This window comes from Tursiops truncatus, chromosome 1, assembly GCF_011762595.2.
Source record: "Tursiops truncatus isolate mTurTru1 chromosome 1, mTurTru1.mat.Y, whole genome shotgun sequence".
Lineage (NCBI taxonomy): Eukaryota > Metazoa > Chordata > Mammalia > Artiodactyla > Delphinidae > Tursiops > Tursiops truncatus.
The window spans coordinates 137790840-138079197 of record NC_047034.1 but is presented as its reverse complement, the minus strand read 5'-3'; the positions used below and the strand labels follow the sequence as shown (position 1 = coordinate 138079197).

Sequence of the window (288358 nt, the reverse complement as noted above, 5' to 3'; positions counted from 1 at the left end):
AAGCCCTGGGAGTGGGTTAAAATGCGGATCCTGACTCAGGGATCTGGGTGGGGCTCAGATGCTGCATTTCTAACAAGCTCCCAGGGATACAAAGCTGCTGGTTGTGGACAAACTTTGAGGAGCAAGGATTTAGTGGATATACGCTGAGCACTGGGCCCTTTAAAAAATAACCTCTTTACATGCTGATTTTGACATCTCCTTTATATATCCATTTTGCACATTTTCCCTACTTTTGTCCTTTCCCCCTCCCATTTCAGTCATTATAGAGCTGAGAGCTTGCCATGGGGGTTTCTACAGAGAAATTTCCATTGCCTACATTTCCCTTCTAGAAGGTTGACTCAGGTCATAGTGCAGAGAGTAAGTGTAGGGGTGAAGAATGGAGGTGGGGAGGCCAGTGAGTGGGCCTTAAAGGTTGTCCAGGGCCGAGATGGTGGTGGCTTGGACTAGGATAGTGATGGGAAGGGAGAGAAGCAGAGGGATGCCACAGTATTGAGGTGTGGTGACTTGGGAGGATTCCCAGGGTGGAGGTGGGTGCCCCTGATGGGCATGTGGGGCTGGGAGGAGGGGGACTGGGGCAGGGAGGGGAGAAGTGGCTCTGGCAGGAGCGCAGGACATGGGACACCCTGGGGTCAGGCTTTGGAGATGACCAGGCAGCAGGCACCTAGCATAGAGCCTGGCACAGTGCTTCAGTGAATGTGCATGGAATGAGCAAGACTGAAGCTCTGGGTCCCCAGAGATGGCATAGCAGGGACCACTGGATGGGCAATTGACCCTATTGTGCCTGAGAGACCCTGAGCCATTAAAGACTATTTGTGAACCCTCTGGGGCTGGCAGACTGGGCTCCTGGCCCTGGGGATGTGGCCGTGTGGTGGTCACTGGAGCCCTTCCTTTTCCTGTGGCCCATGTGACCTGGAAACCACGAAGCACGGATTACATGCGTGATGGTGGAGCTCACCACAAGGGGGCGCGCATAGGCTTTCTTTAGTTTTAATTTCAAACTCCCATGACAAATTTGGGATTTCTTGCGTTGCTGAACAGAGAGAAGCCCGACTTAGTCTTCACAAGTTACAAGGCTGACCCCAAGTGCTGTGGTGTTTCCTATTTTACCGTGTTGCAACTACCCCCAGCCTGGGGAATACAGGGTAGGGTTCCAAGACCAACATAAAGGTCCTCATTCAACAACTCAGTTTGGATGGCAACCTCCAATGGCACAATAATGCAACACTCCCACTGGCTGTGTGACCTTGGGCACGTCATTTAACTTCTCGGAACCCAGCTCTCCTAGAATGAAGAATGGAGACGATGATCATTCTTTTCACACACAGCTGTTGCGGGAAGTGATCAGAAATGGAAGCAGTACTATATTATTTTTTTTAGCCGAATCCCTCAAACCCCGCCCTGTGCTACTACCTCAGTTGGATTCTTCCAGCCAACATTTACAAAGTCCCCACTTGGCCCTGGCCCTGTGCCGGCTGCTGGGGAAGCAGAGATGAATGTGAGGCAGTGGCTGCCCTCAGGTGCCCCCAGCCTGGGGGAGTCTCCCATGAGGATGGGCCCTCCCTGGGCCCAGGATTGTGAATAATGCCCCTGTGGTCTCACAGACTAAGTGAGGCCCACCCGGAGCTGGACTGAGTGTCCTAACTGCCTGCCCAAGGTGACAGGAATTCAGAACAGCGACCTCAGCTCTCCCAGGTGGAACTAGATTCCTCTGATACCTGCCCCACGCCTGTTAACACATTGGCATTAGGTTGGCAGGTCCTGATGAGTGAGGCTCCAGTTCGCACTCCAGTGAAGGGATTTACAAGGAAGCAGAGTCAGATTGCTTCCAGAAATGACATGGTTTCCTGCAGGTCTGGGCCTTTGCCAAACCGTAATAGGAGCCATTGTCCACTCAGTGACTCGGGGCCTCCTGGACGGTGGAGCACGGGATGTGCTTCTCACTGAATGAAGTTCCCAGGAAGGGCTCCCCTCTGTGCAGACAGTTTGGTCTGCTTTCTTTTCTGAGGAAAGAGACACCAAGTAAGTCTGACTTTTCTTTGATGTCTGCTCAGCCAGGGAATGACTGGAAGTCGGATTTGGCTCTCACCAGCTCTTTGTAGGTGCCTGGTATCAGTGGCTCTTTCTGTCCCTTTGCAGTGGGCTCTGCTCACTTAGAAGTATAGCATGATGGTTAGGAGCACAGACCCTGCAGCCAGATGGTGTGGGTTCAAATCCCAGCTCTGCTACTTACTAGCTTGGTCATGTGACTTAACTTTAGTGTGGCTCAGTTTCCCCATCTGTGAAATGGGCTGCTGTGAGAATTAAATGAGCCCTTTCTGTAAAGCGCTTGGTCACATAATAAGCTGTATGTAACTGTGAGCTATTATGTATCTTCTCTACCTGTCTTGCTTCACCCTCTGTGGATGGGGATGCAATAGAGAGCAAGGGACACAAACATTTATTTTTTTATTTTTAATTTTTTTTGATGGTACAATTCACAGAGTTTATTCAGATTTCATCAGTTACATATGCATTCATGAATGTGTGTCTGTATGTGTGTAGCTCTATGTAATTTTGTTTTATTGGAGTGTAGTTGCTTTATAATGTTGTGTTAGTTTCTACTGTACAGCAAAGTGAATCAGCTATACGTATACACTATCCCCTCTTTTTTGGATTTCCTTCCCATTTAGGTCACCGCAGAGCATTGAGTAGAGTTCCCTGTGCTATACAGTAGGTTCGCATTAGTTATCTATTTTATACATAGTATCAATAGTGTATATATGTCAATCCCCATCTCCCAGTTCATGCCACCGCCCGCCCCCCTTCCCCCTTGGTATCCATATGTTTGTTCTCTATGTCTGTGTCTCCATTTCTGCTTTGCAAATAAGATCATCTATACCATGTTTTTAGGTTCCACATATATGCATTCGTATACAATATTTGTTTTTCTCTTTCTGACTTACTTCACTCTCTATGACAGTCTTTAGTCTAGGTCCACCCATGTAAGGGACACAAACATTTATAAAGCAGCATTATAGCTGAAGCACTCTATGAATGTAATTTGTGATGCTCTGAGTAGCCATGAGAGGTAGGAACTCTCATCCTCATTTGATCAAGGAGGAAACAGAGGTTCATGTGGGGAAGTGCCTAATACTAGGTCACCTGTGCCGCCAAGAAGTACCCACACCTTCAGCCCCTAAGCTGGGGCATCTTCTCTGTCCTTATGTTCTTGCCCAGCCCCCTTAGCCTTCAGCTGCCTCTCAGTGCCCCCCTCACTCTAATCTGTCTGACCCGGGAGTCAGGAAAGACACTGGGGGCCATCAGGGTAAATAACACTGACTGCCTAACAAACAGTCCTCAAATCTCAACACTTCCCACACTGGAGATTTCTTTATTCACATCACAGTTTAATGAAGGGCAGGTGTGGTGAGGGGGTCTGCTCCACACAGCCACTCAAGGACACAGGGACCTTTCATTTAGTGACCTTGCCACCCTCCAGGGGCTCAGAGTCCCCCCGGATCCTCTGCATTTTGTCAGTCAACAGAGGAAGAGCGATTGTGTAAAGGGGCTTTATAGGTAGAGACCACGTCTGCTTCATCTGAATCTCACCTCATCCAGGACACATGAAATACATGTTTGCTGAACTGAGGGGCTCATCATGGGGGAGCTTAGATGACACCTAACTCTGCCCAGGAAACGTGGGGAAGTGTTCACCAAAAAGGACACATCTGAGTTGGGTGTTGAAGGATGAACAGGAGATCTCTGGATAAGGTGGAGGGGAAGAGTATTCTGGCAGAGTGGAACAGCATGTGCAAAGACACATGGATAGGAAAGGTAAAGGGCCAACCTGGCAGGGTCACAGAGTGGGAGGTGGGGGGAGGGGAGGTGAGGCTAGAGAGGTAACCAGGGCTGGAGTTTGAAGGTTCTTATTCCTCATTGTTTCCTATCCTTCAAGTACCAGCCCCAGGCCTCCTCCCCAGGACTCTAGGACATAGGGGGCCTCCCTCTGTCCTGGGAAGCACTGATGTCCAGGCCATTTTAGCCTGGAATGACTCAGCCTGACCCTGACAGCAGCCCAGTGAAGGAGGAATTATGATCCCATTTCTTATATTGTCTAATTGTTTATTGCTAGTTTACTTTAAAGTTTTTGAATTTTGTTTATTGAACTTGTGTATAGTGAAATTGCTCAATTCACTTGTAGATTCTTTTGGATTTGCAACACAATCATGTCATGTGCATATATGAGTTTTATTTCTTCCTCTATAATCCTTATACATTTTATTTCTTTTCCTTACCTTGTTGCACTGGCTAGGATCTCCAATAAAATGGAACTGAATCAATGATGGCAAGCAGCCTTGTCTCTTTCCTGAGCTCATGGGGAAAACTTTCAAATTTTCACCATTAAGAATTATATTAGCTTGGGCTGCCATAACATAATACTATAGACTGGGTGGTTTTAAACAACAGAACTTTATTTCTCACAGTTCTGGAGGCTGGGAAATCCAAGATTAAGGTGCTGGCAAAATAGGTTTTATTCTGAGACCTCTTCTCTTGGCGTGTAGGCGCTGCTGTCTTGCTCTGTTTTCACATGACCAGAGAGAGAGAGAGGTCTCTTCATATAAGGCCACCAGTTCTATTGGATTAGGGTCCCACCTTTATGATCTCATTTAACCTTAATTACCTTCTAAGGGCTCTATCTACATATACAGCCATATTGGGGGTTAGCGTTTTAACATATGAACTTCTGGGGAACACAATTCTATCCATAGCAAGTATAATGTTTACTGTAGATTATTTTAGTAAATACCATTTATCAAATTGTTTCCTTCCATTCTAGTTTGCCAAGTACTTTTTTAAAAACATGAATTGGCATTGAATTTTATCAAATGGTTTTTCTATACCTACCAAGATAATTTTATAGACTTTCTAGTTTATTCTGTTAATAGGATGATTTTATTATTAGTTCTCAACTGAGGGCAATTTTGCTCCCTAGGGGACGTTTGACAATGTCTAGAGACATTTTTGATTGACTCAACTGGTGTGTGTGTGTGTGTGTGTGTGTGTGTGTGTTACTGGCATGTAGTGAGTAGAAGCTACAACGCACAGGACTGCCCTTTACAACAAAGGATTATCCAACCAAAAAGGTGAATAGTGCCAAGATTAAGAATTAATCAGTGATTAATTTTTGAACGTTAAATCAGCCTTGCAATTTGGAAATAAATCCAACTTGGTTGTGATATAATATTAAAAAACCCTCAGGTGCTGCCTTTTGCTGGAGATGGGAGAGGACATTTCCAGGAGCCTGAAGGAAAAGGCTGGTGGTGTGAGCAGGAGATTCCTGTGACCCCAAATCCTCAGAGCCCAATCAAGGGGCAGTGGAGAAGATCCCAGGCCACCGGAGGGCAGGTACTCCTGGAGAATAGGGATCTCAGTGCACGACTGAGAATTAGAGGAAATGTTTAACAGCATCACTGTGATTGGCCCCTGGGATCTTGGCAGCAATGTCTGAGCGACAGGAAGTGAGGTGCTGCTGGGCCGGCAGACAAGGGACAGAAGAAGTGGAGAACAGAGTGAGTCCCAGGGACCAAGGGGGCAGTGTTGGGGAGATGACATTCAACTGAGGTGGCTCAGGGAGACACAAGGGCCCCGAGCGATTGCCTGGAGCACCAGCTGTGCTCAGTGCTCACCTTTAGGGTCTGCAAAGTGTGGGAGGTATAGGGGGCGAGGCTGGCTTTAAGAACCAGGACCAAGTGGACCGTTGCAGAGTTTAAAATGTTTATCCTCTTGTGCTTGGTGTAGGCGTCCATCCATTCCTCCTTCAGTCATGCAGTTCACATGTACCAGATCTCAACTCTGCATGAAGCCAGGTACGGGTTGTAGGGTTGGAAAGTCCCTGTCTCTGAGGAACGTGGTCTGGTCATGGAAAAATAGAGAGATTAGCTGGTACTTTACTGGGAGCCCCAAAGAGGGCACTCATCCAATCTGGAAAGGCTTCCTCTGGAAAGTGATGCATTGGCTGGAATGGAAAGAGTGAGAAGGGCAAGGGGTGTGCCAGTGGAGGGAACAGCATTTGCAAAGGCTTAGGGGCAGGAGAGCATTCTGTTCCCTATGATTATGGCTGAAGCACAGAGTTCAGGGGGAAGGGGTGGAGGGTCTGTACAGGCATTGGTTTAGAGTGCCACCTGGTGGAGTGGAAAAGGTCAGGCTTTGAGTCAGACTGCTCTGACTCCTCTGTGTGGTCTTAGGCGAGTTACTTCACCTCTCTGAGCTATTTTTCTCTTCCATAACACAGAGATAACAGTTCTTTGTTCTTGGGAAATGTTTCATTAGGGATAATGAATAACTAAGAATTATTAATCAGAAAAATGAATACAAAATAACTAGCACATTGCCTGGCACATAATAAGCATTGAAGAACAATTTATTTAATCAACTCCAAGAGGCATTTTCCCTCCAGATGTTCACATCTCTGATATGGGGAGTCATTGTAATGGTCTAATTGACAGCATCTCTTTCTTGGTGATACACAAACAAATGGTGTCATATGATTGATGACATCTTACTGTCAATAAAATGTGGTAATTGTTTGGGCTGTCCAGAATGGAGGTTGGCAAACTTTTTCTGTAAAGGTCAAGAGAGGAAAGGTTTTAGGCTTTGCGGGCCATATGGTCTCTATCACAGCTACTCAACTCTGCCATCATCGTGCTATGGACAATATGTTAATGAATGAGGATGGTTGTGTCCAATAACGCATTATTTATGGACACTGGCTTTTGAATTTCATATAATTTTCATCTGTCGCAAAATATTACCCCCTTTTGATTTGTTTCCCAACATTTACAAATGTAAAAACTATTCTTAGTTCCCAGGCTGTACAAACACAAGAGGTGGGCTGGATTGGCCCCATGGCACCCAGACCATTAATAGGTGGTCAAGAATTGCTTTTTATCAATGTCTGTGCTTTATGCTTCTGTTACTGTCTGGAAAGTTTCCAGATTTTTTCAAGCTTTACTAGAAATTATTTGTAATGATGCTTGGGGCTATCTAGAGGCAATCTGGAAACTCAGCTTGGGTAGACTGGATTCAGGAATGTTTTCCTGGAGGAGATGACTCATGAGCTGGGTTTTGCAGGATGAGTTGAAAGTGTGATGTGGGGATGGAGGCTACCAACTAAAATGTGAAGTACCCTGTACATGTGAGGAGCCAGGCACAGCTAACAATAGGTTCTGGGGCAAGCAGGCAATGCAGAGAGGTGAGACTAGATCACGCCAGGCCTTGGACACCAGGCAAAGGGCTTTATTCCAATGCAGAAGTTCTTAATTCGAGGCTCATAAATTGTGCTTCAGAAGGTCTACGATTCTCTTGAAATTGCGTGCAAAACTTTGCAAGGATGTTTATTTTTCTAGGGATGTCTGTGCCTTTGATCAAATTCTCAAAGGTGCGTGTGAGCCCAACTTAAAAATAAAATGAACACTAAAATGAATAATGAGCCATTTGCAGTAGACAGCATCAGTCAGGAGCCTACCTGCCTGGCTGTTTTCCCACCTCTAGGTATACACGGGGATGGGCCTTTGGTGGGCATTTCTTTGCTACATGGCCCCACTGCCTAGCCACAGTTGACTGATCCAGGGGTGGGCACCTCACTCAACTGATAGTCCCTGGGATTTTTTATTCTTTTATTATTTATTTATTTTTTTGCTGCATTGGGTCTTTGCTGTTGTGCGCCGGCTTTTTCTAGCTGCGGCGAGCAGGGGCTACTCTTCATTGTAGTGCGTGGGCTTATCTCAGTGGCTTCTCTTGCTGCGGAGCACGTGCTCTAGGTGCGCAGGCTTCAGTAGTTGTGGCTCACGGGCTCTAGAGCTCAGGCTCAGTAGTTGTGGCCCACGGGCTTAGTTGCTTCATGGCATGTGGGATCTTCCCGGACCAGGGATCGATCCCGTGTTCCCTGCATTGGCAGGTGGATTCTTAACAAATGTACCCCCAGGGAAGTCCCCTGGGATATTTTAAACCTAGACCCAAAGGTGGTAGCTGGTGTTGGTGGTAATAGAGGATAAGCCTCGGGAGTGACAGGTGACCATGTTGCCCGTCCCGTGGAGGAAAGTAGTGTCATGAGAGAATGAAACCAACATACCAGGAAAAGCAGAAATACAAAACCTCAAGTGAGAATTTCACTGGTATGTGAGTCAAGGCACCTTGACCTCCATTCCTGCCCTTTTCACGGTTACTTGAGATGGTCCACTGCCCTAACATTAAATTGATTCTTTTTTTTTTTAAATCTATTTATTCATTTATTTGGCTGTGCCGGGTCTTAGTTGCGGTATGTAGGATCTTTAGTTGCAGCATGCGGATTGTTTTTAGTTGGGGCATGCAGGCTCTTAGTTGCAGCATGCAGGATCTAGTTCCCTAACCAGGAATTGAACCCGGGCCCCCTGCATTTGTAGTGCAGAGTCCTAACCGCTGGACCACCAGGAAAGTCCCTAAGTTGATACTTGCCTAACCTTAATCACGCTGAGTTTCTGACAAACTAAAGAATCTCAAGCAGAGGGAAATGGCATGATCAGAATAGAGTTCAGAGTGGAAACTCTAGCTGCCACGAGGGGCATGAACTGGACAGAGGAGGCAGGGCCAGCAGGGAGGCTGATGCAGGGTCTCGGGGAGAGATGAGGAGGCCTGGGGTAGAGCTGGCAGTCTCAGTGTGGGGAGGAGAGGGAATGAGGATGGGCACTGGGACCTCAAGAGGATGCTCAGGTTATGGCCACGTGGTGTTGGAAATCCAGGGCAGGGGATCTGGGGCTTAGAGGGGAGGTTCTAGGCTGCATATGGAGATATATCTGCTTAGAAGTATTGGGTGGCCCAAAAGGTGCCTTCAGTTCTTTAAGTAAAAATAAAAGACACATTTTTCATTTTCACCAAGAACTTTATTGAAAAACGTATTCACCCTTTTGTTCCACTACCTTCTGCCATTTTCCAGGCAACTTCATAATTCCATGTTCCCAAAACTTTTTATCTTTTTGAGCAAAGAACTGTTCCACGTGGCTTTTACAGTCTTCCAGGAAATTGAAATTTTTTCCCTTAAGAGAATTTTGTAAAGACCGAAATAAATAGAAATCCGAAGGTGCATTGTCTGGTGAATATGGTGGATGAATCAAAACTTCCCAGACAAGCTGTAACAGTTTTTGCCTGGTCATCAAAGAAACATGCGGTTTTGTGTTATCCTGATGGGAGATTATGCGTTTTCTGTTGACTAATTCTGGATGCTTTTCATCGAGTGCTGCTTTCAGTTAGTCTAACTGGGAGCAGTACTTGCTGGAATTAATCGTTTGGTTGTACAGAAGGAGCTCATAATAGAGGACTCCCTTCCAATCCCACCATATACACAACATCACCTTCTTTGGCTGAAGACCGGCCTTTGGTGTGGTTGGTGGTAGTTCATTTCACTTGCCCCGCGATCTCTTCCGTTCCACATTATTGTACAGTATCCACTTTTCATCACCCGTCACAATTTGTTTTAAAAACGGAACATTTTCATTACGTTTTAGTAGAGAATCGCATGCGAAAATATGGTCAAGAAGGGTTTTTTCGCTTAACTTACGTGGAACCCAAACATCAAAGCAATTAACATAACCCAGCTGGTGCAAATGATTTTCAACGCTTGATTTGGATATTTTGAGCATGTCGGCTATCTCCCGCGTGGTATATCGTTGATTTTTCTCAATTAATGTCTCGATTTGATTGCTATCAACTTCAACTGGTCTACCCGACTGTGGAGCATCGTCCAGCAAGAAATCTCCAGCACGAAACTTCGCAAACCACTTTTGACAACGCTCGATCGGTCACAGCCCCTTCTCCATACATTGCACAAATCTTTTTTTGCATTTCAGTTGCATGTTTACGTTTCTTGAAATAATAAAGCATAACATGCTAAAAATGTTGCTTTTTTTCTTCCATCTTCAATATTAAAATGGCTACACAAAAATTCACCAATTTTGATAAGTCTTTTTTTTTTATTGTACACTGATATGACAGCTGTCACATACAATCTAACAAAATCGTTCTGAATGAAGTTAAAGACAACTAAGTGCTACTAGAGCCGTCTTACGGAAAAAAAAACGAACGCACCCTTTGGCTCACCCAGTAGTAACTGAAGCCATGGCAGTGAACCAGGTTGTCTAGGACAACGCAGAAAGGGCCGAAGCATGCTGTGCTCCATCCAGTGTGGTCAGAGGACATCTGGTCACCAAAGGGGGTGAGGGGCACAGACCCCTGCCCAGGGCTTGTGGGGGGCGGCACCCGGCCATATAGTCCTTCTCCAGGGGTGGCGGTGCCCTCCTGTGCAGGTAGTGGAGAAGAGGAAGCCAGGGCACACTTGGCGAAGCACAGGACTAGGTAGGTAGTGATCGGTGCTTGCTGGGAAGAGAAGGGAGCACCCAGTCCAGGGTGGCAAGATGAACTGATGACTAAGTGAAGCCAGAGCTCCTGCCTCCATTGTCAGTGCTTTTTCCGCCTCCCCTAGTCCAAAACATATCTGGTCCAGTCTCTTCGATTACTGATGTGGAAACTGAGGTCAAAGAGAGGAATGACTTGGCCAGGGTCACTCTGCAGGCTAATAACAGATCTGGAGTAAAATCAGAGCATTCAGGCCCGTCAGCAGCCTTAGCTACTGTCAAGGGCAACCTCTCATTGAACTGTTGATAAACCAGACCCAGAAAGGGTAGTGAGTGATTGCTTTGCTGCAGCTGGTGTCCTTGTTTGGATGAATTCACTGATCACGGGAGACAGAGCATCTTAGGAGGGAAGTGGTGATTTGGTTGGAATGGGCTGGGGGGAGGTTCTTATGGGACATCAGGCATTGGTTGCATGGGGCTGGGTTCGCACAGGAGGTAGGAGCTGAGGCAGGAAATGGGGCATTTCAGAAATCCTGGGCTAGGGCTTCCCTGGTGGCTCAGTGGTTAAGAATCCACCCGCCAATGCAGGGAACACGGGTTCGAGCTCTGGTCTGGGAAGATCTCACATGCTGTGGAGCAGCTAAGCCCGTGCACTACAACTACTGAACCTGCACTCTAGAGCCCGTGAGCCACAACTACTGATCCCGCATGATGCAACTACTGAGCCTGCGCTCTAGAGTCTGCAAGCCACAACTACTGAGGCCGCATGACACAACTACTGAGCCCACAAGCCACAACTACTGAAGTCTGCGTGCCTATAGCCCATGCTCTGCAGCAAGTGAAGACACTGAAATGAGAAGCCCATGTGCCACAATTACTGAGCCTGCGCTCTAGAGCCCATGAGCCACAACTACTGAGCCCATGTGACCCAACTACTGAGCCCACATGCCACAACTACTGAGCCCACGCTTAGCGCTTGTGCTCTGCAATAAGAGAAGCCACCACAATGAAAAGCCTGTGCACTGCAACGAAGAGTAGCCCCTGCTCGCTGCAACTAGAGAAAGCCCGCATGCAGAAACGAAGACCCAACGCAGCCAAAAAATAAATAAATAAAATTTATAAAAATAAATAAATAAAACAGTATGATCTTTATTAAAAGAGAAAAAAAGAAGAGAAAGAAATCCTGGGCTAGAGGGAGATGATTCCAGAAGAGCCTCTATACACCTTCAAAGAAAGTGCTGACTCTATGAACAGAGTCTAGGATTTCTATTAGACTTGGCATGGAATTAGTGAGTCCAATTCAGAGGAGGAAGGAGGAGAAGAAGAAAGAGAATTAAGCCTCGGAATAGAGTCCCAGAGCCAGAAAGGACTCCCAACTTTTTATAGGTAGGGCAACGGAGGCTGAGAGGGGACAGAGACTTGGCCAAGGCCACAAGTCACAGTCAGGACCCAAACCAGCCCCTCCTATCTGTGAGGGCAGCTCTCTTCCCTCACGCCGCACCTCAGCCCATTGAGAATCATTCTCCCCACGGACAGGAGGACTTGCTCTATCTTTCTCGGGATCTCTGGGAACAGCTGGCTCTTTCCCAGAATCTGCGTCCTTTTATGTGTCTGTTCCCAGAGGTCATTCTGGAGTCAAGGCTGCTGCCAGCCCTGCATCCACAGAACTTTGTTTCAGTTTCCAGACAAGATTTCCTCCCCTGACTGGCGAGCATCTTCCCCATGCTCCAGGGCTGCTGGCCCAGTCTCAGCCCGCCCAGAACAGAGGCCCCAGAAGAGCCCAGGGCCGTCTCACTTGGGCAGAACATGCCTTCCAAGGAAGCTGAGGCCTTGAGGTTCTAATCCTTTCCTTACCCACAGACAGCAGTTTCCTTTTTTGGAACATGAACTCAGAGGACGCAGCTCCTTGCCTCTCCATGAATAGACTATCTCCCAGGCACAGAATTCCAAGAACCCAGGGGGCCACTAGAGACAATGGCCTTTCAAGGTTGACTGCAGGGGGAGAGCATGTCCCTTGTAGGGTGGCTTCAGCGGGCTCTCAGAGTCTGAAAACTTCATCCTGGCACCAAGTCTGGAATCTTGAAAATTTCCACAACCCCACTCACCCGGCTTTAAATCATCTACACTTATTCATTCTGCCCTTCATTTAACAAGTGTGTACTGAGCACCTACTATGTGTCTAGCCTCTTTGAGGCACTGGAACTTTTTGGACATATCAGATAAAACCGACAAAGATCCTTATCCACCCTATCCAAGAAATCCATATTTTAAGAGGGGAATGGTTAAAAGAGACCTCTGTACTATCTTATATATTTATCCAGAGGCAGGAGATAGAGAGCTTTGGTGTTGGATGGACCTGAGTTTAAACCTGCTCTCTTCTCTGATCTTGGGTGGCTGTTTTAACTTCTCTGAGCCTCAGTTTCCTCAATGCCAAAGTGGAGACCAAAATTCCTACTTTATCCTCAGTTGGCTAAATATTGAGTTACCATATGATCCAGCAAGTTGGCTCCTAGGTTGTACACCCGAGGGAAATGAACTTGTACACGAATGTTCACAGCAGCAGTATTCATAATATCCAAAAAGGAGAAACAACTCAAATGCCCATCAGCTGATGAATAGGTAAACAAAATGTTCTGTATCCATACAATGGAATATTATTTGGCAATAAACAGGAATGAAGTACTGCTACGTGCTACAACATGGATCAACCTTGAAAACAGTATGCAAGTGAAAGAAGCCAGACACAAAAGACCACATGTTATATGTTTCCATTCATATGAAATATCCAGAATGGGCAAATGGATCAGTCATTGCCTAAGGCTGGGGGAAATGGAGGAATTAGGAGTATAATGGTTAAGGGGTGCAGGGTTTCTTTCTTTTTATTTTTAAAGAGAGAGAGAGAGAATTTTTTAAAATTAATTAATTTTAGTTTTGGCTGCATTGGGTCTTGTTGCTGTGCTTGGGTTTTCTCTAGTTGTGGTGAGCGGGGGCTACTCTTTGTTGAGGTGTGCAGTCTTCTCATTGCTGTGGCTTCTCTTGTTGCGGAGCACGGGCTCTAGGTGCGCAGGCTTCGGTAGTTGTGGTGTGCAGGTTCAGTAGTTGTGGCGCACCAGCTCAGTTGCTCTGCGGGATGTGGGATCTTCCCGGACCAGGGCTCGAACCCGTGTCCCCTGCATTGGCAGGCGGATTCTTAACCACTGTGCCACCAGGGAAGTCCTGGTACAGGGTTTCTTTTGGGGGAATGAAAATGTTCTAAAATTGATTATGGTGATGGATACACAACTCTGTGAATATACTAAAAGCCACTGAATTGTACACTTTAAATGGGTGAGTGTTATGGTACATGAATTGTATCTCAATAGAGCTATTAAAAATTTCCTACCATGTAGGGCTCTTGGAGGACTAAATGACCTAAGTATACAATGTACCTAACACAGCATCTTGTATTTGGTAGATAGTTAATGGATGCTAACTTTGAGGCTGTTGATAATCCTTAATAGGCTTGTTTATACAAAAGCTTAAAAATATGCCCTTTGTCAGCACAAGAATGCTGTAACCTTTGGTAATCAGTGTTGTGCCTTGAGCAGGTGGCCCTTCCCTACCCCCAGTCCCAGTCCCTTCTTTGCCTGTTGAAATCCTACCTGTATCCCAGCTCAGCTTAAACGCCACCTCTGCAACACCTCTGTGTCGGTCCACCTAGAAATCCTGGGGCTCAAAGGCAAGCTTTCGCCACAGTCTGGCCTGTTTCCTAATTCTTTGTGAACACTGCCTCTCCATGCGTCCTGCCCTCTGTGTCCAGCACCTGGCACGGAGGACCTGATCCTGTAACGAGAGGGTTTATAGCTCACATGCTCTGTCTCCCTGGCATAGAACCTGTAATGGGCAGAATTCTCCCATGGCCCTCATAACATTTGCCCTCTGGTTACATGGCAAGAAGAATTTCATAGATGTAATTAAGGTTACTAATCAGCTGACCTTAAGATAGAGAGTTGGGTGGGCCTAACCTAATCACAGGAACCCTTTAAAAGCAGAGTTTTCTTCCACTGGTAGCAGAAAAGGCAGAGAAATTCAAAGCGGCCTCTGAGAGCTGAGAGCTGAGAGCTGTCCCCACCAGGGGGAAAATGGGCCTTAGTCTTACAATCACAAGGACCAGGATTCTGCATGGAAGCAGGAATCTTGCTCAGAGCTGCCGGATAAGAGACCAGCCCAGCCCACACCTTGACTTGAGTTTGGCCTTGTGAAGCCCTCAGCTGAGAATTCAGTTGAACCTACCTTGACTTCTGACCTACAGATAATAAACAGGTGTTATCTTAAATTGCTATGTTTGTGGGAATTTGTTATGCAGCAATAGAGAACAAATATAGCATCTGTCTGTGGAGGGACATTTTATCCCCATTTTCTAAGTGAGGAGGCCCAGAGGGGTACCATCATTTGCCCAGGACTGCACAGCGCACTAGTGATAGGGCTGAGCCAGCGGCTACAGTAGGGGCTGGCAAACACTGTCTGTAAAGGTCCAGACAATTAATATTTTAGGCTTTAGGGGTCATATGGTTTCTGCACTTAGGGAAATGTTTTTCTCCCTTTAAGGGTTGGAGACTGGTTTTTATCTGTGAAGGGGGACATTCTGATTTCTTTTAACTTATTGATCGTTTCTGCAATGTCCAGCTATTTCTTTTTATTGGAAAAGAGGTAGGGAAGGCAGTGACTTTACTTTTGTTAGCGTGCCCAGGGCTCTGATGGATGAATCTGTAAAGTCCTGTGGGAGCTTGGGAGAGGGACCAGATAATTCTTCTTTGGGACACTGAGGAGACATCACCCAGAGAAGGTGACCTGTGACCTGTCTTAAGGGAAGTGTATGAGCTCACCAGGTGAAGCTGGTAAAAGGGAGGGCCTTTGTAGCAAAGGTGTGGTATTGTGCTTGGGACACAGTGGACAGTAGTTCAGGAGTGGCATGGGAGGAGTGCAGGAAATGAAGCTGGTGTTGTTATTCTGAGGGCAGCGGGAAGCACTGAAAAGTTTAGGCAGGTGAGGGACTTACTGGGATGCTGCTTTGGAAGCTCAAGCTGGTGCCTGATGATGGGCAGAGAGCCTGAAGTCAGAGAGGCCAGCAAGGGGTGGGTAGCAGCAGCCCAGGCTGTAACTGAGGAAGGGCCAGTGTGGCAAAAAAGGAGAAGTACATGTGGGTGTGGAAGATTCAGGCAGATGTGGATTTCAGCGCTTACTCTGCCACTCCCCACTCCCAGCCCCCCACTTATCAGCTGTGTGACCCTGAGAAGGTATCAATATTTCTCTCTCAGCCTTGATGAATTGACTGAAGTGACAGTTCAATGGGAAAAGCACTGACTGTTGACGTCCAGTAAGTGGGTGCAAGTGGTAGTCCCCTCCCCCACACCTGGAGGCAAAGGCTGGTGACCCATTTTCTGCTCTGAGTTGCCCGGTGGTGCCGGGAAAGCCTGAGGCTGATTGTTCAGAAAGGACCTGCAAGTATTCCCAAGCCTGCATGGTCCCCACAGTGCCTGGGCATCATGGCAGACTTCGGGGGCTGGGGCCAGAGCCCCCAAAAGTGGGGAAGAGGAAGATGGAGCCAGAAGAACTGGACCAGATCCTCAGGTTCGAATCAACACCCGGTCCCAGTCTCCTCTGGTCCTGGCTCTGCTGGGTATGGCTGGGCCCTGCACCAAGTCACATCTGGTCCCTGCCCTCAGGGTGGTCCCCATCAACTAGGGGAGATTCACAAACTGAACCATCCTGTAATACGAGAGCGTACCCAAGCCAGCTCCTCATAGGTAAGGTCTTACTAAACTATGAGGCCCTCATAGCTACCCTGGGAAGGAGGTACCATTGTCTCCATTTTATAGATAAGGAAACAGCAGCTTAAAGAGAAGGACGTGGCCAGAATCTTCCGGCCTGGAAGTGGCTGAGTCAGGACAGAAGTTACAACCAGGCCACCACCTCCAGGACGTGAGTGTCCAGCCTGGGCCAGGGGACTCGGGTTCCAGCAGGGTCAGGTGTGTGCCCAGGCCCTGATCTCAACCTTATCAGCCTGTGACCTGTGGCCCTGGGGAAGGAGAGTCTGGATCGGTGAGAGGCCCACACCGGCATGGATGCCTGTCCCTGGAGAAATGGGTGGAGCTGACAGCTTCACAGCCTCCAGTTGCTCACTCATATCCCCCCTGAGCAGGCCCGCAAGGGCACCGAGAAGGCTGCTTGGCCCCACCTCCAGATTAAGCAGAGCAAAGCTGAACGAGGTCCTGGTTTGAGGTCTACCTGATCGCTACCTCAGCTCAGCCACTTGTGAGTTCTTTAGACTTGCACAGGCCTTTGCCCCTCTCTGAGCCTCAGTTTTCTGTCTGTAAAATGGGAACGCTTACATAGACCACACACACAGTGAAGATGAAATGAGATAACATGTAAAAGGACCTCACCGGTCAGAGGAGTCGGTGCTTAGAGAATGCTAAAACTCTCAGGTGGCATATTTCCTCAGAGACAAGGAGTTTAAAAATTGGGGGCCTGGGCCCTGGCGCTGACCTGCTCTGTGACTCTGAGACAGTGGTTCCGCCTCGCTGAGCTTCAGATCTCCACTGGACAGGCTGCTCTGACCTCCCCGTGTCCCTGGGTTGGTCGGGGAGTTGGTCGCCACCGGCTCAGTGGGGAATCCTTGGCCGTGGCTGAGGGGAATCCGCCCAGTCCCCTGGCTTGTTGGAGGAGCAGGACGAAACATAAACAAAACCCAGACCCCAGCTGGTCCGGAACCACCTCCCTTGGACCCACATGAAATTGTCGAGGTTTTACCTGCCTGTGACTTCGCCCAGACTTTGCACATGCTGGATGCTGCCGCCCCATTCCTACCTTCTACAACAGGTGTCCTCCCAGAGAAGACGTCACACAAGCACACACGCTGACCCTTCTCCAGGCTCCTAAAGCACCTGTCCATAAAATCTGCCTCCTGCCTGCACTTGTGAAAGGGCTGAGCTCTATTAACCTGCTCAGCTTAACTCATTCAATCCCGGAAGACCTGTGAGCTGGGGTCCTTCAGCCCTCCTTGGACACAGGAGGGAGTAGGTTCAGAGAGGTTAAGGTCACACAGGAGGTGGGAGGCCCTGCTCTCAAGCCCCCCTCTCCTGGCCTCTCCCTGCCTGGGTCAGCGACTTCACTCGTTTAGAGGCTGGGGAAGCACTTAAATGCCTTCTGTTATTTCGGAGAATGCCTTCCTCCTGAGGATGTGAGAGCCTGGAGGGCCCGGGAGGGCTTGCTGTCCGATTGACTGCTGTGAGAAGAAAAAGCCAGTTGTCAAGGAGTATGCGGTAAACAGTCAAGTAACTTTCCCTCCTTGGGCCTCAGTTTCCCTTCCTGTAGAATGGGAGTGAGGAGGCCTGGGCTTCACAGCCCTCTCAGACTGAGCGCCGATGGCTCTCAGAAGAGTTAGTGTCCGGTTCCCAAGCCCGCCCCCGTGGAGTAGTGGGGGCGGGATGGCCCCAAGGACTGCGGGTTCCCGACAGTTCCAGGGAGGTTCCGGTTAAGGGCTCCCCCCGCGCTGGGAAACCCCGACCTCCGCCAGCCCAGGTCGCGCTGTCGCTTTAAGGTCGGGCGCGGCACCTGGAGCCGCCTGGAGCCGCCTGGAGCCGCGCCACCCTGGAGTCTCCGCAGGCCCTGCGGCCGCGAGGACGCAGATCCGAGGAGAGGTGGGGCCGGCCGCGCCCTGAGCCCGAGCCCAGGGTCCCGGCCGCAGTCGGCCAAGCCCGAAGCGTGGGCGGGAGCTAGGGGGTGATCATCACCGGAGTCGACAGCGAAGTCGGACTCCACGCGCCCCTCGGTTGGCCGAGACCCTGTGCGGTGAAGCGGGCTTTGCACCGCTCCCACCGGGTCGGGGCGGCGATCGGACGGGACGCACGGCGGCGGACGCGACGCCCTGGACCAGACCCGGAGCCGGACCGTAGCGCTTCTGCGGGCTCGGAGAGCTGGGCTGGGGGACGGTCGCCGGGCCGCCTCTAACGCCGGGAGCCCCCTGCAGACCAGAGAGACCGCCCTTCCCAGGTTCGCTCTGCCCACGGGCGCGACAACCATCATGCATTCACGTGACTCCGCTCGGCTCGCCAGGCTCCCCGCTCCGGGACCACGCCTGACCCTGCAGCGCGATGGCTGCGCGCAAGGTGGGTATAAGCTTCCTTCTCTCCCCGCCCTTGGGAGCATCTCGGCTCCTCCTAATCCAGCCCCCCCCCCCCCCCGCCCCGGACCCCTTCCCTTCACCTTGACCTCAGTGACTTGGTGAGCAGAGTCTGGACACCCAAGCCTCCTCCTGTGTTCTAACTTGTTGGGTGGCCTTGGACCATGGCGCTCAGAGCCTCAGTTTACTCGGGGTTACACGAAGATGGTTTGGAACACTTCTTGTTCAGATGGTTTAGTTCTTTACAGAAAACTGGCACCTAAAGTTCCCCTGTTGGTAGCAGGGATAGTACGATATTATTTGTGCCCATTTTACAAAGGAGGGAACTGAGGCATGGAGAATCTAGGTAACTTACCCCGTGTCAGAGCCAGGGTCCATCCTCTCTGTCAAGCTGTGTCACTGTTTGCCATCTTGCCACCTCATCTTCACAACTTGCTCCCCAGGAAGTTGTGGAATTTGAGCTCAGAGATGTTGGGCCGCCTGATCAAGGTCACAGAGCTAACAGAGTGGCTATAGTCAGAGGCAGTGATAACTCTGGCTGGTGGGAGGTGGGGTGGCAGCAGCAGAAAGGCTTCTGGGAGGAGGTGTATTTGGCATGGGTCTTGAAGGGGGGTGTGAAATGAGGGCCCTGAATGGGGACAGAGGGCTCCCCAGGAGCAGCAGGTGTAGGGGACCCCAGGAGTTTGGGTGCATGGGTGGGGGGGATATGAGGGAGCTGGAAGGAGGGGCCAGCCTGGCAGCCTAACTGAGTGCCAGATTGGGAGCGGGACTCCTCTGGGATTAGAGACATTTCCTCCCTGCCCGGGGCTGGGGTTATGCCCTCCAGGGCAGGGAGCCCTTTCTTCCTCCCCAACCAGGGTCCAGGGTACACTACTGTGAAAGGTGAGTAAACTGCCTGAAGACCACGTCTCTGAAATGGGCCAGGGGAATCTAGGGCAGGACACCCTTCCCATAAGCCATCAGAGCCCCGATCTGTAAAAATAATGAAGACCACCTCACAACAGAACAGGCTGTCCTTCATCCAGCGGACGTTGACACCTTCCATCTCTCGGGGGTGGTGGGTCATTGTGTGCTCTGCCTGCCCATGGTGGCTCCACGTGGAGGGAGGGAGACTCACACAGAAGGAGATGACAGCATCCAGTGAGAACATGCTAAGGGGAACTCCAGGGGCTTGTCTGAGGTCTGGGAGCATTTGAATCAGGAAGGAGGGCAGAGCATTTTAGAAGGTGGGATCTGCCTGTGCTGAAGATTTACAAACGCATCTATTCACGGCACGGTCTCAACTTTATATACTGAAAAATACAGATGGATCTAGCTATGCACACACAGGGATGTGATTCAGACTAGACCTGGTTCAAATTTGGCACTGACCTTGGACAAGCTGTCGCCCTCGAAGCTCCAGTGTCCTCAGGACATAATGCTGTTGTAGGATTAAGACGGCGGGTACCTGTAAAGTGCTGGATGTGGTTCCCAGCGCCTGTAAAGGCCCATCTGCTGCCGCCATCATCAGCTATGCAGGCCAAGGGAGGACTGGAAAGGAAGCATTCACTTGCAGATCATGCTCATCTCTGTGGGGCAGCATTAATGATGATTTGTATTTTGCATTTTTATTCTCTTCTGTGGTTTTCTCCTTTTCTCCACAATGAGGAACTATTGCTTTTATAGAAATTTAAAAGCATCGTAAGTTACCTTACTCAGGAGTGAGTTCTGCAAGGGTTGAGACACACAGCTGTATACGGCTTTGGGCAAAGTCCCTCACCTTTCTGGGTTCAGTCTCCTCATTTGCAAAACAGGAATTCCTTTCCCTGCCCTGACCATCCACCTCGGTTGTGGTGAGTCGGATGAGATTCCAGGTATGAAGCGGAACTGTCAAGTGCCGTAATATACAGGCAAAGGGTTACCGTTATAGATTTGCTGTGTTTTTTTTTCCCCCCAAGCTGATTTCTCCAGCTTTTCCTTCTGACAGCCTCTCCTCGCTGTCTGACTTTGGAAAGAGTGTAGTCAGGTTCTTTTTCTCTTCCCCAGAAAATGCCTTGAGCTGGAGACAGGAGGCCTTGCCCCATAGACAAATTCACAGGAAGAGAATTGAAGGTAATTTACAAGTGGCATTTTTCTAAATGCTTCTGGTGGCCTGGAGGCTCAGAAAGATTGGGGTCCACTCCTCGAGCATTACATGTATACATTCTCTCTTTCTCTCTCACATGCATACACACACACATACACACACACGTTTTTAAACACATCTGGGAACATGCCCTTTTGAAATCTAAAGGCTCACCTACTAGATCTTGAACTGCCACACTCCTCAGCTCCCCAGGAGTGTGCCTTTGAATGGCTGCACAGCAGGGCATCGTTTGATGCACCACATTAGGCTGGGCAAGTCCGCATTTGTAAGGCTGACGATTGAAGTCTTCCTAAGGTCTGTGAGTTCCCCAGCCCCCTCCTTCACCGGCTCAACTTTTGGAAGAGGAGAGGGGCCCTCTGTAAGTTCCGCTAGCTGCCTGTTAGAGAGCCTGCCCTTTGTACAGGTGAGGAGACAGGCCCGGAGCAGTTGAGAGGCTCACCCCAGGACACGGCTGGTGAGCTGTAATGTAGGGACTAAAACCAGGCTCCAAGGCTGGGTGCTATAGCAGCTGGAATCTTGTGTTCCCTCCCCTCTCCCAGCCCCTCCCAACTGCGAGAGGGGCTTTTCACACAACAAGGTTTATTCAGCAACACTGTTTCTCATTTAGGAGAATTTTTTCAACAAATGTTTATAGAGCAGCTACTATGTGCTAGGCACTGGGGGTTATAGCAGTGAACAGGGCCTATACAGACCCTGCCCCCAGGAAGCTTCCTGTCTGGTAAGGACAATAAACAAAGGAGAAACCAAACAGGCAGGATAAAAGCTTGGTCCAAGAAGGCCCAGGGGACTCCAAGTTTAGAGTGTCCCCAGCGAAGGCTTCTCAGGTGAGGGCCCAGCTGAGCTGGGAGGGGAGACGCAAGTTACCAGGCAGAGGGAACAGTGTGTACAGCAGCCTAGAGGTTAGCTTTGGGGACAGCCCCTTCCTGTCTACATAATCTGGAGCCAGGGTTCCTCCCAGTTATTTTTTTTTCCCCTGGGCATTTTGTCTTTGCCTCATTGAGATAACACTGTGCACATAATTTGGCAAACTAAGTTGAAAAAGGTCAGATATCATAAACATTTACCCCGTTGTTAAACATTTGTGCTGAGCTTTTTGAAAAATGAGTCATGAATATTCCGTCTAGGGTTTATGCCGTGGTTTACTCACCTTTCCCTATAGTTGGACATTTAGGCTCTTTCCAAATTACAACCATTAAAAATAAGGCCATGGTGAACATCTTTTTGCACAAAGGTTTGCTTTGTGTCATGAATTTCAACTTCAGGCTTCTCAATGCCCCTTTCCCACTAGCTCCTTTACCCACCCCCAGTTTCAATGTCTTCCTCTGTCAAATGGAGATAAGAGCATTGACCTTTCGAGACTGTGACCAAGGTGAAGTGAGGCAAGGCGTAACCAGCAAGCTTCTCTCCTGGCAGGCCTGGCGGACCCCACAGCGTTCACTCTTCTTCCTCCCAGCCTGCAGTGGGGAGTCTCATACACACCAGGCTGAGGAGGCCTCTGAGTCCGGGGGGAGTCCTGGAGTGAACCCAGCCACACTTAACTGAGCTCCTACCAGGTCCCAGGTGTGGTGCTAGGAACTCGAGACACATTATTTGTGGCCTTCAGAACAGCCCTGCAAAGTTGGGAGCATCATCTCCATTTCACAGATGAGGAAACTAAGGCACAGAGAAGTCAAATGACCCCTCTGAGTTTGCACAGTGACCTCAGGCAGAGGAGGACTAAAATCCAGTCTCTGGTACCCAACAGGCCTCTCACGGGGCCCGTTTCCTCTTCTCTCTCCTTCTCGGTGTCCAGACGTGTGACAGGGGCCGTGTGGCCTCCACCCTGTGCTACTGCATGACGGTCACCGGCATGGTGGTTCTGGTGGCCGGGACACTCTGCTTCGCCTGGTGGAGTGAAGAAGATGCAGGTGCCCAGCCCAGCCAGCCGGCTCCGCCCACAGCACGCCCTGAGCCTGAGGCCCCCGGTCCCCTGTTCAGGTCGGTCAGCTTCTTCTGCTGCGGTGCAGGTGGCCTGCTGCTGCTCCTCAGCCTGCTGTGGTCTGTCAAGGCCAACACCAAGGGGCCGCCTCGATGGGACTCATATCACCTCTCCAGAGACCTGTACTACCTCACTGTGGAGCCCTTGGAGAAGGAGAGCCGCAGGTCAGCAGGGCTGGGTGGAGGCCACAGGTGGGGCACTGTCACATCATCATGCATGCTCAGCACACTTTCATGGGGTTTCTCCTCTGGACCAGGCCTTGCCTATGCCCTGGGGTCTTGGAGGCTGATCAGCACTCCTGGAAGTGTTTAAAGTCCCTCGACAGAGGCAGACTCTGACAAATCAGAGTAGTTAAAGCTGTGAAAGAGGACAGACATGGTTCTGTGGGGACATGGAGAAATCCAGGAAGGCTTCTTGGAGGAGGTGGCAGCAGAGCTCAGCATACAATAGTAGCAAATGCCTGTATAGTACTTAAATGAGATGATGTATATGAAGAACTCAGCCCAGAGCCTGGCACACAGTAGGTGCACAACAAATGTCAACTTTTCCTCAAGTAGATAAGGTGGAGAGAAGAGTTTTAGGCAAGCAGAAGAGCGTGTGCAAAGGCCCAGGGGTGAGGTGGGGAATGGAGACAAAACCTTGCATTTGGACAATATTTCTCTTTTTTTTCATTATCATTCCCTCTAAGGAGACTTCTTAGGCATGTTTTTCTTCATCCTCCCCCATGAAATGTTAATACCACAGATATACTACATATTTGGTCTGTATGTATATTTGTGCTTTATATGTAAACACAGTATCAGCAAGAGTCCAAGAACCAATTTTTGCCCTATTGAGAATGCATGTATCTTACATGCTCTTATGTACTTACTCATTCACCAAGTATCAGCTGGGCAGGCACCTCAGGGGCCTGCATACATCTTCCTCAGTCTAACCTACCTGCAAGGTAAGAATTACTGTTGTCTTTTACAGAAAAAGAGGGTGAGGGTTATACAGCTAGAAAGTAGCAGAGCCTGCTGGCTGTGAAGTGTGCATTCCCCCACACCACTCTGTAAGCACTGGATTTGCATGTACTAAGGGTTAAGCCATATATTTGGCAACTGGCCTCGGACGTGGGCACCCTTCTTCCCTTGGTTAGAGGGAAAAATGCATTCTGTGTTAAAGAAAGTAACAGATTAGTCCCTGCTACTGGCCTGTGACTCCTTGAGGTCACAGACAATGAAGTATTCAACAGAAGCCCCTTAATCCAATGGTCAGGCCTTAATTTGACTATTAGAGGGAAGGGCAAGGCCTTGGGGACTCTTCTCAGTTGAGAAACCTGGGTCTCAGAGAGACCAGTGACCTACCTGGTCACACAGTCGGTTAATGGTCAGTTGGAACCAGACCAGGCCTCGGGGTGCTCTGGACTGGAGCCTGTCCCTCCCCGCCCAGCCTGGCCTGAGCACAGAAGGTAGGTGTTGTCTGTAGACACAGCCGTGTTGGCCCAACAGGGTCCGGGACATAGCTGCATCTGTCAGGTGGGGCCACTTGGCCTTCATTCCCAGCCGGGCCAGGGAGGAGCCTACCCAGGAGGCTGTGGGGTGCTCATGGCCCATCAGGTTCAGAGACCAGGTCTTAGATTCAGAGCTGGGGTGGCTGGATGTTGGAGAGGCTGCTTCTGCTAATGGCTCTTTCTTGTCGCTGGGGCTGAGCCACCCTGGCCCTCCTGCTGAGAGCCCAGCATCTGGGCCCCATGGGGAGGCCACTCAGCTGTCCCTGCCCCCAGGGGCCTTGCTCTCTGCAGGTAACTCTAGGTTAGAGAGAAAGGCCTTCTAGGCTGATGACTTGGGCAGGTCCATTTCTCTCTTGGGGCCTCAGTTTCCTCATTTATTCATCTGCTTATTCTTTCCTGCGTTTCACCAATATTTACTGAGTACCTAACTACGCAGAGCGCTGACAATGCAGCAGTGGAGGAAACAGACAAAACACCTCCTCTCAGGGGCTCCCATCTTAAGTGTGAGCCCTAAATGAGGTGCCTGGATGGGAGGCCTCCTGGGACCACCCCCCCCAACCCCCGCCGACGCCTCAGTAAGTACAGCAGAAAAAGCGTGGGTCTAGTCAGACACGAGGCTTTCAGTGTCTGCTCTTTCTTTTCTAAGCTCTGTATTCTTGAGCCTGTTAATTAGACTCTGAGCCATGTCCAGTTCTTTCTCTGTCAATCCTGGAATTTTCCCTAGGATTGCTGTTAGGCTCAGATGAGATGATAGATGGGAGGTGTATTCACTGCAAAGTTTGCTGTTCTTCCCGCACTTTCATTTTATGATGTGCTCTGGTGCCTCCTGATTTGAGCCTCACTGCTCATGAGGCAGTGTAAGGATTAGATCCATTTTGCAGATGAGAAAGCTGAGGTGTGGAGAGATTAGGGGTCAGGGTTGGGGGAGGTGTGATGGGTGGAGTTGGCTTGGGTTTTGCAAGCAGGCAGAGCTGGGGCTTTGCCGCTTCATTGGAGTGCAGCCTCCACTCACCTGTGCAATGGCTGAGGGCTGCTACCCCCAGGCTTGTCATGAAAGTGAAATAAGATTAGAGAGCTTGAGTGTTGGGCAGTGTTTCATCCCTGGTCCCTGTCCCCTTTCCCTACTGTGTTTGCTTGACTCAGCTGAGTCATGGAAGAGCTGGTGCCAGGCTCAGATCTCACGTCCCCCCCAGGCTCCAGAGAGTGGGGTGAGCCCCAGCCTCGGTGGAGCGTCCTGTGCATGGGGACCACAGTGGCCAGCCCGCCCCACACGGCTGCAGGGGGCCACATCCAGAATACACCACAAATGGGCCTGCCCCTGAAGTGTGCGATATGGTCACCCTGAACTTCATGTTCCCCAAGTTTCCAGCCTGCTGGACCATGACTCTGGCAACCTGGGGCCGGGTGGGCCCAGCTGGCTAGGTGAGGTGGCATGAGGGATACTGCACCTCTGCCCTCGAAGCAAACTTCCTGCTGTGGTCTGATCTCACCTGCCACCTGTGCCCTGCTCTGCCAGCTGTTGCCTGCTGGAGCGGCCCCAGGCATACCCAAAACCTGACTCATGTCTCTGGGGCTTGGAGAAGTAGGGAGCAGCAGGGCCGTGGCTGGGAGGTGAGCAGGGCAGGAGATGTGGGGTTCTGGAAGCCTAATCACCCATATTTTCCTGAGCGTTGTCAATGCATTTTCCATTTTTCCCTCTCCCTGAATCTACAAAATGGAAATTGTTATCCTCATTTTATAGATGAGGAGAAAGGCTCAGAGAGGCTGTGAACATAGCCTAGGTCACACAGCAATTGAACCTAGTTTGCCTACCTCCAGGAGCAATATCCTTTGCCTGCCCTCACCTCAAAGGATGCTGGGAGTCAGAGGCGGGTGAGACCCCTTATCTGATTTCTCAGCTGCAGGGCTCCTGGGCTCCGGAGGAGGAGGGTCTGTGAGAGAAGTTTGCAAAAGCACTGGAAGGGGAGCCCAGCTTGGGCTCTTGGCTGGTGCCCTCCATCAGACTGGCACACAACCTGCTCCATGACCTTGGTCACGTGGTCCCAGTGGGCTGCTCTTAGGGCTGTGGTGGCCGTGGGCTGAGAAGATACATTGCCCATAGAAGGGCCATGTCCACGGGGGTGATGGGTGCCCACCTGAGGGGCAGCAGATTCCTGGCACAGCTGCCCCATCACCACTGGAGCGAAGACCCCTGCACCACCTGTCTGTCCTCTGGCCAGCCTCCTGCCATCGGTCTTCCCCTGTCTAGACAGGCTGGTATAGATCGAACTAACTTGCTGCTGGCTCCAAACTGATGGCCTTGGGCAAGTGACAGCCTCTCTGAGCCTGTGTGGCTCCTGCTAGCAGCAGATCTGTGATAACTTTTGTTACCTACACCCCTGCCTCATGGAGACCTTTGAGATTTTGTTACCAGCTCCCATTTATGGAGCATGTGCTAAGTGTCCCTGTATTACCTCATGTAATCTTCATACGGTCGTGTGAGGTAGATGCCCTTATCGTCCCCATTTACAGATGGCGAAACTGGGGCCTAGGTTAATAGAGTTACTGACCCATGATCTCCCACCGAGAATGTGGCTGAGCAGGGAGGTGAACCAGCCAGTGCTGACTCATAGCCAGCCCTCGAGCCACTTGGGGTGGGAGGGGACCTCCAAGGTCACCTAGTCAACCTCCGTATCTGGCAGTATCTTCCCGAAGCAAAAGCAGTCCAGACAGAGGATCAGTGACCCTCCCACCCCCAAGGTCCCAGGAGGGGAAGGAGCCCTGACTTCCCAGAGGTGACCCCCCCCGGGCCCTGGGAGGACCGAGGGCCAGCCTCATTCCCATCAGCATTGGTGTGGCTGGGATGCAAGTGACCTGTTCTTGGAATCTAGTGGGCAGAGCCTGGTCAGAGGAGCCTCAGAGGATCTGGTCTGTACCTCAAGTCCCTCCAGGGTGGTTCATTTGGGGGAGGTGGGGGAAAGTCACAGGAAAGCCAAGCTCTTTAGAGATAGATAGGGTTGACTGGGTAGATAGTGAGCTCTCTGTCTCTGGAGGTATGCAAGTAGAGGTAATCACTTGGTGGACTTACCATATCAGGGCCCCAAGCATCCAGATGGGCAGGGGAATTGAGGTCTTGCATCCCGCCCTGAGCATCCACAACTCCAGATTTTGTAAGGGAGATGATTACAGTAAGCTGGAAGTCCTTCTCCCCATCGATCATCACTCAGTCTTTCAACAAACATCCCCAAGCATCAATCCCTGGACACCCAAAGTCAGTCCCTGCCCTAGGGGACAACCAGCTGGGGTCAAGAGTGACAGAAGGGAGAGCACTGTGGGGACCCAGAGGAGGGAGTGGGAGATTTGCTAGGGGAGGTCAGGAGAGCTCCCCGGAGGAGACTTAAAGGCCAAGTGGGGATTGACCAGCAGGGAAGGGGTGAGGGAGGTGGGAAGGGCTTTCCCTGTTGAGAGAACTGAGGAGACAGAGGGTGTGGTGAGCCCATGTGGGGAACTAACTGTATGGAGAACTAACTATAGCACAGGGAGGGTGCAGTTGGGGGAGCTGAGGTTGGCAGGGGCCGGCTGATGTCAAGCTTCAGCTGTGTCTATGGGGCCCTGGGGAGCCTACAGCCTTCCTCGCTCTCTTCCTGGCATGCAGTAGGGTTTTGCCCCACCCCCTGCTCACAGCCTCTCTTCTGTCCCTGTAGGACCCCAGAGGTGGTTGCCATTCCCACTTACGAGGAGGTCTTGCACTGCCGACTGGCTGAGGGGCCCCTGACACCACCTGCATACCCCGTGGAGGAAGACCCGGAGCACAGTGCCTCGGGGGACGCCCTGCTTGGGGCCCAGCCCCCCTTGCCTCCGCCCAGCTATGAGAGCCTCATCCTCGCTGACGGTGGCTTCTCTGGAGAGACAACACTTGGGGCTGCATGCTCCTGCCCAGGCCCGGTTCAGACTGCAGGGGAGGAAGTTAAAGGCTTCTAGCGGGCCTGGAAGCCAGAAACAAATGATGGGCTTCTTCTAGCGTCTAGTACAGTGCCTGGTACACAACAGGCACTCAATGTTGCTGAATGCTGTTTTATTTTTCTATTGCCGTGTAACAAATGGCTTGAAATAAATCCATTTCATTCTCTCTCATGATTCTGTGGGTCACCGGGGCCCAGCTGGGTGGTTCTGCCCCACGTGACACTGGTGGGGCTGTAGTCTTCGGGGCCCAGCTGGGCCGGCACGTCCAAGATAGCACACTCACGTGGCTGACAGTTAGTACTGGCTGTCAGCTGGGAAATGTTCTTGTGCCGATGAGAAAATTGGGGCCCAGAGGCAGAGCCAGGACTGGCCCAAGGGAACACACTGAGTTTATAACCAAAAGAACATGGACTCTGAATTCAGACCACCTGTGCCTGGGTTCCACCAGGTACCAGCTGGTGAGTGACCTTGGACAAGTGACTTTACCTCTCTCTGCCTCAGTTTCCTCATCTGTAAAATGGGAATTGGGAATGACAAAGGCACCAGCCCCTACCTTAGAGAGCTGAGTTTTGAGGATTAAATGAGATAACAGCTGACATTATGAGATCACACTGACCCTGCAGGCTCAGTGCTAACGCATCAGACAATAAATGCTGGTGTCTCTTAAGTATGCAGTGATTGTTAGATTTTGTTAGTAAAGGTAACCCCCTCCACCAGGTGCCTCTGCTTCTATACCTCCTGTGACAGGGAGCTCGATACCTCTTCTTATATTCCAGATAGGCAGAAGGGTCTGCTTTCACAGTGTCATATCCCATTCACAGATGAGAAAACCAGCCCAGAGAGGCTAAGTAACCTTCCCAGGGGCACTCAGCCAGCAGGAGTTCAAAGTCCTGGGGCTCAGTCAGCTGTGTAGGGACACTATTCCCTGAGGGCCTACCATTCACTGGGCCAGGCTCTGCTGTTGTTTCACATCCTCAAGGCCTCTCTGCTGCAGGTGGTGGCCCCACTCAACAGGTGTGGAAACTGAGCCTCAGAGAGGTAAAAATCACCGAGAATAAAGGTTTTCATGTAAATCAAGGTATTTTCATTCAGGCCTGGTTGGGCTCCAGGCCTCGGCTCCCCCCACTTAGACCTGGACCAGCTCGGTAGCTGCCTTTCCCAACACCCTGCTTCTGCCAGGGTCCCCTGAAGTCTCTTCAAAGCTCAGCAGATGGAATGAGCCTGATCAAACCCAGATCCGTAACATCCCTCCTGGACTCAAAACCCTGAGTGGTTCCCAGCTCACTCCGAGTAATGAAAGCCCTAATGAGGATGGTATGGGCGGGTCTGGGTCCCTCCCCTTGCTCTCTGCTGCTGTCGGTCCCACTGTGGGCCTTTGCTCCTGTGTTTTCTCTCCAGAAGCTCTTCCCCAGGCTCACTCCTTATGCCCCTTGCATCTTTGTCCCTCTCTTCAACACACCGTCCTGGACCACTCTGTTAAAACTGTTGTCTCACCCAGCCCCCTGCACTCCCAGCCTCCTTCCTGCTTTACTTTTTAAATAACACCTGTCATCATTTAATATTTTACCTTTAAAAAATTTGTTTGTTTGTTTGTCTGTTGTATGTTTCTCCCCACCAGTAAGCTCTCTGAGAGCAGGGATTTTTTGTTTCTTTCCTTTACATTTATATCCCTAAAGCCTAGAAACGGAGCCTGGCCCGTGGAAGATGCTCAGTAGATATTTGTGGACTGAGAGAATGAATCAATAAATGTCAGTTATCACGATCGTTTCCGGGCCCTCTCTCAGCCATCTGAGCCACATCTTGCGGATCTTCCTGTGGGTCTTGTGTCCTCTCCCTCCCCCTTCACCAAATCCTGGATCCCCATCCTGTACCCCTTCCCTTCCTCCCCGTCTCCCCTGTGTGTGCCTTATACTTACTGCTATGATGAAGATGCAGGTTTGAATGCTGCCTTAGCCCTGACCTTTCTGTGTGACCCTGAAATGTGTGTGTGTGTGTGTGTGTGTGTGTGCGCGCGCGCGCGCGTGTGCACGCACATGCGCACACACACACACACACACACACACACACACCAGCTTCCTGTGTGAACCATGGGGATTTGGTTGGGGGAGGTGCGGGGGATTTATCAGGCCCTCTGCAATTCCGAAGGGGTTAATGGGGTTCCAGGCTGGGAAGCAGAGCCCAGCTTCCCTCCTACCCCCAAACTGAGGAATTTCCCCCAGGCAGGTGAGTTAATGAGTTGCAGGTGTGATTTGGAGGTACCACCACCTTTGCCAAGTGGGAGCTGGAAGGGGCAGCGGGTGGGGAAGGCTGGAAGACCGGAAAAACCTTTTCTGGTTTCCTCTCTAAGTCAGCTCATCTGCATCCCACCTGAAAGCCACCAAGGAGGGGCAGTGATTTGCTCAAGGTCACCAGCTCCTTGGAGGCCAAGCCAGGGCCACGGAGCCAGTCTCCCTAACCCTAACCCTAACCCTAACCCTGCCAAGCCAAGGGTCCTTATGAGACGCAGTGGCCTTGCTGTGAACTGGGAAGGCCTCAGGCTGGGCGGCCCCCTGAGGCTGGGTCTGTCACTCCAGCCCCCAGTAGGCACTGGTTTGCTGCCTGGCCTCTTTCCTCCTGGGCCTGGCTGACTGGTTTCTTCATCCATCATTCAGAGCTCACATCTGGTGCCCGCCACCAGGCCTGGGACATCAGGGACCCTCTGAGCTCAGGCCTCTCCCACGCTTTCCCTGGGCCCCTCCTTTGCCCTGTTTCCCTCTGTGTTGTCTGGTGACCCCGCACCCTGGAGCTCGCCACCTCAAATCAGTTGGAAAATTCCCAGTCAGAAATTCCCTTGCCCTCCATCCCCTCAACACCTAATTACTCTTTAAAAAGGGTTCATTTTAATCTTTCCCTCCCTAGGTTTCTGCAGTCTGGCAACTGCCCCTCACTTCCTCCACCTCCTCTTGTTTCTTCCAACCTGATCTCAGAACCAGAGAATCAGTGTAAAATTAAAATCCGACCTGTGTCACCCCCCTGCACAACTCCCTGGGAGGCTGCCTGTTGGCCTCTGAAAGATGTTGGCAACCTTAGCCTGACCCCAGGAGCTTTCCTACCTATGCTTCCTCTCCGGCCTCCCTCTCCTCTGGAGCCAGTAGCCATCCCTCCATTCCCAAACATGAATTGAGGGCCAACCAGTTCTAGTCCCCGGAGATAACACAATGAACAAAACAAAGCCCCCAGCCTGTGGGAGCTCGAGTTCTAGGGGAGGAAGACAGACAAGAGACAAGAGAAATAAATGATGTGTACAGTATGATAGACGGTGACGAGTACTACGGAGAAAAGTAAATGGGAAAGGAGGACAGGCAACACCTGGGGGCAGGGGTTCTGCAGTTTCAGATGTCACACCAGAGATGGCCTCGTTGTGAAGCTGACATTTGGACAAAGAATTGAAGAAGATAAGGGAGGGAGCCATGCAGATATCTGGAGGAAGAGCTTTCCAGGCGGAAGGAAGAGCAGAGGCAAAGGCCCTGGGGTGGCTGTGTATTCCCAGAAGAGCATAGAGCCAGGGTGGCTGGGGTGGCGGGGGTGAGGGGAGATGTGGCAGGAGATTATCTCAGAGGGTGATTGGGTGGGCAGCATGGGCAAGTTATCTAGGGCTTTGTAGGCCATTTTAAGTCTTAGCTTTTACTCTGATAGGCCGGGAACCATTCCAGGGTTCTGAGCAGAGGAGTGACATGGTCTGACCTGACATGGGTGGGAAAGAGATTTCAGCCAGCAAGGGTAGAAGCAGAGACCTCTTAGAAGGACAGACACGATGGGCCTCAGACTGAGGCAGGAGATGGGTGGGCTCCAGGCTAGACATTTTCAACTAGCCTCCTGTGCACACTTCCTGGGGTGAGAAGAAGATGGGCTCCAGGCCGGACATTCATTCCCAGCCCCCTGTTTACATTTCCTGAAGCAAGAGACAAAGGGGCTCCAGAACTACATATTTATGACCGGACTCCTGTCTGTCTCTCTCTCTCTCTCTCTCTCTCTCTCTCTCTCTCTCTCTCTATATATATATATATATATATATATATATTTTTGCGGTATGTGGGCCTCTCACTGTTCGGGCCTCTCACTGTTGTGGCCTCTCCCGTTGCGGAGCACAGGCTCCGGACATGCAGGCTCAGCGGCCATGGCTCACCGGCCCAGCCGCTCCACGGCATGTGGGATCCTCCCGGACCGGGGCACGAACCCGTGTCCCCTGCATCGGCAGGCGGACTCTCAACCACTGCGCCACCAGGGAAGCCCTCCCATCTATATTTTGAGATCTGCACCTTGATATAAAAACCAGCAACAGAAATAGGGTAAATAACCCGATTTTGGACATTTTTATGGCAGGGACAGAGAGGGGCTAAACCCTGTTAAAAGGTCAAGAGGTCATACATTTCCCATCCTTGGGGCAATGGAAACATTGCACATGCACAGAAATGCTCCTTGGGGGTCAAAAAGGAGGGGGCACCACCCCATAATATGTGATGCTAAGGCTGTCCCATAGGCCTCTGGGCTGGAATACATTTTGGAAAAAAGTTGCGTATGCATGTTGGGGAGGACCCTAGAGCAGAGCAGGTGTGGAAAAAGAAATAAGATGATCGGCCAAATGTAAACAAAGACCCGGAAGAACTGCCCTGTATGAATGACAACCGCTTCTTTACTACGCTCCTCATTAGAGAGGATGCCCACACCCTTTCTCTCCAGGTGTGCATCTCTGCCTTGCTTCTGTCTTAACTGAACAAACTGTTTGTGCTCTCGCACTTGTTGTTGTGCTATGTCTCTGATGATAAACTTTGACCGGTTTTTACAGTTTTGCCTCCGTGAGAAATGCATTTTTCACTGGGGGCGAGAGCCAGGGGGTGTGGTGGCTAGGATTCCTGGTTTTCATCCAGGCTACCCAGGTTCAATTCCTGGGCAGGGAATTAAGATCTCGCTTCACGCCACCACTCACTTCCGCCTCTCTGAGCTCAAGACCAGGGTGAAGAGCAGTAGTGGGGGGTGAGAAGTGATTGGATTGTTCTGTCTCGGAGGTAGGGCCAATAGGCCGTGGGTGTGAGAGAGGAGGTGAGGATGTCGGCTAGGGTATCCCGGTGGTGGAAGGATGGATTTGACACGGAGGAACAGGAAGGGGAGGAGTATGCCGTATAGGGATGAACGTGTGCGTAGCATTTAGCGTTTTACCTCCAGCTACGTGTCAGTGCTTACTTGCCTCTGGGCATTTGCACACACTGGTCTCTTTGCCTGAACTGCTTTTCCTGCCCTGACAGAACTCCAGCTGGCTTCTCAAGAATCCCTCCTGTGAATCTGTCCCTTCATTCCTCCCCCTCCACCCCAGTCTCTCCCTCTGTCTGCTTTGTGCACCTGCTGGACCTCAGGCATATCTCAGAACCTCTACCATAGTGTGCCCCAGAAGACAGGACCAAGCGCCATCACACTGAAAACCCGTGTTCATCAGACACCTCATACCTCAGCGTCCTGCACGTAGCAGGCGCTCAAGAAAAGAGGGACGTGGGGCCTGGCTTGAACCCTGGCTCTGCTATTTATAGGTTCTGTGATCTTGGGCCATTACTGATGCAGAGCCTCAGTTTCTGCATCGGTCAAATGGGTGTGATGTTTCCCCTCCCTGAAGCAGCTCTTAGGATCTTACGAGGACCCCGAATTCTGCAGACCGGAAGAAAACCGTGGTTATCGCGTCCTCTGCTGGAAGATGGCAGACTCCGCAAGCGCTCCTCCCCCTCCCCCCGCTTTGCAGGGAAGGAAGCAGAAGTCAGAGGCAGGTGCGACGTGAGCGGGACCCGCGGACAACCCAATACTTCCAATGCCCGGTACTCACGTGTCCCCGCTTAACCCTCACCGCGGCTCTGTGGAAGAGGTTAGACTAGACCCATTTTACCGAGCACCTACTTGTCCCAGAGCTGCTTACTCGTTGCCACTTCCCCCCTACCCCCCTCTTTTAAGGAGAGAAAAGGTGGAAAGGAGGCCGGGTCGTGGTGAGGAAAGAAAAGATGGGGAGACTCGGAGAGTGCTCGGGTGACCCGGAGGACTCTCAGGAAGCCCTAAGGACCAGATCCGATCCATCCATAATGGAGCTGGGACTGTGTGGATCCCGGTCACCGCTCAGCCCCCGATTCAGTTTGGGGAGATCTTTGGGGAAATCTCCCCGGGCTCGGTTTCCTCGCCTGTGAAATAGGCACGATCTTCCCTGCGCCCCTCGCGGGGCTGCGGGTTTCAGGCATGACCTACGGTGGTGTGAAAGCACGTCGCCAAGCGCGTGCTACGATGGCCACCAGGGGGCGCGAGAGGCTCCTGCTGGACCGCGACCCCGCAGATCCAATCCCGCCGTGGGCCGGGGCTTCAGGAGCAGACAGGCAGGCTGAGGCCCCTCTGGGCCCCGGTCTCCTTTTCTGGGAGGGGCACGTAGCCTCCCTTCTCTGAGCCTGTATAAGATGATTATAATAGTATTTCCCTGGACGGTCCTTCCCTGTAAATAATCCCAGATTACAAAGCATTTTTCCCTCCATCATGTCACTTCCCTCCACAACCCCTGGGAGGTGGCCTAATACCACCTTCAATCACTGATGACAAGACTCAAGCCCAGAGCGGAGCCACCAGGCCAAGGTCACCCCGGGAAACAAACATGGTTGTCACCTGGTGCCTCTCAGCCCTGCTCTGACCGCTTAGCAGCCTCTCACTGGGAGGGTCCCCCAAGCTCTGCCCCACTCCGCAAACTGTAAGCGCTGGGTCTGAGGGCTGGTGAAGGAGAAACAGCTTCACAATGAAACCCCAAGGCACTGTGGGCAGAGATGTCAGAGGGTATCACGTGAGCACAGGTGTGATGTCGGGAACCAGCCCAGCTTGTGTTGGGGAGGAGGGAGAGGGTGACATCACAAACAGGAAAATCCCCAAACCTGTGAAGTCAGGATGCCAAATGAAAGCCTTTTCTCCTGCAGCGGCAATTCAATACCATACAAACTACATGTTAGCATTTTCTTTTAGAGATACTGTTGACCCTCATTTCCCTATAATCCTGTAGGGGAATCTGATTTTTACCCTCATCCTGTCCCTAGGACTGCAATTCCACCATTAGAGTCTCATTCTTAGGATGAAGGTATCTTCCTAGGTTAGGAGGCAAGGAAATTGCTGTCGGCCATTCACACCCTAGAGGGGCATTGCCTCACCACGGCCAGCTCAGAGCCAGCAGGCCTGGCTGGAGCACAGAGTACGGGAAGGGGACAGAGGCACTCAGGGAGACCAAGCCTGGGGATAGACCCAATCCTGTGAGTTGCTATTATTATCCCCATTGTAGAGAGGAGGAAAACTGAGGCACAGGAGGTAACTTGACCAAGACCACACTGCACCATGATAGAGGAACCAGAACCCAAGCCCAGGCAGTCTGTCCAGCCACCAGAGCCTGCACGTTTAACCCTTGTGCTACAGTTAGGCAGTATCACCCAGTGGCAATTCTGTGGACCCACGGCCTCCGGGTTCAAATCCCAGCTGCTCTGCCTTTTCTAGCTGCGTGGCCTTGGGCAAGTTACTTGTTCGTGTCTTCATTTGTAAAGTAGGGATAGTAATACCTGCCTCGCGGGGTTCCTTAAATGAGTTAACATGTGTCACCTGTTTAGAACAGAGCCATGCGCGCAGCCACGGTCAAATAAATAGGGGCCAGATGGGCACATGACCTTGAATAGTCTAGAATCTTCAGGATTCTAAAATGCCAGCCTGTGGGACCCTGTGGGATCCTCCAGTGGCATTCTGATGTCTTGGGGCTGCAGCATGGTATCTGCTTCCCGTGGCTGGACGGTGCGGGGCCACCTGTCAGCCCAGCTTGGCCCTGAACAGGCAAATGAGGTGATGTCAAAGCCTTGGCTCAGGCCCAGCCCCTGGAACCTCCCCTTCCTTCCCTCGTGTCTCCCTCACTCGGATTCCCACACACTCCGGAGGGCCCAGAGGGAAGGTGAGAGGGAGTGAAGGTGGGAGCACGTGGCCACCCAAGCGTAGCTCCTCCAGCCTGGAGAACTGGTGCTCCCAGGGGCTGAGCTGGACCCGAAGGGAGCCTCCTTCCCCCTTACCTGAAGCCCTGATCTGCAGTGATCCCAGAGCGTCACTCCTCCGGTGTGAGCGTGTGCAGACGGCTGGCTGATTCACTGGCGCCCCTCTGCGGGTGGTGCACAGACCAGGCCTGGCCAGGCAGCAATGGCTGATGAGAAGACCTTCCGCATCGGCTTCATCATGCTGGGGCTCTTCCTGCTGGCCCTCGGCACATTCCTCATGAGCCACGACCGGCCCCAGGTCTACGGCACCTTCTACGCCATGGGCGGTGTCATGGTGATCGGGGGTGTCATCTGGAGCATGTGCCAGTGCTACCCCAAGGTAGGTGGTAGTGGGGAGAGGTGGCCTGGGGGCCAGGGCCCAGGAGGGCCTGGGGCTGTGTCCAGGCATCAATCCCCCATCCTTCAATCATCTTGTTATCCTTTCCCCTTTCCCCCTTCTTTTCTTATCTCCGTTCTCCTGAGCGTCCGTCCATCCATCCATCCATCTATCCCTTATCATAGAGATAGATCAGGAGCCCCCTGGATCTGGAGCCCTGAACTAGGCACCATGGGGGAGACGCAGGAAAACCCACCACACAGTCCAGGTGCTTGAAACCAGAGTTTATGAGGGCTGGCTGCCTGCCGGCACGCCTGCATCCCTGGTGCAGTTCAGTCCTCATCCTGAACTTTTTGGTACCTTTGACGTTCTATTTTACACTAGAGAAGCCCGAGGCTCAGAAAGTGAGGTCCCACAGCTCCTAAGTGTCAGGCTTGGGATCAGAGCTCAGACGTGTGTCACCTAAAGCAAAGCCCTCCACCTCGGGAGGGCGATCCCTGCGTCCCAGGGCTGCTGAGTGTTCTGGGTGGGTCAGCTGTAACCTTCATGGCCTGGGTTAGGCAGCTCTATCTTTTGAAGTTTTAACGAACTCCTAGCCTAATAAGTGACTGAGTGATGGGAAGAGCACTGGTTTGGGAATCTTGAGTTCTAGTTCTAGCTCTGCTCCAAACTCTCTGTGTGACCTTTATCTTTCTGAACCGCAGTTTCTTTCATCTGCAAAATGAGGCCCCGAGCTCCTATTCTCCCAGCCTCACAGAGTTATTATGGAGAACAGAAAAGAGATGGGCAGTTTTGGAAACTGTAGAGTGTTATATTTAGGTGACGCGCTGCCACGCTTACTGTTAGTGATCCTCTCAACAACCCTGTGAAAGGGGCATGTCAGGAGTTGTAACCCTTCAGCCCCAAGAGAGGTTGAGTGACTTCTCCAAGGTCACAGCAGCTGGTCAGATAGACCCAGGGAGACAAGGAAAGAAGCATGGATTCTAACTAGGGCTCTGCCTCTAACTACCTGGGAGACTTTGCTCAAGCCCCTTCCCTCTCTGAGCCTCAGTTTCCACATTTGTAGAATATGTGAGTCAGGAACAGGGGGTGGGAAAGCGTGTGCATCTTAAGGGCCTTGCTGGTCCCGCCATCCAGGGTTCCAGGCCCCAGGCAGCCCCACACACTCAGACACCTCCTCGCCTCTTGCCCGGATGGCCGTGCTGGGGTGTGGGAGGAGGGGGGAGGATCCTGGGGGCCTGGGCTCGGCTCTCCCAGTCCTGTCTCCTCTGTGGGAAGCCCCGGGCTGTTAGCGCGTTCCTTCAGCACCGAGGCGGTCCCGGCTGGTTTGTGGTCGTTTACTGAGCAGTTTACAGTCAACTCGCCTCTCTCTGTTCGGTGTCCTGAGCAGAGGTCACCGGGAGAAGAGGGCCCTGGGGGACAGCAAGGTGATGGCCGGGGTGGGGTGGGGGGAGTGTCCTTCCTGCCTCACTCCGTTCACAGAGCTGGCTGTGGGCGGTAGGCAGGGTGACCGGGTGGCAGTGGGGATGAGGGAGTGGCGGGAGGGGGGAAGGAGGGAATATTGCTGGGTATTAATGAGTAACTGTTGATAGATTCACGTGTTCGTGTGCCGTGGAGGCCGCATGGCGGGTCAGAAAAGGCACAGGTTTCAGTGCCCACCAGGCCCTGACTCAAATGCCCCTCCCTGTGCCCCACTTCTGGGGCCTTAGCAGAGGCTCGCCCGGGCCTGTGGAGGAGCCAGTGGGGGCTTGTAGGTGGGGGACCTGGCATCACGCCTGGCCTGGAGCCAATGCGAAGGCAGCGTTCTCAGGACAGGTGTTTGTGGCTTTGGGAGGGTCTCTGGATGTGTGTGCCGGTGTGTGAGCACAGACGTGGGTGTGTGTTTCAGGGACGCAGGCTGTTAGGGCTGGAACAATAAAGGAGGGGAGGGAAGTGTGTCGTAAACCAGGGAGGTGTGCTAGACGAGGGTCCCGGTCTCCCACATTGTCTCATTGGAACCTGGGCGATCAGAGCCCTCAGCAAATGCTGGCGCCCATCCTCCCTGCCGGATCCTCCCCTGCCTCAGTGCCTGACGAACGGGAATTTTCTGGATTGAAAAAAATATAAACATAAGGGAATGGAATTAGCCGATTATGATACGGGGGAAGGGGTAGCCAGTACCCATGTGAATTAAGCCGTCCCTGTCTTTGGGGCCCTGGGAGTCTCATGGAGGAGACAGTTTTCTGCCTGATGGGGAGGGAGTGGGCTTGACAGGGAAGATGAGCTGGGGTCTGTAGGTTAAGTAGAAGTTCACCAGGCAGAAAAGATGGGGAAAGAAATTCCAGGCAGAAGGAACCGCACGAGCAAAGACATGAGGTGAAAGGACAAGGCAAGTGAGTCAGCCTGGCTGCCGGAGGGCGTGGGGAGCGAAGTAAGGTGGAGAGGGAGTGGAGCTCAGGTCCACGGGACCTGGATGCCATGCTGAGGAGTTTGGACCTGTCCCTTTAGTGGATGGGATGAGGGACGGCTGTGAGCAGCTTTGCAGCTCGAGGAAGCTATCAGGCTGACATCTGGGAGGAGGAATGTTCAAGCGCAACCAGGCCAGTGGGGGAGGCTCCTTCTCGGTCCAAGGGAGGATGATCATTTCCTAGACTAAGGCAGAACTTGAACCCAAGGCTGTAGGAGCTAAGAAGACATTTCCAGTTCACCAAACATATAGTACCTGTCGTGGCTGGGCGTGGCCCTGGTCCTCCCATCCAGCTTATTTTATTGAATTTCTGAAGTAGACTTGGTCAGTTTTGGTGGTCAGCTGGGCCTCAGGCTTGAGAGGGAAGGAGGAATCGGGGCAAATCTAGCAGGTGGGACTGTCAGGGATGCTGTGCCCATTAGCTGAGATGGGGCAGGGGAACTGGGAGAAGGGGAAGGATCGTTTGGGAAAGCAGGGCCTCTCCCTGTCTGGCTTCTGATTCTGCCTACAAGTCGCCCACTCCCCACTCCTGCCTGCTCTGCTGGAGCCCAGGACAGGCCCCTGATTGGTGGTTGATGGATTGGTCCTCTCCACGGGCCTCCCTCCATCCCTCTGTTCCCTCCCTTTGGAGACTGCTCAGAACTCTGCCTGAGCACAAATCTGGCTCTGTATTCTGCTGAGAACTCCTCCAGGGCTCCTGTTGCTTCTGGATTAAAGGCTGAATTTCTTAGCCTGATGCTCTGGGGTCTTTATGATCTGATCTCCCCTCCCCAGCTTCAACTCTGCCTGTCACCCTTTCTTAAAAGAACTTGTGTGTAAGACTGTCAGGACTTTCCTCCTCCTCCAGGCTTTCCACAGTGGCAATGATAATGATGCTGTAGAGTGATAATGATGATGGTGATGGTGATGAAGGCGCTGGTGCTGATGTTGCTGGTGATGACGTAATTATGATGTTGATGGAGATGATGGTGGTGGTGGTGATTATGATGATGGGGAGAAGGAGGAAGACTGGAGGAAGGGGCAGCTTCTAGGAAATACAGACTCAGCTGGCAAGTGCAGGACATACTAAGTGGGTGTGGAAGATACCCAGGCCCCTCGCTCATTTCCAGACATCTGGGGGAAGCTTACCCCTCACAGGAGTTCTAAGAACACATCCATCTATCATTCCCTTCTCCCCAGCAGGATTGGGTGCTTTCCTGGTGCAGACAGTGTCTTTCTCTCACCGTACTCCACGGGAAAGGGAGAAAAGGGGCTGCCGTTTATGAACCTGGCATAACACAATGGGGTCTCATCAAATATTTGTTGAACAAATTTTCAGCTGGGGAGAACAAGACTTAGAGAAGTCAGGTAACTTCATCTTCAGTAGCATCAAACTATGATTTACTGAGCAGCTACTGTGTGCCAGGCTCTGTGCTGGGGGACTCCTTATATGTTATCTCATGGAATCCAGGAGACAGGCATTACTAGTCCTACATTTTTTAATTGTAAAATATAACATAACATAAAATTTACCATCTTAACCATTTTTAAGTGAACAGTTCAGCAGTGTAGGCACAACCTCAGCCATCCACTTCTCTGTCCTCCCCACCGCAGCCTCTGTCTGTGCCAAGAAACACATGACTGCTTCCCACTCACTCACCAGATGCGGACGAAGGGCCTACTCCGGGTCGGGCAAGTGCTGGGCACTGGACGAGGACCCCTGGAAATGACAAGATATGACCTCCCCCAGGGCAGGGGTGTTCGTCTCATTCACTCATGGCTGCCCCCTAGTGCCTAGAAGAGTGCCTGGCACACAGCTGATGCTCCCTGAGTGCTGGGTGAATGAAGAGCCAGTGAGAGCAGGAGCCCAGACATCCGGCCGGCCACAGGCGCTGGGCCCTGAGCAGGCACCCTCCTGTCAAACGGGGTGGCCTCCCTTGTCAGGCCTGTCTCCTAGGGTATGTGGAGATGTTAGGCCCGTGCTCTGGGGTAGCAGTGACCACGGATGTGTGTGGGCAGCTGCAGAGAAGCCTTCTCCCCTTTGCCTTGCAGATCACCTTCGTACCTGCTGACTCTGACTTCCAAGGCATCCTGTCACCGAAGGCGCTGGGCCTGCTGGAAAATGGGCTCACTGCTGAGATGAAGAGGTGGGTGCCGGGCCCTCTGGGGCAGGGGTGGGGCAGTGGAGGGAGGGGAGGGGCAGTGGGCCCCTCAGGCCAGTCTTCTCCCCTGCCCCAGGCTCTGCTTTGCCTTCCCACTTACTGAGAACATACTATCAGAAATCATGGATTGTTTTGACCTCTCAATTCTATGAAGTGAGCTTTATTATGACCATTTCACAGATGAGGAAACTGAGGCTCAGGGATTTTTGTCCTGTCTTACAGTGAAGTAGTGGCAGACCAGAAATCAAAAATAGGTGTGACCCTAAATCCCACACAGCGGTGACTACTACTCCTCTAGCAAACAAGAGGCATCATGATGGCCAAGGCACAGCCCTGGGGCCCTGCTACTTTTTGGCTGGGTGACTTTGGGAAAGCAACCTGCCTCTCTTTGCCCCATCTGTGAAATAGGGATACTAATAGTACCTTCCTCCTAGGCTTCAGGGAGGGCTAAGTGAGATAATACAGCCGTCCCTCAGTATCTGTAGGGGATGAGTTCCAGACACCCTCTCCCACCACGTACACCAAAATCCGCAGATGCTCAAGTCCCTTATATAAAATGGCTTAGTATTTGCTTGCAATCTGTGTACATCCTCCCCTGTGCTTTAAATCATCTCTAGGTTACTAATAATATTTAATACAAAGTAAATGTTGTGTCAATGTTTGTAAATACAGTGTAAGTGCTATGTAAGTAGTTGCCAGTGTGTGGCAAATGCAAGTTTTGCTATTTGGAACTTACTGGAACTTAAAAAATATATATTTTAGATCCACGGTTGGTCGAATGTGCGGATGCGGAACCTGTGATATGGATGGTGGACTTTAATAAGCCAGGTGCTAAGAACAGAGCCTGGGGCATAGCGGGCCCTCTAGAAGCCTTTGCCATCATCACTAGGAAGTGCTTCCAAAGCACCAGAGAGCAAGTCAGGCGTTTTGTGCCCATTTCTTCTTTCAGGCCTCACAGAAACCCTGTGAAGTAGAGGGGTGGCAGGCCCATTATACAGATGTGGAAACTGAGGCTCAAGAAGTGCAATCCCAAGCCCCAAACCTCACGGGGAGTCAACACCAGACCAGATCTGGGTGGGTGGGTGTGGGGGCCAGCCTCAGGACTGTCACAAAGGGAGAGCTGCTAGAACAGAGCTGGGGCTCAGGCCACCCTGAGCCTGCGCTCCTCCCTGCTGCTCCCAGCCCTGGACTGTAGAGAGCAGTGGAGAAAGGGGTGCTTGGAGCCCCAGTACCACCCCCTAGGTCTGCACCACCTGGGCAAGCCAGCTAAGGTGTCTGTGCCTCAGCTTCCTCCAGTATCTCCCAGAGTTACAGGGAGGGTTAGATGAGCTAACTGATAGAGCCCGGCCTGCAAGGAACACTCAGTAGCTGGTTCTTACCGTTGCTCTGTCCTCATCTGAAAAGCGGGAACGACCATTCTGCTTCAAGGTGTCATTCAGAATAAATGGGATGATAAATGTAAAGGCTTCAGGCCACCGTCTGGAACCCAGCAAACGCTCAGTCAACGCGAGCTGGTCTTCATTTGACAGCCGCAGCCTTGGAGTTAGCTTTGGAGACGCGGGTGAAAGGCATACTGGACTGAGGGTCTGAGCTCTGCCGCTCAACTTAACTTGTTGGGCCTCAGCCTCCTCATCAATGAACTGGGTACAGTAACCACCCGCAGACGCTTCTCTGAGATCGGGGGAGAGCTGGTGCGCGGAGCAGGTGGGCCAGGGGACGGCACTGACGTCTGTTGATCGAATCTTTGCCCACCTGCCTGTTCTCTCTCCCGCTGTCTGCTGTGCCCCCGCCCAGCCCCCGGACCCCCTACGTCAGGCTGTGGGAGGAAGCCGCCTACGACCAGAGCCTGCCGGACTTCAGCCACATGCAGATGAAGGTCATGGGCTACAGTGAAGACCCCCACCCCGTCCTGGCTCCTAAGCCGGGACGGCCACAGCCAGGAGCCAGCGATGGAGGAGAAGGTGGCCCTCGCGACCCTCAGGCTTTGTTGGAAGCCGCCGTGGTCATCCACAGGGGCTCGGACCAGGACGAGGGAGAAAGAGACCCAAGTCAGGGCAGGCCCGGGTGAGTGCACGGAGCGCAGGGGTGCTGGGGTGAAGGAGGAGGGGTGTGGCCACTAAGAGGTGGCTGGGGACGTTGGGGAGTAGAGAGGCTGGGGACACCCTGAGAAGCAGCAGGGGTAGCAGACACATGGGTCTTGGCTTAGATGGGCCTAAGTTCAAATCCCAGCTCCTCTGCTGTGTAACCTACGGATGTCCCTCACCTTCCTGAGCCTCAGTTTCCCCACATGGGAATAATCGGTCCTACCTCAGAGTTGTCCGAATACTCGTCATGAGGGGCCAGGGCAGGGAGCCAGAGGACCTGAGTTCAAATCCAGGCTCTGCCACTGATGTGCTCTGTGACCTCAGTCAGGTCACTCCCCGCCCCACCCTGTCCCCAGCTGTTCATGAACTGGGTTCCTCATTCATCCACGTAGTCACTCATCCACCAGCATTACTGGGTACCTACTCCCTGCCAGCCCTTGACAGCCCCTACCCTGCAGGAGCTCCTCGTCCAATGGGGGAGGCACACAAGGGAACAGAAGGTGACACCCAGTGTGATAGGGATTGTGGGCCCAGAGGAGACCTCCAAGTGATTGGAGAGGCAGAGGAGTGACCTGGTTTGGATAACATAATAAAGGCCCATTTCTTGAGCACCTACTATGTTCCAGGCCTTGTGCAAAGTGCTTTGCGTTCATTATCTGTTGTAAACCTCAGGGATAAACATAGGAGTGAATGCTGTTATTTCCCCATTTTACAGAGGAGGGAACTGAGGCCCAGACAGGTGAACTCACCTACCCTGGGCCTTGCAGCTAGTGGGTAGGATTTGGACCCAGGCAGTCTGACTCAGAGCTACCCTCGCCCTTTCCGCCTTTGCCCCTGCAGCCCCCTGACCTGTCCCCAGGGCCCTGCACCCTTGGCTTCCTTCCAAGATGACCTGGACGTGGGCTCCAGTGAGGGCAGCAGCCCCAACCTGGCACCATCTGAGGGGGCGGAGCCCCGGCCTGCAACCCCGGAGCCCCAGGCTTGCAGGTGCCGGCTGGACCGCTTCCATGACTTTGCCCTCATTGATGCCCCAGCGTTGGAGGATGTGCCTCCAGAGAAGCAGCTACAGGTGGCAGCCCTGCCCAGCTCCTGCCAGAGACCCCCGAGGACAAAGTGGGAGGAAGAGGAGGCTTCGGACGCAGGTACAGAGGAGCCGGAACAGGAGGAGGAAGACTTGTACTACGGGCTTCCCGACAGCCCTGGGGACCCCCTTCCGGACAAGGAACTGGACTTTGAGCCCGACGCCCAGGGCTGACATGGAAATGCTCCCTGGGTTTTAGCCTGGCTCTGGGGCTAACCCCGATGTGATCACACAGGACTTCAATTTCACTACCTGCAAAATGGGGTTAGATGGAGGTTCACAGGAGACAGTGGACCCGAGAGCATTTTGAGAACTGCACAGAAATGCACAGGGAGGAGATGATTACATTACTGGGCCATTGCTGTTCGGATTATTAATACCTTTTGTAAAGATTTGAAGGTCAAATATGATTAGTTGAGAAGATCTGTAGCAGCCAGGGCCCTCAAGAGCCCTTTCTGCCTCCCCCCAGAGCTGGCCTCTGAACAGGAACCCTCCTGGGTGCTACCCCCGTGTCCCCGATCCTCTGTGAAGGCCTCTCAGGGCTCTTATTCCTGTTGTGTCTTTTAGTCCAGCCGGGGGATGGCGTGATTTGTTTTCACTCAGAGCTAACGTCCCCGGCCCACATCCCTCCTGTGTCTCGTGTAGCTCTGGGATCCAACACCCTCCATGAGTGACCTCTGCTGACCTCCCAGCTTTCGCCCTGGTCAGCCCCACCCCACGCTCACCCTGCTGCCCCATGCCCTTGCCAAGCTGTCTCCTCTGCCCGGATGCCCTTTGTCTCCTGTCTGCCGGGCAAATTCAGGCTCATCCTTCAAACCACTGCACAGACATCCCTCTTCTGAAGGCTTTTCTGATGTCACCGCTTCTGGGCCGAGTTAGTCCTGGCTCCCGTGTGCCACCCCTGGGCCATCTCTGGGCCTTGCGCATTTATCATGGAGCATGGCTGCCTGCTCAAGGTCAGCACCTTTGCTTTACTCACCTCGGTCTCTCCTGTGCCCAGCTGGTGGTCACTGAGCATGTACAGAAGTGACCAGAATCCATGAGCCTTTTGCAGGGAATGCTGCCTCCCCCACTTCCCTGGGTCTCAGACTCCCGACTTAACTAATTTGGTTCAGGTGGCATTTACTGAGCATCTACTGTGTGCCAGACGCTAAGCTGGGATCTTTAGGAGGAGAGAGACACAAACTGATGACAGTTCTCACCCTCGAAGGGCTCCCAGTCCACTGAGCCTGGTGTCTTGTAAGTTAGCACAGAGTGCAGAGCAGAAACTGAGGTGGGAACAGAGGAGTTAAAAATTGTCACACCAGAGGCAGCAGAGTGACACTCACACAACCGTTGGGGCCATCGAGCGCAGGGACAAACAGCTCCAGCTGCCTGAGCAGCCCCTGGAGGTATCACCGTATGGTTGCATCACCGAGTGACGCTTTTCTTAGGCTGATCTCTGCAAAGCCCCTCTGGGCCCCATCAAAGGGATGGTGGCACTACCTCATCCTACGTCCCCACGTTCAGAGCTTGCAGCCTGGGCCTCCTGGGAGGGCTGGCCTTCACCTGGGCTGGGCCTCTGGGTCAGGGTTGGGGTCGCGGCCAAGGGAAGGGCACAGCCCTGGGACCCCCTCCCTCTCCTTTCTGGGTCATTGCTACCTCCTGGAGGAAAGGCTCTGCTGTAACAGATGTTCCCTCACTGCCGTTCCTGCGCTCAGCTCACTCCCGCAGGGAACGGGTGACCGCATCAGAAAGAACACCAGTGTGAAAGGCTAAAATAAAAAAGTTTTCAGTGTTTAGGGCGGTCACCTTCATTCACCTGCAAATTCTTTTATGTGAACCCCTCCCACGCCCCCAGTCCCCCTCTGGGCAGGATAAATGAGGCATCCAGAGAGTTGAGGGAACTCTCTGGAAAACCAAACACAGTGGCGTGGCCGCTGGGACAGCTGTGTGCGTGGAAACTTGGGTGTGGCCCACGCCTAGGCACCACACTGCAGCGCACCCCCAGACCAGGGGGTCTCTGGCTGCCAGGCCCGTCCACAGAGAGAACCCTGTCCCCGGGAGGGCGCAGGGACAGAGATGGCCGGGCCAGGCTTCGACCCCCGTCCGGCTACCCCACTTTCTTGCTGCCTGATTGGGAGACCACTCGCCTGGCCTGCCCGGGACAGTCCTGGTTTAGGCCCACTGTCCCCGCCTAGTTAGTAGTAGTGCGTCCTGTCAGCCTCGAAAGTATCCCCTTGGGACGATACACTGCATGTTCACCCTACTCTGTGACCTTGGGCTTGGACCTCACTTTCCTCACCTGTGGGAGGGAGGGGATGGATCCCGGGCTTTGCCTTTCGCAGGGTTAGGTGGTGGTGGCGACGGCGCGGGGCGGTGGGGGATCTGATGAGATCCGTCTGCTGGTGCCCTCCAGGTGAGGAACACCAGTAGCTTGCCTGTGGTTAATCGTGGGGTTTGTGGCTCATTGCAGAGAGGGGAGAAACCCCATGCGATCTATGAGGTGTCTCTGTAAGAGGGTGTGAGAAGGGACTTATATAGGATTTGGGCTTGTGTGACGTGACTTGGGGGCGGGTCTGAGGAAGTGGGCTGCAGATTGGATGCTGTTGGGAAGCAGGGCTAATCCGTGGTGGGGCATCTTAATCAATCCTATGTAGGAGACCAAGCTAAGGATGCAATTGGCAAAGCAGCCGCAGTCATGCTCCAGCCAGGAGAGGGTTGTGTGATCACTGACATAATTTGGACAATGTCCTCCTTGCTCTGCTCAGCCGGTAGCTACCGGCGGTCTGGATGCGTCTTGACCCATCGTGGTCACAGAGCGCCTTGTCCGACGCTGATATTCTGTGAAATTGTTCGACTTCATCAGAAGATCACGGGGCCCAGCTGTGAGGGCCGGGCCGGCTCCTGGCTGTCAGGCTGCTTTTCTGTCTCAGCCTCCCTGCTCCTCTGGGGCCTGCTGGTGACTGTGGGTTGGTGCAGTTGGGGAGCAGAATGTGCTGTGGATTTCATTTGAAAAGAAGAGTCTGCGGCTTCTCCTCTGTTCAGCTCCAACCATCCCAACTCTCTGGTTTGCCACCTCCATTGTGCTCTGTTCCCTTGACCTTGCCAATTTTCAGTCCTCTAAGAACCTGGGCCCCTGGGATGGCCCCTCTCTTCATGCACGTCCCCGGGGGCAGGGGCGGTGCCGCAAGGGCCTGGTGGAATGGCCTTGGCAAACCCTGGGATTCCAGCTCTCAGCCCCAGGCTCCGGATTGGTGTACCATGGCAGAAATTCCTGTTCTTTCCACCCTCCTGTCAGGTCAGAGGGACTTTGGGAAGTTTCCACTCTCTGGGGAGGGATGGCCCCTGCCCTTTACTAGGAAAGAGTGATCCTGGGGGCAGTGAGCTTGGGCTCTGTGATTGCTTGCTGTGACCTTGGGCATGTGGTGACCCTCCCTGGACTTCTGTCCCTGTTCTCTATACTATTAGAGGGAGGTAGACAAGATTCCACTTCTACTCCTGGTCCTTAAGCAGGGTGCTGGTCACCCTCGCACCGATTACCCCATTTAGTCCTCTCAACAGCCCTAGGGGACAGATCCGCCGACTCCACATTGCAAATGTTTGCTCTAAATCCCAGACTTTGGAGTCAGAGAGACTTGGGTTTGCACTCAGCCTCTGCCAGTTCCTCACTGTGTGACCTTGGACAAGTTACTGCCCCTCTCTGAGCCTCAACATCCACATTTATGCAGTGGGAAGGTTAATACCTGCCTCTCAAGACATCATGAAGAACTAATGGGCTGATGTTTCCAACACATCATAGGTGCTTGAACAGCATCTGTGTCCTTCCTTCCCTCTCCGGGTCTCAGTTCCTCACCTGCACAGTGGGGATTAACTCTGTCCCCCTTATAAATGGGACAGCGGGTGAGTGGATTCACCAGGGAGAAGATGTGTGTGGAAGCTCTTTGCAAAGGGTACAGAACATCTATGGTGTGCCAGGCGCTCAGGGGCAGAGGAGCTGACAGCAAGCGACAGGGAGCTAAGGGACAGGGAAAAGGAAAAGGACTACTTGTGTCTGGGCAGACGAAGAAGCAAACAAAGGCTGAGCATCTGCTAAGTATCGGGTGCTCCCTGAATGGAACCCTCCCACCAGCCCTGAGAGGTGGGCATCCCAGGGCCCGGGCTGGGATTCCAGCATTGGTCCTGGAGCCTGTGCTCTTCCTCCAATGCCACCTGGTCCACACATGTAGCAAGACCCACAATCACCTATTATGCTGTGCTCACCTGCACATTTCTCATTTCACCCTCAAAATCTGCAAGGCTGGCGTGCGCCCTCACGTTACAGGTGAGTAAATGGAGGCTCTCAGAGGCTGAATAATTTGCCCATCCTCCCAGAGATAGGGCTAAATGGGGGAGAAGAGATGAAGCCATAGGGCCTTCCACTTCCGGCAGGATTCGTCCAATAGTCCCAGGTGATTTCGACCCTAGTGAGGACAGGAGAAAGACACACTTCAATAATTCAGGCAGCAAGGTTGCACTGAGCATCTACCTGTGTCTTTCCCTTTGCTGGTGCTCAGGGCAGACACACGCCTGCTCCCATACCTTCCATGACTCCCTATTTGCCACAGGATAAGCCCAGACTCCTCAGCCTGGAGTTTGAGGCTCTTTTCAGCCAATTTGTCCACCACTTCCTCCGGTGCCATAGCCGCTGGACCCTTGACCCGTGACCCCATCTTCTTAATGCCCTTCCTCCACTTCTCTATCATCCCTCAAGGCTCAAATTCCACCTGTTCCCTGGAGCCTGAACTGGCCTTGCTCCCCGCACTGGGGCAGAACCCATCCACATCCCACCCTCTCCTCTGTGTCCTTCCCAAAGGGTGTGCACTGCTCTGGTCCCAGCGCTGCTTACGTGACTGTGTGTGTGCTGGTCTCCTCACCTGGACTGGGATGTCCTTCAAGGACAGGGGCCTCTGCCTACCCATTTTTCTATCCCCAGGACTTAGCAAAAGCAAGTGGCAATAGTGCTGGTGGAAGAGGATGGAACTGACCCAAATTGAACTGAACCACACGGCCACCCTGAAGGCTCATGGCCCCGTTGCAGAGACCACATAGCACAGGGCTGAGGAGCTCAGGCTTTGGCATAACCAGTCCTGAGTTTGGGCTTCCCCTGGCAAACTGTGTGACTTTGGCCAAGAGACTTACCCTCTCTGGTCCTCAATTTCTTTATCGATAAAGTGAGATTAATAATACCTACCTAATCGCATATGAAGATTAGATGAGATCACGCGTATCGAGTGCTCAGAGTGTGCCTGGTGAGCCCCCAGTAAACGGTAGTTATTATCATTACCATTTGCAGGGAGGAAGGGAACGCGCACAACGCGTAGACATCAGGAGCCAGCGTGGACTTGAGGTTGGCATCCAAGCACTGTATTATTAGCACTTCCCAAATGCAGGTCAATGGACCCAGCTGGGCTGGTGGCGTCAGACTCTCCTGGGCAGTTTTAAAAGTGCAGTGTCCTAAAATACCCACAAAGAGGTCTGGGATGGTCTGAAGTGTGAAGAAGCCAAGCCACGTCATTCTAAGGTGCAGAAGGGCTCACTCTTTTGTTTTTAAACAAGTTACAAGGACTAGAAGGGTTGGAAGATGGCCCAGAGAAGGTGGGGTGGCAAGCCAGGAATTAGATGGGTAAGACGAAAGGGCAAGGGTATCTCAGGCAGAAGGCATGGTGCAGGCAAAGTTCCATAGGAAAGAAGGAAGAAGATGTGATCCCAAGAACCTGGAGGAGGCTAGTCTGGCTGGAGAGATGGTGGACGGAGTCAGAGAATGAGGCTGGAGCTTGGTCACAGGACTTCTTGAATTCCTACTGCAGAGCTCACATTCTATCTGATGGGCAAGTGGGATCCACTGATGGTTCTTGAGCAGAAGAGTGACATGAAGAAAGGAATGGTGAGGACATATTCTGGTTAGTATGTGCAAAAGAGAATGGAAGGGCACATATTGGTGGCAAGAAAGCTAGCTCGCGGCCTGTGGTAGGGTTCCAGTTCCCAACCTGACATGGGAAAGGTTTTTTCCACTGTGGAGGGGAAGCTGGGTGGGTGCTAGGTCAGGACTGAAGCTTGGTGGAGCCAATGTCCCAGATTCCTCATTGCTGACCACAAGACCAGCCCAGCAGAGCAGGGGGCTATGTGGCAGAGGCTGGATCTTCTATCCAAGTCACCAGAGCCCTGATCAATGCAGTGTTCAGTTCAGAGAGAGCCCAGGGGAAGGGCAGGTGAGGGTCCAAGGGACCCAGTAAGTGCCCAGGTCAGATAACCGGCCCCATAGGTGATTCTGCAGGTGGTGAAGCTCCCAAGCCAGCTGCATATCCTCACGTTAACCCTGATGAGAGCAGACCTGGGTGGAGGGTAGGCGGCAGCAGCAGGCTTTGGATGCCCGGTCCACCAGCCTGGGGACAGCGAGGGGTCGATTTCATTCATTCATCCATTCATTTATTCATTCATTCATTTATTCTGGCCACAAGCACTCTCTAATCACCTGCTTGGCGTCACCCCCTGTGCCAGGCACTGGTCTGATGCGTCTGACCCATGCCTATCTAGCTGGAGGCCCCCCTCCCCTGGGGTAGCTGCAGAATGAACAGTGACAGGTCAGAGTGGTCAGTGCTGGGCAGAGGAAGGCACAGTAGAGGTCTGACCCCACCTGGAGAGTCAGCAAGAGCTTCTCAGACTCGCACCGAGCTATGTCCTGAGGGTTCACTGGGGGAGAAAGGGAGAGGAGAGCAGCCTAGACAAAGGCAGGGAGCCCAGAGTCACCCCCCCATGTTTGAGGAGTGACCCAGGGGTAGGTGTGAGCAGAGCTTAGGATAGATGGGGAGGACGGCTAGAGAGGACATGGGTGGGTAGGTGGGGACTTGACCAGGAAGGGCTGTGGATGCCACCCTGGAGAGAGCCCCAGTGGGCTGGATGACAAGTACACAGCTACAGTCTCCCAAGGAGGAGGACCTTGGAACACACAGCTGCCCAAAGAGTGGCGGCAACATCTGACAGACGGAGGTCACAATCCTTCACATAGAGAGTGCTAAAAATCAGACAGGAAAAGAAAAGGAGTTCACTCACAGGAAAGATCTGTGACCCCATAAAAGAAACAAACGAAAATATGGTCGATCAAAGGAATAATCAAAGGAATGGAAATTAAAACAGCAAGAAACCATGTTTCAACCCGTAACACTGGCAACGTTTTACAAAGATGACGATAACAGACGCTGTTGGCAGAATGTGGAGGAACAGGGTGATTTCTTACATCGCTGGTGGGAATAGAAATGATGCGAGCTTCTGGGGGGAGGAGTGTGGCAACGTAGGCTAAGTGCCTCAGCACGTGGGCTGCCCCAAGATTCTGCACGTCTACACGTAGGAACCTATCCCAAGGAAATAATCAGACAGATGCACTAAGATGCAGTTTGGGAAGGGTGTTTACTGTGGCGGTATTGATGACAGCTCAAGTGTGGAAAGAATCTAAACATCCAGCAACAGGAGATTTGTTGAAATAACGATGCAACAGCTCTGCGAGGGAATGGTGTACGGCTGTTAAAATGGGGACCCTCCTGATTGAATCACACCCCCTTCCCCGACCTCTCCTTGGTAGCATATGTGATCACTGCCGTTTCACATTTACTTGTGAATTTCTTGGGTGACTTTCTGCCTTCCCCATCCGCTGTTAAGCCCCGTGAAGGCCAGGACTCTGTTTATTATGTTCAATATTATGTCCTCGGTGCTGACTTCAGTTCCCGTGGGCCCTCAGCAGATAGTTATTAAACGAATAAATGAGTCTGTACTTCTTTACTGTGGTAAAATACACATATCATAAAACTTACCATCTTAACCATTTTCAAGTGTACAGTTCAGTTCTGTTTAGTACATTCATGTTACCGTGCAACCATCCCCGCCACCCATCTCCAGGTTTATCTTCCCAAACTGAAACTCTGTACCCATTCAACAGTAGCCCCCATTGTCCCCTCCCTGCTCCCCAGCAACCACCATTCTACTTTCTTTCTTTCAATATCCCCCTGTTCCCTATGCCCCTGTATTTTTTGATGTGGAAAGACGTTCATGATATATAATTGATAAAAAGACACCTTACAAAGCAGAATGCAGCAAACACTGTTAACTCCCTCCTTCCTTGATTTTGTTTGGAGGGATCACATGTCTACACCCAGGCGATCAATTACGATCGACCCAAAGCCAGTGAGGACAATCCTATTCTCTACTGACAGTTCTGGCCAATGAGACCTGAAAAGAAATTTGTTGGAGTCACTTCTGAAAAAGCTTTTACTTTCTTGATTAAAAAGGCAGCCGTGATTAGCTTTGCTGGCCTTGAATACAGATGCAGTGGTTGGGGCTGCAGCTGCTGTCTTGCAACCACCAGAGAAATGCTAAAAGAATCATAGGGATTTTGGACCTGTAAACTGGTGAACCAAAGCCAGCAACCGCTGGTCTTCTAGCTATGTAAGAACGTTTAACTCCTACTTATTTAAGTTACTGTGCTTGCAGCTGAACTCACTCCCAACAGATACAGAATATGATCCTTTATCTATGTGCACGTATGAATAGAAAGAAATTGAAGTGATTATCTCTGGCTGATGAGATTCTTCTTTTTGAAATGTATATAATGAACGTGTAAATAATGATCGGAAAATAACAATTTTACATTTAGGAAAATGTAACAATGATGTTAGTTCTATTTTAAAAAATAAACAAAATATTGGGCCTCCAGGAAGTAATTCACTCCTATCTGACCACTGAATTCAAGGGAGGCTCAATGGGCACCTGTGGAACAGATTCAAGCCTCCAGGGGGAGGCTGGACTTCACCTACACGGGTCCCATCCAAAACAGTGTATGATTCTAGCCTCATGATGGGGGGCAGGGCCGATGCCACGGTGCCAGGGAAACATGAAAATCTGAGGCTCTGTGAGGAGAGGTGAACCTCGAAAGGTCCCCAGCGTGGCTGTGAGGGGCTGGATCACACCCTCTCTGGCTCTCCTGTCCTCCCCCTGCTGCAGCCCTGAAGGCCCCACCTCTCCCTCTGGGCTTTGAGGCCAGACCCCGTGTTCCTGGCAGAGGCATGTCCCTCAGCTCCCAAAGGACAGTCCACCCTCACCCTCAGATTAGGGTCCAGACCTTCTCCGGCTGACGAGCCTGCCAAGCAGGTTCTCAGCCAGCTCCAGGCTGATGACCGGATGACCAGGAGGAAGAGCCGCGCTGGGACCTGGGCATGAGGCCCCCGGAGGACGGAGCAGCCGTGGGGCCTGCAGGTGGGGCTGATGTCGGGCAGCACCTGTATTGGCTATAAACACCTTTACCCCAAACGACCTTGCCATCTCTTCCCACAACAAACCTGGGATTATCTCTGTGAAAGTGACCCTGGGGAAAAGCAGAAGAAAGAAGGAAAAAATGCCAGCAGAGAATGAAAGGGAAACTGCACTAAGGGAGCACTGTTGATCCTCTTCTTGGCAAACGTGCCCAGGGTCGCAGCTGTGCCGCCTGCGGACACGGCAGTCGGGACCACAGCCAGCATTGCTCTGTGCGCTCGGCAGTGCCGTCCTCGGTCACGCACGTGTGCCGGCTCATTTGATCTTCACCCAGGAGGTAGTGCGTGCAGAGATGCATCAGAGGAAACTGCCCTGGAGAAGCGGGGGCAGAGATAGCGCCAGGGACACTTAAGGGCAGCAGGGTTTTCTCCTGGGATGGGAGGAGACTGGACCATGAGGATGGTCTACACCAGAGTTCCCTTGGGGGAGGCATCTGGGTACTAGCTCTCCACCTTCTCTTTAGAATGGGATAGACCAGTCTGGAGCAGCTCGACATCCCGGTGACTCCAGTCTTCTTCCCTCTCTTCCTTTCCTGCCTCCTCTTTCCTTCTGCCTCCTTCACCCTCTGAGTTAGGAAGCTCAAGCCGCCTACCTGAGCCTCGGTTTTCCCCAGTGAAATAACGGGGTGCCAGTCAATGCTGCCCGACCTCTTCCCAGTGAGCACTTTTTTTTTGGGGCTGCGCTGTGCAGCTAGCGGGATCTCAGTTCCCCATCCAGGGATTGAATCCGGCCCACAGCAGCGAGAGCACACAATCCTAACCATGAGACCACCAGGGGACTCCTCCCAGGGAACACTTTGATCTTCCCTGTCTAGGGAAGGGGAGCCAGACTCCACCTCTTTTTCCCTGTAGGATCTTCCCTGGCCTCAGTTTCCTCACCCCATAAGGGGCTAGCAGCCCTGCCTGCGTGCCTCACGTGCTGATGCGAGGCCTGGGAGGGGACAGAGGTGGCTACTGCCGCGCTGGGTTGCAGGGCTTCTGGGGTCCTCCCCCCAGGCTCAGATGGCTGCCTTCCCTGCACCACTAACACCCTGACCAGCAGGTGATGGAGGTATTTTGGCCTGGGGGTGAGGGCTAGTGACTGGGGAGCTGCCAACGGCACATTCTTCCTGGTCCCCTCTGCTCCCACCTGCCCTGGGGCCCTGGGGCTGCTGCGGATTCTTTCCTTTCATCCCAGACCTCAGGGCACTTGATGCCAATTGGGTGCATGTCCTTGGGGTCTTTTGGATCCAAATTGCCAGTCCATGATACAGCTGGGTGTTTGTGTGGAGGGGGCGCTGCCACCCAACCATTTACAGCCCCCGTCTGCCCTCTCCCTCCACGCGTGTCTAATGTGATGAAGCGCTCTCCTCTGTTTGTGCTATAAAGCATTTTCAGATGTGTCATCTCATTTGGCCTCACGTCTCCCTGCTGAGGTTGGAATTACTGTTACCATTTTACTGATGAATCAACTGGGGCTTGGAGAGGAGCAGTGACTCACCCAGGGTCACACCATGGGTTTAGTGGTGGAACTGGGATTAGAACGGTGCCTTGGATCCCAGCCCTGGGCCCTGCCCATCTGCTACCCAGGCCTGCCTGTTCTGGGAGTACTGCCTGGAGGAGGTGACTCTGAGCGGGTCTTGAAGGATGTGCATGAGTTATTAGGTGAAGAACGTTGGGAAGGGCATTCCAGAAGGGAACAGTGTGCACAGAGGCATGGATCTGCCTGGCGGCTGCAGAGTGGTACTGGGCAATCTGGACCACTCTAAGCAGTGCTACATCTTCAGGGAGTAAATCTGTGGCTCCCATGCTTTGGGCTACCTCAGACTCTCCTGGGGAGCTCATGAAATGCAGATTCCTGGGCATGTTCCTAGAGATTCTGGGTCAGTCCGAGGAATCGGCCCTTCTCACAGACTGGTTCCCTGCCCCCACCCCACAGCCCCGATGCCGGTGGTCCTCGGGTTAGTGGAGAAGCCCAGCAGAGCCGTGGGCAGGGCGTAGGGGAGGCGGTAGGTGTGCAGGAAGCCACAGGAATAGCGTAGGGGCTGACCCTCCTGGACCTCCCTGTTAAAAAGTGCAGCTCTCCCCGCAGCCTTTCCCTTTTCCCTTTTCTCCAGGCCTCTTGTCACCACCTCACATACTGCACACTTGACTTAGCGGTTTCTTATGTTTTACTCTCCAAGAGTGAGGGCGACATGAGGGCAGGAGTTTTGTCTACCTTGTTCAGTGATGTAACCCAGCTTCTAAAACAGTAGCTGGCACATGTAAAGTGATAGAGGGGCCTTTGCTCTGTTTATTCATTCATTCATCTTCAGGGTGGAAGAGCTCTGAGCATCTCAGAGGCTGGCAAGCCTTGGTGTGGACAAGATGGAGACAATGTCGGAGCACAGTTTCTGGAGGAGGCCAGGGGAAAGGATGGGTCCCTCAAGGGAGAGACCTGCTGGACATCTTCTCCCTTTAAACCTGCAGGGACAGAGCTGGTGCGTGGTGGGGAGGTAGTGCAGGAGGTGGGTGCCACTGGCCTTCATTTCCTCCATGAAGTGCAGGCAGGAAGAGGGGGAGGGGGCAGTGGAGGTTCATGGATGACGAGAGACTGGGGTAGTTCCTGAGGGGGGCCTTTTGGAGCAAGTGAAAGCATAACTGAGGCTGGCACTCTAGTCACCACTCTCTTTTGTTGAGAACCTCCCAGGACCCCTCAGTCCACCAGAAGGGGCCGTACCTTTCCCTGGTCTCAAGGGAAACATCATTAAAAACTAGCCTCCTGTCCCAACGTCCCCAGCTAAGCCATGCACTGCTTGCTAGACATGTCCCCATTACAACTGGACCACAGACCCAGAGTTGTCTCCTCCAGGAAGCCTGCCTGGATCCAGTGTCCATCGACTGGGTCCCACAGAACCCAGCCTCTCTCTTCCTTGTGTGACTTGTCTCCTCCTGCCTCTCATCAGAGGCCTGAGCTCTTACCTGCCTTGCTGCGGGCTCGCCGAGGGCAGGGCAGGGTCTGCTTCATCTCAGCGGCTGGAGCAGGCTGCCAGCGAAGTCTGGGCTCTGCCTGGTCTGGGTGGTTAGGCCATGGGCTCTCACGCTGGGCGCTGGGCGCCCTCTGCTGGCCCAGCTGGACACAGCCACTGCTCGCAAGGGATTGGAAACTTCTGGGAGACACATCTCTTTCCCTGGGCCCAGCGCCTCCCTAGTTCCTTCCTTCCTCCTTTCCTGAAACCCTTCACTGTGCTCTTGAAATCCTGGTCCATCACCACCGCCTTGTCCTCAAACGACTCTCAAACATTCCTTCCTCTTCTTGCTTTGCCGAAAATCCCCGTCCCCCGAGACACTGCTTCCTCGGTTTCCTCTCCTTTACCTGGAGCCTGAGGTGGGGTGAGGCCCTCCTTGCTCCTCAGCGCCTCTTCCAGATCGCTGTCCTTCTGTCTTGCATACATACACACCATCAAAGTGTTACTGACCAGGGTTCTTGGCCTCCTTAATCGATAGAAATTGATCAGAGGCCAGACAAGAAATTCAGGCCAGGCTTATTGGAGACCCTGCTACAGCAGAGGGGAGTGAGAACAAGTAACAGGTTCCCTTGCTCGCTCGCTCACTGTGGGGGGCGGCAAGCTGGTTCCTTCTATGGGGGGAGGGGAGGGATGCGTCCAGGGGTCTGGCCGGAGGGGTAGCTTAGGTGGTTTACCGACCCCCTTGGTGGTGTTGTGTGCAGGGGGCATGCGCAGTACCCTGCTTTTGTTCCCCCCCCCCACCCCCTGCTTTTCTCCCGGCTCTTCAGAAGTGGCAGTTGGGCTTTTTGGTCTTTTTGTATCTTGCTGCCCATAATTTGCCCCAGCTGCACATACACGCGGTTATTTTTAGTCCCTTATAGTGTCTTTGTATTTTGCTGCTTGAGGAGATGTTTGTCTAGGTGCAAGCACTGCAGCAAAGGGTCCTGGGTCCCAGGTCCCAGCCTGTCTCAGAAGCTCCTGTCATCAGATTACATGCTTTACGTACTGGAGACTGAGCATACGGTCCGTTCTCCTGCGGGGCCGATTCCAACATGCACTGGGCTCTCACTTCCTCTACCTCCAAAGACCTCACCTCCACTTCCTCTCAGCCACTCACTCCCACCGCTATGCTCCTGACCCTGTCGCTACCTGTAGTTCTATCTCCTCTAGCATCTCAGTTCCAAACACCCTACCTTCTGATCACCACATTCCCTTTTCCCAGCTCACCCCCAACTCCCGCATCCTTCACGGACACCTGCTGTTGACGGCCCCCTTCTCACCTCCGGCTGTCACTCACCTCCTCCTGTGTCTCAGCTCTGCACACCTGAGGCTTCCGGGTCCAGCCTTCTATCTGCTCGCACCCTCGACTCCCTTGCCCCACTCTTTATTGTAATCACAGACCAAAACCCAATCCTGCTTAGACCCCGCTGTCCACCAGCTCCGCTCCCGCACCCAGGTGGCTGAGCACAGAGCAAGAGGAAAGCATTCAACATACACGCTTTCTGGTTTCACTTCATTATCAACCACAAACCTCCCGTGGGCCCTTAAGACTGTCCTACAAACCCACATGTTTTCTGAGCCATCACTCTTCCCAACTCATTTATTTTAGCTTTAATTAAAAATATAACACCTCTACTTTGCAGGTAATATTCTAAGCATGTTATGAATACCAATTCGTTTAATTTTCAAAAAATTCTGTGAGGCAGGTTCTATGGTCACTTGGATTTTACATGAGGACATGGAAGCGTGGTGGGGGTCCGTGGATTGGGGGACCTACACTGGGAGCCTCCGCCCTCGAGCCCCAGAGACACTGCCTCGATTACATCCCCCCTTCCCCTTTGTCCTCACACCTCCAAACCTTCTCCCATCCTTCCTTCCAGCTGATGCCGTGTCTCCTATTTCCATGAGAAAACACATACAGTAAAGGGAGGCCCCCAGCAGCTCCCATTCCACAGCAACCTGGCTGTACCTCTGCCCCCTTCTCCACCCCCCCCACCTGTTAGGATACAGTGGTTTTGCCCTGTCTCCACTGCACCAGAAAACATCCCTTCTCACCCACCTAAGGAATTCCCACCCCTCACCTTCTGGTTGCCAGCTTCCCTTCTCTGCCCATTGGCCTGCTCTCACGGTTCCCATCTAGGGGAGAAAAGCTTTCTTGGCCTCCTACTCTCTCTGTCCACAACACACTTTCCTGCTCCCTTTATAAGAAAGTTCCTTAAAGGGCTGTCCGTACTCTCTGGCTATCTCAGTTCCTCTTCCTGCATTCTCCCTAGAACCCTCTTCATTCAGACCATTCTGGTGCCAAACCTGATGGGATCTTCGGATCCCATCACCTGATCTGTTAAATCAATTTTCCGGCCTCACCTTACTTGACCTGTGGGCTGCATTTGACCCGCTTGGTCACTTCCTCTTCTTGGACACACTCCCTTAGTGATCTCTGCGAGTCGGTGGCTTTGAATATTATCAATATGTTGACAGCTTCCAGCCGAGCGTCTCCCTGAGCTCAGGTCACATGTCACACTACTGATGTAGTGTCTTGGTTGTCTGGTGAATGGTCCAGACAGGGGCAACCAGAACCCCGCAGCTGCCCTGCTAAGCCTCTCCCCCTGGACTTCCCAGCTGCCTAATGACAGCCCCATCCTTCCAGCAGCCTCGGCCAGAACTGGGAACCTTCACTCTTCTTTTTCTCAGACTCACATCTAAATGGTCGGCAAATGCAACAGGCTTTATTTTCAAAATACACCCAGAATCCAACCACTCTCACTGCCCCACTGATGCCCCTGGTCCAAGCCACTAGCAGCGGCTCACAGTCTCCTGGCTGCTTTCTCTGTTCCTGGCCTCGCCCCCTGCCATCTTTTTTCTAACCAGCAGTCAGAACAATCCTTTAAACCATCAGGGCATTTCACTCTCCTGATCAAAGCCTGCTTTAGCTTCCCACCTTACAAGACAAAAGCCAGAGTCCCCAGAATGGGCTATACTCTCCTACTGGATCTGCACCCCAGCCCGGCAGTTACTGCGCTGCCTCCTGGTCCCTCCTGGCTTGTCCCTTCCGTGGCTGGCCTTGTGCACCCGCTGTTCCCTCTGTCTGGGGTGCTCTTCCCCCACCTTGTGTCCATATGGCGCATTTCCTCAGCTCCTTTCTCCCAGTGTCCCCTTCTCACTGAGGTCTTCTCTGACCACTCTATCATCTGTCTATCTATCACAGTTCCGAACATGGAACACAGACATTGAGAGTCCCCTTGAATTCAGCTCGGGTCTATAACCTCGATTTTGTTTTGTCTATGCAGAGGTAAACATTATACATGCATATGTAACCATTTTATGGAAATGAGATCATAACCTACTTTTTAAAAGGGATTGATTTCGGACATCTTTCCATATCAATATATAAACGTCTATGTCATTGTTTTTCACAGCTGCAAAGTATTCCACTGTGTGAATAGTCTAAAATTGGTCCCTCCATATTGATGGAGATTTGGGTTGCTGAACCAATAGAAGAACTCAGTGAGATCGAACGAAAGTATGATACCGTGGCATATCAAAGTGACAGTCTTATTCCGGAAGACAGTAATGCTGGAAGGAGAGAGCAAAGTGAATCGACCTGCGGCCGTGGGAGCTCCCATGGGACCAGATGAGAATGTCCCACCCTGCCACACGATGTCTGGGCTTTTATATCCTAGAGACTCCTTAGTGAGTCAGGGGCTGTTTTAAGAACCAGATGCAACCATCAGACAGCAGAAGTTCTTATTAATGAATATGCTCCCGTCCTTGACCCCTCGTCCAACCCGAGCCATGGCCCACTCAAGTCTTGTCCTTTGATGGTGGGTGAACATACTGGGGGCCTTGCTGGTTTATGTTAGGGCCTCCATACACTTTAATTGCTCTCAGTTTTTCACAGTAACAACTGTTGTACCAATAGTACCTCTTCGTTCACTTGTCTATTTCCTCGGGATGACTTCCTAGAAATAACTTTGCTAGGTCCAAATGCACGCATGTTTTGACATTTCGGTATCCGCTAGAGTTATTAAAGGAGCAAAACGGAGAGGCGGAAAGAGCTGCTGAGTCATAAGGGAATTTAGTTGCTGCTCAGGTGTCATTTCTAACCATTGGAGAAGAGGTGAGTTATTGAATAAATGGTATTGGAGCAATGGGTTAGCCACTTGCCACAAAATAACCTCACTCATTATGCAAAAATAAATTCCAGCTGAAGCCAAGATTTAAACGTTTTCAAAAAGGAGAATTTTTATATGATCTTCATAAGGGGGAGGCCTTTCTAAGCACAGCACAGAAGTTAGAAATCATTCAGTAGAAGACTGATAAATTTGACTCCAGAGAAAATAAAATTTCCTATGGAGTCAAATGCCATAAAGTCAAATGTCAATCAACAAATGTGGGTGGAAGGGGTGTGGGTCACCTCTGGGCGGAAGCTGCATGTGAGTCACCACTTCCGCTTCCCTCCTGCTTTGGTGGATTCAGCAAAGTTCTAGATGAAGGTGGCTTCTTCAGTCTGAAGCAGGGATCGAGAGCAAAGCCTGCAGTGGACATGCAGTGTGAGAGAGAAACAAGCCTTTGTCATTTGAAGCACTGAGATTTGGGGGTTGTGCGTAACTGAAGCAGAACCTAGCCTATGCTCATTGATTCCCCAAGCGATGCTGGTGGGACTATATCAGCATCAAACATTCACGTGCCTTTTACGTAGAAATTCCACTTCTGGAAATATATGAAACAGAGAGGCTCACGCATGTGCAAAGAGGCATGGATGAGGCGAGGCACTGCTCCTTTGTCTGTAACAGCAAAAGGCAGAAAACAATCGGCACACCCATCAGTCAGAGATTGGAACATACATAGAACGGAACCGTCTGCCACCAGAGAAATGACCAAGCAGACGGAGATGCACCGACATAGTCGTAACCCGCAGATTAGGGCTGGAGTAAGACGATAGAGACCCCAGGATCGAAAAAGATGAAGAGGCCCCTCTCCACCTTGCCCATGTAAACAAAAAGTTAAAAATGAGTCACAAATATTTGTTAAATGTTTAAAAGTATTTTTATAAAAACATATCTGAAAAGTGACACAATAAATGGGTATACTAACTCGTTCCCAAGGGCTACAGTAACAAATTACAAGGAAAAACCTTCGGTGTTTTGAAACAACAGAAATGTATTCTCTCACAGTTCTGGAGGCCAGAAATCTGAAATCAAGCCCGTGCTCCCTCTGCAGCCTCTCGAGAAGAATCCATTCCTGCCCCTCGCAGCCTCTGGTGGGTCCTGGCTTTCCTCGGTTTATGCATCATTCCCATCTGTACCTACATCTTCCCATGGTCCTCTTCCCTCTGTCCCTCTGTGTCTTAAATCTCCCTCCCTTTTCTCTTCTAACACCAGTCATTGGATGTAGGGCCCATCCTAAACCCAGGTGATCTCACCAGGAGATCCTTAGCTTAATCACATCTGCAGAGACCTTCCTTCCAAATAAGGTCACAGTCACAAGTACCAGGGGTGAGGAGTGGACAGATCTTTTGGGGGGGGGGGACACTGTTCGACCCACTACAATGGGTAACAGGGGTTGCCCCTGGGAAGGTGGAGGGGGACAGTTAGGAACGGGAGGGAGATAAACTTTTCACTGTATATACTTTTGAACTACTCACATTAAAAAAAAAACCATTTTCCTGTAAAAGTCTTTTTAAACGAACATACACACAAAAAGGATGGGTCCCTCCCCAAAAAGAGTGTGCCCGTTTGAAATGTTGACACTGCTAAATTGGCCTAATGTACACTCATGGCAATAGGGGCTGCAGACTCCAAGTTTTCTGAGGTTGGGGAAGTACAGGGCGTAAATCTATCGTTCAGACTGTGAGTGGGAGTCAAGGGGAGAGGGCCATTTTGAGGGAAGGGGTTTGGGGGGTGGAGAAGCCTTGAGAAATCTGATGTGGTGAAGAGGAAGAATAACAGGAGATGAGGGATTTGGCAGTAAGAGGGGGAGACGAGATGGTGGACGCAGATCCCTGAGGAAGCCTGACTGGGGCAGGGGAGGGTCCTCTGTGGACAGGAAGATGGTCCCTTCTGCCCTAAAAGAGAAAGGAAGGAAGGAGGAGGGAAGGGTGGGTGTTGGCCCAGGAAGAACTCGGAGGGAAAGACCTGGAAGAGGCTCTGTCTTACCCGGACCCCTGCATCTTTGCATCTCTGGTGGTGGTGGTGGTGATGGTGGGTAGGCTGGTTGTCAGCTGGTCTGAGCAAGGGGGGGTGCATCTGAGAAGAGGGAGGAGTTGACACCACTGCTTTGGGCAACTCTTGGGGGAGGGTAATTAACAAGGGACAAAAGCCCTGCCAAGTGACAGGAAGCCAGGGTGGGGCTGCCGCCTCGAAGAGTGCAGTGGAGGATGCGGGATGAGAAGGGACTGCCCTCGGGGTCCATCTGTTGCAAAGTCCAAGGTGCCTGCGGGGCTTCCTTGGTCCCCCATCTCCATCCAAACACACCCACTGCACACTCGACAGTGCCCCCGCCTTTCCCAGCCTGTTGACATCGTGTCCCTCTGTGCACGTGCTTGATCATCTGCTGATAGGTGAGACCCCAGGGTCCCCAAGGGGAGCATCAGGGAAACCTTGCTCCCACCTCCCAAAAGAGGAGGCCTTTGATGAGGAAGCCGCCAAAAGCAGGTTTCAGATACAATTCTCTTTACAGGCGACAGGAAAGGGCGCATCTGCTGCCTGCTGAGAGCCTCGAGCTACCTCTTTCAGCAAAAAATTAATGAGCTCCTACTCTGTGCCAGGGACGGTGGGATATTCCAGGGGAGAACAAAGTGGAGGAGACCCTGACCTTGCGGAGGTCGCTGTCAGCCCACTGGCTGCACAGTCTTTGTTCAATTGGCCTTGGCCTCCGGTGTGAGGTGTCTGCAAACAAGGTGGAAAGGGCATTGACTTTGGAGTCCAGTGACCCAGGCTCAGAGCAAGTCATTTTCACTAGAACCCGCTAATCATCTGCAAAGTGGGAGCAGGAAGCCTCCAGTTTCTACACCCTGTGGCCCTTCTGGGAGGATGCCTGGCTTTGTGTGACACATCAACCCCGAGGCCTGGGGCTGCTGGCCTCCACATCCTCCCGCAGGCAGCAGCTGCTCACCAGATCCTCATCCAGTCATGCTCTTGGCCATGGTGTGTAAATAGAATCTGCAAACTGAATTGTTTGGAACACTGAGCTTGTGCTACAGTGGAATTCTTTTTTTTTTTTCCTAGTTTTTTTTTTTTTGATGTGGACCATTTTTAAAGTCTTTATTGAATTTGTTACAATATTGCTTCTGTTTTATGTTTTAGTTTTTTGGCCGCAGGGCATGTGGGATCTTAACTCCCCGAACAGGGATCGAACCCACACCCACTGCACTGGAAGGCGAAATCTTAACCACTGGGCCGCCAGAGAGGTCCCTACAATGAAATTCTTGAATGTACACGTATGATATCTCTGCAGATTAAAACCAGAAATATTTGTAGAATAAATCCCTTGAAATGTTTGATTAGTGCTGGCTGGAAGTCAAAAGCAACAGGACTTCAAGGAGTGGCTAGTTGGTGAGGTTGGGTGTGCCGGGTGCATACGGGGCAGAGGCCCGAGAGGGGTCGGGGCTGAGTTTAGAAGGATGGCACGCTCAGACCTGCGGAAAGACTTGGGGGCTGGGAGCAGCGAGGGGTCCGCTGTCACTGGCGGCGGCGGCGAGGAGGAGGACCCGATGGAGTGGTTTAACATCGTTCGGGGGGTAGGCGAGGGGGCTGGCTGGCCAGTGCCAAGGCAGAGCCCAGAAACGCTCGACGAGGTGGGCTCAGCCGAACTTGGTGCCCGGCACAGCTCGCAGGTCTCGGGTTGAGGGGCGGGGAGAAGGCGTCTCGGAAGCGCGGGAACTGCTTTCCAGCCCAATTAAGATTTGGGATTTTGTCCTCTCTCTGAGCGTAATCTGACGCCGTTTGGGGGTGGGGGTGGGGAGGGGGAGGGGGAGCGAGGCCGAAACCCGATCCTTCAGTCCGGGGGCTCCGTTAATATTTAATCAGGTAGGATCATCCGATAGGGCTCAGGTGGCGTGATCTCCCTGACCCTGGGCGTCGCGCACCCACACCCCGGAAGTTTTCCGCCGCGGCGTCGAGGCGCGCGCGGCTGCAGGCGGGCTCAGGCTCAGGTCGGGTCCGAGCCAGGAGGGGCGAGCCAGGCAGTGAGACGGCCCGGGGCCGGCAAGCGTCTCCTCGGCGCAGCCCCGAACCGGGAGGCCTGGAGCCCGGCCCAGCGCGCGTCCCCGCCGGGGCCCGAGTCCCGAGCTCGCATCGGGCTCCCCGCCGCGAGGCACAGGCGCTGCGGGTCTGGCCCGCGCGCCGCCCCCGGGTCTCCCCCCCCGACGCAAACCTCTCCTCTCCCCGCGATGGGTACGGGCAGCTCCCGGCGGCCGTGGTGGCCGCCGCTGCTGCTGCTCCTGCTGCTGCTCCTGGGACCCGCGGGCGCCCGCGCGCAGGAGGACGAAGACGGCGACTACGAGGAGCTGGTGCTCGCCTTCCGGTCGGAGGAGGACAGCTCGGCTGACACGGCCCAGAACGTGGCCACCGCCACCTTCCACCGCTGCGCAAAGGTGCGGACGCCGGGGTGGGAGGCGGGGGCGAACCCGCGCGGGGACCCGGGCGGTGGGCATATACTCTCTGACCTCAGTGACACCCCACACCCCGGAAGGGAGGGGCTGGAGTGAAAGTCACTGGTTGGGGGGGCTTTGCTCACCCGAGGACGGGCTTGGCGCGGATCTTGGGGACTGCGGGCGCGGTGGTGGGGAGAACGGGCACGGCGGCTCTTTGGGGTGCGCTCTGCGGGGGAAAGGTGCACGGGGCTCGGAGACTGGTAGGCACCAGGTAGGACGAGCAGAGCACCTCCAGGATCGCCTGCTCAGATCCTGGACGTGCCTCACCACTGAGGCTCGGGTGGGTCAAGGCGCTAATGCCCGAAACGTGCTTAGAACGGCCCCGGGCAGAGAGGAGATATTAGTATGCGTCCTGACGCGGATCGGGAGATCTGGGTAGTGCAGAGTGTGTGTGGGGAGTGTGGGAGGGGGTGGGCTTGGGGGTCTTGGGACGAGACGGCGCTACTGTGACGGGTGGAGCGGGAGAGAAGGCGAATGAATGATAGTGGCGGGAGGCAATTTCTTCATGACACAAAACTCACATTCTAGGATTGCATCTTTTTCAGCTGAAGAAAAGAATAAAACTGAAGGGGAGGGAACGGAGTTATTCTCCAGGCCCGTTGGGGTCCTTGGGCTTGTCTGGGAAGGGCTTGTTTGGTGCTCTCGGGAAAGAAGGAGCCTGGTAGCCGCAGCCCACTCAAACGCCGCCCAGAGTGGGTGGGGCGAGTTTCCTGAAGATGAAGGCCAGCGCCTGGCCGCTGGGCTATCGGAGCTCCTACCCAGGGTTGGGACTGCTGTTTCCCTCCAATTATAACCTTCCCAGGGCTCAACTGAGGTCCTGCTACCGGGCTTGGAGTCAGCTCTGGGGTTGAATCCTGGCTCCATCACTCACTAGCTGAGTGGTGCTTGGCAAGTCACTTAACCTCCGAGCCTCCATTTTCCTTATCTTTAAAAGGGAGGTGACAGTCCTTCCCGAGGGTTTGTTGTGAAGAGTCAGTGCTGGGCAGATGGAGGAATGAAGGGAAAGGGGCTCTGTTGCCCACATGAGTGACCTCCCCACCATGTGAGCCAATGAAGAGAGCACTGTAGGAGGTAGCTATTTACCTTGCTGCAGTGCGACCTCCCAGTTATGCCCTTTTTGCTCCAAACTGCAGCTCCCGGGGCAGAGGGGAAGTTCTAGGCTAATGGACATCTGGCCTGTGCTTCTGCCCCAGCTCCTCTGCCTGAGTGTGCTGGGTGCAGAGGGGTGTCAGGCCCTCAGTGTTGCCTGTGTCCTGTGTTAGTGGCAGGAGGGGAGGGACCTCTCTTCTTCAGTCTGGCTCTCACAGAAGAGTGAAGTTTACTCAGCTCATAGCACCTTCTTCCTTGTTCCCTGAGCCTTTCACCGTCTAGAAGGATGTTGATGGGTTGTGACAAGGTTGAGAAAGGGCGTTTCAAGTCACTGCCCCCAAATAACTATTCTAGAAGTAGTAAATACCCTATCCTGAGAGGTGAGTAAGCAGAGGCCGGACAACCAATTAAAACAGGTGCTTGAGGGTACTTCTTCCCCAGCGGAAGTTTGGAGCAAGAACCTCCAGAAGTTCATTTATTCATTCCTTCAATGGATATTTTGTAGAGATTGAATTTGTAATGAAAATATTTTTGGCAGGCAGAGAAAGATTTTAGACCAATCCTTTTATTTTATTCATGAGAAACTGAGACCCAGAGAGAGGGGTTTCACCCCCCTGATGCATTAGAACTAGGCTTCTAGGGCAAGTCTCCTTCCAGTGCACAAAGTGTCCTCCCAATTCATTAGGTTTTCATTTCACTGAGGGCATTTTAGATGGGCCTTTGAAGCATAAATAGGAGTTTAAATAAAAGTGGCAGGGGAATTTTATTCTAGGTGAAGGGGATAGCATGAACAAAAGCTCAGACCTCGGAAAGCTAGAGGTAGAGAATAGGGAGCACATGTCCACAGTTCCTTATCTCCCTTCTGAAATGTAAAATGTTCTGAAACCCAAAAGGTTTCTTGTAATTTATTTTGTGGTAACCTGACCTGAACTGACATGAGGTTATTTATAAGTTATCCCACTGATGTAAATATTTATATTCCTATATTTTGCTGCATAGATTACAATGTGCTGCTCCAGACGCCTCTGAGCACCCTGATTGCCTATTACTACCTTTCTAAAGTCCAAATAAGTTCTGAATCTTGAAACCCATTTGACCCTAAGACTTTGGATGAAGGGTTGTAGACTGTATTCTACTCTGGTGCATGTACAGAGATGTGGGAGATTAGGCTACGGAGGTAGGTTGCAGCGGGGACCAAGGGGCAGCATGGAGTTTGGACTTTGTCAGGCTATGGGGAGCCACTGAAGATTCTTGAGCACAGTTGTGTCTGTTTGAGAGCAGTGGGAGCAGATAAGAGCTAAGAGCAAACAGATCTGCTCCTGTAGACCATGGCCTTGAGTCTTTTATCCCATGTGAGAAGTGTTGCCTTTGCTCACTCTATCCTCCCTTCTGTTTGCTAGATGCTTTACACAACTATGTCTCTTAGCCTTCCCAGCAGGCCTGTGTCATAGGTATTATGTTCCCCACACCACAGAGGAGATATCTGAGGTTCAGAGAGGTTGAGTGACTTGCCCATGGCCACATAGCCAGTAAATATTGAGGTTGGGATTCAGGCCATGGTTTTGGACTGCTTCCAGAGGGGGTCAGGGAGGTACTAGAACCGGGAGGAATTGATTGTTTCAGATTGAGACATGGGGAAGGGAGGTGTAATTAAGAAGGTCTTCGGCAGGAGGTGGCCTTCAGGCAGGACCTCCAAGGGTGGCCAGGCCTTGGTCGGCCCCACAGAGACTAGGTGCAGGTGCAGGCGAGAACCTGGTGTTGACTGTGGCCCATGGTTCCCGTTTTTGCCTGACTGTCAAGTATGAAAGTGTGGTATATGTTACGTTACTGCTAAGAGTTGGCTTCTATGTGGTTTGGGGGTCCTAATTGGGTGACTTCTCTTTATACTTCCTATACTCTATGGGGTTTCTTTTGCTGATGAAGCACTCACAGCACCCTTCTTCTTTTTTTAATGTCATCATGTCACTCCTCCTCACTGGGGGCCAGGACGCCTGGAGGCTGCCAGGCACCTACATGGTGGTGCTGAAGGAAGAGACCCACCGCTCGCAGACGGAGCGCACCGCCCGCCGCCTGCAGGCCCAGGCCGCCCACCGCGGCTACCTCACCAAGATCCTGCACGTCTTCCACGACCTTGTCCCCGGCTTCCTGGTGAAGATGAGCGGTGACCTGCTGGAGCTGGTGAGCTCCGTCTCTGGGCGGGCCACTTCCCGAAAGGGCTGGGCTGTCTCATGCATACAGGGCACTGTCCTGGGTGTGCCCATGGCTGACCATCGGGAGGCAGCAGTGTTCACAGAGCGCTTACTGAGTACCAAGCATAGTGGCTCCTGGCCTTCGGTACAGGATGCCCTTCAAGCCTGGCCATACCTCAATGGCACTTCATCTTCATCTGAGAGATGAGGAGACCAAGGTTCAGAAGGGACCACACAGAAAGCCAGAGGCAGAGCTGGGATCAGACCCAGTGGTCTGTCTTCTAGCTGTCTTTGTGTTGGTGAACTTGCTGCCTATGAGAACCCTATAGGAACAAGGCCTTATGACATTAGTGGGGCCAGAGTCATTTTATTAAAACATGACTCAAGGATCCAAAATTCCTTTGAAACTGGTGGTATTCAGAAGGTTCCTCCTGTAGGACAGGGAGGCTGTTCCCCCTCCAGCCTGACCCTGATGCCACATCTTTGGTGCAGGGGCAGAACAGGCATGGGTAGTTGAGGACTTCTGGCCTCCCTTCTCCTCATCCTGGCCCTAGTGCTTTAAATGCATATCTTAAAAACCTTTCTTGGTGAGGTTCCCTGCGAAAGGGGGCTCCGCTTGAAGCGAGTTGATGGATGTAAGATTTGTAGCTTTAATAAAAAGGCAGAAGAGAATTTGGCAAATGCACCTTTAAAAACAAAACAAAACAAAAAACAACCCTTTCCTTGTTTTAGCCTCTGCTCCCTTCCTCCCAACACGCCCCCCTCCCCTGTCCTCCTAACTTGATGAGAACACATGGTTCCCATTTTCATACTGATTCTCCGCGTGGCTGGGGTGCTTCATAGCCTCCTGCAGACACTGAGACCCAGAACGGGACAGGGTCTTGCCTGAGGTCACACAACACATAACCGGCAAAACGAGAATCTAGGCCCAGGCCTCCTTGCTCCAATGTACTACTACTGCATAGTTTCATTCCATTCAGCATACAGTGGCTGAACAACTACAGTGTGTTAAGTCCTGTGGGGACAATGACATGGATTAGACAGGGTCCAATCCCTTAGTCTAATAGCGGAAACATCAAGTTAATGCCTTCGATCAGTCTGCTCATCCCATATTTAATGAGCACCTACTATGTGCTACAGACATGAGGATGGACCACCAGCCCTTTCCCTTGAGCTCACAGTTCAGAAAGAGAGACTGAGAAGTGCTGGCCAGTCAGTTAAATGGGGGATGATATGCCCAGCACAGTGCGGGGGAAGGAATCAGATGCCCACAGAGCCAGATGGCACGCATGAGCCCCGAAGGCCAGGCAGCTTCTCGGAGGGGAGACACTGCTGATCTGCAGGCCACAGACATGTGCACTCAAGAGCTGGGCTTTGGCATCGCGCCAGCCTGGGGTCACGTACCCTTACTAGTTTGTCTAACCTTGGGCAATTTTCTTCACCCCCTGAGTCTCAGTCCCCAACCTGTAAGCTGGCATGAAAATAGGAACGGTTCTTGAAGGACTAAATGAGATCGTCAAGTATTTAAGCAGATGCTAAGCACAGAAACTCACGGAGGTGTGGACAGGTTAAGGAAGCCCACAGGGACACTGAGGCATCCAGGGATGAGTTTTCCTGACAAGTTGATGGGTGAGGAGAGGGAATAGTGTCTTCTCTGCCAGGTGGGAGCTGGAGCTGTGGAGCAGGGGCTGCCCCGGGGGAGCCGTGGTCACCAAAGGATGCAGCCACCGTGGGAACCTTGCAGCAAAACAGAGAGGGAGTGAAGACACCCTCTCATCCCCCAAAACTCCTTCTGGGCCTCCCTCTGGCTGATCCCAACCAGAAGTCACTGCAAGGAGGCCTGGGTGCTGCAGTCTGCAGGGTCAGCCTCCCCACGCCTTGCACGGTGGAGAAGGGTGGGAACCAGTCTTGGGGAAACAGAATGGCCAGTGAGGGCATCATGATCTGGGCATGGAGTCCAGCCTTCCCCGGGGCCTGGGCACTGCCTGGCTCCCCAGGTGGCATGTCAAATTCAGAATCCTTCCTAAAAGGCATCCTCTGTGCTGGCGGGTGCTGGGCTCCCCAACCTGAGCGAGGAAACCCCACACCAGGAGGGGACAGGTATGGGACTGGCATGTGACCCGGGACAGGCTTGATCAGGTAGGTGAAAGGCTGTGGCTACGGCTGCTGTCAGCCAAATGGCTTTTGAAGCCGAGCCCCACCTCTCTGCCTTCTGCAGGCCCTGACGTTGCCCCACGTCCAGTACATCGAGGAGGACTCCCTCGTCTTTGCCCAGAGTATCCCGTGGAACTTAGAGCGGATTCTCCCTGCGCGGCGCCAGGCGGATGAACACCACGCTCCTAGTAAGGGCCCCAAGCTCCCTGCGCCTCTTCATCCCAGCGGAGGCCACGTGCCGCTCTCTCCTCCCTGTCTACGGTCCTCACCTCCCAGGGGCGTTAGAGCTCAGTACACTCTGCTGACCCCTTTTCTGTCCCATTCCACCCAATCCAGCCCCATGCCCTGCCTTCCTTCTGCCCCAGGTACGATGCAGAAGTCTGTTTCTTTAAATGAGCCCCTCTCTCACCTTCTAAGTTCACATTTGCCTCTTCTTGCAATTTGGCCCATCAGGCTGCACTCAGGTGGGGAGAGGGTAAACCTGACCTTGACACCCCCTAAGGCCCACAGGTCTGGGTGATCCCAGTGCCTTGAGGACAGGATTGGACCCCATACGGGACAGATAAGCCCTGTTTGCCATGCCCCCAGCTGGTCTCTGGTGTCCTGCCTTGCCCTGTGCCTCCCTTCAGCATCGCTAGGCTTCCTGGGGTCCCCTGCATGGGCTACTCTGTGTGTCCCCTCCAGGCCTCTCCCCCGACTCTTCCCTCTGCCTGGGGTGGCCTGGCCAGGAGGAGGAGAGGCCAAGGAAAGTGGCCTGGGTTTGGGCAGGGCCTTGTGGGGGGTGGAGGTGACATCTATTGAGCTGGGCAAGAAGGGAAAGACACCGGGTTTGGGGAGATCAGGGGTTTTGGCTGGCCCGTGTTCAGCCTGAGAAGCCCGCACGCAGCATGAGGTCTGGAGCTTAGCGGAAAGACGATGCAGGGATGCTCCAGGACTCAGCCAGACCTGGGGCTGCGTCCAGCCTCCGCCCGTTACTGGCTCACGTGGGGTTGGAGCCTCCCCTTCCTCGGCTGTGAAATGGGCACAGTAACCCCATCCTGTCCTCACAGGGTGTTGTGAGGCTGTTGATGTACAAATGCTTTGGGAACTGAAAGGCTAGGCGGGTTCTGAGTTGCTGTCATCGTGACAGACGGTAGACCTGGGGCCTCCCAGGGCTCGCGGCCAGGATGGGAGATGAGTAGGAAGTGTGGAGCATCAACCCCAGGGTTGGCAGCGGCAGAGGTGCGGGGCCTGGTCGGGCAGGGTGTGCTGACCGGTCTGGGCAGCCTGTGGCCAGGGAGGGGGTGCCCTTTGCAGGAAGAGCCTGCCTTTCCCCACCCCAGGCTGCTCCTTTCTAGGCAGAGACCCTAGAGACCCCACCTTCCACATCTGCGACTCAGGGACCTCCCGGAGCCGGCTAGTACGGGGAATGGGGAGGGGATGCTGTGCAGGGGGTTCCGGGGGACACCAAGCCAAGCAGGAGAGAGAGAAGGCCACAGCCCCTAAATTAGTTCCCTAGGGCTGCCCTAACGAAGTACCACACACCTGGTGGCTTAAAGCGATAGAAATGTACTCTCCAGTTGGAAGTAAAAGTGTCCGTGGGCCAAGCTCCTCCCAAAGGCTCTAGGGGAGCACCCTCCCTTGCCCCTTCCAGCTTCTGGTGGCTGCAGCGTTCCTCAGCTATGGCTGCATCACTCCTGTCCATGCCTCCTTCAGAGGATCTGCTCTGTGTATCTCTCCTCTTCTGTTTTTTTATGAGGACACATCAATGGATTTAAGGCCCATCGGGATAATCCAAGATGATTTCGTTTGGAGGTCATTAACAATCACATCTGCAAAGCCCCTTTTGCCAAATAAGGTCATGATCATAGGTCCTAGGGGTTAGAATGTGGACATACGTTTTCTGGGGTGACCGTTGGACCCACTGCCCTCCCCCAGGCCAGAAGCAGACGTGCGATCCTTTCCTTCCCCACTGGGATGCCCATGGATTGCCTTACCCTCCTCCTGCGCCCAGTGGCTGTGAGAGGTGGGGGGGATGGAAGGCAGGAACATGGAGTCCATCAGGAGTCACAGAAGGACTTGGCTGGACGAGGCCCCCCGGGGGCTGTTGGGTCGGAGTGGGGCGGAGTGGGCACCATGCAGATGAGTGGAGAGTGGCGCACCCGGCCAGGAGCAGACCCTTCCTTCACAGAGAGGCCACCTGGCAAAGGGCTGACGAGCACAGGCTCTGGAGCCAGCTGCCATGCGCAAACCCAGACTTCAGCATTTTCAAGCTGTGTGAGCTTGAATGAGCCTCAGGTTCCTCTGCAAAAACGGGAGGTGATGACAGTCCTATGTGGGGGGCTGTGTTGGGGTTAATGCTCTTTATGCTGTAGCGAGCCTCCAGCCGTGTCTGGTATAGAGTGAGAGTGCTGTCATTTCAGCCCTCCCCCTCCTCTCCTTCCACGCCAGTGAGCTCTCGAGTAGCCACTCTGCTCCAGACACTGTGCTAGGTGCTGGGGACACAAAGACCAACAAGATGGACCTGGTCTCTGCCCGCGCCCCCACCCCCCACCCCCCCGCACTCCGCCCAGAGCTTCTAGTGCATGAAGGCTAATCCTTTGCTTACACAGATAGCTACATGACACCGGTAGTCTGGATGGGGTAGGAGCTACGAAGGAGTCTGGACAGCTGTGAATATGGAGTCAGGAAAGGCTTCCTGGAGGAAGTGGCACTCAGCCAAGCCCTGCCGTGGGTATCATTAGCCCCACCAAGGGGAGCACGTCCAAGCAGAGAAGCAAACAAGGACAGAGGCCCTGAGGCAGGAAGGGGTGTGGCCTGCGGGGAAGAGGCAAGAGGGTCAGGGTCAGGGGCCTCCTGGGCAGAGATGAGAAGGAGAACTTGGCTGCCTTCCGAGCTTCTGAGGCGTGGCAGGGGCTGTCCTGCGGGAGAGAGAAAGCTCCCTGCTCTGGAGGGATGCAGGCAGGACTGGGCGCCCACCTGCCAGAGGCCGCAGAGCTCCCTGCACTGATTCAGAGGCTGTAAGGGGCCACTCGCAGGTCCCTTCGCGCTAAGTGATAACTCCTCTTGAGGCCGCTTTTCCCCTCTGGAGAATCTGAACTGACCCAACTAGAAATGATGAAGTGTAGGTGGTAGGCTTTTGGTGAACTTCCAATACTGCTGTTTTCTCTGAGGCTGTAACTTGTGTCAGTTGGAACCAGCCACCGTTGAGCCGTCCTGGCACCTGGTGGAGTGGAGAAAGCATGGGCTTGGAGCCAGGAGGCCCAGGTCCACGCATCCTCCTTGAGCCTCGGTTTCCTCTCTGTGAAATGAGCTGACCTGCTCAGATGGCCATACAGGCCTGTTATTCTCCTTTTACTTGTCAAATCCTGTTCTGTCTTTAAGTTCTGTGGCCTCAGGTTTGGGGAGCTGTGAAAAATTTTAAGTAGGGGCTTGGCATAGTTTTTCCCATTGTATTTGTTAGTTTCGAGTGTTCATATTGTTATTTCATATTAATATTAATATTATGGAGCCAGACGACTTGGTTCTCTTGCTGGTTCCACCATCACCAGCTATGTGACCTTGGACAGTTACTTACCCTCTCTGTGCCTCACATTCCTTGTTTGTGATAGAAAGATATAAAAGTATGTAGCTGGAGAGGATTTTCTGAGTTGACGTATGTAAGGTGCTTAGAGCAGCGCCTGAGACATGGTAAACAATTTGTATGTGTTAATTGTTACGTTAACCTCACGGTTATTCTTTCCTTTCGAACAAACCTCACCTTGGAAAGCTGGAGGTGGCCTGGTGGAGGTATATCTCTTAGACACCAGTATCCAAAGTGGCCACCGGGAAATTGAGGGCAAGGTGGTAGTCACTGACTTCGAGAACGTGCCCGAAGAGGATGGGACACGCTTCCACAGACAGGTGAGCATGGCCCTCATCCCCGACCTGGAGTTGATGGTACCCCCGGAGTGCCACAGCCGCACCCCCGCTGGCCTCCGCAGCTGTCACTGCCCCTGCCGTCAGTTGTGGGTGGGGACGTCTGTCCGGTCACTCCCTGATATTATTACAGGGTGGATGAGCTTTCTCACTCAGGTCTTGTATTGGTCGAGCAGGCGAACAAGTGTGACAGCCACGGCACCCACTTGGCAGGGGTGGTCAGTGGCCGGGATGCTGGCGTGGCCAAGGGCTCCAGCCTGCGCAGCCTGCGTGTTCTCAACTGCCAAGGGAAGGGCACGGTGAGCAGCACACTCACAGGTGAGTGACGGCTCCGGGCGTGCTGTCTCTGCATCCAGACCCGGCACGGGACGGGGCTTCAGCCCAGAGAGAACTGACTCCTGAACGACGAGACCAAAGCAGCCTCTGCCCCAGAGGCAGAGTCCCAGAGTGTCAGAGTGGGCAGGGCCCCCAGGGGGCATGAGTGCCGATGGAGAAACTGAGGCCCAGAGAGGGGCAGGGCTCAGCCCAGGCAGGTCCTGCAGCTTGGACCCCTAGTCAGTGGTCTTTCTACAGTTTCACACTGCTCCCCTTTCCAGATCTTTTAAAATAGTTGCGTCTCTTGCCATGTTACTTTAGATTTGGATGTACCCTCGAGGTGATCTAAGCAAACTTTCCCCATCTTCTGCTTAACACGGGGGGACTCACTCCTCGTGAATGATTGGAGCCCTGGTTGGGTAGACCTGGTAGAGGAACTGGCAGAAGACTTTTTCCAGACTCTTGCATCCATCCAGTCACCTCTGGCAAGGTCCAGCTTAGAGCTAGGACCCTGGGAGGCCTGTGGACAGAGAAGAGGCTGGGAATTCTCACTTACTGAGTCCCTCCTGTGGCCAGACCTTGAGCAAAGGACTTTGTACTCCATACCCTGAGGGTGGTATTGTGAGCCTGTTAAACAGTTGAGAAAATCAGCCCAGAGAGGGGAAGTGACTTGCCCAGGGTCACACAGCCAGAGCCAGTGGCCTCGCTGGGGAAGGTGCTGGCTCTGAGTTTGACCCCACTGCAAGCGCCCAGACCCCTGTGTCAGACGCTGGCCTCTGAACTGGCAGAGGTAGTCATAGGCCTTTTTGAAGGGCTGGGAAGGGCTGGTGGTGCCTGCCTTGTGCTTGGTGAGTGAGCTCTGCCCTAATTCTTTGCAGTTTAGTGCACAGGTTTTTGTTTGTTTAATTAATTAATTTTTGGCTGCATTGGGTCTTCATTGATGCGCGCGGCCTTTCTCTAGTTGCGGCGAGCGGGGACTACTCTTCGTTGCGGTGCGCGGACTTCTCATTGTGGTGGCTTCTCTTGTTGCAGAGCATGGGCTCTAGGCGCGTGGGCTTCAGTAGTTGTGGTACTCTGGCTCAGTAGTTGTGGCTCGCAGGCTCAGTAGTTGTGGCTCGCAGGCTCTAGAGCACAGGCTCAGTAGGTGTGGCACGTGGGCTTAGTACTCCGTGGCATATGGGATCTTCCCGGACCAGGGCTTGAACCTGTGTTCCCTGCATTGGCAGGAGGATTCTTAACCACTGTGCCACCAGGGAAGCCCTAGAGCACAGGTTTTGATGTTTGGTTTTAAAGGCAAGAATCAATAATCCCCTGCCCTATCAGGTGACCCTTCCTTCCTGTCCCACCCCTTTATCCACTGACCTCAGCTCAGCAGGCCAATTCCCAAAGGTCAGTGTGCAGAGGAGGGGAGGCCCGCTTGTGCCCTGAAAGGCCTTCCACAGGCCTGGCGCCCTGGACTTGGAGGGTTTTCCGGGGAAGAAGTCCCCGCTTTGGGAAAGGCCCCTAGCACATTACCTGGAGCAGAGCAGGGGCTCCACGAACAGTAGCTTTTACTTTCGTGGTCACCGCCGGTCTCCTCTGTAAGCAGATTGTTGAGGTAAAGTGTGTCAAGTCCGAGCACAGAAACATACATACAGTTAATGAATGGCAGCTGTAATCGTGCTTATTCCTCACCTCCACTCCTACTTCCGCTCTGCCCCTCCCGGTGTGAGGGGCAGCTGTCTCCTCCTAAGAGGAGCCTGGCTATGGGACCCCAACTCCCACCTCTGCTGCAGCCCTGGGGACCTCCCAGAGGTCCAGATCCAGAAGGTTCTGAGAGGTCAGCTGGCCACACCCCCATCTGACGGGGCAGGAGCCGGAGCCTGAGAGGAGAAGCTGTCAGCTCCGGGTCCCCTGGCACGTGAGGGCCAGAGCTGGTGTTAGAACCCAGGTCTCCACTGGGCCTGGGCTCCAGGCTGCACACTCGGCTCTGGGGCGGGGGAGTGCAGCCGGGGTCAAGGCATGACACTCCCCCCGAGGGGGCAGGGTTATCAAGTCCCCCCCCCCCCCACCCCCCTCTAGCTCCAGGGCGAGGAGTCTTTTGATCCTTGACACAGTCCGAGCAGCAGTGCACCCTTTCACACAGGGGAGGGCAGGGTCCCACAGCTGCGAGTGGGCAGTGTGGACTCACTGGAGTGTGTGTGTCTGTGTGGCGGGGGAGGATTACTGTGCACCAGCCCTCAGAGGATGGCAGCGAGGCTTGTGAAGGTCAGAGGCAGGGCAAAGGGGGCCCTTCCTGTTCCTCGGAGAAGCTTACTCATCCTCTTGGTGCCTCAGTTTCCCGGAAAGGGAAAATAATGGTAAGGTTACTGTGAGGACTGTGTAAATTCCCATAGTCAGGCCCTTAGAAGGAGCCTGGTGCGCATACGTGTTTGGGAGTTGGCTGGTTTTCTAAGTGCTGCTGCTGTGAACATGCTTCCCGTGTGTATTAGTCAGGGTTGTCCAGAGACACAGAACCAACAGGATGTGTGTGTATTTATATTTATACATACATACGTATACCACATATGGGCGATGTAGCTTAAGGAACTGGCTCATATATTGTGGGGCTGGCTGAAATCTGCAGGGCAGGCTGGCAGGCTGGCAATTCTGGCAGGAGTTGATGCCGCCGTCTTGAGTCTGAAGGCAGTGTGCACACAGGTTTCCTTCCTCCTTGGGGGACCTCCATCTTTTCTCTCAAGGCCTTCAACTGATTGGACGAGGCCCACCCCCATTATGGAGGGTAATCTGCTTTACTCAAAGTACTGATGTAAACATTAATCACATCCACAAAGTACTTTCACAGCAACACTTAGACCTATGTCTGAGCAAACACCCGTAGCCTCGCCAAGTCGACATGTAAAATTAACCCTTACGGGGGCCTCGGGGGCGGGGGTGGGGAGGGGGAGCGTGCCTCCTCATGGGTGACCTTGGCTTTGTCCTCTCAGGCCTGGAGTTTATTCGGAAGAGCCAGCTGGCCCAGCCGGCGGGCCGGTTGGTAGTGCTGCTGCCCCTGGCGGGTGGGCACAGCCCGGCCCTCAACGCCGCCTGCCAGCAGCTGGCCGGGACGGGGGCAGTGCTGGTGGCCGCTGCCGGCAACTTCAGGGATGACGCCTGTCTCTATTCCCCGGCCTCAGCTCCCGAGGTGGGTGCTCCCGAAGGGAGGGGAAGGTGGCAGGGGGGCCCCTGGGGGCTTCATGGGGGGTGCTCCTGAACTGGCCTGGCTTTGGAAGGACGTGTCAGAGACTGCCAGGGCCGACCTGGGCAGAGCAGGGGCTTGAACCTCCACCATCCCAGACTATGAACAGCGCCAGCCTCAACCCTCCCCTCCCCCAGTGCAGCTCCAACCCCACGCCCTGGCCCCTCTCCCTCCGAATGTCTCGTGACTCCCCCGGCCCCTTCTCCCCAATCCCATCACCTCCGTCCATCTGCTGTCCCCTGGATTGACACCATAGCTCCCTCTGCTTTCTCCCGGCCTCCCTCTCCCAGTCCACTCGGTAAGGGCCCCCCCCCGCCCCGCAAGGCCCCCTGAGGCCCTGCATTGGTGTGTCCCAGGGGAGCTACATGAGCACAGAGATGACGCTTCTCAGCTTCAGAGGTTGACCCAGGGGGTCCAACGCCCATCCATTCCTCTAACATGCAAGGGCACCTACTGGCGGTGTGGGCACTGGGGGGACTAAGGGGAAGGAATCTCGTCCCACTTCAAAGATATCATAGTCTGGGGGGTGGGTGTTGGGGTCGGGGGCAGGTGGGGGGCACACGTGTGAGCCTGACAGTGATGGATAACCTTCCCTGGCAGCCGAATTTAAAATCGCACAAAGCAGACTAAACCCAGCAGGTCTTCTCCACCTTGCCGGCTCTGCTTTCCTCCTTAGCACTTATAACCACCTAATGTGTTGCATTGTTTACTGTTTGTTTACTGTCTGGGTCCCTCCCTAGAATGGAAGCACCTCGGGGACTTCGGGAATGGTGCCTGGCATATGGTAGGGACAGAGGGCAGCGCCAGGGCCGGGTGGGGCAGAGAGTGCCAGAGCTCTGCCTGGAGAGTCAGATTTCCCTCAGGAGGGGATATTTGAACGGGCCAAACAGGTATACAGGAGTTGGCCAGCCCAGTTGGCAAGGTCTCAGTCTCCCTACATCCTCTCCTTGACTCCCCTCTCTGCCATCCACTCTCTCACCTCTCCAGGTCATTACTGTTGGGGCCACCAATGCCCAGGACCAGCCGGTGACCCTGGGGGTCCTGGGGACCAACTTTGGCCGCTGCGTGGACCTCTTTGCCCCAGGGGACGACATCATTGGTGCCTCCAGTGACTGCAGCACCTGCTTCACATCACAGAGTGGGACGTCACAGGCTGCCGCCCATGTGGCTGGTGAGTAGCTGCCCCATCGCCTTAGCCATCATGATGCTGACAGCCCCTTTGGCAGGCAGGGTCTGCACCAGGACCACGTGTGCCAGGCTCTGTGTTGGGTATGGGGGAGTAAAGACGAGTCAGACTGATGGTGCCCTCAAGGACGCTCAGTCTGATGGGGGAGGCAGGTGCACAAACGGAGTTAGCCAGGGCTGTGTGGAAGGGAGAGGCGCCTGACCAGGCTAAAGGTCAGGGAAGACTTCCTGGAGGAGGGCCGTTTCATCTGGGGTTTGGTGGATGAATAAGAGTTTACCTGGCAAACAAAACAGCCATCGCCAAGGCTCGGAGGTGCGAGAGCAGGATGTAAGTCTTGCTCTGGCCATCTTTTAGCACGGGATCGCAGGTGGTTTAACTTCTAAAGAACAGCTTGGTGTGTCTGTGTGTGTGCGCACGCTCATGTGTGCACCAGGAGAGGAGTCCCAGGTCGGGAAGGAGGGCCAGGCCACCACCATCTCTCACCGCCTGCCCCACGACCAGGCATTGTGGCTAGGATGCTGACTGCCGAGCCGGAGCTCCCCCTGGCTGAACTGAGGCAGAGGCTGATCCGTTTCTCTGCCAAAGACGTCATCAATGAGGCCTGGTTCCCCGAGGACCAGCGGGTGCTGACCCCCAACCTGGTGGCTACACTACCCCCCAGCACCTATGGAGCAGGTCAGCAGGAGGGCAGGGCGGGCAGAATCCAGACTGGGGCTTGGGAGGTCTCAGGGCATCTGTGTGGCCTGGGCAACCTTGTCCCTCCCCCATCTGTGGAGGGAGGATTCGGCCACCAGCTCCTAGACACTGGGGGAGATTGAGTAGGACGGGCTCCAAAGGGGCTTTGCAAGGGCTTTCGTGACCGGTTTTAATGGGAGAATGGATCACATTCCTTAAGGCCCCTCTCCCCCACCAGGAGCCAAAGATCTGGAGCCCTCTGTGAGCAGAGCCCTGACGGAGGCTCCCTCCCCAGCCACCCCTCCTCACCCCAGGGCCTCGTTGCAGGTGGGCAGCTGTTCTGCAGGACCGTGTGGTCGGCGCACTCGGGGCCCACGCGGATGGCCACGGCCGAGGCCCGCTGTGCTGCCCCTGAGGAGCTGCTGGGCTGCTCTAGCTTCTCCAGGAGCGGGAAGCGGCGGGGCGAGCGCATTGAGGTGACCTGTACCCTCCCGTCGGAGCGTGAAGTGGGGTTCTCGCTTCCAGGCCCAGATCTGCCTCAGCCCCATCCTCCCCTGAACTCCAGCGCCCGTCTGCAAGTTAAAGCCGAACGGGGCGTATCTCAGTCACGCGGTTTGGGTGCTGCAGGAGGGAGGCACACGGAGGGTTCCCGGGAGACTCTGCAGGATGAGACTGGATGGATTCCCGTGCCCGCCTTGTGGGAGGGGAGGGCCGAGTGTGTGCCAGGGATTCACTGCCTCGGGGGAGGGGAGGGCCAGACGTATGCCAGGGATTCGCTGCCTCTGGACGCAGTGGTCTCCAGGGCCCTTTTCACTCAGATGTTCCACGGTTCTGGCAGTTGAGAAATCTCAAAGCAGCAGAAGGGGGACTTGATGGGAAGGCTGCAGAGCCTGGCGGAGATGCCATCTGGCTGCAGGGTTTTGGTGGAAGGGCAGTGCCTAGGCCAGGAGGACAAGGGGCGGGCAGGCGTTTCTGTCTGGGAGCCGGTGTCTGGGAGTGTGCTTGACTGTGCGCCCTCCTGCACGTGAGTGCACGTGGGAGAGGCTGAGAGTGGGTCAGGGCTGAGCAGGCCAGGTCCATGCTCTGGAGTCTTAGGTTTCCCTGTATCTGCATTTTTTTTTTTGCGCGCGCGGTACGCGGGCCTCTCACTGTTGTGGCCTCTCCCGTTGCGGAGCACAGGGACGCACAGGCTCAGCGGCCATGGCTCACGGGCCCAGCCGCTCTGCGGCATGTGGGATCCTCCCGGACCGGGGCACGAACCCATGTCCCCTGCATCGGCAGGCGGACTCTCAACCACTGCGCCACCAGGGCAGCCCCCTGTATCTGCATTTTGAAGTCACTCTCAGTGTCCAGAAGAACTTTATAACACCCAGAACTGCCCATCTGCGGAACCGTCTGCCTTGGGTGGAAGCGAGCTCCTTGTCCTTAGGGGCCGGCTGGCCCCTCGCGAGGCCATCGGAGACGTTTCAGGGGGCTGGGACCAGGCGCCCGAGTCAGCTCCCTCCAGCCCCCCTCATCCTGTGTTTCGAAGCCTTTTCTAAAGCAGGTTCCTCTTTCTGTCTTTGGCTCTCAGGCCCGAGGGGGCAGGCGCGTCTGCCTGGCCCACAACGCGTTTGGGGGTGAGGGTGTCTACGCAGTTGCCAGGTGCTGCCTGCTGCCCCGGGCCAACTGCCGTGTCCACACGGCTCCGCCAGCTGGAGCCGGAGTGCAGACCCAGGCCCGCTGCCCCCAGCGGGGCCAAGTCCTCACAGGTAGGCGGCTGGGCCCACCCCGGGGTGAGGAGGCGTCTCTGGCTCCTGGTGCACCTGCCCCCACCCGGCTGGTCCCACGTTGGAGCCCGACGGCCTGGTGTGAAGGCCAGTGCTACCCTTCCCATCCCTGTGACCCTGGGCAAGCACCTCATCTGTCTCCGTCTCAGCCTCCTCCTCCCTAAGAGGGGCGGCGGCAGTTCCTGCTTCACTGGGTTGCTATGAAATGAGTAACACCTAGAGCACCAGGGCTGGGGCATCGTAGGCATTTCCCCACAGGCAGTGCATTGCATGAGGGGCAGTTTAGGGAGTGGATCCGAAAGTGGAGCTGACGTTGGTTTAATCCTGGCTCTGCCAGTCGTCCGCTGTGTGACCTATGCAAGTTACTTAACTTCTCTGTGCCTCAGCAATAGAATGAGGATGATGGGTGCTAAGCATTTAGCTTGGTGCTAGGACAACATAAGTGCTAGCTATCCTGGTTATCATCCATTGCTTTAGAATCCATTCTCTGATATAGGTAACTGTGGATGGGCCACCTTGTGTCAAAAACATGCCCTGGGTAGGTAGCAGGAAGTCGCAGGTAGGGACCTTGTGGGGGATCCAGGGATGGTGCCCCTCAGATCGGGAGGGGGCTGAGCTGTCCTGCTTGGAGGGTGCATGGGATGTCCTGGGGAGCGTTTGGGGAGAGGGCAGGTAGTGGGCCTGGAATAACTGGTTCAGGAGTTGATTCTTCATCGAGTATGTACTGGGGAGCCACTGAAGTTTGAGGAGGGTGACAAGGGCGAGTGACGAGTTAGGAGCTGGCTCTAGGAGGAGCAGCTGGTGATGGCTTTGCAGGGGAAAGATGAGCCCAGTCAGGTGCAGAGGCTGGGACAGGTCCAGCAGGCCACTGGACATCTTATTGGGGTCCTGGCTTGGTGGGAAGTCCACCGTGTTCTGATGGCTTGCCCCTTTGGCAACGCCCAGCAGATGAACTGCAGGGCACGTGCCAGTTCGAAGACATCGGAGTCATAGAACCCACTACCTATGAAGCACGTCCAAAAGAGTCCCACTTTACAGCGAAGGGAACCGCACCCTGACATGCTGAGTGACTTCCCCAAGGCCGTGCAGCTAACACACGGGCATTCCAGTGACCATGACCCTAACACGTGCAGAGCCCTTGCCCGGTGCCAGATGCTGTGCTGGGCTCCGCGTGCATGTCCTCACTTCACCCTTGCAGCCTCCCTTTTCCTTTTACAGAGGGAAACTGAGGCTTGCTATAGCCTAGAAACACCCTCTGAGGTCTCGTAGCCAGGGGTTATGCCTGACTCCCAAGCTCTGGAGGGAGGCCCATGTCTCCCAGAGAGACATCAAGCTCACCCCTGAACTTCTGCCTGGGTGGCTGGGTTATGGGGAGGAATACCATTTCCTGGTCTAGCATCTCAGGCCTTGGAGCCCCCTCCCCATGTCGGGGTGGAGAGGAGATGATGTTTTCCCTGAGACAGTGAGGCCCAGAGAGGTTGTATGGCTTTCCTAAGGTCACACAGCAGGCCAGCAGCAAGGTTGAGCTGAGAACCCAAGAGTCCTGTCGCTCAGGCTAGTAGTGCCTTTTTCCTGCCGAGACTTGTTTCTGTGTTTCCCAGCTCCAGACTCAGACTCTAAAAAGATGGAGACTGAATGGGGTGGGGAGGAGAGACAGAGGGTCCCTTAGCATCCAGGTGTTTGAGCCGGCCCTCCTCTTCCCCAGGCTGCAGCTCCCACTGGGAGGTGGAGGACCTTGGCACCCCCAGGCGGCCTGTGCTGAGGCCACGGGGTCAGCCCGACCAGTGTGTCGGCCACAAGGAGGCCAGCATCCACGCTTCCTGCTGTCATGCGCCGGGTCTGGAGTGCAAAGTCAGGGAGCACGGGATCCCGGGCCCTGCAGAGAAGGTGAAGGGGCTTGGGGGGTTGGGACGGGAGCCAGACGCCACGTGGGTTGGCACGTGTCCATCCTGTGCAGCTTTTCTGGGTCAGTGTTTGTGTCACCACCATACCCTCACATATCTGGGGAGTAGCTTGTGGGGTGGGTGCTGTCAGCAGCTTTTGCAGTTGTGTGGACATCACGTGTGTGTGTGTGCGTGTGTGTGTGCCGCTAGGCCAGTTTTTACTTTTGTCCAGCTTAGTGAGATCTGCTGTTGGGGCATGCTTCCCTCGCTTCGGAAGAATATGTGTAAATATGGCATAAGAAAAGCAGACCACACACATTCACTGATTAATCCACTTAACACATCTGCTGGGAGGATGACTCAGCCATGACCCAGAGGACGGGACACCTGAGCTGAGCGCTGCAGGTGGAGGAGAGGCTAGCGGGGCCAGCGAGGTGAGGAAGGGCTTGCAGAGAGGGGAGGCACGCTGGGGGACTGGGGCGTGAGAGGCCCTCAGAAGCTGCCAGCGCAGACCCGCAACCTCCCTACGGCTTCTCTCTAAGTCTCCTTTTAAAAGCCACAGGGAGCTTCTTAAAAGGAAGCCCTGGGGAGTCCACTCTCCTGCCTCAGAGAGGTTTTTAAGAACAAGTCTGTAGTGATTGTGGTCTGGATGCTGCATTGCTCGAGGGCAAGGGCTGTCTTGGGTCCACTTGCTCAGCATGTATTGAGGCCTCTGGCATTCCAGGCACCATTCCAGGCGGTGGAGATACAAACCTGACAAGTTCTCCTGGGGTGTCTTTTCTAGTGGGATGACAGTAAACGAATGAGTAGTATTACAGAGTACTTAGAAGATGCTGTGGAGAAAAGTAAGGCAGGGAAGAGAATGGGGAGGGGAAGTTCAGGAGAGGCCTCGCTAAGAAGGTGGGGGACAGGACAGGGAACAGTGTTCCAGGCAGAGGGAACAGCCGCGGCAAAGGAGCACCAGGAACAGCCAGAGGGCCAGTGAGGTGGGCACTGAGTGAGGGGGGGAACCAGAGACAGGGCTCAGGTGGGGCCTGAGGGCCACAGTAGGGACTTTGGTTTTTGCTCCAGTGAGCTGGGAGCCACTCAGCGTTCTGAGCCTGGGGTGGGGGGAGGGGAACGGGTATCTGACCTGGGTGTGAGCGGGTTCGTTCTGGCCGCTGTGCCATGAAGACTGCAGGGAAGGGGGCAGAAGCAGGGAGGCCTGCTGTAGGCAGGTGGACAGCTACGGTGACTGTCCAGGCCCGGGGGGCGGGGGCTCGGCCAGGGCAGGAGCACGGAGGATGCTAGGGCCTGAAGGAGGAGCCCACAGACCTGAGGGACTGGACGTGGTGGGAGCAGCGGAGGGGGCAGTCCAGGCTTTGCTTTGCCGCTGGCCGGGATGGGGAGGGCTGTGGGAAGCATGGTGTCGGGGGAAGATGAGTCTGTGTTGGCACGGCAGACATCAGCCTGTGCCCTCCCGGCCTGGCTCACAGTGTGCCGGGCCATACGTGCGCTTTCTTTCGTCCCCTGTCCCTGGCAGGTCGCTGTAGACTGCGAGGGAGGCTGGACGCTGACCAGCTGCGGGACCCTCCCCGGGGCCTGGCCCGCGCTGGGGGCCTACGCAGTGGACAACACGTGTGTGGTGAGGGGCCGGGACATCGGAGCAGGAGGCAGGACGGGCGAGGAGGCCACCGTAGCCATCGCCATCTGCTGCCGGAGCCGGCCCTCAGGGGAGCAGGCCTCCCAGGAGGCCCAGTGACTGCCCTGCCCGGGACGCATGCATGGGGAAGGGGCCAGGGCCTGGGGGCCGTGGTCCCAGGCCTCGGCTGGGCTTTGAAGTGCTTCCTCCTTCCCCCTTCCTCAGCCTGGACCCCAGGGAAGAGGATACCTCTTGCTTCTGGAGCTCTCGCGCTGGCACTCGGGGTGCGCCGGCTCCCCACCTGGGAGAACCCCAGCTCTCGGCCTGGATCACCCCTTCCCAGGCCTGAGCTGCATGGGAGGCTGAGTGAGTAGGGCTGCAGGTGCCGGGCAGTCCCTCCCTCGCTGTGGGGCTGGGTCCACATGCCACCATTAACGCTGGTCAGGCTGTGCCCAGCTTCCTGCCAGCTGCTCCCAAGATGCCAACACTGTGGGTAGAATTACTTTTATTGAGCAGTCAGTCTTCAGGCCTCCGTGCAGGAGGTGGTCATTCTCCTGTGGGTAGGCAGGGAGGCGCTTGAGGGCTGGAAGGGGCCAAATATTGGTCAGGGGAAGTGAAAGGTGGAGATGGCCCCTCATCTCCTGCCCGCTTTAGGGACGCCCTGTTGGGCTCCCGAATTAGTGGAGGATCAGTTTTCCATGCCTCTGGGGGTGCAGGGTGGCACTGACAAGGGGTGACGCTTCCCCACATGTGGCCAACGTTTCAAAGTGTCCAAAGGGCTTCTCCACCCACCTTCTCACAAAAGTTTCAGAGTAGCCCTGGGGCAAAGGCAGGGCCTATATTCATACCCATTGGATAGATGAGGATGTGGAGGCCCGAAGCACGAGCCCAGGGTCAGATGCCAAGATGCCTTGGTTCAAGTCCTTGCTCTTTAGAGAGATCTCCATCAGTTCGGTGATCTCCACCGGCCCTCCCAGTCCTGCTGTTAAGACTCACCTCCCGAAGACAGCTTGTTGACAAAATTCCTAGCTCTTGTACCCACCAGCGGCATGACGGATGCAGCCAGATGTGTCCCAGGTGATCACGAGGCCATGCCTTTGTTTCTCCCAGCTGCCCTCACCTGGCCTGGTCCCGGCTTTGCAGTCCACCTGGCATCAGCCTGCAGGGGGACATCACCCCAGGGATGACTCTTCAGTTCCCAGTGGAGGGCCACGTGCTCCATCCACCCTCTCACCCAGTCCTCACACCTACCCTGCACAGTACACAGTCATCCCCACGTCAGAAGGAAACTGGGAACCAGGGGTGGGGGTTGGGTGCCCGCCATTCACACAGCCAAGAAGTGAGGTGGTACCAGGGTATAAACCCAGATATGTCCCTAAAGCCAAGGCTCTTTTTGCTGCACCAGGTTGGGCCCCCCATCTTTATAATAACAGAGGCTCATTAGGGAACACAGACCTGGGGTAGCCCTGTGAGCAAGGACAGAAAACTGGGCAAAAGGCACTGGCCGATTCACGGGGACCTGAGTGGAGAGGGCTTTGGAGGGATGCAGGGACGGAGGGGGAAGGGGAGAAGGGGGAGGTGCAACTCTCCCTCCTTGAGCTCCCCTACCCCTAGCCCCACCCAAGCAAACAAGCACGCATTTATCTTTCTGGTCTGTTTGTCAACAACTCTCTGCTGCCTTTTTACAGCAAGCAGCTTTTCTAGATCTCTGTTTTGCTCTTGTAACTTGAAGATATTTATTCTGGGTTTTGTAGCATTTTTATTATACAGTGACTTTTTAAAATAAAAACAACTTGTCATGACTCTTGCCTGAGTTTGACCGTCTAGGATGAGGCCTTGCTTACACCAGATGCCTGATAACCGTCTGTGGGGTGGTTGAGTAAATCAAGCCTTTGAGGAGCGTCTGTATTTTGAGTACAAGTACTTGAGTACTCATGCCCGTCCTGGGATAAAATCAGCGTCTTCCTCTCGCTTCCGAGTCCCCCCAGCAACCAGGGCTCCCCCTCCTTGGCAACTTCTGCCCCACAATGTTGTAGACGCGTGGGGCGCCCGTGTCCTTTCCATTCTCCTCTCCCAGCACCTGGCACAGGGCCTGGTGCAGAGTCAATGTTTATGGTATACGTTAATTATACGAGTGGCTGAGGCTTCTATAGTGAGTATCATGTCCATGGTCATTTTTCATGATTTGAAATTAAGAACAGCCTCGGGACTTTGCACCTGGCCAAGTATAACCATCCCATGCAATGCGGCCCCCACCCCGGCCCCCAGCCCCACTCTGAGGCTGGCAAGCGTAGCTGTCTTAAGCAAGGCCTAGCTCTCAACAGCCCATGTTATAAGTGATCAGGGAATCGGCCTGCAAAAGCAAAAATCCTCTCAAACTCTATTTGCTGACAATTTAGTGTCATGGAACGCGTTCAAGAGCGGCCAGCTGCTAAGGGCCTGACTGCCAGCAGGCATTTGTGTAAGTGGGCCCACTGGCACCCCTCGCCCACCACCCGAGAGTCGGGGGTCAGTTTCTTAGCTGTCCACGCCCGGATGGCTCCAAGATCTGAGAAAAGGGAACGACTGTTCTTGCAGAGGTTGGCAGCTGGTCACCGGGAGTTGGGGAGGAATGGGTGTGGACCGCAGGAGAAAAGTCTGGAGCAGCAAACACCCCAGGAGAGGGGAACCATGTGGGCAAACGCAGGACCTTAGGGGTGAGGCTGAGACCTGCGGGGTCCAGCAAGAAATCCAGCTTGACCAGGGACGTGATTTATGCTGGGGACCACTGGGAGACCTGAAAGCTATGGGGGAGATGTCTACAGGCCACTGGTCTGAGTTTAGCACATCCTTATCCAGCTTTGCAAATGAATCCTGAAATGGTCAGGGTATCCAGAGGAGGAAACAGTAAAAGGCTTAGAAAAAGAGCCACCGCCCCTCATTATTGAAGAGTGGACCTTATTCACACCGTCAGTGCAAAGTACAAAAAGGAGGGCTTCCCTGGTGGCGCAGTGGTTGAGAGTCCGCCTGCCGATGCAGGGGACACGGGTTCGTGCCCCGGTCCGGGAAGATCCCACATGCCGTGGAGTGGCTGGGCCCGTGAGCCATGGCCGCTGAGCCTGTGCGAGGCGCGCATACCGCAAAAAAAAAAAAAAGAATCAGCACCATTTCCCACCAGGTCACTGGCCCTGGCACCCCTTCCCCCGACCATAGCCATTTTCTGATATTCACAGAAAAATGTCAGTGAACCCCCAACTTTGTTTTTGAAAAATTTATTTTATACCCTCAGAAGCTAAGAACTGCCACTCAGTGAACCAAATTTAGAATTAAGTTTCTTCCCTAGTTTATCTACTTCCTTTTGAAATTTTATAAACAAGATTTTGTACACAAGAGGTAGCAGAGGAAAATTCCAGTCTGCTCGTTCCAAGCTCAAAAGGTAACGGCACACGCCTCGATGTTAGCAGGGAGGGTGGAGCAAGACAGGGTGAGTCTGGTGACACGTGCTCTAGGCCCGCGTTTGTTCTGTCAGGGCCGTGTGTGGGCTCCAGGGGAAGTCACGGGCCAGGTGCCCTTTGGAAGGCTCATTTGCGTTCTCTCCCAGGACGCCTCTAAGGGGCTGATTCGGCCATCCTAAGAAGGGCCTCACGAAGGGAGCTTCTTGAGAAAACACAGCATTGAGTTTAGTTGTGCAATTCCTACTCGATTTGCAGACCATTTTGAAAGATTTATAAAAACATCTTCGTCCAAAAAATTGGCAGTAAAAATGACCCTTCTTCCAAAGTAAGCCTGTCGTAATTGTCACTTTGTTGTATGACATTAAAAAAAAGTCATCAGCAGGTTCGTAGACTGCAGCCATTGGAAATCAAGGTTACTGGCAACGTGAAAGTGATGTTCCTCGCAGCAACAACGTGAGCAAATCAACCAGGGCACCTAACATCAGCGGCAGGTGATGCTGGTCCTGAAGAACATGACCGTGAGGGAGCAGGTGCTGGGGGCTGTGGAAGGCATTGTTTCCATAGGAAAGAGGGGATAGAAGTAGCAATTTCACTCCTGAATCTGGGCTCCTGAGAGTGCAGCTGCCAGCGTGATATCATCACGCTTTACCACGGCTGGCATTTCAGCGTCACGCCCTGTGGGGTCGCTTTGTGAGGATGGGGATGGAGGGGACGGCTGGGGAGATAGTAGGACATCGGATATTCATGTGCTCAAAATCCATTTTGAAACATCACACTTGAGTTTGCAAGAACAGCAGAACCACATAAAATCTGCCGGCTGCCTCTGACCCTTCCTCTGGGGCGCAGCTCTGCTCTTAGGTGTCGGCCCTCCACCTCCTCAGTGTCTTTTGACAGAAGCCACCACCAGCCTGTCACGTAATCACAAACTGCAGCCTGGCTGCACCGTAACTTCAACCTTCGACCGTGAGATGACAGGGTCTGCAGTGCGCAGTGGGAGCAGCTGTCTGTCCTGTCACGGGTCCACTGAGCCTCTCTGACTCTGCAGATCTATGACTGGGGCCACTCGGCTCTTCCTGAGGCTCCCCTAGTCCTGTGCGTGCTGAGCACAGGACCAGGCAGGGCACACAACCAAAGGCAAACAGGGTTGAAAATGTGTGTCGTGACTCAAAACCCAAAACATACAAAATATATGCAATATGTTGGCATGCCCCCTCCCCTCCAGAAAAAGGGGGAGCTGGCATCTAACCTGAAATGAGTGCTTGGTACAAGACTTGGGAAACACAACTAAGTGGATGGCTGCTCAGTTGCTTACTAGTTATTTCTTGTCCCCATCTTTTTAGTGTCAATTAGTTATGCTGAGGAGAAACTAAGTCTCAAATTCCTTCTCTGGATTAAAAGGTCTAGAAACTCACAAAGCAGTGTCTTTCAACTCAAATATTTAAACTTCATATACAACCAGTACCAAGGGTTTCAGTAATTATTTTTCAGCAAAAGCAAATGACTGCAGGTCACATGACTTAAGACTACAGTTTATTCAATATGTCTCCAAGCATTAAAAAGATGATTTTATGAAGTCAAACTCAATAAAATTATATCTTAAAGTGCTTTTTATTTTGCTCTTTTTAAAATTTGTTTTGGGAACAACTCGCAACTTCTTCAGTAACTGGTGTCAAAGAATGCACCCTGTACTTCTGGAGAACACAGCATTTTTTTTTTTTTATTGCTCTTTCAATCTCAATTATATCAGAAAAATACCTTAAAGAGCTTAATTTCCCAATTTTTGATTCTGGTAACATTTCATCAAGATCCAAGTTTATGCGCAGAGCTCTCATCCAGACCAGCCTGAAATTCTATACAAATAGGGAGACATATTAAATACAAAGGTCTGTGTAAACTGAATTCTTTAACTACTAATGTACAGTGAAAAGGAACTTTTATCACATATCTTTACATCATTTTAAATTGGATACGCCTATTCAATGTTACTGCAAGATTAAAAATTTGCCCGCACTCATCTAAAGGCAGCTTGCTTTTTTTTTTTTTAAATATAAAAACCAAAGGAATTTCTTTTGTAGCATCATAGAGAAAGCAACAGCTTATCCTCACTCACTCTTGTTATGTTCATGTAACAAAACAGTCTACCACCGGCTTTATTTCCCAGAATCTCCCCAAAAGTGTCAATCCACATACGGACTGTGCCCCCGGGGGTCAGCGGATCCACAGGCTGGAGTTCTTCGCTGCCAAACAGCTCCCAGGCCTTCCCCGGGGGCTGAAGAGTGCTTTCCTTAAAACACGTGCTCCTCCCTTCACGGCGCAGGCTCTCCCGGTCCAGCCTCCAGGCTCTTCCAAAGGGTTCAAGGATGAGATTCTGATTTCAAAAAGGTCCTGAGCATCTAGTAACCGTGACGTGACTTCTCATCATGTGCTGGGCACATCCCCTAGGGATCGACATCGTCCAGGTCACTTCTTAACTCGCTGATCATCATGGGCGATTCAGAACCCTTTGGGAAAGGAAAAGAAGTTAAATACATAGAGTTAAGTTAGAGAAAAAAGTTTTTCTATGCCAATGGACTTGTGTTCTGCAGTTTAAACATGTCCTCATTTAACTACTTAATGTTTATCAAAGGGCAACAAAACATAACAAGTGTGACACCTTATATTTGATAATTCCTGATTATGCAAAACTTTCATTTCTGTGTTCTTATTTAGTCACAGAAACAACCTAGTGACCTGCCTGCAGTCACAATGTGGCCTTGGGCTAAATCAAATCACTATGCTGAGTCTCAGTTTCCTTCTGTGAAATCAGGGTAACAGCGACCTCACAAGGTTGTTACGAGGATCCGAAAGATTTAGAAACAAACAAAACAGCACACAGAACATCAGCAAGATTCATTTAATGAGGCCTCTGTGCCATGCACTGTGATGGAGCTACAGGAATAGCTTTACAGAAGGTTACAGACCAGAGGGAGGACACGATACACGTCATTACATTTAAACCTGCTGCAGTATTTTGCACATAGTAGGTGTTCAATAAATATTGCATTCCTTTTTCTACTATAGCGATTAGTATTAAAAATACTTAAAAAATAAGCTTAAAATTACGCTTTGACTCCCCTAACAGATTTCAATGGCATGAGACCCTTCCTTTCAAGGGTCTGTGTTTCCAGGAAGCCTGGTGAGAGCAGGAGGAGGAAGGGGTGATTCTTCATAACCCAGCAGAACAAGGTACCATCTGGAAGGACCACATCTGCAGCCTGGCTTTATCAGGACGCTCTCCAAGCTCAGCAGAACAGTCAGCAGAGACTGAGGCCAAAGCCTGGCTTAATTTCACGGTGCAGCACTGTTCTGCTTTCTAAGCACACAGTGCCTGAGTCCTGAGCAGAGATCACTAGAGGGTGGAGCTGGTGTCTCCTTTCTCTCTTGATTATGGAGATTCTCTATGGAGAACCTCAGAGCAGGCGCTGCCCTTTCACACAGGACATGCCCTACTGTACCTGCTGTAAGTGCCTCTCTCCGTTCTCATTCGCAGGACTGCTCTCCGACCCGTTACTGCTTCCCGACTGCTCCTTCTCATTCAGGAGAGCTGTGGCATATGCTAATGTGTCCTGCCGGAGATTGAAACACAAGAAAAAGTTAGGGGGTGTGCAGTGGCAGCAGCATCACTGAGGAAGACTACCCTTCACTTGACCTTTGGAGGTGGTGCTTTCACGTCAACCTCTGTGGCAGTGGGGGCCAGACTGACCGACCCTCATTGCTTTTCTTCCAGGCAAATAACTCAAACTGTACACCAACTTGCTGTCTTTTCATAGAAAATCAATTGTTTCTTCCAGCCTTACTCATTTTTAACCTACGCCTCTTTTCTGAGGCTGCAGTTTCTGAGAAACATACCAAAAATCCTACCTAAGGGATTTCAAGCCACACAAAACCAAAAGACAACTCTCACCTGAGCTGAAATTGTTCGCTGAAAAGTTTTTCCAGTTGATGTTTCATTAGAGACATTACTCTGCGGTGTCCAGTAATGTTCTGACATCTGAGACAGAAAGTCAAAAATGCCATCAGAGGACTTACCGGGTGGTCCACTGGTTAAGAATCCGCCTTCCACTGCAGGGGACGCAGGTCTGATCCCTGGTTGGGGAACTAAGATTCCACATGCCGCAGGGCAACTAACCCGTGTGCCGCAACTAGAGAGGCTGTGTGCCGCAAACTACAAAGCCCACGCGCCACAACTAGAGAGAAGCCTGCATGCCGCAACCAAGACCCCACGTGCCGCAACTAAGACCCGACACAGCCAAAACCATAAATAAATAAAATAAATATAAAAAAAGAGTCATCAGAGATGACAAATAAGCCCACGTGAGCCCACGATTTCTACCATTAGATATTACAGTACAAAAAGCATCTAGGGACTTCCCCGGTGGTCCAGCAGTTAAGACTTCATGCTCCCAATGCAGGGGGCCCAAGTTTGATCCCTGGTCAGGGAACTAGATCCCGCATGCCGCATCTAAGAGCCCGCATGCTGCAACTAAAGATCCCGCATGCGGCAACGAAGATCCCACGTGCTGCAACTAAGACCTGGTGCAGCCGAATAAATAAATAAAATAAAAATTAAAAGCATCTAAAATAGCATATAAATTGACCCAGACTTTCTGTCACATCAGGAGATTCTTTCTTAGAAGATTCCACTTCCATTCTCAAGAGCTCACTAAAATATCAATATTATCTCTTATATGATCATCCTTACCTTTTTACCCATAAAATTAAAACACATGTATTAAGATACAAATTAAATGCATAAAGATAGGTATCAACTGTACTAAAAAAAAGTCTGAACTCTGAAAATATTTTGAGGACAGTCTCCAAATTAGAGATTTTTCCTGATACAATATGCTGCTATTGATTCCTATGTTATAGCCAGAAAAGTTAAAAACTCAATTACCTTCTTCTGCAGCCACTGTACAGCCCAACTCCAGTGATGGGAGTTCTCCTTGAAGTATTCTTTAGCAGCAGGACACCTGGTGATTGGAGGAAATTTTTATTAGCCAACTGCTTTCTCTGCAAATATACCTAACATATAGTACTTTAAAATTTGGAAACATAAGTGCTACTTAAAGTTCAGTTGTCTTTACATTAAATGTGTACGTTTTTTTGGTTTGGATACATCCACATGTTTAAACTTCAAAAGGCAGTAAAAGATAAATATGTGGTGAAAAGTTTCTTATCTACCTCTAACTCACCCACCTCATTCTATTAAAATTCCAAGTTGGAAAATGAAAAATAAAATACCCACAACAAATTGTACACTTAATAAATAACCTATTTATTTATTTAAATTAAAGCATAGTTGATTTACAATGTTGTGTTAGTTTCCGGTGTACAGCAAAGTGATTTAGTTATAAATATACCTTTTCAGATTCTTTTCCATTGTACGTTATTACAAGACGTTGTATATAGTTCCCTGTGCTATACAGTAGGACCTTGTTGTTTACCTATTTTGTATATAGTAGTGTGTATCTGCTAATCCCAAACTCCTAATTTATCCCTCCCCCACCTCCTTTCTCCTTTGGTAACCATAAGTTTGTTTTCTATGTCTGAGTCTGTTTTTTCTGTAAATAAGTTCATTTGTATCATATTTTAGATTCCATATATAAGTGATATGATATTTGTCTTTCTCTGTCTGACTGACTTACTTAGTATGATAATCTCTAAGTCCATCCATGTTGCTGCAAATGGCATTATTTCAATCCTTTTTATGGTTGAGTAGTATTCCATGGTATATATATACACCACATCTTTATCCATTCCTCTGTCGATGGACATTTAGGTTGCTTCTATGTCTTGGCTATTGTAAACAGTGTTGCCATGAACACTGGGGTGCATGTATCTTTTCAAATTAGAGGTTTTCTCCAGATGTATGCCCAGGAGTGAGATTGCTGGATCATATGGTAACTCTGTTTTTAGTTTTTTTTTTTTTTTCTCTGCGGTACGCGGGCCTCTCACTGCTGTGGCCTCTCCCGTTGCAGAGCACAGGCTCCGGACGCGCAGGCTCAATGGCCATGGCCCACGGGCCCAGCCACTCCGCGGCATGTGGGATCCTCCCGGACCAGGGCACGAACCCGCGTCCCCTGCATCGGCAGGCAGACTCTCAACCACTGCGCCACCAGGGAAGCCCTGTTTTTAGTTTTGTGAGGAATCTCCATACTGTTTTCCATAGTGGCTGTACCAATTTACATTCCCACCAACAGTGCAGGAGGGTTCCCTTTTCTCCACACCCTCTCCAGAATTTATTATTTGTAGACTTTTTAATGATGGCCATTCTGACCAGTGTGAGGTGATTACCTCATTGTAGTTTTGATTTGCATTTCTCTGATAATTAGTGATGTTGAGCATCTTTTCATATGCCTATTGGCCATTTGTATGTCTTCTTTGGAGAAATGCTTATTTAGATCTTCTGCCCAGTTTTTGATTGGGTTGTTTGTTTTTTTTGTTATTGAGTTGTTTGTATATTTTGGAAACTTAGCTACTGTCCGTTGCATCATTTGCAAGTATTTTTTCCCAGTCCATAGGTTGTCTTTTCGTCTTGTTTATGGTTTCTTTTGCTGTGCAAAAGCTTAGAAATTTTATTAGGTCCCATTTGTTTATTTTTACTTTTATTCCTATTGCCTTGGGAGACTGACCTAAGAAAACACTGCTACAATTTACGTCAGAGAATGTTTTGCCTATGTTCTCTTCTAGTAGTTTTAAGGTGTCCAATAAATGACCTCGTGATAAAATCAAACTAGTCTTTAACTTTTGTGATTTAAATAAGAATGATATTATGGGAAAAACTATTTTAAAATGTGATTTTGGAGCACCCCTGCTTTCCATTTTTATTTGCTCATTTAGAAAGCTGTCCTTATTTGAAGACACTACCGATGGGGATATTGCCACTAATGTATATAAAATGTGATATGTGCAGGGTATGGAAGCACATATAAAGACACTACTGATGTCTGGACTGTGTGTCTGCTGGCATCAGACATGCTATGTGGCCCCAACACTACTTGGAAATGCCACTTTTAGGCAAGGGCTTATGATGACATGTTGCCAATATGAAGCCTAATTAATGAACGCACAATTGTGGCAGAATGATTTCCATCTGTGTCTACAATGTTATGTCATCTGGAAAACACGTGTTCATGCATTATTTCAATGGGGCTCTCAATTTAAATCTGTTGAGGATGCTCAAATGCAGCAGATTAATCCCAACAGATTTCTCATTCTCATTCTGGTACAAGTCCAAGGATGGCAATACCCATGCCTAAGAATCAGCGAAAATCTGGAGCAAAATAAATTAAACTATAAAAAGAGCTCGGTGCAGGACTCAGTGATGGCAGTGCAGTCTGCTCAATAACCTTGGGTTACACTCCTGTACATAAATCCTGAAAAGACAAAATCTCTAATTTGAAAAGATACATGAACCCCAATGTTCACTGCAGCACTGTTTACAACAGCCAAGACATGGAAACAACCCAAGTGCCCATCAACTGACGACTGGTTTAAGAAGATGTGATGTGTGTGTATACACACACACACACACACACACACACACACACACACACACACGCACACACAATGGAATATTACTCAGCCATAAAAAGAATGAAATATTGCCATTTGCAACAACATACATGGACCTAGAGAATATTATACTTCGTGAAGTTAGACAAAGACAAATATTATATGGTATCATTTATATGTGGAATCTAAAAAATAATACAAATGAATCTATATATAAAACAGAAACAGACTCACAGACATAGAAAACAAACTTATGGTTGCCAGGGGAAAGGCATGGGTGGGGAGGATAAATTAGGAGTATGGGATTAACATACAAACTACTATATATACAACAGATGATAAGCAACAAGGATTAACTGTACAGCACAGGGAACTATATTCAATATCTTATAATAACCTATAATGGAAAATAATCTGAAACAAAATATATAACTGAATCACTTTGTTGTACACCTGAAACTAACACAATATTATAAATCAACTATACTTCAATTAAAAAAAAAATAACCTTGGGTTAGCATGCAGTCACTCTGATCTTTTGTTGGCCAACGTACTAAATCGGGAAGCTGAAGTTGCAAACCACTAAGGTTCCTTCTAACATTGAGAACCTTTGCTTTCCAAGGGTCTACTGACAGATGAATAGATAAGCAAAATATAGTATACATATATCTATACTATGGAGTATTATTCAGCCTTAAAAAGAAACGGAATTCTGATACATGCTACGATGTGGATACACCTTGAAGACATCATGATAAGTGAAATAAGCCAGTCATAAAAGGACAAATACTCTATGATTCCATTTATGTGAGGTACCTACGATAGTCAAATTCATGAAGATAAAAAGTAGAACGACGGTTGCCAGGGGCTGGAGGGAGGAGGAATGGAGAGTTATTGTTTAATGGGTACAGTTTCAGTTCTGGAAGATGAAAAGAGTTCTGGAGCCGGATGGTGGTGATGGCTGCACTAACAATGTGAGTGTGCGTAATGCCACTGAACTGTACACCTAAAAGTGGCTAAAATGGTGAATTTTATGTTATGTATACTTTAGCACAATTAAATAAAAAGAAAAAAGAACCTCTGCCTTGAAGTCAGTCAGCCTGTGATCAAGTCCTAGCTCTGACGGCAGGCATGTCACTTAAACCACCTTTGACATGGGACTAATACCAGTACTTAACCTCATAAAGTTGTTGAAAAGGTTAAATGAGAATACAGGCGAAGTATTTAGCATAGTGCCTGGGTTCGTAAGTGTAATTAGCTGTTATATGACTTTGTCTCTTGAGACACAATTTTGAAAGTGGGGACCTAGAAGCTGACACAGTTGGTAGTTAACTAAAGGTCTCCTGAGTGAAGGTTCATCAACTTTTTGTTGTCGAGCCCCCTAAATCTGCCTTGGACTCCTGCCCTTCCTGCATAAAGCCTGGTGGTTTAGCATTTTTTTTTTTCTTTGGATTACATACGATCTGTTACCTTTAACACTCCCCCTCCACATCTCTTGGAGATCATTTGAATAGTTGTCTGTACCATCCAAGCAAGCATGCCCTGACTGGGTCGGATTTTCTAGGCACTAAAACAAGGCAGATTTTTTTCCTCTGGTCATATTTGACTTGTAACTAAAACACCATTTCCTCATTGCATTTTGAGTCAATACTTACTTCTGAGCAAGAGTTACAAGAAATTTGACACACTGGTAGCAGCGACTGCTGTCCACGTGATTACTGTGGTGCATCAGAGCTGAAGGAACAGAAGAGGAAATTTTAACAATAAAGCACTAAACTGAAAGTGGGTCCAAGTGATGACAGCTCTCTTGTTCTGAAAATTTACAACCAACTATTTTGATAAGCAGATAAGAAACTTAACAAAAACATGGTGGTGCTGACTCAACAGGAGTCCCTAAATTCTAATGGGCAGAAACACTAAGTAGTATTCAAGAAACACACAGGGTGGTGAAAGTTTGACTTTTACAAGAACTGAAAGGAACTAAAATTTATAATGGCTGACAATTCACCTAGAGACCTTCAAAGTTCTCCATCCACCACATTCCTGACAGAGAGTGGTTAGAATACTTTAACTGTGATAAATGGATATGTATGGTAATTGTTCAGTTCAACAAGTATTTTCTGCTCTTTGCTTTTAGCATTTAGAGATAAATTACAGCTGATCCTTAAACAACATGGGTTTGAACTGTGCAGGTCCACTTATATATGATTTTTTTCAAGAAATACATATAGTACTACACAATTTGTGGTTGGTTGAACACTCAGATGCAGAACTGTGGATACGAAGGGTGGACTCTGGAACTTGAGCGTCTGTGGGGTTTGGTATCCAAGGTGGGTCCTGGAACCAATGCCCTGCGGGTACCCAGGGATGACTGTAATGCCTGGTCCCTGCTCTTGAGCAGTGTGTCCTCTGTAAGTTCCAGAGAGCCCGGGGACTGCCCTGAGCAGAGTACACCATTCCAAAGGGGGTGGCCTAGAATGCTGTAGCTACAGAACCTTTTTAGCATAAATTTCCTTTCTGCAATAAAAAGAGATCCTAAAACTTCTCTTAATACATAGCAAAATCTAAAATGACTCAAGTTAACTGGAAACACAGGTGGATGGTGGGAGTTGGATAAGACTATTTTTAACTAATCTTTTCCTAAGAAATAGCTCATTAAAGCCACTTTAGCCTTCTGGAAAAGAAAACTCTGTCAAAAAACTTCTATGAATAGACAATAGAAATTTGGGTGCATTCATACCACAGGTAAAAAAAAAAAAAGAATTACATTTCATGAGCTTGACAATATCCTGCGTCTAAGGTTTTAGTTTTTTCCTCCTCAATGGCTACGGAGTGGGATGAATGATTTCTTGCTTAAGTGGACAAACTTTAGCTTGTTGAAGAAAGTCACAGCACCCCCAAATCTTACCTGACCCAGTAAAAGGACCTCAAACTGTGTCTTACTAAAAGTAGGAGAGTGTCCAGGGCGATAAGATCCTCTGGCTCTAATTCTCCTGACTAGAATGAGGGAGCCTAACAGCCCTGACCAGACTTCTCGTGGCTTCCTCACTGATCCACGCCAGGCAGAGCGTGGGGGGCAGACCCCAGGGAGGAGAGACTGGCTGGAACGATGAGCTCTCTGCACGTTTACTGCAGACACTTCTTCATAAGGCAGCCATACTTGCCTAGTAATCCATTTTCTGTCTCAAACACAAATTTGACTCGCTCCACTTGTATGGGATCCTCAATGACCTGGGAGAAGCAGGAAACAAAGGCTGGTAAATGAAGGAAGGAACTTGTGTTACAGCCACTGGTGCCTTTAAAACAAAATAATTCAAGAGATTATATAGTTTCTAACATAAAACCAAATACAAACAAATATCAAGTCATTGCTGTATTTCTCAACAATATATTAAATTTTAAACGAAACATGAAAAGCTATTACGTAAGTAATATTTGAAGATACACTTATTTTCTAATACATGTTCTTACCAATAACATCTAGAGTTCTCTGTGAGCTATATGGACGCATATTTCATGATCCCAAGGATAAGAGGTTTATGGTTTACAAAAAATGTGTCAAAGTTTTGATGTAACACATGCTCTGCAAGTTGACGTGGAGGTTTACGCCACGCCAAACGGGCTGGATCTACATCTTACTCTCACTGTACTTCTAATGCCCGGGCACTGAACCGTGCATGGTGCAGTAAACTAAACGGGTCTGCTGTTGAGCAGATGAACAATACGCAGTCCCACCCCAAGGAGCAACAATCTTCCAAAAGCACTAGGACCAGAAGGCGGTAAGGACCAGAAAGACAGACTTCTTAGAAATGGCACCCACGAGGTACTGCCATATTCAAAAGTGTTTATTAAATGCCTCCCCTGTGCCAAGGCCTAAGGGACCTAAAGGGAACCCAGCCCCCCCCCCCCCCGCCCCTCTTTAAAAAGCCCCTGGGCTAGTCTCTCAATGGCTCACGGTCAGTCACCAAATTCTACTGATTCTCTTTCTAAACACCTACTGTTCTGGCCTTTGCTCCCTCTACTCCTGTCTCTCCTTAGTACAAGCCTTGTTATTTCACATTCAGATTACTGCCACAGACTCCTATGTGGTCTTCCAATTCCAACCTTGCTTCCTTCTTTAGTTCATCCTTCAAGACAACTGCCGGAGGAATCTTTCTAAGAAATAAATCAGGTCACATTGCTTTCCTGCTTCAAACCCTCCCATCACCGACGGCAGAAGTTGCTAACTTAAATGTCTACAGAGCCCAAGATGATAAGACACGAGCCACGCGGCAGACAAGAGGAGTGGTGAGGACACTGGGGAACGGGAGACCACAAGCCTCATCGAGGGGGTGTGCCGCTGCTGTTCTAGGTGATGGGGCGTGGAGGAAACGGAGCCAGTGTGGCCAGACTACCTGATTCCTCAAGACAGGCTGGGATCCAGAAAGTAAAAAACAAGACAATTTGCGCCAACTTAAATAGACATGTAGGTGGAACTTGGCCACCAGAGTGCCACCACTGACCTACAGGGAAAAGTCTACACGCACTGGTACCTGAAGCCTTTCCTGGTCTGGTTTGGGCTTCTTCCCCAAGCCATACGAGTTCCCACTCCTTCTAGCTCTACCTCTACAATTCACTGAGCAAACCAGGGGTTTGGTGGAGAGCATGGGATCCAGGGCCAGTCGCTTGGCTCAGATCCTGGCTCTGTCACTTCCTGAACAATGGCCTTGGGCAGCTCACTCCACCTCTCTAAGTTCAGCTTCTAATAAAACTATATTTCACTGATTACAACTGAATTTTAGCCCCTGCTTTTCATATTTCTGAAATTGGGATGTACCCTACGGTGGATTACGTTTCAGTTTTTTGGCTCATGAAGATATCTTCAGTGGTACACAGTCAGTGATGTCTCAGATTCGAGTGAACTGTAGCGCCAGCCGTTCACCTCTGCCGGTCACAGGGTCACACAAGATCACATCTGAGCTGATCACAGTTTCCTGTCCATGGTGAGGCCTTTGCTCTCTGTACTGTGACCGCCTGTGTACTTGTCTGGCTCCCTCACTAAACTGCAAGTGCCTATGAGGCAGTTTATTATCGCTCACTTCTAAGTCAGTAATGCATGAAAAATGGCTGACGTGAAGAGGACGCAGTGAGTACAGACCAAAGGAAAGCAAAGGCAACACAAGGACACACAGTGTTTATTCATGAACACATGCTGACTAGTAAATACCTAAATGCAAGTGAATTAGAACATTTATGACTTACCAACATCTCATGAAGCAGTTGGAACGTATTCTTTAACTCATGGGGTGGAGCTGTTTCTAGTTGGTTCTGAAATATTTTTTAAAAGCATAAAGATTCCAGTAAGTCTTCAGTGGAAAGCACACTGGAGTGGCAACCAACAGTGCTGGATTCCAGCCCTGGTTCCACCACCTCCTGGCTGATATTGGGCAAGTCGTTCCCTTCTCTGCAGCTCAGTTCCCCAAATGCTAAATCTGGGGACTGAAACAAACAACCTCTATGGTCCTCCCACCTGTAACCCTCCTTGATCTTTTACTATGAAATTAGGAAGGAGACAGGAAAAAAAGCAGAAAGGAAGGGAGATAATTTTCAGTCACTAAACAAGCCTAAGTGTATACTTGTATTTCATTTATACACATCCTATTTTGTTGAACATGCTGGAGTAGCTATGAGAATGCAGATGAGAGCATTCTGAGATCAGCATGCTATGAGTGAAATATATAACAAAATTCAGCGTAGGAAGTGGAAAAATCTACCAAGATACACTAAGTGAAGAAAGCAAGGTTCAGAAAACTCACACTCCTGTGCATTTTAGTAACCTTATACATATGTGTAGTAGGAAAGGATACTGCATTACAACACCGCACTTGCAAGGTGCCAGGTACGGTACTAAGTAAGTGAATGAGGCCTGGAAAGACATACATAACGTGACAATACTGATCCGTGGGGCAGGGTGGAGAGGGGATGAGCCTGGCTGGTGGTGGTCAAGGTGGACTTTGGCCTTGTTTGCACGTTTTAGTTTTTCACCAAGAGAATGCAGTTATATGTCATCCATGTAATTAAAAATTAAAGATTAAAAACAAATAAAAATGCTAGGTGTAGGCTTAAAGGTTTTTCTCATAATCCCCAGCAAGGTAGTAAACAATATGGTTAAGAGCACAGCCCTGGAACCACCCTGCTGATGTTCAAACTCCCACTCTGCTACTTACTGGTTGTGTGACCCTGTGCCTCAGTTTCTTCAATTGCAGAATGGTGATAAAAACATATCTACCTCAAAGGACTTACGGATTTGAGAATTAAGTGAGTTAAACAGGTAATATTCTTGGAACAGTGCTTGGCATCCAGTAAGTGCGACATAAATAATTACTACACACTGATCAGAGCTTCATAAATGAACTGCATACATTACTATTTCAGAAGGGGACAAAAATCAATCTACTTTCGATATCTTAGATGCTGCCTGGGGAAATAATCTAAACCTGTAAAACCATTTTACACAATAATGGTCACCACAGCATTATCATTACCTGTAAAATATTATTCTTAATAGTTAAGAATTGAAGCCAATGCAAATGTGCATCACTAGGCAGGGAGTGGCTAAGTAAACTACGTGCATGAGAGAATGAAATCCACTCAGATAACTTTTAATGATATGGAAAACACTTATAAATGTCAAGTGAAAAAAGGACACAAAATCATAAAGACAATAAAATCCCAATTATGTTAAAGTACATGCATAGAAAATAAAAGGGAAATGTACGAGAATATTATAAATGGTCAGATTTTGAGTTTTTTATTCTTCATTAAAAAAAAAACCAGTAAGTATATACTATTTTTATGATTAGGAAAAACAATTAAGATTATTAAAAGAAACATAGTGCCTGGGAGCCAAAGGAATGCTTTCCTAGTGTCTCACCCACAGGCTCTCAGGCTATCACCGGGTTTCCTGAGGTCCTACCTTAATGAAATGCAGCATGGTGAAGGAGAAATGCTCGTTACAGAAACAGCAGTACACCACCATCTCAATGAGCGCCAGCAGGGAGCCTGTCAGCTCTCGCAGAGCAAACATCACCTAGCGAGAGGGCAGAGAGGAGTGAGCCTTTCTTCTGTCACAGGTTACTGCTGATACGCTGCTTCTGACTTTCACTGAAATCTGCTCAGATTTATGATCATCAACATTGCCTCAAAACAGTCGGAGTCTGTCTGAGAGTTAACACAATTTGTGCAAATGTGCACCTTTCTCTCGGGAGTCACCTTCATCAGAATTTTAGAGGTAAATCTCCTCCTCCCCCATTAAAATAACCACCGATAGATCCAAAAAATACACAATATTAAGCTTAAAAAAAAAAAAGGAGATATATAGCACAGCACTGTTGATGTAACTAAAAACCAGTATGATTATGTTCACAGTCATATATATGTAAATCAAGTAATGGAAGAAGGGCTGGAAGATTACGTTCTCAAGAGGGGGTAGTTCTGGGTGGAAGGGAAAGGGACTCATTGTGGATGGGCCACAATGGGGGGTTGTGAGCAGCCCACTTCCATACTCCTGAGGTTGAAAAACCCATGTGCTTCAGAGCTGTAGTGTTCCAGGACCAGGGACACATACAAGAGACTGGGAATAAACTCTCTGATAATAAACTGAATGGCTGTGACTGGGGAGGTGCCGTGTACCTAGCTGCTGGGACCTGGAGGGGTAATTAGCTGGGCTGGATCTTGAGGCCCAATTCTTAGCTGCAGACAGGACTAAGAATATTTAGTCCTTATTTCTTCCTGACACACATACAGGAAATAAAATTATTTGAAATAATCACTTCTCTTAACAATACTCCCCTTCATCAGAGCAACATACAAAATACAACTTATAACAAAAGGCATTTTTCCTCAAAAAGAAGAAAACAGCTAAAACAAAAAGAAAGTGGCTTTAGCAGAATTAAGTACATACCTCTAACAGGTAAGGTTTCCCTTCGGACAAGAACAACAGGGCTTCGACTTCCTCGTGGAGGGGCAGCAGGGGACTCGAGGGGGCAATGCTAATAGGCGGCCGTTGTTTAAATGCACCCGGAGCTTTAGGGGACCAAAGAAAAACCCACTTTACTGGATATTATCACATGCAATCGACTCTACAAGGCAAAGCGATCCCCTCAAGATTCATACATGCAACTGCTGAGCACCTACAACTGTTCCCTCACAGACATGAGATGGGAGAAAACACTTACCCCTCTCTTTCAATGTATGCCCAGGATGTAGGTGTAAGACCTCTAGACTCCTGGTGATTCCACCCAAGACAATCTTCCAAAGAAGTTAAAATATACAAAGCGCATGAAAAAAAAAAAAAAGCCCAAAGTGCCTCTGAAGAGACCCTGGACAAGGCACTTCTGTTGCTCAATGGCCAGCACCACCTGTGCTGTGCAGAATCAACCCACGTGGAAGGGGTTACCCCACATGGTAGAAAAGCAAGGACTCCCACTCTCATTTTCTTTTGCAAACCTTTCTAACTCATGAATGCAGTAGCTTTGCCTCTGTAGATGGGCGAGTCAGAGTTTAGGAAGCATACTCTAGCTCACGACCGTCTGAATGCTCTCCCACGTCCCTTCAGACAGCCAACGGCACTTCCAGATCAGAGGGATGCCCTGTGCTTTTTATCTAGTTTCCTGGTCAGATGACATGAAAACCCTACCACAGGCTCGGGGGTCAGAGGCTTGCATTCCACACTGGCTGCCACGCCCCTGACTAGCGGTGAGACTTTCAGGGGCTACCAGACCTCTCCCTATCTCAGCTTCTGCACACACAGGAGGGGAACTGCCCTCACAGGTTTGCTGAGAGGATTCAACACAACAAACTGCGAGCCCCATGGAAAGGCACAGCACACAGGAAACACTGACTACTTCTCAGCTGCTTTCCTGTATTATCACTGTTACCGTTGCTGTCACGACAAGGCCTAGAAGCAGTGCAGAAACGTACCTTTAACCCTAGTGTGTTGGTAAACACTTCTATGTCCCACCCCAAAGAAATGACTGGCTTGCTCTCGTGACAAACTAGTAAAATAAGGTGAAGTTTAACGTGGACTGAAACAAAAAACTTTAAGTGTTCCTCAAATAGCCAAATGAGAAACAAGTAACACCCATTTAACTGCCAACGTTGTTACTCTCCACATGTTACACGTGTTACTGACAAACTCACCATCTCTCTGTTTTCCTGATGTATTAAAGACAGGTTAAAGCTTACCAACGTTTCTTTGGGAAGAGACATCTGAGTGCAAGATAAGCAATGCCACTGTATTGTGAAGGTTCCCAAATTCTCGTGCTTGTGCCGAACTCCATCGACGTATCTGTTGTCAGAGAAAATAAAGTGGATGTTAGTGCTCCGGTTAGAAGGGTGTGTGCGGGTTCCTGATACTTTGAGCCACATTCTTTCTCAATGTGTGACAGTAGGACAGGTCAAAGTCCAAAAAAGTCATGGGTTTTAAGCCAGCTTAAGAGTGGCTTAACGTAGATGTATATTAACTCGTATTCTAAAACAAATCCATTTATGTATTCAATTCAGGTACTGAGAGCTCACCCTGTGCCAGGTAATTTTCCTACACCCAGTATAGTGGGGAAAGCCTGTGAGGCTGGAGGTCTGCAGGCCTGGCTCTCCTCTGCCACTTGCTGCACCACACGGATGTGGGCGAGTTCTCTACCTGACTTCTTTGTGTAAAGACAGAGATAACCTACCTGTTCCGCCCACTTCGTGGTTGTGAGGACCAAATGAAACATGAAAGGTAGAATGTTTTCAAACTCGTGTGCTCCATAAATGCAAAACAATATTAATCGTACAACATAACACCATTAATTAAATCTTATTTAAATTACAATGAATTTAAATCAATCGCCAGTGTCAGTGGAGTCCCTGATAAGGAAAAGCTCGAAGTGAAAAACAGATACTGTAAATCTCAACACAACATCAACACACAGAGCATGTCAGTATTTGTTTCTTTAACACTAGAGTCACAGCGGCAAGGTGGTGTGAGAGGAAGCTGAGAGGAGGCCCAAGTAGCAAGTCTGTCTCCCTTAATAAGGAAAGGAAAGCTTCCCTAGGCAATGCATCCCACACAGGGGAAACCAGAGCTTTAGCCCTGTGGCCTTGTCAAGGTTGTCACAAGTCACAACTCTTCTGAGCTGTAATTCTTGCCTGAGAATGGGGAAGAAACTGCCTGTTTTACTGAATTGTGAGTTTCAGAGGTACAGCATGAGAAGTAACCAGTTCCATAAACAGTATTTATCATTACAGCATGTTCACATTTTGTGTATTTTAAATCTATCAAACAGAAGAAATACAATGATTAGAGAAACACACCAATATAGGAACTCCAAACAGGAGACTCATTTTTTGATATATCTGACCCTACTATCACAAAACCACTTCCCTTTCATTTTCTGAATATGAGTATTACATCTGCGGCAACATCGTTCAGCGTGTAATGGTTCAACTTCGCATCTGAATCCTGGCCTGTGACCAGCATCCCGTGTAAGCACGTCCGCCAACACAGCCTGCTCACAGCCCCAGAGAGCCAGTGGAGGACCCAATGCCACTATTTCTTGAATGCTTTCGAATCCCCCAGGCAGAACCCATCTTTCCTCCTAGGTCACTCAGCACTTTGCATTTTGAGTGATATCCTAGTTAGTCATTCCCATTGGTTACAGCATTTAGAATAAATTCTATGAGGAGGCTGTAAAAATAACTGAACTCCAAAGAATTTTAAAGGCTATGCAGTACTTATACCTGGACTCTGATGAAATTAATATTTATTCCCTACAAAGAGAAACACTGTGGCTTCCAAAACTGTGGCCACTTCGCTGGGATATATAAAAGTAGGCATTACCTGACTGTTCTGCCGGTTGGCCCCCAGGAGAAAGCTGATCATGTGTCGCAGAGCTGAATGCTTCAGAAGAAGATCTCCGGCCCTAATTCCTTGCTGTCACGAGATATTGAGAATGACAAATTATATTCCTATCCAGACAGAGATCTAGTCCAAAAATACAGTTAAATGAGAAGTTTTCAGTGGTCAGTACGTTTTTAAATGGTATAATTTACATAGAGAAGGTACTTGTTAAAAATCTAACAGCCCCGCAGTGCTGCCCAATGGCCCCTAGTTTCAATGCAGACTTCTACTCCAACAGTAAGTAACGATCCCTACGTACACTGGAATTCTTGCAAGTAATATAATTGCACGAATTAAGATTTTTAAGAAGAAACACTCATAAAACCATGTCATATAAATCCTATATTGACCAGTCTGAATTTTTTGCACATATAAAATTCTTTTAGACTATCAATCTGCTATATTAGGAAAAAAATCATTTACCTTTTGTACAAAAGTGTTGAACAGGAAAAAGTACTGAGCACAGTTTTTACAATTTTCAGGAACATCTTTATCCAACAGAGCAAGTAGTACCTCCAGTAACTGATGAAGGCTCTTTAACTGATTAGAGGAAAGATGAAATTACATAAAGAAAAAGAGTATAAGACAGACACTTGTAACAGGATTAATCTGAAGTAAATCACCATAAGAACAAAAGGAAAGTCTGACTGATACAATCCAGTCTCAGATTCAGATGGATTTATGCTTTGGAGAGCAAAAACAGAATTATCAATTTGATCTTCCAGGGAAGACTGGTGGAACTGTAGAAATAATTAAAAGAAAAGCCTAGTTTTGTTTCCTAGCTTTCAAACTCAAGGGCACGGTTCTACTGCCTAATCGTCACATTTTCTGCAGAGCCCATTTCTTTCTGTCTCTTAAAAGGCTGGGGGTTTAGAGGTAACATATTTCTGAATCCCTCCCTCCACTATGCTACTTCTTCACATAATCACAGATGCAAAGAATAAAAAACACAGACACAGGCATAGGGGCTAGAAATCAAGCCAATGGAGCAAATGGAGAGCAACAGCCTGACAGAATGACAACGGTAATATCGACTCAACTGTGAACTTACTTGAAAGCCCGCTGACGCCTCATGGAAAGCTTTGAAAAACATTTTATTTGTTTAGAAACCATTTTGGTCATCACATTGCTTCTTCTTTCCCTCCCACCCCAACTGTTTTTGGACAAGTCCCTAGAAATTCATGTGTGATCTGAGAATTAAGACCAGCCTTACTACTCTTTATCAGTTCATTTCCTCTAGAGATGGTTCTCACAGACTTGCGAAATATTCCCATCCATCCTGTCACACTCGTTATATACAGTAAAATCTACCATTTATGTAGCACTTCATTTCAAAGTACTTTACAATATAAAGTGGGTAGCAAGAGGTACCATTTCCATTATGGGGTAAAATTAGACATAAAATACATCAGCTGGATATCAAGTAGAATTTACTGAGGCAAATGGTTTATGTCCTCCACCACTCCCTTCCCTTTCTCCCCACTGCAGCCCTGCCTTTAGAGGTTGGTGGGATGATGCTCTATGGCCTGACCCCATCTGTAGGGAGACTACACTAACTCTGCCTTTATCCTTTGTCCGGGTTTGTACATGGGAGGAAGGAGGAGAGTAAGAAGGTCCTTATGTTAAATATCAGAAAACTTCCACAGGGGTACTTCAGGGCAACGGTATCCAAACTGTCCTAGACTGCTCCCAATGACCTATTTTTAAATATTCTGCAACCAGGTAAGGTTTTGCCAAAAATGGTTCTGCTGTTTAAGCTGATCGAAAGCCAATGCCTTAGAGTACACCTCCACTTCCTTAGGATCCCTGGAACTGAGAGAGAGAGTCTTCCTCTAGGTCCTCCCTGAAGAGTGTATTTGACCTCCTTCTCCATCCTGGATTGAGCGGAGCTCCTGAGCATGTCTGGTCTAACGGGGCACCCCGGCTCAGGACTGCTGAAGGAACTAAGTGCCTGGGTGCCAGGCACTGGGTGTGGATCAAGGGCCTCTTTAAAGGATTGAACAGTAAAGCCAACATCTGAATCTGAAGCAGCAATTCCTAGAATTTGCCTTCAGTTCGTTGAGACACTGCCTCCAGCCAATTTATAAGGAGTTTGTAAGGAGCCAATTCATTCTCAAAACAACATTTTTCAAAGTTTTCCATGTAGTGTCAGCTGTTTGAAACAGCAAACTTGGGAAGTAACTGCTGTATTTGCTAGGACTTCATAACAGACTGAATAATCAGACTCATGTCATTTATGTCCCTGAGACTTAAAATTTGGGGGGACTGAGGATGGTAATAAATACCATGGTTTGTTTTAGCATGTGTGGCATTGTGAACCAGAAGAAAATATGTTACAGAAAACATGGTTAAGAAGAAGAAGAAATTCAGAGGAAAAGGAACAAGGATTAGGGAATAACGGAGATCAAAGAAGGAACTGTTGTGGCCAATGCCCCTGGATGGACGGCACTATTTGGTCCGGCTGCCAAATGAAGGTTCGGATCATGAAAATAACTTAGGAGGGAAGAGACAAAGCCAGGGGTGGCTCAAAATGACTGTCGGTCTAGACTAGAGACTCTAGACTCAGGTTGGTCTTAATGCAGAGAGATCGAACACAAACTCTCAAGAGAAGACTCTGAGAAGGAAGTGCTCTAGACAGAAAATCCTGACACAGACCAAAGCAGATCTGAGTTCCTAGCCTACCCTGACATCTGGGATCTGAGGAGAGGAGGACAGAATGCCTTCTAGCCTGGCATTTACCAGGAAGTCAGTGCACAGAACGTGTATTTTATGTGGATAATTACCAGACTCTAATCCTAGGCTTTCTTTCTTATTATGTGCACTTTAAAACATTTGGTAAAAACAGAATGTGTAAATAACATTTAGAAAACAAGACTGACCTTATCCTGATAAAGCAAGGCACTGTCTAGGGTTTTCTCCAGGATGGTGGCCACAGCGACACGTACTTCTCTCACATTGCACTCCAACAAGAAAATCCTAACATAGAGAGAAACGTGGTGTGAAAAAGCAAGATAGATTTCTATAACCCAACTTTCCCAACATGGTCCCACCTACTGTCCAAGAAAAAAATTACTCCAAGATGTAAGTTCAAGTCTCCTGAGAGCATCAGCACACACAGGCCCTTGTGAGGGAGGAAGGAGGAGAAAAAGGAAAACAAGACGCTTGAACACAGAAAGTGGATTTTTTCCTGTTTTTTCTTTCTTTCTTCCCCCAAGATGAGTATCTGTATAAATGTAAATTCAGACTTCAAGAGATATACAAGCAAAGAACCTAAAATTTTATAAGTTCTGTTCACTCAGGAGTAGTTCTCCCTGGCACCCCTTCAATGTCTCAGAATAAGACACAAGTTCAAAGTTCTGAGTCAACACAGCACCTCCCAATCCCCCTGTGCACCTGGTGTTTCCATCCTTTCACTTTCCTCTCCTCTTCCCTCCCAACGTTTACTTATTACTCAGTCCTCCCAGAAGCATGTGAGGCTGAAAAGGTCCTGCTTCCTTCCTTTCTTCTTCTTCTATGATGATGATGATGATGACGATGACAGCAGTTTTAAGGTTTATCAGCCACGTCCATCATATTTGGCACACCCAGTGTTACACTGGGATACTACACTGCCCGCTGCAAAGGCATGACCCAATCCAATCCTCCACACCACCAGGGCGGTAGAGGCAGCAGCCTCAGATGTGGCGGAGGGCGCGGTCAGGCAGAAACACCTGCTCCCTGGCGCCGGGCAGTGGTGGTAACTACCTGAGAGCAACTAGGTAACTGCATGCTTCCCCACAGTCAGCTTTTCTTTCTCTGTTTCACACATGCACCCTGACATGACAACCCATATTATAATCAGCACAGTGAAAACTTACCTATCGTTTCTAATATCTCTTAACAGAAAAGTCTCATTGTTCCATGAGCAAGATTTAATATAACAGAATTTTGATGACCCAAGGCAAAGCTGTCCTGAGGCATTCTTTCAGGTCACAGCAGTGAAAGCTGCTCTGGTCCCTGTCTGAGGGCAGCATTTGCTGACAGCCCTGCCCTCCTTCTCCCCACAGGAAGATGACAGTGGAGTTTTCTGAAGCCACTTCACTTCTGCTCATTGCACGTAACTGTCAATGCTCAGCATTAGCTACCTAATGTGAACCCGACACAAGGTTCTGTTCAACATCCACTAAGATTCTAAGTGGCAACTCCAGGCAAGTTTAAAAGATAACAAGTACTCTTGCAATATTTAGCTCTAGATGTCTGATCAGATTTAGGTACAATTCTTCTGGAAAGAATATCTACAGGGGGTGCTCCACATTTCCTATCACAGACATTAGGAAGCATCGTGAGAATGCAAACCCAGAATATGGGCACTTCTACAGGACTAATGACCTGTCTCACGCCAGTTAAATGGCATGACAGAAAAGGTGGTGGGGAAACGGAACAATTACAGATTAAAAGAACCTTAAGAAACATACAAACCAAATGGAGACCAAATGGAGCTCATTTGGAGCCTGATTTGTACAAATTCAATGGTAAAATAACACTTTTGAGACATCTGGGGAAATCTGAACATGGACTGGGTACAGGATGATAGGAAGGAATTACTATCATTTTTGTTTAGAGTGATGATGGTAAAGCACTTATTTTTTTTTTTAAACTTAACCTGTTAGAGATACATGCTGAAAAATTTATAGTGAAATTATATGATGTTTGAAATTTACTTTAAAATATTTCAGAGGATAAAAGAAAAGTATGCATGTGAGCGTGTGTGGGAATTGGGATAAGCAAACAAGACTGGCCAAATGCTGACAACTCAAGCTGGGGATGGGTACAGGAGAGGGTTCGTTATTCTGTCGACTTTAGAGTATGTTTAAAAATTTCCACAATATAAAAAAAATTTTTAAGATGTAAAGTACCCTTCATGTTAGTAGTTTTAATTGCTTTAGATCAATTTGCAAGCATTATTTGCTAATTTAATTTTTTACACTTATAATTACATTTAAAAATTGTCCCCTGAAAGGACTACAGAGGGGCTAATCCGAGAGACAACAGCCTCTTCACATGCACAGTTACTGAGGTATTAGTAGAGTGTATGTTTATTTTTTAGTTGTAACAACAACAATTTAAGCTATCTTAAAAGTTCTAAAGAAATAAGTAATTAGAGAAAGGAGAATATTAATTCGATAATGATGAGTAATTGGGCTTTATAAAGAAAGACACAAAATATAATAAACTTTACCAGGAACATTTAGGTTAGGTAATTCACTAGATTCTTTACCATTAGGAGTTCAAAGAAACCAAATCATACTACCAAAGGAAGTTACTGTAAATAGAGCTGCAATGAACATTGTGGTACATGACTCTTTTTGAATTATGGTTTTCTCAGGGTATATGTCCAGTAGTGGGATTGCTGGGTCATATGGTAGTTCTATTTATAGTTTTTTAAGGAACCTCCATACTGTTCTCCATAGTGGCTGTATCAATTTACATTCCCACCAACAGTGCAAGAGGGTTCCCTTTTCTCCACACCCTCTCCAGCATTTACTGTTTCTAGATTTTTTGATGATGGCCACTCTGACCGGTGTGAGATATGTCATTGTAGTTTTGATTTGCATTTCTCTAATGATTAATGATGTTGAGCATTCTTTCATGTGTTTGTTGGCAATCTGGATATCTTCTTTGGAGAAATGTCTATTTAGGTCTTCTGCCCATTTTTGGACTGGGTTGTTTGTTGTTTTGTTATTGAGCTGCATGAGCTGCTTGTAAATTTTGGAGATTAATCCTTTGTCAGTTACTTTATTTGCAAATATTTTCATTGAAGCTCTATGTACAATAGCCAGGACATGGAAGCAACCTAAGTGTCCAATGGACAGAGAAGATGTGGCACATATGTACAATGGAATGTTACTCAGCCACAAAAACGAAATTGAGTTATTTGTAGTGAGGTGGATGGACCTAGAGTCTGTCATGCAGAGTGAAGTAAGTCAGAAAGAGAAAAACAAATACTGTATGCTAACACATATATATGGAATCTAAGAAAAAAAAAAAGGTCATGAAGAACGTAGGGGTAAGACAGGAATAAAGACACAGACCTACTAAAGCATGGACTTGAGGATATGGGGAGGGGGAAGGGTAAGCTGTGACAAAGTGAGAGAGTGGCATGGACATATATACACTACCAAACGTAAAATAGATAGCTAGTGGGAAGTAGCCACATAGCACAGGGAGATCAGCTAGGTGGTTTGTGACCACCTAGAGGGGTGGGATGGGAGGGTGGGAAGGAGGGAGATGCAAGAGGGAAGAGATATGGGAACATATGTATAGCTGATTCACTGTTGTAGAGCAGAAACTAACATGCCATTGTAAAGCAATTATACTCCAATAAAGATGTTAAAAAAAAAACAAAAACAGGGCTTCCCTGGTGGCGCAGTGGTTGAGAGTCTGCCTGCCAATGCAGGGGACACGGGTTCGTGCCCCGGTCCGGGAAGATCCCACATGCCGCGGAGCGGCTGGGCCTGTGAGCCATGGCCGCTGAGCCTGCGCGTCCGGAGCCTGTGCTCCGCAATGGGAGAGGCCACAACAGTGAGAGGCCCACGTACCGCAAAAACAAAAAAAAAAAAAAACAAAGGAAGTTACTGAGTTTCTCTGGAGATATTTAAGAGCGAGCCTGCTTGATGGTAAACTAAATATTTTGCCATGTTCCTTTCAAATGGATGATGATTCTATGACGTTCTACTGCTTAACACAATACTCAGGAGTCCTAATGGGAAGATATTTTGGAATTAAGCTGGAAAAATGGGTGAAAGGTTATTTTTAATGCAAACTCTAAAGGGACAGGCAAAAACACTTCAAAGAAATGTTTATCTGTTCTCTCTTTATGAACTGTATGCATGTATTCATGCACAAATACGTGAGCACTTAATGCAGGGAACCAAACGGAGTAGCTTCTGCCCGTCAGGAAGCTGAAGTTTAGTGGAGGAGACAGAGCAAACAATAGGGCAGACCTACTTTAAATTGGGTGGCCCTTGCCATCTGATGGATGAGAAGGCGCTTTCTATGCAAAGAGTAGAGGGGAGACTTTCAAATGGAGGGAATAACTAGCAACAAGGTCTTTAGGCAGGACAAAAAGCTTCGTGTGTTCAAGGAATCAACAATCAGGTGAATGATAAGCCAGGTGGAAAGTGAAACACACAGGCAAAGCCCATATTCAAGTGAGGCCTTTTGTATTACATTATGGCAAAGATTTTGGATTTTATTATAAGTGCAGTGAGAATCCACTGAAGAATTTTTAAGCAGAGAAGTAACATAATCTAATTTGTTTCAAAAGAACCCTTTTGTTGCTGTATGAAGTACACTGGAGGAGGCAGAGGTGGTGATACCAAGCAGGCCAGTGAATGAATGTCTGAAGCTCAGACCTCAAGATGAAGGGGATACGGGACCAGGAGTTTCAATTAGATCTTAACTTGCCGCCGCACGAGGATCTCCCTGTGGGAAGGGACTTGCATTTCTGAATTCCTTGTCTGTTTTAAGTTGAGAGATACCAGAGCATATTTGCTGCTGACAGAAGTGACCCAATAGAAAACTCTGGAAGGTAAAGACGCCAACTTCCTTGAGAAGCTTTGCTCATGTAGAGAGATTCACTTTGAGAGGAGAGAGGATGCTTCCTCCATTATATCAGGAGGAAAGGAGAAGATGGGAACAGACTGGTTGGTGTGCAGCTTGGGGCGGGGCGGGGGGCTTCACCTGTGCTGGGGTGAAGGCTGAGGCAAGGCCACTGGCTAGCAGCGGGTGAGCCCGCTCGGCACGCCCGAGGGGCGTGGGGCAAGCTGCGGCAGAGGGAGGGGAGCGGCCACTGGGGATAAAGCAGCCTGGCCACTGACAGATCAAGGTGCTCGCTGAGTCCCCCACATCGATGCTGAACTCTCCGAGGATAAGAGAATAAGGAGCAAGGTGTAAACATTCACAGTGATCGGACCTTCTTGAAAAATCCAATTACTTTTGTATTATAGATATGTAGGTAAATATACGATCATGGTATATCTGCCACACTATCATGCTATCAAAAACTTTTTGAAAAATAATATTTTAGCCAGAATCCAAACACATTAGCAATATTGTGGTCTTACTGTATAACCCAGGACGGCTGATCTTTACCTGCCACCAGACTGTGAGTCCGAGGGAAGAGATTTGTATTTTGGAATCCCCTGAGCAACAGCCGTTGCCTGGGAGGGCCTGGTTACCTGCTTAGAATTGATTCCAACCAGAAAAAGAATTTCAAGTTGAAATAAAAAGAGTTACGAGACGCTTCAGCTCTAAATCACTGGAAGAGACACACATTTCTTTTAACTGAAAGATACTGACTGACACTTACTTTATCAATTCTCGTCCTTCAGAACTAATAAAATATTCAACCAGCCACTGACAAGCATCAAAACTTTTTGAAAGTAATGCTTCAATAGTGGCAATCCATTCTTCAGTGTCAACCCTTTAAAAAAGCAAAGACAGCGATGTTAGACAGCCCAGCAAATAACTCCATGGAGTGTCGCTCATTTTTATTTAAAAAAAATTTTTTGTGGGGGGGCGGGGTGGAGGATAAGTTATGTACTCAATGACCGCTGGACTAACATGGATGGTCAGTTCAAGCCCCATATCTGGATATGACTTTTCCCAATTTCTAAAGACAAATAGCATTTACACCACAGTTCTTTTTCTGTTTTGTCCATCTTTCCTACTGAATTAGAAATACCTTAAAAATAGGAACCCATATTTTAATCATCTGGGTGTATTAGGTAGTTGCCTTCAACTACCTAAAACAATGTTTTGAATTTAATTTTAAGTGTTTGAATTTATAAATTCAACTTTAATTTAATTAATGCCTTTTGTCACAATAGACTATCAAAATGTGTCACCTCTTACCTGAGTTTTTTCTTTGTCCGTAGATAAGTTTGAAAAAGGAACTGAATGGCAAGCTGTAAGCTCACCTTTGCCATGCAAGGATAGTACGGATGCTTTAATTTAGTCTACAAGAGAGAGAGAAAAAAGACAGGCTATTTTTCACAGAAGTTTTATAGATTATTATGCATTGTTACGGACTGAATAATGAGATACATATAAAATAAAGTTAAATACTAGTAAGAAAAATCCAGCCAGTTCATAATAGAAAATGTTGCAGTTAAATTATAAAAAGATTAAGAAAAGATATCTCCTTCATTTCTTTTATGAAGCCTTCTCAAAATAGAGCCTTTAGACCACAGCGTGTTAATTAAGCTACCAATAGACTAAGAAAGTCTTCCCCTTACTGGCAAACTGTGATCATGGTGCTCAAGAAAAAGAAGCACTTAGAAGCTGATCTTGAGTCTGGTAACATCTGATTACGAATTGGGAATAATTAATCTCCTCATAGCCCAATATCTGTTTACATCACCTATGGCTACTCTTAAATTTTTTATAAAATATAACAAGAGCACTTAAAAAAGCCAGTAAGTAGAAACCCACATTCATTCACAATCTGTATTATATATTCTGAATACTGCCTGTATTTTAATATCACCCATTAAGTGACACATTTGTGGGAATTGTTTTTGGCATTTAATCTAAATGCTAACAAGTGAGAGTGACGGTGAGTCACTGAATGCTTTAGTGGAAAGATATTTAACTATGATCCTTTCTAATTTGTTTAGTAACAATCCAACTAGTACTTACAGCATTCAATGATGCTAAAGACAAAACAAAACTGAAATAATCACTACTGTACACATCTCTATTCTTCATAAACTTGAGGTTTTCATCTCTCACCATCTATAAAAGAAAATTGGTAATTATTTTTAAGAAACAGGGTAAATTATTCAGTATGGAGAAGACATTTTTACTGATATGTTAGGTAAAATGGGTTCATAAAAACACTTCTCTCAAGCCTTCAAATTTTTAAAAAGGAGAGAGGAAAAACTTCCTTTCAAAGATAAGAAGCTGTAAAAAGGTGAATTATGATTCATTAAACCAAATTCTTCTGGGAAATTCAGAAAAACCACCATGTGAAGGACAACTGAATTCTAACCTGTTAATCTGAGTGGAAAGGGACAATGAGAGCTTTCCCAAGTACAACCAACCCCATGCTCTCTGTGTATCAGATGCTCAATTCTCTCTCTCTCTCTCAATCAAAGACTCCATATTTTTCTTAAATCTTTTGATTCTGGCTACTTAGCTTTTGATTACTTAGTGTATAAAGTCTGGATTGGGCAGCTGGACAGTCTGAATTTAAATCCTGGCTCTGTGACATTGGCAGATCATTTCGCTTTTCTAAGCTTTTTCTCCTTTTCATCTGAAAAATGGGAATAAAACCTGGTACTCCACGAGAGTGTTTTAAGAATTAGGGATTTGTTTAAGCATGTAGCACAGAGCAGGTATTCAATAACTAACGTTCATCACTGTTATATTAGTTTTACCCAAAGGTTATGAACCGTAACTTATTTTTCTCCCCAGATTCAATAAATTAATTTCAGCAATATGTTTCTGCACTGCCCACTCCCTCTCTCTTTTTTTTTTTTTTTAAGATGTTGGGGGTAGGAGTTTATTAATTAATTTATTTATTTTTGCTGTGTTGGGTCTTCATTTCTGTGTGAGGGCTTTCTCTAGTTGTGGCAAGCGGGGGCCACTCTTCATTGCGGTGCGCGGGCCTCTCACTATCGCGGCCTCTCTTGTTGCAGAGCGCAGGCTCCAGACGCGCAGGCTCAGCAGTTGTGGCTCACGGGCCTAGTTGCTCTGCGGCATGTGGGATCCTCCCAGACCAGGGCTCGAACCCGTGTCCCCTGCATTAGCAGGCAGATTCTCAACCACTGTGCCACCGGGGAAGCCCCCCTCCCCCTTGTTTATGTGGGGCATCACACAGCAGGTCAGTGACAGCCCTGGCCAATCTTGAGTCTGTTGCCACCTCTGTGACAAGGTGGGTCAGAAGACGTGGCGCTAGAGGTACAACTACGTCCACAAGAAGGCTGGCAGGAGTAGTTTTGGACCCACGAGATAGATTTTGACATTTATCTGGATTTTATCCCTTAGAACTTTTTTTTTTTTTTTTTGCGGTACGCGGGTCTCTCACTGTTGTGGCCTCTCCCATTGTGGAGCACAGGCTCCGGACGCACAGGCTCAGGGGCCATGGCTCACGGGCCCAGCCGCTCCGCAGCATGTGGGATCTTCCCGGACCGGGGCATGAACCCGGGTCCCCTGCATTGGCAGGCGGACTCTCAACCACTGTACCACCAGGGAAGCCCCCTTAGAACTTTTTATACAGTTCTTACCTGGTATATGCGAACAGGCATCTTCTCCACAAAGAGTCCTTTCTTCTCACCCTTTTTAACCAGCTTGGTTAGAATAGAGAGCCGGTCATTGTTAGGCCTATGGGGCCGAGGAGATGACTGAGGTGAAATTTCTGGTGAAGATGGTGCTGACCTAAGAGATGGAATCAGCAAAGTGTTTGTCTAGAATAAAACAGCTATTGTTTTAGTAGTTTGCTACAACCGGATAAACTTAACATAAACAGGGTATTAGACTGTATACTTTCCTGATCTAATGTATTAAAATGCAAATTCACAGAAAACAGGACCTTTAAAAAAACTTTTCAGACAGTGCTGGTATAGTATTTATTGGGTTGGCCAAAAGGTGGGTTCGTTTTTTTTCCGTAAGATGGCTGTAGTAGCACTTGGTTGTCTTTAACTTCATTCAGAACAATTTTATTAGACTGTATGTGACAGCTGTCAGATCAGAGTGCATTAAAAAAAAGACTTATCAAAATTGGTGAAAATTTTTGTGTAGCCATTTCAATATTTAAGATGGAAGAAAAAAGCAACATTTTTGGCAAATTATGCTTTATTATTTCAAGAAAGGTTAAAAAAAAGCAACTGAAATGCAAAAAAAAGATGTGTGCAGTGTATGGAGAAGGTGCTGTGACTGATCGAACATGTCAAAAGTGGTTTGCGAAGTTTCATGCTGGAAATTTCTCGCTGGACGATGCTCCACGGTTGCGGAGACCAGCTGAAGTTGACAGCAATCCAATCGAGACATTAATTGAGAACAATCAACATTCTACCGCGCGGGAGATAGCCGACATGCTCAAAATATCCAAATCAAGCGTTGAAAATCATTTGCACCAGCTGGGTTATGTGAATTGCTTTGATGTTTGGGTTCCACGAAAGTTAAGCGAAAAAAAACCTTCTTGACCATATTTCCACATGCGATTCTCTACTTAAACGTAATGAAAACGTTACATTTTTAAAACAAATTGTGACGGGTGATGAAAAGTGGATACTGTACAATAATGTGGAACGAAAGAGATCCCGAGGCAAGCGAAATGAACCACCACCAACCACACTAAAGGATGGTCTTCATCCAAAGAAGGTGATGTTGTGTATATGATGGGATTGGAAGAGAGTCCTCCATTATGAGCTCCTTCAGGAAAACCAAACGATTAATTCCAACAAATACTGCTCCCAATTAGACCAACTAAAAGCAGCACTCGACAAAAAGCATCCAGAATTAGCCAACATAAAACGCATAATCTTCCATCAGGATAACACAAGACTGCATGTTTCTTTGATGACCAGGCAAAAACTGTTACAGCTTGGCTGGGAAGTTTTGACTCATCCGCCGTATTCACCAGACTTTGCACCTTTGGATTTCCATTTATTTCGGTCTTTACAAAATTCTCTTAATGGAAGAAATGTCAATTCCCTGGAAGACTGTAAAAGGCACCTGGAACAGTTCTTTTCTCAAAAAGATAAAAAGTTTTGGAAAGATGGAATTATGAATTTGCCTGAAAAATGGCGGAAGATAGTGGAACAAAAGGGTGGATACATTATTCAATAAAGTTCTTGGTGAAAATAAAAAGTCTTTTATTTTTACTTAAAAACTGAAGGCACTTTTTGGCCAACCCAAAACTATGCTCTGGACATAAAGTGTACTCAATAAATGAGATTTAAAAAAAAATCTCAATTCTAGAATGAAATAATTTCTATGCATGTTTCTGAAAACAAAATAACTTCTTGCCAAGGAAATAATGACCAGGTAGCAGCAAGAAAAAAGGTAGAGGGATTTACTTATTTTCTTTTTAGAATTTCTCTCTAGCTTAGCTAATTACCCTTAAATCCCAAACAGCATACTCTGAAGATCACGGTATCACCTACTGCAATCACACAGCAAATTACACAGAGGAGAAACTCACAGAGAGAGGTCCTCAGCTTCCTGCCGCACAACGCTGACTCGACTTTTCTTTGGTAACACAGGGGAGTTCTGATCAGACACCCTTTGGTAGAAGAGCATATAGGCGTTCCAGTATCTTCGGCGTACATCAGTATATGGGTTCGCTTCATAATGAGACAATAAGAAAAATCTCTTTGTAAATAAAAAAGGTGTTTTGTTTTTTTTTTGTCTTGACAATCTATAACAAAGGACCTACAAATCCAGCAAGTAATTACTTACTAAATTTGTTAAATGGAAAGCGTAAGTGAAGTGTGTGTCTTTTTAGAGCACTGCTTAAAAATCACTCTGAAGGTGATTCAGAGGGGCAGGGAGTAAGGAGCTGTATGGTAGCAGAGTAGGGGAAAGAAGGTATACATTCCGAGGCATGTGGAAATTTAATCAAAAGGCAAGTAACATTTAAAAATAAGTTCTGTGGCATAGGATGGGATTATAATTGGCCTCACTTAACCATTTCTGCATAGAAGAGCCAAATGCAGGTAAATTTTGGCAATGACACTATGTTCAGCTAATAAAGGTTACTACCATTAGATGCATGACTACCGTGGTCTGGTGTCAAAATCTAACACTGTGGATCTCATACACGTGGAAAAATTTAAATGCCCCTAGAGTATTTCAAAATCAGGTTTCAAAAATGTCAAGGTCTCTGAAAAATATTTCTGCTTCAAATAGCAAATTCTGATGGGATTCTGTGATGTACTTTTCCTTATATTTTTTCTTCTGGGGGTAGAGTTGTGGAAAGATTCCTTTACCACACTGCATAACAAATAAGGTTTTAAAAACACAGGTGCTAGAAATGTCTTCTCCATTAATCACACCTCTACATAAGTGAAAAGGAAATTTGAAAATTTTAGTGGACTACTACTTCTGAAACTATTTGTAAGGTTGAAATTCTTTCAAGTTGTTCTTTAATATTCATTTCTTCCATTGAACTCACCCTCCGTCCCAGGGCTGTTGTAAGGAATTATTTAAAAAGAATTCCGTAAGCAGCTGGAACCTTTTCACCCTGGCTATCAAGGAGTTCGTGGACCTACATGGCTAGAGCAGTAGTATGTAAAAAAATAAAATCTTTTCTATTTTTATATAAAAAATACTGCTTCCAATTTGATAGAAAACTATAAATTAAGAAAATAAAACTCATGGAAAATATACATTTGCAAATACTTACTTTGATCATAAACTTTTGGTCTATATTCTCCTCCAAAGCATTCGTACTCTAGGGTCTCATCATTTAGGTCAAATTCTTCTATGACTGTGTCATTAAATTTATACCACTTTCCTTTTCCACATCCCCTAGAGCACAGATTTGATAAAACAAATATTATGAAGTTACAAATCAAACATCCCCATCCCCAGCATTTATCTCTATGTATTGTCTACAAATACAGCAGGTAATTACCATTTGAAAACACCTAAGAAAAATATAGCAACAGTTACTTCAATTTCTTAAACAACTTTTCAAATTGAAGGGATAAAACAATTGCAACAACTTTTAAAAATCCAATATGAAATAAGATCAAAGAACAATGTGATATCATTGCACCGTAATGATAAGTGTGGATGACAAAGCAGGGCAGGGAGAGCAGAGGGGAGATACAGGGGGGGCAGGGGGAGTGGAGGAGGGATATAGGAGGGCAGGGGGAGTGGAGGAGGGATACAGGAGGGCAGAGAATGCATAGAAAAGACATAGGAGGATAGGGGTAGCAGAGGAGAGGTACAGCAGGGCAGGGGGAGCAGAGGAGGGACATAGGAAAGCAGGGGGAGTGGAGGAGAGGTACGGCAGGGCAGGGAACGGAGGAGAGACTACTGGAAGGGTGGAGTGAGGGAGCAGTACGAGAACCCCTTACCGCCTGTCCTTGATGAAGGAATAGTAGTGGCCTGCATGTGCCTGCCCACTATGTACAATGACGCCGACAAGTTCGTAGTTTTCTGTAAGGGCAACTTTTTTTCGTGGAGATCCTCCACCTCCCTGATCCATATTTCGCCCGTTTTCACCAACTTCCGAAGATGAATCTTGGCGAGCCATTCCTGAAACTGTGTAAGGCTCCATGTTTAGCATCCAGGGAAACTATTTAAAAAGCAAAAAGAGCACAATGTTGGTTAGTAACACATAGGGTCACACCCAGTTAAGTCTGTACAAAGAAGAGGGATGATGTGTTTTCCCAATTTAAGCTAGGACTACCCTCCAATTCAAGTACACAATTTCAGAATGACTTACAAGTCTAGGAAGGTTTAAGCAGTCTCTTGCTTGAGCATTAAGGAAAGGATTTCACTTCATAGCTGTCACTAGGATGCCTTCTAGAAATGAGGGTTACTGTCTAGAGATCTGCCGGTACCACTAGCAGCAGCTGCTTAAGACGAGGGGCTGTGCACGTCTCAGAATGCTGAGACCACAGCCTTTCACATTTTAGATGAAATTTGAAAATATAAAAAGGAAACAATAAAGGGAGCACAGTAATAATGGTTATTAAAAAACCAAGAAAAAAAAATAAGTTACCCTTATCTGTTCGTCATATTTAATGGAGCGTCCACTCTCCCAGTCAAATCCAAATCTCATCAGGTGGATGACCAAGACACTAGGTAATGACTTAATACAGGTCCTTTTCACTGTTGTTCTCTAAAGAGAAGCAAAACCCAATTATCTCCATGGAGACAATAAAATAACAAAGTAATTAATATGAAGGTCACAGATTTCTACAGGGCTTTCCCATCTCTGTGAACACAAATTTAATGGCAATAACAATAGGAGCTTAATACTGATCTTACATAAAACATAAAGACGAAGTCCATGAATAACAAATTAATCTTGTGTTTTGAAAAGGGCAAATGTAATACCTTTTCTTTACACTTTTCACAGTAATATGCATTACTTCCCTCTAGAACTTCTCCTCTAACAAACTGGTCCAAAGAAATTTCCAAACTCTGACAGGAAGTAACTCCTAGATTGAGAGCCATGAAAGCTTCCTCGCGCTCATATCTGCTTAGGAAATAACAGAAACACCATATCAGCAATGGAATTTAAAAACCTTGAAATTACCACAATACTTGAGATTGAACACAGAACTATTGATACATTCCTAATCACTATAATTAACACACACCTTCTTCTCATCCTTCTAAAAGTATACTAAATAAAAATGCCAATTTTTGATCACTTAGAATTGCTTAAAATTATGCATTTCAACAAAGAAATTTTAGAAATGGAAATTAATTCCCTGGAAATGTCACCAAAGAAATTTAATTCAATAAACATTTATAGATCCATTAGGAGATATATCTGCAAACCTCTCAATGAATAAAAAATTTACAACATTCTAGAAGAATCATTTAAAAATGATGGTGATTATTTTCTGATGTCAGTGTTATCTTCACTAACCTGTGAGGACAGTCTTTACAGATCTTCTGATCAGAATAGATGCCCTGAAAAGTATTCTTAAAAATTTGGTCTCTCCCCATTTTCTGTTGAAATAAAAAGTTAAAATTTTAGTTGATGCCTCTAGAACTTTTAGGTTGTTTATACAGAATTTTACTTAGACCTGAGCTAAAGCATAGATTTGAATTTAACCAACAAAATAAAACAAGTCAGCTTGGTAGTTTAAGCTGGGAACTAATGAAAGAATTATAACTCATGAGACCCGCTGCCAGAGTAATGCAAATGATCAGAAAAGGAAGAGGAGCGCCGTCAGCCACACTGATGACAGGATCCAGAAGGATTCAGATGATCCATGATGATCCCGACTCCTTCTCCACTTGCCACAATTACCAAGCTAGGAGTAACTCTCCACGATTTTCTCTTTTTTCTTGTGGATAGAATGCTACAAATTTATGTTATTTTTATTTATTTTTTTGGCAGCGCTGTGCAGGTTTCGGGATCTTAGTTCCCCAACCAGGGATCGAACCCGTGCCCCCTGCAGTGGAAGTGTGGAGTCCTAACCACTGGACTGCCAGGGAAGTCCCTATAGGTTATTATTATTATTTTTTCCCAGTTGCGCTGGGTCTTAGTTGCGGCAGGTGGGCTCCTTAGTTGTGGCTCACTGGCTCCTTAGTTGCGGATCGCCGGCTCCTTAGTTGTGGCATGCTAACTCTTAGTTGCAGCATGCATGTGGGATCTAGTTCCCCGATCAGGGATTGAACCCGTGCCCCCTGCAGCAGAACTGTGGAGTCCTAACCACTGGACCACGAGGGAAGTCCCTATGAGTTATTTTTTAAAAAAGAAATGGATAATTTGTGCCTACTGAGAGGAGAGGCAAATGCTGGCAGTGATGGGAAGCTGTCTGTATCTTAGAAGGCAATACCACTTAGGAAGTTTGTGACACATTTTCCTGGGTAGAGGTAGGAAGCTTTGGGTCGCACAACCACAAACAACTTTTGAACCTGGTCCTTTTGTACCCTTTGACAGAGCAAAACAGTTCTGCACGGGGCCATCAGTTCACCGGTGACAGCAGCACTCCTCTGAGGCCAGGTTACTTCAATGCAGACACAGAGCGTGTAGCCACAAATGGTTATCATTATGGGGTATAGGTTAAGAGTTACATACTTTATCAAGTGTCAGATGAATTAAGAAGAAAATAAATCTATAATCTATAGTGTTCTGTATATGTTTTGATATTCAAACCCAGAAGAAATGAATTACTGTTGTGGTATTAAAGACGATCCCTTTCTGATTTGTCAGTTTCATAGTAATCCCAAATCCTAAACCACTGCTCTCAGGTTATAGAGTCTGAGGGAGTTAGAGGGAAAATGAAACTTTTTCTACCTTGAGATATTCATCCATCTGATCGATGAGACTGGTGAAGAATTCATATGCATCCTGTTGTTCTCTCACATAAAGTTCTTTGTTCCACATCTTGAAAATCTATGTAACAAGAATTAAATATGTCGTGACAGGAAAAATAGCAATTTCTGAATGTGGTAGAAAAGGAAAATGAAAGAGTCCTTAAATGCTTCTAAAAACCAAGTTTACTATTAGGGTATAAAAGTTTTTACTGACATGAGATTAGCTTGCATTCAGCCATCTATGTTTTTCCTCGGTCCCTTTATACTAAGTCTATGAAACCATAGAGGGTGAGATCTAAGGCCAGGGAACAGAGTTTCTCTCTTAGAAACTAACCAACCTATAGGGGAAAATATAAGGTAAAACATAGTAAAGCAATGTTTTAGAAGAATGGCCTTTATTTAGAGGTATTAGTGAAATGGGCATAAGTTCAGAGGAATAATTTGAACAAATATTTCAAACAGCTAAACAAGAATAATGGGAAATAGTCAAAACATTTAAGATTAGCAAAACCCTAGAAATTATAAATGACTATTCTCAACATTGTAATCACTTGACTCAAGCTCCAATGCCAAAAAGAATGGTACAGACATTTCTTTTATAGGTTCTTGGCAATGGGATTAGTCTAGAGTCAATAAACAAGACACTAGAGAAAGAATGCAGCCACACTCCAAATACCTAACACCCTTCAATCTAAAGAGTTACTGGGTAAAATACCTTCCAAAAGTTCTCAGGTACATAGTACTGCAGCTTGCTTTCCATCAAATGCCCGAAGAGAGACTGCACTTGGTAGAATACACTATCGTCTGGATTGTCCGTGTCATCATCCACTGAAAGTAATGACTAAAAAGAAATGAACTGTATTAAATTAGAAATATTCAACTGCTTTCAGAAAATCTTGACTTCTGTATGTGTGAGTACCCACTGCTCCTTCAGAATGGTATGTATGTTTGTATATGGCTGTAACTCTGCATATGTTTAGCTTCAACGCTTCCTAGCTGGTGTAATCATGAATAAATCATCTCTTTGAGCTTCTGTTCGATTATGAGAAACTGGAACTAGTAATGCCAGGATCTCTATAAGAAATAAGTGTGACATGGTGACACACAGAATATTCTCAAAACTATTTCATAGCTTTGCTATATCACAAGCTACTAATAGATTATTACAGAATGCTAACGAGAGAGTCTAAATATTTCTAAAATACCAAGTGTTAGTAGCTTTATGGAATACAATTTGAGAGTAATTGAGGAGTTCAAAAAGCACATTAAGTCAAATCCATCTGTCAAACAGGCAGCATATTACCTAAGCAGATATACAAAAATATGTGACTATGAACAATGTCATCTATACAGATTTCAGAAGCTACTAGAGAATCTCTAATTATGTCCAGTTTAGTAAACCCCAAAATGCAATATATGAATATGGAACAGTTCTCAGGCAATGTACACATACATCATTTATAACACTAAACAGGAAAGAGGAAGAAAATCACCTCCGGGAGACCAGGTTGCATATACAGCTGTTGGAAGACTGCATTCATGTAACATGTAGCGCCACCATTCCTCAGTCCCACAAACCCTGAGCTGGACCTGCTATCCACTGGGGGAAGGTACTAGGAAAGAGAGGAGCAGAAATAGAGAGAGAGAATTAGTATCTCTGCCACTAGCACATTTCCTTACAGCTTTATGAGATGTCTGAGAGGAAAAGAGAGACACAGATTTATCCATTCAGTGTGTTACGAGTTATGGTAGCAAACCTATGTTCATGAAGTACCTCTGCAGATGCAATACAAATCTAAAACTACTATCTCAGTGTTTCCTTTTAGTTCCTAAAGTACCTCACATATATACGAAGCATGTACCTATACATCCACTATGTAGTCTTGCATTTAGTCACTTGATTATCATTCGACAAACATTTCTTAAGAGCACAATGTGCCAGGCATTGTGCCAGGGACATGAGAGAGAGCAGAAATGTATTTAGTGCTTGATCTCAAGGAGCTTACATTATAGTAGGGTATACATTAATTAAGTAAAAATACTGATATATATTTACAAACTGAGGTAGTAATCTGAAAAGTAGGAAGGGTTCTATGAAGTGTTTACTATAAGAATCCTAACCTGTCTGTCTGGATAGTCAAGGAAGGCTCATATTCATATTCCTTCCCTTTTTTTTTTTTTTTTTTTTTTTTTTTTTGCAGTATGTGGGTCTCTCACTGTTGTGGCCTCTCCCGTTGCGGAGCACAGGCTCCAGACGCACAGGCTCAGCGGCCATGGCTCACAGGCCCAGCCGCTCCGCGGCATGTGGGATCTTCCCACACCGTGCCACGAACCCGTGTCCCCTGCATCGGCAGGCTGACTCTCAACCACTGTGCCACCAGGGAAGCCCCTTCCCTTCCTTTTTTGAGAAGGTGAAATTCTTCTACTGAACTTCCTCTAATAAGCATGCCATTAAATAAGTATGTAAACACCCTAGCATTTCACTTAAGGATGATCTGTAACAATGTAGATTCCAGGACAGTATTTTTCTAGGTAGAAATCATCTAGAAAAGGCATCTTGGTTACAAGTTCAACATGGCACTTCAATGGATATTGTAACGACACACTCTGAAATGCTATTACAGCAGAATCTTGGTTCTAATCCTATGACCAGAATCATGTTACCTGCATATATCAAGTACGTGTAACCATGTAATAACTAACCAATTGACAAAACCCTGGAGGTCTTCTGGACTGAAAGGAATTGCTAAATATCACATACTTTTCAATAACATTCAACATGCACTTAGAGCAGGGTGATTTCTAAGATCTAATTAACAGTGTAATTTATTTGTAGTCCAAAGCACAGACTAAAAAAATAGTTATAAAATAAGAAAAACTGGTTCATAACAGTGCTAAAAAGGTAAGTATTTATATGACAAATATTTTCACTATGCTGATATAATCCCTGACTTATTAAAATAAGATTGTCATTTTAATCTGATTATTAAATAAATGCATGTAAAACTTAAAGCATAGCATAAAGTAAGCATTATAAACTAAACAGTTCATACCAAAATAGTTCCCAATTTACGCATTCACATTCCACTTTGCAAGTGCTCTTTCCTCTACTTAGAACACCTGTTCTCACTTCTTTTCCTGCCTAACTTGTATGTTCCACAGTACTCAGCTCAGGCATCCAAAGGGATGAGAATGCCTCTTTATGACGTTAGTGGAAAGCGCTTTAGAAGTGTCCTCCCACACTCCTGGTCTGGTATTCCAGGGCATTTGCAGCTCGCTTCCCTCTTGCAGATCCCGACATATACAAAGCTGTCCATGGCTTCTCATGTATGGAATGACCTTCCCACCTTGCTTCAACTGGCTCATCACTCTTAAGGGCTCTATTTTAAATACCATCATTTCTAAGAAGCTTTCTAAAACACCACCATCTGGTGCTGAAGTGCCTCTCTGTTAGTAGAGCATTCAGGACATACCTCAATCTTAGTGCTGGGTTCTATCTTCATTTCTGAGCTCCAAAAGCCAACAACACCTTAGCGCATAGTAAACTCAATAAATCTTAGTTGAATTTAAGTGAACATAGACTATACTGTGACAGAACCAATGTTTTCTGGAATTTGTAGCTCTAGTGCCTGGCACTGTGCCATGCATAGTTCCTCAAAAAATAGATTCAAATGCTACTTTTTACTGAGAGTAATTATCAACTGACTTGAAAATCTCTCCTCTTTTTTAATCAAAAGGGTACCATTTAGTAATATATTACGGTGTATTAGTGTAATACACTATAGATTATAGTTGATTTGAGTACGTGAATTTGATAAGCAAAAGAATAACACTGACTTTCTTTGTGACTAGGATAATGCAAACATAGTTTTAAAATACTATGTTTAAGAGAGCATTCTAAAAAAAATTAAGTGCATTGAGGTCTAGAAAACTTACATCAAACTCCTTGGTAAGAGCAGGATCAGGTTGATGATGCATAGAAAGTAGTTCTTTTGTAATAATCTGAAGATTTGAAGGTGAGCTATCAGCCAGCATTACAAGGACTTCGTAGGCTGCCAATCGGCTATTCACTGTACTACATCTAAAAACAAACGACACAAGTCAATTTCAACAGTGAATAATTTACTTAAGTCGCTCATTAAACTAAATCAACATTTGAAATGAAAATATAAGAGCTGCAATTCCTAAAACAGGGTTAAGTCAGGTCTGATGGCACAACCTAGTAATCTAGTGGGAGGTGCTTACTTAACCAAGGAAGAGACCATGAATACACGAGGGATGATTATGGTTCAGAGCTAAGTATCTTCTTGGCCTGATGATAAAGTAGCAAATCTTTCAATTATGACTCCAGATTATTATCTAAGGGATGGATCAGCAAGAATAGAGAATAGAGAGTCTGAAAACTTTACCAAAAACACAACATGGAAATTAACTATCTTTCAATTAAAGTAGGTAGAAAGAAAGGTTTTTGTAGTTACTGCCCTGAAATTCAAATATCTACATGGCAGAAAGCTATACAAATCAGAATAGATGCCCATAAACATTTGCTGTGCACCTGCAGATAAAAAATTCTTCAAGGACACTAACCAACTTTCTATCTATGAAAATGTGGAGACAGAAATAGTTTGCCAAGTCAACTTGTTTAAAGTGACAATGAGAGATAACCAGCAAGCATTATGCACGAAACCGAAGGCTTCTTTGCTGCTCACCTTTAGCAGAAATCATTTAGGGGATGGACAGTAATTTCTCACAGTCACCTAAGCCAACCTTGCATTTGTTAGGAGATCACAGGTTAGGAAGGATACACAGAAAAGAGGACATCCAACCTTTGAGAGAAACACTTATGGAGTGGAGTGTGGGAGATGTGTTTAAGAGGGGGTTGAAGGGCATGGAGATCAGAACTGCATCAGGCACTGAGGACAAGAGCCATGGAGCTGGCGCTGTCCTTTGCTTCTTACCTGCATTTCTGGGTTGCAAGGGACAGGTAAAGAATGAATAGAAGGTACCATATATACAGGTTAAACGTCAAGAAGTTCTTTTGTTGGTATGATATAAGAATAGCATTACTTGTGAAAAGACTTTCTGTGTATTTTAAATCTCTTTCTGGCTTTCGTGTTTAGGTGGCAAAAGGCTGGGAGTCACTGTGATAAATGAACACCGTTCAGTACACTGGATGAAACAAAATGTTTCCTTTTCTATTCAAGGCACTGTATATGAGTAAAAAAAAACACAACTCCTCGTTGACGGATGTATTACGTTTAATAATTACAAATGGAAGAATTCATGAAAAAAATTTCAGTAAAACTGCTGAAAATTTATTTTCTCTGTTCACTGAAAACTGAAATACTCACGTGTTTCTACTGCTTTAATAAAAGACTCCCGCAGAGCTAGCACCAAATCTTCCAGAACAAGACTGGGGCAGAGGTAAGGATGGGAGTGACAGTGTGAGGGACACCCCAAGAGTTTTCATGAAGGTTTATTACTTAAAACAGATTTTGCTAATAAGGAATCTCTAGATAGAGAAATATTCACACATGGTAAGATACCTCTTAAGATTCCATAAAATACTGCTTATTATGCCTTGCCCATTTCAATAACCACTGAAATTGTATGGGAATTTTTTTCACTGGTTAAATACCAAATCCTCAGTTCCTTCAGGATTACTCAATTAACTCTGGTTTTCGTGAGAAAAGAATGAGGTTACGTTAGGTTCAGAGTAAATAAGATGGCAGCTTGTAGCTGCCTCTTCCTATTTCCAAGAGTACAAACATCACCCACGAAGGGTCAACATTACAGAAGATCTTTCAACTTTCTACCCATAAAAACTAATATAAAATTTGACTCTAAAATTACCACCGTAATAAATCACTAGCAGTTTTAATGATAAGGACACAGTCAATGCTCAGCAAATCACAAGGTTCATGCACTAAAGCACCTATGCTTTTCTCCTAGCAGAAAGAAACCCTCAAGACTCAGAGCCTGTTTATCTTTACTTCGGAAGCAATTCTTACAACCTCCGTTTCTCCTGGAATGTGTTACTGACCAAGTTAACCACATTATTACTTATTCTTCCATCTTGATGATAGTAATAGTACCAGCTCGGCAATCGCTATGTGCCAGGCAGGCTTTATCCTAAGCCCCCTTACATGCATTTCTTTATACAGTGGATAATGTCTTACAAGCTACACACACTCACACGATGGAAGACAAACTCCAAGTTAAGAAAATCTTTTTTGGACTAAAGTTTCGAATTAGAATTTTTACCAAAACTGAACACAACGTGCATTTTCCATACTTTGGATGAAAGTCCTGTTGACTGATGGCGGCACTGCCAGCTGGAGAATGACTATTTAAAATAATTCTAGAAGCTCGGAAAAGGAAGTCATCTAATAATGGTTTAATGAGTGATGAACCTGGAATAGAGCATAATATTCATGTTGAGGATGAACACATATTTTAATTCAAAGATCTTGTCTTGCACTTTCATATCAGAGCAGCAAAGGCACCTGAGGCCACCCAAAGGCAAGGCATTCAATTTAACTTGATGCTCATTTTTTGAGCTCTTATAATACATGGCAAAGATCTGTGGGGCAGAGGAGTGGGGATGGGTGGGAGAGTCGGGACAGGATGCATAGACAAGCGAAGGAATCTTCCTTTATGAGCTTAAAATAGAGTGAAAGGAGTTAAGCTTTCACTTTAGAAACACAAATGCCAAGAACATCACAAGGCAGACGGTTTGAGTGAATAATTTACTTTGGGCATAGGGGAATCCAAATAAAAGTTTTTAAAACTTTAAATATCTTTAGGTAAAAATGATGTGCCTGGGCTTCCCAGTTGGCGCAGTGGTTGAGAGTCCGCCTGCCGATGCAGGGGACGTGGGTTCGTGCCCCGGTCCGGGAAGATCCCACATGCCGCGAAGCGGCTGGGCCCGTGAGCCATGGCCGCTGGGCCTGTGCGTCCGGAGCCTGTGCTCCGCAACGGGAGAGGCCACAACAGTGAGAGGCCCATGTACCACAAAAAAAAAAAAAAAAAAAAAAATGATGTGCCCATCTCACCCTGGTTTAGAATCACTCTTTTCTATGTATCCCCAATAGCCAAGATTTTTATAGAACTCAGTTTGTGTGATAAAAGTGATAATTAACATTTTGATTTGTCTTCTGAATATAATTTATAATACCAAATATGGTTTTACAAATTATATGTGTATCCCACCATCCAGGGGTGGTGGGTGGGGGCTGCCTCTCCAGACAAGAATTATCCTTAAAAGAGGTAAGACATACAACGGGCTGTATCTTATAAAGTATGTAACAGGAAAAAGAGAAGACAAAAACCTACTTCGATTTATAATTTTTATTTGTTGCTAAGTTATGTGAGCCAACTATTTTGAACGCTATAAAATTCTCTGTATGGTTTAATGACACAGATAAAATACACCTTAAATTTGTTAGCCACTAAAATTCCAGACAACACCCTACTGTCTGAGGGTCAATTTTCTATGGAACATTTAGCACCTATCTTATTTTCCCAATTTCACACAACACTATGGCAATAACTGAGAAATGAGGTACTCTATCACATGACAAGATGAAGTAATAATTACCAAGCATTTCCTTTTCTGCCCCACAGAGTGAAAGAAGGGTCTTGATGAGCCGTAAGTGTCCTGCCAATAAGATGTTATCTGCTTCACTGGTCTCACATTCAGCTGTGCGATTAGGTTCAAAGTTATCCAGCCAAGTAATCTCATCTTCGAGCATGGTAGCTGGGCTGATTCTTAACTGCTCCATTTCTGAAGCTAAGATGGAAAAACAAAACAAAACGACCTCTCATCCTGAAGAAAGAAGGATTTCTTTTCATGGAGTCAAAATCCTGAATTAAAGTAAGCAGAGACAAGTCTCAATCTTCTACTTCACAAATTTAAAAAAACTGTCATTAATGAACAGCAGCTGCCCACAGGACTATGAAGGCTCAACATGTCCGTTCCTTCCCTCCCTCCCTCCCTCCGTCACAAATCACACGGTACTGAGTGCCTCCTCTGTGCAGGTCACGGTGCTGACGCTGGGGGTACAAGATGAAAGGGACACTCCTTGTTCCGAAGAAGCTCCTGTTTGGTGGTGTTAGCAGATGTCCCAGGGAAGAAACCCTTCTAGAGAAGGAAGGTGTCGAGGGGTGAGAGGAGAGCCATCACTCCCACCGTGTTACCTATGCCAAGGGAGGGGGGAGCCCTGTGAGGGAGAGAGGGGTCCGCAGCGCAGCAGCAGAATCCATGTTTCCAGATGATGGGCCAACCTCCAGAGAACCACTCTTTTGTATTATGTATTCCACATTCCCCTCCAAACAAGGATTGAAAACAAGATTCCATGTTGGAAGCGGGGCTTAGGGAGGAGAGCAGGAGTAATCATGCTCTCTTCCCACTGCACTGCAGGCACAGGCAGGCAAGGCCCCACAGAGTGAGGTGGAAAGGGATACTGCAGGCGACACTGTGCATCCTCGTTTCCTCATTTATGAAATGGGGCTAACACCTACGCTGCAGCGTGCTGTGTATACAGTGTCTAGTATAGGCACTGGCATATAGAAAATGCTCCAAAAATTGCTTGTTTCAAGACATATTCCCTCCCTGCCCTCAACATCCCATTAAGGGATCTTGGATCCCTTACTTATGGCTCACTGGCACAGCAAAGGCCGACACTAATAACTTGTTCATGCATTCTGAGGATGTATGTGTCTCATACAACTCATGAGTCCAGTTCTCAAGCAGCAAAGCAGAATACCCTCTCGAAGTCCAAGCCAGAGAACAAACCTTCGCTGGCTGCTGCCCAACGTAACACTGAAAGCCTAGTTGAAAAATGCAGTACTAGGCTAGGCTGTTAGACGGACATGTAGTCCATCCACTTCTCTAGATAGTACAGGTCTTATCCCTGAATCAAGACACATAGACTATATCATCTCAGGCTCCAACAAAACCAATTTCACTGCCCTGCTCAGAGCACCACGTCCTCAGCTTTTGAGAGACACTTATGAAACCCAGGAAGGCATCTGCCTTAGAGATGCTGCTGAGGCTTCTTAGTCACTCTGTCTTTATGTGTCCATTACATGAAGACCTTTGTGTGAAGTTTCTTTTAGGTTTGAGTGCTGGGGAAAAGATCTGTTTCTTTTGAGAAGCCATTCTGTTTCTTCCTCTAGGGTACTGAGAACAAACAAACAAATGAGGTTTCCTTTTTACCTTGGTCCTCCTCAAAACCTCATTCTGACTGTGTGGGGCTTTTCAGCCTGCACATACACAAGGTATTTTTTTTTTTTTACCTCCTGGTCTTGACATTCTTTTCCAATTAACATTTTTGTTGATCCCGACTTTCATTTTATTTATTTCCTATAGGCAGAAGCAAATCTTTCCTATAAACTTTGTGTAAAGAACAAGGAATAAACTAACGAACTCTTGACTGGAACAACTGAAATTTGCATAGAGGACTCCAACAAACCTTTGCATTATATAAGAGTAAGTACAGATGATTAAAATCTAAACACTCTAACAAAAAGAGTTTGTAACAATGATATTGCAAACACCTAACACTAAACAATTACCTGACTTCTATCACTCACTTCTATTACTATCAACATATCTCAGCAGATTCCCTCTTTCCTTCAAACCTTCAAAACTGTCAGAATTGACTATAACGGAAAGACTCTTCTTAATAGTTCTGTATCAGTGTAATTAAAATATGAGCCTTTGACAATTTTTAAAATCAACAAATCTTCTAACACATTAATGGTTGGGTATATAATAGCAGAAGAGATAACTGGTACATGGGTTTACATGCTATTTCCAAGAAAATAAAATTCAACTTCAAACAATAATTTTAATGTTATTTATATCTGAGATACATTAAGTCAGATTTAGAAATGTCTGTCTTTCTTTTCTAGTCCTTCCCAACCCCTCCCCCAACATAAATCAAAGTTAGACATCTACTTACTTGTCAGATCATCTAATAATTGGCACCTCAGATCAAAATACTCCATGCACTGGGATAACAGTCTAAAAAACAGATTTCAGTTATTAAAAAAAGGCTGATTTGAGAATAAAAAAATATTTTCCTTGTAAGAATAAGTTCATAAAACAACTGAATAAGAGAATTTTCCTAAGCATAAAATAACTACATCAATTCAACTTCAGTATTTTAGCAAGACACACACTAGTGATTTTACTTATACAGATATAGTATAGGAATAATAGTGTAAAGAGAGAAAACTTACTAAATCTATCACATTATGTAATGATGTACACACTGACTGCATACATAATGCATTGATTAATTTGTTCAAATATCAACTGATACACACTAAGCACCTACTATATGCTTGGAACTGTTTTAGGGGAACAGTGAACAAAGGAGACAGACAACAGATGAAAAATACATACATATGTCAATTGGTGATAAGTGCTAAGAAGCAAAATAAAGTGGATAAAATAAGAAAAAGGTAAATTCTTTTATCTAGGATGATCAATGAAGCTTTTTCTGCAATTACAGAAGTGAAGAGCACAGGTTTTAAAGTCAGGAGGACCTTACTTTTAATCCTGGCTCCACTACTTACAGCTGGGTGTCGAGGCACAATTTATTTCAGTTGTCTCAGTTTTCTGATTTCTAAAATGCTTACTAGAGCATTAGAAATAAATGCGCACATATACACAAACATAAAGGGCTCAAGAATGCACTAATGATGAGACTACATAATGAACCAAGAACTACGATTATTAAAGAAGTGGGGATGATAAAACTGCCAAACTCATTTGGCCATTGTGAGGATTAAATGATAAATGTATGCAAAGAATTTAGCATACTGTGTGGCACATAATCAGCCTGTGATAACTGCAATTATCATCACTACTATTATTATGGGAAAATAGGTACCAAACTTGGGCATTAAAAAGTTGTGAAATGCAATTTTCAAATTATAAAAACACATAATTAAAAGACCCAATATTGTGTAAAATTAAATGCTTTACATTCAAGAGCTTCTCTGAGAGTGTATGTTAAAAAATTCATTTAATGCTTTCTGCTTCTTTCCCAAAGTTTAGAGGAACTTAATAACAAATCAAACTGTTAATGGTTAGTTATGTTAAATAATCTGACTCTTACAACAAGTAGAAGCACAACAGCTTACTACTTAAAAAATGGCTTACACATTTAAACTAAAGAATCACTGATCTAACTAGTTAATAAAAGGATTATCTGATTTTAGGAAACTTTAGCTAGGAAAAATTGGAATACTAAAGTAAAAAATGTACAAGGGCAAAAAAAGAAGTTTCTATAACTTTTAATCCACATGCCTTTATCAGGGAAAAATCATTCCCTGAAATTCTGGCTTTACATCACTAAAGACTTACTTTTCATGACCAGAAATACACAGCTAATGTCTATGTAATTTAGGTTAAATCTTAATGGTCAGCTGCAGGTTTGCAAGTTTTAGTTAAACTAATTGTAAGTTTTAGTTAAATTTTTAAGTTTTATAAATCACTCACAATGATCTCATCTCAGAAACAAAAATCTTAACTTCTTTGTTATTTATAAATTTATAACATTAAAATAGGCTAGATGCTTCAAAATAATATTTAAGTTGAGACTTAGACATGTGGGCCAGGAACCTCCATATATGACAGTGTGTGAGAACATAATCAAGGTTGAAACAAACATTTAATCCTGAAATGAAGACTTGCAAACTGATAATATAACTCAGTTCAAAAAAATTCTGAAGATTATATAACTTACAATTAGAAAATACAGGTATTTAAAAAAAAAGTCAGGGACAGATTGGAGAAGAAATCACAAGGAAAATTAGAGAAGATCTTGTGACAAATAAAAATGAAAACACAACATACCAAAAGTTATGGGATGTAGCTTTTGAAAACAGTGCTACTAGGGAAGTTTATTCCTGTATGTGCTTACATTAAAAAGGAAGAATGATCTCAAATCAACAACCTAATTTTACACCTTAAGGAACTAGGAAAAGAAGAACAAATCAAATCTAAAGCTAGTAGAAGGAAGAAAATATTAAGAATTAGAGTGAAGATAAATAGAGAACAGGAAAACGATACACAAAATCTACAAAAGCAAAAGCTGGTTCTTCAAAAAGATTAACAAAATGACTCAAAAAAAGAGAGAAGACTCAAATTAATAAAATCAGAAATGAGTGAGGACACTACTACCAATTTATAAGATAGTATACGAGCAAGTGTACACCAAACAAATTGGATATCCCAGACGAAATGGACAAATTCCTAGAAACATAACACTTTGGAAGACTAAATCAGGCAGAAATAGTGATTGCTTGCTATCACTAGCAAGAAGATTGAATCAATCAAAAACCTCCCAACAAAGAAAAGCCCTGGACCAGATGGCTTCACTGGTGAGTATTACCCAACAGTTAAAGAAGAATCAATACCAACCCTTCTCAAACTCTTTCCAAAAAACTGAAGAGGAGGGTACATACACTTCCAGCAAACCTAATTCAACAGTACATTTAAAGGATTTAACACCATGAACAAGTGAGACTGATACCTGGAATGCAAGGATGATTCAAAATACGAAAATCAATCAATGAATATACTACATTAACAGAATGAAGGAGAAATACCCATGATCACCTCAACTGACATAGGTAAAAAAAATTGACAAAATTTAATGCCCTTTCATGATAAAACACTAAACAAACCAGGAGAGTAAGAAAACTACCTCAATCCAATAAAGGCCATATATGAAAGCCCCACAGATACTATCATGCTCAATGGTGAAAGACTGGAAGCTTTCCCCCACAATCAGGAACAAGGATGCCTACTTTCACTACTTCTATTTAACATAGTATTAAAAGTTCTAAGCAGAGCAATTAGGCAAGAATAAGAAATAAAAGACATCTAAATTGGAAAGACAGAAATAAAATGATCTGTTTGCAGATGACATGATTTTATATATGGAAAACCCTAAAGAGTTCACAAAAAAAACTGTTACAATAAATGAATTCAGCAAAGTTACAAAGATAAAAAATCTGTACATAAAAATCAGTTTCATTTCTATATACTAACAATGAACAAAGAATATGAAAAAAGAAAGACAACAATTCCACTTATAATAGCAACAAAAAGAATAAAATACTTAGGAATCAACTAAACCAAGGGAGCAAAAGACTTGTACAGTGAAAACTACAAATAATGCTGAAAGAAATGAAAGAAGACTTAAATAAATCTAAAGATATCTTATGCTTGTGGATCAGAAGACTGAATCTTGTTAAGATGCCAATATCCAAAATGATCTACAGATTCAATGCAATCTCCATTAAAATATCAATGATGTCTTTCACAGAAACAGAAAAACCCATCCTGAAATTCATATGGAATCTCAAGGGGACCCCCAAAGAGCCAAAACAATTCTGAGAGAGAAGAACAAAATTGGAGGACTCACACTTCCTGACCTCAAGCTTACTACAATGCTACAGCAATCAAAACAGGGAGGTACTGGCATAAAGCCAGACATATAGATCAAGGAATAGGAATAAAGAGCTCAGAAATAAACATGTGGGCATGCATCTATGTATGTGTGTAAATATATAATATATATATATATTTTTTTTTCAAATGATTTTCAACAGAAATGTCAAAACCATTCAGTGGGGAAAGGACAGTCTTCAAAAAAATGGTGCTGAGATAACTGTATATCCACATGGAAAAGAATAAAGTTGGACCCTTACTTCACATCATACACAAAACAACTCAAAGTGGACCAAAAACCTAAATCTCACAGCTAAACCAATAAAACCCTGAAAAAAACCAGGGGAGAAACTTCCTGACATTGGATCTGTCAGTGATTTCTTGGATATGACACCAAAAGCCCAGGCAACAAGATAAAACAGAGAAACTGGACTTCATTAAAATTAAACACTTTCTGCACATCACAGGACACTATCAAGGGAGTGAAAGAAATCCCACAGAATGGGAGAAAATGTTTGCAAATCATGTATATGATAAGGGATTAATATCCAAAATATATAAAGAACAACAAAAAACAGACAACCTAACTTAAAAATGAGGAAATGGGGGACTTCCCTGGTGGTCCAGTGGTAAAGAATCCGTCTTCCAATGCAGGGGATGCGGGTTTGATCCCTGGTCAGGGAACTAAGATCCCACATGCCACAGGGCAACTAAGCCCACGTGCCATGAACTACAGAGCCCACGCGCTCTGGAGCCTGCGTGCCACAACTAGAAAGAGAAAACCCGCATGCCACAACTAGAGAGAAGCCTGCGCACCACAACGAAAGATCCCGCATGCTGCAACTAAGACCCAATGCAGCCAAAAAATAAATAAAATAAAAATAAATTTTTAAAAAAAATGAAGAGACTTGAATAGACATTTCTCCAAAGAAGATATACAAATGGCCAAATAAGCACAATGACATACTCAAAATCACTAATCATTAGGGAAATGCAAATCAAAACCCTGAGATGCACATCACACCCATCAGGATAGTTAGTCACAAAAGCGAACAGAAAACAAGTGTTGGCAAGGATGTGGAGAATATGGAACCCTTACACATTGCTGGTGGGAATGTAAAATGGTGCAGCCACTGTGGAAACAGTATGGTGGTTCCTCAGAAAAGTCAAGCATACAATTGCCATATGACCCAGCATTGCTACTTCTGGGCACATACCCCAAGAAACTGAAAGCAGGACTCAAATTGATATTTGTATACTCATGTTCACAGTGGCATTATTCATACTAGCTAAAAGGTGGAAACCAAATGTCCATCTATGGGTGAATGGATGAACAAAGCATGATATATACATACATTCAGTCTAAATAGAAATGAAACCCTGACCCATGTTGTAACATGGATGAACCCTGAAAATATTATGCTACGTGAAATAAGCTAGACACAAAGGACAAATATTGTATGATTCCACTTTTACGAGGTACCTAGAATAGTCAAATTCATAAAGACAACGTAGAATGGTGGTTGCCAGTGCCTTGAGGGAGGAGGGAAATGAATGGGGAGTTACTGTTTAATGGGAACAGAGTTTCAGTTTGGGATGACAAAAAAGTTCTGGAAATGGACAGTGGTGATGATTGCACAATAATGTGTATGTACTTAATGTCACTAAGTTATACCCCAAAATGGTTAAAACGCTAAATTTTATGTTATGCATATTTTGCCACAGTAAAAAAAAAAAATCTAGCAAATCTGAAAAAAAAAAAAATCATCTCCATGATTGTCTTTGAACTATCTCTCTTCATTTCCTTTGTCCATTTTTCTATTTGGCTATTGGTCTTTTGTGGTTTATAACAGCTCTTCACATATATTAGCAAAATTGGCCTTCTATCTGTCATATACGTTATACATCTATTTGTTCAGTTTAACTGACTTTTGACTCTACGGCATTTTAATTTTTATGGCGTTACCTTTATCAGTCTTTTATCTAATGACTTCTTACTGGGTACATAGTTTCAGTTTAGGATGCTAAAAAAGTGTTGGAGATGGATGATGGAGACGGTTGCACAAAATTGTAAATACACTTAATGCCACTGAGTTGTACACTTAAAAATGGTAAAAATGTTAAACATTCTGTTATGTATATGTTACCACACTAAAAAAAAAAAAAAAGCCAAGTTTGGGTGCTTATATGTTAGGGGTTTAGAGTAGCTCTAACGTTTCTTCCCTCTAAGGGCTCTAATTTGTAAAGCATATACATATTGATTTCACAAATCTCTGTGGCACCTTCTCAGCCCCAGAGCAAGGGCTCGCTGGTAAAGCTGAATTAGAGAAACTGGCTTAAACTTGAGGTCAGTGTGGGATCTCTGATCTCCCAGCCTGGGCCTACACTGGGCCACCCCTGCATGCAGGCTTGCCTAAGGAGACAAGATGGGGCAGGCAGAATGGATTTACTCGAGTCATTCTCTGAGCCTGGACCTCAAGCCTTCTTCCATGCCCAGGCATGTATAAAACCAAGAAAGCAAGCTAGAAGGATACCCTAGTACCTCTAGACATGGAGTTGTGAAGCAGGCTGAGCTAAGAAAGTGAGGTACAAGTGGACATGGGCAGTGCGACCTTTACACAGTGATCTGGCTTGAATCATGCAGCTTCTCAACCACCAAGTGAGTCCTCTTTCTCTCTGGGGTAGGGGGACCAAGAGGAGTGGATGTGGGAGTTGGGGTGCTTGAGAGGAAGAAAGCCTGGTAATGTTTCCTCTAACTCTTCTGTCCTGAATGGGGAGAAAACCTGAAATGCCCTCTTTCAGGGTACAAATGTTGGAAGAGGAAAGGAGAAAGTCCTTCATCTCAATCATGCACTGTGGACTCTGGGGGAGCAGTACACAAATCATTATTCTCTTTCTGTATGACGTGAACTTTTTCATCTTTACGTACCTCTGATTGACTCCTCGCATAATACTAGTTGGGGACCAGAGAGGCAGCTGAGCAGTGAGAATCACACCTAGGAGAAACTGATTTGGCTTTTGCACATCTGGATGGGCCGAAGTATCTGTCTGACTAAGAGTATACAGTTGATCACAGGCAACACGGCGAATCTGAAATTACATTTTTAGTGGCAAAGGAAGTACATCAACCAACACTTACAGACTGCTTAAAAAGTTATTTTCTTCCAAAGTCCACCTGTGAAGGATGCTGTAAGGGTTTGAGTATTTCAATCTTTAATGGTAAAGTTTACATTGAATAAACTAGGGCTAATTTAAAACAAGTGTAGTCTGGGAACTAATTTCCCAAATTATTCTAGTACTGTACTCTCATCAATAGGTTTATAATTTAATGTAAATGAAAATAAGGAAAAAACTCTTCTGCAAGTGCCTCAAAGTGAACTTTCAAGGTCATTTACAAAAATGAGGATTATAAAATCTAATGAAAGTTCATGGCTTGAGGTTGGGTCTTTCTTGATTTTGACCAACTTGTTGATGCTTAATGCTAGCTGCCTTGGCCAGCTATGGATACTGAACACTGGCTGTAAGATTTTTTTTATAAACAAACACAAGTTAATCATAGCACTAGTCTCTTGACTTTCAGTGAAATATGAAACAGAAAGGAGGGCAACAGTACAAATGGTCACTTTGCTTTCAGAGGGCTCTGCGGCCTCTTTGTCTGATTCCCCGAGAGGACTAAACACCATCCCTTCTACACTCCCCACCATGTCACAGGTATCCAGAGAGCCCACGCAGAATAGGACCGAAGGGGCTTTTTATAAAGTGAAAAATCCTTACCTCAGCACTTGGTGATCCAAGTAGAATATCAATGATAAAATCAGCAACACAGGGCAAGTTATAGAAAGATGCTAATAATAAGAATAAAGATAATGGGAGCAGGGGAGGAAAATAAGTTAGGAAATGCATTTTCAAAATTTCGAAAATTTTGAATAATTTCTTAAGCTTAACTATCTTAGAAATCATCTCTTCTTCCACACAGAATCAAATTCAGTGCCTCCACAGCTGCACCCACGTCTCTGAGTCTATCCCACGAGAGCCCAAGGTGCTCAAAAGCAGGACTGTGTCTTGGTCATCTTCACACCCGGACATTTTTCATGATGCCGTGTGCACACCAGTTACAGAATAAATGTCTTGCCTTGATAAAACTGTCAATACTTGTGAACTATAAAATGTACCCCACAATAAACTTACAAATGATAAAAAAGCTTGAAGTTATAATTTTTTCATCTTGATTTGAAAATATCTCTATAATTAAACAATTGCAGGAAAATCGAACTAAAAGTATGGTATATGCTCAAAAGCATTTCATAATGAATTACTTTCATATATAAGCCTTTAAAAGCATTTCTGCTCAAAGTAAATCATTTCTGATATTACTGAACTGTCCCATAAACATCTAACTTTTTCTATATGTTTATCTTGACATCTTATATGATGAGTTTGGATGTTATACTAAATACATAATGATCACCAATTCTATGAACAGGCAGTCTGAATCAGTAGTAATAGTGAAGAATAGGGCTCTGATGTGTTGGTATAATGTTTTAAAGTGGAGTTGTTAAGACCTCATCCCTGAATAAGTATTTATTGAGGGCCTACTACACATCACACAGTGTTTGGGTGCTAAGGATTCAGTAGGGAACAAAATGAACAGAAGTCTCTGTTCTTAACGGAGCTTACCATCTAGTTGGGGAGGGGATAATGACAATAAACACAGTAAGCAGAGAAATTATATTGTATGCTATAAAGTGACAAGAGATATAGAAAAATAATAAAGAGTTTAGGTGATGGTGGGTGAGAGAAGGGTTGCGATTTCTTTAAAAAAGGCAGAGGAAGAACATACCAGGAGTTAGGAACAGGCAGTGCAAGGGCCCCGAGGCAGGAATGTGCCTGAGTGTCAGGGAACAGCCAGGAAGCCAGGGTGGCTGAAGCACGGTGCGTGAGGGGAGAGCGGGAGAAGGTGAAGGCATACAGGTGTCACGGGGGTGGATGCTGTCAGGCCTTAGGAAAGACCTGGCTTTCACTCAGTGTGAACCGAGAGGCCACTGCAAGGTTTTAAACAGAGGAGTGATACAATCTGACTTACAGTTTAGAAGGTCCATTCTGGTTACTGTGTGGAGAATAAACTGCAAGGGTAGAAGCAGGGAGATTAGTCAGGGCACTACTGCTATAATCCAAGTAAGAGATGATGACAGGTCAGAGGGTGCTAACAGTGAAGGTGGTCTAAGGGGTGGAATCTAGATAGAATTTGAAGAAGGATGTGCTGACAGATTAGAAGGGTGTGAAAAAAAGGAATCAAGGATGTCTCCAAGAATAAAACTGCTATCAATTCAGATGGGAAATCTCTTGGGCGGTATGGGCCAGACCAGTAGTTCAGTTCTGGACATGTTTAGTTTGGGAAGTCTATCTGATATCTAAGTGGAGAAGTCAGGGGAGCGGTCCAGGCCGTAGAGTCAAATTTAAGTGTTATCAGCACATAGAGGGAATTTAAGGCTGTGAACGTGGATGTGATTATGTGGCGAGAATGAGTGCAGACAGAGACGAGGGACTGAGCCCTGTGGTGTCTAATGTTAAAAGTATGATTAGCAACAGCCCTAGTTTGCCAAAACCAACAATAAAGACAAAAGGGCAAATCTTAAGTTTCATGATTTTTGATACTGGAGTCATTATCAGTTTAGGAATTGATACATAATTCTACTTCTATAGTTTATGACATACAACTTTGGGTTGTTTTAATTCCTCCACTAGAAGGTAAGCTCCTGGAGAGCAGACATACTGCCCTGTAACATCTACTGTGGAACCCTGTATATAGAAGGTGCTCAATAAATACTTGTTCAGAATTTAAGTACTCTAGCACTATTCTTACCTATTCCACATGCCAACTTTCCCCTTTGCCATTTCTATTAACATGACCTTATCTATGAAGGGATAGAAATAATTCCTAACAGAAACCTGGCCTTTTACTAAAAAGAGTAAGCCTCCTGCATACCCAGTTGTTGGCTCCGAAGCTGCAAGCAAGTAACAAGAAGAGACAAAGCCTCTCCAGCAATCAGTGAGTCTTTGGTGGACACGGACTGTTGTCGCACACAGATGCCTGCGTGCAGGGCTACCGGGTCCCCTTCACTTCCAGAGCTGCAATTGCTTCCTGGAAACAGGCAAGCAGAAGGTTACTGTGGATCCCACAGGACCCTTGAGATTATAATATCCTTTAATGAGTCCCATAATCCTCAAGTGAAAGTAAAGAGTTCAAGAAGACACTTTAGGCTAAGAAACAAGAGAGACTTAGTCACTTGATTTGAACCTCATTGCTTTGTACTTAAAACACATTTGGAACCATTAAAAAATATGTTTATGAGGCAAAACTAGTTTCAGGTGACAGAAGTAAGAACATTGCAATTTTGGAGGCATGTGGGAGTCCTGGGATATTAGAAATGTTCCTTATCTTGATTTAGATGGGTTACACATATGTAAAAACCCTAAAAATCCTACATATTTGGCATTTCTGCCCTTTACTGTGTGTATATCATACCGTTTATATATCCACACACATAGATTGAGCAGGGAAACCAAATGAAGCTGAGAAATAAAGCTATTTATAAAGGCCTAACAGAAAATAACAGGCCAAACCAAGAAAATGATTTTTCCAGGTAAAAATTCGAGATGAATTTTTATTACAGCCACAATTATTGGCCTCCCTACACTTTTACACTCAGCAAGCTAAAACTGCTTGGTTTCTCTGTATTCTGTATTTATAACCTTTTTTTCTCTTAGTATGACATACATAAATGAAGGATGCCTAGGCATACATGCACATTTGAGTGTGCACAAATCTAGAGTGTTCAGCTTGATGTTCAGAAACATTTAGTTTTAGCTTACGCTCAAGAACAAGGGAAGGGCTTCCCTGGTGGCGCAGTGGTTGGGAGTCCACCTGCCGATGCAGGGGACACGGGTTCGTGCCCCGGTCCGGGAAGATCCCACGTGCCGCGGAGCAGCTGGGCCCGTGAGCCGTGGCCGCTGGGCCTGCGCGTCCAGAGCCTGTGCTCCGCGGCGGGAGAGGCCACAGCAGTGAGAGGCCTGCGTGCCGCAAAAAAAACCAAAAACCAAAACAAAGAGAAAAGGCTTTCTCCTTTCTGTGACTCTGAACAACCTATACAAAGATGATTCTTACAGCTACTTCCTGCCCAATATTCTGATTACTTTATCCTTTTTAATCAGTACCTGAACTGCTGAGCCTGTTTCGAATTCCAGCAGGAAACAGAGAATTACTTTCTTTAATTGGCTGGCTACTCCCAACAAGGTCAAGCCGTCCTGCAGCTGCAGCCCATGACAATCTCATGAAACAAGCCACAGTAGACGTGAAATCACTGACTTCCATTGTCTAAGGAAGTGAAGAGTGTTGTGAGAAAAGGTAGTACTTGAACACATCCCACTGACTTCAATAACCTCCCCCCGTCTCAGTTTTGAGACTCGTTTCCTTCTAAGATCATCCACAAGATAGTCTTTTCCATGCTTCCATACTGTTCAAAGACTTTCACTACCCCTCTGCTACTTGTAATACAGAGACTCTACTCTCCATGTTCTGGCTTCAAATTACCCATCACCAATTTTGTTTTCGTAGTTTCCCCTCTTCCACATTCTGCGTTTTGGCCTATGTGAACCACTGTGTGACCACCCACACAGGCTCTGGCTTTCTCTCTAACTGCTCACGCCCTCCCTTTTGCTTGAACAACTATCCCCTCTCCAAGCTAATCTCTGTATATCGAACCCCTACTATTCTTGAAGGCCTAGCTCAAATGCCACCTCCTACATAAAATCATCCGTGATAGCCACACATGAAGATAATTTATTCCACCTCCTCTCAAGGCCTGTAGAATGCTTTGCCTTTGTAGTTCTCTTATAACATCTCATATCTTCTACCTGAATTACAGTTATTTCTGCACTAGTGATCTCTTTCTTACTCACCATGAGCTTCTTGAAGGCAATATTCATGTCAGTAATTTTTATATCTGCATACCACCACCAGCGCCTTCTAAACAGGAGGTACTTAATATTTCTTGAATACACAAATCACTTACTTGTATTGCAACTCGAGCAGCAGGGATGATTTCCTCAACCCTAATGGAAGACCTGTCAGACACTGACAGCTGTCGGTAGGATGACTTTTCTGGGGTACCACACAAGGACATCTGCCTGCTTGTCTGCCGGCTGACATTTCGGAACGGGCGAGAAGTAAGTGCTTCTATGCCGTCTTTGGTGAGGTCTTCCTCTAATAATGTCGGCAATGTTTGTCCCACAAGTAAAAATCTTAAAAGGAAACAAAAAGCTAGGCTTAGTCAAGGTCATTTCATACTATTTTAAAGGATGGGATTTGGAAGAAAAAGTCAAGAATTGCCTTCTGAGACTAACACAACATATTTACATACCTTGCAAGTTGTAGGCAGATGGAATAAACTCCCTGCCTTGTTTCATAGTCTACTTCTGATGGGATGGAATCCCTCTGCATGACATTTACAACCAAACTTCAAAGAAAAGAAAAAAAAAAAGGCAGATATTAAAGACTTCTACTTCTTTTATAGGAAATCTTCTGTAAGTAATTTGATTGTTTATAAACGTTATCAGTTACTTAAAATTTCTACAAGATCTTTACCTATAAATGGATCACACATATTCCTATTACAATTATTTCCTATAGTACATATAAACCTCCTGGTCCATTTAGAATTAGACTCCTTCCTTAGCCAAAAAGATAACCAACACAGAGTGTTTGGGTGGTTCTCCTTCTCACTAACTGGTTTCGAGTGCACCGATCAACTGCTATCTTGGTACTAGTAGAACTGTCAATTCAAAAGTATGTCCAGAATTGGTGTATTCCACAAAGCTTGTTTTTCATATCCACTACCACCTATATTGCTGCAAAAGCTTCCCAACTGTTCTTCCTGATTCTACTCTTGATGTTTCACCACCAAAATCTATTCTCAAAAGATCAACCAGAGTGATCCTTTAAAAATGGAGGTCACCATGGAACTGCTCTGCACAAAATCCTCCCATGGCTTCCTATTTCCTTCATAGTAGCTTGTAAGATCCTGCATAACCGGACCTCTGGTATCTCTGTGACCTCATGCTTCCTACCCTGCCCCCTCACTTGGTCCCAACCACACTAGACCCCTGCCGGCCTCGCAGGCACCAGGTTCGCCCACACAGGGGCTCGCACTAGATGCTCCTCCGGACAGCTTTCTCCCCTATCTCCAGGTCTTGCTCCCTCCCGTCCTTCAGGTCTTTGTAAAATGTCACCCCATCAGTGAAGCTTTCCCAGATCACCCCACTGGATATCAAACCCTCTCCATCCACTCTTCCTTGTCTTATTTTTCTCTACAGCTCTTATCACCACCTGACATACACTTTTACTTCTTCGTTTATTGTCTGTCTTCTGTTCCAGACTGTAAGCTTCATGAGGACATGGATTTTTGTTTCATCTACTCACTGCTCTGTTCCCAGTGCTTAGAACAATGCAGACACGTACATTAACTGACATTCAAAAATAAGCCAGAAGTAAAATGCCTTAATTAGCACAGCTCTGTAACTGGCTGAGTGATCTGAAATGAGTTTAAACCTTACAGTTCCACTTCTCTGTTTCCCACCCCCTTTATCTCCTCAAGGTCTCACCCAACTTCTCTTCCCCTGAAGGCCTCCAGACAGGAATTCCTTCAATTACCCTCTGTTCAAACGTCAAGTGGGTCTTCACTCCTTCCTCCCCCAGGGGAAATGGCATGCCTACTTCTTTCTGGAGCAAATCTCCTTCCAACTGCAGTGGAACTTAGCCCCATCAGTTGATCATCCCCCTTTCTTTTATCTTTATTCTTTTCTTTTTCATCGGCCCCTTTTAGTCAGCCTACAATGAGAATCAAGTCTTCTACAAATTAAAATCAAAACAGAAGAGCAAACTTTCCCCTCAGTTATTCTAACCTTCAAACTCCTGTCACCTCCGTTTTCTCACTCAACATAAAGCAGAGGTTTCTACTTACTGATTCTGCTTCCCATCCTTACACTTGCCACGCAACACTTGGCCAGCTGCTTATGCCCTGAGGCTTTACTTACACACTGATGTCTCCCTGAACCTCTAGTGCCATTCTCCACTTCTCTCGAGAGCATCATGTCCAAACCATCCTCTTCACATGACTCACAGGGACCTCGTGTGCAATCAAATTCTTGACTTTCTCACTTTCCTCCATCTGGTTCCATATTTATTTCCCATATGGGTTAAAGAGTCACCATTCACTCACTCTTCCAAGCTAGAAATCACAGGCCATTTTATAAATGTTCCTACCCTATATCTAGTCATAAAGACTTGCCTATTTCACCTTATTCCTTCTACCACACTGTCCCATATTTAGAAACGGTCTCCTCTCCTCTGGAACAGTCATAGTTCTATAGTTCTCCCTGCCTGCAGCCTCTCCCTCCCACTTCTATCCATCTTCTCCACTGTAGCCAGAGTAACTGTTCTAGGTAACTCCTGGGTTAGAAACCTCCTGTTTTTCCATGGTCTTCAAGATAAAGCTGAAATTCCTCAATGTGACCCCTCTTTACATATTTCTCTCCTTTATCCTTTGCTCTAGCCTCACTAGGCAACTGTACTTCCCAAGACAGTCCATGATGCTTTCACTCATCCCCACCCCACCTCTGGCTTAGAGTGCCCTTTTCCCCTTATTAACCTAGGGAATGGCGACTCATCGCTCAATTCCTAGCTCAAATGTCACTTTCTGGGAAGCATTTCCTACTCTTATGATCCTAAGCACATCTAACCGTTTAACCACTGCTTTCTTCCCCACCCCACAAAGCACTTTTTATAAGCCTCTGTTTTGATACTTATAATAACTGTTTGTTATTCTTTATTAAACCATGAGGCTCTCAAGGGCAGGGATAATATCTGTGCACCCCCATCACTAATGCCTTGCACAACATAGATTACCGACAATCAGATTCACCTTATCTCAACTGATGTGGGAATGAACAGAAACAGTAAGCCTTCTCTCCTCTACTCGAGAATTTCCCTCACTACCAGAGAGGAAAGAGACATGCTTCTGTCAGTTTTCCAAATAATCAAAAGTCATAAAATGAGTTAAAATATTCCAAAGACTAAAACAACACTCCTTATTATAACTGTCATAATGCTTCACCTAATGCCTTGTAAGAATAAGCAAGGCTTGGCAGGAGAAATTAACTAAAATAACTAGATTCATTTTCTGCAATTCATATAACATAATATCGAAACTCTAACCTCAAACCTCCTGCTTTGAGGAAGTTCTCACAAAAGGATTTTGCACAGTTTCTTGCCATGTCATCATCAGCTGTTGGCATGAGTTTGGAGCTTAGAACCTTGGAAAAAGATAAGCACAATTAATCATCCCAACATTTCCGGTTGAAATTACTCCTTTATACTAAGTAAAACAATCAGACAATTTGAGTCAGAATCTCTTTAAATGCTACTGTTCTTTTTACCCCCAGTAGTGTAAGGAGGCTGATGTTTCACAAATAAAATAATCAAATTTTCCAAGTTCCATTTACTTAGCATGAAAAATCTTTCTGTTTTTAAGAGAGCTGGTGTATTCTTCTTTTTATGAAACCAGCAAATGTGAAGGTCTCAGGTTCCCAGACTTAGGTAAGAGCAGGTAACATTATGTGTTATGCTGATATGTTCTAGAAAAAGTATATAAACTAAAGTCTTACAAAACAGCCCATTTATTATAAATGCTGGATGAGTTGCCAGATAATGATTCTAACTCCTATTTACTGAGCACCTATCTACAAAGTACTAGGCATAAGGTGAGGTACTTAACATGCATTCTCTCTTAATCTCACTATGCACAGCACAGGTATTTTACTCTACAGGTAAAGACTGAGACCTGAGAGGTTAAGTGACCTCCCATCTGAGGTCACATAGTTAGAATTCAAGTCCAGATGTGCCTCACTCTAATACCCATGCCCCTTTTATGACACTGCAATACCCACCTAAAGGAAAGCTCAACTAAATATTCTGGTATAGTAGAGAATTATTTCACATAACTAATCATACTGTGGTATGAGACGACGAATCTAGCTCACATTCTAGTTTTACTACCGACTAGCTGAAAGATCTCAGATATGTAATTTTCCTTTTTTGCCTCAGGTTTCTCATACGGTAAATGGGGACAATAATTACCTTTACCAGAGGATTGTTTGTAAGTAAGATAACACAAGCTTAAGGTGCTTTAGTACAAGCTCTGGCACAAAACAATTGCCCAGTAAACAACTGCTTATTTAGTAATGATTTAAAAAAAAATTTTAAAGCTCATTGCTGCAGTTTCCCCAAGGTTTTAATCTAGATGTAATTCAAGATCCTTTTCTATTCAAAAAAATCTGCTTCTATGAACCTATTAGTTTTATGGCTTAGATTTTTAATGTGGTATTTTTGTTTAAAGATGCTTTCTTCCTAAGCTGCCCTTTGGGAAACAGCCTCACCAGCCTCAGATCACAAGCATCACACAAGGAGAATGGGAACCCTCTGCTATCCTAACCCCTCCTGAATGTCAACAGCCACATGCACATACTCCCCATGTTTAATGGACAATTTAGTGAAGATGGAAGGTTTCTCCAAAGGAATGGGTATTTGTAATATCCACTTTGAATCTTCCTAGTGGGCAAACATAAGTTAAAGATCGAAATGCAAGGACATTAACCTTGCAGGTAATAGTAAAAATAAGTGCTCTGGGAGTGTTAGGTTTTCTACATTTTTTATGTCAAGCAAAAGAAAACCTATCAGAGGAATTTCCAGTTAATCAGAAGTCCTAAAATTATACCGGAGATAATTTATATAACCCTTTGGCTCTAATAATGCAATCTAGGTAGCCAATGACAAGCTAGACCCACTGTTGGGTCATTCTGTTTCTCTGGGTGCTCTCAAATATGGGTGTTAAAATTTATACCTTAACTTTCTGAGACAATCATTCAAAAGCAAATGACAAATCTGGCAGTAATTGTAAGATGTCAATTTCATAAGCTTGAGTTAGCCAAAAATATCTAGGTAATTTTCTGTTTTAGAATATTGTATGTATTTTTAAATGTCTGCAAGAAATAAGGACATATTTTATTTTTAAAATATTTGCTAGATATTTTCTCCTTTTGAACCCAACAAATGTTTTCACAAGAACGATTATTTTAAGGCAAATATGAAATGTTAACACAGCTCCACCACATAAATAAGTGAAACATAAAAATGAATGAATGTAATTTTATACTCCAAATTAGACTGTCAGATGAAATAAAACTTGGAAAAAATGCCCAAGCAGGTACCTTCCTACCAATTATGACCTATGTTGTGATTCAAAACCTACTGAAGATAAATGGTAATTTGATGATTAAGGTTGCTTAGGCACTGATCTGGATTCCTTAATAAATAACTGACTGGATAGAACATATTAGGGCAAAGCAAAATCATTCAGGGCTCTATTTTCTCCAGATCTTAAGTGGCCTGAGGGTCTAGCCCCTCACCCTCCAAGAGTGGGCCACTCTCCACACTGCTTTGTTACTGCTTTCATTTCATGACTCAGCCTATCCAGCCTCCCCTATGTCTTACTCATAAGATCTTGGAGCAATTATCTTGTCCTTTCAACTCTGACCCTTTAAATACCACAATGACTTGTAGACAGTAAACAGTTAGTAGATGTTTACTGAACTACATCTACTAGTTTAAAGCTACTACTGGGAAGAAGGATAATAAAAATATTCTTTTCAAATTCTTTCAATTCTTTTTTTTAACCTTGAAATAATAATGTTAATGTGACTCCTGACAAACTCCTTATAAAGCTTCATTAATGGCCACAAGTTACAACAGCTTTTTAAAAAAGTTAGGATGCATTTAATAACAAGAAGGCTGAGGATTAGGAACTGATGTTATACAGACTTGCAAAACTTCCAGAGGAAGATAATGACACATTTTAATACATAACGCTTCCTAATTATTTATTTACATGCTATTTTGCAAGTATAACAATGCACACAGGTATAAACTGAAAAAGAAAACTGAGCATGTTCAAAGTCCAAAACAACAAAATACTTCAATTTATATTCTATTTTTTACTTTTTAAAACTAATTTTTCTTAACAAACCATTCAATAATAATAGAAACCTATTTACTTATTTCTGATATCTGAAAGCATGAACCTTTAGGCCAAAATGAATCTGTTAAAATGAAGTAAAAAGAAATGAGGTTTCTTACTTCTAAGTTGTAGAGCACTCTGAAGGTGGACATTCCTGGAGCGAAAGATCGAAACAGACTTTCTAAAATTGAACTGGCGCTTGGCTGATGCTGCTGCTTGGAAGAGAGGGATGGAGATTTTGAAGACTGAGCACTTGTTTCAGACAGCAATGTTTTCTAAGTTTAATAGAAAGAAAAAAGGAATATACAGCTCAAAAGCACAAATAAAGAGAAGCAGATATCACTACACACTCTAATGTTTTTTCCGACTTTAATACAATCAAATCAATGAAATTTTCTAAAAATTAACCTCAAAGCCACATCACTCTAATTATTAACAAAGCACTGAACTCCATCACACAGACAGTAAATGCTCAACAGCATTCCAATCCTACAGGAATGCTTCTGGGATTGTATTCTAAGCAACACTAGTGGGGTCATCCTAATTTGTTTCCATGTTTTTAAAATTTGTACCACTAGGAGACTTCCCTGGTGGTCCAGTGGTTAAGACTCTGTGCTCCCAATGCACGGGGCATGGGTTTGATCCCTGGCTGGGGAACTAAGATCCCACATACCGCAACTAAGCTTGCACGCCGCAACTACTGAGCCCATGCACTCTAGAGCCCTCGCGCTGCAACTAGGAAAGCCCACGTGCTGCAGTGAAGAGCCCTCGCAGCCAAAATAAAATAAATTAATTAATTAAAATAAATAAAATTTGTACCACCAAACATTGATAATTAAATTATAAGATTGCAGTGTAGTAGTTTTGATAATTTTTTTAGTTAGTATGAGTAATATAGCTTTTAATTACATTAGTTCTCTTCTTCCTCAAATTAATATATAAGGTACATGTGACACGATTATGAGCTCATCTAAACTATAATCACTGAAATACAAAATTCATAACTTAGTTCTAACAGCTTTGATCTAAATGAATTTATTCTGAGAACACAAACAATGTTATAGATAAAACACAATTTCATTATATATATATACACAACTCTTAAGGAACAAGATTCTAAACATTAAACAAAAGGAACTTTAAATATCAACTGTGAAAATATTAAATGATAACCCATTTACGCAAGCAACTCAAACATATGCAACAACCACATTCAGAGAGGCATCATAACAGAAGAAAAATATCTCAACTCAATCAGAACTAGAGTCTGACCCTAGTCAAAACTGTTCATCACTCTGCGCTTGGGTTTCCTAATATAAAACATGAAGGAGGTGGAAGCAGATGATACTAAAGGCTCTTCCAGTTCTAAAATTTGATATCATTATTTACAGCAAAGGTACTTTTCTAAAGAAAAAAAAAACTGTTATGGGAAAGATGATATCATATGACCTTAATGTGATGTCATGCTGTATTTTCACTGAATCATGATATAAAATTTCCATGCCTGTTAAATAACTATCCAAGATACTCATACCTTTCTTCCTAAAGAATCAAGTTGATCAAGGGCTTCCTGAATGGCTGGATCAGTGGGTATCAAGAGCAGAAGCTTTCGTACTCGTAGAGTTATCCTGAAATTTTTCAAATATTAATTTTTTTTCACACAAACCACAGTTTCAATAACAAAGTCACTTAGTATGGGATGTGAAGCAACATACATTTCAAGTGAACATTTACTGGGTTCCCTAACTTTAATACCTTTCTCTCTTTCAAGCTTTGTAAACATTTCTATTTACCTTGGCTCCTCCAGATTGGCCAGCTGGTAAAGCATGTCAAATACATTGCACACAAGTGCCATCACCACACCAGGGAGGGATTTCTCCTGAGGGAGGAAGCAAAACATAAATGCAAATTTACAAAACAATTTCCTCCTTTTCTAATCAAAGGTACGAACAATAAAATTCCTGGTTCTTAAAGACTGGCCTGCAAAACTGGAGGGAAGCATGGTGCTTATCTGTCTCAAACAACAACGCACGGGAACACAGAGTGAGGGACCACTCCCTCTCCTAGCGTGCTCATCACCTGGGCTCTCTTCTCCTACCACCTGCTGGCCAAGGGGCTAAGGCACCAAAAAGTAGGCAGCAGCAGAGAGGCAAAAGGAAGGGCAGATGTGATGAACAGAACGGAGGGTGGGCACCGTTGGGAGCTGATCATAGCTTGGCAGGAGCAAACAAGGCAGAGTGATTTAAAAGCAAATTCATTCAGAACTCTAATGGAAAACTGATGAATTCATAAAAGTGCTAACAAAAGATCAAGATGAAAAAAAATTAATTACATGGGACTGAGTGAACTGATGAGGATGATTATAATTTTTGTGACTTTCTGTTTGAATAATAATAATAAAAAATCCCACAAGGACTCAGAGGCAAAAAATATACAAAGCAATTTTCACTGCAAGGTAAAGGAGCCGTTACAGTGGAGGATTACTGGGCTGAATGTCAATATTATGACATAGTAAGAGTGTGTTTCGTGTTTGGTAATTGCAATCATTGTTGCGGTCATCCATTTACAATGCTTGGTGTCAGTTTATTTATCTCTTGTTAAAATAAAATACAGTGTGTGTGTGTGTGTGAGTTGTGGAAAAAAAAAACAAAAACAAAAACCAGGAGTCAATCGTGTTAAAAAAAAAAAAACAGGGCTTCCCTGGTGGCGCAGTGGTTGAGAGTCTGCCTGCCGATGTAGGGGACATGGGTTCGTGCCCCGGTCCGGGAAGATCCCACATGCTGCGGAGCGGCTGGGCCCATGAGCCACGGCCGCTGAGCCTGCCTGTCTGGAGCCTGTGCTCCTCCGCAACGGGAGAGGCCACAACAGCAAGAGGCCCGCGTAATGCAAAAACAAACAAACAAACAAAAAACCCCACAAATTCAAAGTGATATAATCAAACACACACACTCACACAACCACATAGATATAAATGTAATTTAAGTTGAGAAAAAGAAGTTGGCCTCTTTTTTTTAAAGGTGAAAAAAATGGATACAACTGTATAGAAGAGATTCAGATGTGATTAAAGTACTATTTTCTGGTATAAGAAATAAAGCAGCTGGATATCAGTATAGAATATATTTGGGAAGGTTTTTAATAAATTCAGGATAAATATGAGATAGTTTAAAAATGTTAAACTCAAAGATGCTATGTACGTCATTTCTGTTGCTGATAAACTGTCATAATACTGCTCTGAGTATGATTTCGTTCTTAAATTCTCACTACATATAAGTATAGTTACTTTTTAAGAAACGGCACAATACTAACATTAACCCTGCAGGATTCTGTGGTATCTATAAGCAAGGCTATGCTCTCTAAGTGAAAGAGACAGCCATGCAAAGATCTTACATTTGTAATTAAATGAAAGGACTATACATAATAACTATGAAAAAAATCCCTCTCTGTCATTTAAATACCTTTATTTCACAAGAGGGCTGGTATTATCTTACTTTTCTAGACTATAAAAGCATAAAGAACTGAATGGTCTTGTTAGTTTTGTACCCCTGGTGCTGAGCTCAGTTCCTGGCAGAGAGAAGGTACAAAAAACCCTGATTCATAAAATCATTCAACAAATACTGATTACCTATTATGTTCTAGGCACTGTTTTAGGTGCTGGAAATACAGCAGTGAGCAAAACAGACAAAGGTCTGCTCTCAAGGAGCTTAAATTTCACTGGTGGGGGGGAGAGGCAAAAATAAAGTAGGGAAGGGAAATGAGATGTGCAGGAGTAGCAACAGGTGGCAAGTTTAGACAGGACTGCTAAAGAAGGCTCACCAAGAAGGCAACATTTGAGTGAAGGCTGAAGAAGTGAGAAAGAACCACGTGGGTATCAGGAAAGAACATTACAAGCACAGAGAAGAGCAGGTGCACAGGGCCCACTTTGAGGACCAACATGGAGGCCAGTGCAGCTGGAGTGGTGAGAGTGAGGGTGGGTCATGGGGGAACATCTCAGTGGGGGGGATAGACCAAGTAGGCCCTGAAGGTCCCAGTAAAGACTCTGGCTCTTACTCTGAGATGGGAGCCGCTGGAGAGTCTGAGCTGAGAAGTGGCATATAATCTGACTCTGTTTAAAAGAGATCATGGGCTGTTGGGTGCTACACAGAGAAGAGACTGAACTGGTATAGGGGCAGAAGCCCTGAGACCAGTGAAAGAACTCCTGAAACCCTCCAGCTGAGCGAGGATGGCTGCTTAGATTGGTGTGGAAGCTGTGGAGGCAGGGAAAAGGAGCTAGATTCTAGATGAATTTTAAAGGTAGAGTCAAGGATTTGCTGACGGATAGGGCTATGCTTTGAGAGAAAGTAGGGACCCAAGGATTTTGGCATGAGCCACTAGAAGCATGAAATAGGCGTTATCTGAAATACGGCAAGGCTGGGATGAAGAGGTTTGGGTTAGGGGTGAGGTGGTGGGAAAGGGGATATCAGGAGCTCAGTTTTGGATGTTAGGACTGGGATGTCTATCACACATTTAAGAGGAGATGCTGATTAACCAGTTGGTTCCATGTACCTAGACTTCAAGCTGAAAATAAAAATTGGGGTGTTATCAATATACATACAATATATAACGCTTTGAAACTGGATGAGATTCCTAAGGGAATGAGCGTAGACAGAGGAAAGGTCAAAGGACTGAGCCAGGGAACTTCTTTGTACACAGATCGGGAAGAAGAAAAGGAGGCAGCAGAGGAGACCAAAGAGGGAGAACCAGAGCGGGAGGGCGGAGCCAGGGGGGTTCTGAAAGCCAAGGGGAAAAAGTATTTCAAGGGGAAGTGATCACATGGATCAACTGCTGAAATGTCAAGAAGACGAGGATTGAGAGGTGGACATGACAGATTACCTTGCAGAGTTTATTTTCGAGAGGGGTCAAGAGAGCATGGTAAAGAGAGCTCAGACAACCCTTTCAAGGAGCTTCGCTGATTTGGGAAGGAGAGAATGGGGACAGGAATTGAAGCTGAAATTGGGATGAAAAAAGGTTTTTTAAAAGGATGGTAGAAATAGCACAGCACGTTTGAATGTTAATAGGAATGACTCAATGAATCAATGAAGAGAGATATGTGAGAGGAGCAGCAAGCAGTGGCCAGGCGGAATCACTCAGACTCAGAAAAGTCTGTGGTTCAGAAGACTGACAAATTGTGCATCTTCTTCTCCCAACTGAATCCCAGCATTTCTCAGTGATACAGTTCTGAAGGGGCAGGACTTGCCTGAGAGAAAAGGACATAATCATGCAAATCTATATGGGCCGAAGGCAAAACTTAATGATGTTACGTTCTTGTTCTGAACTTGAATATTATCGCTCAATACCTGCTCCATGGCGTATGATGAACTAAACACCCCACTGCTGCTGCTGCTGGAGCTGGTTGAGGAATCTGCAGAGCTCCCAGACGGGGTCCCACTGCCAGAAGTCTTTACTGTGAGGATTTGCTCATCAGAAAAGCCCAGCTGGTGGAGGAGCTTTTGATCTTTATTCACTGTCAGCTGTAAAAAGTGGTTTCTTAATTACTGAGAAGGAAAGGAGAGGAAAATACTGGTATCAGACTAAAGTGCCACAAAATGTTGATTTACACCTACCAGACTATCATTTGTAAATATCTGTATACTATCCACGGGAGAACACAACTGCTTGGCTATCTTCCACCGGACACTCCCTATGGTTTCATTACTGTGAGCCTGTAAAACGAAATGAAACACTGTTCTGAGTAATGCACTTATTCATCCATTTAAACAACTATTAGCGAGCATCTGTCATGTACCGGGCACTGTTCCAGATCCTGGGAACACAGCAGAGAACCCAAAGACAAGAATCCTGCCCTTGCGAGGCTTCCCTCCTGCAGTAATTAAATATTCTATTCCATACTCCATTCCCCAGCATGCATGGAATGAAATCTCAAGTCCTTCTTCCACTGGAGTGTCTTCCACTCTTCCCCTTCTCACTGTGCTCTAGTCACACCAGCCACTTTCCTTGCCACTGAATAAATCAAACAAACTCCCACCTCAGGACCTTTGTACCTGCTGCTCCCTTTGTGTGGAATGCTCTTCCCCAGAAATGGCTAACTCTGTCACTTCATTCAAGTCTCTGTTCAAATGTGATCACCTCAGAGACCTTCCCTAACCATTCTTATCTAAAATATGTCATGTATACCCATCTTATCCTGCTGTCTTCTTTTGTAACCTTTATAACACTCGTTATCACCTGACATTATGTATTTACTTATGAGTCTGCTTATACCCTATCAGCTTCCTTTCATTTCAGGTCTTTATTCTAAATTTGCTTTCCAAACAGCTTTTAGAATAGTCATTCATGCAGCTAAATCAACAACAGTGTTCAATCTCAATCAACAGTGTTCTTATAAAATAACATGACAATATGGAAATGGCTTCAGAGCTTAATGTAAACCTACCTCTACAGTGAAGGTATCTTTGGTAGACTCATAAGTAACATTAAGAGTTAAAAGATGTCCATGGAATGAGGCACCATGAGGTAGAATAGTTCGGGGAACAGAGTAAAAATCCTTGAAAAAGATATAGCAAGTCAAAAGATACAGCAAGTGAGATGCACAGCGCCACTGTTAAACGTCACAAAAATACTCTCCTAACACATTGAGACTAATTATAGGATGATAAAGTTGCTTTACAAAGAAGAGAGGCTTACCTCTATAGTGATCACATAGCGTTCTGCCAGAAGCAGCAATCTCTCAATTATGACAAGTTTAGTGGATCTATGAATTAAAAAAATTTTTTTTGAAAATACTTGAAATGAACTGCTGACTTGAGCTCAATTTCAGTCTATTTCACCAAAACCACAATCACAATTAGCCCTCTCTGGTCAAAGACTGAAATCTGCAAAGACTAAACTTCCTTTTCACTCAAGCGGGAGGTGGTTCAAGCAGGTCACAGCTGTCGCACACAGATGGAATATGGGGCAGAAGCCTGCCCCGCCCCGTGTTTCCTTTCCTGTTCTTTTCTTTCTTCGTTTTCTTTTTTTAAACAGTTGTCCCATAAATAGAGGACCTGGGTCTCCTCTGGGTCTGCAGGCTTATTTGTCTACCAATCCACCAAGAATGAACGATCAGTGAGTTTGAATCTCATAACCTTACAACTAAGATATGCCACATAATTCTGTAAACACAGAATCTGGCTAAGTTCTGAACTGCCTGAAATTTAGAAGACAAATGCAAACCATTAAGTATGCCACAAATGAGAGCTGCTGTTTGTTTTACTTAGCCTAAGAATGAGGCAGAAGAAAAGGATGAAAAAAATTGTTCATCTGGTTTAAGTGACTAGTCTGTATAGTTAAAACATACAATGTAAGAATTTGTTATCCCAAGGGTTTTCAAAGTACTTAAGAAATCAACACACATCAAGAGACGTAACCATCTCTGGAACAGAAAACACACAGCAAGGAACTGTGGCACTCTCACAGACTCTGAAAGTGAGACCTGAGATCTCTTTTGGTTAGACTTAAGCAATCTTACCATTTGAAATAACAGGACTCCAACATTCAGCAGCTTGTACAGTCACAGCTCCACACTTTATTAAACACTACATGTGTTAACACTAACAAATGAAAATCCAAGTGCCCTTAAATATTTACCATTCCAGAGAGTCTAAGTATTTTGTACAGGTGTATTTCTAAATCTGGAAAGTTTTCAGATTTTCTAACAATAAGTATGCTGATTAGCAGTACTGGAAATTTCACTTTAAAAAGAGTTGGTTAAACGCATTTAACAGAGTTCTAAATTCTTTCAGTCTATGGGCAGAAACCAGAACTTGATATTCAGATGGAACATCTTTAGGAAATATTTAAGTGCTTAACAACTGAACTGTTTTATTTTGCCTCAATGAAGAATTAAATCACAGATAGCGTTGCAAACACTACAAATGAGAGAATAACTCCTCCCATAAGTGGAACAATTACGTTCATTGAAAAGTTCTTTTAAGACTAGTGAATGAGATAAACTACACGTACTGGTTCAAAGGCAACTCTGAAATTACATATTCTTAGTAACTCTGTTTAGGGTTTATAATGAGAATATTTAAAAACTGTCATGTGGTTTTGTTCTGTAATAGTCAAATATGAAATGATTCAGAATACAAAGCAGTTAGAAAAGACAAACAAAAAGCATGCTTATTTAAAGAAGCAGCAGTTTGGAAATCCCAATCCAATAGTTCATAAGTGCATTTCTAGTCTGGCTTGTCAGAAAAATGAATCGTTAAAGACCTAGGTCATAGATATAGACTACATTTTACAAACATGTAATTAGGAATTCTTAATGAAAGTCTATTTGAGATACACTTCCAAGAATGTGGGAATGCAAAAGTCATGTTAGTGTTCTTATCATGAGTTGAATCTATAATCACTTTCTGTCATATTAAAAAGAGGTCCAAGAGGGCTGAGTTCTACTGGCTTCTTTCATATTAATAATGTATCACTACACGGTACTCAGCTCATTTAAAAAAAGAAGATAAAGAAGAAGAATGTGAGCAAGGATATTGCCTTGACTCCTCTTCTAAAGGACGGCTTTAAAAAGAAAGGAATACCCCCAACTGTGAATAAAGAGAAATAAATACATACATAACATACGTAAACACGTAAAGCGATTCCGGGAGTTGAAAAAGACTTTATGAGCACCGATCACTAGAGGGCAGCAGAGTGAGGCATAGAGAGGGAGCCCTTCTCTGATCACCTGCCAAGGTTTCCTGAGCATCACTGACTGGGGGATGCTTACCAGTAATGAAAGGCACATAAAACCCCACAAAAGTATTTTAGCTACTTCAATCTAATGTTTCTAAATACTCATCTATTCTCCTTACTATATCAAAGACCTATAACACTGAACTCAGATTTCACTGACAACATCTGAAAATACTCAACACAGCAATGTGATTAAGAGATGTCAGTTCAAAGTTTTAACACAAATATTTGGGGCTAAAGTTCTTATTAAAAATTATTTTGAAAAATGATTTTAAGTAAAACATTTTAACTATGATTATATCACAATGTACAATATTAATCAATCATCATATTCCACTTCATTTTGCTTATGCTATTGGTGCCCTGGATTTGACTATTCAATGAGAAAAGTTATGAGGTCTAAGTAAATATTTCAAACTTGAAAAAAATTACTCTTCATACAATGCCTGTATCTTGATTCCATCATAAAGAGTAGGCTACTCGTGTTACACACAGTAAAAGTAAATGAATCAAATAAAATACGTGATGGGGAATATATAATTTCCCAGGATATGACTGTTTGAAAAAGATATGAAATGAGGAAATGAACAATTAACCGAGATATCTCCAAAGGAAAGAAAAGATTCCAATTATTTTTTTTTAAGCTGATCTACATTTAGGTGTTGCAATATTCGCTGTAACTTCTGCAATCACTTACCTGTATGGAGACTGGACTGACGTGGCTACGGTTGGCATGGCAGTTGCTGTAAGCATCTTTGTTGCTCTGGTCACAGCGTGTGTCAGAGTGGGGCCACCAAGCGCTGAACTGGCTGCCTACGAAATAGAAAATCATCTCTCTATATCAGGGTTTCTCAACCTCAGCTCTACTGACATTTTGGGCTGGAAACTTTTTTTGTTGTGGAAGACTGTTGGGGACATTGTAGGATGCTCAGTGGCATCCCTGACTTCTATTCACCACTCACCTACCACTAGGTTCCAGTAGGACCCCTCTAGTTGTGACAACCAAAACGGTCTTCAGACATTGCCAAATGTCCCCTGGGAGGTAAAATAACCTCCAACTGAGAACTACCATTCTACATGTGTTAATACTTACATGGCACGTCATTTAGGGATACCTGAATACTTTAAATGTTTTTATGATGGCATATTTGGACGGAAGTCACAACTTGGGAACTCCTTCCTGTACAGATTCATCACCAGCACATATTCATCATCAGAAAGTTTAACTTATTGAGACAGTATTACACTGCAGGCTTCTAGTGGACAAAGACACCCAACACTACCCACTACTGAGTGTGCTGCTGTGGCCTTTAATAGCATTTATGATATAAACAAAGTGACACATGGGGAAGGATGGGAAAAGAAGCAAGTGCTTATATAAAATTTCTGGACAGAAAAAGGAGAAAAAGAATCTATCAGAAATGTGGAAAGTACAGTAGACCTATTTTCTGAAGACAGTTTCTATACCCCCAAAAGGGGGTGGGGGTGGGGTGGGTGGGTGGAGCAGGGAAAAGGGATGGGGAGGGAGAAGGAAGGATTTCCTGTAAAATACACTTCTACATTGTGGGCATTAGGGCAAATGCCTGTTCCCTATGTCCACAATACGGTACTTCTAGCAAATTCTTCCAGTAGGATCCAGCTACAAATATCAACATTATACACGATCTCAAAACAGAACATTATAAAAGGAAAAAAAACCCAAAGCATTTATTTCAAAAACAGGTTAAATAAAATTTGCTACTCACTTCTAATCTTGTGTAGCAATCAGCAATGAATTTCTTATGTAATGATACAGAATCCTAAAAGTAAGAGGTATATGGAAATTAAAATTAGTCTAGCATTTAGTTGTAATCATTATTAAGGATAAAATGTCAAAATAAAGAAGCCCGACTTTCAGGCATGCCAACTTAGCAATTAAAAATATATTATTTTCTGCTTTTTTGTGTACCTTCTTTCCTTAAATACCCACCTTCTTTAACCGAGGATTTAGATTAATGTAACTGTAGTTTATGATTAACTGAATAGCTTCATTAGCAATTTCTTCATCAGGTGATTCCATAGCTATTTTCCAAATGAAATCCATTCCTATCAATTCCAGCTTTTCTACATACTGTTCAAAAAAAAGAAAAGTATACAGCACACCAAGGTCACAAAATTAGTTATTTTCTGCTACACTGTAACTCCACACCTCTTCAAGTTCAAAACGAATTAAGGCTGCAGAAACCCAGCTACATATGAGAACGTCATTATACTGATATGGAACTTTAAAACAAGAAACGATCAACAACAGAAACACTGGACAACTTCCATGGAACCAAGACAGATATGGAGATTTTTCTCCAGACATTCCTAAACCTAAGCTAGAACTCTACACAGATGGGCTACTAAAGCAGAAGCAAAACAGGAATAATATGGGCACCCTCTTCACGAGCTTTTCTTCAAAGGAAAGAGAGTCAGGTTAGAGGTAGTTACTAATCCTTGGGGCTCAATCTGGTCTTCTCAAAGCTCAGTTAGAAATGGCAGGATCCAGGCCTTGTAAGATCTTGTTAAAATTCTTACCACCTAGGAAGTCAGGTCATGAATGAAACAGACTTGGAAAAAGAGTTATTTTTTTGCCTTTCTTTTTCAAGGTGCTCACGTAAATATAAACATAAGCTGTATACATTCTACAGGTCCTCATTTTCCTGCTTCCTTGTCTGTTAAAAATTTCCCCCTAGGGCTTCCCTGGGGGCACAGTGGTTGAGAGTCCGCCTGCCGATGCAGGGGACACGGGTTCGTGCCCCGGTCCGGGAAGATCCCACATGCCGTGGAGCGGCTGGGCCTGTGAGCCATGGCCGCTGAGCCTGCGTGTCCGGAGCCTGTGCTCCGCAACAGGAGAGGCCACAACAGTGAGAGGCCTGCGTACTGCAAAAAAAAAAAAAAATTCCCCCCAAATCCTTGCCCCTGCAATCCCAGAATTGAAGATTTTGGTACTTTTTTAGGTACATGTGAACTGCTAGATCTGAGAGGTTGGAAGCTTGGCTGGAACTATCCCTACTCCACGTTCACCCAGCCACAGGAGGCCGCTGGCTGCCCCAGATCAGCAAGAAGCAAAGAGGGGTCTGAGAAGTCACCTGTTCGAGAAACGCAGCCTCCTCACACTCTAAGAGAAGCGCCCTCGTCCATGCAGAAGCCCGCAGTCAACGAGGCGCCCATTCTTTTTAAAAAAACCTCATGTTTTCTCTCAATCATAACACATGTGTTTTGCTGAATGTCAAGTTTTACTAGATTTTCCATATTTTCTACATTTGAAAACAATGTTACTTACCAACTGAGCTCCTTGTCTTTTCAATCGATGATCACAGAGATTCACATTTTCAAAAAAAGTCTTAAATAAGTTAAAACCTGAAATTATAGAATGTCAGATAAATTCATGCACTCTAGGTACCACAGATAATCAATGAAAAGACAAAGTATATCAAGAGCTGAAACTATAAAACTCTTAGGACAAAACATAGGCACAAATCTCCAAGACCTTGAATTAGGCAATAGTCTCTTAGATATGGTATCAAAAGCACAAGCAACAACAATGACAAAAAAATAAACAAACTTCATCAAAACTGAAAGCTTTTGTGCTTCTAAGGACTACCAAGAAAGTGAAAAGCCAACCCACAGGACAAAATACTTGTAAATCACGTATCTGATAAGGAGTGAATATGCAGAATATATAAACAACACTTACAACTCAAAAATAAAAGGGCAAATAACCCAATTTAAAAATGAGAAAAAGATTTTTATAGACATTTCTCCAAAGATGATATATAAATGACCAATAAGCCCATGAACGAATGCTCATCATCCTTAGTCATCAGGGAATGTAAATCAAGCCACGAGATACCATGTCACAACCACTAGAATGGCTAAAATAAAAAAGACAGTTTACAATTATTAGAGAAGATGTGAAGAAATCAGACCCTCATATACTGCTGGTGTGATTACAAAATGCTGCAGCCACTTTGCAAAACAGATTGGCAGTTCCTCAAATGTTAATGATATGATAGAGCAATTTCACTCCCAGGAATATAAAAACTTGTATATGAATGTTTACAGCAGCATTATTGGTAATAACCAAAACTGGTGAGAACCCAAATGACCATCAACTGATGAATGGATAAACAAAATGTGTTATGGCCATACAATGAAATATTACTCAGCCATAAAATGGAAAGAAGTTCTGGTGCGTGTTAAAACCTGGGTGAACCCTGAAAACATTATGTCTCAGCGTGATAAAAGCAGCCAAATATTCATACAAAAGGTGACATATTATATGGTTCCATTTATATAAAATGTCCAGATTAGAATAATCTGTAAGGACAGAAAGTAGATGAGAGGTCGGGGAAAGGGGAGAATGGATAGTGACTGTTACATGGTTTCTTTCTGGGGTGATGAAAATATCCTGAGATTAAAAACGGTGAAGGTTGAACAACTTTGTGAATATACGAAAAGCACTTATTGCACACCTTAAAAAAGTAAATTTTATAGCATGTAAAATACATATCAATAAAAAAAACTCAATTAAAAGAAACAACTGAAAAGAGGATTTCTATACTTTGACAAATCTTCACCTTAAATGAATCCTTTTTGTACTAAGTAATTTCAGGAAAAGACAGCTTGACAATTAGCCTATATAATTTAAAAATACCATTCATTTAAAAAGAAATTTATCTGTGTATATAAACATATGTATATATAGATGTGTCTTTATGTGCATACGGCAAAGTCCAGAAGGATATCCCAAAATGGTTAGCTGCTTCTGAGAGTGGGCTGAGAAGAAAAGTATAAAATTCTTACTTTAAAGAACTGAAAAAATGATTTTATGTTTTTCTTCCCTACCATTCATGGTGATTTCATACGACTCCAATTTAAGAATTTTCTCCTTGAAGAGCTGCTGCTGAACATCACTCTCAAGATCATGCTGCCCTTTTGTAAACCATTCAAAACACATCTGCGGATCAAGACAAATCACTCTGTAACTAAAATCCATTTCAGGCAAATACATATTCCAAACTGGGAAAGCAAAGATAAATTATTTTTAATTCTATAGAAATTTATATTGCCTTAATACCACTCAAAACTGAAACGGTTCTAACTCTAGAACTAAATAAAGCAGTTAATTATAGCAATCTTTCCTCTAGATAATGAAAATATATATTCATGCTTTTCACTGAATTGTTACACTTTGGTTTTACCACCAACATTTATTAATAAGCCTTACTATGTGTCAGGGACTGTGCTAGGCACCGTCACATACTTAGTCCTTTCAATAATCTTATGATGTAGTTAACACTATTCTACAAAATGAGATGAGGAAACAGCCATTCACTGTTGGAAAACGTCAAAGCAGTGTGGTTTTCTGGTTTAATCCATTTTCAGCTGTGTAACTGTAGTTCTAAAGATCTGTCTAGGTATCAGTTCCTTCTTTAGCGTTTCCGGGATACAACATCATTATAGGAACTCAAAGTTTTCTGCTGGTTAATTTAAAACTAGTTTCATGGGAGGGAAAAAAATACTAAAAGACACACCAAGAATTCTTTTGCTGTACTCACTTGGCTGAATTTGGTTTTATCCAGAATGGTATCAGACTTACCAAAGATCTCACACACTTGTCTATATCACAGATATATATTATATAAAATATCTTTTCAACACTTATAGTTCCTAGCTTATTAGTATAAATGTATGCTTAGTAAATTGAAAAGTGTTTAGAATTGAAGGTGTGAGACACACACAAAAATGTGAGATACACACAAAAAAGTGAAATACTATTAAGTCCCACTGCTGTCTTACTTCATCCACAGTATCTTCTTACCTCTCTATCTAATTCACAAACATCCTGGCCAGTCACAAGACACTCCCAGATTTCCTTGGCACGATTCCAACCGAGATACAGAGTAGCTTCTTGCAAGAAAAATGCCAGAAATTTTAGATGGGCCTCTAAATACTGCAAAAAGAAATAATGCTAATTAGTTAACTCCAGGCATTCATATGTAAAAGAAAAATTTAAAAAAACAAAAAAATTTTGAAATTAAAAAAATAGTTTTACCTAATGCTTTTTCATATAACTTAGGGTAAAGTAAATGTGAGAAATCTGTTTACAAGTTGACAATACAATGTAGCAGAAACTACTTGAAGTCTAACACAAACTCAAGTTGGCTTTAGATGCCAAAAAAATACAATTTCGGCAATCTCAGAGTAAAACACCACAACACAACTGGTGAGTTAAGGTATTTTTCTATTTTTAAAAAAACAATATTACTAACCACTAGATTTGAAAAACAAAAGCCATTAGCCACAGAACTGACAGTTATTATTTCTGATCAAAGACAAAGAAAAGATGTTTATTTTTATTACCATATCATATGCAGTTATCTTGGGTGATTTACTGAAAGATTTACCCAGAAATATCAATTTTCTGAACTTTTATTTTGAGGTGGTTATAAGTCAAGATACAAAAATGTTCCATTATGACAAAGACACCTCATGCTACCTCTTTAGAGTTACTCCCAATAAATATGATTTTTATAGTTCAAGTGCAAAAAGGCCAAATGAATGCTGTAAATCATGAAACAAAAGCACAATGCCAGATACCTCCCGATAAGTGTATCGGCCATCCACTAGTGTTGAACCAGTTAAGCCTCCAGGTCCAGCCACGGCTGCTGCAAGCCGATGACAAGCTATCAAACTTCCTGTTACCAATTTTACTATTTCAAAATTTTTCTTCAAGTCTTGAATAATGCTCTTGGCGAAACAACAAAAAGAAAAATGGTATGAGAATGCGCAGTTATTTTGTCAGTTTAATACAAGCTTCTATTTTAGCACGTAGTTGAGGAATAGCAAACACAGAAAGTTTTTCACTCATATTTCCTACATAAAAGTAAATAAAATCAATCTGGTATGTACATTTACTAGGGAATTACTATAGAATTAATAAACTTCCCTGGTAAATTTCTGCTTCTAAAAGGGATTCTTTAAAAAAAAAAAGTCTTTCAAAAGAACTATTTCACTTCTTGCATACTTTTCCAGATCTTTCTTCCCAAGTCTATTACACTGAGGAAGCTCTAGCTCCTTAAGCAAACTAATGTTTTCACAATATAAAATAAGTCTTTGAATCTTTTCAAACAAATTTCTAAAATACCATTAACTTTTAAACATTGGCTTACTTTGTAAATTAAGGAAATAAAAAATAAATGAGTTAGGGATATATCAAAAGAAAAGTTCCATAGAAATGAAAGCAGAATGATGTTTAAATTCAAGATTATTAAGTAATATAAATGAATTACATTAATAACCATAAAACTGTAATACAGTCACTACAAAACTCAGCAATCTTTTGATGTTTGTTATTATAAAAGGTTATGCAAGGAATTGTATAATAATCAAATATAACTATACTCTTACCTTGTCTTGCTTCTGATAGGTTTGTTTTATGAATGAGCGGGTGATTTCATGTAGCTGACGCAAAGCTGGTACTACCCATACAAACTGGGGATTATTAAGTTGAGATGACTAGAGTTAAAAAGAAGTTACATTAGTTAAATTTAGAAATAAATAGCAGATTAAATTTATTAGCTACAAAAAATTTCCAAGTCAATTAGGTTTTATTGTTACACATTCTATTATTTTTCTCTTCACATCGCTCATTTATAGTTTATCTCCATGCACTCATAATTCAGTCTTCAACTTCTTATTCTGCATGCAATCCTAAAGCCAAGAACTGCAAACAGGAGTGGATGTGAAGTGATAGTAAATGTATAGGGGTACATCAGCAAAAAACAGACGACAAGGAATTAGCAACTTCAGAGGATAGATTAAGTAGCACAGGCTGCTAGGATATGTTGACGTAATAAAATAAACTGATGGCAAAAGCTTAACTTGGATAATACTGAACTGGCTGATAAGTAAAATGGTATAAAAATATGGTTGTCTACAATTACATGATTAAGATACCAATGACATGATCAAGATACTAATAGTGGTCTAAATATTAAAGAAAATATCCATGGTCTGCTTGTATTTCCTAGTTAAAACAATTTTATGAGAGAATTCTACTTTTATTAATTATTACAGCCACTTCACACTTATACTTTATATTTTTCAAAACACTTTTCAAATATGTTATTTCTGAAACTGGTACATGACAATCCAGATCTTCAAGTACATATCTGAAAAGTCTGATATTCATGCGATACTCTTTAAAAAGAGAATTGCTTTTGAATAAATAGCATCTTTCAAACTATGTGATTTCATTATAAAGGTTGTAGGAATGTCATATTAAACACTATCGATCAATTGAAAAGTAACTCTCTAAAAAACTGAGTAACAGTTTAAGTCCTTAGCTTTTACTTTAAAAACTGTATTATTTTTTTAAAGCCTTGCTTCTTTAAGTCTTTCTGTAAGATGAAGATGCCTATGGGGCAGAAAACTACTTTTGATGTCATTTGCAGAAAAATATCGTACTACTAAATACGTAAATGTGAGACAGCTACTGCCTAAATAATACTGGCTTTCCTAGAGATTAGCCAATCAGCAAATACCGTATTTCCTGGATTCTAAGATATAGGTTTTATAAATTTTAATATTTCTGAAACGGACACTTCTTACAACTGTATCAAAGAAACTTACCAGCCACTAGGCATAGGAGTAAGTTTAGATATACCTGTCCTTATGTGAATATGTGCAAACTTAGCTGTTTTCAAAAGGTATCTGTTCATTTACCCATCATTTCTGCTGTTACCTGGCACAGTTTAGCACCAAACAAGGATGGCTTTTTAACTTAAATGTAGATCACTGATTTGTTTCTTGAATGCTATCAAAAAGATTACACTATGATATAGCACTGACTAGCCTGTCGTGTCCATCAATTCAATTAAAAGCAAAGAATAACTGCCAGTGGTCTCGGACTTAAGTGTTTTTCAGAGCCAGGAGAATTCGGTGTGACAGACTCATACCCTGTGAAGGGCTGTATCACTTGGCATTAAATGTCTCTCTGTCCAAGGCTGCATCTTGATTCAAGAGAAACTGTTTAACTTGTAGTATATACAACTTAATGAAAGAAAAAAGCAGCTTGAGTTTTTACAAAAAAAAGGACACAAAACTCCATATTCTTCAACGTGCCTCAAAATTCTACAATCTTAAAGATTTCAAAGAAGTCCAAAGCACTACACTAGATAATGAAAAGCGGTGTGCCACAGTGAGGCTGTACATACTGGATTAAACCTGTGATGCATGTTGCAATCACTGGCATCTTAGAATCAGAGAAATAAGGTATGTATTAAAGGCCAACTACTTGCAAGACTAGCTAGAATATTTCTGCTAGGATATGAAAGTTGCAAAATGACAGAGATTAAAATTCTAAGGCTTAAGTCCGAACTCATACCTTCCAAAAGGATTACAAACATTAGGATATAAATATAAACCCTTTAGTAAATAATCAGGTATATTAAAAAGTATCATTATGACCAATTAAGTCAATTACGGTTAGATTATTTTTTTTAACATTGAAAATTACCCTTTAGAATCTAAAAAGTATTCCTGATATAGCCTTTCTACAGTTTAGCAAACAAGACAGATGTTATTTATTCCATCATATCTATAACATTATGTTGCTATGTTATAAGAAAAATTTAAATTACTCTTCTCCATTTATAAAAGGGGCAGAAGACTATGGTGAACAATTAAAACGAACATATCTGATAATGTCTGATAATGAAGCTGAGGTTTCATAAGTAGGAGTTAATGGTATATCCAAATTAGACTCCTAATGTTAGATGAAGCCGTAGAGGTCAACTAGTTTAGCCTGCAAACCTGTGCCTAAACTTTCCTTATTCATTTTTGTTACAAAACTTGTCTTCTAGTGTTTCCAGTGATGAGGAACTCAGGAGGCAGTGCATTCTGTGTCAGACTGTTTTCATAGGAAGTTCATTGCTCTATCATATTGCAACATGCCTTCCCATAACTTCTTAGGAGACATAAAAAGTTAAGTTGAATCAAACTTCTATAACAATCCTCTAAGTAGCTGAAAAAGCTTTCCTATTCTTTCTTGAGTTCTCTCTTCTCAAAGTTGAATATCCCAGTTCTTCATCTGCCTTGTTTTACCAGACCTAGCCATTTACCTAGAACCAAGTTCAAATTTTTACATGGGTGGACATTTAAAAAGTATTTCCTCCTGTGCTAAGCACATCACCGTGAGGCTGTACTGAGGGCATCTTGCTGGTTTTACTTTCAGTTGTATGTTTTGGCAAGTGGAGGCCCCTCAGGTATGGGTAAGTAACGATTTTAGTGTCCTCACAGAGGAAGGGGAAGAGGTAAGAGAAAGGGAGCCAACATTTATTGAAAGGCTGCTGGGCACTGTGCTAGGAGGCCTTCATATAATGACTTAAGGAATACACAAACACCACTAATTGAGTAAAAATGACTTTTTTTGGTTTAGTAATATTTTTTTTGGATGAGTACATTTAAACTTTTTAATTGAAGTAAAAAATAAGTGCAATAAGAGGGAAAGGGTTGGGGGCAGACAGTGGAAGGTATAAAGGAAGCAAAGGAAAGAGGACCAAGGAAGCCAAGGGTATCCTGGCAGAATCTACAGAAATAAAGTTGAGAGAAATAAAGGTCAGAATTTCTGAACACAATAATGGAACTTGGGAATTTTAAGAGTGTCAAAAGCAGAGGGAAAGGGAATCAGTTGGAGGAGTAGAGGTAGCTGGGGGGTGGGAGGGGAGTAAGAGGTGGGTGATCTTGTCTTACCCTTTGCTTAGTTTCTGTGTAGCCTGGCAGGGAGACATAATTCCCAGTCAGCCCACCTTGCTGCCTGGCAGGAAAGGGCATAGCATAGAAAAACACCTTTAGTGGCAGTATATAACTCAACCCCCTGCCTGGAGTCATATCGGGGGCTTTGATCTTCCCACTGCCCCCCTTCAGCCATGTGTACTTTAAGAGAGTATCTGCGAAAGCACTCAGTCAACTGAAAAGTGCTATGTAAATGCAAGTTGTTATTATTTGAAATGAAAGAATGGTACGTCAGAATTTCTTTACTGGGAGCAGTGGGATACAAAAAAGGAAGAATATTCCTTTCAAGACTCACAAAATGACTCCAAAATTCTCCCTGCTACTTTTTGAGTTTTGTTATCAAACAATAGACATGAATGAAGCGACTGCAAAGAGAAGCAATAAAGATGCAGCAATGCTACTGGCTACAAGGGCTAAAGTACTGCTTAGTTGTAACAAGGAAGGAACAGGGATCAGGAAGGATTTTTCTGGTTTCAAAAGCCATTTCCCTGGAGGGAGGAAAAAGTCCCTTCAGCTTTGACCTTCATACCTATAAAGAAATGTATCTGTTACTGTGAAGAAAAGACCATTTTCTATAGATACCCTTTCCCTCTTACTATTACTATTGAAAGATTTAAACTTCTTAAATAACTCTGGATGAGTTTCAATCATAAAGACAGAGGGTGCTAAATTATCTGAATCACTGAGCTGAGAAAATTCAAATTGTATCTGAGTAGAAAGAGAGCAATGTTGTTGAATTAAAGGAACAATTAATCATAACCTGAGCATTACCAGCTCCAGTCTGTGAACGATTTTAATGTAGAAAATTCACTTGATCAAATTTCAATGTCAGAAATATAACACACAAAGTTCTTAAATGTCCCCAACTAAACTTTATGACCAAGCATAATTTAAGAGAATAAAAGCCTACTGAGTCACCAAGCCCGCTTAGCAAGAGCTGAGTCTCTGAATTTACAAATGTAAATTAGCAGTATTCAAGATCCTTTAAAGAAATACTTACTAGGAAAGCCAAGAAATATGTTTTACCAATGAAATTCCTAAGCCATTAGCTATTTACTAAAACCTTTTCTTATGATAACAGTGAAATGAAACCCCTCTCGCTGCTAGGCTTTGTTTCATCTGGGCAACCTGAGGGCCTGCGTGGGAGGAGGACATGCTCTGATCAGGGCTGCAGCAACCACAGAAGCAGGCTCCAGTGAGCAGCTACTGACTGCAGCAACAGGAGAGCTACAATCATCACTACACATGCTGCTACCCACCCTTTCGAAGGATAGCCCTTAAGTCCACAGTCACCTGGAGGCCAAAGCCCTGCAGCGTAGGACTTCACAGCACCCATCACTACCCAGTTCTACCTTCTAAAATCGAGTCCTAGCAGCAGGCACTCACTCAATAACCGTTTGTGTAAGGAATTACTCTAGGAACACATCTGAACCAAGCACCTAGAAAACAACTACGTGCCAGCAACGAATGAACTTCTTTCTTCCCTTCTTTCTCTCTTCTGACTCTATGAATGTTCCTCCATTTCTCTCTTATGGGAGAAAAATGGACACGATATTTATTTAGAATCCACTGTGCTTATTAAAGATGTGCATACTTTGGATTTAATTTTAAAAAAGAAAAACTAAGTTGAAGGTCTTACAATCTTATGAAAATAATATAGTAAAACTACTCTTTGAATGTGACCCTGGATTTTTCTTCCCCTTTGACAGTCAATAACCCCCAAGCTTTAAATAATAAGCACAGGTCATAAGCAAATATTTAAACAGCAGTGTGTATCTGAATATTATTCGAAGAAACACTAAAAGATACTTTTATCTTAAAATTATAATTCAATTTATTAAAAGGAATTATTAAATTAGTATACCTTTTAGTTGGTTCCATCTGCAAATTCTTACCTTGAATCCATCCTTCTTGTTTTTTTCCAAACCTGACCATTCTCCAGGCTGAAAATTAATTTTAAGAAATATAAGTGACTTGGTAAAAGCAGTACCTATAATTTCCCTATTTTGGACTCTAAGGTATGAGCTTCCAGGTAGGACATTTAGTTTAATTTACATAATAGGGGAGGAAAATTATTTGGCTCTAATTACTCAGACAATACTGTTGCTCTGACAACAAAACTAGACCAAAGATAAAACCAACCCTTTTAATATCTTCTATGCACTTAATGATGTAGCTCCTCTTGATTGCTTCTTTCACTGCATACGCATCACTTAGGATTGTCAGGTGCTCCTCCAAAGCTTGCTGAATAAGGCTACTGGGCAACGTTGGGAGATGAGCCAGTTCCCAGAGTACATCTAACACCTATAATAAACCACATGTGATGAGCCAGCCCATACGCAAGTAAAGCTGCTTTAAGTACTTGTAGCTAGAAAAAGTCATTTGATTCTCCTGCCTTTCCAGAAGTGGTCTCAAAGCGAGCTTCACGGCCTATTCGTCCAATCAGGCTCAATAGCTTCTGTCTTACTCTATCGGTCTCGGTCTCCCAGCTCTGCAGAACGAAAAAGAAAAGACACAGGAACTGCTTCCCAGTCCCATTTGATCACACTGGCAAAATATGCAAAAACTTTAAACTTGAGCTAAAAAAGTTTAATAAAGTAAGAAGTGTACGGTTAAACACTGCTAATTTAGAGGGAGGAGACTTCAAAATAAAATTATTTTAGAAATATTTAAAAGTAAGCACATTTGAACACATACCTTCTGAATGAGAACAAACAAATGATTAAGCTGATCTGAATTAAATTTGACAGCTGCTGCAGCAATAATAGTATGGATATTCTCGATCACAGTAGATGATTGTCCTGACTAGAAAAGAAGACATTGGGAAGAAAGTTAAGTCTTGGAGACCGGAAAAACCCAAGTCTTTCCCTGTTGATTTATAGATGCAAAAGCAAAACAGTAACAAAGATAAATTGATTCTAGTCTAACAGCATACATACACTTGCGTGATAAAATTGGTAAGACTACAAGAAGCAACCATTATTAATGGTTATCTGTTGGCCTTGTTTAAATTCCTAGAAGCATTAAATCTCTAAAAAGACAATGTAAAAAAAGATGAGAATCAAGTTCTCAATCTGACATATTCATTTCAAGAGGAGAACAAAATATCTTCAACTGGCTTAAAAACAATTTAAACTAATTACAAGAAAAACATACTCACTTTTCACATTTTATAAATGATCTTGAGGGTCTCAGTTGAGAGTATTATGTGTCTCATTTTTAAATCTGCTTATAGATAATTTGTGACTTCAATTATTATTTATTTATCCATGGGCAGTAAGTCTCTGCTTTAGAGAGTCACCACCCTTCGCCCTTACTGAAAAAAGTCAGAAAAAGGCAAAAATAATTCTGATCAACTTACCTGTATCTTCCAAATTTTAGTGAGCTCATCTAAAGACAATTTACTGCCCAAGAGTTCAATAATTCCCTTTATACGATCACAGTATTGTGCTTGGTCTATGTTGCCTAAGAGAAGAAACACCAGAGAGGCAGACAGATACAGTGAACACTAACTTTCTAAATATGATCCTATTTATTCAAAGCAATATTAACTTTCTGTAAGATTATTTAAAGGCTAATATAGTCAAAACAACAATTTCATACCTTTTTTATACAGAAATATATTATTTATGTGTTAGGTAACCTTTTTTAAGCAACTTACCTTCCAATGCAATTGAAAGAACTGAGTTCTCAACTAGCCAATCTAATAGTCTGTCTGTATCTATAGCATTCTTCACAGATTTGGATAAAGTGCTATCTTCTATTAGTTTGGTTACCTAAAAAGACAGGATTATTGTGATTGAATCTAATGCGAATATTCATAATCAAAATCTTCATATATATTTTGTGACTTTTATAGTGTTACAACGTGGTCTAACGATTAGCCAAAATGTATCAAAGGCCAGTTATTAGAAGTTAATAGACCACTTATTTGTGATGTCTCTTTAAAAAGAACACAGAGTTCACACTTCCTGGGCCACTGCTGATTGGCTCAGGGATGCACATCTGACCCAAACTTCAATCAGAGCGCTCCTCCAAATTCTATACTTGGGACCAGAGAGAAAGTATCAGTCCTTCCCCAGTCACAAGAGCTATCCATGGCCATGTCTACCATATGAAAGATGCCACTCTGTAGGTGGAAAGAGAAAAAGGCCATCATGCTCATAAAAGCAGAGATAAGACCTGGATAGAGTCCTGGCAGTGATTCAGTTCTCAGATTCTAGTTGATCCTGTTGCCCACATGTGTCCCTGCCCTTACACGGTTTGGCTAGTCAATCTCTCATTCATGTGAGATAGCCTAGCCTTCTTCCATTAAATTCCTCTTTTAGTCTAAGATAATTCAAGATGAGTTTATTTCACTTGCAGCCAAGAATCCTAATTAACACAAAACTGAAGGAAAATAACTGGAATTATGACTGAACTGTATTGGCTCCACCGGAAACTCACCAAAACCAACTATGCTCATGTAAAGTTTAGGAAGCTGCAGAAAATTACTTCCATCATTTTGCTTAGACCATCACAGTTGTAAACAAAACAAAATTTTGCCTCAACCCCAGTTAGAAGATTTGATTTAAGTAAACACATATCTGAAATATAGTAAAAGGAATTATACCCTTAGGGTAAAAAGTAAATCTCAAACTGTATATTCCAAGGAATTATGTTCTAGCAAATTTCACTAGAACACTAAATATTTCACAGAACGAATTTGGAATGTAATACGTATAAAAATATTGCTTTATTAACAATTATAAACATGTATACCATTTCATATATAATCACTGTTATCTCTTTTTGTAGGATTACAAGAAATTATTATTCTTTATTTCCCAACATTTTTATATTAATAACCACAAGTTCTGGAAAAACTTAAAGTGTCTGTCCTTTAAGTCTTCCAGAAACGGACGCAAAACTTACTTCTTTGAGGGAATTCATTTTAGCGCTAAAATGAGGTGATTTCAGCATGCGCAGTAGGATGTCTAGTCGAAGGTCGTCCACAACGGTCACCAGATCCGGTTGGAAGCGCATGCAAAGTAACTTAATGGCAGACAAGAGCTCCGGGATGCTAACCAATCTCTTTTATTTAAAAACAAAATACACACAAACGTACAGATACATAAACAGAAAAAACAAAAAGGAACCATGAAGACATTCTGATGCCAATTCTTACACATACACAGGAATACAGGACATTTTCAATAACCATGGTCTAATGGTATATGATATTCCACATGATCAATAAACTACATTTTACTTCTAAACAAAAGTTAGCACATGTGTGAGCAAAGAAAAGGGAAGGGTTCTGTGATAAATTCAAGGTAGACAAAATAAATCACGTTAAATTTAAATGTTAAAATTGCTTTAAACACCTTTGGATAGCTTTTAATACTGAATCATTTTAAAGCTTCTTCAATGCTATACCAATTATACTACTATCAAAATCAACATGTTAAAAAAAAATCAACATGTTAGTAAAATTCTTAATGGTATCACTTGCTGACAACCCTACATTCATTCTATTGACTGAGGTAACACCAACCACTTGGTATTTCAGACAAAACATTTTTTGGTTAGGAGATGTAAAATTAATTTGATGTGAGTTGTATGTGACCAGAATCCAAACAGCAATGGTGTGTGAACCTTGCCCTAAGCCCTGGCTCTGCTTCCATGGACCAATAGGCATTGGGGCTACTTGACTGGAGAGAACATTACCTTATCTTTAAGGTCCTTTTCTTCCACGCTCCGCACGTCCTGGATTGTAGTAAGGATGACTGGGTCCAGCATGGGCTGCAAGAAAACAGTACTAAGGTTACTGAATCTGTAACCTGAATCTGTCCCCAAACTAGAGAGGAGACACTTTTTTATTCATATTTCACAAAGGAGAGGGTGCTATGCAAAGATCGGAATTCTAGTATTAGAGCAGCCACTAACTAGGTAATACCATCCCAAGTAAACCCTTAACTGATTCTGTGCCTCAGCTTCTTTACTATCATATGGGTGCAATCCCTCTTTACTATCTTATAAAGGGTCCTTTGAAGAGCAACCAAAGACAACCAAAGACACACCGACTAACTTAAAACATTAAGGCATGAGTATGTACTATTTTTGTAATAAAGTATTTTGCATTTGATTTAAAAAATGAATGTAAGCACAGACCATGAAAAACACGCTGTTTTATGCATTTATTTTGCTAACTGATATAAATGAGGCCTATAGACAAGACTCATACAACACCCTGCTCCAGAATGGTAGCATAACCAGGTAACTAACTCTGAATAGTATGTGAAAAGTAGCAAACTATTAGCTAGATCTAAATGATCACTTCCATTTAAGTAAAATAATTTTTAAAACTTATCTGGTGACAAGAGAAGATAGACAATATTTGGCTGTCAAAGCAAGAAGACATTAGCAATGAATTAAAATGACATCAGGCAACTGATTATCCTAGTAGAATTTCTTTATTTACACTTATGCCAAGTGAGAACTGAGGGCTGTCAGGGTAAGAGGCAAGTCACACGGCTCTTGTCAGCATGTGCCAGCCCTGCTTAATTCTCACTGCAACTCTGTGAGATAGGCATGGTTATTATCACTATTTTACAGATAAAGAAGCCAAGTCACAGGAGTTACTTCAGTCTTCCGAAGTCACACAAGGAGCAAGTGGTAGAGACAATTGTTAATTTACATAAATATGGTATGAATTTATTGCTGAATGAATTTAAGGTTGGATGGTTTGATATAATTAAAATAAAGATAAAGTTAAATAAGCTTTGGTTGGAAATTCATATACTTTTTACTCTTTTTAAAGTACACTGTGCTTGGACTTCCCTGGTGGCACAGTGGTTAAGAATTTGCCTGCCAATGCAGGGGACACGGGTTCAAGCCCTGGTCCGGAAAGATCCCACATGCCACGGAGCAACTAAGCCCATGCACCACAACTACTGAGCCTGCGCTCTAGAGCCCACGAGCCACAACTACTGAGCCCACGGGCCACAACTACTGAAGCCCGCGCACCTAGAGCCCGTGCTCCGCAACAAGAGAAGCTACCGCGATGAGAAGGCTGCGCACCACAACGAAGAGTAGCCCCCGCTGGCAACAACCAGAGAAAGCCCGCGTGCAGCAACGAAGACCCAACGGAGCCAACGAAAGTACACTGTGTTCACATATAAAACCTGGAATTTCTAAAGAACTTAGTATTAATTAGCAGTTGGAATATTTACACTGAAGCTCTTTCCATGGAGCAATGCATGGGTTTAAAAGCATGCATTTAAAAATTCAATCCTGGCTCTGATTATTAAAAAGCCAATTATTAAGTCAAATCATTTTGTCTCTTTATGTCTTTGTTTCAGCTACAAAACGAATGACTGTATTCATATGCTTAATAAGTGAGAGAACACTAGATGTCTCTAAAGACCTTAGTACCCAGAATGAAGAAATACATAAGTAGCCATCCTGTTTCATTTAAAAATCTTGCAGTATTGCTTTGAACTCTAAAGAAGGCACTTAAAACTTAGAAATAGCAGGAATTTCCAGAACCTACTAAAAAAGTCCTATATCCCTTGTTAAAATGGCCCTAAGTAAATTAGATATTAGAAAGAAGGAACAAGTGCATACTATTTGCTTCCAAAGGACACTAAGCTTTCAAAACCATTTGCGGTGATTTAAAAAAAAATCTCTGTGAAAGTTTTAAGTTTCACAGACTTATTTCTATAAAGAAAATAATAAATGGAGGTATTTCAACATGACATTTTATTCAGTAAAACTTGTTAACTGAAATGGAAAGGAATAAGAAAATGTAATAAGCCCTAAGCATTAGGAAGCTGAACATTCCACAGACTTGACTATCCTGTGACCTGCTGACGTACAATCTGCAGAGGCAAGAAATCAGACAAGATGTGCTGTTAAACTGTTACTCAGATAGTGAGTGACTTGGCTAGCAGGTGAGCCCAGCCACTCAACACTGTTTAACACATAATGGCACTGAACCCTTAAATAATCCTGTAAAGGGGGTAGGGATATATGCCACCTATTTTATAGTGAAGGAAGCAAAGAAAAATATATGCTATAATATGTAATTATATTTGATAAAATGATAAATTAAAAAGGTAAATAACCTTAAATGTTAGGTCTCCTATACCTTAAATTAGTAATCACTTTTATTTATCTTCTGATATTTTCACTATAAAGACAGCTAATCTGAAAAAAAAAAAGTTACTCTAAATTAGGCACAATTCTGAACAACCTGATAAAAAGATAATTTTACTGTTTGTATGTCTTAGATCACCTCTGAAGTAAGCGTAAAATGGCCTATCTTACCTGTACCACTGAGGAGTTGAGGTACTCTGCACACACCCCTAAGGGCTGCACCAGTGCTGATACTGCCTGAAAAAAGACAGTGAAGGTGAGAAATAAATGTGAGCGAGTTTCTTCCTGTTAACATTAAACAAATCCCTTTTAATATGTCAGAGAACATTTTATACTCTTGAATAGAAGAACTGATATAAAGATGTCGATTTATTTAAGTTACTGTAGAAATGTGATTTAAATCATAATATGCCAATAAAACTTCTTTCAAGGCTTGGATGAGATGATTCTAACGTTCACATTGCAGAATAATAAAAATTTTTATTTGAACAAGGAGAGAACAGTTGGGGAAGGAGTGAAATGTGCCTTTAACAAAAAAATACTTAAAACTTCCATGAAGAAAATTATAAAACTTTACAAAAATACATAAATAGTCCAAATAAATGAGATACCATGTTCTTGAATGGAAAAGACCAGTACTGTAAAAATGAACAAACTGAACACACCTACAAACTGAACACAATTCCACATATGGTCTTGGTGGAACTTTCTAGAGCAGGAGAACCTGACATGCTGGCTATATTCAGAAGAGTAAAAATATGAGAATGATCAATAAAATTTGAGAAAAGAAAGACGCTGAGCAAAACTGGCACTACCAATAATGAAAACATTGGAGAAATGGTATAAAAATGGCAGAGTGACCGAACGAATGAATGACAGGAACAGAAGTCCAAGAACAATTCATGTAGACACGGGACTCTGACATTTGATAAAGCCAACAAATCAAAGTAGTGAAGAAAAAAATGGAATATTTTTTAAAGGACCTTAACCACAATTAGTTACCCATTTGGAAGAAAATAAAATTGGATTTCTATCTTACACCATATATAAATACATTCTAAACGAATTCAAGAACTAAGTTTAAAAAATGAAACTGTAGAAGTATAAAATTATATGAGTATTTTTATAACCTTGAGATGGGGAAGGAAACACTCCCCAAGCAAATCAGAAAAATTTTAAGCCATTAAGGAAAAAACTGACTGTATAAAATTTTGAAGCCTCTCTATGGCAAAAAGACACCATCAACAGAAACGAAAAGAGAAGGAAAAGGCTGGGAAAGATATTTACAAATACACAAAATAGACATGACATTGATATACTTAATATAAAAAGAAAAAAATAAATAAGACAAGGAACCCCAAAGACCTATGTAAATAGATCAAATTTACAGAAGAAATGCCAATAGCCAATAGTCATATAACAAAATGCTCAAATTCACAGGAAATCAGAGTATTGCAAATTAGATAATAAAATACCATTTTTTTGGTCCATCATATTGGAAAATTAAAGACTGACAATATTCAGCACTAATGACAGTACTAGGAAATGACTTTATGGGAGTATACACTGGTCACCACTTTTTGAAAGGAGATTTAGCACTATCAATTATAATTTTAAAATGTATATAATCTTTGAAATCCCACTTTCTAGGAATCTATCCTTCAGATATGGCAGCAAATGTACACAAGGACAAATTTACATGGAACACTCTCTGTAATAGCAAAAACTTAGAAATAATCCAATGCTCATTAATAAATGACTGCATCACGGTACAACAGTTGCAGGAACACACTGGAGCCATCAAAAACACTGATAGCACTAACCTGGAAAGATGTCCATGATATAATGTTATATGAAAGTATGCTACTAGGTATAGTTTGATTACAATTTGGTCTCAAAGAGAAAGAGAGAACATGCAGATATATTTTATATAAACTTAGGAAAAAGTCAGAAAGACTATGCATGATATGGGTAACCATGACCTAGGAGGTAGATGTATGAGTCGGGGTGGGGTGGAGGACAGGAAACCTTCACTTCTTACTTTGTACAGGTATTTTAAACTGACAGATTGTGAATGATTTTTTTTCCCCAGTATTTTTCAAATCCAAAAATATGTAAATATAAATGTAAAATGATGACATTCACTTGTATTCAGTCTTATAACACAGCCTAAATTTATTCTGGGACAGTCACCTTCTTAACTGGTCAGAAATCAGACATCTATTGTGATTTAAAAAAAAATTATTGATTTATTTTTGGCTGCCTTGGGTCTTTGTTGCTGCATGCAGGCTTTCTCTAGCTGCTGTGAGCGGGGCTACTCTTCGTTGCGGCATGTGGGCTTCTCATTGCAGTGGCTTCTCTTGTTGCAGAGCACGGGCTCTAGGTGCACGGGCTTCAGTGGTTGTGGCTTGCGGACTCAGTAGTTGTGGTGCACGGGCTTAGTGTTGCTCTGCGGCATGTGGGATCTTCCTAGACCAGGGCTCGAACCCGTGCCCCCTGAATTGGCAGGTGGATTCTTAACCACTGCACCACCAGGGAAACCCTTACTGTGCAATTTTAATTGTACCTGTTTGCAAAATTAGAGCCTCAATCTTTGCAGTCTCCTTCTCCTATGCCTGAATTTCTACCATCTTCTCAATACAACCTAAACAATCTAATTTTACATCAACTGCAACAAACACAGTTGTCTGAAAAATGGTCTGACCTAAGGGAAAAATCTTCGAGGTATCTTTAGCTTCAAGACATTTGATAATAATGAGGGCAAGCCCAGATTCCTATGCATCCATCCTTGGTCAATTTTCATCCAAGTAGGGGAGAAACTTTGGGCTTCTCTGTTTGTTTGTTTAAATAAATTAACTCTGAAGGAAATTAGTGAGTGTTTTATTTAAACTTTTTAAAAAATGAAGTTCATTTCTAATACTGCCCAATGACCTATATAGCCAGTTCTTGAGAAACAAGCAAGCTGGATAAAACCCCGTATCTGAACAGGTGTTGTTTTGTCTTGCTTTTTAAGTCACTAACTATTATCTTCCAGGTCAAGAGTCGTCTCTAACATACTTGATCCACTTAATGGGGATCAAAATGACAGCCTAACAACCTAGTTAACAGTCAGGGAGGGAGAAGAGGCCTCTGATCAGTGTCAGTAGAAGTATTTATGAGCTGGCAGACATATGATCTTTAAGGATAAACACTGGGTAGCAAGAAATAGACTATTACCAACCACAGCACCAGTCTCTCTCATTGACGGTTGTTACTGCTCTCATGCAAAGATGGACCAAGGGAGTTAGGTGATTGGTCATGGTCCCACAGAAATAACTGCTATTGTAAGCACAATTTATACCACTTCGGTATATTATTTTACCACATCATTTTCTGCTCTGATCAATTTACAGTAGCTAGCACAGTGTCTTCTACATGGCAAGTACATAAGTAGCTTATAACTGAATGATTAATTAACTAGAGAACAGAATAAAGTGCTCTCGGTTACAAACAGGTCGGCAGTCCGTGAAAAATTAAAGATTATGTTATTCCCCCTATCACAAGGTTAAATTTGAGAAAATGAAGCTGACATGAAAAGATAATGGTATTGCACCTGAGGGATGATTCTAAGCTCCTGTTATATAGCCCTTGTTATCTATGAATCTCTGTAACACCAAAAAGCTGACTAAACAATCTTAAAATAAAATATTTTATTTGTTTCTGGTACTATGAAATAATTTCTGACTTATCTGAGGCATAAAATTGTTATGTACACATATACTTGCCACATATAGCAACTGTCCCTAAATAGCAAGATAATTTCATGTAACCCCCACAAGTTAGTAGTTAAGAGAAAAATATCACAAAGAGAAATTAGTGTGGTGAAAAAAAAAACCAAACACCATACACTGAAATTTGCTTATTTTGATTAACAGTAAACATTTCTGTGGTTATCAGAAACATGGAAGCTGCTCCTGTAAAGATTGACTTAAACTTTAACATTTAATTTAATTTGTCTAGACCATGTCCCTTGGGTTACACAGCAACCCAGATAAAGTGAACTTCCACACTGTAAATATAGTGGTTTAACTTACCCCAAGTTCTATATCTTCTGAATGGAGCTTGGCCTGGATTGCTGCAAATCCACCTAATTCTCCAAACTGAGAAGAAAAAAGGTATACATTAATTTTAAAATGCTATACCTTAATAGTTTAAGCAAGCAACTAAGGCTCACATTCTGCTTTATCAGTGTGCTCTATAATCCTGGTCTTAAGGGTCATCACAAAAATAATTCCAATGCTCCCGTGATATACTAGAGGAGATGTGCTAAGGCCTAAAGCTGAGGTTTATCTGTATAAACAGCACCTATAAGAAAGAGGGAGAAACCGTAAAACCTATCTGATTATTTTCTGTAGCTGTCATCTACCTAAAACACCAAACTCTAGGAAATCTCATTAGAAAATGGAAAACACGATCATATTAATAAAAGCTTTATACCTTATTTACCAAATCCACAACCCATCCATGAGGCTCCTACGAGAAAAGAAAATAGAAATTGAGATGGCAATACAAAAACTTCCCTACTAACCCTCATATTTCTTTTATCCTAAATCAAATGTTGGAAAAAAATTAAAATTTAAAAAATATTTCAAAGTTTCCTCAAATGTTTCTTAACGTGATTCTTTGACATTACTGTAAACAGTTGCATGAGTAAGTCTGTATTTTGATGGAATTGCTACAATACGAAGCATTTATGTGTTTTGGGTAGCTGAGATCAGTTTAAGCTCTCTGAGGTACAAGATAACTTGAGTTAAATTTTCTAAGAGAGTTATATTTTAGGAACTAAATTAACTTAAAGAGTAGCATATCAGGAATCAAGAAATTAAAAGTTTTAGTCCCAGCTGTACCATTAATTACTGTCCTAGAGTAAGCTCTTCTTTTCTCCTCCTTTTCTTCCCTCCTTTCCTTTCTTAAGCATTCACTGTTCTAGGGGCTGAATAATGTTCTAGTGGCTGGATAAAGAACAGTGACTAAGAAGAGATGTGGTACCTGCTTTCACAGAGCTCATATTCTAGCAGGATCAATAAAGACAAGTAAACCAACACATAACTCAGATTGTGCTAAATTCCACAAAAGGAAGAACAAAAGGTCTTCAAATGAAAAAGGAGCCTACTCTGTTCAGAGTGGCGGTCACAGAAAACCTCTCTGAAGAGGTGGTCTTTAATCTGGAACTTAAAGGATGAGACAGATTTAGCCATTCAAAGAATAGTCCAGGCAGAGAGGCTGAAATGGAAAAGGTCCTGTTTGGGGAAGGCAGAAAAGCCTACCTTGTTTGAAAAACTGAGAGGCAACTCTCCCAGCTGGGAGCCGGGGTGCAGGAGAGAAGGTACAGATGAAGCTGTAGAGACAGGAAAAGCCAGATGATGCAGAAATCTGTAGATTGTGATTAGAAAGAAAGCAACAGAGGTGTTTAAAGCAAGAAAATGATGCCTTTTATGTTTTAAGGGGATGTTTTGCAGTTATGTGGAGAATGGAATGGAATGGATCAATGAGAGAGTGAAAAGTAGAGATACCAGGGAGAAGACTAGTGCAGTAACTAGGTAGGACATGATGGTGTTTGGAGTAGGATGGTGGCAGAAGAAAAAGAGAGAAGTCAACTTAAAATCTATGTGAGATTAAATCAAAGGACCTGTTTACAGTTTGGATATGGGGAATAAGAAAAAGGGATGTATCGTGGCTGATTCCTATGTTTTGGCTTGAGCATGTAGGTAGATGGTGATGCCATTTACTGAAAGGGAGAAGAATGAAGGCTGGGGAGACATAATGAAGTTCCATTTTAGGCACAGTTTGAGATGTCTGTGTGGCAACCAAGAGGAGACAGTTGGCTCTTCAAGTCTGTTGTGCTCAGAGAAGAGGTTTGGGCCACAGAGATATAATAAAGCAGAGGGCCATCAGCACAAAGATAGCATTTAAACCCATGAGAATGGAAGATATTTCTTAGAGAGAGTACTCTGGATCAAAGTTGGGTAGAGGTGAAGGAGTCGAGAAAGGAAAGGTGGCTGAGGGGCAGGCAGAAAGCAAGAGACTGTAGGAAGGAAGTTTCAAGGAGGGAGAAACTGACTGTGACCATTCCTGTTGACGGGGTCGAGAGACATTTCCTCTGGATCTAGAAACATGAAGGTGCTGGTATCTTAACGAGAGCTGTTTCAGTGGAGTGGTGGAGAAAGAAGGCAGAATGGAATGCCTTGAAGAGTTAATGTAGAGTTCAGTCTAGTGGCCTCAAACATCTCTCCAGCCGAAAATAACTTAACACCACTGGATAAAAATATTAAAAAAAAAAACACTTTAAAAATATATAGCTGAGTTGACACAAAGTGCTCAGAAGTTTTAAAAAAAGAGAAAGCAGAAATCCTGTGAGGTAAGCAAACTGTGAGGCCAGCTTTCACGCTGTAGGCATCTGTGGAACTCTGGAGACCTCTAGCTTCCATTTTCACAGCCTTACAGTGGCTGAGAAGCAGGACACGTAGCCAAGACAGGGCTCAGAGACTAAGAAGAGTTTGTCACATAAATCAAGAACCCAAAGGGCTACATCCTGAGTATAAGATGAACTGAAATAAACTTACCTGTGGAAGGGAAACAACAAGGAAGCCTGCCTACCTTGACTGTGGTACTGGATTGTGAGAAGAAAAAAATTCTCCAGGAATTTATAACCACAAAATTGCCCTCACATGGCTTTGCTGCTCCAATTCACACTGCCTTTATGGTCTGAAAAACCTTAAGCTGAGAATTTATTCCCAAATCGTAGTATCCCCAGGCATCTGGAAGAAGTAAATCTTTTTTGGAGGAAAGAACTCTCAACTCAGGCCTCAAAAACTCTTCTTAGATTAAATTCCAAGAAACGTAAGTTCACAGGAAAACAAAAAAATACGTATAAAAATGTTTTTCTATACACATACATACATATACAAAACAACTGAGTAAAAGCTGGCAGAATCAGACCAGCTTTTAGATGTCAGACATATGCTTTTAAGTTAAGCATTAAACATATAAGTTAAGCATCAAACAAGGAGGAGACTGAAAATGAGTCAAGAACATGAGATAACAAAAAATAAGCAGAGTCAAAAATGAACCAATGAGAATTTATAGAAATGAGAAATATAATAAATGAAATTAAAGACAATGAATAGGTTAAATAGCCTATAGGATACAAATAGAAAAAAAATTGGTGAACTGGACCATAGGTCTGAAAAAATGTTATCAGAAATGCAGTACAAGAAGACAGAAAGATGGAGAATATGAAAGAGAATAAGGGACATAAGAACAGAATGAGAGGGACTTCCCTGGTGGTCCAGTGGCTAAGGCTCCACACTCCCAATCGAGGGGGCCCAGGTTCGATCCCTGGCCAGGGAACTAGATCCCATATGCCGCAACTAAGAATTTGCATGCTGCAACTAAAGATCCCACATACCGCAACAAAGAGCCCATGTGCAGCAATTAAGACCCGGTGCAGCCAAATAAATAAATAAATAAATATTAAAAAAAAAAAAAAGAACAGAATGAGAAGGTGCAACATGTAGCCAATCAAAGTTCTAGAGGAAGCGAGACTAATGGGGAAGAGGCAATATTTACAAAGGTAATGGTTGAGAATTTTCCAGATTGCGACAAGATATAAATCCTTAGATTCGAACATTCAATGATCTGAAGCAAAATAAACAAAAAGAATACCTCAGTTAATTGCAGTGAGAGTCAAATTGCCAACTATCAAAAAGAAATAAAATAGCCATGAAGAAAAGAAAGACTTCTTACAAAGGAACAACAGTCAGACCAACAATCAACTTTCAATAACAATACTCAAAGCCAGAAGACAGGGCTTACCTGGTGGCGCAGTGGTTAAGAATCCTCCTGCCAAGGCAGGGGACACGGGTTTGAGCCCTGGTCCGGGAAGATCCCACATGCTGCGGAGCAACTAAGCCCGTGGGCCACAACTACTGAGCCTGTGCTCTAGAGCCCGCGAGCCACAACTACTGAAGCCCGCGCACCTACAGCCTGTGCTCCGCAACAAGAGAAGCCACTGCAATGAGAAGCCCGGCGTACCGCAACGAAGAGTAGCCCCCGCTCGCTGCAACTAGAGAAAGCCGCGCACAGCAACGAAGAATCAAAGCAGCAAAAATAAATTTAAAAAAAAAGCCAGAAGACACTGAAATGATAGCTTTGATATTTTGACAGAAAAATGTATGTCAATCTAGGATTTAAAACCCAGTGAAAATGTTCTTCAGGGAATAGGAAATAAAGTCAAGTTTAAGCCATCAAAAACAAAGACTCAACTCCCAATGGACCCCTTATGAAAGGACACTGTACAGGATGCACTCCAGGAAGAAGAAAAATCATCCCAATGGAAGGTCTGAAATACAGAAGGAATGGTACACAAAGAGATAGCATATAAATAGGGCTGAGTCAAAACACTGTATAAGGTAATGATGACTGTACCTATTTGAGGGGATAAAACAATACAGGAGAGGACTAAGACAATGCACAATAAAGACAAAAGGATAATGAGTCAGGTGAGGAATGAGTACACGAAACAGTCTAAGGTTTTCAAGTACTCCTCAGAAGAGGGTAAAGTTACTGATGAAATTTAGGTTTTAATAAGTTAAAATTTTAGACTAACCACTAAAAGAGTAACTGAGAGGGAAGGATATGGAATCTTTCATCTGGTTGGTTGTGAAGGGGGATAGAGAATAATGCTGAAGCTAGAGATGGAAGTGGTATCCAGGGAAGAATTTTTAAAGATGGGAAAATACTAGACTCTGTTATACACAATGGGAATAATCTGATAAAGGGGAAAAAATTGAGCGTACCAAAGAAAGAATAGAAATGCTAAGGCATAAAATGCTTGAGAAGGCAAGAGAAAAGAAGAGGGGATCTAGGGCATTTGCAGAAGAGATAATTCCTTTTGTGGTAATGAGAAGAAATTAAGAGACAACATTTCTGGGTCTCCATTGTTGTATACGTAAATTGGGGGGAGGAGAAAAAGAACATTTTTTGAGTACTTACTAAAGTGAACCACTGTGTTCAGTGTTTTTATATACATTTGTCATTTAATCTTCACAACATAACTGAAGATAAGATTTTAGTATTTTGGGAGCCAAGACTGTATATAAAGAATGCAGACTATGGCACTAGATCGCATAGGTCCCCTCTATAAACAGGTTTGTGAACTTGGGCAAGTACTTAACCTCTGTGAGCCTCAGTTTCTCATCTACAAAATGGGGGTAAAAATAGCACGTAACTCACAGAGCTGTTGTGGGGACTAAATTCCACAGGATATACTCACAGTACTTTCCACTCAGCTCTCATTTCCTCTCTAGAGTACTGCCTGACCTTCCAAGGTGGCAACTCCTTCCCCTTATTCCATACATAGTACTTATTATTATAATTGCACCTATTGTTTGTTATACTGTGATTTTTTTTTTCCTATTTCCTCCACTATGCTGTAAGTTAGAAGCCATGTCTTATTACTCTTTATACTAAGGGCAGGAACTATTTATTTATATCTCCAAAGCCTAGAATAATGCCAGACACACAGCAAATGTTCAATAAATGATTGCTGAACTGAACCCCTGCCTTCTAGATAAATCAATGGACAAGTTTTCTATCTACTACATTGACTTCTTTCAAATGTCTCTCAAAAACCAAAGTGTTTGATCAACAAATTGTCTGAATTATGTACTCCTTGTGGGTATAATGTTATTGGCACTTCGTACGCCTTTAAATATAAAATGAGGATGTTGGTCTGTGCTTAGAAAAAAACAAAAGCTTTAAAGCTTACAGAGTTTAAAGAAAATTATACATGAGATTAACTACTAGATTTTATTTTCTGGGAATAATTAGTCGTTTCAAATGATTTCAAATGCTCTAGCTTCTCAAACATCTCTAAGAAACTGGGACACTCATTAAACTGGGGTTCTGGTAATTCAATAAATAGGGCACTTTTCATGTCATGCAGTCATTTCTCATTTCACCAAACATTATTTCAAATCTCTAAAGTTCTTCATGATGTTAATTAACAGCTATGGAAAAATATCCAATAGCTGAAAAAAATGTTAAGCAATTTTATGAACCATATGGAGTATTTGTCATTTTTCATAGGTTGTTTTATCCTTCCATGTAAATTGTCATTTTTGTAGCAGAGAAAATCTTTTTCAATACATTTATCTATAAAAGGATGAAACAAAACTATGTTTACCTTTTGGAAAGTAGATACAGGTGAAATAGCAAACATATTTCCCTCTCCAAACACTTCGGCCCAATTCCTTTGAGATACTTTCATTCTGTTTTTAAAATGGTATTCATTATCAGGATTGAAAGCCTAGATTCAAAGAGAACAGAGAAGCATTATTATTATCTACTTCTATAGCAACACATATTAGCATTAGAAAAGAAGATAAAAATATAGCCTTGGACTCCCTCATTAATGGAATCTTTCAAGTATCCCAACAAAACATATTCCTTAGCCAGTGCTGAGGAACAAAGTGGTGCTCTCCTGTTCTGTTCAATGTTTGCTGTGGGGAAAGAGAAGGGGGTAGCAGGACGGGAGGTCTGATCCAGGCACGGTGATGCCAATGCTCCAGGTGTTCTAGGGCTGCCACAAGCAGAGCTGGGCAACAAGGCAGTGAAGACGGAAGTTAGGAGGGAAAACACGAGCGCCCCTTCTTCATGCAGCTACTGCTACTAGTCGGGGGAAAAGCCCAGAAACCAAACTACATCAACACCCTATGTGACAGTATTTGTGATTCGAATAATCAGGGAGACATAAAGGAAAGCTATTTAATCATTCTAAAAGCTGAGAAAGCTTAAAATTAGAAAGGTATTTCTTTAAAAATGAAAACACAGAACAGTTGTTCTGCTTTTAAAATAAAAAGCAAGAACAGTCAAGTTAATAACTTTAATGATAAGATCATGATCACTCATTGTTAATTACAAGTCAGAAGGTAGTAGGTATTTTAAACAAAAGCAAAACACAAAGTACTTCATTTTAGACATACTGTACCATTGTAAGCACAGCCAGCAGACCAGTGGGAATTGGATCTTGTTTTATTCTCTCTGCAGCCAGTTCTATTAATAGCATCAACATGTTGTAGATGCCTTCATGAATTTCAGTACCCCACTTGTGAACAGCACTTGATGTCAGCAGCTATAAAAACATAAACGGCACTTTAGAGTCTTACTTGAAAAGAAAGAAAAGACATCTACAGTTATCAGTTCAGTCTTGACTAATGAAGAGATTATTACCATAATACTTACTTTTATGCAGATGACTTGCTTTAAAAGACCCATAGCCGTAGTCCATCTACTTATCCACTTATTTCACAGTCAACACTTAGTTTTGTTTTTTTGAACTTTAATTCCCTTATATTAAGACAGTTTGGGGAATTCCCTGCTGGTTCAGTGGTTAGGATTCGGCGCTCTCAATGTCGAGGGCCTGGGTTCAATCCCTGGTCAGGGAACTAAAATCCCACAAGCCACGCAGGGTGTCCAAATAAATAAATAAAACAGTTTGTTTAAAAGAAAATGTTGTTTTCTACTTTTCATTATTACTAGGAGAGGTCAAGTGGTGAACAACAAGAAAGAACCTGAGATCAACTCTGGTACTACTATTTTCTAGCTGTCTTGAACAAATTTACCAGCGTTCCGAGAGACTCAGTTCTCTCATCTCGAAAGAGGGATAATTCCTACCCACTTCACAGAGACGTTACAAGTATCAAACGGTACATTGAATGTAAAGTATTAGCGAGGTTTTATTATTAATATATTTTGGCTGTCGTTATTAATCAACATTCCTGGAACCTAAGAAATCTCATGATTTGAACATGTACATTCTTTTCATATTATTTATATCTCAGAAACAGAACTGCATCTTCCCACCTGTTGACCAGATGGCAGCAGGGCTCTGAATGTGAAAAAAATTTTAGAAATACCTTGTCTATTTATTTTGCTTGTATTTTCCTTTCTAGTATGTATTAAAGAAATATACAATTTTTTAAAAAAGTTTAAGCAAATCTAAAATAGCACTGTAACATTGTTTACTTTGCAGCTATTTTTCTTAAATATAAAAAATGGTGCATCTTATACTCAGATAGCAGCTTAGATTTGTTAAAAAGGAAGGAAAAGGCACACAGAAGAATCTAAAATCATCATCTTTGGATTTCCCCAATCTCTGACCTTCTAAGTCCTTGGGGAAGTCTAATTCAGGAACAACTGCCGAAACAGGGAATGGGAAAGTGAGAGGATTCCACTTAATAAAATAATGGCAAATTGGTACAGTGGTTTCATGTTTTTGTAAGATCTCCCTTCAGAGGGAAAATACTGTGCTATAAAAATTTCACCTTAGCCATACTGAGAACCCCTTAACGAGAGGGTTAAGACCCTGAAAGAGCCCAAACTTCTTTAGCTGCAGAGGAAAACCTCAGTTCCAGACTTTCTCTATAGCAATTAGCTGCACTATTTGCTCAAATGAACAATAATCATAAGACTCATTCTATATAAGGTAATTACTATTTTTTGCTACTATTTTTGCAAGAATTCTTTTGCCTGCCTATATATTCTTTCTATGCTTAAAAATTAGATAATAAAGCAGAGATTAAGATTTAAGAAGCTTCATGTGACAACAATAAAATTTATGTGGACTAAGCACCACTCCCTCTGTTGTCATCTCATATGTTCCGTTTTTACTTTGAAAATGGAGTTCTATCTACCTTCCAGATGAGGTGGGGCAAGACAGGCAGCACCATGTGAGGAAGAGGCACGCAAAGTTTAAACACAACTGTGCACTATGGCCACACCTGGATGTTTTTCCTTGCCTGAATATACTAGTAAAAGAATCCAGGGGATTTCCCTGGTGGTGCAGTGGTTAGGAATCTGCCTGCCAACACAGGGGACACGGGTTCGAGCCCTGGTCTGGGAAGATCCTACATGCTGCGGAGCAACTAAGCCCATGTGCCACAACTACTGAGCCTGAGCTCTAGAGCCCACAAGCCACAACTACTGAGCCCGGATGCCACAACTACTGAAGCCCGCGCGCCTAGAGCCCACGCTCCACAACAGGAGAAGCCACTGTAATGAGAAGCCTGCACACCGCAATGAAGAGTAGCCCTTGCTCGCCGCAACTAGAGAAAACCCGCGTGCACCAACAAAGACCCAACGCAGCCAAAAAAAAAAAAAGGAATCCAGGCTGGCCTGAAAGTGAAAGGTGAAGAAAGTAGAAATTACAATAAAGCTCCTTTTGTGCACCTTATTCACACAATTGCTTATTATTTGTACTCTTACTTCTTTTTTTTTTTTTTTAAAAAGGGCAGCTTGTGAGAAAAGCCCAGGGAAGGTAGGGAGAGAGCCATCATACCAGGAAACACAAATCTAAAGGCACACAGAATTCTGTAGCCCTTCTAGTTTAGAGGAATCTTTTTAATAGCTCTAAACTGTAAGAATTGAATGACATTAAACATAATGCAAGGTACCTTTGTGCTCATAGTTTTATAGGAAAAAAAACCCCAACAACCGCTTGACCATTTATTATACTATTACGAACAGCTGAGGGCATAAAATAAAACAGTCCTCTGAAGCATCTCTGTACAGAGTTAGAGTATTACACTCCAAATATGCAACTTGCTGCTGGACTGACTTGACCCAGGGCTCTCTGAATCTGAAGATCATCAACCTAAAGATCCCTTCCTTACACGAATAAACCCTTTTCCATGACTCTGAATAAACTTGAATTTTCTTTCTCTGCAAATTTATGCATACATTATGATAGGTGTCACAACACATTATAAAAGTGCTGGTATTTTTTTAAAAAGATACTATAATTCTTAACAAAATTCTTAAAAGTTAAAACTACAAAATGGTAGATGAATTCATCCAAAATGAAGAAAAATCTTGATTCTCTATAATCCCTGCCTAAATGACAATTTTAAAAGATTTCTCCCTTTTTTCAAAGATGAAGCTATTTTTGTTCCTAAAATTAATTTTGTTCTGTCTTCAGTCTTGAATCAAGGGAGATTCTGTCTGTCAAGACGCAGATGGAAATAACAGTTTGCAAATGAAGTTTATTTTACTGGGTTTTATAATAAATACAAACTTCATCACCTGTAGTTGTAGTATCTTACTTGCATATGAGACAAAAAATGGATGTCAAAACCCAGAAGCATGAGACAGCAGGAGACTCATTTATTCATTCAACAAAGATTTACTGAGCTCTTTCTCTGCACTAGGCACTGGCTATATGCTGGGGAAAACAACAGTGCCTGTGACATCGTCCCTGCTCTTGGAGGATTCAGGACTCAAGTCCTGAATAGGGAACCATGCTGAGTTAGAATGCTTTCAGAAACAGAAGTCCTGTGATCTTCTATTCTCACTGTTAAGAAAAATTGCTTTATAAGAGATGTGGCCATAATGGGGGCAAGCATATCAGTCTAGCTCCAACAGAGATGCTGCCATCCACATGCCGTTTTGCCAGATACAATACTCAATCCAGTTAAACTTTCTATAGTTTAAACGTCTGCTTCTGTCTCAGTAGAATAGTATGTACAAAACGGCCTATATTTTGATAAATATATATCATCTTTCTAAGTGCTACAATCCTTAGTTTAGTAAGATTTCTAATTTCCTAGTGTAAGTCTTCACCTATTCTTTAGCAGTTAAATAGAAGGAAGTAAAAGTTATATTTGACCAAAGACATGCAAACAATTAAATATAGAAGAAATAAATCATTCCTGAGCCCCATATTCAGGGCTACGTTTTTCATTTTTGAGCATTCCTCAGTTGTACAGGATTCATAAACTGGGCTCACATGTTAAAAAACTAAAACTAAAGCAAAAAGCCTATTCACCTTCACCCCCACCAAAAAAAAAAAAAAAAAAAAATCAGCACAGCACATTTTTCTTACCTTTTTAAATGCTTCAGGCATACACCTATCCATAAATCTTTTACAATTCTCATCAGACTCAGAAAGACCTTTGTAAAATAAATGAAACAATATGCCTTATTTAGATTTTAGGTAGTTGCAGAAATCATATATATCATTCCAAGCTCATACATATGGAACTTATTACAGAAACCTTGACTCTTAAGGAATTATTAAAAGCAGAAGACATACATTCTGATAAAGGAATAGGCTGAGAAAGTAACAGTATTAAATTATTAATAGCATAATATATCCATTTATATTTATTATTAATATACACTTATTAATAGTATAATAAGTAAATACTAATTAGAACTGAAATGCTTGAACTCATGTTTCCATATCAGAGTAACTTTCAATGATCTGACTAAATAGCTAATAGAACAAACACCACCAGCAGCTACTTATCAGCCATTACTGTCTTCCTAAACATTTCTTTTAAAAACACATATATTCTCAATAAATGCCAAAATCACTCTCTTGCCCAAAACAAATTGAACTCTGTGCAATAAAATGCACAGAACTGTGCCTGGCATAGAGTAAGTGATAAATACTTGCTAAATGAATGAATGAATCCACTGTAAAATTATCCTTCGGAATACACTTAAAAGAAAAACTCAATGACAGATTTTGCTTATCAGTGGAGACACTGTCGAGCACATTTTCTTTTTTCAGTCCTACCACTTAGCATAATACCGGCATCCTCTCAGGCACTCAATAAATGTTGCTGCTGAGAAGCCAGTCATAAACGCATCATGGAAGCTAGTCAAAATATTTCCTTTTGATGTGCCTTGTATTTAATCACAATGGTAAACTATGCACTTCTAATGAGAAAAAAAAATTTGCAAAACACTGGCTCAATTCATCTTATTTTACAAATGAATTCAATATGAAAAATAAATTATTATTCTCTCTTTAATATATTTATAATATAGATGCTTCCTTATGTTGAAACTTATTCTCTAACCTAGTGATATTTTATTACTCTATTCGTTTAATATCTGTAAAGCACTTAAGATAGTGCCAAGAACTTAATAAGCATAAAATATTAAATAAACATTACTTTCTTTTCTTTAAAAAAAACAAAACGCCACTGCATTAAGCCTTAATCTAAAGTGCTCCAAGTTTCTGTGGAAAAGTTAATTTCAATTTCCGTAAGGCTTTTCAATTATATTTTAAACACTCTTACACTCTATTGGAGTTAGAAGAAAATAGCTGATTTAATTCAACGCTTTTACTCCACAGGGAATAAACAAAGACTAAGACAGTAAATGATCTAAGATAATACAGATGGCCAATGACAGGAGCTAAGATGAAAGTCAAGCCTCCTATCAAAAAAAAAAAAACCCCAAAAAACGAAAACTCCTCCTGTGTCCTGAAGTATGAACTTACCAAGTCTTGCTAGGTAGGTAGACGCCAACAGGCATTTGCCTAGTGACTCTTCCCGCTTGTAAGGTATGGACCAGTGATCCGTCAAAACGCGGCTTTCCAGTTCATATAAATTTGTTGTAGGGAATTCAATTCCTTCCCCTGAGCAGTTGCCGTTTTCATCATTCTTCTGACAAAGAGGGATTATGGTTTAAAAAAAAAAAAAACACAGATACACACAAATAATTAGTGACTACTTAAAAATTTTTCGATTTAACACAAAGCAGCTCCTTAATCACTGGTAGCCATTAATTCCAAGATTGTGGATTCCACATTTCTTTCTCGTAATCACATCTTTCACCAAGACTATCTGAAATATTCTCAGCTTTTATCAATGTGGCATCCCAACTCTCTCAGAAGGTGAGCTCATCTCATTCTTCACAAATGAACTCTCTTAATCTCTTGTTATAAATATCAAATCTACCTTCACCTACAGCCCCTTTTCTCACGCTCTCCCAAAGTGGCAACTGTTAAGGTCACCACACTGAATGCTACATCATTCAATCCAGTGGACATGTTTCAGTCCTTATCTTACTTTTCAGGAATATCTGACCTTCTGCCTGCTTCCTCTTCTCGGTATGCTAGATTCCCTCCCCTTACCTCCCAGGATAACATGCTTCCCTGTTCTCCTCTGGGGTCTGGGTTAGGGTGGTTCCTTCTGTCTCCTCTTCTGGTACATCCTCCCCTTCCCAGCCATCAAACACTGGAGTTTCTCAAACCTCAGTGCTAGGCTCTCTTTTCTCTGCTCAGTGAATGGCACCACATTCATTTGGCAGCATAGCCAGAAATCAAGACACATTCTTAAAACCCTATTCTCCCATCTCCACCCCTAAGACTAAGTGATCAGACCTCCTATATTTCTCTCAAATCCATCTACTTCTGTCCATCTCCACAGGGATGCCGCTATTCCTGAACTCAGCCTTCTGCCCTCTTTAACCTACTCAACTCTTAAACCCTCTAAACTCTTTCAGAGAAAAACCTTTCCAGAACTTCTAAACATTGTCAAATTCCTTTAATTATTTTATACCCCTACCATCCCGAACTTCTCCTTCATAACACAACTCACAGATATAATTTTACATTTATTTGTGATTTACTCTGTTTGCCCCCACTAGACCAAGCGAGCCACAAGGACGAGGACTGTTTCTGACCACTTCTATATCTCTAAAACCTAGTGCCTAACACAAAGTAGGTATTTAAAACGTATTTTTAAATAGAAAAATAATTCATGCAAAGTTTCAACTATCAGTGGGGTAACTGCCAAACTTTCCATCAGTCCTCGCTATAGTAATCTGTAATAAATCAAATGGAACCTCTCCTCCCAAATGGCCTAACACCTGGCTCCTTTGAAAACCTAACCATTTTCACAACCCACCCTATAATCTGATCATTACAAAATAAAACAGTTCCATTAAAAAAAATTCACCTTTAGCCTCAATGAAGGAAAAGACCATAAATATAAAGCAGAAATGATTTAAAAACACACTGAAAAACAAATTTCAACCCCACATGAATGATATCTAAAGGAATGCAACACATTTTTTTTCAGGTTCATGGCTAAATTGGGATGAAAAGGAGACAAAAAACAGGAAGGTAATAAAAATTTAAAATGGAGTAGAAGACAATATAATTGGGGGTGAAGAGTGAGGGATGGTGGATGAAGTAAATTTAGAGTCATAATGTTTGGGGATAATTCAGTTTTTAAACACAATACTTTCAGAATTTTTTTTTTTTTTTTTTTTTTTTTGCGGTACACAGGCCTCTCACTGTTGTGGCCTCTCCCGTTGCGGAGCACAGGCTCCGGACACGCAGGCTCAGCGGCCATGGCTCACAGGCCTAGCCGCTCCGTGGCATGTGGGATCTTCCCGGACCGGGGCACAAACCCGTGTCCCCTGCATCGGCAGGCGGACTCTCAACCACTGTGCCACCAGGGAAGCCCTCAGAAATATTTTTAATTAATAAGTTCTGTAAATAAACCACTTTACTTAAAGGAACTCAGGAGAATCAAAATGTAAAGATTTTAAGATAGTCTCAAAATTGTACATTTGTTAAATGCTTAAATTTATGAACCTAGGCTCAAAGTAGAATAAGGCATATAAAAATAGAATTCAGTTGTATGATGGGAATATGTCATTACTATGAAATATCTACCATTAATTTCCACAGGGAGTTAATAGATCAAATCATGTATGAAATCATTAAATGTACTTAGCAGCTATGAAAACCAAGAGCCTCCAAATGGGATTATTGCCCTTGTGAGAGTCACAGGAGAGCCTGCATCCCCTCTCTGCTCTCCACACAACAAGAAGACGCCAGCCTGTGACCCAGAGGAGGACCCTCACTAGAATGCAACCATGCTGGTACCCTGATCTTGGACTTCCAGCCTCAAGAACCACGAGAAATAAATCGCTATTGTTTAGAAGCCGACAAACAAAACCTGCCCCAAGCTAAGAGCTTCCTTGGGTGGGGGTGGGGGGAGACCTTTAACATCATCAGTAATGACACAAACATCGTGTGCCTCCTGAATGGACGCACTGTAAAGGGCACAACATCATTTCTGTGACAGTCCTGCCAAAAATGCATCCTGTCTCTAGTCATGATGAAACCCAAAATGAGAAACAACCTAAAAAATAGCCTGTATTCTTCAAAAATGTCAAAGTCAGGAAAGATTGAGGAAGACTGGACAGACATAACAACTCAATGCAGCATGGGATCCTGGATTAGATCTTGAACCAGGAATTTTTATTTGTTTAATTTTACTTCTTGGCTTCAAAGGACTTTAGTACTGGATCAATGTTCCCGATTTTGATAATATACTGAGGTTACATAAGAGAATATCCTCATTTGTAAGAAATACACACTGAAGTATTTAAGGGTAAAGGGATATCATGTCTTTAATTTATTCTCAAACATTTCAGAGAAAACAACAACAAAACACACACATACTTTTACATACACGTGCACATTATACATACATGGATATTCATATTTAGAGAAAAAAAGAAGAATAAAGAGAATGTGATAAAATGTTAACATCTGAAGAACCTGAATAAAGTTTATATAAAAATTTCAAATTTATATAAAGGTTATATAAATAATTTGACATTTACAGAAAAGTTGCAAAAATAGTTTTGCGCTATTCTTGCAACGTTTTTGTAAACCTGGAATTATTTCAAAATTAAAATAATTTAGTAAAATAAATATATAAAAACATAGATTTTTGAAGAACCTAATGAATTAGAGAGGTAGGGACTCACCTATAGCGGTTAAAAAAAAAAAAAACCGTTAAATTATACTGAGTATGTTTTACTTAAGAATCCCATTCCACTTGGTAACATAATTTGGTTTCTAAATACCTTTGTTTTTGTCTTAAATTACCAAATAAGTAATACATGTTCCTTGTAGAAAATATGAATAGCAAAAAATAAAACCCACCGTTAATTTCACCACTTATAAATTAATCACACTGACATTTTAATAAATATTTTTCCAGTAAAAGCTTTTTTTTAACAGATTTTTTTCTTAAAAATTCACAAATGTGGAATTAACCTCATTCTCATCACCTCCATGGCCTTTCATAATTCTGTTATTAAAGACAGTATTAATGCAGTATTTCTTTTCCTATCTGATTTAAAAGACAGATGCACAAAGCAATAGTTACAAAACCATGTTAATGGGCTTATAATGAATACAGATGTGACCCATATGACAATAATAGCACAAAAGGGCGGGGGTGGAGAACAGAGTTATATTGGAAGAATGTTTTGTACACTATTGAAATTAAGTTGGTATTAATTTGAATTACAGTGCTATAGATCAGGATGTTAATTGTAATCTACAGGGCAACCACTAATAAAATAGCTTTAAAAATTACACAGTGAAAGAAAAAACAAGGGAATTAAAATTGTACACTGGAAAGTATACTTAATACGAAACAGAGGAGTAATGGACGATTAGAGAATTAAAAGGCATAAAACATAGAAGACAAACAGCAAGATGGCAGATGTAAATCTTGTTTTATCAAATAATTATATTAAATTATAACTATCAGAAACATATGGAATGAAAGTGGACTAAATGCTCTAACCAAAAGGCAGAGATTTTCAGAATGAATTTTTAAGAAGTGATCCAACTGTCTACAACAGATACCCTCTAGATTAAAAGACATAAAGAGGTTGAAATAAAAGGGTGGAAAAAGATATATCATGCACACGTAAAGGTGGCGGAGTGGCTATATTAGTAACAAACAGAATACAGGCATACCTTGATTTATAGTGCTTTGTTTTGCGGTGCTTCGCAGATGTTGCATTTTTTACTAATTGAAGGTTTGTGGCAACCCTGCATCCAGCAAGTCTATCAACACTTTTTCCAACAGCATTTGCTCACTTCATGTCTATGAGTTGCATTTTGGTAATTCTCACAATATTACAAACTTTCTCATTATTATTACATTTGTTATGGTGATCTGTGATAAGTGATCTTAGATGTTACTATTTATATTGTTTTGGGGCACCAAGAATTGTGTCTGTATAACATAGCAAACTTAATCAATAAATGTCTGTGTTCTGACCACTCCACCAAACGGCTGTTTCCGGTCTCTCTCCCTTCCTCAGGTCTCCCTACTCCCTGAGACACAACAGTATTAAAATTAAGCCAATTAATAGCCCTACAATGGCCTCCACGTGTTCAAGTGAAAGGAAGAGTAAGTAGCATGTCTCTCACTTTAAATCAAAAGCTAGAAACGATTAAGCTTAGTGAGGAAGGCATGATGAAAGCTGAGACAGGCCAAAAGCTAGGTAGGTGTCTTGCACCAAACTGTTAGCTAAGTTGTGAATGCAAAGGAAATCTTCTTGAAAGAAATTGAAACTGCTACTCACTGAACAAACAAATGATAAGAAAGCAAAACAGGCTTATTGCTATATGGAGAAAGTTTTAGTGGTCTGGGTGGAAGATTAAACCAGCCACAACATTCCCTTAAGCCAAAGTCTAACCTAGAGCAAAGCCCTAACTCTCTTCAATTCTGTGAAGACTGAGAGAGATAAGGAAGCTGCAGAAGAAGTTCGAAGCTAACACAGGCTGCTTCATGAGGCTGAAGGAAAGAAGGCATATCTTCATAACATAAAAGTGAAAGGTGGGCTTCCCTGGTGGCGCAGTGGTTGAGAGTCCACCTGCCAATGCAGGGGACACGGGTTCGTGCCCCGGTCCGGGAAGATTCCACATGCCACGGAGCGGCTGGGCCATGAGCCATGGCCGCTGAGGCTGTTCGTCTGGAGCCTACGCTCCACCACGGGAGAGGCCACAGCAGTGAGGGGCCCACGTACCACAAAAAAAAAAAAAAAAAAAAAAAAAAAGTGAAAGGTGACAGGGGAACCTTCAAGATGGCAGAGGAGTAAGACATGGAGACCACCTTCCTGCCCACAAATACATGAAAAATATATCTACATGTGGAACATCTCCTACAGAACACCTACTGAACGCTGGCAGAAGACCTCAGGCTTCCCAAAAGGAAAGAAAATCCCCACATACCTGGGTAGGGCAAAAAAAAAAAAAAGAAAAAATAGAGACAAAAGAATAGGGACGGGACCTGCACCAGTGGGAGGGAGCTGTGAAGGAGGAAAGGTTTCCACACACTGGGAAGCCCCCTCGCGGGCGGAGACTGCGGGTGGCAGAGGGAGGAAGCTTCGGAGTCATGGAGGAGAGCGCAGCCACAGGGGTGCGGAGGGCAAAGCGGAGAGATTCCTGCACAGAGGATTGGTGCCGACCGGCACTCACCAGCCCGAGAGGCTTGTCTGCTCACCCGCCGGGGCGGGCGGGGGCTGGGAGCTGAGGCTCGGGCTTCGGTTGGAGCGCAGGGAGAGGACTGGGGTTGGCTGCGTGAACACAGCCTTTAGGGGGCTAGTGCGCCATGGCTAGCCGGGAGGGAGTCCAGGAAAAGGTCTGGAGCTGCCAAAGAGGCAAGAGGCCATTGTTTCAGGGCGCGCGAGGAGAGGGGATTCCTTCCCCGTGTGCCCACAGAAAGCAGAGTACCGCCTAAGCGAGCTCCAGAGACGGGCACAAGGCGTGGCTAATCAGCTCAGGCAACAGAGACAAGCGTGAAATGGTAACACTGCTGCTGCTGCCACCAAGAATCCTGTGTGCAAGCACAGGTCACTATCCACACCCCACCACCCCAGGGAGCCTGTGCAGCACGCCACTGTCAGGGTCCCGAGATCCATGGACAACTTCCCCAGGAGAACACAAGGCATGCCTCACGCTGTTGCAATGTCATGCCTCTGCCGCCGCAGGCCTGCCCTGCATTCCAATTACGACTACCATACGCTTCGCTCTCAGCGGCCTGAGAGAGCAAGAGAGCCACAATCAGCCACTGCTTTAACCCCCTCCTGTCTGGGTGGGGAACAGACACCTGAGGGTGACTTACACGCAGAGACGGGGCCAAAACCAAAGCTGAACCCCAGGAGCTGTGTGAACAAAGAAGAGAAAGGGTAATTTTTCTGTGTAGCCTCAGGAGCAGTGGATTAAATCTTCACAATCAACTTGATGAACCCTGCATCTGTGCAATACATGAATACCTGAACAAATGTTCCCAAAATAGAGGCAGTGGACTCTGGGAGCAACTGTAGACATGGGGTTTGCTGTCTGTGACTGATTTGTTTCTGATTTTTATGCTAATCTTAGTTTAGTTTTTAGTACTTCTTATGACTGGTAGATTTGTTTATTGGTTTGGTTGCTCTCTTCTTTTTTTAAAAAATTTATTTATTTTATTATTTCTTTTATTTTATTATTTTTTTCTTTATTATTTTTAAAATATATTATTATTATTTTTCTTTCTTTTCTTCTGAGCCAAGTGGCTGACAGGGTCTTGCTGCTCCGGCCGGGGGTACAGCCTGAGCCCCAGAGGTGGGAGAGCTGACTCCAGGACATTGGACCACCAGAGACCTCCCAGCCCCACGCAGTATCAATTAGCAAGAGCTCTCCCAGAGACCTCCATCTCAACACTAAGACCCAGCTGCACCCAACGGCCAACAAGCTCCAGTGCTGGATGCCCCATGCCAAACAACTAGCAAGACAGGAACACAAACCCACCATTAGCAGAGAGCCTGCATAAAATAATACTAAGTTCATAGACACCCCAAAACACACCACCAGACGCAGTCGTTCTCATCAGAAAGACAAGATCCAGCCCCACCCACCAGAACAAGGGAACACCAGTCCCCTCCATCAGGAAGCCTTCACAAACCACTGAACCAACCGCACCCACTGGGGCCAGACACCAAAAACAACGGGAACTACGAACCCGCTGCATAAGAAAAGGAGACCCCAAACACAGTAAGTAAAATAAAATGATAAGACAGAGAAATATGCAGCAGATAAAGGAGCAAGGTAAAAACCCATCAGACCAAACAAATGCAGAGGAAATAGGCAGTCTCCCGGGAAAAGAATTCAGAGTAATGATAGTAAAGATGATCCAAAATCTTGGAAATAGAATGGAGAAAATACAAGAAACATTTAACAAGGACCTAGAAGAACTAAAGAGCAAACAATGATAAACAACACAGTAAATGAAATTAAATATTCTCTAGAAGGAATCAATAGCAGAATAACTGAGGCAGAAGAACAGTAAGTGACCTGGAAGATAAAATAGTGGAAATAACTGCCACAGAACAGAATAAAGAAAAAGGAATGAAAAGAATTGAGGAGAGTCTCAGAGGCCTCGGGAACAAAATTAAATGCAGCAACATTCGCATTATAGGGTTCCCAGAAGAAGAAAAGAAAAAGAAAGGGACTGAGAAAATATTTGAAGAGATTAGAGTTGAAAATTTCCCTAATATGAGAAAGGAAATAGTCAATCAAGTCCAGGAAGCACAGAGAATCCCATACAGGATAAACTCAAGAGGAAACACGCCAATACACATATTAATCAAACTATCAAAAATTAAATACAAAGAAAAAATATTACAAGCGGCAAGGGAAAGCAACAAATAACATACAAGGGAACTCCCGAAAGGTTAACAGCTGATTTCTCAGCAGAAACTCTACAAGCCAGAAGGGAGTGGCAGGATATATTTAAAGTGATGAAAGGGAAGAGCCTACAACCAACATTATTCTACCCGGCAAGGATTTCATTCAGATTCAACGGAGAAATCAAAAGCTTTACAGACAAGCAAAAGCTAAGAGAATTCAGCATCACCAAACCAGCTCTACAACAAATGCTAAAGGAACTTCTCTAAGTGGAAGAAAACGACCTACAAAAACAAACCCATGACAATTAAGAAAATGGTCATAGGAACAAACATATCTATAATTACCTTAAACATGAATGGATTAAATGCTCCAACCAAAAGACACAGGCTCACTGAATGGATACAAAAACAAGACCCATATATATGCTATCTAAAAGAGACACACTTCTGACCTAGGGACACACAGAGACTGAAAGTGAGGGCATGGAAAAAGATATTCCATGCAAATGGAAATCAAAAGAAAGCTGGAGTAGCAATACTCATATCACATAAAATAGACTTTAAGATAAAGAATGTTACAAGAGACAAAGAAGGACACTACATAATGATCAAGGGATAAATCCAGGAAGAAGATATAACAACTATAAATATATATGCACCCAAAATAGGAACACCTCAATACACAAGTCAACTGCTAATAGCTATAAAAGAGGAAATTGACAGGAACACAATAATAGTGGGGGACTTTAACACCTCACTGACACCAATGGACAGATCATCCAAACAGAAAATTAATAAGGAAACACGAACGTTAAATAACACAATAGACAAGAAAGATTTAATTGATACTTATAGGATACTCCATGCCAAAACAGCACATCACACTTTCTTCTCAAGTGCACACGGAACATTCTCCAGGATAGATCGCATCTTGGGTCACAAATCAAGGCTCAGTAAATTTAAGAAAACTGAAATCATATCAAGCATCTTTTCTGACCACAACACTATGAGATTAGAAATCAATTACAGGGAAAAAAACATAAAAAGCCCAAACACATGGAGGCTAAACAATACGTTACTAAATAACCTAGCGATCGCTGAAGAAAGAGGAAATCAAAAAATAGCTAGAGACAAATTGCAACAAAAACACGACGATCCAGGGCTTCCCTGGTGGCGCAGTGGTTGAGAATCTGCCTGCTAATGTATGGGACACGGGTTCGAGCCCTGGTCTGGGAGGGTCCCACATGCTGCAGAGCAACTACGCCCATGAGCCACAACTACTGAGCCTGCGCGTCTGAAGCCAGTGCTCTGCAACAAGAGAGTCCACGACAGTGAGAGGCCCGCGCAGCACGATGAAGCATGGCCCCCGCTTGCCACAACTAGAGAAAGCCCTCGCACAGAAACGAAGACCCAACACAGAAAAAATAAATTAATTGATTAAAAACACGACGATCCAAAACCTATGGGATGCAGAAAAAGCAGTTCTAAGAGGGAAGTTTACAGAAATATAAGCTTACCTCAAGAAACGAAAAATCTCAAATAAACAATCTAACCTTACGCCTAAAGAAACTAGTGCAAGAAAAACAAACAAAACCCAAAGTTAGCAGAAAGAAAGAAGTCATAATGATCAGATCAGAAATAAATGAAAAAGAAATGAAGGAAACAATAGCAAAGATCAATAAAACTAAAATTGGTTCTTTGAGAAGATAAACAAAATTGATAAACCATTAGCCAGGCTCATCAAGAAAAAGAGGGAGAGAACTCAAATCAATCAAATTAGAAATGAAAAAGGAGAAGTTACAACAGACACCAAGAAATACGAAGCATCCTAAGAGACTACTACAAGCAACTCTATGCCAATAAAATGGACAACCTGGAAGAAATGGACAAATTCTTAGAAAGGTATAACCTTCCAAGACTGAACCAAGAAGAAACAGAAACTAGGAAAAGACCAATCACAAGTAATGAAATTGAAACTGTGATTAAAAATCTTCCAACAAACAAAAGTCCAGGACCAGATGGCATCACAGGTGAATTCTATCAAACATTTAAGAAGAGCTAACACCCATACTTCTCAAACTCTTCCCAAAAATTGCAGACGAAAGAACACTCCCAAACTCATTCTATGAGGCTGCCTTCACCCTGATACCAAAACCAGACAAAGATACTACAAAAAAAAGAAAATTACAGACCAATAGCACTGATGAATATAGATGCAAAAACCATCAACAAAATACTAGCAAACAGAATCCAACAACACATTAAAAGGATCATACACCTGATCAAGTGGGATTTAACCCAGGGATGCAAGGATTCTTCAATGTTTGCAAACCAATGTGATACACCATATTAACAAACTGAAGAATAAAAACCATATGATTATCTCAATAGATACAGAAAAAGATTTCAACAAAATTCAACACCCATTTATGATAAAAACTCTCCAGAATGTGGGCATAGAGGGAACCTACCTCAACATAATAAAGGCCATATACGACAAATCCACAGAAAACATTATTCTCAATGGTGAAAAACTGAAAGCATTTCCTCTAAGATCAGGAACAAGACAAGGATGTCCACTCTCACCCACTGTTATTCAAGATAGTTTTGGAAGTCCTAGCCACGGCAATCAGAGAAGAAAAAGAAATAAAAGGAATACAAACTGGAAAAGAAGAAGTAAAACTGTCACTGTTTGAAGATGAAATGATACTATAGAGAATCCTAAAGATGCCACCAGAAAACTACTAGAGCTCATCAATGAACTTGGAAAAGTTGCAGGATACAAAATTAATGCACAGAAATGTCTTGCATTCCTATACACCAACGATGAAAAATATGAAAGAGAAATTAAGGAAACACTCCTATTTACCACTGCAACAAAAAGAATAAAACACCTAGGAATAAACCTACCTAGGGAGACAAAAGACCTGTATGCAGAATTCTGTAAGACACTGATGAAAGAAATTAAAGATGATACAAACTGATGGAGAGATATACCATGTTCTTGGATTGGAAGAATCAACATCGTGAAAATAACTATATTACCCAAAGCAATCTACAGATTCAATGTAATCCGTATCAAACTACCAATGGCATTTTTCACAGAACTAGAACAAAAAATTTCACAATTTGTATGGAAACACAAAAGACCCCAAAGAGCCAAAGCAATCTTGAGAAAGAAAAACGGAGCTGGAGGAATCAGGCTCCCTGACTTCAGACTATACTGCAAAGCTACAGTAATCAAGACAGTATGGTACTGGCACAAAAACAGAAACATAGATCAATGCAAAAGGATAGAAAGCCCAGAGATAAACCCACGTACATATGGTCAACTAATCTATGACAAAGGACGCAAGGATATACAATGGAGAAAAAACATCCTCTTCAATAAGTGGTGCTGGGAAAACTGGACAGCTACATGTAAAAGAATGAAATTAGAACACTCCCTAACACCATATACAAAGATAAACTCAAAATGGATTTAGAGACCTAAATTTAAGACCGGACACTATAAAACTCTTAGAGGAAAAAATAGGCAGAACACTCTATGACATAAATCACAGCAAGATCCCTTTTGACCCACCTCTTAGAGAAATGGAAATAAAAACAAAAATAAACAAATGGCACCTGATGAAACTTAAAAGCTTTTGCACAGCAAAGTAAACTATAAACAACACGAAAAGACAACCCTCAGAATGGGAGAAAACATTTGCAAACGAATCAACGGACAAAGGATAAATCTCCAAAATATATAAACAGCTCATGCAGCTCAATATCAAAAAAACAAACATGCAGCTCAATATCAAAAAAACAAACAACCCAATCAAAAAACAGGTGGAAGACTTAAATAGACATTTCTCCAAAGAATACATACAGATTGCAAACAAACACATGAAAAGATGCTCAACATCACCAATCAGTAGAGAAATGCAAATCAAAACTACAATGAGGTATCACCTCACACCGGTCAGAATGGCCATCATCAAAAAAACCTATAGACAATAAATGCTGGAGAGGGTGTGGAGAAAAGGGAACCCTCTTGCACTGCTGGTGGGAGTGTAACTGATACAGCCACTATGGAGAACAGTATGGAGGCTCCTTAAAAAGCCAAAAATAGAACTACCATATGACCCAGCAATATCACTACTGGGCATATACCCTGAGAAAACCGTAATTCAAAAAGAGGCATGTATCACAATGTTCATTGCAGCACTATTTACAATAGCAGGACATGGAAGCAACTTAAGTGTCCATCAACAGATGAATGGATAAAGATGTGGCACATACATACAATGGAATATTACTCAGTCATAAAAGGAAACGAAATTGAGTTATTTGTAGTAAGGTGGATGGAGCTAGAGTCTGTCATACAGAGTGAAGTCAGAAAGAGAAAGACAAATACCATATGCTAACACATATATGTGGAATCTAAAAAAAAATGGTTCTAATGAACCTCGGGGCAGGACAGGAATAAAGATGCAGATGTAGAGAATGGACCTGAGGACTAGGCAGGGGGAAGGGTAAGCTGGGAAGAAGTTAGAGAGTGGCATGGACATATATACACTACCAAATGTAAAATAGATAGCTAGTGGGAAGCAGCTTCATAGCACAGGGAGGTCAGCTCGGTGCTTTGTGACCACCTAGAGGGGTGGGATAGGGAGGGTTGGAGGGAGACGCCAAGAGGGAGGAAATATGGGGATATATGTATATGTATAGCTGATTCACTTTGTTATAAAGCAGAAACTAACACAACAATGTAAAGCAATTATACTCCAACAAAGATGTTTAAAAAAAAAAAGTGAAAGGTGAAGCAGCAAGTGGTGATGCATAAGCTCCAACAAGTTATCCAAAATATCTAATTAGGTAATTAAAGAAGGTGGCTACAGTCAACAACAGATTTTCAGTATAGACAAAACAGCCTTATATTAGAAGAAGAGGACATCTAGGACTTGCACAGGTAGAGAGGAGAAGTCAGTGCCTGGCTTCAAAGCTCCAAAAGACAAGCAGACTCACAGATACAGAGAACAAACTCGTGTATACCAGTGGTGGGGACAGGGGGAGGAGGAATGTAAGGGTGGGGGAGGATGAGGTACAAAATATTAAGTGTAAGATTGGCTCAAAGATGCATTGTACAACACAGGGAATATAGCCAATAATTTGTAATAACTGTAAATAGAAAGTAACCTTAAAAAATTTTTTTAATGGTTAATTAAAGAAATAAACAACACTCCCCCCACCAAAAAAACCCCAAAAGACAAGCTGACTCTCTTGTGAGGGACTACTGAAGCTGGTGACTTGAAGTAGAAGCCAGTGCTCATTTACCATTCCATAGACCATAAGGCCCTTAAGAATTATGCTAAATCTACTCTGCCTATGCCTTACAAATGGAACAACAAAGCCTGGAATGCAGCACACCTGTTAACAACATGGTTTACTGAATATTTTAAATTTACTGTTGAGACCTAATACTCAGAAAAAAAATATTCCTTTCAAAATATTACTGCTTACTGACAATGCACCTAGTCACCAAAGAGCTCTCTGATGGAGATGTACAATGAGATTAATGTTGTTTTCATGCCTGCGAATACAGCATCCATTCTGCAGCCCATGAATCAAGAAGCAATTTTAACTTTCATGTCTTATTATTTAAGAAATACATTTTGTAAGGCTATAGCTGCCATAGATAGTGATTCCTCTGATAGAGCTGGGCAAAATACATTGAAAATGATCTGCGCAGGATTTACCATTCTAGATGCCATTAAGAACATTCATAATTCATGGGAAGAGGCCAAAATATCAACATTAACAGCCGTTAGGAAGAAGTTGATTTTAACCGTTGTGGATGACTTTGAGGGGTTCAAGACTTCAGTGGAGGAAGTCATTGCGGGTGTGGTAGAAATAGTAAGAGAGGAGTTCCCTGGTGTCGCAGTGGTTAAGAATCCGCCTGCCAATGCAGGGGACACGGGTTCGAGCCCTGGTCCGGGAAGATCCCACATGCCGCGGAGCCACTAAGCCCGTGTGCCACAACTACTGAGCCTGCACTCTCGAGCCTACAAGCCACAACTACTGAGCCCGCGTGCCACAACTACTGAAGCCTGCACGCCCTAGAGCCTGTGCTCCGCAACAAGAGAGGCCACCGCAATGAGAAGCCCGCGCGCCGCAACAAAGAGTAGCCCCCGCTCACCACAACTAGAGAAAGCCTGCACACAGCAACAAAGACCCAAAGCAGCCAAAAAATAAATAAATTAAAAAAAAAAAAGAAATAGCAAGAGAACTAGAAGTGGAGCCTGAAGATGTGACTGAATTGCTGCATCTCATGACAAAACTTGAACAGATAAGGAGTTACTTCTTAGGGAGGAGCAAAGAGAGTAGTTTCGTGAGATGGAATCTGCTCCTCGCAAAGATGCTGTGAAGATTGTTGAAATGTCAACAAAGGATTCAGAATATTACATAAACTTCGTTGATAAGGCAGTGGCAGGGTTTGAGAGGTTTGCCTCCAATTTTGAAAGAAGTTCTGTTAGTAAAATGCTATCAAACAGCACTGCACACTACAGAGAAATCATTCATGAAAGGAAGGGTCAACTGATGCAGCAAACTTCATTGTCGTATTTTAAGAAATTGCCACGGCCACCCCTACCTTCAGCAACCACCACCCTCATCAGTCAGCAGCCATCAACATCAAGGCAAGACCTCCACCAGCAAAAAGATTCCAACTCGCTGAAGGCTCAGGTGATGGTTAGTGTTTTCTAGCAATAATGTATTTTAGAGTTGAGGTATGTATATTTTTTTAGACATAATGCTGTTGTACATTTACTGACTATAGTATAGTGTAAACATATCTTTTATATGTACTGGGAAATCAAAAACTTCATGTGAGTCCGTTTATTGCAACATTCACTTTGCTGCGGTGGTGTGGAATTGAACCCACAATATCTCCGAGGTATGCCTGTAGATGTTAAGACAAGAAATACAGTACTAGAGACAAGGAGGGATACTTCGTAATGATAAAAAAGTCAAAAAAAAAGGAAGATAAAATAAAAGAATGGAAAAAGATATACTATGAAAACAGTAACCAAAGGAGAGCTGGAGTGGCTACACTAATATCAGAAAAAAGTAGAAGTCATGTGAAAATTTATTACTAGAGATAAGGAAGGATTTTTTTTAATGATAAAGGGCTTATCCATCAGAAAGACATAGCAGTTCTAAACAAATATGCATCTAATGGCAGAGACCCAAAGTACAGGAAGCAAAAACTGACAGAACTAAAGAGAAATACACAATTCAACAAGAATAGTTGGAGAGTTTCACTTTCAATAATAGCTAGAACTAGGCAGAGGTCAATGAGGAAACAGAAGAATTAATACCACAGACTAAGTATACAAAAGACATTTATAGAACGTTCCACCCCATAACAGCAGAATATACATTCTTCTCAAGTGCACATGAAACATTCTCCAGGACAGAGCACACGTTAGGTTATAAAACAAGCCTCAATCAATTTGTAGGGATTAAAATCATACGAGGTATGTTCTGTGACCACAATGGAATGAAATTAGAAATCAGGAGCAGAAGGAAAATTGGGAAATCCAAAAATACGTGAAAATTAAATAATATACTCCTAAACAACTGATGGGCCAAAAAAGAAATCATAAGGCAATTAGAAAATGCTTTAAGATGAATGAAAATAAAAATACAATATAACTTATAAGATGCAGTGATTGGAAGGAAATATTTTTTAAAAAGAAAAAAGATCTCAAATCAATAACATAACCATGCACCTTACAAAACTAGAAAAAGAAGAGTAAGCTAAACCCAAAGCAAGCAGAAGGAAGGAAATAATAAAGATTAGAGTGGAAATAAATGAAAGAGAGAACAGAAAAACAAGAGACAATAAACAAAACCAAAAGTTGGTTCTTTGAAAATATCAACAAAATGGACAAATCTTCAGCTAGACTAACCAAGAAAAAAAGAGAGAAGACTCAAATCACTAAGATCAGTAATAAAAGAGAGGGTATCAATTCTGACCTTATAGAAATAAAAATGATTATAAGGAATGCTACTGATGACCCTATGCCAACAAATTAGATAATCTAGATGAAATGGACAAATTCCTAAAAGACATAAACCACCAAAACTGACTCAAGCAGAAACAGAAAATATGAATAGACCTATACAAAATAAAGAGAATGTTGTAATCAAAAGCTTCCCACAAAGCCACGACCAGATGCCATTACTAGTGAATTCCACCAAACATTTAAAGAATTAACATCAATCCTACACACTCTTCCCCCTGACCCACCCACCCCCAGAAAAAAAGAAAAAAAAAAAAGGAGAGGATACTTACCACCTTATTTTATGAGATCAGTATTACCCTGACATTAAAACCAGACAAAAACATTCCACATCCATTAGGATGGCTACTATTAAAAACACAGAAAATAACAAGTGTTGACAAGAATGTAGGAAAACTGGAAACCCTGTGCATTGCTGATGGGAATACAAAATGGTACAGCCACAGTGAAAAACAGTATGGTAGTTCCTCAAACAATTAAACATAAAATTACCACTTGATCCGGCAATTCTTCTTTGGGGTATATATCCAAAAGAACTGAAAGAAGGGACGTGAACAAATATTTGTACACCCGTGTTTATACTTATAGCAGCATTATTCACAATAGCTAAAAGGAGGAAACAACCTAAGTGTCCATCAATGAATGGATAAACAAAATGTGGTATATACATACAACCAAAAATTATTCCACCCTTAATAAGAGGAAGGAAATTCTAATACATGCATGCTACAATATGCATGAACCTTGAAGACATTATGCTAAAGTGAAATATGCTAGTCACAAAAGAACGAACATTATATGATTCCACTTATATGAGGTACCTAGAATAGCCATATTCATGGAGACAGAAAATAGAAGGGTGGTTGCCAAGGGCTGGGGGCAAGGGAGAATGAGGAGTTATTGTTTAATGAGTACATAGTTCCAATTTGGGAAGATGAAAAAGTTCTGGAGATGGACGGGGTGATGGTTGCAAAACAATGTCAATGTACTTAATGCACAGAATTGTATACTTAAAAATGGTTAAAATGGATCTGTAAGTCATTTTATTTATAGGAAATTTTTAAATTCTAAGAACTATTCTGAAGACTGATCATGAAGTTATCTTGCTTACTTGGTGTAAAAGTTTAGATCTATTTTTAACAAATCACAAACCTGTATAGTGATAGTACAATTCTGAGGGCTTTAAAAAGATCTTTCTTATGTGATTATTTAGGTGATTTTTCCCTTTACTTATTGAATGTTTGTATTGCATCTGTATGTTGTATGTGCATCTGTATGTGAGCATACACATGTGTTGGGAAACATAAGTAAGAATTTAATACATTTATTTTACAGGAAGCTTTGAAGAGACAGAGCATCTCAAGTTTTCGATTTCTAACATAAATACATTTAATAGATAATGTATTGTTTCAGGGAGTAGAACAGATATTCTTCTTTGGTGATTACTTATTGATTTTCTTTTGTCTATAACAATTTAAAGTACTTTATTGTTTACATTTAAATAAATGCTAAATCAACAGTAAGTTATACAACCATATAGTGGATATATGTATAGAGACATTATCCAGAATACATGCCCTGGTCAGAACAGAGACTTGTAGAAATACTCACTTTAGATGACTCTTATAAGAGCAGAAATGTGAAGAAATAAAATGATCTTACATTTCATCCTCAACAACAACAACAGAAAAATGGTTAAAATGGTAAATTTTATGTTGTGCGTTTTACCACAGCTTAAAAAAATGGACAAAGATATCCCAAGAAAAATAAACAGAACTACAGACCAACATCCCTATGAATATAAACACGAAAATCCTTAACAATAAGCTAGCAAACTGAATCCAGCAATATATAAAAAGGATTGTACCATGACCAAGTATGCATACAAGGTTGATTCAGCATACAAAAGTCAATCAATACAATGCTATAAACAGTAATCGAATAAAGGATAAAAAACACACAATTATTTCAATAGATGCAGAAAAAATATTCACGAAAACCAACACCTTGTCATAACAATAACAGAAAAAAATCAACAAATAAATAAAAGGGAATTTCCTCAACTTGATGAAAAGCAGCTACAAAAAACCTACAATTAACATCATACTTAACTATGAAAGACTGAATGCTTTCCTCTAAAATCATAAACAAGGATGTCTGTTCTTCAGCTTCCATTCAACATTGTACCAGAGTGTCTAGCCAGAGCAATTAGGCAAAATAAGAAATAAAAGGCATTCATTCAGATTGAAAAGGATGAAGTAAAACTATGCCTATTCACTGATGACATGATCTTGTATATAGAAAATTCTAAGGAATTCATGAAAAAAAGAAACTACTAGAACTAATAATTGAGTTCAGCAAGGTTGCAAATAAAATATCAATATCTAAAATTCAACTGTATTTCTATATACTAACAATGAACAATCTTAAAATAAAATTAAGAGCCACTAAGCCCATTTGCCACAACTACTGAGCCTGCGCTCGAGAGCCTGCAAGCCACAACTACTGAGACCACGCGCCACAACTACTGAAGCCTGCACACCTAGAGCCCATGCTCCGCAACAAGAGAAGCCACGACAATGAGGAGCCCGCGCACCACAACGAAGAGGAGTCCCTGCTCGCCGCAACTAGAGAAAGCCCGTGTGCAGCAACGAGGACCCAACACATCCAAAAATAAAAACAAATAAATAAATAAATTTATTTTAAAAATAAATAAATAAAATGGTGCAGCCTCTTTGCAAGACAATTCGGCAGTTCCTCAAAAGTTAATCATAGTTACTGTAGGACATAGCAATGCTATTTGCAGATACACCTATGAGATACACCAAGAGAAATATATTTCCACATAAAAACTTGTACATGTGTTCACAGCAGCATTGTTTTTAATAAGTCAAAAAGTGGTAAAAACCCAAAGGTTCATCAAAACTGATGGATGAATATAGTATATCCATACAGTGGAATATTTTTTAGCCCTAAAAATGAACGAAATACTGATTCATGCTACAACATAAATGAACTTCAAAAACATTATGCTAAGTGAAAGAAGCCAGACATAAAAGGCAACGTATTACATGGTTCCATTTATATGAAATATCTAGAATAAGCAATCCACAGACATAAAGAGTAGATTAGTGGCTGCCAGAGGATGGGAAGAGGGAGAAAAGGACAGTGACTGTTAAAAACACATGCAAGCTTTCTTTCGGGGGTGATACGAAAATATTCCAAAATTAAGGAGTGGTGATGGCTGCACAACTATGAATGAACACTTTAAAAGGGTAAACTTCAGGGCATGTGAATTATGTCTCAATAAAACTGCTATTTTAAAAACTTGATTAACAAATATGAGTTCAAAGATTATAGTTATTAAACATCAGTGAGTATAAAATCTTGTATCTAAGAATTTCAAAACACAGAGTTGTACCTAATGATCTATCATAAAAATGATATATATGCCCAGTAGTCAGTTTTTAAACAGAAATCTAAAAAATAATATATTTGAGACCTAAAATCTCATGTTGCCTCCTAAGCAGTTAACATTCTTGGTCTTGAAAAGGGGGGGAACATACATGGTGTACATTAGGGTTAACAAATGACAACACAGCAGCGTTTCATTTTGAGGAGGGTACTACCAACACAAAAGAGATAGGGAATCACAAGAGAGCAGGAAATAGTGACATGAACCCATATTTAGGTCGGTTTAATATTCTGAGTCATCATTTTGAGTAGAGCCCGTCCTTGGCAAAAATTACATATTGAGCAAGAGAACACATGCAAAGCTGCTCAGAATCGTCCTATTGCAAAATAGCTCCCGATAGACATAAGGTATAAGGCTTTTAATAAGAATTTTGGAAGGTAATATACTATTTTCTCATTAGATGCCAAATCCAACTGATACCCAAGTAACCGTTAACAACCAATGATTCTAAATTGATGAGAAATACACTTATCAAAAGCTCACCATGTTCCAGACAAGGTACTTGGTGTTGGTGACGGAGATAAAGACACAATTCTTGTCTTTAGAGTACAGGACAACGTGAACAAAGAGAAGGGATGGATCCAAGCCAGGCCGTGGGTGATGCTGTGCATGCATGTGAACAGTTGAAGTTTAAGGGAAACAGTATTACAGGCAGAGGGTTACAGAGGGAACTGGAATTACTTTATTTTTCAAGTATATTAAGTAATAAAACTTCAACATTTTCAGGTTTTTTGACTATTTGAGGCAATGTCTTTTTATTATGACAGTCTACCAATTTCATTTAAAATTTAAAGATACCTAAGTTTTGAAAATATTTTACAATATTTATGTAAATTTAGCATGTTAGAGATGCACAATTCTGTCACTAAGGCAGAAGAGAAATGAGCTCACAGACAATTCTTGAATGTCACTTTTAACCTGAAAAATTTCTAGTAACACTGAATCCTGTGTATTCGGTCATCCAAGAAAAATAATAAATGAGTTAATGTCCTAAATTATGACTCCTGAATTAGCCATTTAAAGATTAGAATCAAAACAATTGCTGGAAACATAATTTAGGCTAGTTTCTAAATAAGTAACTTTATTTATGCTCATAAATACAAATTAAAATATAAACAAGACCTCTGCAACTCCCATAATATTGGTTAATGTCATAAACATGCTAGGAATTCATATAGTTGTGATTATAACTTCATTATTGGCAAATTGTTCAGAATAAGGCTTACTGTTTGCTCATAAAAGGGCTTAGTACTTTTAATTATTGGAAATAAAGTTTTTCATGGAATTGATAAGTGCTGTCACTATATAGTGTAAATCTACCTCCTCAGAGTTTAGCGAAGATCTTTAGATTTAACATCTAAATTATTTTGACAAAAACATTTTTCTGTATGAAAACTTCTATATTTACAATTAGACGTGTTCATATATGTCACTACCCATATCTAGAAATCTGCCTGTTTGAAAAATGCAGATGAACCAACATAAATACAGTACAGGCAATAACTTAATTGAGGGCTGAGTACACAAAACAGTATCACTTACTTAGCCCTTGCAACTGGGCTTTAAAATATTACTGCATAAGCTTTTAAGTTAATAACAGAATTTTACTATTTACTTAGAAAACTACCTTCAAGTTTAAAAAAAGACAACAAACCCTTTGCTCTTGAACTCAATAAGGACATATTAAAATTTAAGCCTTCTTTGTTTAAAGAAGTGAAACCTACTGGAGTAAATACTGCCTGTGAGTTCAGAGAGAAACTCTGCTCCTGTCTGCCCACTAACTCAACAAATATAGATAAAGAAAACTTAAGGCATAGAAGATTGCCAATACTGCTTAAAGTTTATGTTAAAACTAAATTAGATTACTGAATTATTTTATTAGCCAACAATGTACTCAAAAGAGCTTCCAAATGTTTGATTAATGTACAGAAAAATGAAGATACCAAACTGATGCCAAATCATTTCTCCATGATTTTTAAAAATGCATTTGTCTATTACCTAAAACAAACCATTAGCACCATGTATGTCAAGTGCTTAAGGAAAAACACGAAAACATGAACATTTTGATTCCAAGTCACTAACTTACAACTTTCTAATGAAACTTGAGATCTTGAGATTGTCAGTCTTATTTATTTAATATTTTTCAAGCAATTCAGAGATAGTTACATGCAGATCTAATATGCCCTCTGTTATTTCAGACTAGATAAAATGATTCCTAAAATACTGCTTACTGAAAAAAGAGATGATGGACAAGTGCAGGCAGTCCCCAAGTCACTAATACACTGTGTCTCAAGTCTGTTGCCAAGTTGTTTTCTTGGAATTCATTTTCATCCCATGTTATAAGTCGCAGAGAATTTAATTTTTCTACAAAAGTTGACATTTCTCATGGCCCCTTCTTTCATAACCCTTGGTGTTTATCCACTATATAGAAACAAGGTTTTCATGAGAAATTGTTGTCTTCGAATTCAAAGGTGGTATCTTACACATAGGATTTACCCTTTCATTTAGATTTGAGGTCTGAGACTTACAGATCATTGATCTCAGGAACAAAAAAATTGGTAGCTGAAGGTGGACCTTCAGTTTTAATAAACAGCAGGAAAAAGGAGAGAGATGGTAAAAGGGGATTTAGATATCTGCAGAGAAAAATAAGTGAGAGGCAAAAGAAGAACATATCTACTGAGTACTTAGCTACTTTGTGTCAGGAATGGTGCCCAACCCCATGAGGCAAGAACTGTCATCTTTCTTTTTTAGATGGGCAAAACTGAGGCTCAAATAAGACAAGTTACTCAAATCACATTTCTCATGGTCTCTTGCCTAATGCTAATAGTCATTCATGGATTCAGAATGGGATGAGAATTCAAGTCAAGTTTCTCCAAATCTCAGGTTCTAGATTAAGCACCCCTGGAGGTATTCCAATTCCTCCTAAAACTGGTAGGATGACACAGTCCCTAAAATCACCACTCCAGAATGGAAGTAAATTGTTTGTTATTAAAAAAACAACCAAACAAAAAATTTATATAATGTCCCCTAAACCAAGAGTTGAGAAGGTAAGAGAGGATTGATTATCAACTCTTTTTCTCCCAAAGCACTTGTATTTCTTAATTCACTGATATTCCTAAAGTTCTAGATAAGGGGTTTTCTAGGAGAAGCAAGTACCTTTTATTCTTAATTTTGTTGAAATTTCCTTTACTATATATTCCCAAATGACAGATCTAAATGTTGATTCTGTCACCACCACTTGCTTGATGTATGACCTTGAATAAGCTTCTGAACTTCCCTATGTGCCATAGTTTTCTCAACAAAAAATAGAGAACAGTGCCTGGTTTGCAGGATTATTACGCAAATAGGACAGCATCCACGTAGAGGGGCCAACCACAGCAAACAGGCACATCATACCCCGTAGCCCAGACCTCTCTTCAAGCTTCAGATGAGTGTTTCTATATCCCTGTCAGACTCTTCAACCTCTGCAAAGAACTCAGTGTTCTTCTGCTTCACATTTGTTTCTTTTCTACTATCCCTAATCTCTGAAACTTTGTGTCATCTTCCCAACCAGTCAGTCACCATACCACAGTGATTCTACCTCAGAAATTTCTTCTCAATAGTCTCTCCTAGCCGTCCACCCCCTTAACTAAGGCCCTCGACCACCCCGTTAATTAAGGCCCTCGCTGCACGTTGCTTAGACTGCAGCCGACACGCATAAATGACTGCTGTTCCTGCCACCATTCTATCCCCACTCTTGTGTCCGCTCCAAAATGCCACAGTGATCTTTCTTTACAAAACAAAAACTAAACCAAACCAAAAACAGGAATCTGATCCCATCACTTACTTGCTCAGAAACTTCCTTTAGCTCCCAGCTGCCAGTAAGTGCCTAGAAAGTAAAAGCAAGTCTCCAGCACTGGCATGCAAAGCTCTTTACCACCTGACCACAGCCTACAAAGAGATCCTCATCTGCCACTTTCCCAAACCCTTCTGCTCTAACCACACCAAACTCCTCAGACCCCTGAGGACACAGGCCTTGTGGTGAAACCATGCTACCTCTATGTTCTTTCCTCTGCCTAGAATGCTTAAAATGCTCTTTTTCAACCCAATAAATTAGCACTTTGCCTTTGCTACAGACTGAATGTTTGTGTCCCCACAAAGTTCATATGCCAAAACACAGTCCCTGCTATGACAGTATTTGAAGGTGGGGCCTTTGGGAAGTGAGCAAGTCATCAGAGCTCTGCTCTTATCAAAGAGACCACAGAGCACCCCCTTGTCCCTTCCTTCCACCATGTGAGGTTAGAGCAAGAAGACAGCCGTCTATGAACCTGGAAGCAGGTCCTCAACAGACACCAAATCTGCCAGCACCTTGATCCTGGACTTCCCAGCCTACAGAACTATGAGAAGTTAATTTCTGTTGTTTATAAGCCACCCATTCTGTGGTATTTTATTATATTACCCTGAATAGACTAAGACAGTCTTTAAAATCAGTTCAAGTATCATCTCTTTAACAAATTTTTCAAGATTCCTCCAAGCAATGTAAAGTATTCTGTCTTCTGTTTTTATACTGAATTCCCATTCAGTATTATCCAGAAGCTGTGAATACATCAATGGATAAGACAAACACATTCTGTCTTTGAAGCTTTGAGATATACTGTCTATCAGAAAAGACAATTAAATAAGAGATTATAATTTCTTGTAAGGAGCTTGTTACACTAACAGTATTATGCAAGTGTGTAAGAAGGGGAAACCATGGAATGTTATTCAGCCTTAAAAAGGAAGAAAATCCTGTCATATGCTACAACGTGAATGAACCTTGAAGACGCTGTGCTATTCCACTTATGAGGTATCTGAAGTAGTCAAATTCATAGAAACAGAAAGAATGGTGGTTACCAGGAGCTGGGGGTAGGGGATAAAAGGGGAACTGTAGTTTAATGAGTACAGAATTTCAGTTTTACCAGATGAAAAAGTTCTGGAGATCTGTTTCACAAAAGGTAACTATACGTAACACTACTGAACTGTATCCTCGAAAATGGCTAAGATGGTAGATTTTATGTTTTGTGTTTTTCACCACACACAATTTAAAAAAAAAGAAAAAAAAAAGAATAAGAAGGGGACCCAGCCTACCATGGTCAAAGGTATCCTACAAATGAAATGACATTTAGGCTGAGACCTAAGTAAGCATCCAGCTTCTTCAGCCTCGAGCACAGGGTAGTGCTCAGTCCTCACCTGACCCCGCCCACCAGCAACCTTTAACTCAGCTGCGGGACCCATGGCCCCGAAACACCTCCTCCATGTGGCTTCCAGGACAAAGCCCCTGCCTGGCTCCTCTCTCTTCACTAGCCACTCCTCGCTCTCCTCTGCTGGTTCCTCCTTGTCACCTCAGTCCCCAAACACTGCAGTACCGGGGAACCCAGTCCTCAGAACTCTTCTTTACTTCAGACACACACACATTCCCTTGGCGATCTCACGGAGTCACATCTAGCGCAGTGTTTCTCAACCTTGTTTTCATGATCACACCTTCGAGGAGCCTTTTAAACATTTTTTTTTCCTCAATCATCCCATCTCCATTTATTAAATACTAAAGAATAAGACTGTGTTGGCTAGGGTTGAGCTTTGGAGCCAACCACTGTAATATCTAAGATTTTCTTCACCCCTCAGGAAACAATTTTTGGCCCTTTGGAGTGCTGTTGGCCCTGCTGAGAATGCACAGGCTAATGGTCTTCAATACCATCTCCGAGCTGAAGGCGCTCACAGTTTAGATCCAGCATGGACCTCTTCCCTAGGCTCCAGGCATCTATCCAACTCCCTGTCTGACATCTCCACTAGCGTATTTAATAGGCATCTTAAATAAACACATCCAAAAACAAACTGGATCTTTCCCATAAGATCACATTACCTCCCTGTTCAGAACCCTCAACGCTTGCCTTCCTCATTCTGACAAAAAGGCCATTTCAGTTGCCTACAAGGCTCTGGTGAGGAGCTGCCCTCTCCACCTCTGAACCTCATTTTAAAAAGCAGCCCTGTGACACCTACCCCCTAGTCCAGCATGCTCTCTGCCCCATTCCCTGCTTAATTTTTTTCTATAGCACTCATCATTCTCCATTTGACTTATTTGTTTGCTGTCGGTCTTCCTTCAGGCAGAATATAAGCTCCACCAGGGCAGAGTTTTTGTTTTGTCTGCTGCACTATCTCCAACAGTCCTTGATACAGAGTACGTGCTCAGTAGATATTTGGTGGATGAATGAATGAATGTTAAGCACCTAATAAATCCTTAGGAAATGAAAGAGAAGGGGAAGGGATTCTAGGCCTACAGGACTGTATGTGTGAGTCTGCCACCAAAGAGAGAGTGTGGCATACTTAAAGCACTTTCTTCTATCTCCATAACAACAAATACTGCGTTGTATTAAACTTGATCTATTCACAGGTTTGGTGCACTAATTGGATTGTGTTACTGAACAAGCTGTGTCTAACTGTCCACTCTACCGCCAGTGGCTAAACCTTTGGTGATACCTAAATCCCTTCCACATCCCCGGAAATATCCCAGAGCTTCTGCCTGAACAGGTCTAGGAACCAGGAGCCTATGACATTTTGAGACTGCCTGTTCCTTTTTAGCACAGATAAAAGTTCAACTGAAATCTTGCTCCATGTAATTTTAACTAATGCCTACCTGACCACAGTTCGATGGGATATATTATTTTCCTTGACCCTTCATTTCCTCACTTTTGAAAAGGACACTGACATTTGTTTGCTTATAACTACAAAGGGGTTTTGCGAGTACTAAATAAGATAATGTATGTGAGAATGCTCTGTAAACTCAAACATCATATAAACAAAGTAAAGAGCTGTTATGGTTATCCAAACTGCTTTTAAAAGGTTATTTTGCACACATTTTTACCTACAGGAACAAAACTCCACTGAAAGCACTTTTATATTTCTCTTTTAGAAAGATACTCCATCTTCTTCTAGCAATATGCTCTAATTCATCTTAATCCTTACAGGCATCAAGAAGTTCATTAGGCTTAACAAAAAAGGTTCAAAGTGAAGAAACAGAGGATGAAGGCAGGGAGAATGAAAGGGAGCGAAAGTCAGGCATTGTATGTTTTGTGTGTGGAAAGAACACAGAACTGAGGGTCAGGACACATGGATTTACTTCCCTGGTGGTGCAGTGGTTGAGAGTCTGCCTGCCGATGCACGGGACACGGGTTCGTGCCCCAGTCCGGGAGGATCCCACATGCCGCAGAGTGGCTAGGCCCGTGAGCTATGGCCCCTGAGCCTGCGCGTCCGGAGCCTGTGCTCCACAACGGGAGAGGCCACAGCAGTGAGAGGCCCGCGTACCGCAAAAAAAAAAAAAAAAAAAAAAAGACACATGGATTTAAGCCCAGCACTAGCTGTATGATTTTAGACCAGGGTTTCTTATCCTCAGCACTACTGACATTTTTGACTGGATAATTCTTTGTTGAGGGGGGCTGTTCTGTGCATTGTGAAATGTTTGGCAGCATCGCTGGCCTCTACCCACTAGGTGCCAGTAGTACCCCTCTAGTTGTGACAACCAAAAAGGTCTCCAGACATTACCAAATGTCTCCAGGGGCAAAATCGCCCCCGGTTGGGAACCACTGTTTTAGATAAGACTTGATAACTTCATATTTTAGTTTCATCTATAAAATGAAAATGTTTACCTATAGGTTTAAGACCCCTCTTTGGTTCTAAAAGTGCTAAAATTCTATAAAAGATCAGAATAAAGGTGATTGAAAGTGCAGTCTTATTAAAGAGGAGCAAGTTATGTCATGAAAGAAGTTAATATTTTTGTTCAGTTTTCCTTATTACCTTAATAGACAATGATAAAACTTTCCTGTGCATTTAAAATGATTCAATTATAAAATCTTTTAAAAATACAATATGAGAACTGGGTTACTTTCAAAAATGTCAGTATCAAAAGACTAAAGAGATGTAAAGACTATTCTAGAATTTACATTAAAGGGATATGATAACCAAATGCAATGCATAATTTTTGATTCAATCCTGCAGTTTTTTTCAACTCAATGATGCATTTGAAGTGCTTAATATATGGCCTAATACTTTATTACACGACTCTTTTTTTTCTTTTTGGCTGCGTTGGGTTTTCATTGCTGCCCGCGGGCTTTCTCTAGTTGTGGTGAGCGGGGGCTACTCTTCGTTGCAATGTGTGGACTTTTCATTGCGGTAGCTTCTCTTATTGCAGAGCATGGGCTCTACGCTCACGGGCTTCAGTAGTTGCAGCACTCGGGCTCAGTAGTTGGGGCTCAGTAGTTGTGGCACACGGGCTTAGCTGCTCCATGGCATGTGGGATCTTCCCGGACCAGGGCTCGAACCCATGTCCCCTGCATTAGCAGGGGGATTCTTAACCACTGTGCCACCAGGGAAGTCCCTACATGATTTTTAAAAGGCTATATTCCATTTATAGTTATTATAAAGTATCTGCTATATTCTCCATGTTGTACAATATTATCCTTGTAGCTTATTTTATACCTAATAGTTTGTACCTCTTAATTCCCTACCCCTATATTGCCCCTCCCCCGTCTCCTCTCCTCACTGGTAACCACTAGTTTGCTCTCTATTTTTTCTGTGAGTCTACTTCTTTTTTGTTATATTCATTAGTTTGTTGTATTTTTTGGATTCCACATATCAGTGATATCATACAGTATTTGTCTTTCTCTGTCTGACTTAGTTCACTTAGCATAATGCCCTCCAAGTCTATCCATGTTGCCGCAATTGGCAAAATTTCATTCTTTTTTATGGCTAAGTAGTATCCCTTTGTGTATATATATACCACATCTTCTTTATCCATTCATGTGTTGATGGACACTCAGGTTGCTTCCATACCTTGGCAATTGTAAGTAATGTTGCTATCAACGCTGGGATGCATGTATCTTTCCAAATTAGTGTTTTGTTTTTTTCAGATATATACCCAGGAGTGGAATTGTTGGGTCATATGGTAGTTCTATTTTTAGTTTTTTGAGAAACCTCCATACTATTTTCCACAGTGGCTGCACCAATTTACATTCCCATCAACAGTGTACGAGGGTTCCCTTTTCTCCACATCCTCACCAGAGTTTGTTATTTGTATTCTTTTTTTTTTTTTGCGGTACACGGGCCTCTCACTATTGTGGCCTCTCCCATTGCGGAGCACAGGCTCCAGATGCGCAGGCTCAGCGGCCATGGCTCACGGGCCTAGCCGCTCCGCGGCATGTGGGATCTTCCCGGACCGGAGCACGAACCCATGTCCCCTGCATCGGACTGTGCCACCAGGGAAGCCCCAGAACCTGGCATATTTTAAGGCTGATTTTTTCTTTTAATGTATCTTCTAAGAGTTAATCAACACATGCTGTTTTATTTCTGTATTCATTAAAATATATAACTAAGGCAAGTGTCATGTTTTTAGAGTATTAATACCTTTCCAAGGTATCATTCAAAATGTTTGATTTCAAACCTACAATTGATACGTAGAGAACAAAAAAGGCAGTTTTAAGAAAGTAAAAGATATACAAATTAGGCATATATTATTTCAAAAGATTTATATACTGACTATTAAGCTTATTTTTAAATACCCAGTACCCATGTGCAACTATGGATAGACTCAGGCAGGGGGTCACTAATCCTTGTCAGGTTTACAAGGATGCTAAGTAGACAGACGGACACAGCACCTTCACAAATGACAGCACTTGTTCAACCTTCCCCTCCTCAACCCTCACCACCCTTTATACACTTGTCAACAGCTGCTGACATTAGAAAGTGCTGAATGAGAAAGCAAGGTAAACAAGATAAACACCTTCAAGGGGGAAAAAAATGAATCAAATGTCACCTTTGCCCCCTTAACTGAAACTAGTATCTAACAAAGGAAATAATGATGACTAAAATACAGCAAGTTTATGAGGAAGGATATACTAAAGATAATCTACAGTAAAAGACTTCCTCATGTCAGAAAGACAGTGTGGTAAACTATACAAAACACTTCTTGAGAAGGAGAAGGCTAGTTCCCTTCCTGACTTTGCTAATGATCCAAGAGTCGAGGTCCTCATCCCTAAACCGACGAGATTTAAAGATCCCAATGGGGGCTTCCCTGGTGGCGCAGTGGTTGAGAGTCTGCCTGCCGATGCACGGCACACGGGTTCGTGCCCCGGTCCGGGAGGATCCCACATGCCGCGGAGCGGCTGGGCCCGTGAGCCATGGCCACTGAGCCAGTGTGTCCAGAGCCTGTGCTCCACAACAGGAGAGACCACAGCAGTGAGAGGCCCGCGTACCGCAAAAAAAAAAAAAAAAAAAGATACATAAAGATCCCAATGGTCCCTTCCAGCTTTGAAACAAATCTTCAATTTTAATCCTTAAATTTACAACTTTTAGTATTGTTTGCTGGAATAGGGAGAGGAGAGGACAGGAAATATTCTCAGTTCTACAGATGATTTTTCTGTTTTATGACGTGTAAGGTATTCTTGATATTTCTCTCCTGTATTATAACCACTGTGAACTGGGTGAATCCAAGGTAACTCAGCATTGATTCTGGTCTTTGATCTTCCTTAACAAATGCTTGGAATTCTTTTACCACAGACCTGTTTTATACTCCAAGCATAAAAACCTCAAAGTAATAAAAAGCAAACAGGACTCACTTGTTATTCTCTACAGATGTCAGTATATATGTACACATATCATGAACCAATTGTTTTTTATGGTACAAATGTTATATTACACAAACATTTTTTGCCTGGTGGAACTTCAACACCAAGAATACTGATTGCTTAATAGACAACTGACATTTTCTCAAAAACAAATATGATATATAAACTTGTGAAATACAGAATGATCTGTTGCTACTGTAACTCACCAAAACATTTCAAATGAAGCAGACACCATGAGAAGGAAATCTTACAAAATGAAAATGACTAACATTTTAAAAGTATTACAGTATTTTAGTAAAGACAGTCCACTCCAACATAAAACTACACACACACAATATTGATAATAAACTAAGGATTCCTAACGTTATTAATAGCAGACAGGTTTTTCATTTAGAGTTACTGTTACTGCCACCATCGTTAAGTCTTTCTAAAATCAACAACATTCCTCCAGCTTTAAAACATCCTTTTTGGAGGGTATTATCAACAATCATAAGAGATTTTTAGCCTAAAAAAGACCCATTCCTAGGGCAATTTCTCTTTTCTGGGAAAAAAATACATATTCATGATTTTAGGACAAAAAGTAATGACACTTAGTTGAAATAATTAGCATCATTCTTAAAAGAGATACTAGTTGAAAGAATCATTAACCTACTAATATTAAACATTCAACAAGTAAATAAATACAAATTCTGTACATTCCATGGCACTAAAGAAATATCACTTGAAAAAACAGTATCACTTGCTTTCCTGGCAATGGATACCACTATAGATCAAATTACATCACAAAAAAATTCTTGAGGCACTACGCAAATGCTTTTGATAGATCTAATCTCTTCACACTTAACCCACAACTCTTCAAGGCCTTAATTTTCTGAATTATAACATTATAATCTATTGGACACAAAGCATAAGAAATCCACCAGCCTTGAAACTGGAACACAGAAGGAACTATGTGTGATTGGTTCACCACTGTATTCCCAGCGTCTAGCTCAGTGCCTAGCACACAGTCAATGCTCAATAAAAACCTACTGAATGAAGGTATGTTTAAGTGTTTTGTTAAATGGGCTATTAACTGTCTGGCTGCTCTGACATTTTTGGTGTAATGCCTGTTTTTATCATTGGAATTTGATTTGTATCATTATTTAACGTAAATCTAGAGTTTTTCTTGAGAACTCTTTATTTTCCATTTAATAAAAATACTGGAAATAGCAGTCTCGCCCTCTTAAAAATAAATGTGTAAATACACATGAAAGAGTACATTAAGGTATGCAAATGACAGAAAAAGTCAAGTGAGTGGAATGTGTCTTGAAAACAGCAGATAAGATTGAGTCTGGAGCCCAGCAACAGCCCAACAATCATGAGTAACAGTGTTACAGGTCACAGAAAAGAGAGGTGACAAGTGAAGGCCTTGTTGGCCAGGTGTGCATCTCTATTCCATCCCTTTGGCAAAGCAAAACAAAACAAAACAGAAAAACTGTGCTCTAAAGACAGCTGTTTCCAAAACACAGTCACAGATCTTGGATAGTCTTTAAATGCTGGCAGGTAACCTAAAGGCCAATCAAAACACACCGGAGTCATAGATAAGAAAAGTCCTAAAAACAGTCAACAAGGCAAAATGCTCTGAGATATTAGGCAAGGGGGGGGGGGTGCGGCATGAAGAAAAGGAGAAAGGCAGGAAAAGCAACTAAACAGAAGCTCCGTTAAAGCTCAAGACGTGACTCAAAATTGCAAAGTCTTGCTGAACCACATCTTCCAAGCCAGTTTTCTTACAACTAGGACTAATTAGAACCTATCTAATAAGTAGATAATCAAATATAAAATCTAGATTTTTAAAAAATGTTCACAATTATATGTTAGGAAGTAGTATACTTTTTTCTGTATTTCAGTTAGATAAAACATGAATTAAATCTTTCTATATTTAATTTTCCTCAGTAGCAAAGTTTTAAAATAATTTTGGAGTCTAGGCAAAATTTTCCTAAGAATCATGAAATACTTTAGTCTATTTTTTAAGCTATTTTTATTTTTAATGGTTTTGGTTCATCTTCATTTAATAAAGTTTATATACTTTTCAAAATTCAGAAAAAAGAAAGAATTACCTGTATGTCCTATCACCCAAAAATAATAGCATTAGTGTTTTAGCACCAGTTTATTTAAAAAACCAAGTGTGTATATTTGTATGTGCTGTTTTCTGAAAGGCCTCATAGCTTTAAATTTCTTAAAGAGGTGAAAGAATGAAAAAATTTAACCACAGATCTAGTGCCCATTTCATAGGTGAGGAAACTGAGGCTCAGAGAGGCAAACTGACTTGCCCAATACTATAGTTGGCAATCAACAGAACCCTGAAGAGAAATGTACAGTCTCCCAAGTTCCTGGTTCAATACTCTTTCAAATACCATTTGACTTTTTATTTCACTTAAGGTGTTCTTTCCATCCATTCATTCAGTTATCTATCCAATCAAACTCTGTGAGCCAGGGGTCCTAGGACACAGAGAGAGAAAGAAATAATCCTGCTCCTCAAGTCCAATGGAAACAGATACATATATGTACACACATCTCTTTATTAACTAAAACATCATCACTGCTTTACTTGGTGTACATACAGAATGCAGTGGGAGAATGTGGCCGTGTGAGACAAGTGTGCTTTGAGGAGGAATGGCATTTGAGGTAATCTTGAAGAATGAATCCATGTTAGCCAGGCAGATGGATATTGGGGTTCGGGGGTGAGAGTGAGGGAACAGATGGCCCCTGAACTGCAAGGGAGAGCATGGCACTGGAACACAGGAGGTAAGATGGGATGGATAAGTATGGAGACCTTGAAAGAAAGTTTAGATCTTACCTACAGGAAATAAGGAACCACCAAACATTTTTTTTTTTTTTTTTGCGGTACGCGGGCCTCTCACTGTTGTGGCCTCTCCCATTGCAGAGCACAGGCTCCGGACGCGCAGGCTCAGCGGCCATGGCTCACGGGCCTAGCCGCTCCGCGGCATGTAGGATCCTCCCGGACTGGGGCACGAACCCGTGTCCCCTGCATCGGCAGGTGGACTCTCAACCACTGCGCCAGCAGAGAAGCCCCACCAAACATTTTTAAGCGAGGTTATCCCATAACTAAAATTTGCATTTTACAAAGATCATTCTGGCACCAGTGAGTGGCACAGAGAAACAGTAAGAAAAGCACATGAATAAAACCAAAGCAGTAACAGAGGAAATAGACAAAAGGGGCAGGAGAGATGTTTAGGGTTAGAATTAACAGGCTATTTGATAAGAAGAGAGAGTAAGGAGTCTAGAATAAATTAAAAAATTGACAGATGGTGTTGCCATGGGCAGTAGGGAATACCTTCATATTTTTTAGGATCTGAAATTTATTTTAAATTGCTACCAAAATGCTACACTGTAGGCTTCTAACTATGTTTCACAAAGCAATTCAATTTTCAACAAAAATTGCCAATATAAGAGAAATGGAAAGAGGGAAAAAAAGCCAAAAAATGCTGACCTGTTTATGAAAAGCTAGATTCTAAAAGAACACAAAGCAGAAGTTGAAAAGCCTTGGCAACAGAATGTCTGACCAACAAATCTTTCTGGAAAAGATTTTAATTTCAGAAACCATTTTGGAAGCCTACTGATAAAGAATGTATCATATTTACTTTTTTTTAATAAAGTATTTCTAACATAAACATCTTAAACCTAAGTGAAAGCAAATCAAATGCTGTCAATTGAATTTTACAATGCACATAACTGACTAAGACACTACAGGAAAGAGAACTGTGTGCTAGAACTTAAGTGAAAAGACTTTGGTGGGCACCTAGGGTATTACTTATTTCTAAGAAGAAAAATAAAATCTTCAACTTAGCTCTAGAAAAAGATTCCACACACCTCTGCTTCATGGCTAAAGCATTTCAATTTCTGGAAAGATTATCAGAATGAAATATCAACTTAATTGTGTTAGCTCTTTTCTTCAGAACAAATAAAAATAAACCAAATCTACTGTCACCTACTACTAACATGAGCTTAACAAAAAAATTTTACAACTCAACTGTGACTGAAAAATATTTTAACACTGAATGATAAAAATTCCTATGATAACAATGAGAATGAGAAATACAAACTTAAAAAAGAAACTAAAACTCCCTAGAAGGAAGGCGAGAAAAAAACATCTACTCTAGGGGCTTCCCTGGTGGCACAGTGGTTGAGAGTCTGACTGCTAATTCAGGGGACACGGGTTCGAGCCCTGGTCTGGGAGGATCCCACATGCCGCGGAGCAACTAGGCCCGTAAGCCACAACTACTGAGCCTGCGAGTCTGGAGCCTGTGCTCCGCAACAAGAGAGGCCGCGATAGTGAGAGGCCCGCGCACCGCAATGAAGAGTGGCCCCCACTTGCCACAACTAGAGAAAGCTCTCGCACAGAAATGAAGATGCAAAACAGCAAAAATAAATTAATTAAAAAAAAATCTACTCTTGAAAATGAAGCACAACCTACATAGCAATGCCTCCACAATGTAGAAGTCTCAGGCTGAAATGTCCCTCGTATCTGAATTTTCCAGGTACCTGAAAGCTTATTTCTTTAATGTGTCCAACTTTCTTCTTCTTCCATTTTTTTTTAAATGAAAACCTTGGTAAAGTGTATTACACATTCCTGACCTTTCTTAAACAGAACATACTGTAACCTTTTCTTGAGCATGGCATCAGTAAAAACAGCCTCTCAGGGGCATGTAGCACATAAAGCTGTTTCACATCGCCCTATACAAACGGGTGAGCCTGCTTTGTTTTTAAAGTTTCCTGTCCCCTTCTTTACCCCTGGGCTACTTGTCACTTCTCACTACCGTCAAATGCATTTGCCTCCAACAGCTCATCCCCTCACGTTTGGACTACTACAAAACACTTCTAATGTGATAGGAAATCTAATATTAAAACTTACTTGAACTATGTTTTTTAAAAAACAAGCTAGAACACAAATGAATGAAATCCATGATCTTGAGTGCATTAAATGTATGGGGCTGTTTTGAAATGGTTTAATCTTATGTATTTTACTTCTTACTTCTCTCTAGTGTTCCAAATAAGAAAAATTTCCTGGAAAACTGAACTCCAGACATGAAAAGTATTACTGAACTAAATCTTTCTAAATATAATAGTTCTATTAAAAGTAAAAATTTTTCATGTTTGCACTCAAATTAAATAAAATCAATATTATATGATATTTGAGCAGTAAGTACAAAGATGTATAGTACACCAATGTCTGCTATTTGGGTCGTATTACAGTTGAAACTCTTTCCTCAAATTGTTAAAACATTACAACATTTACTTTTCTAATATTGTAATTGGTTTCAAATTTTAAGCTAACAGCATTATTATGTTGTATAAAGCTGTCACTACCTACTATGATTTCACTAGAATACACACTCACTGACACACAAGAGGTACTTCCTTCATGCCAAATTACATTCATTCTAATAGCAAATGGCCAGGTAATTACAAGGTGAGAACCAACTGTCAGATGAACTCATAAGCTTCATTCGCAAAGGAGATACATATATACTAGATTATAAAGAAATTCTTATTTCAAAATTAATCTTTCAGATTCCCTATTTTTCATTTACTTTCAACTGATTTTTGGAATTATTTTTTAACTCTAAAACTTTTAAATAGATTCCACTTTTTCTAATTTAACAAATCACAGTAAATCAGAAACCACGAGTCATGTATTCAAATCACAAATAATAACTAAAATTTACTTATTTGATATTTACTCTATATCAAATGAGCTAGGATTGTGTATTTTAGGGAAAAAGGGGCATGAATTTTAATATAAACCTTAATATATCATATAACATATTATATATTGTATATATAATGTATTATAACTTTAATTCATGTATAACTACCCACTTAATACCAAAAGGAAAAAAGGAGGCAGAAATGAATTAGAGTTACAAAGTAATGTGATTTATATATACTCTAGCAGGACCAACTTTGGGGCTCTTAACAAAGTAGCAATGAAATCTTGCAAACACGCCTGACAAAATACTTCCAGAAAGACTATCCACAATACAACAGGAACAAAACAAGCAGTTCACAATATTGGTGAGATCACAGCATTAAATGTCACTTCTAGGAATATTAATTATCACAGAACTAGACAATGAGGAAGGTATTTCTAGCTGTTAATTAAAATCTCCTTGCAAAAACATTCCATTTTAGGGACTTCCCTGGTGGCACAGTGATTAAGAATCTGCCTGCCAATGCAAGGGCCATGGGTTCGATCCCTGGTCTGGGAAGATCCCACATGCCATGGAGCAGCTAAGCACATACACCACAACTACTGAGCCTGTGCTCTAGAGCCCGCAAGCCACAACTACTGAAGCCCGTGCTCTGCAACAAGAGACGCCACCACAATGAGAAGCCCACGCACCACAACGAAGAGTAGCCCCACTCGCCACAACTAGAGAAAGCCTGCGTGTAGCAATGAAGATCCAACACAGCCATAAATAAATAAATAAATTTATTTTTAAAAATTCCATTTTTGTATTTTCTAAAGACAAAAGAAGGAGACTTAATAACAAATAAGGTATATTTCACAACTGTTAAATTTTAAAAGGTGCCTACAACGGTTTCTGGTTCTAAATTCTACTAACTCTCCGGACAGGATCACAATTCTTAAGGGACCAACTCTCTCCCAGCTCTGTGGAGGGCAGAACCAGGGGGCATGCCCTGAGTAGTGGCCAGGGGGGTTGACAGCCATATAAGAAACACTGAAGAATTCTGACAGTGGGGGTGTTAAACATCTGGATATTTAGAGCAGCTGTGAGATATCACTCTCTAGTAATAGAACAGACTCCTACCTGCCGTGGAAAGAGTTTGAAGTAATACTATTCAAAATCAAAACTGGATAACTTTTCAAAGTCCCGTCCAGGCCCAGAGACCAAGAATTACATATACGTCTACATCCAGCAATACTAATAACAACCAAACACAACTTTCTGCAAAGCGATACCTTTACTTCACTGGAGGATATTTAAAAAGTGGCTTTCTGTGCAGTTTTATGTGTTCTGCTAGATATCTGGGTCTTTTTTATCTGCCTTCTCCTTGCTGCTACTGAACCAGAAGTTAACGCCTTTTACTTTCCAAATTTTAATTTCTAAACCAAATACTAATTATAGCATGTGCCCAAATTACTAAACTGGTTTACCTAACTACATGACCGTGGGAAGTCATTTCTTGCAAAATGAGTGGCTTGCACTAAGATCCACCAGAATGTAACCTTCACGTTCTGTTCAGCACTCTATTCCCAGCCCCAGGACCTGGAAGGCATCAAATATTTACCAAATAAGAGGATCATTCCTGTCCCCAAATGACAAATATAAAATAAATGTAATCATTTTTCTTTTTTAACAATTAGATTTTAATCCGTATATTCCCAAACGTTTTTAAGAGGACACTGAAACTGAAATTTCCTATGGGGCAAATAGAAATTTATATATTTTCAAACAAGGTACTAATTTTTTAGAAATAAAACAAGTAGATTACACAAGAGCTGGCAATCTTCACACTGTTTATTATACTTCCCTTTGCTTCAACCCATTACTGTGTCCTGTCCCCTTTTCATTTGAAAGGCAGGCCGCTGGTAGGGAGAAAGTACACTGGACTTGCAGTGCATGGGCCTGGGGTCGAGGCCCATCTCTTCCATTAACTAGCTCTATGGGGAGACGTCACTTCCCCTTTGGGGCCTGCAAGGTTGCACTTGTAAAACAAGGGAGCCAAACTAATCATTAATTTCTAAAGTCTTCTGCTTTAAAAATCGATGATTCTCCTTTCATTCTACCCATTATCCTATTCCTAATGCCTTGATTCAGCAATTGCCAGCCACATCATTCCTAGACTTGTACAAGAGCCTCCAAACTTGACTCTTTCCCTCTTTATTTTTCCTTATCTTAAAATGAATTCAATCCTAAAACCATGAGTTGAGCAGAATGAAAAGCACACTGTCTGAAGTCAGAGAGAACAGGTTCAAATCCAGACTTTGCCACTAGCCAAGCACAGCTCTAAAATGGTGATCTTATTAGCTATCTCACTGGGGATTAAATAAAATGTATAAAACACCTAACATAGTGCCTGACACACTGTAGATGCTCAACAATGTTTAGCACTTCTCCCTATTTCCCAAGATCAAATGCCTCAGGTTCCCACTGTCTACAGCAAGGATGACCAACAAGGTGCACAGGTGGCATGCAAGAAGATTTGTAAAACTACAGAGGCAAAAATGGGGTTAAACATTCTCACCAGGCTCCTGTGTGCCAGGAAAGTGTCTCCCTGTATCCTTGCCAATACTCTTCCAGGTAAAGCAGCCTCAGTAACCAGCCCCTAGTGAACTTTCAAAATTAAATGGTGCAGCCAAATCCACAGGTCAAGAGGAAATGAAAACTTGACAGGATTCTTCAGAAAGTCATAGATTCTCTGGATTTTACATTAAAGCAAACTCCTCAGCCTGTCATTCATGTGCAAAGAAGCCAGTCCCAATTCTTAGTATTTAAATGTACAGGCAGTACAACTAATGTTAAAGTACCACCAAGCATTATAATTTATTTTGATTTTGCAATTCTAGGAAATTAAAAGGTGTGACGAAAGAAAAAAAGAGTAAAATTTTTCACAAAATGAGGATACACTGAACTATGTAGGGCCATACAAGCATCTTCAGAATAAGCAATGACTTTCTTCTTGATTTCAAAACTGGGTCAAAACTAGAAGGAAGGGGGCTTCCTTGGTGGTGCAGTGGTTAAGAATCCTCCTGCCAATGCAGGGGACACCGGTTCGATCCCTGGTCCAGGAAGATCCCACATGCTGGGGAACAACTAAGCCCGTGTACCACAACTACTGAGCCTGCGCTCTAGAGCCCGTGAGCCACAACTACTGAGCACATGTGCCACAACTACTGAAGCCCGCATGCCTAGAGCCCGTGCTCTGCAGCAAGAGAAGCCACCGCAATGAGAAGCCCACGCACGGCAACAAAGAGTAGCCCCCGCTCACCGCAACTAGAGAAGGCCGGCGCGCAGCAATGAAGACCAAACGCAGCCAAAAATAAATAAATAAATTTATAAAAACAAAAACAAAAACAAAAAAACTAGAAGGAACAAGGAGAGGAGTGATGGGGACTTGCAAAGAGAAGCTCATTTCTTAAAGTGACTTAGGTACATTTAAATATATGGGAATTTTTCCCCAGACTAGGACTAATTACAACCTTTACTGCCATATTTACTGCCATATACTAGTCAATGATCTAGCTGAGTTACTAGGTAACAGAGGGCAATCAACCAAGTGTGTGGAAGTCTGGAAACCGAAGAGATCTTGCGAAGAAATCTGGCTTTTTGAAGTGCCACCTTCTTTCCCAAAATACTTCAGCCCAAGAAACTGCTGCAAAAGAATATAACTGAAAGGATAGAAGATTATTTAGGAAAAAATTCTATCAGGAGGCTTAGCTTCATTAAGAATTTTCCAAATTCACATCTCTACTAAAAAACCCAAACCACTAGAGTAGGCCAACCCGCTCTACTGGACCCTTGAAATGTACCAAGCAGTGAATCTGACCAAAACTCCTACCAGGAGCTGCCATTTTTCTGCAAAGTAATTATTCACAAGCACTGTTGCTTCTGGTTGATGCTTTTTAAAAAATCAGGTAAAGTCTGTTTTCTCCCCCCATGTTCTTTGCTCACATCCCTAACTAAAACAAAAAGGAATCGTCTCCACCCAGATTTGAGATTTCTGACCAAAGCCATTCGCCTAGACGGCCCTCTTTCTCCTTAACAGACTTCTCCAGTCCCCTTATCTCCCACCCTGTCCCTGTCCCTCTACACAGCACCCTAAGTATTGCTCCAATCCCTTTCTCCAGTCTAGCTTTCCCTCATTTCTGACTTAACAGCTGACCAGTACTCTGCTTACCCAGACTTGGTCCCAGCTTCATCCTCCAACTCCAGTCCCATCACTGCCTAGCCCCTCCTCAGCTTTGACTCCTGCCCTGGCCTCTTATCTCTAACCTCTCTCAGTCTAATCCCCGTGGCTTTAATATCTAACCTTATCAACGACGCCCCCCCCCCCAGACTTTATTGCAGCTGAGCCCCTTCCCCACTTCCTATCAATTCTTGTCATTCCTGGCCTCTGCCCAGTCCCTCTTCATTTTAGACCCTGACCAATCTCCTCTCTTTCTGGTCCTTGGCTAAAACCCAAACCCCATTCCTAACCTCATTCCTGACCCTAGCAAAGCCGCTACTCTGGCTGGCCCATCCCACTTTTTCTCTGACTGAACCTGGTGCCTCCCCACTCCTTCACTGAAACCCTGGGCCGCGAAATCTCGGGCCCTCGCCTAATCTCCTAGGACCCCATTTCTCACCCCCTGATACAAGCGTCCTCCCCATCACACACTCCAGGTCAATGTGTCTGGCTCTCCCCACCTCGGATGCCAGCCTTGGGCCCTTCTCCCCATCCCCGACCCGGGCCTGCCTCGTTAGTGAGCTCAGCTCAAAGCCCAGAGACCCCCTACTCACGCTGCCGCGCAGCCCTGTCCTGCAGCCCTTATTCCGATTCAGCCCCTCCCCATGGGCCCTTCTCCCCACTTGACCCCAGTCCGGTGACCTCCATCCCGACGAGCCCGGTGTTCCATTTCCCCTCTCTCCGTGCCTCCCCCGTCTCACAAGCCCTCCGCACTCCAAGCCCAGTGGGGTGTGTCCCCTCCCCAGGGAACTCCAGCCCGCTGGCCTCTCCCGCGGGGGTCATGGGTCGCCCCTCCTCACCTCGGCGTCCACCACCTCGTGGTAGGCGGGCGGGGGGTCGAAGCCGCCGCCGCCTCCGGTGCTGCTGCCGCGGGAAGGGCCTCCGCCGCCGCCGTCACCGCCGCCGTCGCCCCGCGAGACCCCGCCGGGCCCGGGGCTGGGGCCGCCGCCGCTGTCCATGGGCTCGTAGCCGCCGTAGTCGAGGCCCGGCCGCTCGTTGGTAAGCAGCGCCACGGCCTCGTTGATGTCGTTCTTGGCCAGGCGCAGGGCCTTGCGGATGGTGGCAGGGTCCGAGAAGCCCATGCACAGCAGCGTGGTCATGTGCTGCTCCTCCTCCGATTCCATGGCTCGGGCCTCCGGGCCGCGCCAGCCGGCGGGCTGCGAAGCTGCGGGTCCGGGGCCTGGCGGGCCGCGCGGCGCTGCCTCCGCGCCGTCCCCGCGCCCGGGCGGGCCCCTGCACTCCTGCGCTGCGCGCTCCGCGGCTGCCGGGCCAGGGTGGGCGCGGGGGTGGGCGCCCCGAGCCGACCGACGGCGGTGGAGGGCTCAGGCGCTGCGGCGGCCCGGCCCAGCCCTGCGCGCCGCCATGTTGGCCTCCTCCTCCGCCTCCGCCTCCTCCGGCCCGCGGGGCCGCGCCTCCGCTCCCGGAAGCCGCACGAGAGGCCGCGGGGCCCGCCGGTCACGGGTGAGGGTTGGGGGGTGATTTTTCTTTCTTTCCTTCTTTCTTTTTTTAATAGAGGCGGTGAGGAAGGGGCTGCGCCGCGGAGCGTCTCTACGGTGAAAGGGACGCCGTAAGGGCCAGGCGGAGGCGAGGGAGGGTTCTTCGCCGTCGCCGCGGCCGCCCGCCCATTCCTCCAGCAACAGGTTCCCGCGGGAGGGGCGGGAGCAAAGTGCAACGCGCTGCGCGGAACGTCGCCGAAGTACCCGAGCTGGCGATCCTGCCGGGCGCTGACGGCGGTTCCCCCCGAACCTCGCCGGAGTCCCCGCCGGACTCCAGCTCCCGGACTTGCTCGCCCCGGCGCGGCCCGGACTGCGCCCCAGCCTAAACGCAGTGCGCTCGGCGGCTACTGTAACCCACCCCACACCTGGCCTGACTTGCACCACGGTCCTGAAGGAAATCCTCCAGCCACGCTGCCTGACATACCCTTCAGCACCCACTTAAATTCATGCCCAAAGCAGGCAAACCAACCCACCCGGGCTGAAATGCACCCCCCACATACTCTTGACCTAAATCCCTCCAACTTTCGCTGAAATCACCCTAAACTGGCTGAAGTGAATTCCCAGCCCTCCTTGAATTTTCCTTCCAGCATTGACTGACCACCACCTACCCCCAGCCAACCTGACTGGACTCTATCAAACTCATGCAAAAATCCCCTGAGAGTCCGAAACATATTTTTACAACCGGAACTCCAAATCCCAGTGCTGTCTGTGAAAACCTCCAAAAACTCCTGACTGCATCACCCTTTTTCAGCCTCTGACTCATTCGAACACCTTGGACCTCTGCTTCCCTCCTGATGCTCATCCACCCACCCACATTCTACTGCACCCTTTGGCTCAGGGTTCCGTCTTTGTTCTGCCTCTTGAGGAAGGACTGCCCTCCCTCTTTTTTATGCCCTTTGGGGGAAGGGACCGCACCCCTGTTGGTTTCCCCCTTTGAGCATTCCTCTTCCCCCTCAAAGGCCTGCTTTCTTTGCTTTCTCTTTCTACTTTTAGCATTAGCGCGCAGGGGCCGTATCTTTAGTCCACTGACTACCATCTAAGCCCTGGTCCTTGGTATTTCCCGCCTTCAATTTCCTTTTATTCTTGCTTCTCCCAAGTTCTTTCCCCACCCTCTCCCAAGATCCTGATGCTTTTTCCATATCTCACTTCATCTCCTATTACCCTTACCCTGGTTTCTTCCTGAACCTTGAAGTCCACCATCTAACCTTTCTCATACCGTCAAATCCCTCCTGTTGCCAACCGGGCACTCACTAAAATCCCCCTTTACCCCAAATCTTAAATTAGGGACAGTACCCAGAAATTTCCTCTGCACTTTCTCTATTAGCATCCTTTTCCCTGGACCATGAGCCCTTCTTGTCTAGTACTTGCTACATACATTTATAAACACCAGCAATTTGATTTACAGGGTGAATTTATCACTGCTGTTTACATTTAAATGAAGTAACTGTATTTGTTGTATTGATTAAAGACCAGATTATAGACCAAAGACTAGGACTAATATGCAAAGGAAGTAAAGTCTCGTAATTTGTTAATGAAAATAACAAAACTCTTCTCTTCTTACATTTCTGAACAACAACAAAAAAGAACCTGCTAAGGAAGAATGCCTATAATTGGATCAGGTCACAATGTGTATATTAAAATAAAATTTTATTAAGTGTTATCCACTTCTAGGTACTCAATGACATTTTAGATATTTATCTGTGGCATATGAAGAACAAAAGTAATCTAAATCAACCCAAGCAACCTGTCATAGAGTACCTGCCAAGGTATTTAATTTTTTCAACAAATATGTTCTTAGTATTTGTCAGGTGCCAGGTACTGTTCTTGGCACTGGTGATGCAACTCTAAACAAAGTAGACAAAATTTGATGATGGCAAAGTGATGACATTCAATTTTGCGCTGTGTTTAAAGAGTTAATTCAGTGACCAAATTAAGAAATCAGTTATAAGGGAAGAGAAAGTAGCAGATAGAGAAAAAATTGTTTGCCACTGAAATTCAAAATAGAACTCAAGAGGTAATGAGACGGGGCCGACCGATTCAGATGGCACATAAAAAGACTCATCAACAGTGGCAGGTTTATAGAACGTGACAGAGGAAACTGTGCTGAGCTGAGAAGAGGAAGCAGAGAAAAACAAAGTCTGTGATAAAAACTGGAAAGGAGCCACAGAACGCTACACAAAAAAAGGAAGGCCATTTTTGAACCAGATCCTGGAGTGACTGAAAAGCCAAAGTGTCATTTGAGGATGTGAGTAGTATAATCACACTTTTTTGCATGTAAGAAAGCAAGTGAGCACTTTAAACTCTGTTGAATTGGGATAGCAGGAGAGGGGACTGTGGTATGAATATTCATACCTTCACTTACATTTTTATTTGTATTGCAGTAGAATCTTGAAAATGTTAAAGGACCCCCCCAAAATAAATATTTATTTCACATTTATCCTTATTTAGAAGCTTTTAGAAGAAAAAGAAATAGCTTGGTCTAGAAGAGAGGTATAATGGACTTTTTTTTTATCTATTAAGTTTTTATTTTTTTAACATCTTTATCAGAGTATAATTGCTTTACAATGGTGTGTTAGTTTCTGCTTTATAACAAAGTGAATCAGCTATACATATACATATATCCCCATATCTCCTCCCTCTTGCGTCTCCCTTTCACCCTCTCTATCCCACTCCTCTAGGTGGTCACAAAGCACTGAGCTGACCTCCCTGTGCTCTGCAGCTGCTTCCCACTAGCTACCTATTTTACATTTGGCTGAATATATAAGTCCATGCCACTCTCTCACTTTGTCCCAGCTTACCCCTCCCCCTCCCTGTGTCCTCAAGTCCATTCTCTACATCTGCATCTTTATTCCTCTCCTGCCCCTAGGTTCTTCATAACCATTTTTTCTTTTCTTTTAGATTCCATATATATGTGTTAGCATACAGTATTTGCTTTTCTCTTTCTGACTTACTTTCTAGGTCCATCCACCTCACTACAAATAACTCAATTTCGTTTCTTTTTATGGCTGAGTAATATTGCATTGTATATATGTGCCACATCTTCTTTATCCATTCATCTGTCAATGGACACTTAGGTTGCTTCCATGTCCTGGCTATTGTAAATAGTGCTGCAATGAACATTGTAGTGCATGACTCTTTTTGAATTACGGTTTTCTCAGGGTATATGCCCAGTAGTGGGATTGCTGGGTCATATGGTAGTTCTATTTTTAGTTTTATAAGGAACCTCCATACTGTTCTCCATAGTGGCTGTATCAATTTACGTTCCCACCAACAGTGCAAAAGGGTTCCCTTTTCTCCACACCCTCTCCAGCATTTATTGTTTCTAGATTTTTTGATGATGGCCATTCTGACTGGTGTGAGGTGATACCTCATTGTAGTTTTGATTTGCATTTCTCTAATGATTGGTGATGTTGAGCATCATGTGTTTGTTGGCAGTCTGTATATCTTCTTTGGAGAAATGTCTATTTAGATCTTCTGCCCATTTTTGGATTGAGTTGTTTGTGTTTTTGATATTGTGCTGCATGAGCTGCTTGTAAATTTTGGAGATTAGTTAATGGACTGTCTTGAAGATAAGATATGAGGGGTTTCTAATAATAATTAATAAGTAATTTAAAAAACATTTATTAAGTGTCTATTTTGAGGCAGGCTGAGGACTAGGGAGACAACTGTGAGCAAAACATGCATAGTTTCTGCCCCTTTAGAACTTTAAAGGCTTTAAAGGGAGATAGAAAAATAAGCAGTTATCAAAAAGTGTGATAGGTGCTTTGACAGGGGAATTTCAGGAAGTAAGGAGCAAATTTCTTGTCTCCTATGGGCATAAATTACCAAATCTAGGAAATCTGGAAAGTTTTCCAAAGTAAGTGTTAAACAATAATATGATGGGGCTTCCCTGGTGGCGCAGTGGTTGAGAGTCTGCCTGCCGATGCAGGGGACACGGGTTCGTGCCCCGGTCTGGGAAGATCCCACATGCCGCGGAGTGGCTGGGCCCGTGAGCCATGGCAGTTGAGCCTGCGCGTCACAACAGTGAGAGGCCCGCGTACTGAAAAAAAAAAAAAAAATGTCAGTGGAGTGTGGCTGGAGTGCAGAGTTCTAGAGAGGTAGCAATGAGAAAGGAATCTAGAAACCTAGACAGACACCAGATCTGAGAAGGCCTTTTAAACTTTGAACTTTATTCTGAAGGAATGGGAAACCACTGAGTCTTTTGTATAGAGGATAGAGGTGATGGATGTTATTTAAATTTTAAAAAAAGATCAACCTAACTGCAGTGTAGAGAATGGTATGGAAGAGAAGAAGAGTGAAAGTAGAGAATCCATTTAGGAGACAAGATCTGTTAGCCTTCCTAGGTAACCTTTGAAATGAAAGAGTTGAGTTGTTTTCTTATCCAATCTACAATATTTGTCTTTTTGTTCTTGGTTTCTGGCAGTTTAACTGTGATATGTCTATGGATGGTTTTATTTGTACTTGTTTTCAATGGAGTTTGCAGAGATTCTTGAATATGTGGCTTGAGATCTTTCACAGCTTGGAAGATTCTTGGCTATTGCTTCTTTATATTACTTCTGTTTCATTCTCTCTCTCCTCCTGCGACTTCAATTAAATAAATGTGAGGCTCTTTTCACTGAACCATTTCTGTCTCCTATGCTTGTTTTTATATTTTTTATTCTTTTGTCTCTGTGCTTCAGTCTAGATTTTTTTTTCTGTCCTTTCCTCTGGTTCACACATTCTCTCTTCAGCTACATCTTATCTGCTAAGTCTATCTATTGAGTTCTTAATTTTCAGTTATTGTATGTTTAAATTCATAATTCACTTTAATTCTTATGCCTTTCACATTTTTCTGAAATTCTTTATCTTAATTTCTTTAACATATTAATTACAGCTGTTTTATAGTCAGTGTCTGATAGCTCCCATATCTGCACTTCTGTGGGTCCATTTCTATTGTCTGATTTTTCTCTTGATTACCAATCAATTCTTATGTTTTTGTAAGCATAATTAAAATCTTTTTTCTGGGCATTAAATTTTATAGATTATATATTGTTTAAAAACTACATAGATGACCTTAGGTTCTAGATGATGTTATCTTCCTTACAAGTGGATTTACTTTATCTTCTGGCAGGTAACTGGGAGTAGGAATGATAAACAAAGTAATCTAATAAAGGATTAAGTTTTTTTGGAAGCCAGACATCAATCTTTGTGAGGGCTGGTTTACTTTTGGACCACCTTTACTCCTAGCATACTTTAGGGTTCCCAGCTGTTTTGGTTATATATTGTTGTATCCCAAAACACCACAACACTTGTGGCTTTAAACATCAATGACTAATCATTTCTCATAATTCTCTGAGTTGACTGGATTGTTCTTCTGCTCCATTTGGTGTTGGCTGGGATCACTCATAAAGTTCCATTCACCTGAGAGCTTGGCTGGGGCATTTTTTTGCTCTTCCACATGACCCCTCCCTCCATATGATGTCCCATCCTTCAGGGCTTCTCCACATGGCCTATTTCGCCATTGGGATAACCTGGGCTTCCTTATGCTGGGTTCTAAGAGGGAGAATTTCAAAAATGAGAACCCTAGTGAGCAAGTGCTTATCACATCTATGTTTGTGTCACTTTTCCTGATGTACTATTGATGAAGACAAATCACGTGACCAAGCCCAGAGCCAATGTGAAGAGACCCACCCCAAGGCGTAAATATTGGAAGGTGTGTTTCATTGCAGGAGCCACCAGTGTAACAGATTACCATACTAAATGAAAGCCTGGGGTGTTTATCCAAACCCTTCCTCCTTAGTGGCCCTTGATCTCCAATTTTTGTCATCTCAGTTCTGTAAGACTGCCCAAAGCTCTCCTCAGCTTCTCAGCTTCTTGATTGATGATTAAGAATCAGCAAGTGCATGAAAGGGAAAAGCAGTGCCGAATGATGGACTCACTCATCACGTTCGCCTCTCTGAACTTCCTTTCTCTTTGGGATTTGGCCCTTCAAGTTCTCACTTGGAAACTTCCCAGTGCCTTTAAATAGATATTTTTTCTATTCTGCCTGACTTGTCTGGTTGTTCTCAGTAAGAGGGATGGTCTTAAATAAGCAGATCTTTCATTGATGGGAGCAGAAATCCCATAGAATGAAAGAAGATGGATAAAAGTACTTCAAGGTAGGGAGTAAAAGGAGCAGACCCTGACAGAGAAGGAGATTTTCCAAGACTAGGAAGAGGTTAGTATTTTGTATATTCCATGAGGAGGAAGAGCCTTGCCCTGTTGCCTCACAGTGCCCCAAGAAGTAGAAAGAGCTCAAAGAGAAATGACTGCCTGGGCTTCCGGCATCTCCAGCCTCCACAAAATTCCCCACTCTCCAGCAGGGCAGGGAAGTAGCAGAACCGCCTTCCCTTGGAGGACCTTAGCTTGTGCAGAGCTATACTGTGATTCTTTCAGTGTTAACTAGTATAGAGAGACCAGAGGGCACTTCTTGATTCTTCAGACTACAGAAGACCCCTGCAACTTGTATAAATCCACCCCCCACCCCTGCAATAGGGGAGGGAGTCCTAATTGTGACTGTAATTCAACATTTCAATGCTTTGGCAAATGGAGTTTTAGGTGAGCTTTAAATTGTTTCAGAAAAAATAAAGTAAAATGGTATTTAATTTACCAGATATTGATGGATGCACATTCATACCCATTATATATGTTTAAAAATTAGTAAAAACAGCCACGAGAAAATTGGCACCAATGGCCATACCTTGAATACTCTACTTGGGCATTGATTTTTTATTTCTTTTGGTAACAGCTTTATTAAGATGTAATCCACATACTATACAGTTCACTCACCAGAAGTGTACAATTCAGTGTTTTTTAGTATATTCATGGGTGTGTACAACTGTCACCACAGTCAATTTTTGAACATTTTCATCACTTAAGAAAGAAACTTAGATGGATGTTTCCTTTAGCCATCATTCTATTTCCTTATCCTCCCCAGTGCTGAACAAACACAAATCTACTTTATGTCTCTATAGATTTGCCTATTCTAGAAAATTCGTGTAAGTGGAATCTTACAACATGTGGCCTTTTTGTCTGGCTTCTTTTACTTAGTATACTGTTTTCAAGCTTTATCCATGTTATATAGCATATATCAGTACTTCATTCCATTTTATGGCTGAGTAGTATTTCATTATATGGATATACCACATTTTGTTTATGCCTTCGTGATGGGCATTTGAATGTTAGGGTATTATGAATAATGCTTCTATAACCACTTATGTAAAAGTTTTTGTGTGGTCATATGTTTTCCTTTCTCTTGGGTATACATCTAAGAGCAGAATTGCTGGGTCAAATGTTAGCTCTGTTTAATTTTTTGAGGAATTGCCAAATTTTTTCCAAAATAGCCTAACCAATTTACATTCTCAGCAGCAGTGTATGAGGGTCTGATTTCTCCACATTTTCTCTACTAATTGTTATAAACTGACTTTTTGATTATAGCCATCCTAGTGGGCGTGAAGTGGTATCACATGGTTTTGGTTTGCATTTCCCTGATGACCAGTGATATTGAGCATCTATTCATGGCTTATTGGTAATTTGTATATCTTCTTTGGAGAAAGGTCTATTCAAGTCCTCTGCTCCTTTTCGAATTGGATTGTCTTTTTATTATTAAGTTGCAAGTGTTCTTTTATATTCTAGATCCAAATCCTTTACCAGATGTATGATTTGCAGATATTTTCTCCCATTCTGTGTGTGTCTTTTCATTTTTTGGCAGTGTCCTTTGAAGCACAAAAGTTTTAAATTTTGATGAAGTCCAATTTATCTTTTTTTTTTCTTTTGTTGCTGTGCTTTTGGTCTCATATCCAAGAAATCATTGCCAAATCCAATGTCATGAAGTTTTTCATCGATATTTTCTTCTAAGAATTTTATGTTTAGCTCTTACATTTAGGTCTTTGATCCATTTTGAGTTAATCTTTGTATATGATGTGAGGTAAAGGACCAATTTCATTCTTTTGCATTTGGCTATCTAGTTTGGCTTCTCTTTGTTGAAAAGACTATTCTTTCCCCATTGAATGGTCTTGCATCCCTGTCAAACATCAATTAAACATAGACACATGGGTTTATTTCTGGAATCTCATTTCTATTCCATTGAGATATATGTCTGTCCTTATGCCTATACCACACTCTCTTGATTACTGTTCCTTTTTAGTAAGTTTTAAAATCAAGTGTGAATTCTTCAACTTTGTTCTTTTTCAAGATTGTTTCGGCCATTCTGGGTTCCCTGCAATCATATATTAATTTTAGAATCAGTTTGTCAATTTCTACAAGAAAGTCAGCTGGAATCCTGATAGGGAGTGTACTGAATCTGTAGACAAATTTGGGGAGTATTACCATCTTAACAACATTAAGTCTTTCAATCCATGAACATGGGATGTCTTTCCATTTATTTAGATCTACTTTAATTCTTTCAGCACTGTTTTCTGTTTTTCAGAGTACAACTCTTGTACTCCTTTTGCTAGATTTATACCTAAATATTTTACCCTTTTTGATGCTACTGTAAATGGGGTTGTTTTATTAATTTCATACTTGGATTATTTGAATGGAAATGTATAGAAATACAATTGAATTATACATATTGCTCTTGTAACATACAAACTTGCTGAATTTGTTTACTAATTCTAATAGTTTCCTAGTGTATATCTTAGGATTTTCTATACACAAGATCATGTTTTCTGTGAATAGAGAGAGTTTTTTTCTTTCTTTCCAATCTGGATGCCTTTTTAAAATTTTCCTTGCCTAATTGCCCTGGCTAGAACCTTCAGTATGGTCGGTGTTGAATAGAGGTGGCAATTGCAGCCATCCTTGTCTTTTTCCTGATCTTAGGAGGAAAGCATGCAGTCTTTCACCATTAAGTATGATGTTCGCTCTGGCTTTTTCATATATAGCTTTTATTTATGTTGAGATAGTTTTCTTCTATTTCTAGTTTGTTGAGTGTTTATCATGAAAGGGTGTTAGATTTTGTCAAATGCTTTTTCTTTGCATACTGACATAATTATGTGGTTTTGTTTTTTATTCTATTAATCTGGTGCATTGCTTTGATTTTCAGATGTTAAACCAATCTTGCATTCTGGGATAGTGCCCACTTTATCATGGTGATACTACTTTATATATGTTACTGGATTTAGTTTGCTAATATTTTGCTTAAAAACACAGTGATGGGCTTCCCTGGTGGTGCAGTGGTTGAGAGTCTGCCTGCCGATGTAGGGGACACGGGTTCATACCCCAGTCCGGGAAGATCCCACATGCTGCGGAGCAGCTGGGCCTGAGAGCCATGGCCGCTGAGCCTGTGTGTCCGGAGCCTGTGCTCCGCAATGGGAGAGGCCACAGCAGTGAGAGGCCCACGTACCGCAAAAAAAAACCCCAAAACAACACAGTGATAATGTTGGGGAAAGAGAGCAATTACTTTTAGAGGAATCTAGAGTCTGATTATTTGCTGCCAAAAAAAAAAAATCAGTATGAAAAAATGGAGAAATCTAGAAGGAAGAGGAAAACATAATTTTAAGTTCAAGCCGCCTCCCACCCTTTAATAAAGAAAGCATATTGCCAAATGGGGAGTCATTTAAAAGTTACTGTGGGGGCTTCCCTGGTGGCGCAGTGGTTAGGAATCCGCCTGCCAATGCAGGGATCACGGGTTTGAGCTCTGGTCCAGGGAGATCCCACATGCTGCAGAGCAACTAAGCCCGTGCACCACAACTTCTGAGACCACGCACCACAACTACTGAAGCCCGTGCACCCTAGAGCCCTTGCTCCACAACAAGAGAAGCCACTGCAATGAGAAGCCTGCGCACCGCAACAAAGAGTAGCCCCCACTCACTGCAATTAGAGAAAGACCGTGCACAGCAACGAAGACCCAACGCAGCCAAAAATAAATAAATAAAATAAAATAATTTAAATAAATAAATAAATAAATGAAAGTTAATGTGGTGTCTTTCATCACTTCAGAAGATGATACAACTGACCTGATGGCAGTCCAACTTAGCTTTTGGTTATTTTTCCAGCAGCAGCTATGGGTTTTCCTGAGCCCCCATGACTAATGGGCAGATCTATCCCCTGTACATGCAAACCGATTCCCCTACCTCCACTTTGGGAGGCTTTTCACTTGTCGTAGATGAACTAAGAATCCAGAAGTCCACAACCTAAGGAAATGCATGCTATCAGATTGTGGAGTGAATGGGAGACGGGAGATAAGGCCAAGGTTTTGACTGCCAAACTGAGGAGTTTTCCTGAATTTGTTAGGCAGTGAGCAGCCATTAAATGTTTTGAGTCTGGGAATGACATGATTGAAGATATACTTTAAGAAGATTAAACTGGCATTAGTGTATTGAACATAAAAGATCAAGTAAACAGCTGTGGGGTGAGACTGAAAAGAAGTATGCAGAAGGATTTGGCAATTGGATTTGATGATCAAGGAAAAGGAAAGACTCCTAGATTTTAAGACTGGATGATCTGACGTCAGGATTCAACCAGAAGGGAAGATGATAACTTAGGCTTTAGATGAATTGACATTTAATTAGGAAAGATTGCAGACTTTCCCAATCATATCACATGCATACAACTGGAAATAAAACAGTTAAAGCTGATAGGCATTTACACGGAAAGGAGACTGGAGCTATTTAATTTGGAAAGTGAAAAGATTTTACAAAAAGAGAAAGATGAAAGGACGCATTTATTTCTCTGATGACCTAGTTCCTGGCCTTTAGCTCATCATACTCACCTATACATGACACCACATGGCAGCTCAAGAAAACAAAGCTTGTTCAGGCAGAAGCACCCCAAACACACACTCCCATTTTTATTCCACTGTTCCTCATTTTCATCTCTCTCCTCCTGGGTAGCTGGTTCTGTACTCCAGCCTTCCATATGGTGGCTAATCTGCTGGTGGCCTCTTGACTATAGTATTATTCGACACCCCTTCCTGCATGTTGGATCCCTCTGTCCATGGGTTCAGATTTCAGCCATCTCACAGTTTTCAGTAAAAGACTTCCTCTGCCATCTCAGACCTTCAGAACCCTCTTGTTCAGGCCGACTCCAGAATCTTTGCCAGGAGATAGAAATTGGGCAGTTTATCTTAATTATATTTTCTGAAGAATATGCAGTTATAATGTAACAGCTTGCAATTCTCTGAGTGATTAAAAATTTGAATAAAGAATATGTTTACCTCGTTAGTAATGTTGAAACTCAGTTGTTGAAAAGAGAAAAATGGACTCCCATATCTGTAGTTGAAAACCCAAGGTTTGAGGCTTTTATTTCTTCTGAAACCAGGAGGACCTGGCTGTCAGGCTTCAGCTTAATTTCAACATGATTTAGAAGTCTGTTTCATTTCCCTGATGTTGACTCATCAGTCTGGATTAATTTTCCAGGGTGTTATGCTAATTATAGGCTAGTGGAACTAATGGACTAAATCAAAATGGCAACAAGTGAAAAAGTAGCAGAGCCCTCTGGGTTCTGCTCTGATGCAGATCTATTTATAACTTCACATTGTATGGTTACTATTAATTAGAAAGTATTGCAATGACCCTCAGTTTTCAAAGGCGTCCACAATCATTTCTAGCTGATCTTTCCCATCTATTACCGCATCCGTTTTATGTGGAGGGTGGAGCTGATGAATTACTTGCCTGAAGTCATGTCTGTGGTAAAGCCAAAATCATACTTTAAATGTTATGAATAATAATAAAAATGATATCTTTGTGGAGCATTTGCAGTTTTCAAAAGGTTTCCTCCATTGTCATTTCATTTACTTACTAAGCACCCCTAAGAAGGTTTCCTGTTGGTTAGTTTGAGGAGAGCGGAAGAGAAGAGAGTTCGGTTGACAGCTGTCTTGGTTAAATTTGAATAAGTTAAGTGAAGAATACAAAGTTGTTGTTCAGGAGTGCAGAGTTCTAAGTTGTATGATCTTCACTCTCCATCAGTTCTTTCTGTTAGGTTTTCTTGGCCTTTGAGGATCCACAGGGCAAACATTTAGTTACATTAACCTTTTATTTTATGAGTCTCTACTTTTGTTCCATCCAAATATTAAAGGTAGAAGAATCTAGTGCCACTAGAGACCTCAATTTTTAAAAAGTTGAGATAATCCAGTGATTGTTATGCTAGAATGTTGGAAGAAACTCTCCAAAAAATGGAAGTGGTTCCAGTGACTGACGTGAACCGTGACTGCAGTGCACCAGCTTCCCTCCCATCCTCCACGCAACAGCCTAGGCCTTTCCTGGCCTTCCCAGGCCCAGAGTGTCCAGACTCTCTACGTCCGATCTCCCAGAACCTTTTATAATCCCACAAGCAGAGAATTGTACAGTTAGATGGTTCTAAAAGGTCATGGAGTCTAACATCATCACCTTACAGATGAAGAAGCTGAGACTCAGAGAACTGAAGTGACTTTTCCAAGTCCCACAGCTAATAATTGTCAGAATTGAGGTGAAAACCTCGTGGACTTTTGCTCAGGTGGAAGAGGAATCGATGATGACAGTCACTCTCTCACTGAAGCTGTGTTTGCCACAGCAACCCAGTGAATTAGCCACACAGATAGCAGTTTCCAAAATGTCTTCACAGATGCTCCTTGACACAGGGTCCTGTGGTCATATTCCTTTGCCCAGTTGGGAATTCATAAAGCAAATTTGAAGACCCTGGAAAGTCTCATGGGAGGAAAGAATTTTGTTTAATCAAGCATTTCTCAACTTATTTCATTATTTTTTTTAACTCAGAGAAAACCTAGAAATAGCCTGTGTAACTGGTGCTCCTTTGAACACATTGAAGAATAAATAAATGGTACCTGTTGAAATGGAGCAGTCACAAGCAGGGTGAAAGCTTATTGCTTAGTTCTTAGCTACATGTTATTTTATCTTCACAACACCTTAGGAACAGGTATTATTACCCCTACTTACCGATGGGCTCAAGATTCTAGTTGCATGTGATAGACTGAACTCAAACTTGCTTAAATGCAAAGTGGGGTTTATTGGTTCATGTAACTGAGAAGCTTGGAATATTGAAACTCTCAAGATTCTTTCTCTCCTACCTCTGCTTCTTGCTGTTTGCCAAGTCTGTTCATTCACTTTACTGACAGATGTCCTCATGAGAATGGAGACATGGCTGTACACAGCTTAGGTTCATGCCCCAACTTCTCTGCAGCCAGATAGGAAAGGATTTTTCCCCTGCCAGTACCACTAAGCAAGATCCTGAAGAGGGACTCTATTTGGTGGGTGAGGGTCCTGTGCCCCTCTGCTGTCCACCTCTATGGCTAGGAAAATAGGTACTGTGATTGGTTTAGACTGAGTCTCCTGCCCTCTCCTATAGACAAGGAAGATACATTTCCAGAAGACCCAAAAGGAACTCAGACAAAAAAATAGTCAGTCTGAAAGTTAAGTAACCTGTCTCAGGTCACATAGCCAATAAGTGGCGGAACTGGGATTTGAACCCAGGTCTGTCTGACTCCAAACTCTCTCTCTCTCTCCATATATATATATATATTTTTTCCCTGTACACTTCGTTGTTTCAATAAGATATAATCTTCACTCTTAAGAAAGGAATAATCTGATAGAAAAGATGCACAACCCTGTAGAATTAGTGGTGAAAGTTACAAGAACAATGGGTGTTCAGATATTGGTGAGATCATGTCTTGATCATAACCTCCAGAGCCAGTGCTCCAAATTCTTTTGGGATTATGGGCACCTTTGAAGATCTCAAGAACCCTGTGAACATTTCCCCCCAAAATACTCACACACACACACACACACACACACACACACACACACACACACACACACACACATACACGTTGCCTGCATTTTTTGCATGCATTTTAAAGGTGTTCATGGACTCCTGTAAGCTCATCCTTTGTTTTCCAAGGTACTCAAGACTTTGAGTTAAGAATTACTGCTTTGAAATGTACTTATCTAGAAGAACCAGTTCAAAAGATAGAGGCTTGCTGTAGAATGTTGGTATGACCAACCTCAGGTGTTGGTCCTTCAGTATTAGCAAGGAGGGCCCAGGAAGCCCAAGTCAGAGCCATGTAGAGAGAGGAAAGGCACAGGAAATAGTGTGTTCCTTGGAGCAAACTTTGGGGCACATCTATAAACAAATAAATGGTACTTGTTAAATGAGGCAATCACAAGCAGGGTGGGAATGATTGTTAGAAGTTACTGCTGCTATTTTTAGTATAAATAATAGAATCATAACCATCTAATTTGACCTCATTTGAAAGAAAAAGAAAGATGGAGAGGGTAAAGGGATTTACTAAAGGACACACAACTGATGAAGTTCTATAACTGAACAAAACAGGGTTCACCAGGTGCTCTTGTCCAGTGCTCTTTCTTCATTCCATGTCACCACATAAAGGGAAGAGCATGAATATAAATAATAGCATTCACTTATTATAACACTCCTCCCACTTTATTATAACTTGTTTTAACTGTTTGTTTTTTCCACCAGACTGTAAACCCCATGAGAGCAGAACCTACGTCTGCTTAATAATTCACTCCTCCATCCCCAGGACCTAGCTCATAGGAGACACTCAGTAAATACCTCTCTCCTCTGAATGCCTGAAGAATGACTGAGTAACAGGAATTCCATTCCTTGAGATGGAATACATCCCTTGCTGTTTATATAATTTCTGATGTGGCTTCTGTCACTCCACCCTCATTTTTCTCCCTTGGCACCCTCTGCAATTTCTCAGTGCTCCTGACTCATGCCAAGGAAGCCTCTACCTTCCATATATTTTAAAGGCACAGGACTTCTAACTCCTTGTTGACTGATTGACAGAGCCCTGGAAATGCAGTGCTCACCTCCGTTTCCCTCCTGACTCCCACCGGGAGAGTTCTAGGTCCCTGGGAAACACTCCTCTGGCCTGCCTAAGAGAGGACCAGCCCACTCCACAGAAAGCACCACTTCCTCCTCCTCATTAACAGATGCCACCAGGGGGATAGATCTTTTCTAAATTTCCTTGAAACCCAGGCCAGCTTTGATGAAAGGAAAAGTGGTCCCACTGTCTATTAACCAAATCAAATGCCCTTAGTCACTTGGCAAAAGGTAGTTATGGATGCTATGCTATGTCTGTCAGTAGGCAGCTTGTGTCTAATTAATCCAAAGGAAATATTTGTATGATGTACTTTTAATTTACTGAAGAAGAATATGTGTTCAAACCTTTGCAAATTTACACTGAAATTAATTTTTCAAGTTCCATATAACCACAGCTCTGTTAACCACAGCTCTGTCAAATCTTCCTTTAAAACATACTTCCTTTAAAGTGTGACTAACCATGATAAATTACACACATTTATAAATGTCATCTCTCATAGTGTTGTTGTGAAACTTAAAGAGAATGAAGTGTGAAAAACACCCAGCACCATGCTTGGCATATCAGTTGCCTTTCTTCTTATTCTATTTCCAGCTTTTAGGGTGGTAGAAGCCAAAACAGATGAAATTCCTATCTGTATGGGCTAGGAATGGTTTGGGCTATAAATAACAGAAAACTCCTAAGAGCTTAAGAAATAGGAGCTTTTTCCCTCACATAACATTAAGTCTGATGGAGTCTGCTGGTTTGGTTTTAGTCTGGGAGCCCAATAAGTCCACAGCCGGTAGCTCTTCAGTTCTCTTGGCCTTTGCCTCATGCGTATTGCTTCATGGTTCCAAAATGGCTACTGCAGCTCCAGACATCGTATTCATATCTGAGACAGGAAGGAAGAGTAAAAGACCTATCTAGTCCTTTCATTAGGAAAGCAAAAATCTTTTTCAGACCACTCTCTACCCTCCAGCATTTTCATGTCTCATTGGCAACTCAGCCTCACTGGAGTTGAGAAAATGAGTACTTAGCTTTTTCAGCCTTTATAGTGGAGGTAGACAAGGGAGAGGTGGTCAGAAGTGGGTCTTCAGTCAGCTAACTTGAAATATGGCCACACTGAAGCTCTTAGTATGACCCTCAATTGTTTTGCAGAGCTGGGGGAGCGAGTTGAGAGTCACTTAGTAAGATTCAACTTTGCTTTCTCCTCTTGGTCTAACTAAAGACTCAATTTAGCATAGTTGGATTCCATCTGTGACATATATGGGTCTATTAAGCTGCATAGTAAGTGGGGTGCTGGAGCTGGCTCTTACCATCTCACGAGAGCCAGTTGTTAAATTTTTAGGAATGTTGTGAGCCAGCTGATAAACACAATCATTATTAAAATGGAATTACATTAACTTAAAATTAAATAAATTATTTTGAAAAAGGTCATAAATACTCAAAAGGACTCACCACTTCCTAACATTGTATTACGTTTCACTATTAACTGTGCTCTTGAGGTTATTTACGTTTTCTGTGTCTGTATGGCATTCTAAAAATGTGCTACTGTGCATCTCTTCTCATCTCTGTGTTTAGTGACAACTTGTTGGTAGTTTTAAATTGGCCATGGTGGGAGTATTTACACCACAGAAATCAGCAAATGCTACAAATCTGGTGGGTTTTTTTTTGAGGTAGTCAGTTAGACATTTACTAGCACACCATTGTGCACAGTCTTAGAAAACAATAATTTGGAGAGAGGATGGATATGCATGGACATTTGAGGTAAGTAGGTAGGCATTATAAAACAATTCTCAGAGCCCTGCCAGAGATAAAACACATAAAGAGATGGTTCCCTGTGTTTTAAACCAACACAATAGGAAGGCATTCTATAGATTGCTTACTTTTTGCAGAGATGCAAAGAAAAGCGGAATTTCTTCAGCCCCTGGTACTTAAAGAGTCATCCTCAAACCATACTGTTCTCCTTCATTGCCACTTCATCATTAATAACCCCCCACTGCATACCTACTATGGGTTAGATTCTGAATTTAACCAAGCAACATTAAATATGGTCTCTATTCTCAAGGAACTTATGATTAAACTGGAATATGCAGAGAAAAAAAATGAAAGTAGTCTATTCTTTTGTTCTAAATGGTCTATGCTTTTTCTTCACAGCACTTATCTTGATTTGTATCACTCTTTGTGAGTGTATCTCTCTCTCTCTCTCTCTCTCTCTCTATATATATATATATATATATATATGTATATATATATATATGTTTAATGCTGTGTCCTCCTGTACACTGTAAGTTCCATTAGGAAAGGCAACTTCATCTCGTTTGTTTACAGCTGTGTCCTGGTATCTACACAGTGCCTTCAAAATAGTAGACACTCAATTAATGTTTGTTGAATGCATAAATGAATGAATGAAATGAAATGGGTAGCATGGACAATAAGAACTGTAGGAGGTGAGAGGAAGGAACACTTACCAATGACTGGAATGGTTGGGAAAGCTTTATGGAGGTTCTAGGACTTTAGTAGGATACTGAAGAAAGGGTAAGGCATAAATAAGGTACATGACATATTCAACACAAGGACTTGTATGGCTGGAGTGGAAAGTTTATTCCCTTTTGCTGGAGTTGGAGCAAACTCTCTGGAGTTGGTGGGTTGGGGTCACCAGTGTTATATTCGTTGAACTTGAACTATGTTGTTACTTGGACCCAAAGGAGGAAAATGTAATTTAAGAAACAAATGAAGATTAGGGCTGAGGAGGGAACTCAGGGTTGAGAGAAAAGAACAATATCTAACTAGTTTCCCAGCTGCCATTCTTGCTCTTCTTGCCATTCTCCACAAAGAAACCAGAGCAATCTTTTAAAAATATAAATCAACCAATATCTCTCATGAACTTAGATGAAAAAATATTCAGCAAAACATAGCTTATTGGATCCAGCAATGTACAAAAAATTTATATACTACGACAAAGTGGGGTTTATTTCAGGGATGCAAGGCTGGTTCAATGTTTGAAAATCAGTCAATGTAATCCACCATATTAACAGGCTAAAGGAAATTCACACAATCATATCAATTGATGCAGAAAAAGCATTTGACAAAGTTCAATTCACAATCATGAAAACTCTACAAAAAGTATAGAAATAGAGGGGAGACTTCTCAACTTGATAAGGAGCAACTACAAAAAATTCTACAGGTGACATTATACCTAATGGTAAAAAACCAAATGCTTTTCCCCTAAGATTAGGAAAAAGGCAAGCATGCTCACTCTTACCACTCTCATTCAGCATACTACCAGAAATTCTAGCCAGCACAATAAAGCAAGAAAAAGAAATAAATGTCATATATATTTGAAAGGAAGAAATAAAACTGTCTTGATTTGCAGACAATATGATTGTCTATGTAGACAGCCCCAAGGAATCTACAAAAACAATTTCTCAAAACAAAACAAAAAGTCCTAGCTCTCTCAGCCACCTTTCCATGCTTCCCTAATGGTGTGAATGACTGTCCTGACTGATGCTCTCAAGAGCATCAACAGTGCCTAAAAGAGAGGCCAATGACAGGTTCTTATTAGTCCATGCTCCAAAGTCACCAACTGGTTTCTAACTGTGACGATGAAGCATGGTTACATTGGCGAATTTGAAATCATCGATGATCACAGGGCTGGGAAAATTGTTGTGAACCTCATAGGCAGGCTAAATAACTGTGGAATGATCAGCCTCAGATTTGATTTGCAACTCAAAGATCTAGAAAAATGGCAGAATAAACTGCTCCTGTCCCATCAGTTTGGTTTCATTGTACCGACAACCTCAGCTGGCATCAGGGACCATGAAGAAGCAAGATGAAAACACACAGGAGGGAAAATCCTTGGATTCTTTTTCCAGGGATGTAATACATACATGCAAATAAAATGCCCCAGAGGAAAAAAGAAAAATCTTAGAACAAATAAGTTCAACAAGGTAGCAATTTACAAGATGAACACACCAGGAAAATCTACAAACAAAATATATGTGGAAACTGAAATTAAACTGAAATTAAACACACAATACCATTTACAATAGCTCCACAGAAAATTAAATACTTAGATATAAACCTGACAAAACACATACAGGATCTGTATGCTAAAAATTATAAAATGCAGATGAAAGAAAACAAAGAAGATCTAAACAAATGAGAGATATACCATTTCATTTATTGTTCATTTATTGAAACTCAACATAGTAAAGATTTTAATTCTCCTCAAATTGATCTATAAGCTTAATGAAATTCCTATCAAAGTCCCAGCAAGCATTTTTTTATATTAGAGAAGCTTATTTAAAACTTTATGTCAAGCTAAAAGAACTAGAATAGCTAAAACAAGTTTGAAAAGGAACAATAGTAATGTCAGAGGAATCACTCTATTTGATGTTAAGTTTACTATATGGCTACAGTAGTGAAGACAGTGCACTACTGATAGAAAAACATATAGATCAATGGCACAAAATAGAGAACCCAGAAATAGACACACACAAATATGCCCAAGCGATTTTTGACAAAGTTGCAAACGCAATTCAATGGAAGAAGGCTAGCCTTTTCAACAAATGGTGCTAGGGCAATTGGACACCCTAAAGCAAAAAAATAAATTAAAAAAATAAAAGAAAAATAAAAGAACCTTGAGCTAATCCTTACAGAATTAACTCAAAATAGGTCCAAGATTTAAATGTAAACATAAAACCACAAAACTTTTAGATAAAACATAAAAAATCTTCAGGACTTAGGATGAAGTAAAGACTTCTTAGACTTCACACCGAAAGCACAATCCAAAAAAAAAACCAAACCCCAAAAAAAGAGAATATGATAAATTTGACTTCATCAGAATTAAATACTTTTACTCTGTGAAGACTTTGTTAAGAAGATGAAAAGATAAGCTACAGCTTGGGAGAAAATATTTGCAAATCACGTATCTAGCAAAGGGCTACGTTCTAGAACATACAAAGATCACTCAAAATTCAACAGTACAAACAAACGATCCAGTTAGAAAATGGACAGAAGACATGTAGAGACATTTCACTGAAGTACAGATGACAAATAAGCACATGAAAAGATGTTCAACGTCATTAGCCGTTAGGGAAATGTAAATTACAACCACAAATAAAATATCACTATATGTTTATCAGAATGGCAGAAATAAAAATTAGTGATAACACCAAATGCTGGTGAGGATACAGAAAAACTGGATCACTAATCATACATTGCTGGTGGGAACGTAAAGGTACAGCCACTCTAGAAAACAGCAGTTTCTTTTAAAACCAAAAAATCACTTACAGTACAATGCAGCAGTCTCACTCCTGGGCATTTATTCCAGAGAAATGCCCACTCATGTTCATGTAAAAACCTGTACAAGAATGTTCATATTATTCATAATACCTAAACCCTGGAAACAACCCAGATGTCCTTCAATGGATGATAAACAGGGCATTTATTCCAGAGAAATGAAAACTTATGTTCATGTAAAAACCTGCACATGAATGTTCATATTATTCATAATAGCTAAACACTGGAAACAACCCAGATATCCTTTAATGGATGATAAACTATGGTACATACCTACCATGGAATACTACTCTGCAATAAAAAGAAACAAAGTATTGACATAAACAACCAGGTGGATGGATCTCAGGGAAATTATGCTTAGTCAAAAAAGCCAATTTCAAATGGTTACATACTGTATGCTTCCATTTATATAATATTCTTGAACTGTTGTAAATATAGAGATGGAAGACAGATTAGTGGCTGCCAGGGATTAGGGCTTTGGGGGAAGTGGGAAGAGTGGCTACAAAGGAGTTACATGATGGAACAGTTCTGCATCTTCATTGTGGTGGTGGTAAGACTACTCCTGTTATAAAATCACCTCAAAATATAGACACGCACACACACACACACACACACACACACACAAGTACAACTATAGAACTGTTGAAATCTGGATAAGCTCTGTGGGTGGCAGCAATGTCAATTTCATGGTGTCATTATTGTACTATATTACATATAGGTACTCTATATAGTGTATGTATATAGTTATATAAGTTACTAACATAGGGTGAGGAGGGGTGAAGTTTCAGGAGACCTGTCTGTACAGTTTTATGCAATTCCTGTGAATCTATAATTATCTCAAAATAAAAAGTTAAAAAATGTAAATCAGATCATATCAGATCTCTTACTTAAAATCAGTAGGAGACTTACTAATCAGAATTAAAAGAAAATTCAAGTTCCTTCCCTTACGTCATCTTCTCCCTAACTACGTCTCTGACCTTATCTCACTCTCCATCTTATTAGTAAAGCCACGCACATCTTCTTTTGCCTACTCTGTGCTCTTTCACATGCCCAAGATGTTTCACTTGTTTCCTTCCTGGAAAGCTCCTCACATATCTCATCTGCATGTCTTATCATTCAGACTCACCTCAGTCACCTCCTTAGAGAACCTTCCCTTTGCCCCCAGTCTAAAGCATCCCTGTCCACTCTGTTACCCTCCATGACATTACACAGTTCATTCCTTCCTAGCACCTGCCATTATCTGAATTTACCTTTGATCTTTGTTTATCAACTGTCTTCCTCCTTTGGAATGTAAACTCTATTAGAACTGGGGTCATGCTGTCCTATCTCTAGCGGTTTAGACAGTGTCTGGTCCTCAACTCCAAGGGCCTTCCCCCCTCCCCCCCAACACACACACAATAAGCAGCATTCCTCTTGCCCTTCAGGTTCTGAACAACTTCAAGAAATATAATAAAAGGGTAAAGACAGAAGTGAAAATATCACCTATATTACCAGTAGGGGCTAATTTGGAAGCGTAGCCTAGGCAAAGCTAACTGGTTGTGGAATTAGGCAGCCTTACCCATTGGGTCCCAGCCAACTCTGGGCTGGATTAAGCCCTCCTTCTCCAGCACGTGGAACATAAATGCATGCTAAATATTTTGTAAAGGAAAGAGGGAAGAAATAAAGGCTGTGACAAATCTCTGAGTCCTCTCTCGTATTGGGTTTGGGAATAAGGCACAGAGGCCTGCTGATTTAAGGATACCGGGCCCAGATGGAGGATAGGGTGAAGGTTAGAGACACAGGTAGGAGGCAGCCCATAGAAAATCTCACATGCCAAGGCATTAGGAAGCTGTTCAAAAGGAAGTTGGGGAGATGGTACATCTTTTAATCCAATTCCATCAGCTCATTTATTTTGGTGCTATTTTCATTATTTGCGGGGGGAGGTGTGAGTGATTGCTTTTCCTATGACTAAGCTCACATCAGTACTCGACACAGGTACAGTATTAAGCAATCCATCAGCCTTAATAGAGTTTATGTCTTTCCCATAACTTTCTTGTCTCAAAAATAGTAAAAGCACGCCTAACATGCCTACTTGTCAGCTACTATAAGGTGCCACGTTAATTGGAAGTGGAATTTAAAAAAAGGTAACTCATGAGTTCCAAACCATCACCACAGTATTTCCTTTAATGGAAAAATGAAAGTTTTGGGGAGCCAGATAGTTATATTGTCTGGAGCAATCTGGCTACAGTCATGAATAAGAGATTTTAAAAAGGTGAGTGTGAGCAGAATCAGAGGAAAGGAATACAGGATATTCAAAAGTATGAGGGATAAACAATACAGCAAACTTGAAAAAGAAAACCTTTAAGAAAGATGAAATGATGGGGCTTCCCTGGTGGCACAGTGGTTAAGAATCCGCTTGCCAATGCCGGGGATACGGGTTCGAGCCCTGGTCCGGGAAGATCCCACATGCCACGGAGCAACTAAGCCCGTGCGCCACAACTACTGAGCCTGCGCTCTAGAGCCCGCGAGCCACAGCTACTGAAGCCCACGTGCCACAACTACTGAAGCCTGTGCACCCTAGAGCCTGTGCTCCGCAGCAAAAGAAGCCACCGCAATCAGAAGCCCGCGCACCGCAACGGAGTAGCCCCCGCTTGCCACAACTAGAGAAAGCCCGTGTGAAGCAACAAAGACCCAACGCAGCCAAAAATAAATAAATAAAATAGGGCTTCCCTGGTGGCGCAGTGGTTGAGAGTCCGCCTGCCGATGCAGGGGACGCGGGTTCGTGCCCTGGTCTGGGAAAATCCCACATGCCGCGGAGTGGCTGGGCCCGTGAGCCATGGCCGCCACTGAGCGGCGCGTCCAGAGTCTGTGATCCGCAACGGGAGAGGCCACAACAGTGAGAGGCCCGCGTACCGAAAAAAAAAAAAAAAAAAAAAAAAAAAATTAATTAAAAAAAAAGAACAAGATGATGCTAATATTTAAAAAAAAAAAAGATGAAATGATGTCTCTATTCTGAACCACCACCATCATCAAATGGCCACAATGTGTGTTGGACACACACCCAACTTTCTCTTGACAGTTTCCCCATTATTTCTCCAGATATATATGTGTAAAGATAAATTTTAAAATATAATACATATATTTCTATTTTTCCAGTTTGTCCTGTGCCTACTGAGCAAGCTTAAGCCCACGTGTATGCTCTGCTCTGTCAAATGCTTCTGTGTGCATGTGTGTGTTGTGTGTGTGTGTGTGTGTTTATACACTGGGGAAATAGGAGTGAGAGGTGCTGTGTGTAAAAACAAGATATACTGTGTTTTGCCGTCATTTTAGGATTTTAAAGAGTTGTAATGGGTCACTAACAGCTTGGGGTACTAGTTTTTCTCCTTGTTTTCCTGTGGAAGAAGAGATCCAGAGCCCCAGAGTAGCATGAAAGGAGGGAAGGGGAGGGGAAACACAGATTTTTACTTACTTCACAATTTTACTTAATGCCTATTTATAAAAACCAATCCTTTGAAAATGAACAGACCTCTCCACATTAATCAACGTTGCTCAGTGTTGCAGAAAAAAAAATATAAATCAACTGACATTTGAAAATGTCTTTTAGTCAGAACTTTACCCATCTTAGTGAAAACCACAAGTGGCACCCTGTAACTCACAAGAAAGAGTTTTTGAGACAGATTTGGGGAGTACATTTCTGTAAATAAGGAAGATGAACTACTTGCTTGACAGGGGCTTAAACTTTTCTCATGTTTGTTATGGCTTGATTCATATCGCCATTTGATTTTCCAACTGTTTATCCCTTGTCCCCCAGGTGTGTCAGTCAGGGTCCTGGCAGGAAGCAGAAGTACACTCAGGTGGAATTCACGAGAATTGGACAAAGGGACTATTTACAGAGGTAAGGGCAGGTTAAGGCACCACGGGGCTAGCCTCAGGGTGGTGGTCTCTGCCACCCCTTGGGGCCCGTGGGAGCTGGTATCATGAAGGAGGGGATCCCCAGTGGGGGCTGAGGCTGCGGAGGGATGCAACCATTCCAGAACCATGTGCAGATCACAGAGGGATGGAGAAATACATTGACTTCACATTCCTTTAGCTCTCTACCTCCCTCTAGTACCTCCCATTCATACCTCCACGAACCCACCTGGAACCCAGAGGGCAAGGGAGCCCAAGGCCTATGGTCCACGGCAACTGGTTCCTTGGCACACAGAGCAGGCACAGGAGGAAGGCGAGGGTACCCAGTGGTGGCAAAAAGAGGGAAGTGTGCCAATTCATAACATTGTGCTTGAATTCCAGGTGAAAGAAAAATTAGATGCAGCAGATTCCCGCTGGATAGGACCGTTCAGGAGAGAGGGTGAGATAAGAAACTTTATAGTTTTTTTTCTCATAAAAAACAATGCAGTTGCCCAGACCTGGACTATCCGAGGAGTGAAAGAAGAAAGAGAAGATAGCACATTCTAGACTGGTCTCCAGAGGCAGCAGGCAGCCCAGATTTGAAGCAACTACCCTAGGTTTGGGATGATTTATGCCCCTTCATGCCAGAGTGTTGCTCCATTTTGCCTGGAATTCAGGCAAAGTTTGATTTAAGAGGCCTGGGTTCTCTGAGAAATTGTCTTGGCCAAAGAAGTGCTGACTTAGCTCACCAGGTCTTCAATCCCTGAGGTCAAGCCTTGTGGCATCCTCCTCCTGGGTTGCTCCTGGCAGAGCCTGATGGACTCATATTACTGTCACTGTGTGCTGGTCAGAAGTCGTAGTGTTTGGAGTAAAGACAGGGATTATCTTGCCACCAGGGCTAGCTACATGGATGAAGTTAGAGTTCTTACAAGTGGCTGAGATTTGATGGAACATGAAAAGTCCCTTCTGAACTCCAGTGTTCTCCTTCAGAGGTCCTCTTTCTATCTTCTTTTTATTGTTGTTTACTTGTTCATTCATTCAGTAAGTATTTATCGAATTCAGTGGGTCAGGCAGAGCTACTATGTCTTTCAATTCTAGGATATTCTGCAATGCCATAGTCCTGTTTCTCAAGGGTATAAAGACGAATAAAATATAGAACATACAACGTACAACATACAAATTTAGGAAGTGTAGTGAGTGGGAGAAACGGGTGATATATCACATTACAACATTGAGAGTACTGCAAAAGATACCAATCAAGAGTTGGAGACAGGACAGAGCAGTGAACTCTGCCTGGGGCAGTGTAATGACCTAGGAAGTCCCACATCATCTATTACTTGGGTTAAGTCATCAAACACCCATATAAAAACATGAACATTTCCTGGGAGATAGCTTTACCCATTAACAATTTTCAAGTCCATATTATAGAACATGATCAACTTCTTTCTTCCTATGTATGCTTCTCCTCAGCATTTAAGGATGCTCAAGCCTTGTACCTCCTAAAGAATTCCCCCTGGAGTCCACTTCCCCCACTGCTCCATGTCTCCTCTTCCCCTGTGTAGTAAGACTTCACACAAGAACTGTTTACTTTCTTGCCGTCATCATTTTCTTGCCTCCTAGTCACTCCTCATCTCCCAACTCACATCATCCTGGCTTCCACTCCAGCCACCATCAAAATGATCCTCCCTAAGATTAACAATGGCCTCCACATTGCTTGAGCCAATTGGCAACCTTTCAATCCTCAGCTTACCTGACCTCTCAGCAGCATTTGATGCTATGGACACCAGCTCCACTTGTTAACTTGGCATTTGTGAAACATTCTCCTGGTTTTTCTCCTTTTTTTAAAAATAGGCTTTAGTTTTTAGAGCAGTTTTAGATTCACAGTCATACTGAACGCAAGAGATTTCCCATATGCCCTTTTGCCACTGCATCGCACAGCCTCCCGCATTATCAACATCTTGCACTGTAGTGGTACCTTTGTCATAACTGATGAACCTACATTGACACATCATTATCACCAAAAGTCCATAGTTTACATTAAGCTTCACCCTTAGTGTTGTACATTTTATGAATTTGGACAAGTGTGTAATGACATGTATCTACCATTATTGTACACGGTAATTGCATTGCCCTAAAAACCCTCTGTGCTCTGCCTTTTCATTTCTCTGGGACCCGATTTTTGGGAAGTTTAGGGATTCTAATTCAGAACCAGAACGACAAAATGTCTGATTCCAAAGCTCGAAGCCCATAGTAATTATGTGCTGTTGTTTTGTCAATAAATACTTCCTGGTCAGTAGCCAGGTCAAGGAATTTCAGGCATACTTGTTTGAATATGGGCTTTTGAAATCTCAGTGGTTTTTCTCCTCCTTCTTAGTACTGTTTGCTGGATCACCCTCCCCTCTGTGATCTTCAAATGGTGCAATCCTTAAGGTCTTTTCCTAAGCCTCTTTTCTCTTATCCCTCTGTACTCTCTCCCCAAGTGAACTCATCTGCACTCATGGCTTCAACGATCATCTATATAATAATAACACTGAAAAGTATATCTTAGCCAAATCCTCTCTCCTGAGCCTCAGATCCATATATTTTGACATTTCCATTGAGGTGTCTAAAAGGTGTTGCAACTTCAGTTTATTTAAAACCAAACTTACAGTGTCCTGGGTCAAAACGGGCCTTTTTACAGTGTGTATTCTGACAAATAGCTCCACTATCTACCCAGAAATGCAGCATCATTCTTAATATCCTCTCGCCAGTCTCCCCAGCCACCAAGTTCCGCGGATTTTTCTCGAATCTCTCTCCAGTCTGATCACATCGCTCCTTCTCCAATGCTACCATCACTTCTCCCTTGAACCATGGCAATGGACTGCTAATTTGTTTGCATATGTTCACTGTCGTCTCTTCTCCAATTCATTCTCCACAGGGCAGCCACAGCCATCTTTTCAAAACACAGCATGACCTGCGTCTTTCCTCTGCTTAAAATCATTCAGCGGCTGCCTGCTGCCCTGAGCAAAATCCTTAACAAGGCCTAAGGCCCTGAATGACCCGGCTCTATCCTCTCACATCTCAGCCCAGCTCTTTTCACTCTACCCCTTGCTCTGACACACTGGCTTTCTTTTGTGCTGCCCATTTTTGTGTTTCTGTTTCAGGACCTGTGGAGTGCTAATTCTTCTCCCTAGAATTCTCCCTCCCCTCTTTTCACCAAATGAACTTAACAGATTTTCAATCTCGTTTCAAACACTACCTTCTCAGGGAGTTTTTCTTGAATTCTAGACTAGAAAAGACCCCTCCGTTATATGCAGTCATAACAGCTTATGCTTGTTGTAAGTTTGTAATTATATGCTTGCCTGATTATTTGATTCATACCTGTCTTTCCCTCTATACCGTAATACTCGTGATATCCGAGTCCATTTCTGCTTTCTCACTATGGGAACCCTAGTGCTTAGGGTAGTGTCAGGCACATGGTAGGTATTCAGTAAATATGTTTTGGAAGAAGGGAGACTTTGTAACCCGGAAGGGCTCAGGGGGAAAGTGACCAAGGGCAGGTGGGTTATGACATTTGGAATGACTCGGGAAAGACGTAGACAATTAGGTGGGTGGGCCATGACAGTGGTGACCTCTGGGCAGGAAAGAACGGAGAGGGCCTGTCAGGGACAGAGGGCATGTCCACAGGTGCCCTTTGAGCCTCTGTAAGGCTGTGCCTTGTGGGAGCAAGTGCCCAAACTCTGCCAGGAGACCTGCTTGTGAGGCCTGGATTTGATGCTAACTAGCTGTGTGTTTTCCCCTCTCATTCTTAATTTCATCTGTAAAATAACAGAATTGGATTATTATAGCAGTCAGGGCTCTTAGCTGCAAAGAAATATTGCCTCTGGGCAATTTCAACAGAAAATGAACTGATTGAAGGGCTGTTGGCCAGCTCACAGGATTCCTAGCAAGCTTGAAGAACCAGACGTAGAGAACTGGTAAGAACAGAGAAGACTGAATGGGCAGAACCGAGGCCAGCATCTCAGTGAAGGGCCAGACTCCCTCGAAGCCAGCACAGCTACCCACCGTGCCATTGAACGCTGAGCGACACAGTTTGTGTCCCTGCCGGGAGTGGGCAAGGGACACCCCTGTTGGCACCACTGGCTGTGCTGCCCTTGGGAACTGGATGTTGCTGCCTTTGCTGTTACTCTCGGAAAGAATGCTCTGCTTTCTTTCCTTTGTGTCATTAGTTTCTGACTCAAAAACCTGAGCAGGTGCATCTGACATCCTGAGCTCGGTGTGCGGGGGCAGGTGTGGGGATGGGGGCGGGGGCCGACTACGGCAGACTGGAAAACAGCTTCCTAGAGAGGGAGGCAGGCTCTGTTGGCCATCAACCCTCCTGAAACGGAGAGTTCCCCAGGGGAGGAATCAGAGGGTTCAGATCCCGGGCAGCCAATCAAATCGAACGTCCAGTACTAGGCAGTCTCGACGGTCCCTCCAATGCTAACAATCCATGCGTCCACCAACAAAATGAAAATGGATCCAGTCATCACCTCACACCCCTTTCCATTAACCTCAGCAACATAGAAAAGCTACGACATCAGCGTTTCGCCTCAGAAGATTTTGTTTGGTATTACAACTCCTTACTTCTAGGTACTTTGGAGACGACTCTGTGTGTCCTTGTCTTACATGTTTATTTGAGCCACTGAAGCCAGCCTGTGTTTCCTGGCTCCACAGCCCTAAAAATAGGGCATTTTTGAGTAGCCTAATAACCTGTTCAGAGTGCAGCAGGGCCTGTGCTGGTTTGTATTTTTAGCAGATGCTCTTTCTATTGGAGGATCTATTTTTAAACTAGCCAAATGTCAGTGCTCTCTCAACTGTCGATTTTCATTCTCAAAGACATGCTCGTTTGTTTGTTTGTTTTTTCCTGGTAGAATTTACTCTACCATATAAAAGGCACATTTCAGTCATTAATGGTTCCTTTTGGACAGAAGTAACATTTTCTTGCCCATACTCTACAGTATCTTTTTTTTAAACTTGACTGAGAACTAGGAGAATCAATGAAAAGGGAATATTCTGGAAGGAAAGGGTCCAGGATCTTGGAGTTGATTTATGGCACCTTCTTTTAATGCAGTTTCCACCATATCTGCTTCCTTAGGCAAGTAGCTTGCATTTAAAGCAGCCGAGCTGTGGGAACGAAGCAAGCTTTATAAAATCATTCAGTGTGAATAGCTGATTCCGGCTTAATTTGCTACCACTCCAAGGTAACATAGAGGTGTGAATGTAAAGTAACTTGACTGATGCTTTAAAAACCACCAGAGATCTTACACATCCAAATGAATGTGGAACTCCTCAAAGAGCCCCCTTTGGAAGGCATTGCACTTGGTCTGACAATGTGTTTTTGCTCAAGGCATTTTTGGAGTACCTTTTTCAGAACTACCTTCCCAGGCGTGGAATGAGGCTCTGGAATGTCCTCAGTGATCTAAGCCATTATGTGCTTGGGGAACGTGGGGCATTCACTCAGAAGAAGATGCTGTCCCATTCTGGTGGTGCGTGTGTGTGTGTGTGGGGGCAGCGTTAAGTGTGGTCATAGTGGAGCAGGTGTGAACTTTGGAGTGAGATGTTTCGGGTTCAGTTCCTCTCTCTTCCAGTTACGAACTTGGTCAAGCTGCTCAACGTCTTAGAGCACCAAATTCCTTGTGTGCAAGATGAAAGAAATCCCCCCTTCCTCGTGGAGTTGTTGTGAAGATTAAATGTATTAACGTGTGTAGAGTTCTGGTACCTGGTAAACATTCAAAAAGTGTTAATACCCTTCTTGACTACACAGTTCTTCTAACACACTTTGTCTCCAGACAAATGAAGCTGCTTTGCTCTTCTGCTTTCAAGCCCTTCCTGTCTTTACTGATGTTCTTCCCCATCCCACCTCCCACCTATATTTCCCCCTCCTGCATCTCTGTATGTCCAAATCCTGTTTCTCTTTAAGGTCTGGCTCTAATAAAAATAATACTAATGAAGAAAGACATTAAGCAACTTGCTCAAGGTCTCACAACTCTCTTTTGTTTAAAATAAATTTATTTATTTATTTATTTATTTTTGGCTGCATTGGGTCTATGTTGTGATATGCGGGCTTCTCATTGCAGTGGCTTCTCTTGTTGCAGAGCACGGGTTCTAGGCTCTTGGGCTTCAGTAGTTGTGACATGCAGGCTCATTAGTTGTGGCTCACGGGCTCTAGCGTGCAGGCTCAGTAGCTGTGGCGTATGGGCTTAGTTGCTCCGCGGCATGTGGGATCTTCCCGGACCAGGGATCAAACCCGTGTCCTCTGCATTGGCAGGCGGATTCTTAACCACTGCGCCACTAGGGAAGCCCCAGGGTCTCACAACTCTTATGTAAGTGCTAGAGCCAGGCTTTGGGCGCAGGTCATCAGACACTAGTGTCAACACTCTACAATGTCTACACTACACTAGGCTACATTATACCCACGTGTATAAATGCCTCTTCCACCTTCTACATGAAGTTTTCCAGATCCCTCATTTAGAAACACCCTCTTCTGCCTTTGAATCACATATACTCCATTTACAAAGCTTTTCTTATGAAGCATTAACTTTCCACGTGGTATGATGATCATTTTGGTGATTAGTCTTACTGCCCTGCAAAATCGAGTGCTCAGTAAGTGTTACTTTTTCCACAGTCTCTTCTTAATATCTTGCATAATTTGTTGTAGGCGCTCAAGAATGTTTGTTGAGTGAATCGTTTAAAAAAATGTAAATCTGATCACGGCTCTCTGCTTAAAATGTTCCATTAACTTTAGGGTGAAAATGAAAATGTTCAATACAGCCAGAAGGTCCTGAGGGCCTAGTCTGCCGCCTCGTGCCTCACCTGGAACCACTCTTGCCCTGGCTCTCTGCTGTCCAGCTCACAGTGCCTTCTGTTTACTCTTCACCCGCCCTCCTCCCTGAGGACCTTTTCACTTGCTTTTCCTTTATCTGGAAGGTTGGATTCTCTTTCCCAACCTTGCCTTTGGCTTGGTCATGACTATTCTGATGACTTACCCTTCTTACATTGCCTCTAGGTACGTTGGGGAAGCACCCCTCTGGCCTGCTTGGGAATGGATGTGTTACATCCTGGCCCAGCCTGTCCAGCCCTGACAGGGGACCTACCTGGTGGCCCTGGCTCTGTCCTCACTCTGCTGGTGGGAGTGCCAGGCTGCGTGATACTTGGGGATTAGGGCCTGACCTCTGCGGTGGCCTCTGGGGCAACAGAGGCTGCTTGTCCAGTCCAGCTTGCCTCGTCACTGAGGAGGAGAGCTCTGACTCCAGGCCAGAGATTGATCCTGGCAGTGGCATTTTCTGAAGGCAACTGTACCCTTCATCTCCCCTTGGTTCATACATTCTGACTGCCAGCAGGCCTGGCTCAGAGCCATCTTAGCAGAGAGGAATTTTTAAAGCCTGGTTGGTTTCATTTTGCTGTCTTCCCAGATTCCTATCCTTGGGCAGAAATAGTCTCCAAATAGCTTTTGCACCAAGGGTGATACGAGGGGGGAAGCATGCAGGGGAGGAAAGAGATCACAGCAAGGACATCTAAGCTGGAAATAGGTTACTTCCTCATTTAATAATAATCTATTATTTTTATAATAATAGGTAACATTTATTAAATACTTACTAGGTCCCAGGTACTGTACTAGGGATTTGTCCATATATTATAGCCCTTTAAGTGGGGCTCTATTATTATTCCCACTTTATAGATTAGAAAGTTGAGGGTGAAGGAAGTTAAGGAACTTGCCCAAGGTGAGTAATAGCAGAGGTGGGCTTAAAGCTGAAGATAGGGGAGTTGAAAGTTTTGCCTTGAGGATAATAATATCAAATTACATTATGATTTCCAGTGTAGGGGTCTAGCAAAGAATGAACATCAAAACAGTGGACTCCAGAGAGATCCAAGCATGATCCAGAATATTCCCTGCATGTTGACACATTAATGATTACTTTATAGGTACTTCTCCAGTTCACTGGGAAGCAGCCTGATGTGAAAGAGAGAACATGGAGTCATGTCGGAGTCACGTAGACCTGGGTTTGAAACCAAACGCAGCCTCTTCTATCTGTACTGCCTCATACAGTTTATATAACCTCATTGTGACTCAGTTTTCTCATCTTTAAAAATGGTCATTGTGATTCATAACCCATAGGGCTGTGAAGATTAAGTCAGAAAACACAATACAGCTTTTTGTGCTATGCCTGGCATGTAGATAGTGACCAATAAATGGTAGCTATTAACATGGCATGGATGTGAAGGGAAGCCACGGGTGATATTATTACTAGCCTCCCCTCCATAGTTCATTATTAGCTGATAAATTCCACCGTTGACATTTGAATTAAGATGTGCTGTCTCTGGGAGGCCCAGTGGCAAAGAAAATACCTTAGGGGATTCCCTGGCAGTCTGGTGGTTATGACTCTGCCCTCCCAATACAGGGGGCATGGGTTCGATCTCTGATTGGGGAAGTAAGATCCCACATGCCGCACAGCGCCTCCTTAAAAAACAAAACAAAACAAAACAAACAGAAAAAACCTTAAAGAGAAAACATATTAAATCACGATCAATCTCAATTATTAAGTCTTAATTAATAATTAAGCTATTTATTGTGCAAGCTGGAAAGTAAGCTTGTAACTTGCAAAAAAAAAAAGCCTTAAATTAGTAATACAACAGCTGCCTCCATTAAATTAGGGTATATTATATGTTTGATGTCTTTTATTTTATTGTTAATCCTTGTGACTACCCTGTGGGGATAGTATTATTACCATTCTATCTATGACGCTTAGGAAGAGATTAAGCAACATGTCTGAAGCCACCTGAGAGTAAGTGATGAGGAAAGGATTCAAATAGAGGCCTAACTCCAATGGCCATATTTTCCCCGATATGCCTTGCTACTCTTGGGACTGGCAGTCCCACTTCTGAGAAAATGTCCTAAGTAAAAAATTTTAAAAAGAAAAGAAGATCAGTTGTTAAAACAAAACAAAAACCCCCAAATCTTTATAGCTCATACTCATCACATAGCCCTATGGCCCCAGATTGGACAGTAAAGTAGCCAGCTGCCACACATTAACATAACAGAACCAACTTCAAAAGACCAATACATGAATCATGTCAGCGGAGAACATCTGAAACTATATTTAGGAAAAAGGACAGAATGCAAAATAGTGCCACAAAGAGTATACACACACTTCTCAAAGCAGAGAAAATTGGTATCTGTATTCCAATAGGGAAGAGGAATACTCAGAGTTATGCAAATGATTAGCGTATGAAGACTCTGTTGTATTTTGGGGTAGAGTAGTTTATAGTATTCAATTTAAAAAAAAAGAAAGAGGACTTCCCTGGTGGCGCAGTGGTTGAGAATCTGCCTGCCAGTGCAGGGGACACGGGTTCGAGCCCTGGTCTGGGAAGATCCCACATGCGGCAGAGCAACTAGGCCCGTGAGCCACAACTACAGAGCCTGCGCGTCTGGAGCCTGTGCTCCGCAACAAAGAGAGGCCGCAACAGTGAGAGGCCCGCGCACCGCGATGAAGAGTGGCCCCCTCTCGCCGCAACTAGAAAAAGCCCTTGCACAGAAACGAAGACCCAACACAGCCAAAAATAAATAAAATAAATAAATAAATTTTAAAAAAAGAAAGAAAGCATATTGAACAAGTTTAAAAAAAGGAGATAGGTTTTTTAAAACTATCTAGTTTTAAGTTGTAAAACTAGCTTCTTGAAATCACTGAAACAAAAAGTGATGACTGTCTTGAGAGGGATTTGTTTTTTATAGTGTTTCCTCACCTGGAATTTTAGGACTCCTAGGGATAGTGATAGAGGCGCTCCAAATTTGTGCTGTATTTCACAGAACATGATGGAAATTATATATTTTAAAAGCACATTTAATCACGTTGGCAATAGTTAAGGATAGTGAAGTTTGGCTCTGTTATCAGCTCACCTGAATTTGAACCCCAGCCTTGTTACCTACTTGCTAAGTGATGCTGGACAAACTAATCTCTTCTGTTTCCTTGTCTGTAAAACTGTGTTAATAATAATGCCTACCTCAATGGGTTACTGCCCCAGCACATTGTAAGTTATCTGTAAACATTAGCTGTTATTAAACTATAAAGCTTCTTTGCTCTAATCTGGAGTTATATCAATTCAGCACTAATTTTATTATCTCAAGCAAATCAGAACTCTCCATTGACCATTATACAGCATTTGATTGCCAAAATATGGGAAAATGGGTGAAATGTGAGCAAATGCACTTTGGTCAATAAAATCTTTCAAAATATGGGTGAGAGGGGAGAAGAAGGGAAGAAGTGTCAGGGATCCTTGGTGATAAAATCTGAGGATGACTGTACAAGATGGATGCATTTGATAAGGGTGAGGGGAACGGGAGGCCTGAGCAGAGCACAGAGGTGGAAAGCCACAGCCTCCTCAGGCTTTCCCAGAGTCAGAGGGAGATGGTCATGTTTTGTTGAGGCCTGACACATCCTGTTGTTCTCCTCTGCTCTCTATGCCAATGTCGGATTGCGACACCTGAACCCAAATCAGGACTTGTAGAGGTGAAGATGAAGGGGGTTGTGCAACCTGGGTACCAGCTGGGGCTCCCCATCCCTGGGAAGTCTGTGTAACCTTGACCTGAAGCCAAATTCCATGGCCTGTGACATCACAAGACTTCTGCATGGTTTCTCTCTGGTTCTGATCGCTTCCTCCACTTGCTGCTTTGTGCTGCTCTAAGTCAAAGCAGATGCAAAGCCCAGCCCTCCGAGCAAGTTCCACAAACAATGCACAGACACTGATTCTTTCATGAATTTAGTAAAATGCTACTGACTATGGACAGGGGCAAGTATTCCAGGTCAGGGGCACATCCCAGACACAGCCTCTGCCTCCTCCCACTTTCCTTTCCTCCATTTTTCTGGTCTCTTTCCCTCTCCTCCTTCTGTCCTGCACATAAATTCCTCCCCTGTATCACATGGGAGAGACAAACCAACCCCAGCCTAAGCACTCACCACTGTATTTTGCCAACAAAGATAGTTTACCCACCTTAAGAGGAATTCTGGTCAAAATGTGTTCTCATTTACATTACGGTTATGAGTATTAGGTCAATAGAGCATTTGTGACTTTCATTTTATGCAATAGGAGTGCTTATTAATAATATAGAATTATAAAAATAGGAAAATACGTATAAATAGTGGTCTATCAGTGGAGTTTTGACATATCAGAACCCCAATGGTGGTAAAGAGTTGGAACTAACAGTAAGGGTAAGGGGAGCTCTTGGGCTGCACCTCACAGGCCTGCAAGCCCTGGACTTGCCCAGCCTCAAGCTCAAGAAAGAGCCGGAGTCAGCGACAGAGACACCAATTATTTAATAGGTGGAGGATCTTACATCTCTGAAGCAAAAGAGTCCCGGTGCGACACCCCACCGGATGGCAGGCAGGACAGGGCAGCAAGGGGAGAGGGAGGTTACCAGTTATAGGGAGAATTGACATCTCATTGGTTAGCAGGGAGTTGAGCAGAGGGGCATGCACATCCCTCAGTACCCCTTTGATGAGCTATCATAGATCTAAAGATTAGAATAATCACTAGCTGGGGCTGGGGGCAGGTATGTAGGCATTTATATATATATATATATATATATATATATATATATATATATACATATATATATATATATACACATATATCCACTCTTTTTTAGATTCTTTTCCCATACAGGTCATTACAGAGTATTGAGTAGAGTTCTCTGTGCTATACAGTAGGTCCTTATTATCTATTATATAATATATATAGTAGTGTGTATATGTCAATCCCAATCTCCCAATTTATCCCCCCTTTCCCCACCCCTTGTAACTATAAGTTTATTTTCTACATCTGTTACTCTATTTCTGTTTTGTAAATAAGTTCATTTGTACCATTTTTTTAGATTCCATATAAAAGTGATATCATATAATATTTGTCTTTCTCTGTCTGACTTACTTCACTCAGTATGACAATCTCTAGGTCCATCCATGTTGCTGCGAATGACATAATTTCATTCTTTTTTATGGCTGAGTAGTATTCCATTGTATATATGTACCACATCCTTTTTATCCATTCATCTGTCAATGGACATTTAGGTTGCTTCCATGTCTTAGCTATTGTAAATAGTGTTACAATGAACACTGGGGTGCATGTGTCTTTTTGAATTATGGTTTTCTCTGGATATATGCCCAGGAGTGGGATTGCTGGATCATATGGCAGTGGAAGTTTACCAGTTTGTTTTGTTTTTTTAAAAAAATATTTATTTATTTTTTGGCTGCATCAGGTGTTAGTTGAGGCACACGATCTTCGTTGCTGTGTACAGGATCTTCGCTGTGGCATGTGGGATCCTTAGTTGTGACATGTGAACTCTTAGCTGTGGCATGTGGGATCTAGTTCCCTGACCAGGGATTGAACCCAGGCCCCCTGCGTTGGGAGCATGGAGTCAGCCACTGGACCACCAGGGAAGTCCCAAAGTTTACCAGTTTTAAAACTGAAAGTCCTATGTCCTGGGAACCCCCTCAGTCCCAAGGAAATTGGGATGGTAAGTCATCCCTTAGGTGTATTATTTGGGAGAGTGGAGTTTGGTAAGGGCATCTACTGAGAGGAAGGATATAGAAGGAGGTGGTTAGTAGGTGATAAAGTGGGACAGGAAGTGGTGGAGGTGGTGTCTGGTGATAATAGAATCTTGAATATCCTGTATTTGAGATGCCTGCGGGATATTCAAATCAAGGTAACAGTCTGGTGTTCAGATAAGAAGTTAAAACAGGTGATAAAAGCTTGATAATAAATCAACAGCCACAACAACTGTGATTTAAAAATAAACATTCTAAGTACTTTTCATTTTTTGCCTCGTTTGATCTTCACAGCAACCCTATGAAGTAGGAATTATTATTACCATTTTACAGTTGAGGAAACTGAGGCACACAGAGGCTAAGGAACTTGTTCAAGGTCAAAAGTCAAAAAGTTAGTAAGTGGAGGTGCTGAGGAAAACATCTCTGGCCCAAGGTGTTCTCTGAGACATATGTTACAGGAGCAAGACATCAGAAACCCCCTAACTAGGAGGCAAATAGGTAGGTAACCTAGGATACACTCATGAAACGGAATGAGTGTGAGCCACTTGTTCCCTGCCCCCACCCCCAGAAAAAGAACGCCACCTTCCTCTCTTTCTCTGCCCCCAGCAGTGGCTCTGGCTTTGCTGGTCTTGTTCTTTTAGGCCCCTGTGATGTCAGAAGGACAAGCAAGTGAGAGGGATGATGAGGGGGAGTGCTGAAGACATTGGCATGGAAGCAGCTGTAATGTATCAGGGTCGTGGATGAGAGAAAAAGCAAACTTTGTAAAGACATATTCTTATTGCATGAGTCCCCTTCACGGTATTTAAAAATACAAAGGGCTTGAGATTTTTAGAAATCACCTTCTGGTGGCTGAGCTCAGTTTCTGTGCCGGTGGCCACATGAACGGTGCAACATGGTTGGGGTAATGGTTTTACCATTATTTGCCACAGTTTTGTCACCACCTCAGGGGTGACAGAAACAAGGCAGGGGGTTCCTAGAAACCACCTGAACAGGAAGGGCACAGGGCTTGACCAGGTACTGAGAGCTTCCCATGTGCAGGTGCTAGAACACCTTTCAAACAGGGATAAACCACAGCCCTGGGCTGCCTGGAGCTTCCAGCTTCCTGGAGGAGAAGGATACAGAAATAAATTTTCCTATAATGCAGTAAGTGGATTGGTGGTGATCCACACAGCAGGCTGCTCAGGTAGGGAGGAACCCCACTTTGCTTAGCCGTGGAGGGACTTAGGCTGTCAAACAAGGCTTCCTGGACCAAGTCAAGAGGGAAGGGAGAAGGCAGGTGGGGGATGATGTTCCAGAAGAAGGGACCCGTATGGGCAAAGACAGTAAGGCAAGAAATAGCCTAGTGTGCACAGGGAACTACCAGCGGGTCAGTGTGACCAGAAGAACAAGTCTGAGGTGGGAGTGTTGCAGGAAGGGGGACCCCTTCCAGGGCCCGAGAGTGGGCTCTTTTCTAACACTTGGAAATGAATTGTCTGAGGAGACACACGTACTGACAAAGCAAAAGACTTTCTTGGGAAGGGGAGTCCAGGCAGAGAGCAGCAGGGTAAGGGAACCCAGGAGAACTGCTCTGCCACGTGGCATGCTGTCTCAGGTTTTATGGTAATGAGGTTAGTTTCCGGGTTGTCTCTGACCAATCATCTTGCTTGGTCGCTATTTGGTCTGACTCAGGGTCCTTCCTGATGGTGTGTGCATCTCTTAGCCAAGATGGATTCCAGCATGAAGGATTCGGGGCGGTTGGCAGGACATATCATGTCTTCCCTCCTCCTTTTGGCCCCTCCCGAATTCTCCCAGTTAGTTTTCGGTGGCAGCACCGATTCTTTACCGGGACCTCCTGTTGTGAGACAACTCAGGCAAGCCATTATCATCGTGCGCGGTCAAGATGGACAGTTTCCGTCAATGGTTCCCTAACAGGAGCGGAGCTGATGGGGCTGGAGGGCAGATGTAAATTTTCTTGCAGCAGGAGAGAAAGCTCTGGGGGGTGCATTCATTGGCACCTCTCTTTCCTCAAGCAGTTTTTCATAGTGTGTGTTAGGGGGTGGGCAATGATGGGAATGAGGGGGAGAACCAACTACAAATTAGCAAATGGTTGTCAAAATCTGGGTCAGTTGAGAGGGGAGGCTGTGAACCAGTCGGCCTGTGCCATTTTCTCCAGCAGCACTTGGGGTGTGGGGTGTAGGAACCAAGAAGACGGATTGAGGCAGGTGAAGCAGGGCTGCAAAGTTGGTGAAGAGGTCGAGGGGAGTCTCTTTCAGGCCAAACAACCATGGGCTGAACTTGGGTAGCCAGGAAGGAACAGAAAGGGGGTTGCTAGATTAGGAGATAATGGGGGAATCAAAGGCAAAGAAGTTATGGTTTGGCCCATTTTTCCCCACCCCGTGCCAGAATGGCTTGCAGTGGCAGTACTAGGGTGCTGCCTGGCCTCGAATAAGTAAGTTCACCTTCTGGGCCTCAATTTCCCCATCTGTATGATTACACAACCACTATGGTATTCTCCAGCTCTGACTGTAGGATTGTGCAAACCAACATATTCCAGCCTCTTGGGTCCCCAGGTGAGACCCTTTCTGTACCTTCAGTACTGCAGGTGCAGAGTCAGTGTGCATCATTTCTGCTCAGAAGGAACTAACCCTGGGGGGGTGAATGAGATGTGAGATTTCAGTTCATCAGGGCCGGATGTGGAGCAATGGCCCAGAGTTCACATTTAGGTCACTTTGCCTCAGGGGTCTCAGTAAATATTAACCAACATACTGGATGACCTTGGTCAAGCTACTGAAATAATTCACCACTTGGTTTACTCAACCACTAAGGAAAAGCAAGTAGTTATATGCTCAGGGTGGCCACAAAGAAGTGTGACTCAGAATCGTTGGGGAAACAAAGGTACAAACAGAAATATTTATTCCCGGAAAGGCTGCTGCCTTAGGTTGGGTTCCCTAGAAGCAGAGCCTGAGAGAGGGATTCTTGTTCAAGGGATTTACTGGGAGAATGCTCTCAGGAGAAGGTAGTGACAGAAATGGCACAGGGCAGAGGAGAAAAGTTAGGGAAGTGTGGTTTCCTCCAGAGCCTGGCTTCAGTCAGCTCCTACAGGGAAACTCTAGAGCACAAATTGTGCTGCGGGGTTCATCTCATCTAAGAGTAAGAGAGTGGGCCTTTTGTATCCAAATGTCAATCAATTACTGTCTGAGGTCCGTGGACAGGTGGGGTGGAGGAGGGAGTTATGTAACCTCCCCGGGTGAGGTGCTCTCATTTGGTCCAGGGCACTTCTGTTCTGAAGAGGGCAGCAGAATTTTGTCAGCAGTACTCACATTCACTGGGTAGGAAAAGGGGCACCAATGGGATCCACTATAGCTACCCTAGAAATGATAAACAGAAGATGTATCTTCAGGTCTGTGGAGGATGGAAGATGACGTATTGGTAGTTAGAAAAGAAAAAAAAAGGAAACGGTAGCACTATCATGCATGCAGAATTAAAAGCCTTGAAGATCACATACGTCAACTCATAGACATTACTCACATTCTAGTGACAAAGCAGTAGAACTACCTTCATTCCTTCTGCATGTATTTATTAAACTTCACACTGCTGGCAAAGAATGAATATCCTTAGTATATAAAGAACTCCTACAAATCAATAAAAATGAAGACCCTGATAATTACATAGGTAGAGGATATTAATCAACAATCTACAGAGGGGGAAATATAAATAGCTAGCAGACATTTAAAAAAATCATTCAACCTTGCTGATAATCAAAGAAACACAAAGGAATATGCAGATTTTAAATTACAAAGATTTAAAAATGAGAGCACACAAAGCTAGCAAGGAAAGGAGAGATGGGTGCTTTCTACTCAACTCACAGGAATGTACATTAGCTCTTCTTAGAAAATAATTGTATGGTATGTTTCATGAGATTTAAAAATGTTTAAACTCTTTGATTTGTACTTCTACTCCTTAGACTCATCCTAAGGGAATAATCCAAATGTTTCACTGTTATCATATAATGGAATAGAGAAATTGCAGTGTGCTAGGCATTGTGCTAAGTGCATTAATACATAGATTTTTTTAAATCTGTACAATTGACTTAGTAGGTGGGTACTTTCATTAAGTCTCTCCTTGCAAGAGAGGAAACTGAGGCTTAAGGAAGTTAAGTAAAGGTCACTTATTGTGAAGAAGTGGAGAAGTTGGGATTATCTGACTCTAGTGTATGGGCCCTTAATAACTTTACGTGGGTCCAAGAAGAGGGTGAAAAGCTAGTGTTTTTACAAAATGATTAAATCAGGTGTGGAATTAATTAAAGAAACCTCAGCTAAAATTGGAGTCAGGACGGGCCTGTATGGGAACTGTCACACACCCATCATGCATGTCAATTACTCTAAACAAGAAGAGACTTCTGCCTACGTCTCTGATAAGAAGGTGTTGCCTACTCTACAATCCACCAGGAAGAAGAAAACGCTCTGTGAGAGTACAGCCCAGCCAATCAGAGACTGTAGCAGCCCAACCAATGAGAAAGCTTCGTACTTTGGACTCCCAGCTTCCTCCAATGGACTCTTTGGTTATTACAGCCCCTCCAAATTGCCCCCTTTCCCTATAAAAGCAAGTTCCCTTTCTTTGTTCTTTGGATTTGCCTGTGGTCCTCCTTCCGTAGTCCTCATATCTGGAATTGCAGTTCCATTGACTATTCCCAGGTAAACTCACTTTTGCTGTTAAATAACTGGCTATTATATTGTTAAAGTTGGCAGGGGCAAACTGTTCCTCGTTCCATTGATCAGAGAGCCTCAGCAGCATTTGGATTTCTAATTAAGTCAGACATTTAATTAGGGATCCTGGGGCTATCACCTAGTCCTTTGAAGTTTTTGTGATGAGTTTTACGTAAAAATATAAAAGAGTCCTAGGCTCCTCTGTGCAAAATGGTGAAGTCAGGTACTGAGTTTGGCACCCTTTGGGGTTGAGGTGGTAGTGAACTGACGGCTTCATAACAACCGGTTACGAACAATCAATTGTATAAACTTGTTTACTTGTCTATCCCTCCTCCAAAACTGTGAGCTCTGTAATAACAGGGATCATGTCTGTCTCATTCATTGAAATAACCTTAGAAGGTGAGATTGGATTATGGGCAGGCATCCAGCAGTGTCTGCCAAGCTCTCCTGTGCATACAGGAAGACATGTCACAACAATGGTCATTGCAGTGGCATTGTTAGTATTTGTAAAAAAATTGGCAGGACATCTGAGTTGTTTCTAGTTTTTGACTATTTCAAATAAAGCCGCTATAAACATTTGTGTACAGGTTTTTACATGAACATAAGTTTTCATTTTTCTGGAATAAATGCCCAGGAATGCTATTGCTGGTTTGCATGGTGGTTGCATATTTAATTTTTAAAGAAATGGTCAATCTGTTTCCCAGAATTGTGTACTATTTTACATCTGACCAACAATGCGTGAGTGATCCAGTTTCTCTGAATCCTTACCAGCATTTGGTGTTGTCACCCTTTTATTTTAGCCATTTGGATAGATTTGTATTGATATCTCACTGTGGTTTTAATTTGCATCTCCCTAATAGTTAACAATGTTAAACATCTTTTCATATGCTTTTTTACCATCTGTATATCCTCTTCAGTGAAATGTCTCTACATATCTCTTTGCCACTTTCTAATTGGGTTGTTTGTTTTTTATTTTAACTGCTGAATTTTGAGCGAGGTTTATATATTCTATCCTTTGTCAGATATGTGGTTTGCAAATATTTTCTCCGAGTCTGTAGTTTGTCTTTCCATCCTCTATATAGTCTTTCCTGGAGCAAAAATTTTTAATGTTGACAAAGTACATTTTATACATTTTTCCTTTTATAGATCTTAAAGATTTTCTCCTACATTTTCCCCCCAAGTTTTGTAGCTTTACATTTTACATTAAAGTCTATTATCCATCTTGAGTTAATTTTTTGTATAAGGTGTGAGATTTGGGTCAAATTTCATTTTTTCCCCCTTCTTTGGATGTTCAATTACTCCAGCACCATTTGTTGAAAAGCCTCTTTTTCCTCCATTGGATGACTTTTGCATTTGGGTGTATTTGTGTGGGTTTGTTTCTGGGTTCTGTATTGTGTCCCATTGATCTATGTGTCTTTCCCTCTGCCAGTAGCACACAGACTTGATTACTGTAACTATAGAATAAGTCCTGAAAGCAGGGAGTCTGATTTCCTCCCATATTATAATTCTTTCCCCAAAATTGTCTTAGCTATTCTAGTTCCTCTGCCTTTCCGTATAAATTTTAAAAATATATATATATATATATATATATATTTATTTAATTACTTCGGCTGTGCCAGGTCTTAGTTGCAGCACGTGAGATCTTTTAGTTGTGGCATGCGGACTTCTCAGTTGCAGCATGCATGAGGGACCTAGTTCCCTGACCAGGGATTGAACCTGGGCCTCCTGCATTGGGTGTGTGGAGTCTTACCCACTGGACCACCAGGGAAGTCCCCCATATAAATTTTAGAATAAGCTTCTCTATATCTGTAAAAAGTCTTGCTGGAATTTAGAGAAGAATGACGTTAAATCTACAGATGGATCTGAAGAACTGACATATTTACTATATTGAGTCTTTCAATCCATGAATGCTGTATGTCTCTCATTTATCTCTTTGATTTCTTTCACCATCATTTTATAATTTTCAGCCTATAAGTCTTATACACGTTTTGTTAGATTTACACCTAAGGATTTCATTTTTTTCTGAGTGATTGTAAATGGTATTTTAATTTGTTAGTTATATAAATACAATTGATTTTTGTATGTTCATGTTATATCTTATGACCTTTCTAAACTCACTTATTAGTTCTAGGAGTTAAATATTTTTTTTTTGTAGGTTTCTTGGCATTTTCTACGTAGACAATTATGTCATCTGTGAGTAGGAACAGTTTTCCTTTTCTATCTATATGCATTTTATTATGTTTTTTCTTGCCTTATTTCTCTGGCTAAGACTTCCAGCATGATGTTGAATAAGAGTGGTAAGAGGGTTAATCCTTGCCTTCATTCTTATCTTAGGCAGAAAGCATTCAGTCTTTCACCATTAAGTATAATGTTAGCTGTAGGTTTTTTGTAGATGTTCTTTATCAAGTTGAGAAGTTTCCCTCTCTAGTTTTCTGAGTTGTTTTTTTTTTTAAATCATGAATAAGTGTTGAGGTTCACCATAAGATTTTTTTTACAATTGATATGATCGTGTAATTTTTCATCTTTTGCCTGGTAACACAGTAGATTTTTTTTTTTTTTTTTTGCGGTACGCGGGCCTCTCACTGTTGTGGCCTCTCCCGTTGTGGAGCATAGGCTCTGGATGCGCAGGCTCAGCGGCCATGGCTCACGGGCTCAGGGCCACATGCGGCATGTGGGACCTTCCCGGACCGGGACACGAACCCGTGTCCCCTGCATCGGCAGGCGGACTCTTAACCACTGCGCCACCAGGGAAGCCCCACGGTAGATTTTTGAATACTGAACCAGCCTTGCATCCCTGGAATAAATCTTACTTGGTCATGGTATATAATTCTTTTTATGTGTTATCAAATTCTATTTGCTAATAGTTTAAGAACTTTTGCATCTATATTCATGAGGAATATTGGTCTGTAGGGTTTTTTTTCTTTTACATTGTTTTCATCAGGTTTTGATATCAGGGTGATATTAGCATTATAAAGAGGACTGAGAGATATTCTATTCTCTTCTATTTTCTGGAAGAGATTTTGTAGAACTAGTGCTAATTCTTATTTAAACATTTGGTAGAATTGTACAGTGAAAACATATGGGCCTGGATATTTGCTTTGGGAGAGTTTAAATGAATTCAATTTCATTCATAGACAAAATTTTGGAGACAGTGCAAAGATTGGTGATTGTCAGGGGTTCAAGGGGGAGTAAATGAGGGATGAATAGGTGACACACAGAAGGATTTTTAGGGCAGTGAAACTATTCTGTATGGTACTATAATGGTGGATACACATCATTATACAGTTGTCAAAACTCATAGAACATACAACATGAAAAGCGAATTCTGATGTGAACTGTGGGTTTTGAGTGATAATGATGTGTCAGCATAGGTTCATCATTTGTAGCAAATGTACTGCTCAGGTCGGGGACGTTGTCATGGGGTGAGAGGTGGGGTTGGCTTCGGGTGTGTCAGGGCAAGGGTATGTGAGAACTCTGTACTTGCTGCTCAGGTTTGCTATACACTTAAAACTGCTCTAGAAAACAATCTATTAATTAAAAAAAAAAACAAAACACAGCTCTGAGCCTGTGTGGTTGCAAAATGGGTGCTCTTACACCATTGTCGCCATCCCTAGTGTTCAGCTCGTGACTCGCATCGTGCCTGTATTGGGCTGCCTTGTGTAGACACCTCCGGACTTCATGCTATGAGCAGGTGGCCGGCTGTTGTGCCTAAGTCTGAGGCTGCCCTGGACTTACTCCAGTTTGATCTGCTGTTCTGCTACCTCCTTCTTCCCTGTGTCTTGGTAGGTCTGGAACCTCGGAACTAGGCAGACTTGAGTGGCAGCCTGCCTAAGCCTCTTTCTCCTCATCTGTATAAAAGGGGATATTACAAGATTATGATGCAAGGTGCCCAGGGCGCTGCCTGGGACAAGGGGTAATTCCTTCCGCTTCCTTTCTCCTCTCCCAGTGGTGTGGCTTAGGGTGGCCCACTCTGGAAAGGCAGCCCTTTCAGAGTAAGAAGTAAGGAGACCGGTGAGGGAAGGTGAATGGAGAGGGACGACCCCCAGGACCCTGCACACAGTGGCCAGGCCAGCTAGTCAGTGCCCTTTCCCACGATGGACGCACGTCTCAAGATATGCTTGTTTCCTGGGCCCCCCTGAGGGTGGGGGTGGGAGCAGGGAGCACATGGGGTGACGGGGGCAGGATGTTGGTTTTCAGCTGACAAGAGCTACTCCGTTTCCGATTCTCACAGGCGACCTGAATGCCCATCACATCGGGCAGGGAGAGCTGCCCAGATCTGACACTAACCCCTTGTCGAAGTGGCTGGCAGGCCCCCGGGGCGAGGGGACGCCTGTGGGCCAGCGGAGGCTGAATGAATTTGGAGCCTGTGAATGAGGTGGGGTTGGCATCCCTTGAGACAAACTCCCTCTTTGTTCCTGAGCTGTACCTCCTAGACACGGGCAGTGCCAGCTTTCTTCACTCCATCCTGTCCACATTCTCTGGCCCAACTCAGCTGTGCAGAGAGGCACAGAGGCTCCCATGTTTTAAGCCCTAAAAAGAATCCGTTAATTTGTGTCTCGGAGACCCAGAAGCAGCCTGCAGCCTGCACGGCTGGGGTCGTAGAAATGAGTGTTGACAAGGCAGCAGTTTTCAAACATTTTTTTGACTGTAGCCTTTAGTGAGAAATAAATTTTGCATCATGACCTTGTCACATACACAGACACCTTCATGTACACCCTCACGCGTAATTTAAACATTTAAAAAAGGAAATAAAATAGACTAGACAGTGTCAGAGTGCAATGAAGATACTGTTTTGGTGAAACGCTCTTTTCTGTGTCACTGAAAGGAAAGGTGTATTCATTTCAATGCACATTGGGTGTGTGTGTGTCTTGGGTCATGATATAAATCGTCTTTCCGACTGTGGATTGTGGTTAAACAAAGATTGAGAAACACTTGTCTGGATCACTGTTTCCCCAACTATATATTAAATCGTCAGCTTGGAGAAGGATGAAACGTGTGCTTTTTAAAGGCCCTGAAAATTCCTGCAGTAAAGACATCCGTGGAACTTTGCTAATCAAGTGTGTTGCTTTGGATCACCCCTTTCCTCCAAATCCTCGTACTACCTCATGGAACTAATATTTCACAGCACACAGACGTAGAAGGAATCTGAAAAGTCCCCTAGAATTTCCTCAAGGGTTTCAGCAGCAGGGTGAGGGGAGGCTGCTTCAACAAGAAGGAAGTTCCTAAATCTGTTACATTGCTGGTTGCCTTGCAAGATTGTGTCTGAAAAATTTCTCCTGCTAAAAATGTTTGAAAACGGCAAGTCTAGTTGAACTTGCTTGTGTTTTGATTAGAGAAACTGAGGCCCAAAGAAGGGAAGGGACTGGCCCAAGGTCACCCAGTGAAGTCATGTTAGAGCTGGGACTCAGTTTTGCTGAGTTCTTAACGGTAACCCTCTGACCCCACCTCCAGGGTCAGATAAACACCCTGTTGCTGGGGGCCTCGGGGGCCTGGGACGGGGCATCAGAGGGCCAGCCTGGCCTTATCCCTTGTCCCCTGCTCTGTTGATGACCTTTTGAGAATGGTTTGACTACTCTGTATTTGAGCTTTCTCATCTGTAAGATGGTAAATAAAGATACTACCTTAAAAGAGTAGAGTATGAGGTACTATATGACACGTCTTTGAAAAGGCAGATATTTTATAATAAATATAAGTAGCTTATTTATTTTTTCTAAGCCTCAGAAGCGAGGTTCTATAGTTCCAACCAAGACGTTACCAACCCTATTGTATTGTAACTTAATGATTTTTTTTTTTTTTTTTTTTTTTGGCCGAGCCTCATGGCTTGCGGGATCTTAGTTCCCCAACCAGGGATCGAACCTGTGCCCCCTGCAGTAGGAGCACGGAGTCTTAAACCCTGGACTACCAGGGAAGTCCCTGAACATTCTTTTCTGTTGTCCAACTCTAAGAAGAGTTGCTCATTGCTATATTTTAAAAAAGTAAAAATGTTTAGGAATTCCTCTTTTGTCCAACTAAAACTCTATTCTTGTTTTCCCAGAAGTGACTTTGCTTAGATTGTATTCCAACCAGCAAAGAATATCTGTTCCACATCCACAGAGGTGTAAACTAGAATTGTTTTGCATCCAACAGTGTCTGAATATAGTACTGCTCATGAAGCTTCTGTTGAAGGGCCAGGCTTGAATGGTGTGTGATTGCCTGCACCTCTGAATCCTGGCATCCCCTGCACCCTGCTCCTCGTTTCCGGAAGCTGACATCCAGGGACTCTGTCAGTAGCTTCCTGGGTTGAGTTTGGCTGAACGAGAAGCACGGACAGGAGCTCAGAGGGTGGAGGACAGCGGGTTGGGGTATTTATTCCCTTGGTTGCTTCCCTCTACTGAGGGAGTCCTTCCGACCCAGCCTGCTTTAGCTCTGGGTCTAATCACCACTTCCTTGTCTGGCTTTGGCCTGCAGGTAAATGTCTGTCCACTGTTCCTTGTGGTTTCTTCACACCCTGATTGTAACTTTTGTAATTTCTTTATCAACTTTCCCTAAGTTATCCAGTTTGAACGAGACATCTGTTTTCTGCTGGGACCTTGACTTATACACTGTTTCATGTACATTTTCTCATAAAGACAGCATACTTTCTTGCCCTTTTACCATTTGGTGTCCTGACACCTGTTAAAGTACAGAAGATTCACATTTTCCTTTCTTTGGCGTTCCTTGTGTTGAGAGGCAGTGATGAGTAGGACTTCACCCTGGGATGATTTGAAAACCACTGGTGCCTGAAACCCACCTGGAGGTTTGGGTTGCTGGGTCTGGGTGGGACCCCGAGGCACTCTACGTGGGAGCCACTGATGTAGGGAAGGAGGTCTAGCGCTGCAATTTGCTTCTGCGAGACCACAGCTGAGGCCTCTGCCCTGAGCTTCAGTGCCCCACCTGAAGTGTGTGTGTGTTTGTGTGTGCATGTTTGTGTGTTTGTGTACGTGTTTGTGTGTGCTTGTGTGTGTGCGTGTGTACGTGTGTGTTGGTCCTTGACTCTGACTGGATCTTCTATAACTGTCCCTAATGCTGATATCAGGAGAACTTCTGTTCTGACCACATGCACCACTGCCCTCTTGTGGACAGTGACACGGCTGTGACGGTGGCTGAAGTGTCACTTCACGGTCCCTGTCACCTACTGTCAAGACTGAATGGGGCTTCAAGAGGAGGTTTAATCAAGAATAGGAAAGGTTGCACTTAACCACTCTCAAGCAGACAGCCGTCTCCTTTTCTCTAACCGCCTTCAGTAAGGGCCCCCTCCTCGTTCCTGTGCATTCTTATTTCAGGAGCTTGTTCCTTTGTTTAGAATTAGCTCTCCATGAGAAGGGCATGGGGTGAATGAATTGCTTTGCAGAATAACCATGATTAAAAATAAGGCAGAACATTTAGGAAAAAACCCTCAAACACCACAAATTAGCCCCTGGGAGACAGAGCCAGAGAGCAGAGTAGCCAAGCCCCGGGGACCAGGAAGCAAAGTTTCTGGGTGCAGCTGTGCTGCTGAGAATGCCCCACTCACTTCCTCCCAGACGCCCCCTACACCCCTCCTAACGTACCTCCTCCTGGAGATCCCTTCCTCTGGCTTCAGCCTCCTCTTGCCCGCATCTTCTGAGCCTTCTCTCAGCCCCTCCTCTGAGCATCCTCCTGCCTCTGATTTCCAGCCTCCACACCTGCTGCTCTATCCCCTTTCATGCAACGTGCTTTCAGCGGCCCTTTCACAGAAACGATGGTAGCAGTTAGATAGCTGTTTTTCATCAAATTTATGTGCTATATGGTGCATTGATTATTAGTATATTTTAAATTACATTATTATTTTTAGGGATGATATATGATGAAGAGTATTGTGCATTAATCATCAGTGTATTTTATTTTTAAATTGAAGTATAGTTGATTTACAATATTAATTTCAGGTGTACATCATAGTGACTCAGTATCTTTACAGATTATACTGCATTAAAAATTATTAAAAGATAATGGCTATAATCCTTATAGCTTATTTATTTTATATGTAGTAGTTTGTATCTCTTAATCCCATACCCCTATCTTTTCCTTCCCCTCTCATCAGTGTATTTCATATTAAACAATTTTTATGATTTTTGGTGGGGGGATATATAAGTAAAAAGGCTAAATGTGTTCCTGAAAAGTGGATGTAATTTTGACCACTTAAATTTACACCAAACAAATTTTTGTGCCATATTTGGACAACTTTTAATAATGATTTTAGGTTGCCCATGATCCCTACCACCATTCCTGCACTGCCATTTTCTGGGTTAATATGAGTCTGTTCACTCATTCAGTGGTGGTTTTTCTTGAGTACATACTTTGTGCCAGGCATTGTTCTAGGCTCTGGGGAGACAGCAAGGAATAAAACTCTCTTCTTTCATAAAGCTCAGATTCGGATGAGTGATGAATGTGTATGGAGTCTCAGGGGCTGGGTCATATTTCATTTGCCTCAATAGGTCCTTCTTGAGTTTTGGAAGTGGGAACAAGCCCCCAAGCTCCTTTTCTTTCACCATCTCAAACATGTGATCTCTTTTGGGTAAATTTTTGGGAGAACTTGGCTACTTATTGGCGATGCCTGGTGACTGGGTTTAATTAACCATTCACAACCTGGTAACTTTTCTAGTAGCTGACGTCACAGTAAGAAGAGGGGGAAAGGGATGCCACCTTCCAGGGCTGAACTAGTTGTCACAGGGCCGCTGGCACTTGTACAAGGTGTGAGAGGAGGTCACACTGCATCAAGGCAGTTTAGCATGGTGTCCACAGTGTAGCTCTGAGGACTCACAGACCTGGGTCCAAATTCTGGCTTTGCCACATATATATCTACACAGCTTTGGGCAGATGAC

At 43.9% G+C, this 288358-nt stretch overlaps 4 protein-coding genes, 1 non-coding gene and 1 pseudogene across 15 annotated transcripts; 4 read left to right on the top strand and 2 right to left on the bottom strand.

The window, feature by feature from the left end:
- Nucleotides 1-8378: 8378 nt before the first annotated feature.
- Nucleotides 8379-8451, bottom strand: TRNAC-ACA (transfer RNA cysteine (anticodon ACA)). Its single transcript has one exon. It is a non-coding gene; the product is annotated as a tRNA-Cys (tRNA).
- Nucleotides 8452-12066: 3615 nt separating this feature from the next.
- TMEM61 (transmembrane protein 61) lies at nucleotides 12067-28231 on the top strand. The gene is made up of 3 exons (XM_033866145.2): nucleotides 12067-18514; nucleotides 22446-22795; nucleotides 27807-28231. The coding sequence occupies exons 1-3, from the start codon at nucleotides 18500-18502 to the stop codon at nucleotides 28081-28083; spliced, it is 642 nt and encodes a 213-aa protein (XP_033722036.1). The 5' UTR covers nucleotides 12067-18499; the 3' UTR covers nucleotides 28084-28231.
- Nucleotides 28232-36276: 8045 nt separating this feature from the next.
- On the top strand, nucleotides 36277-44376 carry BSND (barttin CLCNK type accessory subunit beta). The gene is made up of 4 exons (XM_033852617.1): nucleotides 36277-36453; nucleotides 40928-41021; nucleotides 42825-43101; nucleotides 43962-44376. Exons 1-4 carry the CDS (start codon nucleotides 36277-36279, stop codon nucleotides 44374-44376), a joined length of 963 nt encoding a protein of 320 aa, XP_033708508.1.
- A 20120-nt stretch (nucleotides 44377-64496) lies between these two features.
- PCSK9 (proprotein convertase subtilisin/kexin type 9) lies at nucleotides 64497-85394 on the top strand. Of its 3 annotated transcripts, none has more exons than XM_033866128.2 (12): nucleotides 64497-65081; nucleotides 68217-68408; nucleotides 70638-70761; nucleotides 74322-74455; nucleotides 74647-74788; nucleotides 77752-77948; nucleotides 78990-79173; nucleotides 79690-79863; nucleotides 80102-80190; nucleotides 81437-81614; nucleotides 83338-83519; nucleotides 85038-85394. In XM_033866128.2, the coding sequence occupies exons 1-12, from the start codon at nucleotides 64878-64880 to the stop codon at nucleotides 85254-85256; spliced, it is 2019 nt and encodes a 672-aa protein (XP_033722019.1). In that variant the 5' UTR covers nucleotides 64497-64877; the 3' UTR covers nucleotides 85257-85394. The 3 variants fall into 3 exon arrangements, with proteins under 3 accessions (XP_033722019.1, XP_033722010.1, XP_073645421.1); XM_033866119.2 differs by lacking the exon at nucleotides 80102-80190 and adding an exon at nucleotides 80191-80339 and having other exon boundaries at nucleotides 64500-65081; XM_073789320.1 differs by lacking the exons at nucleotides 80102-80190; nucleotides 81437-81614; nucleotides 83338-83519 and adding an exon at nucleotides 80191-80339 and having other exon boundaries at nucleotides 64500-65081.
- Nucleotides 85395-88371: 2977 nt separating this feature from the next.
- On the bottom strand, nucleotides 88372-238337 carry USP24 (ubiquitin specific peptidase 24). Of its 9 annotated transcripts, none has more exons than XM_073789303.1 (69): nucleotides 237616-238337; nucleotides 196669-196834; nucleotides 195259-195326; nucleotides 191368-191511; nucleotides 190564-190686; nucleotides 184815-184850; nucleotides 184412-184477; nucleotides 180510-180575; nucleotides 177909-177983; nucleotides 177114-177272; nucleotides 175861-175975; nucleotides 175561-175664; nucleotides 174897-175004; nucleotides 174595-174690; nucleotides 174342-174503; nucleotides 174095-174142; nucleotides 172158-172217; nucleotides 168813-168920; nucleotides 168003-168152; nucleotides 167224-167355; nucleotides 166248-166359; nucleotides 164683-164759; nucleotides 163345-163485; nucleotides 163121-163174; nucleotides 162073-162188; nucleotides 159333-159399; nucleotides 159082-159192; nucleotides 158252-158350; nucleotides 157985-158158; nucleotides 154445-154530; nucleotides 154186-154279; nucleotides 152771-152926; nucleotides 149795-149892; nucleotides 146943-147038; nucleotides 146595-146823; nucleotides 145738-145897; nucleotides 144509-144664; nucleotides 142297-142367; nucleotides 141452-141612; nucleotides 135017-135078; nucleotides 132649-132840; nucleotides 131344-131461; nucleotides 128985-129129; nucleotides 126542-126661; nucleotides 125764-125889; nucleotides 125029-125127; nucleotides 123649-123731; nucleotides 123108-123252; nucleotides 122770-122889; nucleotides 122120-122340; nucleotides 121441-121565; nucleotides 120238-120379; nucleotides 118319-118469; nucleotides 116730-116825; nucleotides 115944-116047; nucleotides 115399-115512; nucleotides 109928-110024; nucleotides 107472-107588; nucleotides 106989-107081; nucleotides 105353-105455; nucleotides 104070-104191; nucleotides 103083-103196; nucleotides 101369-101434; nucleotides 99292-99358; nucleotides 97783-97861; nucleotides 93507-93582; nucleotides 92514-92600; nucleotides 92065-92175; nucleotides 88372-91071 (listed from the first exon to the last, which is right to left on the bottom strand). In XM_073789303.1, exons 1-69 carry the CDS (start codon nucleotides 237937-237939, stop codon nucleotides 91009-91011), a joined length of 7926 nt encoding a protein of 2641 aa, XP_073645404.1. In that variant the 5' UTR covers nucleotides 237940-238337; the 3' UTR covers nucleotides 88372-91008. The 9 variants fall into 9 exon arrangements, 8 of the variants coding, with proteins under 8 accessions (XP_073645404.1, XP_073645405.1, XP_073645407.1 ...); XM_073789304.1 differs by having other exon boundaries at nucleotides 123108-123249; XM_073789306.1 differs by having other exon boundaries at nucleotides 152771-152863.
- An 18232-nt stretch (nucleotides 238338-256569) lies between these two features.
- LOC101318832 (small ribosomal subunit protein uS8-like) lies at nucleotides 256570-265418 on the top strand (annotated as a pseudogene).
- Nucleotides 265419-288358: the final 22940 nt, after the last annotated feature.

Excerpts from the sequence above, each read along its gene's own strand:
- PCSK9 (XM_033866119.2), top strand. The coding sequence starts at position 64,878 with ATGGGTACGGGCAGCTCCCGGCGGCCGTGGTGGCCGCCGCTGCTGCTG. Across the intron at positions 65,082-68,216 it reads CCTTCCACCGCTGCGCAAAG|GACGCCTGGAGGCTGCCAGG; the intron begins GTGCGGACGCCG and ends ACTGGGGGCCAG. Across the intron at positions 79,174-79,689 it reads GGCTGCCGCCCATGTGGCTG|GCATTGTGGCTAGGATGCTG; the intron begins GTGAGTAGCTGC and ends CCCCACGACCAG.
- USP24 (XM_073789303.1), bottom strand. The coding sequence starts at position 237,939 with ATGGAATCGGAGGAGGAGCAGCACATGACCACGCTGCTGTGCATGGGC. Across the intron at positions 163,486-164,682 it reads AAAGACAAGGAGCTCAGTTG|TATGTAGAAAAGCTGGAATT; the intron begins GTAAGTAACATT and ends TTTTTTGAACAG. Across the intron at positions 122,890-123,107 it reads GTGAAAAGTGTAAAGAAAAG|AGAACAACAGTGAAAAGGAC; the intron begins GTATTACATTTG and ends GCTTCTCTTTAG.
- BSND (XM_033852617.1), top strand. The coding sequence starts at position 36,277 with ATGGCTGATGAGAAGACCTTCCGCATCGGCTTCATCATGCTGGGGCTC. Across the intron at positions 41,022-42,824 it reads GCTCACTGCTGAGATGAAGA|CGCCCAGCCCCCGGACCCCC; the intron begins GGTGGGTGCCGG and ends CTGCTGTGCCCC. Across the intron at positions 43,102-43,961 it reads CCAAGTCAGGGCAGGCCCGG|CCCCCTGACCTGTCCCCAGG; the intron begins GTGAGTGCACGG and ends TTGCCCCTGCAG.
- TMEM61 (XM_033866145.2), top strand. Across the intron at positions 22,796-27,806 it reads TTGGAGAAGGAGAGCCGCAG|GACCCCAGAGGTGGTTGCCA; the intron begins GTCAGCAGGGCT and ends CTGTCCCTGTAG.